Here is a 255,788-nt window from a genome sequence, read left to right as displayed (position 1 = left end):
GCATGACCGCACAGTCGCTTTGCATGGAATGTGACCCAGAGGTCATTCGAGCGCCCACCTCAAACATTTTCTGACATGGGAATCAGTCGTACCGTAAGGTTCCCGCATGGTCAACAGTCTCAAAGCACAGGTGGAGGAGACTCTTCTTGGTTGTAGCACCATACGCATTATGCATTGCCTCATTCTTTTAAGTACGCTCAGTTTTACAAGAATAACAGATATCTAACAATTTATTTACTGGGGTAAAGTCATTACATAACTAATATAAAGTATAGGAGCGTGGTTTAGTCCTTTTCAAAGGCACATTAACAGAAAAACATATTATAATTAAAGAATAATAGCTTCTGTTCCTTTACTTCATTTAATAAAATCATTAGTGTTATTAAAGAACTTAAGATAAAAGGTCAGGCCTTTGCAGCACACAAATTATTCTTTGTAAAAAAATTGGTGGTGGTGGTGGTGGTGGTGGGGGGGGGGGGGGGGGGGGGGGATTAAGGCCTTCTACTTATCAAAATCCCCATTAAGATAATTCTTTGGAGCTTATTATGTCATTAGACAATCTGACTATTTAAGCATATTATTTTTATTAACTCAAATGCAGGAAGATTTGTAAATTCCTCGCACAATTTTCAGTTCAGTTTAATTTTCAAGCACTTTATGCAGATGATACCACCTAACACTTAACAGCTCCACTGTAAGACTTAATTTTAACTATCCTACCATATTTCTGTGATCTACAGACGCTGATTACAATTAAAGGAGGACTGCTGAAGCAGTTTTATATACTCTAACCTCCTTTTGGTTCTTGTCTTGGGCTAATCACTCAAGCTAAAAAAGTTCAGCGATTTCTATCCTGCAGAATTAAAGGTTTTGTGCACTGATGGTAACTTTACCCACAGCTTTGCAGACTTCTGTTTGTCAGGTTAAGTTAGTTTGCCTTTGGTGATGAAAGCGACAGAGTATTTGAAACTGATCTGTAGCTGTCGGCCCTGGGATGGCTGCAGGGTGACGTACCACCGATCACTAAGGATCACGAGCCCCAGAGCTCTAAAATTCTCATCAATGAAATGCACACCATCCCAGAGTGTCAATCAAAGCAAATAATGATCGCTTGGAAGGCCAGTGGCTACACAAGGCAGCACAGGGCTGTATAGGGTAGTCTGGGCTGAAAAGACTGCAGGGTGCACATTTCAGAATGATAAAGCAAAGAAGAGAAAAATAAATACATTATGCCAAAGGCAAATTGACATCTCTATTGGAAAACTGTACAAACAGAAAACAGCACACTTACAATCAATGTAAAATAGCAACTAGATGCTTTTGGAATGATTTAAATCTTAAAGGTTCATCCTGTATATAAACATTTCTATCAGGATACAGCCACATGTCTGAATGCATTCTGGATGTACATATGATACAATGATATAATATGTTGTCTGCAATAATCACCCAACCATTTAAAGACTTACAAACAAAGCAGACAGTTTTCCTTGGGTTTGTCTTATTGCTTTGGCATGAAAAATGGTATTTTGTCTCATTTTCAAGCACCTCGTTCTATTTTATCTACTTTCAACTATGGCCAGAAACAAAACAAAGCTACTCAAAAATATGTCTGAGATCGTATGTGCCTACACGCAATAAAAATGTAGCCTAAGGCCTATACCGAATTTGATCTACCGAGCTGAACAATTCTTCATTCCTTCAGTTGTCTTGAAGCATGCACACCACCATCTGTCTTCCCAGAAATCAATGCAACAATCTGTTTAACAGATACCTCAAATAGCTAAAAAACGAAAGAAGTTGCTGTAAATCTATCACCATTTCGCGAGAATGTCACGAACAGAGAGATGGCATTGCTGCTATTTTGTTATTCTTTCATATGGGATTGGACAGAGTGATACGTTTTTTAGTACAGGCCTCAGATCAGCGGATCAAAATGAATTTGTGCTCTAGATCTTGACTGATTCAACTCCCAGAGCATTTCAGTCTTGTCCCTTTGTAGCTTCTGCAGCAGACACTACCAGACCACCACAATCACACACTATGAGTGAGACCAGACATGCTTCTGGAGCCTATCATATGTGTATTTTTCCTTTGATAGACAAACATTGTAGATAACACATAAGGGGCTTGTGTGACATGTTGAACTTCACCCTGACCGGGACAACAACTTGACCCCTTGTGCAGCATAGAAGGCATTCTTTTTCCCCTTGTGTTGTTATGTTTCACAGCGAGCCTCCAAGGTCAGGATACCTCAGGCTTCGGGTGGTCCGGGCACTTTGTCTGCTGTGCATGTGTGTCATCACCAACCACAAGAGCTGAGGGCTCAGCCATGAGCGAGAATATTTGACGGCTGATAACTTCAAAGAACAACGATCCAGGGACGGCTGTCGTGATCTAAATTCCATTGCTTACACTAAAGCACAGAAAGGTTGCGACCCACGCGTAACAAGTATAAAATCCAGCCCTCCAACTTTTACAGTAAACCTTTTTCTTTAGAATAATTAAAACTCTCATGGGCTGCATCAATACACCAGCAAAACTTTAAATAAGTTTATGATCCAAACCTAATCGTAGCTTGAAGCCTCCTTTTCACGTTGCATGTAATCTGAAAATCTGCAAGAGCATCACTTGTTGTCACCAGCAGTGGAGGGCATAGCTGGACATCGAGGGCCATGATTAATAGGTGATAAGAGTGGCATCTTTACAAGCGACACGAAAACGAGCCTCAGGCAAGAGATATGAGACTTGGCCAGAGCACTACTGCCAGAGCTCTCCATTCAATCAGTGAGGATGACAGAAAGAGCCTTAGCGGGATCGGTGTAAAGCGCTGAGCCACTGCAGGAGGCTAGCAGGTGGGGTGGGAAAAACTATTCCTTAAACCAGGTGTTAAGAGGCCTTGCACGGTAACCTTCTGCAAGCTGCTTATGCATCACAGTAAATTGAGGAGGGTAAGCAGCAGCAATACAAGTTGTTGAATTCTGGGGGATGGGGGTGTAATGTAACATACAGAAAAGGATAGATGACTAATGAATAAGTCTTGTTTGCTTTGACACACTGCAGCTCATTCTGCTGATCCCTTCACAGCCAACTATGTTCTGTGTGCACTTTATTCCGATTTCAGACACAACTTCATCCAAGTAAGTTCCTTGAATTCCACAAGGAAAATTTTGATGTACAAAGGGCAAACGGAGATCAGAACACTAAAAGCTTCACATCATGAAAGCATATTGCAGATTTGTATTACTGAAGTTCATACTGATGTTGCACAGCTTGCACACGTTCTGTTTTTCCCTGAACAATTTAAATCAGTGGAGGTACAATTATTATTTTTATGGACTTTTACACTTTCTAAATATTCTTTTAGATTTGCATTAATTGCTGAAGATGTTTTAAATATCATATACAAAGTAAATACTAAAATAAAGCGATGTGCTGGTAAGTTCATACTCAAGCAGCAGTTCCAGGGCTGAAAAATGAAGTCAATATAGACATTACAAAAAGAATACAGTTAACAGTTCCTAGAATGACCACTTAAAGTTAGCTGCAAGAGCAACCCGTCCCCACCACCCCCACGTAAAATTCAAAAACTGTATAGGAAAGTCCAATGTAGACTCTACATCTAAAAGGTGAACCCAAAAGTTTAACCTGTTCTTTCTAATAGCCGGCAAAAGCAGACCCTTCTGGTTCAATTCAGACTGTGGCTGTGAGAAAATGATCATTTTGTAATTATGATTTCTGATGTTAGTCAGAAAGGACAATAAAGAAGGTCATGCTTTATGGTGTGTCTTTTGTAAGGTAGCGATTAACCAGACCTTATGCATTCACACTTTTGTTCAACACATTCAGCTTCACTAATACCAAGACGGCGAGAGCCAAAAGTGGATCTACCGGTGGTGGAGTGATTAGCACGTTGACTGACAGAAAGAAGGTTCTGGGTTTGAACTCTTACCTCGACCTTTCTTTAAGCCTTTCAGTGCAAATATATGTATGCATGTTAATTGGTGATTGTCTGTTCTTGGCAATAGATTGCAAAATTGCTGTATGAATGTACACTTTATATATAACTTGTAATCTACAGCCCTTTGAATGGTCAGTAAGGCTGATAAAGCATCATAGAAATGTGAGTATCCATGACATATAGATACAGTCTATAGTTACATAGACATATTTACAGACTTTTTAAGCCATGTTCTCCTTTTATAAAAGCAGGTTTTATAACTCCTGGACTTGAAAACTATAAAGGCTAATATTGTGCATTATCAGGGTTGTAGCCTCTCTGAGTGACAGGTGTTTGCAGGTTAAATCTGATTAGCCTGGTTGTCTGTTACCACCGCAGCTGATTTGAAACAGGTTTGGTTTGGTGACTTTTGGCAGATTTTTAATGCAAATACTTTGGTTTTAGCACTAATTAGCAGCTGTGAATGCACCTATCTAAATAAGATAGCTAGCATTAGCTGTTCACTTAGCACTGCTCTCTCATCCAAATATGGTCACCTCTGGTGACAAGGAAGACATGATGAAAAGGCCCTAATGCAAATTTCAATTATTGAAAATGGACATTCACAAATAAGTGGCTGAAGTCACAGTGGCTACGCCCATTTACATTTATATACAATTATTTATAGCTTTAATTACTGACTTTACACTATGCAGTTCAATGGCTTTGCTCGTGTCTTACCTAAGTGGGGCACTGGTTCTGATAGAAGGATGGTTGTGTTGGTGCGGGACAGGGAGGGTGTCAAGCTGCGCTAGAGTCAATAGCTTTAAGCATCTTTGGAGCTCATGACATAGTGGAGCAGCAGCGTGGCCTTGGAGTCATGCTGGATGAGCCACCATGCCTGTCAGTATATTGATTGATACCAGTGGAGGGGTCACGCCATGCTCAACTCCGCACTCAACAATAAGTCCTTCACACAAGTCCTACAACTTCATCAACAAACTATCACACTACCCCACGTGTAGGTCCCATCTGAAAAGAAGATGGGACCTAGATGTCCATTTTCCATTGATTCAAATACATTTCAGTTAAATAAAATAGTTCTTATTAAAGAAATCATATATTTCTTATTAAAGAAATCATATATTTTATACCACAATGAAAAGGGATCATTCGGTGCATCCCTAATTAAAATTCCAAAAGAATTCATCTACTATAGTTTAGGATTCTCTGTGGATGCTAAAGAGAAAGGGAGACATGTAAAAAGGGTTTAAAGGTATGTGCCCCAGAAATCAGTTTTCCAGCTGAGGATTTTGGTTTTATTTGCAAAGATCATGATGAAGCAGTTAAATCACAAAAACAGCATAGTATTATGTTCATACTGATTCTACAGTCATGCATATATGCACAAAATATTCTGCCAATTCATGAATCATATGCACTTAGCAATATTACTGGAAATGCTATAGGGATGTCAAAACAATCCATTTCATTTTTGTTGAAGGGTCTCTGCTGAACTTACATTTTACATGAAACGTTGCTTGATAGCCAGTTTTCATACTTACTGTCTGATTCGGTGGATTTGACAGAACGAAAGATTTGTTGCACTCACAGACACAAATAGATCTATACTCCAGACTTAACTTCACCTAAAAGTTCTTTGATGTTGCAGTTCTATATACTGAAAATCATTCTGAAATGTATGTGGTTGAATATGGATAACAGTTTTTCGATATGAATTAAAGAATTTTAGGTTTTGCTCAGTTTAACCTTCCTAGAAGACTGACCTTGATGTGTTTTTCTCTCACCAAAGCCGTTGGTGGTTGGCACTGCACGGCAGGCCATAAATCACAAATTCCAGCTTCCAGTGATGTCAGTCCTTTGCATCTTGTGTTGTCACTTCACAGTGTGAAGATGTGAACACGTGGTCACTCTTTCACGCCACACACCCCTCAGTAACCCAAAAGATTTCCAATATGTTTAGGCATTTCGATGCATTTGTACATACACATATGCACAGAGCACACTACACTCATTTACATGTCAATAAAAGGGTGGGGGAAAATGAATGTGTTACAGATCAAACTAAAATTTACATAAGTTAGTCCCTCAATGCAGAACAGAGATCTAAAGCATATAGTAACATCACACCACAGGTATTTACTGTATGTGCAGACATACCCCAGAACAGTAAAATGTTCACTGTTTGCTATTTATAGAGCATGGCCGTTGACCTGGAAAACCAGATGTAGATGAAAAGCTCCACTGACTCCTCTTGATTTATAAAACCCCCCAAAACTTCAGATGGATGTAAATTTAAAATATATAAACAGAATGCAATGACTTGCAAATTATTTAAATCCTATATTTCTGTAAAAATAGTACAAAGGCACGACATTAAATGCTAAAAAATTTGATTTTATTTTTAGATATTAATGCAGCATTTTGAATTTGATGTAGCAACACATTTAAATAAAAAGTTATAGGCAACAAAAAACACATGAAACACGGTGAAACATCTCACATTTAACTAGTAACAGGATAGTAACCTCACTAACCTGCAACTTCAGAGTTTTCAGAGTCTTTCATATATATATATATATATATATATACCACCTCTTGAAAAAAAAGTGATTGTATTTGAATTAAAAAGAAAGAACACATGTTGAAAGCTGCCAGACATTCATTAAATCATATCAAACTACTAGCAAAATTCTATCTACTTAATTCCTTGTGCTCTCAGTTCTAGAGAAGTACTTTTTTGCTATTAGTTACCATAAACCCCAGAAAGGCCTTATTACTGGCAAACACCAACTATTAAAGCCAAGAAGTAATAAAATCTGTATCCGAAAGATCTTATGACTTATAGGGATTTGTATTTTTCGTGCTGCTGAAGATTTACAACTGCAATTATTCATGGGTAGCAAGACAGTCCCAGTTTAGTAAAGTTTTATTGCTCTCTTCAAATTCTTGTTGCCAATCTCTGAGTCTGTGTTTCAGCAAATTCCTTTTGATACTGAGAAAAGAACCTAAACAATGCACATGATCTCCTGATGGTTTTAAATGATTGAAGAATTGACCAGAATGTGCAGACATTATTTTAATAAATATATATATATATATATATATATATATATATATATATATATCGAGCACGATATAAGATATATCGAGCACACCATTTGTGTTTACATACGGTGGATAATTTAGATGTAGTCTACACTACAAAAGGAGCTTTACATATGTTGCTTTATTTAAACAGTTACACCTTGCTATAAAATTGTCAGCACTATTAATCGGGCTCAAAGATAATGTATGATGATCTACCTTTGATTTGCAAAGCTGCCTATTGTCTCATGTTTCTGATCTATAGTGGGTGACCTCCTGTGATTATAAAAGTGAATGTCATGCGTTTCCATCCTATCCTGAGATCGTGAGAATACTCCAGGCTTTGCTCACAGTAATTAGTACTTGGTCACGAAAATCAAATAACATGCAGTTAATAAAGGCAAGCAGGTACAAATAAAATGGAAAAATAATGGGGAGATGGGGATTATGGCAGCCACACTCATGGGTCAGTTGAACTACCAACTGTAATTATAAACTCTATGTATAAAGTGGCTGTAGCGAGCATTCATCCACTGTAACCCAGTTCCTTTCTTTTCCTGGAGCATCGAGTTAGCTTTTTTGGTGATTCTTTGTTTATTAAGCCAGATTTAACTGTATTCGTATGAGAGGATGAAGTGCTTAGCTTGGTTCTCGAAGCGCATGCAACCAGGGCTCAAATGTGAGCATCAAAAGGTCTCGAAAACTCCTCAAGCAGCCACTTGAGGCTGGTTTCAAAATATGATCCTTACCCATAGATTACCAAACTAAAATGACTACCAAGAGTCAAAGAAAAAGGCACAAAGTTATACTGGTGCTTTCCTTTTACCTCGAACGTTGGAGCTGAAAATGACGTCATACCCAAGTTGACAGCGTTCCTGTAGCAGTAGTCAGAAAAACTGGCGTTCGTTTGCTCCCTAGCAAGTTAGCCTTTCAGTTTTCACTGGAATATAACACAAACACTTTTTTCCCTCCCCCCATTAAAAACACTGCTGTAGCGCATTCATGAATACACCCTGGTTTAGTTTCTGTATGGCTTATTTAGTGAGTCACAAACATCTAACAGTGATAATGCAGACTACAAATTATTTAACTTGATCTTTTACTGATGGACATTAAACAATTCTATTTTTCAGGAATGAAGGATAAAACTGCATATTAACCCCTGAAGTCAGGACCTGACCTTATGCTAAGGTAAATGGATCTTCACACAGGGCTGCAATAGCATAAAGCAAATGTAAAGATTGACCTGCAGTCAGGCAGCCGCCATTAATAAGCAGCTGAAAGTGAAATCTGCATATTTCAATATCTCATCTAACATGTGCAGGCTGAACCACTTATGATGGCACAATCAAACTGAACATTTTACTATGACTCTGTCTGTGGTTTTTATTTTTTTTATATTTATCAATTCACATACAATGAATAAATATCAGATTTTCAGTTTTTTTAATAACATTATTATCATCTGCTCAACCAACAAGATGATTAATACCCCCCACTACTGGCCATGAGTCAGCATGTATCATATGCTCATGCTCAAAAAAATGCTAAAACTAGGAGAAATCAGGTTTGGGTCACAACTGAATGGACATATGGACAGAATGATACTGAGTCAGGGGGGGAATGAACATTTGGCTCAAGCTACACAACCTGATGAATATTAGGGGCCCCTGGACAAGCCTTCTTGCTCAGTGACCTAATGTACCCAGAACAGCTGTGAGGCTGCTTAGCAGTTAGGCCTGGATGACAAGTCATTGCTCAGCTTGATATATGAACTATTACATGTGAAACAGAATGGTATGGTGGTGGTAGTGGTGGTTGTGTGTGTGTGTGTGTGTCTGTACTTGGATTAATATGTTCTTATCATGCGTGTTTAGGGAGTCGAGCTTTTGGTCAAAGGCAGCTAAAAGTTATTAAAATATTGGTCTTTGCAGCTCTTGCCGATAAGAAAAACACTAAAGCAACTTAAGGCACAATTATATGAAAAATATGTTATGTATGTGGGGGTAACTGGATACATGTACAAATGGAAATATCTAAAGTCCATGAGTATCTTTATTTCACCAGTTTCTCACTTTCTCATCAACACTGACACTTTTCAGACAGGCAGACTGACCTTCCTGCAGCAAGCACAAAAGTAACACAACACAAAAGTAAAAATTTGCCTTCAGAAAACAGAACCAAGGCCTGACATTTATTACAGAAATTTTAACAGATACGATCAGGTACAGGTACGTTGTGCTTCATTTACATTTACAAAGATGCAGAGTGAGAACACAGGTCCAAATTAAGTCATTTACGAACTTGAGTCAGAATAACAAAACAATTCAACTGCTTTAAGAACAGTGTTAGATACGTTGGGAAACATATATTGCAGCTTTGCAGCCTAACTGTACTGCATTTTTTAATAGCCAGTATCCAGGTACCTAAAACACACACAAAACACACATTTAGGCAGCAGTACTTTCAACAACTTAAAAATTGTAAAGACAGTTAAATACTCTAATGAAGCAATATTTATTTATTTCTGTGTGGAGTCATTTTTCTAATTGATATAAAATTAGTTTTCGGTGCTGTCAACAAAGCAAAGGTGGCTATTTTAAGGAATCTAAAAAATAAGACATATAAGAGTTATTTATCATTTTTTTCTCTGACACATAATTCCATATATCTTGCTTCATATATTTGCTGTCTTCAGCATATATCTATAATGTAGAAAGTAATAAAAATAAAGAAAAAAAAAACATTGAATGAGAAGGTGTGTCCAAAGTTTTGACTGGCAGTGTGTATATATATTACATTTAAAGACATAAAATACACTTACATTTTCAGCATCATGCGCCAGTCCTGTATCATGATGTTCCATCTCATCATCTCTAAATTCCTTTATCACCTGTTAAATATATTCATGATAAAACAAATTAATTTAATTAATTAATTACATTTCACTGCACAAAATTCTCAAGCTATTTGGCCTTGAGTTGGTTACATTAAACCCATTTTCTTTTCAAAATAACTGCAAATAACTGAGTCATGAAAAATTTTATACACCGTGGTCAGAAAATGTGTATCTAATAAGAACTGCTTTGTGCTGAAAAGTGCTTTGTCCCCATCTGGAAACATCCAGAGAGGTAGAGTCACTCTTGACAGTATATATGAAAAAGCCACTGGTGAAATGCCAATTTTATTCCATGTGCTATGATCTGTGAAGCTGCGTTGGTGTGTGGAACTTGTCCAAATTAGAAGTTAAATAAACTTCAACCTGCATCAGTGCGCAGTAATAAATGTCAGTAGCCATTAAGTGATGTAATTGTGTAATGGCGAAAGCACTGAAGTCAAAAATGTCAAAAATCATGCTGCATAACCTTGGAGAAATTGCCTATAAAACTGTAAAACTCTCCAAGTAAACCTGAACTGTACTGAACTGCTTAGATAAACAGAAAAAATTCCACCCACGAATAGATTTAACACTGAAAGTCAACAGAGATCCAGGAAGAGAACAAGGCTGTGCCAGAGGTTTGACTGTGGTTGGCTGCTAGGATTGCACTAAACAATAAATGAGTGAAACAATCAACAAAGACAGTTGTAATTTTTTAATAAATGCAATTAGAAATATGCACAAGCTAACTATAAACCCATATGGAAAAGAAATAGTAAAAACATATATGATTTACTCATGAAAGTGGCCACTTTCATGAGTAAATCATATATAAATCATATAAGGCTTGCATGATTTACTCATGAAAGTGGCCACCTTCTCATTACTTTCATATATTTTTTTAGTAAGTATACAAAACATACAAGTTTCATTATATAATTTTTCAAGGGATCTTATATGTGTTTTCACTCTTGTATGCTTTTCATACAAGTTTCATACAAGACAGATAAAAACTTTATAAGATTTATATATATCTTTTCCATATGGGAAAGACCGAGACCATTTCAGACTCATATTGGCATTAATGGGATACAGACATCATTGAATGAAATTTTCCTCAAACAAAATTTAAGGTGGTTTTATTTATTTGCTGGTTAGATAACTCTTACTTAAATGTAGTAATGTTAGTAAAAGGCGATTAGCGATTAGGTACAAAGCTGTATTAACTAGCTTGAAACTGAGTTTAATTGATTAATTATTATTTAGCGTGGCTTGTAACAATCACCATAATCAAAAACATTCAACATTATTTCCATTTTGGTAAGCTAGACTCTAATCTCTTTTTTTTGGAGGGGCAGGTGCCTAATATTATCACCCTTCGGCTCCTCTTTAGACTCAGCTGTTGCCACAATCTCATAATGAACAATATGAATTTCATGCACAGTAAAGGGCAACCACAGAGCAGAGCTACGGAGATAAGAGACTCACTTGTAAGAGTTCAGTGTATCTCTCTGGGTCCTTCTCCATCAGAGTTCTTATCTGGCTGTTATAGTGTTCAGTGATACTCTCTTCCACTGCCACAGTACAGGCCATGGCCCCTTCTTTTCCCAGTAATGCAGATGATGCCCCTTCAAAGAGAGAGATACATGCTGTTAACATTTAATGAAGAGATTTCCTACTGCTTACTGTTTATACACTTGTTAATGACACGTCAGGGAGCCATTGTGAAATTCAATAATCATTACTCTTTGATGCATTTGTTTATCTTCTCAGCAAAATTATGTCTTTATGTGTTGTACCAACCTAATACAAACCCAGCAATATTCCAGAAAGGTAACAGTGCTGTGGGGCGAACTCTGTTCTCAGCAAGAATTTCATTGAATTTCTCAAGGTGTTTCTTTTCTTGATCCCACATTTCCTGTAGGAAAAAAAGCGCAAAGTGTCAAAATTTAGGGACATATACTGATTAGGGCTGTTCGATATAACGATATATGTCAGATGACGATATAAAAACGTCTATCGTTTCATTTTACGCTATCGTTTGATTCCTGGTGTTGCAAAATAAATTGTTTATGGCAATATTTTTCCATCGTTTTGATGGTCACTGTAGTGGCTATATTAATTTCTTAAAGTTCTCTCCTTCTCTTATATTTAATATAACCACACTACGGACGGACAAGCGCCTGTTTTTATGCATTGTCGTTAGCAACAACAACGGTAACAGCATCGCGTGTTCGCTTGTTTATTTTCCACATAAACCTTTCACAATAAAGCTCAAGATCCTGTTGAGACTTTTCAAAGTAAACTGAATCACGTGAAAGAGTATGCAGACTGTTTACGGATGAGAAGCAAAAAGGAGCCATCAGGTGCTAAAAAATAAACCTTAGACTCAAACGTTAGAACAGGCTTTTCCCCGCAGCACGCCGTGTAATAAATACTCACAAAGAAAACGGCGGCCGTTACAACTTATGTATAAAAATGTATCGTTTCATGCATCGGTTAAAACACTGGACTCCAGCTACATGACGCGCAGCTGGAAACACTTCCCCCAAGACGAGCTGCCCGAGATTCACAGAATTTACAGAAAATTTTACATTTTTGTGATTTCTATCGTTATCGGACGATAGAATTCTTATATCGGGATATGAGATTTTGGTCATATCGCACAGCCCTAATACTGTGGGGGCTGTGCGATATGAAAACATACGGACACTTTTAACATAAATTTTAAAAAAAAGGAAGGGAAAATTAAAAAAAAAAAGGGTACAGCTGTCACTTTCATTTTTATTGCACAAAAAAAAAAAAAGAGGCTAAAGTGCAAACTGCACACAGAAACAACTATCCAATGCAGCAGCTAACATGAGATCAGCTCTTTCAGTGATGAGCAATAAGGCCTCTGTTAGTTTACCCTCTATTTCTAACCATTCCTAGTTCTATGTGCCATGTCTGGAGAACTGACTGAAGGAAAGATCTTGTGTATGTCCTCGTTAGGATAAAGATCTGTGGCAGTCAGTGGGAATTTAGACTTTTTATATGGTTAACTGGTAATCATGTGACAATTCTTCTCAGGTTGTAGAAGAACCAGGATGTAATTTGCAGGGGAGTCTATATGTCCCTATAAGTAAGTTTTACTAAAGTTTTTTTAATTTAAAAAAAAAAAAAAAAAAGAGAGAGAAATGAACTGGATTCAGAATTTTGGGAGACTCAGAAACCCCCTAGAAATACTGTTTATCAACCACATGCCTGAGAATTAACATCAAACAGCAGTGAGATGTGCAGCCTGTTCTTTCATCTTATTGAATTTCATCAGCTGTCTGCAAGATCCTGCAGAAATCATGTGCACGGTTTACTGGCTTTACGTGATGGTGCTGCAGCTGCTGTGACAGGCTGATGGAGAGGAACAGACATGCTCGTATGTAAAAAGATCAACCCTAATACGGGCATCTTTCACTGCATCATTCAGCTTATTTCATTTAAAATATTGTATTTAAGAGGAAGGAAGAAGAAGGAAGATTTAAATGGATTGTTACGTTCGACTGGATTGCCTTTGTCCAAAGAGGCAAACATGACACTAAGAGTACTATGCATAATCATTTAATTAAAAGTAATTTGAGTATTCTTGTAAAAGCTGCTGTTATGTTTAAATTTATATAATAATTCAATAAACTTAACCACAGCAACAACTGGGGGCTGAACCCCCTGTTATTTATTTGTTTTTTTTAATAAATTATAATCTTGGTGTGACACAGAAGTAATGAAATGATCAGTTTATATCAGTTTATTCGGTTAATACCTGAATGAATGGCCCAGTCTTCGATCGACCCAACACTGCCATCTGGCCGGCGTAGATGCGGTTGGCTCCATATTCTCCAGCATGGTCCACGCGCAGCATCCGGTGCACCATCTCCTTCTCCTCACTGTCGCGCGGGGGCGGAATTACTCCGTAAGCGCGAGAGCTCTGCTGCAGAGTTAGTGCTAAAACAAAGTAAAAGACGTATGTAAAGCTCCTTCAGTCAACCGCCTTGAAGCTGAAACATTTATAATTACACGACTCTTAAGTGCCCACTATGAAGGTCACGCATTTACTTCGTTTACAAACTAAGTAAATGTCAAGAGTTTGAGTTGAGAAAACTGACAATGACGAGTAATCTATCAAATATTTGATTTAGGCTACATTACGTTTACAAGTGTAGACCCAGTCTAGTCTTACACCTACAGATAAACGTAAACTGTATGCACTGATAGACGCTACATACTGTGAGGGTTAGATAAGTGTTTTTAGCATGTAGCACCGTAGCTTCCAGGTATCACTGCTTACCTCTGCATTTTAAACACTGACGAATCATCGCTGTGCTATTACTCTGTGGCCAGTGGCAAAAAACTCTAAGTGCGGCTGTCTGCATGATAGTCCGGTAATGGTTTAACTAGCTGTGTAATTAAAAAAAAACACGCATCAAACTGACATTGAACGCCAGTAACTGCACGTAACGGACGTCTGCTCTTCTTCTTCGTTTATTTAATTGCGGGCGCCAACTAGCGTTTAGGATGTGTTACCACCACCTATCGAGTTTCCCTCCCTGGCAGGAGGAATATTTTCTCTGTCAACCATCATGTTTCTGAATTAGGTGAACTAAAATTAAACTAAAAACTACGTTTTTGAAGTTTTTGGAATAATAAGTTAAATTGAGGAAAATAAAAACCAGTCAGCTTTTTTTGTTGTAACACAGCCTGGCTGATGATCAGACTTGTTGACAAGATAGCTGCCTAAACAGTAAAGTGTTATATTTTGATCATGATACCTATTTTGAAGGTCGCAAATATTGATCATGCCATTTTATTATATTTAAAAGTCAGGACGAGGCATTAACCCATTACAGTTGGTTGCTGGTTATTCTAATGTGTGAAGCACAGAAAGAAATTTATAGGTTTTGCTATAATTGGTTGGGCATGTTGCACAAACTAATTAGTAAAATAAACTGAGAAGTAAAAGAGGTTTCTGAACAGCCACGTTCAGGACAAAATAACCTTGCTTCACTACAATGTGTCCAATAATTTTTGAGGAATAGTGATTCTTGTGAGTTGTCCCTTCACCTCAGCCTTCATATGACTCTCTAAGCAGGACTGCTGTGGTTAAAAAATAAAAATAAAAATTCAGAAAATTCTTCCAAATGGCATTGAAACTAGCTTAGCTGTTTCAGGCTGTTTTTGCTGTGCGTGTTATACTAAAAGAGTATGAAATACTAATATGCAGTAAGTGAAAGTAGCAATACAACAGTGTTAAAATACAATACAATCCCAGCCTATCTAAGCCTATCCCAGCTGATTACCACTCCTACTCAGGGCAAATATATAGAGACAGAAAAACACTTACTACATGAGCATATCTTTGAACTGCTGGAGTACCCGATGGAAACCTACACAGGCACATGGAGAACATGGAAAATTAATTTAAATTCAATTTAATTCATATAGTGACAAATCACAGTAGCATCGCCACCTCAAGACAGTTTATACTGTAAGGTAAAGACCCTACAATAGTACAGAGAAAACCTCAACAATCTGATGACCCTCTATGAGCAAGCACTTGGCAACGGTGGTAAGGAAAAACTCCCTTGTAACAGGAAGAAACCTCTGGAAGAATTGACAGAAAAGGGGCAGCCACTCCACACAGAAATGCCCCAGTTAACCAGAGGACTCAAACTCAAGATCTTCATGTTATGTGGTGACAATGCTAACCACTCCACCATGTGCTGCCCAGACTCAAACCTCTGTTTATCCGTACTAAATACTAGTTAATGCCTCAAGAAGGAAAACCTAATCATCAGAATGGCTAATTTCAGGATTTTACACGTTATACTATAAGATATTTATTGTTGATTCATTGAGAAGTACATCTCTTTACATTCCCCAGCTTGTTTAGCTATTTTATCCCCTTGTGATTTACTCCCCATATAAGCCTGACCTATGGTTCTATAAGATGTAGTTGCACTAGTGTTTAGTATGTTTAACAGAGTGTATCTGGGCTATTTAGGTAGCCAGTTTGAAAATAATATGTCCCTGTGTAGTTTATTTTGTTCAATCCACTGTAATACTGTTACAATGTATATAATTTTGGAAACAAAGAACACCTTAGAGATCAAGTTTCCTTTGATCTGTCAATCATAACTATATCTGCCTTATTTCCTTTTTAAAAATAGTTTCTATAACTGAAATAAAACTTAATTTTCTTTAAAATAAAGATCAGAGAGAAGAACATGTCAGAATAACTACTAGAAAATGAGCTAAAGACCTCTGTGTTTCCTTATGTAACACTTTGTCTTTTACCATTTAGTCACTTCCCAAACAATTTCTTCCCTTCTGCCCCCGTGCAAAATTATAGTGCATGTATTTTTCCATATGCAAACATGTCTCTTTGTTTGCACACAGATCAAAATATCCTTAAAGGTTCGTCACAGGATGGCATGCTTTTTAACAATCATTTTATTAAAACAATAGCAAGAACCTTAAAGAGAACTGATTTATATTAAAATTTTCTGTAATGATTTTTGTCAGTACTAGAAATCAGAAATTCTCTTAACTTGGATAAAGGTCTGGAAGCAGAGGATCATCAATGAAGCTACCTTGTCTGAAGGTTTGGTTTGTTGATTTTTAATGTGAGGCTTGCAGTCAGCATGAGCAGTTTAGAATATTTTATTAAAATATTGCTTAGCTTACAAAGATACCAGCTCATATTAAGAAAACACAATGAGCTTTGAAGTACTTTATTAAAAATCATTATACCTAAAATATTCAGCACAAAGCTGCAGGCAGTTCTTTGGTGCAAGAAGAAAGCCTGAATATGTTCATCAAGATAACTGAGAAACTAAGATACATTATAAAATGTAGTCTTATTTGGTTCTTGTGCCTCCTCGTTCTCTGTGTTTGCTTCAGCATGACCAGGAAGGACTCAAAGTGTTCTGTTGTATAATCCTCCATTGAGTCACTAGCTGCTTATTGCTGTGCAGGTTCACAGGGTCAGCATTCTGGGCAACTAGTCACTAGCCTGTCGCAGGATTATATCACAACACAAACAAATCCACACTAAACATGTAATTTAGAGTTCAACCAGTTCACTCGGCCTACGTATCTTTGCCCTGTGGGAGGAAAACAAGTATTTAAAGAAAAAAGTAAATAGAGAAGAGAAAATTACCTTCTGGTCGCACATGCTCATTTTTTCTGCATCAAACAAATCATGAGTTTGCCTTTTGTTTAGGCTTGTTATTTAAGGGAGCAGCCGGAAGTGACACAGAATTCAAGACTAAACATTCAAGCGACAAAAATTAGGGTTTTCAGGAGCAACTAGAGATGTTGCTGATAGTCAACAGATGGCAGTGTTGCACAGATTAAGACATTTAAGCAATCTGTCCTCTCCAGCTGGTCCCAGATTCCATGGCAGTTTCAACTTGTTGATATGCACTTCAGTGAGGCCTTCCCAGCATTTTTTTTTTAAATTTTATTGTAAATAAAATAAAAGAATTGTGAAAGTCACCGCCTTAAATCATAATAGCCTGTGGTCTAGGCCTAACCCACCACCTGTCACTGTTATTCCGCTTCATGATATTACTTTGTACTTTTATTTAGTAAAATGTTTCCTGCTTTTGATGAGTAAAAAAGAACTACTTTGACAAAGCACATCAAATAGTTAGGACAGAGGAATCTGTGGAATGATGAGGTCGGCTGCTGCATAGCTGCGATGGTCATGAGTAAACAAGGCCAGGATAGTGAATGGTGGGGTGTGTCGGTTTTGTCTGTGTGTGTGTTTGTGGTGAGACGCCCGGTTATGTGTTTCCCTATCTGTCTGTCTGACTGTGGGTGGCTACATATGTGTGGCTGCACGTCGGTAAATGTGGTTTGCCTTTGTCCTTTCTGCTGGTGTGTCGGCCATAGGTGTGAGTGAGGCTAGATTAAAGTGAGCAACTTTCCTGGGAATACAAACCCAAACAGGTCCTGGGTTGATTTTGTCATTTCTTTTTTTTTAATAGTTGAAATATAATTGTATTTATTTCTTTGTGAATTTACACTATAGCCTAAATCTGTCCTGCATTAGTATAATTTTGTGCTGATCTTTTGGAGTTGGTTACTAAAGGATACAAGTTAATATCCTGTTTTATCTCAATAATGTGGGAACCTCCAGGGCTGATAAATAAAGCCAGTTTAGAACTGCTAGGATTGACTTCTCGAAGCTGCCTCCAAAGCCATAGACACCCATGTTAAAATGCCCAAAGTTACAGCCAAGTAAAGAAAATAAAACCGTTTTTAATTTTATGACTTTTATGGAGGGGTGAATTTTTATAGAAATTCACGAGTTTAAAATATATTGAGGTTTAAACTTCTGTTTAATTATGTGGCCATTTTATATCATTTTATATATCCATTTTATATCAGGTGGGTGGTATTTACTCATGTTCAGCATTCAGCTGTGTTAAAAGACAGTATATGGAGCTTTGGGGTTTCTCAAAGCTCAAACTAATTCCATCCATCCAGCTTCCACTTATCCAGTTCAAGGTTGGGGGGCAGTGGAGGCTACCCCAGTTACTATTGTTACGTTATAATATTATTTTATGCCATGTTATACCCCTAATTAAAGATTGTGAATTATTATGTAGTTTTAGTTTGCATTATTCTCCTGAATTAGAAGAAGCTGATAACTATTGCATTAGTTAAACTGATTTGCATTACATTAGACTGCTGATTTATTGTGGATGAATGATATTGTTTTATGATGTTATAAGAAATACTGTTTGCAGAGAGTCATCGCCTTATTTGTCTGATTAGAAGAGAACAGAGCATGCTGGAGTTTTCTGCCCCATCTCAGCAGGAGCAGATAAAACGGGGAGCCAAGGTCGTAGCTTAGGCGCCGTGTGAGAGAAAAGCATGTGAATGTTTAGGCTTTTATGATAAGGTGGGGGCACCAGAGGCTATAAGAGTTTGAGTAATCCTCCACCATTTTGAGATCAGAGGCTGTCTGCATTCAGTTTCCATCTCCCACGTGTGTGATCATTAAAATCATCGTTTGACCTGACCCGGCCGGACCAGTGTTGTTATTGTGGTTTTTTCTCTTGTCTCCATCCCCAATATTTTGAACCATAACACTATATTGTGTGAGGTGGGGCACCCTGAACAGGTTGCCAGTCTGTCGCCAATTTAGAATCACCAGTTAAACCCTATGCATGTCTTTGGACTGTAGGAGGAAGGAGGAGTACCCAAAGTGAATCCACACAAACTCAGGGAGAACATGCAAACACACAGCGTTGAAGTAAAGGTGCGCTGCACTGTTGTGCCACTCTCCAAATTTAGCTTTCCCTTTAATATCACAATATCATATTAATAACTAAGCTACCTTCAGCTGAGAAGTTCCATCGTCAACTATGGTCAAGTTCAGCTAAAAAAGAAAAAAAGGCCTTTTTTGAATCTACAGAAGGACATAGCTACCATCTATCTGCATATGGACTATTGTTTTTGGTTGCTTGTTTATTTTCTTTAAAAAAGTTTGCTAGAATTTTCTTTGTGGCCTCTTAATACAAGTTTTATATTAATATGGCAACAAGACGTTACTATCTCTTGCCTGCTGGTCAATGCAAGTCAGATATTTAACTCATTTTTTCTCTATTTTTTGGTATCTTACAAATTATGAAGCTATATTTATCTTATAGGCTCCTAAATGCACAGCACTAAAACAGCTGCCTGCTATAGTCGAAACCAACACACTACACATAGCAATCAGAGTAATCTAAAACAGCATAGCTGTGGGCCAGAGAGGTAAGCAGAAGAAGTTCTTTTCATATTGCCACGTTGTTCTCACATCATGAAAATGATTTGATCCTTTATTATGAACACTGTTTCTTATAATTTATTATACTTATTATTACATCTTGTTAAAAAGCTCTTTGGTGGAGAGTAGTACTGAAGTGCTGCAGACACTGAATACCATAATTATTTTAGTCTAACTTTTCTTACATCTTGCACACACCTAAGAAAACTGGTTTCAATCAAAGTTATACATAAAACTATATACATCAGCTAAACTGTATTTCATTGTTATTACAGCATGTAAGTAATATTTGTATTCTGGTTTTCTGGGCTAGAAAACCCAAATGTTTGCCTGGGTCAATGTAACAGAGGTGTGAGGCATCACACGATAAATCAAGTGTTATGATCTTTTAGATCATCTTTAAGCAAATGTCTGACAGATGTACATTAATTATGAAGGCATAAACATTTTGTTTCACATAACAGTGCATATATGAACTAATTAACTTTCAGTTCAAAACTTCAGCAGCACAAAAGAAAATATAGACCAACAGAAAGTGTTCTAGTCCTCAGGTGTGACCAATGAGGGGACTGAAAAACAAACCACAGAGCAGCAGAAGAGTAAAACTGTCTTTTATGTGCACCTGTATGTATGTGTGTCTCTTTGCGTAGTGTTTACATGCATTCAAGGATGTGTGTGAGTCTGCACACCCTTGCTTCAAGGCTCTGGTCAGACGGTGCATAACTGTGGTTGGACGCAGGCTAAGCGCCTCTAGACTACAGTGAGTCAACAATGTCTGCTCTCAGCGAGAGGAGACATGATAGGTCTTGTCTCGTTTGGTCCCTCACTCTTGCGGTGGGACTCCCAAAATGTGAGTGTGTGTGTGTGCGCATGACTTTAAAGTAAAATTAGCTATTTACTCAGATGTAGAATAAAAGCAGAATGCGTCAGTGTCTGTGTTTACATAAGTTATGTTGTACATGATGCCCCCTTAAAAAAAATATGAATTTGGACAAAGGTTTTTAGAGAAGGGCCAAGTTAAGGAAAATTCTGAAGCCTAAGCATTAACTGTTCCCTTTCCTTTATGAACCTTCTCCTCTGTAGGTAGTATAATACCTTAAACCTTCTTTCTTATGCTTTTTCCTGGTTGGTAGCCCATTTTAAGCACAGCTTCTGCCCAATTCTCAATGTCTCAATCTCAGTGTGACACCCTATGACCCATAACTGGGCAACTATAAGAAAATGGACAAATGGATGGATAGATGGAATTCATTAATTAACTTCACCTAACCCTAACCTTAATTGTCGCCTAAATTAAAGAGCAAGTTTATCTGAAAGTTGGGGCATATATTGTGTATTGTAAAAGATGCTGCTTAATTTGATATGATATGTGTCAAGGGGCTCCATCGTATACCAATTTAAAATAAGGCAGACACAGATTAAAAACTGTGACTGTGACCAATAAAAGGTTGCTGGTTTGATTCCAGCTGGAGACATAAACTCCTTTGGGGGTTGCATCAGGAAGGGCATCTGATGTACCTGTTGTGGTGATCTCTTGTGACAAGGGAGCAGCCAAGCGTAGCTTTTTTTAGATTTGTGTGATATACCTCCAAAAACATATTGAATTATTTTATCAAATATATGAAAAGTAAAAGAAAAACATTTGTACATCTGTAAAGTTCATGTTCCTACACTGCAAAATCTCCAGTAAAAAAAAAAAAAAAAAAAAAAAATCTCCAGTGCTAAATTGACACTAGAAAGTGGAAAATAACTAAAAATGCTAGTAATATTTCAGTGTTAGAAAAACAACACTGCTAATGTTAGTCATTGTTAATCTTTAACACTGACTAGGCTACTGTTAGAAATATAACGCTGTCAAAAGTGTTAATTTAACACTCAAAGGAGTGGACACATATAGACACTTTCTAGTGTCAGCACTGGAGATTTTGCAGTATAAGTATCTGATCTGTGAGGATTAGTTTACTAAAATCAATTAATTCTTTTAATTCAGTTTTACTCATTGGATTTTTTGTTCAAAACAACATGTAACTTATGGTGGTTTATAGTGTAAGGTAATGTGCTTAATGTATTAGAGCAAGAACCCCAAAGATTGGACAATTATTTCTTACTTATGTCTAAGTACTTGGGGACAGTGGGGAAGAAGAACTGCCTTTCAACAGCAAGAGATCACCTGCAGATTCAAGGTCAGGGAGATACAGCAATCTGCTATGAACAGCTGAGGGATGAGATGCCTTGTCTGGTTGCCCAGCCTGCATTACACAGATACACACACAAGTGAATTTCCAAGAAATCCAGGGTGACATAACATAGCTGATGTAATGCAGGGTTATACATTGTTATTTACGGCCATAACTCTTATGTCACAAAAAAAATCACTGGAAAGTTTGACTATCTGCTGACTACACAAAGGACTACATATCATTCAAAATAAACACACTGCTTTCATGCAGCTTTTAATTTAGAAATCATCTGAGGCCTATCTTCCACACACTACAGTCTGTATTTGTCTTGCGGTATTGGCGTTAAAACCGTAAAATGTGAATAACGCTCTAATCTCACTGTCTTCCGTACTTTCTGAGCAATGGATGTTTAAAATATGATAGATGAAAATGCAAAATAGAAAGTCCAAATATAGTTTCTAGACAGTGATGCAGGATTCATTATGTGGTGTAGAAGCATACACACAATGCTCCACTTCTCCACATGGGTTACGCGTATTGCATAACATTGTTTGTAAAGCATCATTTCTTCTCCTACTCAAACAGAACAGATTCATCAAAATAGCTGAAAATGCAATAAACACAGTCCCAGTGACGTGAAATTGAAAGAAAGCACATACAGTTTCAGGTAAGTTGTTCATTTCTATGCATGAACTAATACTTGTACAAGAAGATCATGCTGTAGGCTTTTTAAAACTGGACATTTAAAAAGAAAATCCTGACACTAGAAGCCCTGTAGTGGGTTTTCTCAACATACTGGGCAAATTTCCTCAATATTATAAATTCTGAATTTTCATAATCTAATATAAAATCACAATTTGCGATGGGCTTTTTTTGCATATATATTCGATTTATTTATTACAAATTTATTACATACTTTCCATTTTCTTCTTTCCTTTTAATGTAGTAATTCCACTCATAGATAGATTGATAGAGTAACTCAAAATTGTTGTTAGTAGTCATATGTTGGTCTTGTTGTTTTATTTATTTATTGTTGATGTCAAAGCAGCCTGCAAGGTAAGGTGTAGTCTTCTACAACACTTAACCTTAAACCTTAAAAACCAAGGCTACGTCCACACTGATGCGTTTTCGTTTAAAAGCACATCGTTTTCTCTCAGTTTTGGCCTCCCATCCACACTGAGACGGCATTTTCTCTCAAGGAAAATGCAGCGTTTTGAAAATGCTCTCGAAAACACGTACATTTGAAAACGGTGCTTTCGCGTCGCAGTGTGGACAGCGAAAACAGAGACTTTTTGAAAACGATAACACATTTTAGTCATGTGATGCAGTCAAGTGACCAATTAAACTAAGATAGCAGATGGCATGATACAGCAGTTGTTTTGTTTGCTCTCAATTTTGACAGCCCTATTAAAGGTTGATATCAGTTTTTACACGCTTCAGATAGCTTTTCTTCAAATTCTTTAATTCTCCCCCGCTTTTGCAACTTCGTACTTTTGTGTTTTACTCGCAGCAACAACTCCACCTCATTGTCGGACTCTGTAGTTTTCTCTGGTCCCCTCCCCAGTCAGACCAGGAGTGACATGTTTAGCCGCATGTTCTCCTTAAATTGCTGGCTGTCGGAGTGGTGTCCCAGAAACGATGTGGGCTTCATAGATAATTGGCAAACCTTCTGGAGGAAACCTGGTCTTGTTAGGAGAGACGGCATCCATCCCACTTTAGATGAAGCAGCTCTCATTTCTAGAAATATGGACAAATTTATTAACTATCCAGAGTTGGGACCAGGAAGCAGAGTTGCAGTCTTACACGCCTCTCTGCAGCTTCTCTCCTCCTGCTACCCCCCCAAAAACCCATCTCCATAGAGACTGTGTCAGCTCCCAAAAAGACAAAAAACAAACTAAAAACCAGCAACAAACAACTTAAACTTAAAAAATCACAAAGAAAGAGTAAAATCTGAACCAAAGAGTAAAACAGTGAAATGTGGATTATTAAATATTAGGTCTCTCTCCTCCAAGTCTCTGTTAGTACATGACTTAATAATTGATCAACAAATCGATTTACTCTGCCTTACAGAAACCTGGTTGCAGCAGGATGATTATGTTAGTTTAAATGAATCAACACCCCCGAGTCATTTTTCAGCAATTTTTCACACCAGTCTGTCAATCAAACAAAGACCAAGACAGACTTTTAATTCATTTGAAAGCCTGATGCTTAGCCTTGTCCACCCCAGCTGTAAAACTCAGAAACCAGTCTTACTTGTTATCATCTATCGTCCACCTGGGCCTTACACAGAGTTTCTGTCTGATTTCTCAGACTTTTTTCTGATTTAGTTCTGAGCTCAGATAAAATAATTATTGTGGGTGATTTTAACATCCATGTAGATGCTAAAATTGACAGCCTCAACATGGCATTTAGTCTGTTATTAGACTCAATTGGCTTCTCTCAAAATGAAAAAGAACCCACCCACCACTTTAATCACACTCTAGATCTTGTTTTAACATATGGCATAGAAACTGAACATTTAACAGTGTTTCCTGAAAACCCTCTCCTGTCTGATCATTTCCTGATAACATTTACATTTACAATAATTGATTACACAGCAGTGGGGAGTAGACTTTATCACAGTAGATGTCTCTCTGAAAGCGCTGTAACTAAGTTTAAGATTATAATCCACCCACTGTTATCATCTTCAATGCCCTGTGCCAACATAGAGCAGAGCAGCTATCTGAACGCTACCCCAACAGAGGTCGATTATCTTGTTAATAATTTTACCTCCTCACTACGTACGACTCTGGATACTGTAGCTCCTGTGAAAACTACTGAAATCTTCTTGCGTTTCACGCATGCACAGTACTGGAATGTAAGCGTTTTCGGCCATTTCAATGTGGACGCACAACTCTGAAAACAACTGAAAACGATAGTGTGGACGTGGAGCGTTTTCAGACGAAAACGCTGTTTTCAAATCTATCCGGGCTAGTGTGGACGTAGCCTAAGGTGAAAGGTCAAAGTGCAAAATCAACAACTGTAAACTCCCCTTAGATGGCCTTTAGAGTTGTGGTTTTAACGCCTACTGTTGTGCATGTCACATTGGTTTTATTTATGATCTTTGAGAAGAGTTGTTAATGGTCACAAATATAGTCTGGTCTGTCCTTAACATTGTAAATTCTTTAAAAGTACGGTATTCTCCCTGAAAACAACACTTAGTCACCCCAGATTGTTGCAAAAGTAGGTTGAGAAATAAATTAAAGTTATGCAACTTTGTTTTAAAAAGCCAACCCTTTTAGGGTTTGGTGGTATTCCTCTGGAAAAGGCAAGATGTCTCATAAAAACAAAAAGAGATTTATTTTCTGATTCAAATTCACCAAGTCTCCTAAAATCCCTTCTAATCCTTTTTATAGATGTACAAAATTAAAACCAGAGGAAAGGGATTTCTCTTCTATTATTGAATTGTTTACACTTGAAAAACTATCTTGTGCACCATGCAGACCTAAATCACACTCTAAACCGCCTGTTTTCATGGATACTAGAGTGTATTTAGCGTCGTCTGGTACAAGTTAAATGGCCCTTGTCTGTCTGGCAGTATTCCTTCTGCAATTTTTTTTATACGCTGAAGGGATAAGAGAAAATATTTAAATGTGTTTTTCACCGTCGGAAAATCGAAAATATATGCATGTTCAGGCAGTCCTCATCAAACCAGAGATCTCTGAATGAATCAGTCACATAATAACCACTGTTTATGATAAGAAGCCAATGGAGACACATTCATCTGCTACCCGACACAAGACTATTTCAAGAAGGCACATAAACAAACCCAGGAGTCAAAAATACACCCTTTAACAAATTAGATTTTAGATTTACCTCAAGAGCAAGCTCAGACACAGAGGCTAGTTTATATAAAGAAGGTGTGTTCAGTTTGAGAATTACCCGGGAAAGGTGATGCATTTGAGAAAGAAGATCCACCAGAGACTTCAGATAGAGCCATAACAGTTTTCCAGTTTTCACACATTGTGGACGAAAGGCTAAAGAATTCAGGGAAACAATCCCGTTAATAAAGGGTGTGGCGAGAAGCCTCTGTTTATGAAACCTGTCATTTTACTAGAATTTCTAGTTAACCACAGGATGTGGCTCACATTGCTTTGCCATCCCAAGAGTTGCCGTCCTATATGGCTTTCCGGAAGCCTGTTATGTTTGTACTTACTGATTTACAGAGTGCAAACTGCAGGTTACCAGTGCATGAGTTTATAATAGAACAAATAGTCCTGCAACAGGAAGCTGTATAATGAGAACCGCTGTTGAAATTTGGATATATCATGTGAGCGGATATATGATTGACTGCTCTTTTTCCCAGAACTGAAGACAAACTTGAAAAAGTGCTAGCGGAAAGTATTAATACGTGGATTTAATACTATTGCGATTGTGGCTCAAGAGTTGGGAGTTCGCCTTGTAATCGGAAGGTTGCCGGTTCGAGCCCCGGCTCGGACAGTCTCGGTCGTTGTGTTCTTGGGCAAGACACTTCACCCGTTGCCTACTGGTGGTGGTCAGAGGGCCCGGTGGCGCCAGTGTCCGGCAGCCTCGCCTCTGTCAGTGCGCCCCAGGGTGGCTGTGGCTACAATGTAGCTTGCCATCACCAGTGTGTGAATGTGTGTGTGAATGGGTGGATGACTGGATATGTAAAGCGCTTTGGGGTCCTTAGGGACTAGTAAAGCGCTATATAAATACAGGCCATTTACCATTTTACCATAAATACTTTGGCATGTTTTGATGTGGCTGATTGTTACAGCAGAAAAACATAAAGATAAACTTTCAGTGTTTTGGGGTCATTTTTACCACTTACGTGCTCACGCTGGGATGATGAGCAGCAAACACATGTTAACAATCTTTTTTTACTGTTATTATGAAGTACCTATGACTCAAACGAGTGTTAAACAGTTGGCGGGAATCCAAAAGACATAAAGGTAGCAGAAAATCAGATCAGAGAAGTGGCTGCGGCTGTGGTATTTTCTGTGTTCTGTTAACAGATATGATATTACAGTATGACAATAAGTGGTAAAAAAATTCTGCCGGTCATCACTTCATCATTTTACCACACTGCATTCATCCCATTTGTTTTCCACCCTGAAAAAGAAGTGTGTTTTTACAGCCTGCAGGGAGTGTATGGTTCCCTAATAAATGTCACAACGTTCCAGGCCACCCCCTCAGTTTTTCTTGGTGATATTTTTAGACAGGCTCTGTCCACAATCCTGAAGTGAAAAGCGAGGGAATTGTTTTTGTTGATGATCGTCTTACCACTTCAGTGTGATGACTCGTGATGAGCTGGTGCCTCCATACGTCACAAGAGGCCAGAGTGAGTGGGAGTCGGGCTCTGGGTTCCATTAAGTGGGGAGCCAGTCACTGAGATAATTAAAGAACTAGTGACGCGGGACTGTCCGTGGATCTCCACTCGCTACTATTTTTGGATAGCTGCAGGTCTGTTTTGAGTTTAGAGAGAAGCCACAATATCCATTGTTAAATTGCATTGTTAAAGCAATGTTTACTCAGTGACTCTGCTTAGTTAAACTGCGGCCTCTTTGTCTCTGAATGAAACGCATCACAAATGGTTAGATGGTGGATGGATGGAGGAGTAGTGTGAGGTCAAAAAGTCACCAGATTTGACGCTGTATCAAAGTTAAGCTCTTATTTTTTGCCTGTCGCTGAAGGAATTCAGCCATGTTGTGACCTCTTAGCTCACAGCCAGGGTCTCCGGTTTGTTTAGACTATCTAAACCATATTGGACCGTGGTCCAAACTGTGAGGCAGAGACAAGTCGCATAGCTGGGTAGCTGACGCATAAAGCTCAGCTACCTAACAACATGTGTGTGGCTTATATTTAGTCGTAAAAAAAAATTGGCTTTGCAAATTACCCTAAAGAAGTGTGCGCAGTTGGTGCGTCATCAAATTTAATTTCAAATAAATGTTGATGGCTGAGATTACAAAACAATGCATATGAATTGTTGCTATTTTAGATCCTCCAAGAACAAAACAGGAACATCAAGATTACATTCCCACAGAAAGGAACATGTTGATTCCGTGAGAGATGTGTCTGACGTTTTAATAAACTGCAATTTGGTTCTCCGCTGGAAACTATGTAAGCACAAACTAACACACACATTCAAAAACTGACTTTTTGGTATAAGAGAGCAAATAAATAGAACCTTTAGAAAAGCAACTACTAAATAACTATACTCTACCAAATTCAAATTCAGAGAAAATTGTCATCATTGTATTCTAAGTGGCTCATGCACTGCCAAACACCATTGCCAATTTAAAAATCAAGTCATGAAGAAGTGAAAAAACACACTTCTGTTTTTGAATAAACATTAATAATTTGAGTGATGACTGCTTTGTCACATTTCTTCTTTCCAGATTTTTTTATAATGAGACGTATATATATATATATATACGTGTGTGTGTGTGTGTGTGTGTGTGTGTGTGTGTGTGTGTGTGTGTGTGTGTGTGCGTGTGTCAAGCTAAGTCAATGTAAAAGCTAAAAAAACAAACACTACGCATCCAAACCATCTCTGCCATTACTCTGGTTGGCCGTCATCCAGCGAGGTTTTCCTCTGAAGAGTAAACACAGCACAGTCTCATTCAGACACCTTCAGGTTCCAGCGCAGTTGAGAAAATGATGGCAAGCCATCTGTTGTCTGAGCAGGAAAAGATCATCCTGTGTCTGAGGTTTGGAGATGTCAGGTTGTGATTGGAGTCACTAAAAGAAAAAAAAAATGCAGCCCAGCAATTACCTTGCTAATTCTAGATTGGTTATGCAATCACAGTGTCTCCTAATGTTGTGCAGCACAACTAAAATGCAGAGTAAATAACATCTGGCCATGAGCAGGAAAGTGTTGGAGCTTTTCTTGTAAGTTTGAGTGTATAGTAAACAAGAGATGTTGTACAGTTACATTAGAGGACTGCTGTCAATTTTCCAATCCTACAGTTGCACAGCTTCGGCCTCTATATTTTAGCCTTAGATATAAGAATCCAGACATATTTCACCTCCAAACAAAATATAGACCACTTTTTTTTAATTACCTTACTATAGTGTAAAAGATCTGAAATATAACATGTATTTTACATTTGGCACTTATTGATAATGACTTATTTTTGGAAAGTAACAAGAATGCAGATTTGCTTTTTTATTTGAATCTCCATAACAAATACCAAAGATCTATCTTTGGTGGTTAATTGTAAGAACAAATAATTTTTTACAGTACAAAAATGCACAAAGCAAAAATAACTGGGATGGCATTTTTACTAAAGGTCCTAAACAAGCTCAATTTAAAAAAAAAACAAAAACAAACTGTGAATAAAATGTAAAATTGCAATCATGATCTGAAATTGGTTACATGGTGTGCTGTCGGCCACCATGAGACCTTATTTCATTTTCCTAGTATAAACAATTTCAGGGAATTTGGCACAGCTCATTGCTCAGACAGAGTACGGTCACTCTATTGTTAACATTGCTCTTACTGTTAACAATTAATGGCACTTAATTGTACAATTCATGAGTAAATTTGTCTGTTTGACACAGATTTGTTTGCTGGGCTGACCTTTATAAAATACCATGAAATGAAAAACCATTTCACTTGTTATTTGTACAAAAAATACATAAAATCTCACTGAAATATGACTAACAGGAGACAGAACTATATTGTTTTTGTTTATTAACCATCAAAAGTGTTTCAATTAAAGCGAGGTGCATTTCAAGGTTAATAAAAAAAAAGGGTTTATTATTAATGAATTAAGAAACACAATAATTTTGGGTGTGCTCTGGTCAACAACTGTTTTGTCCATCGCTGTAGGTGTAATATGATAAAAGCCATAATGCATTACAACTGTGAAACCAGAAAACAAGCATAAAAGAAATAGCTAAAGCTGATTGACTGGTCAGTCAGTCAGCTGACTGGTCATTTGGAAATGATGTTCTGTCACAAATTTGCAGTGTCACATGGCTGTTGTTCCCTACATGTCAACGAGTAACTTTAAAAGTGAAATATAAAGCTGCATAAGAAACTTTCCTGAACATGTCAGTGTTTTGGAAACGTGTGTCTAACCTGTGATTTCTTACCATGAGAGCTTAGGAACTGAAAAGCAAACTGAAACAGCTAGCCAGCTCTGGTGCAGTTAAAATGAAGTTGATGACTGATGTTTTTATGAGAGAGTCGATGAGAAGACTTTACCAAAAGCATGACAATTCTTCCCTCGTATCATTCTGTAGATGTGTTGGGACATGTGAAATATATGTAATTAAACTTGGAGTTTGACTACATGTTAGCATGCAAGTGGCTCACCAACATTCAGAGATGTAGTTTTTCTGCCAATGCTGTATATGTTTGGGTTTTGTTTTGTTTTTTGGGGTAGTGTCCCGAAGAGTCTGGTCAAACAATGATTTTATTGAACACACGCGCGGGGAGATGGATACTGCACGCAATCAGCATAGATCTCCACCCAAAAATACACAAGCAATTGCTTTTATAATGTCAGGGTTTGACGCCCCTTCTCGCGTTTTCCAAGAACATTATTTGCATCTTAAGAACATTATTTACATTTCTTACAGACAATGATCAATTTTAAGAGATAAATGCAGACACCAAAGTTCCCCTCCCTAGCATCTTTGTCCAAATATGGCGATGAATTCAGGCGCCTGAAGATCCTCCGGGACTTGTCTTCTTTTTGACACATCTTCTGTCACCTGTTACTAAGCAAACTCAAATGCAACAAGAAGCTGAATACATTCAGGCCTTCACTCAAGCCTGTTTCTAGATTATATGTATTATATGTGTTTTGTAGGCATGTATGCAGTTTTAACCTTCCATAGCTCCAAGTCACTTACACAATAGATCGCCCGGACATCGCACCGAACGAGGCTCATGACTTTTCCTTAATTGACTGAGCTTTAACAATTTAATAAGCACAAAATGCAATGTGTGTATACAATTATTATGGCTGCCCCTGTAATAAAAGGTTAATGTAAAGCCAGCAGGTTTAATAACCATCTTAATGTAGATTATATTGTTAATGCAATGTTAATGCTGCAGGATATATTGTAGCTATAAAATAATTTCTTTAATTCTACAGTAGTTAACTGTTACAGCAACAAATTTAGGCCATAAAGAGCTCTTTTATTTTTATTTTGCTATCGTGTCTGTACTATAATTGTCCTTTGAAAAGTCCTTTCTCCTTTTCTTTCGTGACCCCGACCACTGTGAAGCAAAAGTGTTCATGAGGCGGCAACCACCACTGTATAAGCATGTGCAACAGGACCTGAGTGTTCACACAGACATCACATGTTCACACAACCTCATCATGGAAAAACTGTATTTTCTGGCAATGGCTATTTATTAACAAATGTTCTGCTGCCGCACGCCCTTAAGTTAACTGGTGTACGTAATAATCCTGCCTGCTGCAGTACTTCCACCTGGGCTCTAACTGGCATTTCTTCTGATTTCACTCTAATAAAATAATTAATAATTTTGTATCAACTGTTTTTTCAAAGTAGCTTCTTTCAATGTGAAATCCTTTGTAGTTTTTCTCATCAACACTTTCTGTGCTATTGAGCAGATCTGGTACGTCCAGAAATATGAGATGCTGGTCTGATACTGCTGGACCAACTTCTATGGCATCATCTCTCTATGTTACCATACTTGCCGAACTGCTTATTTCACAGTGTGTGAATAATCAGTCCTTTTTGTGAATGAGCAACTCGGCAGGTGCCTGGGCAGCAGGGTGATAAATACTTGTCGGCTTGTATCACTCGCAGGGTCATGTGAGAAAGGTCTAGACTCTGCAGACTGAGAAAATGGATCTGACACTCTAAGATCATACGAGCAGTGTCTTCTTCATCCCACCAGTTTAAACAATACAGCAGTCGTGCTGACAGACAGGAAGCAGAAGTCAAAGCTCAAGCAAAGAGCAAAGCTTTAAGCACGGATTACGATGGCACTGTGGGTTAAAGCAGGAGGGAGAAAAGCGGAAGGCAGAGCCCAGGTCTAATTGCTTGCGTAGGTTGACACATCTGAATTTACGGAGCAGTGCCACTCATTTAAGACTCTTTATTTAAGAGCTAAGAAAAAAAACACACACATAACAGATATTTTGTTCACTTGTTTCATAATCTGTTTAAGTCTCCTCTTTTCACTTTGCTGTTGCTAAATTTGTCTTGCCTTGCTCAAACGTAAAAAGCCAAAATGACACCATTATTTTGACTAGACTGTTTTCCTCCCAGAGAGAGAGGCCAGAGGAAGTGTAGGTGACCTAGACTGGTTAACCACCACACAACCACGAGTTGGCTGGGGCACTGCCACCTCCGCAGCCACCCTCTGCATCCAGCGCCTGCCAGGTCCACATTACTACTACTACATGCCATGACCACAAGTGGCAATGTTCCAGTTCTAGCGTCCCATTGGGTCCACGCTGGGTGCTTTCTCTCTCCTCATCGGTATAAACAGTCTGCAGTCTGGCCATCGACTGACACGAAGCTCATTTGGGTCGCATTTACAGGCCAGACGTGCATATGTTTGCATTTGGGTCTGTAACAACAGTTTGCACAGCGCTTGCTCTTCACTGCATGTGCACAGTTCTGCATGTGTGTGTTGTTTTTGTGCTCCTTTTTCTCCATGAATTGCAAAACCCAACCTCAAGCTCCTGTCTGGGAATGATCAGCTGAGATCTCGGTTGAGAGGCTGCAGTGAAGGTTATTCTTGACCCAAGAAAGGATATTAAAGTGTATCTGTGGCCAATCTGCAAACCCATAGAATATATAAGCACGTTTACTAACAAGCTTTTTTAGGACCCATTTAGAGGAGCATAACACAGAAACTTCAGGCTAGATCAAGTAAACATAAACAGCATAATGCAGAGCCACCTTTTGGGAAGATTTCTCACACGCTTCTGAAGCCATTTACTCGATGTTGTCATCTTTCTACTGCTGATTAGAAAACACAAACACACTCGGCCACAGAGAATCAAGCCTCAGTTATGTGAGTTAAAACAAAAAGGGAGCACATGCCAAATCTCTTTTTTTCTCAATGTTTGGACCTGAGGTATTATTTGGGACAAAAGGTGCACTTTCAGCAGCTACAGTCACATACACACACCACCCACTTCATTGGCTGTGATACACTGCCTGTGGTGTTTCGGACCATTTCTTGGTAGCAGCAACTCTCCACTCATGCTTTAGGACTGAGACATAACACAACACTCGGTTAGACCGTGAAAGTTTAGATCTGACAGTCAGCTACATTAAGTTAACAATTACACTAATTCATTTTCTCTTAATGCTTATTGGTTACTGTTGAAGTCAGCAGGGTAAGCTTTAGGGAAAATCTGAACTTTCTAACCCTCTGACCACACCTAAAAAAAAAAACCTAACACAAAATATTTATTGCTAACCAGTATTTTTAACCATAATTACAGTTCCAGACTCCCTCTTGGTGTCTTCTCTATTTGCTCCATGAAACAGCTTTGAAACCAAAAAGCGTCACTTACAAATGAATTTGCATGTCATGTTGCATAACATTTTGCAGTAGAGGCTAACTGAAGTGCTGAATAAAAAGCTCTTGATTGCATGGAGGAGAAGCATAAAGTGATGAGTCACTTTTAAAAGAATAATAATCTCATATTTGCACATGGCGAGACACAGGGCCTGGTGGTGGTCTGCCTCTCTGCCGAACTTTCCATGTTTCTTCTTTGTGGTGATGATGCCGGTGTTGTTAGTCCCAGTCAAGACAGTGTCATACTTTCCTGCGCAGCTGCTGTGCTGAAGTTTTCCCTTGTGTATTACCCGGACTAACCAGCATCACGCCATTTTGTGATGCTTTTCAGCAGACTACAAACAGCTTTGAGACCATTCGCTCTTGTTTTTGCACTTTTCAATTATATAAAAGCTTTTTTAAGTCAGATTTTGCCCCAGTTTCACATTACAGATGTGCTGCATTTAAGTATTTGCACCTATTCCTTAACAAACTAGTGACAGTAACACAAGCAACCAAGTCCCCCTCTCGTCTTTCAGTTTTTTCACAGACGAAAGGGACACAGATTTACTAACCCCCATCTTATTCAGCATGATGATGTCACATTTTCCACTAACAGTGCATGTTTTAGCTCAGGAAGATGACTAATTAACCAAATATATTATATTCTTGCCATATCAGCAATTTGTCCAATACTTGGAAATGCATGTGATGCTTTGTGCTACCAAGATAGTTCCACAAAAACAGTGTTTAGACTAAAAAATAGAACATTTCAAATACACAGCAGCTCAAATATTATGACATATGCTATAAGTTGGTGCTACCTAGGCTTGGTGAACTTAGGTAAGAAAATATTCACTGCTAATATCTTGGATTTGTGCTAAGTGGAGATCTTATAAGCATGGTATTTATCTGAGTGTGGCTAGTTTCAGTTTACAAGGTATGTCTATGCACAAACAGACACTTTGTGGTCAGACAACTGGCTGTTTGGGATGTGGGGAAAGAGGGGAAAAGAGGGAGCAAGGCAGGAGGTGAGGGGCACTGAGTGAAGATGGGAGGAGTGTGTCTGGGTGTGGAGCTGTCATCCCACTGAGGGAGTAGCTGTGGTGTTTTGATCAAAATCCAGAAGATGTGGGAGAGAAAAGAGGGGTGTGAGTAAATGAGGGAGAGACAGAGGGAGAGTGTGAGAGAGCGAGAGAGAGAGAGAGAGAGAGAGAGAGAGAGAGAGAGAAATATTTCCACCCACCCAACAAGGAGACACACTCATAAACAGCAGGCAGACTGAGTGAGACTCAGAAAGACACAGAATCTCAGGGCAGCACCAGTTCAAACAGCGAGGCAGACAGAAACAGCGTTTGATTGAGAGAAGCTGTTTTATTAAAGAGCAGGAAAGGTCACACACTCAAACAGACACACACACTAATAAACACAGCGTACCACACAGACAGACAAGCGAGGACTGGCTAAACCCAAGAAACACAACCATTAGTCTTTTAGGACTCAGTGTCTCTCCCCCCGTCACACATACATACACCCACCGGTGCTGTTGCAGAGAGTCTGTGCTACCCATTGTGAGGAGCAGTGCTGATCGAGCCCAACAAGTGGAGCAACAGGGAGGAAGGAGCCAACGAGTGGATGGATGCCTTTTGCAGACTCAGTGGCCTGGACCCTCTGTGGGTGAGTTTATGATGTGTTCACTGACCCTGGAATCACATCGCATTACTGAGTGTGTGGCTTTTTCAGCCAAGGTCACTTTTAAACAGCATTCATTTAAAAAATGAGGTATGTCTTTATAATTCCTGCTTATTCCTGCAAAGATGTCTGTTAATTTCAGCTCGTAGTTGTCTATGAATTGCTAAATATGAAATCAAAGATATTTTTGTTATTTTGGCAGATTATATTATGAGTATTAGCATTTGTTTACAGAAGTGTTGGTGTATAAACACACTGGTATAATTCTTGATGAAACTCTCCTAAACTTGTTTTAATCTTATTATTTAAATGATCAGTGCCATTAGCATTAGCCAGATTAGCATTTTGTCCTTGGATACCTGTTGTTTATTGGGATTAGAAGGATTACTGGCACTAATAAATAAATCAAATGAGTAATACTAATTTTGTGTGTTTAGGGAGAAAACCCCCATACACTGACCTTCTCAGTATTCGCAGCCAGTATTACTAATTGTAATCTAAAGCTTCTCTGAACGCCAGCCTTTACCTTTGATGAATACCACAGTTGTGTGTTTATTGTCATCCTGCGGCATAATTCATAACAACGAGATGCTGATTGGATGAAATGCACCACAGTGAGTCTGCTGCTCTAATTGGAAAAGGTTTTTAGTCTTGCATGTTTGCAAGACTCCACACTCTAAATCCCGGCTCTAAAATAAAAGGAACGGCTGTGATCCAACTGGAATGCCAGGATTATTAAATGCACTCATTCCCAACTTGACTTTTTCAACCCTCGTCCTTCCTCTTTCACTCGGTTTCTGGTTCTCGTTACTTCTTGTTCTCTGTTTCTGCTCCTGCAAAACCTCAAAACAACTGCCATCAAACACTGTTGGGAAAGTGAAAGCGTGTTACTGTATTTTGTGCAGCCCTCGCTGCCATGAAACTTCAAAACACAGATGTGCTGTTCTTACGGGATGTTTTAACAGATGTTTCTGTCTTCTGCTGGCCACAAATATCTATTGCTATTAACTACACTGACCTTTTTACATGTTTTGGAAATGACATCATTGCTGACTCACTGGTCACAGCCTTGGGGCAGCAATGCAGATTTATATGGATCTAAAACTGAAATTGTAAAGTCCAGCTCAGCAATCTGTTCCAGCAACACCTGACCTGAAAGGTTTTAGGAAAAATTTGAAAGGGGCCAATTTAGGAGCTAGGATTGTGTTTAGCGTCTTTCTTTTTAGATCAACCTAATCTATAATTTGAACAACAGGCCAAAGTGAGACAGACAGGGGAGTGATCAACGCTCCCTTAAATTACAGTCTCTATAGTTTATACACGTCACATACTCACAATAGGTAATCCTCTAACAGTTCCTCAAAACTCAACGGGATTGCAACACGCTGAATTGGTTTCTGAAATAAAGGGGATGTAAAAAGCAACAATGAGCAGATTCAGAGGACAATAAGTGTCTCTGTTCTCCACTCTCAAATCACTTTGTCAGGTAAAAATAGACACTATTGGCATCTACCAGACACCATTTCAGCCAAGGGTCAGAAACAAGCAAAAAGCACAAGAAAGAGCGCAGAGAGGCTTTGACGGGTTGGATGTCATCATAAAAGTGCTCATCTGCCTGCCACTGACCACAGAACTCAGACAGGTCTGTGAAAGTAGCCACCCACTCGCTCCTTCTCAAGCAGTTTTTCACTTAAATGGATTTTGATATGCCAAACCTCACAGAAGCTGCTGTTATACCATAGGTGCAAAATCATGCACTCGTTGCATAACCTTAACCAGATATGTAGTGAAGCTGTATGTGAGAATCAGACTTTTAAGGCGAGGCAGCCAAAGAAGTGTATCATCATAATTGCTAGCAACTGAAACAAGAGCCTGACAGTCCGATCATGATTCAGACCCATGTGGCAGTAAACAGTATTGACTGATGGTAAACTTGAATTAATCACAGTTACCAGAAATGACAGCGTCAGTCTGCCCAATATCTCACCTGCCGGGCTTCACTCAAAAGCCTGTGTGTGGACAGACGGTTGTTACATAATAATCTCGCAGCTGCCACCAATTTTGGCCACTTTACCTTATCCCAGTTGGAATTCTACCAGCAGAGCCAGACGTATGTGCCATGCTAGAAGCTTTAAAACCACTTCCTGTGGTGACTCCCCAGGGCAGTGTTGTTAGCACAGCCAGACACCCTGCCCCTCATTAGGGCAGCGAGGTGATAAACAAGGGAAGCTTGACAACAACAAGCCATTTAGCCCCAAGTATCTTTTTTTAACGATAGACAGACTATCTTGGTTGCGCTACTGTTACGTAATCGCAACATTTTGGCAGCATTTGCTCAACACACCTCGTCTGCACAAACTTTTATAGTTTATGGGCTTCATTATTACTGTAGTTCTTGACCTCATCGTTTGATTTGTTGACAGTTATATTGTCCTACTCAAATTGGGAAACAAGCCAGAGACGTGGTGAGGGGGAAAAAAATAAAACATTCAAATACTGACTCAGCTTTTTTGGCAAAGGAGGCCTTTTCCAGCTCGCACTCTCTCAGGACTGAGCACAGATACGTTTTCTGTTGACCTGCTGTGGTTTCGCTCTCAGTGGATTGATGGATGAAACGTAGGACCTGCACCAAGTCGGGATTTTTGCCACTTTGTCCCGCCTGCTTAGTCTGTCAGATGATGAATATAATCGCACAGTTTGACCTCGGTTTCTGGCTTTTAAGTATATTCTTTCAAGCTGAACTTTTGAACTTCTTGTTTTCTCTCTGATGCAGGACTGGAACCGTACATGGTACACAGCCAACCCAGACCTAACCCAGTGTTTCCAGAACACAGTGCTGGTGTGGGTCCCCTGTATCTATCTGTGGTTGCTGGCCCCTTTCTACTGTCTTCATCTCTACTGCCATGACCACGGACACATTCAAATGTCCTGTCTCTGCTCTGCCAAGATGGTGAGACATCATTTTAAATGCTGGCCAGTCTTCAGTTTATTGTTTAAGTTTTTCCCATGACAGAAAAAGAAAAAAAGTCGAAACATTTGCTAAGTTTGTGTTGGTTTGTTTTGTTTTGTTTATTTTTGTTTTTAGCTTCTCGACTCATTCTCCTCATACTCTCTGCTCTGTTCAGGTGTTGGGTTTCCTGCTGGCTTCATTTGGCTTTGTGGAGTTCTTCTACATCCTGTTGGAGAGGAGCCAGGATATCCAACACCACATGGTCTTTCTGCTCAGCCCTATTATTCGCAGCATGACTGTGGTAAATACTGTGGCTCTTTTTTCTCACACATGTACACATCTATCCAAATCAAACTCCAGTTGTTTTAATTTAATGTTTTATTGACCTGGAAAAGGTTACGCACACTTTAGATCTTGCATGACATTTGGAACATCAAGGATAGGAGCAAGGCGCGTTTATCAATTCCTTATTTAGCCAAAGCACTGCACTGTGTTCTTAGTGTTTGTACTAAGGGGGGAAACTACATGTCGTCAGAATGGGAGTGATAACATTAAGGCACAGTGTTGAAAACAAATCCTTTAAGAATAAAAAAGCAAGAACTACAACGCAAGTTTTTAAACACAGTTATTAAACACAGACAACAACTTTAATATTACTGCGAAGCAATCATCTAATTGTGCATCAGGTGTCCATAATTTCTATATATAGATGCACCGTTGATTTGTAGATCTGACATTTGTTCTTCATTCAGAGTAGCTTTAGCTAACAGAGATGTTTGGGAAATATTTCGACTTGTGTCCTGCTGGCTCACATGTCACTGTGCAAATATACAGTATGCTAGTCAAACACTGAGGTGCAAAGATGCAGAACTATAGCTAGATTTATGGTGTAGCAGGCAATGCAAATATCACAGTAACCTGCTTGTATTTGACAATCGCTCATCGGACTGCAAAGCACTTATATAATGACATCACTTACTGTTTCATGTGGAGTCAATGTAACTGCATATGTATGTGCAAAGTTCCAATGCAATGAAAGTGTGACTGTTAGGTACTTTGGCAGTGGCCAAATAAACCAAATATAATGAATCAGATATTTTGCAGCCTGGATCCCTCTTTTACAAAATATATACAACTGACACTGAAAAAAATGGGAATTGCTTCATGTTTCCATCTGTGATTTAGGCTTTTTAACACAAACTCCTCTCAGCTGAGCTCATGAGACACCAGAGGAAGTCCATTCCCTCTGACTTCCCCTTTCCCAGTTTGGACCCTTCCTTTTTAATTTTCTTGCTTCTGTGAGTCTACATGCGTTGTTTTTTACATTATGGATATAAAATCTGCAAGAATATGACTGAATATAATGTGTCAGAGTATATACCTTGGAAACAGTATACACTACATAATGAATAAACACTGCATAAACCATAATATTTCTTATAGGTGATGATCTAGTGTATACTGTTTCCAAGGTATGTACTGTTTGTATCTGACACATCATCATGCATCATGATGATTGGTCAATTATGTATTAGAATTCAAATGAGCTGCTTAGTGGCGAAGAACATTGACAATGGCATGGCTTCAATCCCAATTAAGTCCATATGACTGTCTTCCAACTATGTGGTCTGTCTTTAAAACAAAAACACACAAATCCAGCAAATACAAAGGTGATGACACACAATTGTAGTCTGTGTTAACCCTAATTACACAGGAAGATTCGGTCTTTATATAGCCTACAGGTGTACTGTTGGATTGGAAGTTTAGATGCCAGATGCTTCTCTGAGCACAATTCTTCTGACCACAACTGTACAGTTCAGTGGGTTCAACTGCAACGCCTTAGCAAAGAAGAAGAAAAGATAAAAGACAAAATAGCCCTCCGGATACCCTAGCAACAAGAATCCTCGGTTGGGTATAAACCAAACCCAAAATCCAAAAAACCCCAAAACAAAAAGCTCTGACTCAAATGTTTAGATCTGAATCATGTACGTAGATGTACGTAGTCTGGAAGAGATCTTTAATCTTTACAAATGTTGTTTGTATCTTCCCTCAAAACATCTTGAAGCAAACCATACTGGCCTCCACGACCCAGATCACAGTGGTGTCTAGGGTGAGCGGTAGAAGGTTATTTATAGAAAATAAGGCCCAGCGTGCAATCAGAGAAATGTTTTAGCCTTTGTTGATAGAAAAGTCCCTGAATGTTTCTGAGAACATCGATCCCACTCATTTTCAGTACATCTTAAACGATACTTAACTTGGATGAGAAGGCAAAGGAGAAGAGGAGTACAGCTCAGCATGGGTGGCATGGCAAGTTTAAAATGCTGTTTATCCTGAGCAAGAGTGATAGAAAGTACAATGCTATGCAAGGGTGCAGAGCCCAGATGGGAAGGGTCCTGTGAGCTTATAAAGTTGTCGTATACGACCCACACAGTTGTATAAGTTTACGTACAAAGCTCTCTCTCTCTCTGTAGCCTCATACAGGTTCTGCTCAGTCTCACTCTCAAAGTCAGACAGCTTTACCCACCTGTGGTCTTTTCAGACTCTTGAGTAAATACCAGCACGTGTTTGTGTTAAAAATACACTGAGACGTCTCTTGTATCAAAAGGATACATCTCAAAAAAGGTCCCTTATTTGGAATATCTAATTTCTCACACCGGGGAGGAGGGTGGGGGGGCAGACAACAAACTCCTAAATCACATTAAGAACATGTCTCCAATCTTTTAATCTATGTGCCAGACTTATCTTTATTAAAGGATATAATTTTCTAGATGTTGATTCTAGCCACATACCACCAACCAGTCCCTGGGTGCGGGAACGGAACACTGTGCTCTTGTTGCTCTGACCAGTTTGTTTTGTTGCCCTTCAACTCAAGTTAGTGTATGGGAACGCTTTCGCCCAAGTCAGTCAGCCCACGAATGAATCGTGGTCAGTACGGATGTAAAGTACACACATGACACCGGCTATAATCAGTAATGCCATGACGTAAAGCTCCTATTCCATCCCCAGCACTGCACACTTCCCATGTAATTATAAGGTCGGGGTTTGATTCAGGCCTAGTGATGAAGTTAGTTCCACCCACTGACTCCTACAAACAGATGGGCTTATGGTTTGCAGCAATATGGTGGCAAGACGGAGCGGAAAGCTAGGAATAAGATCAACCTTCCTCTTGTACGCTGACCTAAGGCCAGTTTGGTGTTAAGGTTTGGACTGGGGCTGATGTGATCTTATGTGTTTAGGAGCAAAAGAATTAAAAAAAAAAGAAGGTTTATCCCATGGGCTTGGTACAGCACACTAACATAGAGTGTGCCTAATAGATATGGTGTTAAGTAGTCCCATAGTCTTACTTAACTCCTCCAGCAGTCAATAAGATGAACTGACTAATGGGTCAAATTAACCTATGAAATACATTCATTTATATTGATTCATCCCCAGTGTTAATCAACTAATTATCGCTAAACTGTAGCATTTTAGCATCTTTTAGCTAACTATTTTATCTTTATGATCACAAGCAATATCTAGTTTAACATAGTTAAGAATATTGTTCCCATATGCAGCAGAGGAAAATACTTCTAAAAGTGTATTAAATAACAGTTGAAGTTATTGACTTTTGCATTTGTTCAATCTTTATATCATGCTGGGCTGTCCCACAAATCCATTTTTACCATTCACTGGCACTTTAATCTATTGTTATGTAACTGGAAGATTAACTGTGGCATAAAAATGTCCTCTTTTTCTCAAACTTCATTTGACGATAATCTTAAATCTCCAGTAGTTGCTACACAGGTAGTATTAAAGCATTTCGTGTTTAGTTGGCTAAGACCACAAAATTGAGTTAAGAGAGGGCTGGACTGGCACTGCTCAGGCGCGTGCAACCACAAGCACTAATAGGCTCAAAATCTTTTGCTAACAGCGCTGCTATGCTATGTATATAAAGCAGTGAATGAATAAATCAGGCCAGTGTTGCTGATTTTATGTTCAGAAAACAAATATGCATTTAAAGCAGAATAAAATTCCATTGAAAACTATTAAAGAAGCTACTCAGTTAACTAAAGTATTGCTAATTAGAATAGCTTCGGTCCTAAAGCACACAAGATTCTTTGACATTTGTGTGTTTTGGGTTGGCATGTTGTTCACATCCCCTCTTTACTGTATCTATGGCTTTCCCTCCAACTTCCCAAACACATTCAAGTCAGGTAGACCAGAGACTCTAAATTCCCCATATGTGTGACTGTAAGTGCGTGTCTATTTATATTCTCTCTCCCTGATGGGCTGGTGAGCATCAAATGTGTTGGGGAAAATGAATGAACAAATCAAATCAAATCAAATCAAATGTTTCATCATCACTGCAGCAAGAATATTGTTTATATTAGCACAAAGACATTCACTGGATTTACACAAAGTGCTTCAGGTTGTTGATGCAAAAAGAAAAGTTATATAACTGACAGACCAGCAGTTTATAACAGGACAGCACTGCGGCTCGTCCCGGGGTAACCAATGTGGGTGCTCATTATGAAACCTAAATCCGCTTTCTCCCCACTTGGTGATGAGCTGGCACGGTGAAGTGACGTCTCACTTGGTCAACCACTTGGTGAGGGACCAATTACAGAGGTTCACAAGCCGATGCGTGCCTCCTCTGAGCACAGACAGATAGCCAGCATGTCTAAACCAAATTAGTCTTTTTTTGCTTGTTTGTTTGTTTGTTTTTTGGAGAAAACAGGAAAGTATATAGGACAGTGTGGCATGCGGCGTATATGTGTCATTTTTATAAAGAGAAAAGAGCCAAGTCATATTCGTGTCTGCAGCCAGGGAATTCCCAGAATCAGAGCTATTTTTGGAGGTTTTTATAAAACCATTGACCGCATTACATTAGATCACATGAAATCTGTGCTCTGTGGAAAACACTCGCACTGACAGTTGCAGCTAATAGAAGAGAATGAGGTTCTGTGGTTCCACGAGTGGCATCCGGTGACACACGCAGCCATTAAAAGATCGTCTGTCAGCATCCTCGGGTCATGCATTTGTTTTAGTAAGCAAGATAGCATTTGTTAATATTAACCAGAAAAAAAACAGCTTGTTGGCAGTTTTATTCCCCTGCATCAAGTGAAGGTTTTTCCATGAATTAAATGTTGTGTAAAATGTTAACCGTAGTTAACTTCAACGTTTGTCAGCATTTTTTGCAATTTATTTTGTTGCTATATTAAGTTTGCACTGCATTTGTTATTGGATTGTGAAGTTATTGTACTGATTTCCAAGCTAGTTTGGCTCGTTGTTGGTTAGGTGAGAAACGATGAGCATAAAAATATCCCTTTCTTTGGATTTCTGCAGAATATCAGAATATTCAAATAACCTGAAGTCTTCATATAGACATAAATCCAGAGGCATTTAGAGTCAAAGGAAAGCCTTTTGGAAGGTCTCTGTTTTTAAATTTATAATGCAATCTATAGACGCAATGCCAATTAGAAAGCAGTTGACATGACTGTACACAGACTATGAAATCTGAGTTTCCCAGAGACTGAAAAACATTGTTGTGCTCTACAAAAGTTGATTCCTCCTGGTCCTTTTGTCCGTGAAATCATTTCAGGCAGTATCAACGTGGCATCACAGACTGGAGTTTGGCTCTCTTCTCTATGGTGCTCTCAGGGACAGAGTTGTTTCCTGTCCTGTGTTGCAAGAACCACACATGTTAACTGTTAAATTAAAGTCTTTCTGTCTCTCTTTCTAGATCCTGGCCATGTGCATCATCCAGTTGGAAAGAATAAGAGGCTGTCGTTCCTCTATATTCCTCTTCCTGTTCTGGGTCTTGGCAGTTGTTTGTGCTCTGGTGCCTCTAAGAGCAAAGATCCAGCTAGCCATGGATGAGGTATGTTCTTAGCCTATTAATGAATATAAAAATAAATGTACCCTTTAATATAAACGATATCATCTTGCATCCAAAAAGACTGAAATCAAAAATAGGCTCATGCCAAAGTGAATTTGTTAGCATGCCCAGTCTGAACTTAGTGAACCTGCCATGTCTAAACACCGTGAAGAGGTATCTAATCAGCTGTGCTCCTACCCATAGTCTAGACGCGAGACTCCAGCAGCACAGCTTGAGCTGTACCCTGTGTCAGAAAAGAATTTCTATCTCTATCCCCCAATTTTAACCAAGGTAGCCCAAAGTTAACACAATGTGTTGGAGGATGACACTGCCAATTCTGGTCAAGCCTGTGTGTGTTTAGGGTTTCCTTTTCTTCCTGTGTCTCCCGTCGAACACAGCAATCATTGTTGTATGGGAGTAGGTTTGTATTTTTGTTCACGCAGCCGTGGGGCAGTCGCATTTGCATTTCCATAAAAACACACACACATCCATATTTCTGTTTTATCGTTTCTCAGTGTGACATTCCCATACTGTTTGGGGGAGAGTAATGATGGGCCTGGGATAAATGCTGGTGAGACATGGCAGCCCAGGGTCAGACCAGAGGAACGTCAGCGCTTTGTTTATGGACCTACACTGCTGTAACCACGGCCAGATGGAAATCTATGCATTCACACATAATGTAAAGCCATATATGATTTACACGCAGATGTTTTCATTTCACACATGCGGACACATGAACGGTGCACACATGTAACCACTCATAAATTCTTACTATATCCTCCATACCATATTTCTAGTTTATGATGAACCGTATCTACGTATTAAATTTGGTTAATCACTTTAGGCTTTTTACCACATCCTCTCCTCCAAAAACTGTTGTTGCTGCCAGCTAGAAGGTATTATACGTCAAGACTGGCATTTAAAGTTTCAGATTTGCAGGCAACTCCCCTAAAACTCATAAAACAAAGGAAGTTATAATTCCTGGTAGACTAATTGGCTTAGTCTACCACAAAGACAGTAAACTGATTACAAAAATTAAATGTAATGTGTCAGCTACTGAGACAGATTTTGTTTTTATGCTAAATAGTGGAGCTAGGTATCAAGCATACAGCCACAAGCAATATCACTCCTCTCAACCAACTTGGGAAGGAAACTGAATGTGCTTTTTCCTAGAATGTACAAATATGAATTTAATATTCATACAGTTGCAACAGAAGTAGTGAGGAATTTCCAGGATCCCATCAGTAAATAAAAATTGGACTAGATCTCAGAAGTAAAACCAAAGAAAGGAAAGATTTAGGCAATGAATAGTGACGTTATAGATCTGTTTAACAGTTTCAAAATTGCAAACAAAATATTTTTAGTGTTTTTTTGACTGGTATATTTCAATGTCTGTAATTTTCATTATTTAAAAATGCCATTTTGTTCTCAGTTATCCTGGCCAGTATTTGTTTTCTGAGGGTTTTACTATAGCGGTCATCACTAACATCAGTACTGTTGCATGACAAAATACAAACAGTAAGACGTTTTCTTTTGCTGTGATGAGCTATAAAAAAAGCGGAGGCTGCACAGCTCAGCAGTTTTATTCCGTGTGGACTGTATATAGCGCTGAGATGTATTCTAAATGTTTACGAAGAATGTGTCCATTTCAAATTGCAGCGTTGACAGCTCAAGTTGACGGAGTTCATGTTTGCGGACCCTTGGTCATTCTTAGCTGCTTGACCTACATTTTTCCCACCCACTCTCCGACCATCCTGACCCTGCTTTTCACAGTGTGGCCGGATCCGTTTGGCTTCTTCGTATCGCCTTTCTGGGCACGGCACCACACTTTTCACAGAAAATCATTTTACTGTTTACCATGGCTCCAACTCTTATGCATAGCCATACTGCTGCACATACACAGCACACAGCCTGTGGCAGTGGCTCTGTCCCAGTTGTAAACAAAGCCTGTGCCAGAGCCCAAAGTTTCTGTATGTCAAGAATAACATGCGAGTCCTACAATTCACAAAAGTCTCTGAGTGGTTAATATTGCAGCTGCTCCCTTGATTGAAAGTAAGGGTGCTGGTTTGCAGAGGTGTGGACTCGAGTCACATGACTTGGACTCGACTCGAGTCATTAATTTTATGACTTTAGACTTGACTTGAAAAAATGTTCTAAGACTTGTGACTTGACTTGGACTTTTACACCAATGACTTGGGACTTGAATTGGACTTGAACCGGTTTACTTGAAAAGACTTGATATTTTACCCCAAATATAAAATTTAACATGCATATTATATGGAGATTGAAAATGTGACGTCATTCACGGGTAGAACCGCAAAGGATTCTGGGAACTCGTGGCAAGCGGTACTAGCGCACGCAGGCTTTCAATTAAAATCAGTCACACAGCGATAAAAAGAAACACAAAAATGTCAAGAAGCCGTTGTATTATTAACTGCAATAGCCGGTCGCATGACAGCCACGGGAAGCCGACGGGTAAAGAGATCGGTTGTTATCGGATTACGTCGTTGAAGAGAAATTGTTCGAGCCATGTTTCCGAAGTAACAAAGAGGCGACTGGATTGCAGCCATTCAAAGATCAAATATAACGTCCTAGAACACTCCAGCTCACAGGTTAGTCTGCTCCAAGCATTTACACGAAGGTCAGTCTGCTGTTGTAGTTAATGCGTCATTTTTCTTAACATAATTGGTGATATAGGTTACAAGCAAGTCTGGCGCTGAACAGAAATTGTCGCGCTATGCTCCTTTATTTATTGTGCATAAATAGTGAATTGTCCTGACACAATATTGCGTTTCTCCTCTGTTATTATGGTACATTGACAAAAACATATACTTTTATTCACAGGATAAAACAGGTTTTTTGTATCACTAATTGCCCAGTACGATTACAGCATACAATATTATTGTCACTGCTACATTTCTGTGATGCTACCAGAAATTATTTCCACTACTAATTAATTACCGTTGAGCTCAAAGGTTATATTAATAAACGGTTAAGGAATGTGTATTTATGAAGACGATTTGTGAGACTGGTAAACTTATGATACGTACGATGGTCTTTCGTTCTACACGGTGCATTTCAAGGTCCTGCACCCATCCGTCGGTAAACTGTACCTGGGCTTGTTGCAGTGACCGGAAGTTACTAAACTTCATGAGTGTATGCACTCACTCCAAGAACCGTATAATTATAAATATGCATATAAATATGCTAAGATGAGATAGCTGACTTCATCTAACTAGCAAATGTTGTCCAGGCTACGTTGGTGATACAGTTTTTTTTTAATGTGTATGATATTTTTGTCATGCGATTTTAAAGCTGGTCCTACAACCGCATCCAAGAATAACATGCAGCGTATCTCAGAACTGTCGGTGAAAATTATTCTTGGAGCTAAGTTTAATTGAGCTGCATTTTAAAGAGGTGCAATTTCACAATTTGTGTATATTTTCTAAGTTCACTATTTTGTATGTGTTGAGAAAAACACAGATTTTAAAATTACATGGTCTAATATTTACATTTAGCATAACTGCAACATTATTTTTTCGTTTGTTTTTTTTAAAGACTCGAAAGGACTTGAAATTCAAAGTTTCAGACTTGTGACTTGACTCGGACTTTTACACCAGTGACTTGAGACTCGACTCTGACTTGCCTGACATTACTTGAGACTTGACTTGAGACTTGAGGATAAAGACTTGAGACTTACTTGAGACTTGCAAAACAATGACTTGGTCCCACCTCTGCTGGTTTGTGAAACCACAATTTCCCTGTTTACAGATACGGGCTCTTAGCGTGACTGCGAGACAAATTTAACTGTTGTTTCATTTATAAAAAGCACACCATTAAAGACTCTGGGTTTTCACCCTGATTTGGCTTAAAGGTCCAAAATACTCTTTATTGTGTCTGTGATCCCGGTGCAGAAACCATCCTCCGCTATACGGCTTGCGCTCAAAGGAAAAGCTATATAAAAGCTATATAATGAATTTTGTGCTGTTGTGAAACTGCACACAAAGCCACAGTGGTGACAAATGATCCGTTGTACCACAGTCAGGATGTTGTGTAATTTGTTAAGTAATGTTGAAAGAGATGAAACAACCAAAATACATTTTGATCCAAATGAAAACCCTCGTCATGTCGGCCGCAAAGCCAATTAATTGTGTCCCTAGTTTAAAATAAATGTCTAAATTGCAAAACTTGCTTGAAACCAGTAAACTCAAAGAACTTTAACTGCAGCATTCTGACATTATCAGCTGCCTTTTCATTGCTTTTCCTATTATTTATTCCACAGGGCATTGCCTCTGATATTGTACGATACCTCGCCTTCTTCTCCTACTTCACAATCCAGTTGGCCCAGCTATTCCTGTGCTGTTTTGCTGACCAGCCTCCAGAGGGAAAAACCATCTCAGAAAAGGTAGGCAGAGGAGAATGTAAACCGCTTCCGTCAAGAACATCCTCTATGATTACCTAGGAACGAAAAATGCCGGAGTGGCTGTCCTGTGGTTTTCCGCTTTTGTTGTGAAGACACTTTTCACTTTTGGAGGAAATGATGTGATTCACATCCTCCTTCCTTTCACTCTCACATGTCCACTTTGGCTTCCTGTGAGAGGAGTGTGAATGACTGTGTGTGTGTGCCTGTGTGTCTGCATACCTTCAGTACTGCTCACTCACTTTGTGAGATAACATCGAGACCACTGCTAAGAGTCTGTGACCACACAACAGAAAAGCAATTACTTAATACAGATCTCACTACCCCATCAAACATGAGCTTGGTAAAACGTTGTTGAGCTCAGAATAATACGCTGATTAGGGGCAACTCACAGGTGAATGAAAATGAGCCTCTAACTTATCAAACAGACATATGATGTAATATTTCCGCAGTGGTAAACAATTGAAATAGCTGGAAAAGTCCCTTAAGAAATTGCTGGCAAGTAGCAAGGAGGTTGAGGGTGCAGAAGCCACAGTCTGGCGTGGTGGACACACCCATTTTCCTCCACCTCCTCCGCTGCTCTGCCCCACGCTCTGGTTAGAGTTACTCACAGGAAGAGGGGAGACAGAGAGTAAGAGCACTGGTAATGATGAGAGCAAACACCCCAGTGAGGGGGTGGCAGGGTGGAGGAGATGCCAAAAAGTTTGCGTGACGGGACAAACTCTGTTTTTCTGCGTGTGTATCCACTTGTTATAGTTTGTGATGACACATTTCCACTCTGTCTGCAGCAGACCTCAAAACGTCATATTCACCCTGCGCTAACACTGAGCACTATTTGTGCTGTTCTGTGGGAGTTCATGGCCTTTGGTCGTCAGACTGGACCACCTGAGTGTGCAGTGTTGTTTGCGCACATTAGCATTCTTAAACACAGCCCGCACAAGTGCACCATTCAACCATCAACCGACGGACTCTGTTAGGATGTGTATTTCTCAAAAACCCTCAAGTGGTGAGAGATTTACTGCGAAAACAACAGTGAGTCTGGTCTTTAATCTGTTGCAGAATCCCTGTCCTGTGAAAGATGCCTCTTTCCTGTCAAAGATCCTCTTCTGGTGGTTCACTGGGTAAGATGGTTCTTTAAAACCCTTTCATTTTTAGGCATCGGCTGACTCACTGCAACAACAGTTTGTGCTTGTTTACAATAATATGTTTATTCTGTTTGAATCACTTCCCGTGTTTCTTCCTCAGACTTGTCGTAAAAGGATATCGCAACCCACTGGAAGCAGGGGATCTGTGGACCCTAAGGGAGGAAGACAGATCACAAAAGATCATCTCAGATCTGGAACAGGACTGGACAGCTGAATGTGCCAAACTTCAAAAGTGAGAATTATTTAAATTTGATAAATTTTATTTGGTACTTTGGGTATTTACAGTAGTACTGCAATGCACTTTGCATATGCATCTGTATACCTCTCTAGTATGGCTGGGATTACGCTCCTTTAAGACACGTACACAAACATCTGCAGACACCACAAACACATAATTGTTCTCATTATACTACTTTCTAGTCCACTTGGAGTCTGCTCGGGGGAAGCATGTGCAGTTGGTGGACAAGTCTGTGGGGTCACCGCAAATTGGAGGGTACAATAACAGCCGTGCTGAGCCTCACATGCAGCTGCTGCTGATGAAACTTACATCATTCGTACCCTAGTGGACTCTGTGTACTAGTGGGTGCAAAATCTATAACAAAATCTGTTACAGTACTGGAACCAATAACATTATTTTAACATTAACCTGATAAACAGTCATCTTTCAAGTCCTCAAACTGCCATTCTGACTTTCTGTTGAAAATTCTTATTTAAATCCTAACCTTAGGTAACCACGTCTTTACTGGGATCATCAGCTTTATTTGTTAGATTTTAGAAGGCATCTGCTTTTACATAGTTCTCCACATCAGAAGCATGTCAAATGTCAGCATACTCCTTTAAAGAACCACATCTTCAGCTGTTTAATGTTTGATATGTATCAGGCAGCAGTTGGTGCATGAATCTGCAGCACAAAAGACAGGACACGACATGTGCAGGAAATGCACGTGTCTTGCTATTTTGACATAGGCCTGTGATCCCCTGTACTCCTCTCCTTATTGTCATAGCCAAAAATCAGTTCCATTTTATTGCAATGTGGTCAAACTTCAACATGGGGCTGGTCGAATTAATGACCCGAGCAGAGCAGAGCTGTAACTGTGGTAAATTAAAACTTGGGATGTCTCATCACCACAGGCATTTAGGGCTAAAAATAGGCCCAAAGAGAGTCATTTGAGGACAATACAATACCATAATGTCAAGACTAGAGACTCTGTGCCATTTCCAAGGCTTGTTAACACAATCCAGTGCTTTGAAAGCAGTTGTTAAGTCTAATAATTATTTCAGCAAATAATGCTTTTCTAAGCTGCCAACAAATTCAGCGGTGGCACGAAAAACAAGTGCTTTTTTAGAGTTTTACATTGGAGACTTAAAAGACAGCAGCATGTTGGTGCATCTCTAACATAGATGTCTGTAACTGTGACAATGTCTTTGCTCTTTTAGGCAGGAGAAAGCCTTAGCATCAGGTGTGGCGCTGGGAAGCCGACTGCCAGAGCAGGCTCAGCTCCTCAGGAAGTTGCAAAAGGAACAAAGCTCTGGCTTCTTCCTCCTCAGAACACTGGCACGCAAATTCGGCCCGTACTTCCTGACTGGTACTCTGTGTATCATATTCCACGATGCCTTCATGTTCGCCATCCCTCAGGTGCTAAGGTAAGAGTGCACCAGAACCTCAAATTCTGCTTTTATGAAAGACATGTGGCTTTAAGTAGATGTAGTATGAGTTGCCAATATTTGCAAATATTAAGTGTATCTCAGCCAGTACCATGAGGCCCATGAGTATTTTTTTCCATTGCTGAAAATCCCCTAGATAGCAGTTCTCTCATTTATATAATCCATAAATGTTGTGACGATTTAGCATAAAGATAGAAATGAAGTAGTCTAGTCTGATAGAAAGAGGTTTACTTAGTGCAAGAAACTGTGCCATTATATTTGGAATGAGATACTGTTGTTGAGTTCCCAAATATAGCTTTTTCACTGCTCAGTGTCCCACAAACCAAATGGCATTGAGTGTACTGTATTGAGGAAAGCTCCAGCCAGACCTTTCCAAACCTCAGCTCTGACTGAAATTACCTGGATGCACTGCAGACCAGGCTAGGGTACAATAAAGTTTTATTGTTTTACTGCTGGGAAAATTCAAGAAACAGCAGACAAAAATACAACCGTCTAAAATATCTCTTTAAATATAGAGATAGACAGATAAATAGCGTTAAGGGATTTGGTGATTTATGACAACTGCCAAACAACAACAGAAGCTGGCAGCAGTGAAAACAGGTCATGGCCGACCCGCCACCCGCCTCACCATCCCACCAGTCAGACTGGAATGTTGTTGTTGATGCAAAGCACAGAAGCAGTGGAAGTGTTAATTACGGTCATAGAGCTGTGAGCAAGAAAAGTAGACGAGACCACAGCCCTCTTTGCTCCAGTAAGGAGGACATGAGGAGAGAGAGAGGAGGCTCTAAATGGCAGAAATGCAGTTGGACCACAATAAGGGAGCCGCTGGCCAAGTGTGAGGGCAGCCTGGCCACAAGCTGAGCTCTGTTGTGCAACCTAGGCTACTTTGTGATGGCCAGTTAGCCAGCAGCCACAGCAGCGCTCAAGGACATTGGCAAAAGCACACGAAAAGAGTCAGATAATACCAGATTGAATCTGTAAAAAGAGTAAAAAACCTGTCTGTGCCTGTTTTGCTTTGCATCATTCGCAACTTTCCAGGAAAGATATAGAAACAGAGCCTCAATACAGAGGTTGAAGACAAAATTGAACATGTGCAACCATCTGAAACATTGCGATTAAGTATCTCTTTGTCCTCCTCCGTAGTCTTCTGCTGGATTTCATGAGAGATGAAGATGCACCACTGTGGAAGGGCTATTTCTACGCCACGCTAATGTTCCTCCTCTCTTGCCTTCAGTCCCTCTTCAACCATCAGTACATGTATACTTGCTTCACAGTGGGAATGAGGGTGAAGACAGCTGTCATGGGCTTGGTTTACAGGAAGGTGAGTCACTCTATATCTACGGACATGAAGCCACTAACCGACACAGACACACAACATAAATTATGTCTCAAGTGGCACAAACAAAAACCTTATCTTCTTCCAGAATGGAGTATGTGATTAGCAGTTTTACCTAAGATGAATGATTTTGTGAAATCTTTACGAGGATATTAAATTACACTGTAAACAATGCTGTCTCTTTTGTTGGCAATCCAGTCTTTGGTGATAAACAGCTCTGCCAGAAGGACTTGCACTGTGGGCGAGATTGTGAATCTGGTTTCAGCAGACACTCAGAAGCTCATGGACTTTGTGGTGTACTTTAATGCTGTGTGGCTGGCTCCGATTGAGATTGCGCTTTGTCTCTTCTTCCTCTGGCAGGTATGTTGAAATGCAGTGTTTTTACAAAGCATCCAATTCATGCACAAATGAGGCCTAACAGAGTAAGAGAAAAAAAAACAAACCTTGAAACAATCATATCCTTTCTCCTTTTTTCAGCAACTTGGCCCGTCAGCTCTGGCAGGAATTGCCACTGTCATTCTCATTTTTCCACTCAACGGATTCATTGCAAAAAAAAGAAGCAAGCTGCAGGTAAAAGCTGTTACAGGAATCCTTCACACTTTCGTTCCAGTAGCCCAGACATCTGGCACGTCAGGTCAGGGATACCACAGCTGGTTTAGATAGTGACTGAAGAGCTGTGTGGGTGTTTGGCCTGGATGGTGCATTCTCCCTTGTCCTTTTGATGTCTGGTCCATATAACATGCTTGAAAAACAATGACAGGAAAGGGTGGGCAGTAGAAAGGCATAATTTTTCATTTCTTTGGAAAAACAACAGAGGCTTCTGTAAATTTGGATGCCAGTTTAATCGAACTTAGTCTTGAATGCAGTGACCACATTCCTGGCTCTTTGTTGTTTCCTTGTTATAAAATTCACTAAAATGTAACAAGCAATAAATTCTTACTGAATTAAACAAGTTCTGTGATGTTCAAGAAAACTACTACAGCTGTAATAAGGGGAGTCAAACCCATGTTCACAAATGCATGAATCCTGTGGTCTGCTAATTGTCTATCCACTGTGCCTCAGTTCCAGCTTTGCATGCGGTCTTTTTCAAACAATACTGAGTAAAAACCCCTGTGTCTGGTCAACAGGAGATTCAAATGAAGTTCATGGATGGCCGTATCAGACTGATGAATGAGATCTTGAATGGGATAAAAATCTTGAAGTTTTATGCCTGGGAGAAGGCCTTCCTGGAGCAGGTTTTGGGCTACAGAGAAAAGGAGCTCAAGGCTCTGAAGAAGTCTCAAATTCTCTACTCCATCTCCATCGCATCTTTTAACTCCTCTTCTTTCTTGGTGAGAACAATCATTTGATAGACATTCCAATACAGAGGCTAACTCCACGATACTAACAAGCAGTCCTGCATGTCTAAAGTCTGAATAAGCCCACTGTGCTAAAGAGCTATATAGTCTGCAGTCTTGATAGTGAGGCGGTCTTGAATAAATAGACATGTAGACAAAAAAAATCTTGTAGTTTCTCAAGTACAGTAGCAATATATTAGATTTGATTGATTTGTTAGGAATTCACTTCATGACCATCCCATGATAGCACCAAATGCTAACTATAGGCTAGGAGTGTAGCTTAAACAGTAGAGAAATGTATATGCGTGTATAACAAGCAGTCAGCTGTGACTGAAGGTGATTGCTCTCAGGGGGCTAATGCTACAATGTCTCTGCTGCAGCTCATTTAATGCTTAAAATCTAAATAACAGATGCCATGAAGAACTTAGTGGTGCTGTGAATTTCCTCATCTTTACAGAAAGGAATCAGTCAAAGCCAGTAGTATCTATTGTCTCAGCCTTTTCTATCGAAAAAATACAAGAAGAATAAAGCGTACCTCATGAAATTACATTTAGGCCACAGCTCCACAGGTTCCCATTCATTCACGGCTCTTGCACCATACCTTTAAATAGTAGCATTCTACTAGTAACTAGTATTTTTCTCAGTCATGCTAACGTGTTGGCAACCACCAGGTATAACAATTATACCATCTTACCATGCCAGAAACACAAAGTAAGCTGAGACAATACAATAATTACAAGTGTTAAATCAATAAGGTTGTGTTAGATCATCAAATCATTAAGATTTATCCTCTGGAGATGTCTGAAGAGAATTTCATCTTATTCTATCAAACACCTTGCTGGAGACGCAAAAAATAAAATTATACATAAGTGGCCTTATTTTAAAGATTCAAGTCTACAGAACAATAAGACTTGGCTAGACTTAGGGTTACGTGCCACAGACAGGGCGGGGAAGTCAGAAAGTAGTATCAGACATTTAAAGCATTGCTGCTGATTTTCGTCTCGACGTGGGTTAAAGTATATTGACAATTTAGACCTGTGCAATCCTTGTTCTTAAAACTGTCTGTGCCTAAAGAGCATGCAGGGTTCTGCCCATAAAAGTAACATTTAGTGCCTTTTTTCCCCCCCAAGATTGCTTTCGCCATGTTTGGAGTCTATGTGATGCTTGATGACAAGAACGTCCTGGATGCACAGAAGGTCTTTGTCTCCATGGCGCTAATCAATATCCTGAAGACTCCACTCAGTCAGCTTCCATTTGCAATAAGCACAACCCTGCAGGTAGGTTGCATTTCTTCTCCATCCCTGATTGAGGAGATTATTTTCACAGTCCACAGTTTAACAGCACATATCGACCATTTCATTTCTGACTGTTTCAGGCTGTAGTCTCACTGAAACGTCTGGGGAAGTACCTGTGCTCAGAAGAACTGAAAATGGAGAATGTCTCAAAGGCACCACTGAGCTCTGGTAAGAACCCCACCCATATATACACTATATATATATATATATATATACACTATTACACTGAATGAATACACTTCTAATTTCCCCCAGGGATCAATAAAGTATTCTGATTCTATACTTTTCAGTTTCACAAATATCCACAGTTTGGTTCCCCATACTGCCTGAAATCACAGGCTGTCATAATCAATATAAGCATCCCACAAGATGTAGTTGTTTATAACTGTGGACTACCACAACCTTGTATGGATCATGTGCACTGTCACTTCCTGGGTCCCCAGGCTGACTGGTAGACAGGGTAATTATAGGATGTTCCCTTCAGCGGTTGAACGTAAATCACAGCATGAATTCAGACATATGATTCAGAAAGAAATAAAAAAATATACTGCACTCCTCTGTCTGTAAACTGTCAACACTTCCTAAGACAGCTTGTGAAAAAGCAGCGGCTCTGTAATTTGTATGATTAAGAAAATTCACTTGTAATTACGCCCCGGCTGCACCCTGCCGAGTAACTTCAAGGAGAAGCTTTGTTTTGAAAGTTTGTTTATCACTAAGGATGAAAGAATACATCTGTTTTCCAGTGCTCGCTGCAGGTTTTGTTCTTTTAAGTCAATCTTTTCTTTATTGTTTAGACGGAGAAGATGTGGTCATAGAAAACGGCACTTTCAGTTGGTCTGCAGAGGGTCCTCCATGTCTTAAACGGTATGTCTTAAGTATGTGTTTATATGTTTTGGAAAAAGAAGATTGAAAAAAGAAATCAACAACAGAATAAAAGATTTGAGGCTTACAGGAAAATTCACTTCTTTGTTGACAGGATCAGTGTCAGTGTACCTCGAGGCTCCCTTGTTGCTGTGGTAGGACATGTAGGCAGTGGAAAGTCCTCGTTGTTGTCCGCTATGCTTGGGGAAACGGAGAAAAGAAGTGGCCAAGTTACTGTCAAGGTACTAAGCTTGCGTTCCATAACAAGGTCTATTCATAGTTTGTGGCCAATTTGTAATAAATATTGATATTCTCGCTTTTGACTGTCTCTTCACAGGGTTCTGTGGCGTATGTTCCCCAGCAAGCCTGGATTCAGAATGCCACAGTCCAAGACAACATCATATTTGGCCGGGAAAAGCTGAAAACATGGTACCACCGTGTGCTCGAGGCCTGTGCCCTGCTCCCTGACCTGGACATCCTACCTGCTGGAGATGCTACAGAGATTGGAGAGAAGGTATTGAATACTTTGTTTAAAAAAAATGCTGCTTCATGCATATGTTGAGTCTCAGATATTTTAAACGTTTTTTCTCCATGCAGGGACTTAACCTCTCAGGCGGGCAGAAGCAGAGGGTCAGTTTGGCCAGAGCTGTCTACAGAAAGGCTGATGTATACTTGCTGGATGATCCGCTGTCTGCCGTTGATGCACATGTGGGTCAACACATCTTCGACAAAGTCATTGGACCAAAAGGAGTCCTTAGAGACAAGGTAATGCCATATAACGTCTGCAAAGTGCAGTTTATCCAGTTCAACGCAACCACAAAGACAATTGCGCCAGTTACAAGTTCTGTGCTATTGTTATCATAATATGGAAACAACCACTTTGCTGACACCTTTGTTTTCAAGAAAGCCTCAATTTAGTGTTGGATTGTGCTTACATGTCATTTTTCTGACTTGTGTGGCTTGCTATACAGACCCGCATCCTGGTGACCCATGGGATGAGCTTCCTGCCGCAGGCCGACCTCATCCTCGTCCTCGTAGATGGAGAAATCACAGAGAGTGGCTCTTACCAGGAGCTCCTCAGCCACCACGGCGCATTTGCAGACTTCATCCACACCTTTGCAAGCACAGAGAGAAAAGAGAGTGCCATACAACGAGGTGAAAAGACATTTCAGACATTAGTTTTGCTGTTTTACATTAAGACAATCTCTTAAATTCCCAGTAATAACTCAACACTATGCACACTTTTCATGTAGCTGGTTCCAGGAGGTCTAATGCTCGCCTCAGTATGGTCGACTTCATGCCATTCTCCAGAGATCTCTCACAGGAGCAGCTCATTGGGTACATTGACAAATGCATCACTCCTCATTCTCATATTTGGAATATAAACCATACTTTTTTATGAAACTGACCTCTGACCTCTCCTTAGGGGTGACACCACTAATACAAACCTGCAGAATATGGAGCCTGTTTCTGAAACAGACCAGGAACAAGTACCAGAGGACTTGGGAAAGCTCACTGAAGTTGACAAGGCACGCACTGGAAGAGTAAGTCTGAAAAAGGCCTAAAATTAGGTGTCAGTGCCACTCCCTACCATGCTCTGCAGTTTCCCTCAACTCTGCTTAGCTTGCCAATATATTTCAAATCATTGTTGTTATTTTAGATTGTGCAAGTCTAATGTTTTGGTAGACAGTCACTCCCCTTATGTTATTTTTGGCTAAAACAAGAAGCCATCTTCAATGAAAAGCAATTTTACATGACATGTGCCCAGCACCAAACGGCAAACAGATACACAGCAGTAAAGTTAAACACATGGTCATGGCAGACACATTGTTCTGGTTGTGTCTGCAAAAATAGTTATTGCTGGTTTAATAATTATGAATAAAATTGTTTTATTATCTCTGATCTGGACTTGGATAAATGGAGGGAATGGATGTGAAGATAGTTCTCTTATTCCTGCTGCTTTTTATCTGTTTGTAACAGGTCAGGTTGGATATGTACAAGAAGTACTTCAAGACAATCGGTTTGGCCATCATCATTCCCATCGTCTTCCTGTACGCCTTCCAGCAGGGCGCTTCGTTGGCTTACAACTACTGGCTCAGCAAGTGGGCCGATGATCCTGTTGTTAACGGCACCCAAATTGATACAGACCTGAAACTGACTGTCTTTGGGGCCCTTGGGTTTGTGCAGGGTGAGTTAGTGGGTTTAATTCAAATGATGCTTCAAATGATTCAAACAATTTAACTTCGTTTGGACATAACAAACACTCATTCTCCCTTCCCTTCAGGTGTTGCTATCTTTGGTACGACTGTTGCCATCTCTATCTGCGGGATCATCGCCTCTCGCCACTTGCACATGGACCTCCTGAACAACGTGCTGCACTCTCCAATGTCTTTTTTTGAGTCCACGCCAAGTGGCAACCTCCTGAACCGCTTTGCTAAGGAGATTGACGCTATTGACTGTATGGTCCCTGAAGGCTTGAAGATGATGCTAAGCTACGTCTTCAAGCTCATGGAGGTCTGCATCATCGTGTTGATGGCTACACCCTTTGCAGCCGTGATCATCCTGCCTCTCGCTTTCCTCTATGCCTTTGTCCAGGTATATTTTCTCCCCAAAATATAAACTCTCCACTCTGATCTTTAGTTTCTTATTTGAGATGATGCTGTTGAATGTTGCTTAGCAAGAGCTGGGTTCCATTTCTGTATGTTATTGGAAAGTTCTGGGCTCCAAAACCAAACCTGCTGATTTTGCCATCCACTTGAATTTTGTTCCCCCACCTGCTGACATGGACTTTGAATGCATTCACTCTGAGTTATGGGAAAGCCCTGAGTGTTCCCACTTGTTTCATTCATTAAAGATGGTGTTTTACTTTTCCACTGTGGCCAACAGAGCTTCTACGTTGCCACATCCTGTCAGCTGCGCAGGCTGGAAGCTGTGAGCCGCTCGCCCATCTATACCCATTTCAATGAGACGGTGCAAGGCGCCAGCGTCATCCGAGCCTTCGGAGAGCAGTCCAGGTTCATTCTGCAGGCTAATGAGAGGGTTGACTTCAATCAGACCTCCTACTTCCCTCGATTTGTGGCCACCCGGTGAGAGGATATGCAATCATTATAAAGTGCCTTAGCTTTATTCATATTCCATTTGCTCACTTAGCAGTTGATGAGGGTTGGATAAGGTTTATAACATTAAGAATTGTGGTTGATTTATGAGATAACAATGTTATTAATGATATTAATGATAACACTGATATCTACAGGTGGCTGGCAGTCAATCTGGAGTTTGTTGGTAATGGTGTGGTCTTAGCTGCTGCCATTCTGTCTGTGATGGGGAAAAGCACCTTGAGCCCAGGCATTGTTGGTCTGGCTGTGTCACATTCTCTCCAGGTAATACAGTCTACCCACAGTCACGTTGTTATACTGTTATCCAAGTAGCCACCTTATTACCACCAGAAACACAGTATATATTCTTTGATCACACAGCTACAGAATGAGGCATTTGGGAGTTAAACTAGAAAAAGTGAAAATTGCATTGTTTTTATTTCTATCCGGAAATGCATCGCATTTCAGGAGAAGTAAAAGCCTTTTCACTAAATATTGCAGGTGACTGGAATCCTGAGCTGGATTGTGCGATCTTGGACTGATGTGGAAAACAACATTGTTTCCGTTGAGAGAGTGAACGAGTACGCTGACACTCCTAAAGAGGTCATTATTCCCACCGCACACACACGTACACCAATCACTGCTTAGGACAATAAACTGTACTAGAGGAGGGCTTTTGTTTCTCTACTTATCCTTCCTTATTGGCTCATACAGGCCAGTTGGAGTATAGAGAGCAGCTCACTACCCCAGGCCTGGCCCCAGAACGGTACTATAGAGTTCCAGGACTACGGACTGCAGTACCGTAAAGGCCTTGAGTTGGCTCTGAAAGGAATTACTTTGCATATTCATGAGCGAGAGAAGGTAATTCATTTTGTGTGATATTAAAAGTGTTCATCGCCTTGATTTAAACTGCATAATTATCTAAAAAATCATTTCTAAAACCTAATTTTTTTCAGGTCGGAATTGTGGGTAGAACTGGAGCAGGAAAATCCTCACTTGCCCTGGGAATCTTTAGGATCTTAGAGGCAGCAAAGGGAAAGATCTTTATCGATGGAGTCGACATTGCTGACATTGGACTCCATGACCTCAGATCGCGCATTACTATCATTCCTCAGGTATAATAACTCTTATTGAGATCTGGCTTTCATCACATTAAAAAAATGATTAGTGATTATATTATTAATTTAGACATTTCGGTGATGAATAAAATCTCTGTCCTCTCTCACAGGATCCTGTGCTGTTCTCAGGCTCCCTCCGGATGAACCTTGACCCTTTTGATACCTACACAGATGAGGAAGTGTGGAGTTCACTGGAACTTGCTCACCTCAAAAACTTTGTATCTAATCTGCCTGACAAACTTAACCATGAATGCACAGAGGGAGGAGAAAACCTCAGGTACACATAAGCTCACCAATATGACACGCAGTAGCGTACAGTAGCGTCTACTCCAGCACCACGTTTAGTATGATATTCTAATCTTCCCTTCTCTTCCTTGGTATACGTAGTCTGGGTCAGCGTCAGCTCGTATGCTTAGCCAGAGCCTTGTTGCGGAAAACCAAAATCTTGGTTTTGGATGAGGCAACAGCTGCTGTGGATCTGGAGACCGACACACTCATCCAGTCAACAATCCGCACACAGTTTGAGGACTGCACTGTGCTGACCATTGCTCACCGCCTTAATACCATCATGGACTACACCAGGTATATTAATGTTCATTGTCTATTTAGTGAATCGACAAAAAAGTAATGGTGACAATTTTAAGAATTCATTAAGTGACTGAGGCTAGGTAAAGATCCCACATTAGATGATCCCAGCTTCTGGAATATTGCTGCTTTTATCCATTTCTTGTCACAGTCCAAAAGTCTGTGAAAAGAGAGGACTCTGGACACTAACATGTAAAGGGCATTTGTTATTAGAAGAAAAAAAACTGTTTTTATTTACCATTTCAAAGACAGTAAATTGTGGGAATGGTTCTAAAGAAATATATTCTTTCTTGTAGCCCTATAAACAAACTTGTTAATATTAACTTTTGCCTAAACCAGTAGTATCTATGCAGTTTGTGGAGTCAAAGAGTCAAATCCAGGTGTAACATGGTCACTAGTGACATGCATTGTTTTTGCATTATTTAACTGCACTAACTTAATCAATGAATTGTTAACTTATATTCTGTCATTTGTAGATACGAATTAACATACAGAGGAAAGATCTGTTTGTAAAAACTGCTTTAAAAATGGATCTGACTCTTGCTGCCTGTGGATCTGAATGAGAAACAGCTAGATTATTTGTTGGACTATGCAAAAGTGTTTGAGGTCAGACTCTCTATGTGATGCAGGCATGTTATATGCTAGTAGAGTGTTATGCTATATCCAGATACAGCAAAGGAAATGATGACATGTGAGATGACGAATACAGATGTGCTTTGCAATATTTGCTTGTACTGCACAGCTTTATTACACACCTATATGTTGCATATAAACAATATACTTTCTTTCTTGCTGCTTCGCAGAGTTATCGTCATGGACAGAGGCCACATTTCTGAGATGGACTCTCCAGCCAACCTCATCTCACAGAGGGGGCAGTTCTATCGAATGTGTCGGGAAGCTGGACTGGTCTAGGTCTCCGCTGGGCTTTGGCCATAGAACTGATGACCTGGTGTACAGATGTGGCACCTTATGCTTATGGCTCTCCAACACACATTAATCTGGGCCATTCCAAGCTTTGTGGCAGCTCCAAAGACCTCTCCGTGAGGGCATTGTCGATGAATCTCAAAAGCATTTGTTGGTTTTTAACAGACAGACACACTGTCCCAAGTCAGGAAAAGACATTGTTAACCTCAGAGGATGAAAACTATACAGGAATGCTATACTGGATATTTGAGTCTCACTACAAATGTTGTATTTCGATTAATGGAGTCAGTTTATTCCATAAAAAGGATTAAGCCAAAGGCTGGAATGAAAGGGTAACACAAATCTTAAGGATTTTCATTCTCTTTAAGAATGGAAGCTATATTATTTTTGTAGTTTTATAAGTGTGTATTTTTTTATGTTTTCTCAGGCTTAAATATGGATGTTTACTCACTCTTTTTTTTAGCCTTGTATAGAAAGAAGAGGCAATTTTATAATTTTAAAATGATAGAAGTCTTATTTTGTCTTCTTGTCTCAGAAAGTGGGTCAGGAAATTCTCTGACACACTAACCTTCAAAAGGTTCACTTTGGCAAAGGATGGGCAAATGAGGTTTGTACTGCATTCAAAATCTGAGCTTGGGGCAGCCAATTTGGAGTTTTTATATGTCAGGGAAAATGAGGAAAACATTGAAATGAGCCAACACATTAGCAATCGTCCAACTATGTTGTGGCCATTGTTTATTTCTGTCAAAGTAAACACATAAAACTGTCAATAGAGTCCTTTCTGGTCAGATTTAACCTGACACCGGTAGTGAAAACCACCATGAATGAAGAGAATGCCTCATGAAAAGAATGGTGATAAATCTCTGTGTGATTGTCTCTCAGCGTCTACCACACAGACCAGGCCATACACACACGGAGAAGATAAAAATCAGTGTTTGTTTGTTTTATTTTTTATGGTGCTGACATGTTGATTTTACTCTCTATTCAAAGAATGAACCCTATGAACTTTTCAAGGAGAAGAAGCATTTACTGTTTTGTCTTACTGGTTTAGACAATATATTCTAAGAGAAACCCAAGTTTTTATTTATACCATTTGACAAAATGTATTAAGTGTCCTTAAAATTATGAGGATTATGTTATATTTATACTTTTTATAACAAGCTTGATCATTTTCACTGACCTTTTACTGTTAATGGCTTTTGTTCCATACATCATGCTGGAAAATAAAATTTATTTGACTCAATGGTTATGTCTGGCTTTGCATTCGTAAGTATATAATGGTAGGTGCTTTCACAACCAAGTGAACGCAGATTGAAGAAGTGCTACAGAGCAATTAAGGCAACTTAAAATAATCACAGGATGGTGTCGAATGAGATTATATCTATGTATTTATATCAAATAATATTATGCCCCACTGACTTCATCATTTTAAAAAAAAGACACATTTCAAGTAAAAACCAAGTATTTCCTAATAATTATATTTTGAAAGAGTGAGGCAAAAATGCCTGACTCTATTTCATTTAGGACTGTTTCTTTAAACAAGACTTTTGCCTCCTCATGTGTCAAGTTCTGTATGTAGTTTAATCCACATCCACATTTTTGTGTCAGAGCCTGTGCACAGCTCATTCAATGTGAGATTTACTGTGGTTTGTTGCATGTAACCAGAGCTGAGTTTATAAAAACCAGGGAAAGGTGCATGTAAAATATAAATTCACACAAAACTTAGTTTAAGTTACCAAACTCAATCACTAGGTGGCAGACAGCTATGAAGCTGTTATCCAAGCTATGAAGCACAATAGCTGTTCGTTTACACCAATGACTGCAGAATGACTGTTTTGTCCTTCCAGTTACTGTTTTCTGCAGTCATGATGGGTAACCACGGGACAACAAACCCAGGAACACACAGGACTTAAATACAAAGAGTGATAATGAGGGAATCAGACACAGGAGGGGAGCACTGCAGGGAGCAATCGTACATCACAAGGAGTGGAGGAAGCAAAACTGAAAACATTAACAAAGGACGCAAGACTATCAACGTGAAAGGCACGGAGATGCGGACTTGACAGGGACACACGTCTGATGGGAGACAGAGCAAACATGGAGAACAGGGAGACTTCACTGTCTATGGAGAGAAGAGGAGATGAATAAACACATAGACAAGGGTGACTCGACATGAAACGAGGAACACAGGAACGGCACAGAGAAAACACGGAGACAGACTATACACAGCCTAAGATAAACACTGAGGGAGGGAGAACTACAGTCAATAAGAGCCTAAGACATAAAAGAGAGTCAAAACTGTGAATAACACTCAAAGAATATTGTAACCCAACCAGTGCAACCAGTGCAGGGGCAGAGTCCCTACAGCCCGGACTCTGCGTTGTGTAATTTTGTGTTGGATTGGGGTGTACAGAGTAGGGGTGGGTTTTGATTATCGATTTATCGATTAAAATTGATTCTAGCTTGGATAACGTGATATCATTCATTAAAATCCTGAATTGATTTTTTAAATATAAAATTACTTTGCCCGAAACACCAGAATATCAGGTTAAACCTCACAAAATTTCAACAACCACCAAACAGCTAAAACAGTAAACGAGAGCATCAAAACAAAACGCATGTTAGCTTGAAAAGTTAACAAATTGACAACAGCTTAAGGAAAACAAGTATTAACTGTAATAAAATGGTAAAACATAATAATAACCCTTTTTTGCACGCACGAGATCGGGGTCGGATCAAATAATAGGCGTGCACTATTAACACCGAAAACATGGTCGGTTTTGAGTTTTGCGCATGCGCAGTAACAACAAGTAGGACAGCTTGATAGGTAGGATGTTTTGTCAGAATACCTGCAATGTAGCATCATGATGCTAACGGAGTTCTGGCTAAAACCACTAACTCTGGATACGAGCGTCACACTGCAACTGCTGCGGGCGGACGGGACGAGAGAGGAAAACCAACACTAATAAGAGGAAGGGGGGGAGGGGATGACAGATGGTGTAACCCTGGACACATCACTGTGAAAGAAATACTGTGTAGCAGAAACATTGAGCTGTTAGCCATTAGCATGCCTCCGTACTACCTCCCCAGGGATGTTATCACGATAACAGAGTATGTCCTCCCCTTGGCCAACGTGGATGCAGCCTGTGACTCTCTCCACTCTGTGGTCAGCAGACTGCAAATGCAATCTCTGAGAGCCCTTCTTCTAATATCAGGGGACTTTAATCATGTCTCACTGGACTTGGACATTGGACATGCCCAACCAGAGACAATAAAACACTAGACTTACTGTAGGCCAATGCAGAAGGGCATAAAGTTCATCTCTCCCTCCCCTGAGCTGCAGAGATGGTCAGAGGAGAGCGAGCAGGCTCTTAAGGACTGTTTTGAGTCTACTATGTGGGAGGTGATCTGTGACGACCACAGTGAGGACACTGACAGCCTTGTGACATGCATTACGGACTATATTAACTTCTGTGTGGATAACACTGCACCCACCAGGATTGTGCGGTGTTTCTCCAACAACAAGCCTTGGATTACCCCAGAAATTAAAGCCCTCCTCAAGCAGATGAGGAGATCCTTCAAATCTAGAGACAAGAAGGAGTTGAAAAGGGTGCAGAGAGAGCTGAGAGGACTGATAAGGAATGGGTAGGACAGCTACAGGCAGAAGACTGAGAACCAGCTTCAGCAAAACAACAAAGTCTAGAGAGGCCTTAGAACCATCTCAAGCCACAAAGATCAGAACCCTCTGCCCGTGGGGGATGTGAGGTGGGCAAATGAACTGAATCAGTTCTTTAATAACAGGTTTGATTCATCCATGAGGCAGTCTTCAACATTGGCTGCAGACTCACACACCCCCACTGCTGCTGTTCCACCCCTGACACCTCAGACACTTCACACCTCCTCTACTCACCCTGCTCACTACTCCCCACCCCCAACAACAGTTCCAATACACATTCAACACAAGGCTTCAGCCTGTCTCTCTCAAACACCCAGGTTAGGAGGGAAATGAGAATTAAAGCCAAGAAGGCAGCGGGTCCAGATGGCATCAGCTCAGGTCGTCAGGTCCTGCGGAGGCAAACTGTGTGGGGTGATGGAGCACATCTTCAACCTGAGCCTGAGACTGGGGAGAGTCCCACAGCTCTGGAAAACCTCCTGTGTTGTACCAGTGCCAAAGACTCCACGTCCAAAAGACCTCAACAGCTACAGGCTGGTGGCTCTGACATCCGACCTGATGAAGACCCTGGAGCGGCTGGTCCTGGATCAGCTTCGGCCCCTGGTGAGCTCATCACTTCAGTTTGCCTATCAGCCTGGCATTGGAGTGTATGATGCCGTCATTCACCTCCTACATTGTTTCCTCTCTCACCTGGAGAGCGCTGGGAGCACTGTGAGAATCATGTTCTTAGATTTCTTTAATGCCTTTAACGCCATTCTTCCCACAGTTCTGAAGGACAAGCTGGAGAACACAGGAGTGGACCATCACCTCACTACATGGATACTGGACTACTTCACCGATTGACCACAGTATGTGAGAACTCAGGGCTGTGTGTCAGACAGGGTTGTCTGCAGTACAGGGGCCCCATGGGGAATGGTTCTGGCTCCGTTCCTCTTCACCATCTACCGTACACTGCAAACTTCTCCCAAAAATCCACCCAGTGCCTCCTTCAGCAGTTATCTGATGACTCTGCAATAGTCAGACTCATCACTGATAGGGATGACAAAGAGTACAGAGAACTGACCAATGACTTTGTGGACTGGTGCCAGCAGAACTGCCACCAGATCAACACTAATAAAACCAAGGAGCTGGTGTCAGACTTCCGCAGGCACAAACATCCTCCACTGCAACCGCTAAGCATCCAAGGTATGGCCATTGAGGCTGTGGACAGCTACTGGTACCTTGGTGTTTATCTGAACAATAATTCAGACGCCCTCTACAGAAGAGGGCAGACAAATGGTCAAAATTAGGCGAATCTACAGTGCATTTCCAGCTCAACAGCGACACCCTGTGACGTATTCAAGTCACTACCTTACAATATTAAACCAAAAACACAAACACTATGTCCTATGGGCTCAAAATGTGGTCATACAAGTACAAAATATTTATGACCACATTTTGAGCCCATACTATGTCACCCAGTAAATATTCTGTTCTATTTACTGGGGACATTTCATTCTTGCATGTACCAACTTCCTGTTTGTCATTCATAGTAAAATAAAAATGCACAACTTAATGTCAGCACTTGTGTCATCACTAGGGCTGGGTATCGTCACTGATTTCTAGAATCGATTCAATTCCGATTCACAAGGTCCCGAATCGATTCGATCCACGATTCGATTTAATTCGATTCGATTTAAATCTGGGAAATTTTGACAGTCAGAGATATAATTCAGATCAGGACATTTACATATTTTTGTATCTATAAAAAGGAAGCTGACACTCTCAAGACTTTATCCAAGGTGTGAGCATCACAGCAGATGCCTTTGTGTCAAAGTAGCTGAAGATAAAACACAGAAAAACATGTAGGTGATTTTCCTGGCCTGGGATTTTATAAAAATATTCTGCAGTACATCAAAAACGAAAGAAAACCATTAATTAATCAACATTACCTCTGACGTTACAGCGGTTTTATTAGAGACACGGCTAAGCATTTTGCATTTTGAATAATTTTAAAAAGTTTCAATTTGTTCAGTATTGAACAGCAGAAATGAGGTTTTCTTTTCGGAAGAATGTAAAAGGGGAAAAAACAGCGGCCGACAGCGCTGTAAGCAACAGTAGACTTGTGTAACAAGCAAGCGAATAATGAAGAAAGCAAAACTGTTCGAGAGAGGGGGGGGGGGGAGGGGGAGGGAGAGAGGGAGAGAGAGAGAGCTGCGCATCGCAATGGAAGCAAAACAGTAAAAGAGTGAATTCATGATGATGTTTATGTGAAGCGTTTGGATCTTCTTTTGCTGCTGGTTCGGTCAATATTGTTTGGAGAGAGATCAAACTAACAGCTTTAGAATCAGCGCATAAAGGGCGTGAACACAAAGCGCGGACCCGGATCAGCGAGCTGTCGGCTTTCAGCCCCGACTGTGAGAAAGGCTACATCTAACTGATTCTGATCCGCGGGTCGCGCTGTGTGTTTAAGTCTATGTGCAGAATCCCTGTACCTGCTCTCATTTACTGTTTGGTGGTTCTTGAAATTTTGTGAGATGTCACCAGAGATTCTGGCATTTCGGACAAAATAAATTTATATTAAAAAATCGATTCAGGATTTTAATGAATCGATTTTACGTTATCCAAGCCAGAATCGATTTTAATCGATGAATCGATTATAAAAACCCACCCCTAGTCATCACAGGTTCACACAGAACCCTCTGGCTCTGTATCCTGTCTTCACCAAATGGCCAAGGAATAAGCTCAACACAAACAAGATGGCCATATCCAGCTCAACAATTTTTAAAGTGCTAACAGGTGATTCTTTGAGACCACAGATTTTCCCCCCACAGTTTATTGTTTTACTACTAGAAGTGATGAGTATACTTTTAATAATCCTACAGCAGTAATTAATCACAGAGCTGGGAGATGAATTGAATTATGATTTAAATCACAACTCTGGCTTTTAACAACTAATTAAACAAGATCATTGGGATGAACCGTTACGGTTCATCACTCAACCCTGTGACCTGAGACATCAATCAGTGAAAACTGTGGGCCAATAAGGAGCGTCAGATGCCTTCTGAAGGTGGGTGTGATGTTTAAAAGGAAGTGTATCCTGAAACATTTTTATTGATATTGTGGCATGCAGAGGAATAGTGATGTGCGAATCATGAACGAATCGCTCAGTACTCGAGAATCACTTTACTGACTCGTGTATAATGATTCACAAGACCAACTGACTCACTGACTCATTCCTGTTGCTATTGGCAAACTAATTTCATTAGTAGAAATATATCTAGCTTATAATTAAAATTGTGGGGGGGGGGGGGAAACAGCCAGTTTCTTAACAAAAGCATTTCTGCTCTGAACTGGAAGAAAAAACTCTGAGTAGAAAGCTCACATCAAGACAATAGCTTCCCAGTTCACAGTAGCATCGCTCTGCTAACATGCTAACAGCACATTTGAGTTACTCACCCCCTCGCTCCTGTGCTGAATTATAGCGTAAACGAATCACTCAGGACTCACTCACCTCCTCATTTAGATGAGAAAATATATATTTGACACATTTGAGGAAAATACTAATAAAATAAAATAAATGTTCCCTTTAGAAATCTTTTTTTTGTTTTTGCTCTTTTTTGCTCTATAAAAACAGTTGTTTTTCTTTTTCAATCACTCATCTTAGCAGTAGGATTAACATGAAAATCCTTCTCGATTCAGTAAAAAGAATTGAATATACCATCAGAATCTTAGCCAAGATACTCTACATAAATTTGGAGCTTGCTGTTCAACCCAATAACTGTCAGTGACTTTGTACCATAGTATAAACACAACATTGAAGATAACAGTTAACCTTACAGTAATTCCTGTATTACTGTAAGGTTCGGTACCTTACAGTATGAAAAAGAAAAGCCCAACAGACAAACCCCTCTGAGCAAGTACTTGGCGACAGTGGGGAGGAAAAACTTTCTTTTAAGAGAAAGAAACCTCCGACAGAACCAGGCTCAGTGAGGGGACGGCCATCTGTCACAACCAGTCCGGGGATTTTCATAAATCACTCAATGGATTAAAGAGCTATTATTTATATCAGTGATAGAAAGCTCCAAAACAAGAACAAGAAGAAGGACAACCTGACTGTTTACCTTAGTTTTGTTCAAGCTTCAAACAAAGCAGCAGTGTATAACCACTTAATTTTAATTAATTGTTCAGTAAACATTGCTCTGAGGGACTGTAAAGACCTCACTCTATTATACAGCATTTCATTATATCTGCCTATCATTACTTGGCAATAGTTCGGAATAAAACAGGGATATATGTCCATTAAATATTTCACATTATTTTACATTTTCCTCTCAACAACTCGCTCTCCTTCATTTCTATCAGTGTTACCCACACACATGTTAAGATCTGGGTAAATGAACAGCTGCTACTGCTGGACCTGTATCTGCGAACGATCCATTGAGGGGGATGTTTTTGGCGTTGCCTGTGTGTGTCCCACTGCTTTACACTCGCTGTCCTGGAGAAGCTCCCAGAAATTTTAAATACTTTCAGTTAGGAGAGTAGTGTAGGTGATCCTAGCACCAATGATACTGTTCGTCAGCAGTCCACTTTTATCAAACCCAATTCCGATATTGTGTCACATTGTGAGACGTTTTAGTAGGATCCTTAGCATTCACAGGCCAGCTGTAAAATTTGCAATCTTAGTTTCATTCACATCTTTGACCCATTCTGGGACTGCTTTTCTCTATTTAGAAGATACAGTATTTACCTAAATGTGTCAGGTATACCAGTGCATTTGCTGCACATGTACACTCACTGGAGTCTTGTGGAAATACAAAATGCCCTCTGTTCCTGTCAAACAAAAGCTTTATTCTAAATGACTTGATCTCAACAAGTTACATAAACGTTGTCTTCTCAACATAGACAGTGGTCAGAAATGGTAATTTGAGTGTTTTTTCCAAGGAACGCCCCTTCGACTATACATTTTTTTTAGCTCTGAGGAAAGCTAAAAAGGTTCTCCAAGCGGTAGGGCGGTGGACCACTCAACCTTGATGTTTGCTGTTTTTGCATTGCTCTCCTAAACCCAAAATAGTTTTCTGTTTCACTTTTGTGATTTTATTTCTTCTATTCCTCTTATAACTATTTTATGGCTGATTTTAATATTTATATTTACCAGGCTGAACATCTGAATTTTGATGTGTATGAGAATCCCTTAACCTAACCATGTTTCAGCATTTTACATAAGTGTGGTCAGACTCTTTCTCTTTGACAGACTATTTATGATCATAGGTTATTGCATTTGATGTAAACTGTGCCTTGCCTACTCCTAGTTTTAAGTAAACTCTGTCCATGCGAATGCTTTTGAATGCTCTGCTCACTTCAATAATATTTATGATATGGTCAATCATTTCATTGCCATGTGCTTGAGAACTCTGAACCAAATGCACCTCTAAAGCTCAGCCATGTTGTCCTTCAAACCCCCCAAAAAATCACAGTAAAAATACACTTGTACATAATCTGGTCTTCCATAAAAATTGTGATTTTTTTTAAGTCTTCTCGTGTTATCTTCCTGAGTTGTCTTCCGCCACCTGTTGGGGCGCTATTTTTGGAAACGTTCATGTGGGTTGTATAGGAACACTCGTTGCGATGGCGACCATCACTGAACTGAAGTGCGGTAAGAGCTCACTGCCATTAGCATAATTCATTATTTTGTTTCCTAACTAGTATCCTAATACGATCTCAGATCAACCCACATAATTGTAGATGTTATTTTACAAGCTAGCGAAAAGCTACGAACACTGGCAAACTATAAAACACAGAAACATCCTTACCAGCCTCCATTCAAAAGTTTAATAAGTCAGCTACCTAAATGGCAGTGGTTTTAGGGATATTTTAAGGATGAATCAACCCATTGCCGCCTTTATTGTTAACACCTATAATTCGATTCGGCATAGCTAAACACGTAATATACTTTATTCGATCTATATTTTTTCAGGAAATTTTCGCTGCTCGCCAGCGCTAACAGCTGCTAGCCAGCTAGTTCAGAGTTAGGCTAGTTAGCATAGGGGGAGGACATGTAATAAACATTTTCATAAAAATAAGAACAGATTAATGGTTGAGAATTACTACGATTTAAAGAGTGTGTTGTGAAGATATTGACATGAATATGAGTTGTTATCGAAGCGGTCTATAGCTTTAAAAATACCAAGAATATGTTAAATTGGTAAATTTCTGTACGGTGTACGTCGTACAAAAACATCCCGCTTTCATTCGTTAGCTAAATTTACTGACCAAACAGATTCGTTGTACCCATAGGGGTTGTTTAGTTTTCCAATCTATTATCCTTTTTTTTTTTTTTGCTGTGTTAAAAATGTGAATATTTTAGCTTTGAGGGAAACGCTGGAGTCTCGCGGTGTGCTGGGCCAGCTGAAGGCTCGCATCCGGGCGGAGGTGTTCAGCGCCCTGGATGACCAGCGTGAACCGCGACCTCCCCTGTCCCACGAAAACCTGATCATCAACGAGCTCATCAGGGAGTACTTGGAGTTCAACAAGTACAGATACACAGCGTCTGTGCTGACTGCAGGTGGGTGAGGTCCAAAAAAGTGCAAGCTCAACATTTTTTATTTTATTTTTTTTTACAAACTTTAAGAACTGTAACTACTATTATTATGATTATGATTTATTACCTACGACCATTCAACTGCTTGTCAACACAAATGTATAATCAGCCAATCACATGGTAGCAACTCAGTGGACTCAACTATGTAGACTTGGTCAAGACAGTGGCTGTCATAACCAGCAACTATTGTTGAGAAAAGTGAATATTTTTTAGCACTGTTTGTTTTCTCAGAGTCGGGCCAACCCGAAGTTCCTTTGGACAGACAGTTCCTGGCGAATGAGCTGAAAGTCACTGAGGATCCAAGCTCCAAGTCAGTGTAAGTGTAGAAAGCAGGATTTAAGAAATACCAGTACATTCTGCTACTGAACATAATGTTCAAAAATTAGCTGAACTCTTTGGGGAATGTTCAGAGTGGGCGTAACAATTTGACAGTGTCCCCATGAATCCTCATCATAGTTGTGCACTGGCTTGATGACTTGGGAATTTATTCTAATTTAAAAAAATAAAATAAAATAAATTAGCACTTATCTCCATGTACCGCCAGTAAAAACTGAAAGGCGTACAATTTAAAATAATTACTATCAGTCACCTATTTTCCTTCTCTAATGAAAACTTAATTACAATTCTTTTGTTTTTTTATTTTGCAGACCTCTTCTATATGGCTTAGTGTCCCACTTTGTGAACAGCAGTAATAAGGGAGGGAAGGTGTTTCTGCGAGGCGCTGCTGCCATTAACACTCCTGGAACTGATGCCTAAAGTTTGATGATACAGCAGTGACTTACTATGTTGTATCTCGCCTCTGTCCTTGTAGTTATTCAGCCTTTACAGCGTAAAGTCTGTAAGGTCTTGTTAGCGCAGTAATCTTTGTGTCTTTGTTATAAATTGCCAAATGTTCTTTGTGGCCTTTTTTACATTTTGAATTTATTATCAGACTTCAACACTTTATTTATATTAGTCACAGTGTAATCCTAATAATTAATAATCCTAATTGTTTTTGTCATAGTTGAGTTAAAGGATTGAGATTACATTTGTGATGTATTTGGTGTTTCATTTTGTAAATATGTGATATTTTTTGACTGATTTTTAACAGTGTAAAAATAATAAAATCTTTATTTTTATTCACCAACTGCAATTGCTGATCTCATTCTCCACCATATGGTGGCAGTGTCACCACAGACAAAACTGAAGTCTGCTTTTTTCATAGGATTAAACAACTTTCCTATTTTTTCAGTCTTATGCAGCCAATCATTTCTAACATGCATACTAACAGTACTGGGTTTGACTTGTTGGTTGGTCTGGTTCACTGGGGCCTCCCTGTGCTCGCATGTGTCCTACCCAGCATACACACCACATCTCACACTCTGATAGCTACGATAGAATCCGGCCTCACTGCATCCCCGAATTAGATAAACAGCTAAGGAGATGAATGGATGGACATGTTACACTGTAACAGGTCCTAAAAGACCTTACAACATTGAAGATATTGAGAGCAGGACCTTGAGCATAAAAGTTGCAAATATAGCAGAGACCACAGCAAGTGCACTTTAATTAAGCTGCATGCATTAAACAGGCCTCTGAGGCGATCATACAGCTTGTACATTGATATGAAATGTTGCAGGCTTTTCCAAATTTACAAGACTTATTCATTGTGAATGCAAGCACTTTCTCTTTTACAGTTTTCATCATAGGGTGATTAAAGTAGCTGCTCCTCAACATTGACCAAAATAACACTTTCCTGTGATTGTTTTAGTGGTCACTGTATTGTGTGAAACTAAACCCACCCATGATCCAAAGCTGTGCCCTTCAGTTGCTTATATAAATGAACCTAAACTAAGGTATAATGCATCTTCCAGACTTTATTCTGTAGCTTCTCTCTTTCATGTTTACTTCTTTTTCTCATTTGCTTGCTGCAGCTTAAGAGAAAAGGCAATGAGGTCCTTCTTACCTTGATAATTTTATTTTATCTGACCCCAAAGACCACAAAACAACAACAGTAAATCAACAAAACTTAATTATATCTATGTGTATACTGTGTGTAGCCCAGATCCCACGCTAATTATGCACTGCGTCGAGCTTTTCACATAGTTTCTCACCGTTTTAAGGAACTTGACATTTTTATCTCAAACTTAAAGCCCTAAGTTTCTGGAAGTGATTATCTACTGAGGCAGCCTTTTATTTCTTATCCTGATTACTGATGTTGGGCACTTAGTTGCACTGTTTAAACCATTTGTAACCTGCTCTACGTCTAAGTTATTTTTAGGTTATACACATTTGTTTCTGCTCATCATAGGTCTCAGATTCATCCACTGAAACAGTGAAGTGATAATACTGAGCACATGGTGTATTATCTTGAATTTGGCCACAAAATGATTGATGTACCTTTAGTGCAGCTTGTTGAAGAGCTTAACTGTCTACGGTGTCCTAATTTATTGTTTCCTAGTATCAAATGAAAATAGCGCTATGTCTTTGTTCGTCTGAAAATGTCTGAATTTACATGGTTTTACAAAAACAAACCTGATTTTTCCTTAAAGCTGAGGTACTCAAATACCTACTTCACTGACATCTGATATATCCATTCTCTTTAAAATGCCTTTACAAGCTCCTGAAGTTGAACAATGACATGATTGTTCAATTGGCAGCTTGCCCCATAATTGGTAGCATTTCTTCTCCACTGTATAAATTAGTTGTATGCAAAACAGGCAGCTGTATAAATAGTGTTAAATGCAGTGATCCTTTGACTGCTGCAGACTGAACTGACGTTTGCCTCTGTGCTTAAATTAGAATGCAATTGCATTCCTTGGGGGTCAAACATATCCATAAACATGTTTTCTCTCCAATAGATGACCATCTATAGACATGAGGATGAAGAAAAAATACACATGAAACATGCTGTATGTACGAGATCTTAATATGATTAACATTTGATTTCTAAGTGAAAATCCTGCTTAGGTTTATTTCATTTGGAGTGGGATTTTGCCATCATTCACTCAGAGGTTTAAATCCATGTTCACTCCCGCTGTCTCCTCCTTAAAGGTGTGTCAGGACAAAGTTTAGAACAGATTAACTTTCAATACAAATAAATAATAATCCTTCCTTCTACCTTCATCCATTATTATGGCTCTTATTCTGGAAAATGATCCTGTTATACACTGTTTAGTTCAGAGGGAATCCCAAGTCTCTGTGTACTTATTTCAAAGGCATTAGCCTCAAGCTGCAAATTGTTAATTTCATATTTTATCTCACTAAAAATAACAAGAAAATAACAAGTCTTTCTCTTGTGTGCACTAAACAGAAGCTATAAACCAGTTGTCTGTCACAGCTAACTGCAGGTAAATAGAGTTAGAGTTTGGAGCCATAGGAGTAACTTTGTTTGAACAACCCTGTTGCTATTGAACCATATTTAGTCACTGGAGCTTGGGGTGGTTGCCTGTGCTAGACTTTGAAAGTAACACAGAAAGCTGCAGAGATTCCATACAGACGCCATTCTCCTTATATGGCACACACTGCAACTTCTCTGTTCAGTGTATCTGTTCCTCTTTCCCTCCTCTTCACTCTTCATCCCTCCCACTGCCTGTCTGTGCTGATTTTTTCAACCCATGGTCCTTTTCCACGAATGCCACCCCATCTCCTTGATGTTGGCCAGAGGGAACCTGAAGGCCCTTAATGTTGGTCTTAGGTCTGTCATCAGTTTTTACACAAACAGACACACACGAACACAATGCTATGTCTCTGGCGCAGTTATCAACCAGCAGTTTGATTTACCGGGACAAACAGAAAAGTGTCCTTATAAAGGAAGTTCCATTGGAAAGAAGCTGCACACAGGAGGGATGCAGCAGGACAGGGGAGGAGCTGTTTGCTGTGTGTGTAGCAACAGAAAGATGGGATGTGCACACACACACACACACACACACACACAAAGAAACTCACATTCATTATGCGAATTATGAGTTATGTACTGGTGGGAAACTCTCCAGGGAGGTTACAGTAAAAGGGGATTCCTATGCAGGGGACAGCTGGTTTTCCTTATGAGGAGTGGGAACGCATTGCATAATCTTTAAACCCTAGAACGTGTAGGAGTGAAGCACACAGTTTTATAATTATGATTCCTGTTCATTTTTTCCCACTGTTTAGCCTTATTAGATTCAACTCAGAGGTGTGTGGAAATAAATAATACAAAATAAGGAGGTAAAAGCCCAGATTGCAATTTGAAATAATATTTTATTAGACTGCAGTTAAATTGTCTAAATTGTAAAGACTTTCTTGATTGCCTTTGAATAAATTCTTTGAAACATGACACCTGTAAATTATGTTAAAAAGGTTTTTCTACAGGGAAAGTACATAGAAATACATTTTTATTATATTGAAAATGTACTGCCACAGACAGAAGACAACTCCATCCCACACATCCACTCCTACAGCCATTGTAGAATAACACATACATCACCTAACATGCATGTCTTTAAACAGTAGGAACTGGAACACCTGGAAGAAACACAGACATTGAGAGAACATACAAACTGATAACAACAGTTAATTATGATTCAAGGCGCCCAATAAACGCTTGGCTTGATTAGTGCTGAATTACTAAATATTTTTGAACCAACTCTTTCCAAAGAAATTAGTTAAGACAGCAAGTGATAGCATGTTTTTAAGATTAGACTCAAATTGAACCAATTATTCGGCTTCTGTGTTTATTGTGGGTCCAGCTTTTATGATTCAATTAATGGAAACAACAAATCAAGTCATGAAATGTTCCTAAAATCTGTCATGATGCATAAAGAATAAACACATAAATTCAAGTTGAGCCATGCTGTTTACCTACAAACACACATTTGGCTTGTCCATCTACAAGAACGTAAAGTAATTGAACTAATTCTTTGGACAGGAGGGAGAGGAGAGGATGTTCCCTTTGGTAAGGTTATACTATTACACGTTTTCTTTTATATTTTTTAATATAAACTGCAGTTACTTTTAAAATATCAAGGTTTAGTTATCTAGTTTTATACAAATGATCTCATTTTAATTAATAAAAAACAAGTTATTATTTAATTTAACACAGTATCACTGACACTAAAATATCTAGTGTGTGAGAATTTGAGTTAATCGGTCTATTAATCTGAATAATGTGCTTATGGTAGACTCATAACCAAGACGTAGAATGAACCTTGCTGTGTTACATAGGCTTGATTATTTTTCGGGGTATTTTAATGTAGTTTGGCTCATGATGTAGTTAATTTTAACGAGAAGTTCTATATCAATTTGGATCATTTTATTTATAAAATATGTCACATGTATAAACGTGTTGCACATTAAAATCTAAAAAAAAAGGTCTTGTAACATAAATGTTGTGGATTTAGATGTACTGGATTTGTTAGCTGCAGTAAATTTCAAGATATTAAAAAAAACTGATGAAACTGTATTACACGCCAATTTATTTTACAGCCATAACCTGACCTCACAGCCCGTGTGTGCGCTAGTCTTACACACAAACATGATGTCTTTGTGCTGGAACAGTAAGCATGGAGATTAGGGAGTTATGGTGTTTTCCATTTTACTGTTGACTGTTATATATGACCTTTTAATCCTCTGCTTCTCTGTCAGCAGCACCCTCCACTCCATTCAGCGCCTTTTCATTCATCTTACATCCCTGTGACTCCTCGAACCTGCTGGTGTCGGCAGTGCGCATGTCCGTTGCCTCCGCAGCCCCGCTGACAGATGTAGACTGCAACTGGACGATGCTGCAGCTGGAGGAGGAGGGTCCCCTCGTACAGCTCCACCTTCGCGCAACAGTCCGCAGTTTAAATAGTAAGGCTTTGAAATTGACGAGGGTCATTTGGACTGTTCGCTTTTGGAGTACCTCGTCAACGCCGGCTTCTCCAAACTCCAACTTTCCAAAGCCAAAGCTCCCCTGAACACCCGTTTCTTCACATTATGTAAGTATATCCTTTAGTGGAAGCGTGCAGCGGCGGTCATGAAGTGCACCTGTCAATCGGCATCCCCTCATAACTTTAAATGCGTTTAAGGAAGAGGGAGTCTGCGTGTTTTCCTGTAGATAATGGCGGTTGCAGAGCTTTATTGTGAACTTTGTAGCTACTATGAAAAATTATTTTAAAAATATGCTTTAATTAATGTTTTATGGTAGCCTAGCATATGAGTTTTATTCATAACTTCTTCTGACAGTTAAAAGCAATGACATAGTTTACGTATCTGGGCGTCAGCTCATTATGTAATTATACATCTCCTGTATGCAAACACTTATTTGTGCATTAGATAAAGTGCAACAGACGACGTAGTATTATTGTTAAGTTAATCAACTACAGTTAATACTGTAAAAAAAATACATATATTAAATAAAACTGTAAAAAGTATTCGCGATCATAAGGAAAAGGGGAAAGGTCTGTCTATCTAAGAACCACATCCCACTGACCACTGAGTTTCCTGTTTTCCAAATATGGTTGTATTGGGCTGCATGTATATCCAGTATGTTTTCCCTGAAGATGCAGATAGCACAGACTCGTGACAATTTTCACATACAGCTAACTAATCTTGTCATGATTGGTTTGGAGGAGTGATGGACTGATTTTTATATAACACTCTTCTGCTCTCCTGAGGCACTCAAAGCGCTTTATACACGCCTCATTCACAAATTCATACAAGCCTTTTTTCTATGATTAAGCGCTTTCTGTCTAACATTAACACACATTCATAGCAACTTGGGGCTAGTATCCTGCCCAAGGATATTTGGCATGCAGACGTAGTCTCCCTTCTGTTTTATTTCAAGGGCTTTCACTGTCATAACCACACAAGCTAATGGACAGTCTAATAACTGAGTATTTCAACTCAATTATATATATGTAAAACTTGGATGCAGCTTTAAACAGATTAATTTTGCCACAGCATCACAGGTTTCTGGATGAACAGTTAAAGGAACAGTTTGGCAAGCACTGGGATATTCCTGGTCAGAAAATAAGAGGAAACACTTCCTGGAACAAGTCAAGTGTATATTTTAATAAATTCAATTAAACTATTTTCATGTTTTAATAGCAAACATTGAGCAAAGGCCTGGAAAACCTGATGCATCTGAGTTTATTGATAAAAGGATAACAGGAAGAAGAGAGAAAAGTTGTAAAATTGTCAGCCACTCGGTCAGCCACAAATAGAAAGGTCACTTAGTCTCCTGAGTGATATTTCCACTTGTTTATTATTTTTGATAGAGACTCTGGAATAATGATCCAGTTTATTGGTCTCATCACAAGTTTTATTTTTAGCCTTGGTGTGATATTTTTGACAAACTAGAACCGAGACAATACTGATTTGGTTTGATGATTACACAGGAGAGAGTTTAATATTATATTTAGTGGTTAAAGTTATGACAGATCAATAATACTGGATTATGTGTAGTTTAGTCTCATGACGAATAAAGATGCCAGAGATGACAAACCATCGTCGTGACTGTGAGACTTTTCCCTCTGAACCCTGTTCTGTCTTCAAGATACACTTACTGAGCACCAAACTGTATCAACACCACAGAAAGTGAGAGTGGACTCCACAACTATTAAGCATTAACTCAAGTTGGTGAGAAAGGTTAAAGAGAGTGAGGAGGAGCAACTTGATTGGCTGCACACACTTAAGTATACGGGGAGTGTCAGGAAAAGTTTGTTTACATTTATCTGCAGAAAATCACCAGATCATCAGAGGGTTCCTTCCTTGTTTTCTCAGACGTGTGCTTGACTTACTGCTTTCATCCACTGACATATAGACAGTGTTTGCTTCTGCTTCAAGCTAATACTTTTACAGTATATTTTATAGTTTGTTTGTGACTTAGTTTGTCTAAGACCAGGATTTCATATATAAGCTATCTTAGGTTAGAAAGTAAAACATTTTTTCCACTTAAAAACTTGCAAACTTGTTTCATTTTATCCATCACATTATGGTTTTATAGTTATGTAACAGTCCCTAAATTAGATCTAATGGGTTCCGTTTTTTTAATAACACTTGAAAAGAATTAAGTGCATGTACATTTACTCTACATATTTCTGTTAGCATTTCACATAAGCTCGGGAATGCTCCTTTTCAGACATGACTGAGTCCCAGGCACCTGTTCATGATTTAACCAGTGCATTTAAAAATGAATGCTACTATGGCCCCGTGTGAAGCACGATTGTTAAAGCTCCGGGCCCCCCTCAGGCTCTCTGCCTTACTGTTATCATTTTGGAGTAAACGACAAGGCCGGCAAGAGACATACTATTCCCTATATGGGCTTTGTTTGGGAGTTCACTTGCCTTGCTGTTTAGGTCTGCAGAAAAGAGCCCTGCTCCAGAGAAGGGGTCCATATATGGTCATCACAGCACGAGACTGAAGCCTCAAGCAGGAGACAGAGAGAGAGTAAGAGAGAGCAGGAGAGAGAGAGAGATGCAGAGTGAAAGACCGGAAAAAATGGATGTTGACAATTAAGCACTGACTTGACTGAGTATAAGTAAATGCCAGCAAGTATTAATGGTTTAGAGTTATTTGAGATAGAGCTGTTGACAAAACGTAGCGGTCTTTGTTGCTGAGTTAATTAAAATCAATTTCCCAGCCTCAGTCATTGGATCTACAGTAGGGAGGGGAATTGTTTGAGCTCTTCCCTTGTGGTGTGTGAGAGAGACAGGGAGAGAGTGCAGGGTCGAGAGGGGGGTGGAGGTCTGTGAGAATGGCTGCACTCTGGAACTCCCCGATAGATGAAGCATATTAACTCCTTGGGTTACGACCACAAGCAAGGAGGCAAATTTATAGCATGTCTCCCACTAGGACTTACTCATTACTTGACACAGGGTTTTGCTATCTATAGGCCCAATCAGGTACTTCCAGTACCTGCAAGTGATTATTGTCTCTTACTGACTGCTGCTACTGACTTTCCGTTGCCTCTTTTCTCCCTTACTTGCATTCTTTCTGTCATCCATCTTTGTTTTACTTACTGCTCCCTCTTTTCTAACATTCAGTTAATTTTTTGTCATCGACAGCTGGCCCTTCACCTTAAGCCAAGATGTCCACGAAGGCCCCTACCGAGGATGAGAAGTTCCTCTTTGTTGACAAAGACTTCCTCAACAGCCCGATGGCTCAGGCTGACTGGGCAGCCAAGAAGTTGGTATGGGTTCCATCAGAAAAGCATGGCTTTGAGGCAGCTAGTATAAAGGAGGAGCATGGCGACGAGGTGCTGGTGGAGCTGGCTGATAATGCCAAGAAGATAACAGTCAATAAAGATGACATCCAGAAGATGAACCCTCCCAAGTTCAGCAAGGTGGAGGACATGGCCGAGCTCACCTGTCTAAATGAGGCCTCTGTGTTGCACAATCTTCGCGAGAGGTACTTCTCTGGGCTCATTTATGTAAGTATTTACTAAAAACAAGCGCATGCTCACAAAATAGTTTATGCCTTATTCTTATGGCAACTTGTTGACTTTGTTATCCCTTTGTTATTTGGATTGGGATGTACAAACTCTGACCCTAAATAAAGTACTAGAAAAATGATGACAAACTATGAATTTCCTCAGATTATTGTACTTTTTACTACTACTACTACTACTGTCTCGTTCTCTGGCAGAAACAAGCATGCAAACTGTGCAAGTTGTCCTTGTCTCACCTTTCTTGCATTCTCTGCTCTCAGACATACTCTGGCCTGTTCTGCGTGGTGGTGAATCCTTACAAAATGCTGCCCATCTACTCAGAGAAGATCATTGAAATGTACAAAGGAAAGAAACGACATGAACTACCCCCTCATATCTATTCCATCTCTGACAACGCCTATAGAAACATGATGCAAGGTAAGATGCTTACTACAAAACTCCTCTTGTGATGTAGATGCTTTCATACTGCAAAGACATGTTCCTACCCATGTTAGCTCTGTAATGGGGCTTTTTTATGTTATCTATCCAAAGTATACAATAGAAAAAGAGTCTTAGGCAACCCTTTCTTTATGTTTTGCTTCCAAGGAGCCAGACTCTAGTATTTTTAAAAGTGGTTCTCCAAATCAAATCAAATCAAATCAAATCACTTTTATTGTCACATCACATGTGCAGGTACATTGGTACAGCACATGTGAGTGAAATTCTTGTGTGCGAGCTTCACAAGCAACAGAGTTGTGCAAAATACAATAATGTAAACAAGCAAAATACAAGAATGGCTACATCTGAAACTAATAAATATATGTACAATATATAATAGTATATGCATTTCTGGATGTGTATACTAAATATTTTTCTACGTGTGTGTGTGTGTGTACACATATTTTACAAATTAAATAGAGTAAACAATAAATAAAATATATAAAATAAAATATACAGAGTGAGACATGTGCAAAACAGTGGCGTTACTGTACAGTATGGAGTGCATAATGTTAAAGTTCCAGTAGTGAAGCTGAGGTGTCTATGAAGTGTTCAGCAGTCTGATGGCCTGGTGGAAGAAGCTGTCTCTCAGTCTGCTGGTACGGGACCGGATGCTGCAGAACCTCCTTCCTGATGAAAGTAGTCTGAACAGTTTATGGCTGGGGTGACTGGAGTCCTTGATGATCCTCCCCGCTTTCCTCAGGCAGCGCTTCCTGTAGATGTCTTGGAGGGAGGGAAGCTCACCTCCAATTATCCGTTCAGAGCACCGCACTACTCGCTGGAGAGCTTTGCAGTTGTAGGCGGTGCTGTTGCCATACCAGGTGGTGATGCATCCAGTGAGGATGCTCTCAATGGCACAGTGATAGAAGGTCCTGAGGATGCGGGGGCTCATGCCGAATCTTTTCAGTCTCCTGAGAAAGAAGAGGCGCTGCTGCGCCTTCTTCACTGTTTTGTTTGTGTGTACTGACCACGTAAGATCCTCAGCCAGATGTACACCAAGGAACCGGAAGCTGCTCACTCTCTCCACAGCAGCGCCGCTGATGGTGATGGGGGTGTGTACTTCTCTGCACCTCCGGAAGTCCACTATCAACTCCTTTGTCTTTGCGACGTTGAGGGTGAGATGGTTGTCTTGACACCAGTGGGTCAGGGCGCTGACCTCCTCCCTGTAAGCTGTCTCATCACCGTTGGTGATAAGACCCACCACTGTAGTGTCGTCCGCAAACTTCACAATGATGTTGGAGTTGTTAGTGGCCGTGCAGTCGTAGGTGTAGAGTGAGTACAGGAGAGGGCTCAGTACACACCCCTGTGGAGCACCAGTGTTCAGTGTGACGGGGGATGAGGTGATGCTGCCCAGTCTGACCACTTGGCGTCTGTCAGACAGGAAGCTAAGGATCCAGCTGCAGAGGGAGCTGCTCAGTCCTAGATCCTGCAGTTTCCTGTCCAGCTTCGAGGGAACGATGGTATTGAATGCTGAGCTGTAATCTACAAACAGCATTCTCACATACGTGTCTCTCTTCTCCAGGTGTGACAGGGCAGTGTGTAGTGTCAGGGCTATGGCATCATCAGTGGACCTGTTGTGGCGGTATGCGAACTGTAGAGGGTCCAGTGAGTCGGGTAGTGCAGAGCAGATGAAGTCCCTGACCAGCTTCTCGAAGCATTTGCTTACGATGGGGGTCAGGGCTACAGGTCGCCAGTCGTTCAATGAGGAGATGGTGGAGGATTTGGGTACAGGGACGATGGTGGCCATTTTGAAGCAGGCTGGGACTACAGACAGAGAGAGGGAAAGGTTGAAGATGTGCGTGAACACTCCAGCCAGCTGAGCCGCGCATGACTTGAGGACGCGGCCGGGAATCCCGTCCGGACCAGTAGCTTTGCGTGCGTTCACCTTCCTGAAGCTTCCAGGTTTTCTAAAGATCTTTTATAGTTTTTCTCTGGACATTGGCTACCTTTTGTTGTTGTTGTTGTTTTGTTTATTAAGCCTAGTATTGGTTCCCTGGCATCCAGTATAAAAGCATAACTGAATAGAAAGACACACAATTGAATGTAATCAGTCACTGACTGGCCTCCCCAGGGCCCAAACTTCAACATTTTTAAAGCAGTGTGGGATAATCTTGGAAAACAACAGAACAAAAGTCAGGCAACACCCAAAGAAGAGCTTTGAATGTCCTTCAAGAAACCTGGAGAACTATTCTTGAAGCTTAATTAAAGACATTACAAGAACAGCCTGACCCTGGTAGCTCAGGCTGTGTTGAATGATGAAGGAGGTCATACCAAATATATGCAAACTCGGTTTTTGCTTTATATACTGAATATAAATGAATAAATTCAGAATTGTTTCAATAAATTGCTGTAGCTATTTTACTAGGAACTTTTGACTTTTGCACAGCACATGCTGAGATGGGCTACAACATTTATAAACTAAAATGATCAGATCAAAATGATAAATAATAAACTGAGACAAGAAAGCAACAAACGTAAGTATATCTTCAGCAGGCCTCACACATAACTGAATAAAATCTGCAGGCGTTAGCTGCTGAAGCTCTTAAGTAAGCTGTGTCAAATTGAGCTGTTTGTTGGCAGCTTTAAGAGCTTGTTGTGGGTGAGTTGTGGTGGCTCTTGGTGACGACAGGCTTATCACACTGTCATGTTGACAAAGTGGTTGACAAAACTGCAAATTAATCCATGAAACTGATGGCTTAAAATGCAGAGCCATGTTTATAATGTAGTGAGAACAAAAAATACACTCATTAAAATGTAAAATGGTATGAAAAACAACTCCAAAATAGTATTTTGGTCTCATAGAGGTGATGGTAGCAGTCTTGGTCATGCTTACAGTAAATGTCCCTGCAGTGATTCAGAGTGGCTGGTTTCCCATAGAATCAGAGTCTGTGTTTCCAGGGGGTCTTGCCCACTGGGTTTTATGTTGATATGACGATGTGTTCTCTCAGAGGACTTGACATCTGGATTGTGAGATGGTTGAGAGATGGGTGGAGGGCAATAAAACATTTCCTGTTTCAGAAAACCCTCTTGCTTATTTAAAAAAAAATTCTTAGGGAGTGTAAATGCCAAAGATTTAACAAGTTTATTGGTCCTATTAAATGAGCCTGAGACTTTTGTCCTTTGGTTTGAGGAGTTTCCTTCCTAAACAGGATGTTTGGACAGGAGTTACTGTAATTTAGAGAGTTATTGTTTGGAAACCATCAAAGAAAGTTGTGTTATAATTTCTTCCACTACTGTACAGGCCTCACACATACATGCACAGCTGTCAATTCTGATAGGGTCATTATTACAGTATTGAAGTACACACCTGAATGAACTTTGAATTTCAATGCTAAAAAGCTTGAAGAGATCCAAACAAGTAATCAGGTACTCTAAAGCTCTGTATTTTGTTGTCATTATAATTCCTTTAGAGAGTATGTGATTCACACTGTGATATACAAAGCAAAATAATTGTTCTAGGATGTAAGCCAACAACTTGAAACTATATTTCTTTACCCGGGGTACTTTTGTTTGAGAAAATGTCAGTAGCATCGAGACCACCAACCTCTGACACCCTCTCAGACTGTCCCCGGCAGCTTTAGGTTTTCCTACATTCATCACTTAATCTATTTGTGTTGACAATGCTGCATGAAATGTATGGACAGCCCATGCATGAGTACGGAGCCCTGCAAGGGATATTGGAGGAAAAAAAATTAAGATGAACTTTTGCAAGATCTTGCAAACATTTTGCGAGATCTCACAAAATAGGCCGCATCCTTCAGAGGCCACCAGCTCGAAGCTGATCAGGAGGTCGAGGCACTATGTGCCAGGAGTGCGGTGTTCCCTCCGGCTCTAGTGGGCCTCGACCTCCCGGTCAGCTTTGAGCTGGTGGGTAACAGACGTCTCCAAAAACGTCGGAGCACTTTTGCAAATATGTGATGTCTTGATAAACCAAGCAGATATTTGAAGTTTACACAGCTACATTTTGTGACCCATAAAGACTAATATTAAAACTAAGTAGCTGCCTCCATTGTTGGATACTGAAATTGGCTAGACCGCGCTATGAATTCTGGGATAGGTTGGGCCACGAAGGATACACCGACTTGGCCTTCAAATGCGACCTGCGAAGGATTTGTGGAGGAAGACTTTTTAAATATCTCCCCAATTATATCAAGACTGATGCAAACATATCGAGATAAGTTTGCATCACTGGGGTCAAAGCTGAGTGTAGCCAGGAGCTGTCTGTATTTGTGTCTGTGTGATGCACTTATGTAGTTTATGGATGAAGCTTGTGCATCCAGTTTGCTGGCTCTACCAGATATAGTCACATCAGGCTTTAAAAAAACTAACAGACAGCTATAAACCATAGTGGAAGTTCAAAATGCAAGTCCACAAAACAGGGAGTTGCAAGTCCACGTATATATCGCATTACGCATTACGATCAACGATGACTGATCAAAGAAAATAAAGAAGCCTATCAAATGTGACCGCGCCGATATGTAGAACAAATTTGGAAATAGATATACTGAAACACCAGTTTGTCTTCAATTTGCTAAATTTGTTTGGCAATGACAATATAAATAACTTAATTGGTCTTTGATAAAGCAACTTAATGCTTTCTAATGCTTTTCCGTTACTAATAAGGTGTACGCACTGAGTGATTTAACGTTACAACAAACCAGGATACAGGAAAATACCTCATAAGCTATAGTTTGTAAACACAGCATCAAGAGTAACCAAGAAGAAGGGAGGATTGGTGTTTATGTGGCGTTTGGATTATACATCTTCTGTTCATCTCTGAGAACGAACGCTGGAACATAGCAGATGCTGTTCAGTCTGTGTCTGTATGTGCAGAAGAAAAAAATGTGTTTTGATTTGGTGCATTTATTTCAGACTAAACATTTTTTTCGGACTTATCATATATGTGACAGTAGAAATTTAAGCTTGGACCACCCATTTAGCTGTCACGTTTTAACAACTGGGACTTAAAGTGCTTGAGTAAAGAAATCAAGATAAGTCGGCAGCGAAAAATAAGAACAAAAAAACCCACAAAGAGAAATATAAAGAAAAGCATAGAAAAGACAAGAAACAATTAATCAAAAATATATTCATTCTTTAAAAATAACAAAATGTCTCAAGTCTCGTGCAAAGGTGAAAGAGACTGTCTCATATGGGTTTAAGTGAACTCATGATACGTTTTCCTCGTACTTATTTTCTATCACTGTTACTGTTACAATGGTGATGATTATGTTAAATGAAATTTCAAGTAATCCATGTGAGCCCAAAGTTCAGGCTTCGAACTATTCTCAGGCCGTTTGTCCTGCTCTTAGACCTGCATGATGTCAGCGAGACTGGATATCTTTAATATGATGATCTAAGACACACAGCGCAGGCTGTTACCACATAAAGTCCCACCTACCTGATGTTTAAACTTTCTGTTTATAAGGCAGGGGCAGTCAGAGGACAGTTGGTTTAAATGGAAGGGATGGCAGCTAAACAGCTTGATTTGAGACAACAAGATCCAGTGTTATTTTGAAATGTGAATCATGTGGTTCAGGAATAAGAATAGCTCATGGAGTGTGAAATCAGTATGATAGGTCCTGTTTAATTTTTAAAGCTGGGGGAAAAGTATCAGTTTGAGAGGGGCAGCGAGTCAGAGGAAGGTTGTCTTAAAGGCAACTTTAATGAGGGTCATGGTTTAGATAAATAAGAGTGATTTTGAGCTGTAATGTAAAGCTACTGTAGTGGAATAAAAAAGGAACTGGAAACGAGCATAGCTGTAGCTCAGGTGGCAGAGCAGGTTAGCCACTAATCAGAAGGTCGGTGGTTCGATCCCAGGCTGCCTCCTGGCTGCATGCCAAATATCCTTGGGCAAGATACTAACCTTGTTTGCCTGCTGGTGGTGGTCAGAGAGCCCGGTGGCGCCAGTGTCCGGCAGCCTTGCCTTTGTCAGTGTGCCCCAGGGCAGCTGTGGCTACAATGTAGCTTGCCATTGCCTGTGTGTGAATGGGTGAATGACTGAATGTAGTGTAAAGCAGGAACTGAGTAAAGTGCTATACAAATGCAGGCCATTTACATTAAAGTCTCCTTTTGATTCATAGGGTCTGATTGCTTGAAGCGTAGTCTTTTTCATAATTTAAACCTTTACAATATCAATGTCTCAAGGGTTCTCTATACACCAAAATAATATAAGAAAAACTATGACTGCCAGGGAGTTGTTATTGTTGATGCTTTGGTAGGATTTCCCATGAAGTTGTGACTAATGAAGCAGGATGTTCTACACTGAGTGCTGTAGTATGAACAATTCACATGTAAACTGGAAGTGGTGCATAACTGAAGCAAATCCAGATAAGTCTCCTAAGCTCTGAAACATTCCTTCTTTAGTCTTGGCCAAGATCCCATTCCTCCAAAATTGTACTTTGGTCTTTGATGTCCGGGAGATAAAAATGTAAATTCCCGTGGGGAGTTTTCTGTCCCCAGCAGCAGATGATTGACATGCTGTCCTTCCGTGCTCACAGTATATTTACTGGTGCAGAGACTCATATAATCAGATTTAATTCTCGTGACTTAATTAGGTTCACAGATTTTTTAAGTCTCATTCACTAATGTGAGTGCATGTTGTTTTTGGATTTGTTACAAGAATTCACAAATCTGGCCACCTTACTCTCTCTCTCTCTCTATGTGTGTTGCTGTCTTGCACTCTGCCTTAATTAGGAAGTGCAGAGAGGGAACAGGGTACATTTCGTCTGTATGTAAGGAATGAATCCAGTGGAACAGCAGCCAAACTGGAGTTCACATGGAGAAAAGGCATCCACCCCAGTTTACAGTTCAATGGAGGCTGGACACTGTATCTGTGTGTGCAGAATAGAATAGAATAGCCCTTTATTGTCACTGTACTTGTTCGACGAAATTATGAGTGCTCCACCCTAATTGTGCAGGAGTGTGCTGCTGGTTTATCTTGTGTGTGCGTGTGTGTGTGTGTGTGTGTACTTGTATGTGTGTGTCTTGGGGACCGCTTTAAATTTTCCACCTCTAAAGAGAGGACAGTTTGGCAAAGTGAAAACTCAATTTATGAAACACCTTCAAAGAGTTTTGTTGAGACTAAGGTTGATGTAATGATGCAACAGGGTTAGAGAGGAGCGGTTAGACTAATTTCTGTTGAACAAGATCACATTAAGCCCAGTTTAATCTCAAGTGCCAGACAAGTTAAGTTGTTGTAGTACCACCAACATTTTTCCTTTCTTTAGTAGAAAGAAGTTCATTAAACATTAGACAATTAAATATAGAGTATCTGTTAAAATCAATAGACAGTAAACATCATCATATCGTGTGAGACAGCTTTTCCACCTTCAGTTAGTCTACTGTCACTAAAAAGAAATGTTTTGGATACGTCTCCAAGGCTAGCTATCTTACTTCAGGCTACAGGCTATGGGGGCTATAAAATTGAAAACAATTAGTGCTTTGGTTTGTGACGTTATCCATTCTGTCAGTGCAATGTTTCCTGGTGCAATAAATGGGGAAAAATTTCCAAAAATGATGCCCTCCTCTCTTGCAATTTTAATTTTCTATGCAGTGGGTCAGATTGGACAATAGATATAAAAGAGAGGAAGTGCCTTAAACATTTCTTTCTAAAAGGTAGAAAGGTAGTGACTCCTCTAGTTGAAAAAAGATGATGTCCAGTATAAGAAAACTACTTACACTCTGACCTCAGTAAAGACTGTACTGATGAGTGCATGAACTCAGTTCAAGTCTTATGGAATACAGCAGTATCAGGAAGGACATTAAAGCAGGGTATGTTTAGGGGGGACCATATAAATGTGCACAGGCCCTCATGTCTGGTTTAAAAGAAATTGGAAATTGTGTGGCTCAAAGTTTCAGAGATGAAATTTCACAAATCAGTGGGTGACATCATGGTCGCTATGTCCATGTTTTATATAGTCTATGGAACTCTTTGGGAGACGTTTGACACCACAGAGATGGAGTGAAGTGTCAGTAAATAACCTCACAAAGTTAGACATGTCATTAGATTTGTGTCCTGGACATGTGGATGATAATCAAAATGAAAATGACACTCTTCAGTGTCAGAATGAGGAATTGTCTCCCGTCATTCACCCTACCCTGGGTCATTTTTGTTGCACAGTTGCATAGAGGTTTATGAGGCTGCCTAGTATGCCATTTGTTCTGTTCTGATCACAAATGCCCAGAAAAGTTATCTCTCTTTCAGCAATGTGCACCATACTCCCCCAGGGGTGGTTTGTACTGAAGTATACAGTTACAGTTTAGCCTTACATGGTCTTCGTGTAATCTCCCTGGAGTATTTTTGGAGACAGTCTAATGACTCATTGTTTTTGCGCATTCAGAGTTCATTTTCATGTGTAAAAATCAAAGTATTTTTAAGAGTTACATGTTTTCTTTGGCACAAGGGAGTAAATCACAAAGCCTAGCTGGTGTTTTAAGTTTGACAGTAGATTGATCTTTATTGCTGGAGAATTACATGTGGTTTCACAGTAGTGCATTTGACTACTTTGCATGGTGAATATAAGTGGTAGAAAGAAAAGAAAGAAAATAAAAGTCCCTCATGTCTATCATGCACAATAAAAATTACAAATGTATTCTACAGTTACTGCAAATTTATTTAGCTGTATCATGAATTTTATGTTTAAAAGTATTCAACATAAGTTGTAATAAAAATAATCTAACACTGACTCTCTCTTGATTCTACAGATCGTGAAGACCAGTCCATTCTCTGCACGTAAGTGAAAATCTCTCTCCTCCATGCTCACCTGTTCCATCTCTGCATGTTTGTTTTTTTACATTTTAAACATCACATAAAAGCAGGAGTGAATGCTACATCTGTTTGTGTGCAAGAACAGTTACATAATGCTTGTGTAAACATAGATCTAAACAGACGAAATACCTTTTTGGTCTCTCAGCACCGTTTCAACCATTAGTGCCAAAAAGAAATGATTTTGTTTGTCGGATTTTGTTACCATGGAGTCATCTTGTATTCAAAGACAGCTAAACTGGATGTGCTTTAATGCTTTTACGGTGCTCCCAGAGGCCCCTCTCTCCTCTCAGACCCTTACTCAGGAAGTATGCCCTGGATCCTGATGGGAGAACCAGATTAGCTCTGCAAATGTGTTGGCTCTATTTTGTTTGTTTATTTGTTCTAAACTAATTATTGAGAACTTTGACTGGGCAATTGGACATCCAGGGACAAACGGCCTCATTTTGTCTCTTAATGATAGCTTGATATTTGGACTGGCCTGAACTGAACTGTACTTTTAATTTATAGAAAACAAAGTGAGTTAATTAGTTTTTCTTTGTGTGCTGGAGTGACTTCACATTTTGTCATGTACCATTTTAAATTAGTTGCACAATATAATCTTGCTGTTTATACATGTATATCTCAGTCATAAATGTAATTTAAAGACAATCACAAGAATAACCTTCTACACAAGAAGGTTAATTTACATGAGGCCATATTTAAAACTGTTTAAAGTTTTATACGCAGAGCCGAAACACCATCAGCTTGGAACATCAAGTCCTTGCACTTTTTAAGATTTCTGAGCCCCATCAGGCCTTTGGACCCATAAAAGGCAAAAATGTTTCAGCAATGATACGTGGAATTTCATTTATGACATTCTTCCTTGTGGGTGGATGCACTTGTGTTTAATTGCTTTGTATGCTTTGTGGTATTGTTTTTACAACAATCTATTATGGGCCGCTTGCATTTTAATGATTTTTAGTGAAAGCACTTTTTAATGTTGTGACTGGAGACTTGTGTGTGTGATTTTAAGCTGTTAATTAGTTGGGAAATTACACAGAGTGACATTTCTGTCACAAATTTCATATACTTCCTCTGTGGATGGACATGCACCGTTTTACCATGTCTGAAATCTGGTGAAGGCAAAAGAGGATTCAAAAGCATGACTTTTGAAAGTGAAGGTTAGAGTACTCAAACAAACAAAAATAGACTAAGGGTCGACTAAATAAGTTGATCCGGATGACCAAAAAAAGGGAACTAAACTTGAGGAATAGGCTTGAACATTAGAGAAACGTTGGATGGCAGACAAGAAGATCCAAACTAAATACTACAAAGAGGAATAGATAACAGGACGCAGGTGAAGCAAATCAAGATACAGACAGTAATTACAGTGTTATTAATACAAAATACCAAAACAGTTTCAAACCTATTATAACAAAATTAAAACGGCTCCAGTCTGGACTTTTATTTGTGGGTTTGATTATATCTTAAAATGATTCCTACTGTATCTTCTGGTTGCTGAGTCCTGATGAATGTATTATTTATTGTATTTCCCTGATTGCTCCATATAATAGTAAAAACGTGCCATGGGAAATAGTTGGGATGCTAAGAAATTTTTGGCATTTCAGCTTCACAAGGTCACCAGTTTCTTTTGTCTGCTGTTCAGTATATTTTCATGAAAAACAGACTGATGGGACAAGAATATTCACTATACTTCTGACTAGCTTAGGGCTCAAAGTTATAAATTTTTTAATGAGGAACGCCAAATATTTAGCCTTCCTGTCTGTTCTTGTAATTTTGATTTGTCAATCTAATAAAAAAGGGTGTGCAATTCATTTTCTCAAGGGGCCTCAAGTTCTCAAGAAACTGGAACTGCTGTGGAAGATCACATTAATATGCTGAACTCTGCTCAGTGTTAATTTTATCACTTTTGTCCACAGTCCCAGTTTCTCATGGGGCCCCCCTGGGAAAAATGATTGCCCACCTCTTCTTTAAAAGACGATACTACTTCCCTGATATTCAGTGACACATGTACACTTGTAAAATGTAGAAAAAATTGATGTTTTTATGAAATTAAATTCCCAAATATTAGAAATGCGGCCATCCATTCTGTAATCGTTCATACCCTTTCAAATAATCTTATAACAGCAAGTGAAACCTGTGCTGCTTACTGTGGATAAGCCGGATGAGACAGCTTGATAAACTATCAGGAAAAAAATCCCAACAGAATTTGCTCTGCACTAACAGCTGCCTGCAATAGCAGCCTGGATGTCATATATCCTTAGCAGACCTGAGCAGGACTGAGTAATTACACTCCTCTTTATGCTGCCAGGCCCTAACACAGTGAGCATCCGATGCCTTTTATGGACCCATGACCGAGCATGTCTGTGTGTTCTGGCTAGTGGCTGATGGCTCTGGGATCATTCAACTTTATTTGAAGTAGCCAAGTTCATTTTCGGGGAATAAATTGCATCGTCTCGCTTATGTTTAAGTAATTAGATGCCTTTCAAGCATACAGTAGCACGTTTTAGATTTTTGTCTAGTCTAAGAGTCGTTGTCATATAACTTTCATCAAGTTATCAGGTATATAAACGAATATAAGAAGTATATTAACATGAAGTATCGGGTCACATTCTAAGAGCTAGCTCGGCTCTAGTGGAATGGTTGCATGAAATACTCCCTCCTGTCTCTTCGGGTGCATCTTAAAACCGATTCTTATATAGTGCCTTTCTAGTCTCCCAGAGTACTCAAAGCACTTTGTACAACATGCCGCATTCACCCATTCACACAAGCACTGTCTTCTATGTTTTTAAATGCTTTCTAACTAGCATTCACACACATTCATACTCCAATGGATTCATCGGAGAACAACTTAGGGCTAATATCTTGCCCAAGGATATTTGACATGCAGACTAGGGGGAGTCAGAGTTCGAACCCCCAACCTTCCGATCGGTAGACGACCTTGTTAGACTTAACTAGAGTAACTCTGAATGAGTTAAATTTGGAAATCTTATAATCGGTCTCAGACAACTTTCTTCCCTTATGAACAACAGGTGAGTAGCATCAGTATGCACAAATAAGAAAAAGGGTAATAAATCCCTTTTAAAATAACCTTTTCCCTGAAACTGTGTAGATTATCACAGGACCTGTGTGTAGTATACAGTCTGAACAATAACATTATGCTTTGTGTCAGGCACAGTTATCTCTGCAGCACATGATTTCCATTCAATTAAACTGGGTTACTGAAGTGTGAACAGAAACCTGTCAGTATTGCTTATCTTCATTGTCCTCTCTCCTTCTCTATTTCTTTTTCAATCCCACTGTAACTTTTTCCTCCCTAGTGGAGAGTCTGGTGCTGGGAAGACAGAAAACACCAAGAAAGTCATCCAGTATTTGGCTGTTGTGGCCTCCTCGCACAAAGGCAAGAAAGACAGCAGTGCTGTAAGTATCTGTGTAAAGAAACCATGATAGTTAGGATCTGTCAGCCAGTTCCCTCACTCTTAATGACATAGGAAACTACCCAGTTTAATCCTGTATATTACCATTTCCTCCAAATAGCAACATGCAGGATCACAGTTGGCTTACGTGAGTAAAGGGGAATGCCCGGAGTGTGTTTTTCTGTGTGGTTTTCATGTGTGTGTTCCTTCTTTAGGTTAGAAAAGTGCATGAAGATTGATAGTGTCACTGTTGCCCCCGAAATACCTGTTTTTCTACTGATTTTGCTTACACCAAAAGTACAGATGCCAAATGTTACTTTCCTTCTGTTAGATAGTGTTTACCCTAATATTCATCATCAAACAAAGTTTATTAAGGCTGCATGATCATCAGATTACTGAATCTCAGTCACATTTCAAACCTTGTGTTGTTCAGTGGCAGATATCCAGTTTTGCCTTCTCCTCAAGCGGTTCATTACGTTCAGTTTTTTGACCTCCATCTTCTTTAGACACCCTTTCACTGCCAGTGGAGATTATATGCAAGCCTCCCCGACAGTGAAAGGGTCTCTCACAGATCACAGTGTGAGCATGCCCTGTTTTTACCTATCAAACACCAGTCGCCCCCTTCCTTCCTTCCTTCCCTCCCTTACTTCCTCCCTTCCTTCCCTCCCTTACTTCCTCATCCGACTGCCAGTGGGCCTGACGTGGGCCGTGAGGCTGTCCTGTAACTTTTACTTTGTGGAGTTTTTAAAACTCAGTTTGGGAAACTCTGTTGACTTTTAAACATTGTGACTTCACTAAAATCAGCAACAAACTTGAAGCTTTCACAAAAAATAAATAAATTATTTTAACGGTACTTCAGCTCAAACCTCACAAGTTGATGTTGCTGTTCTGGTGCTCGGGTAATAATTGGAAAAAGTCAGTCAAAGCAACGCTTCCCTTTGGCTCTGACCCTGCTCACTCAGAAGGTCTTTGCTCCCAGAGGAATAATTATCTCTGGACACTGTCCTCTATAGGACCTTGAGGCTCCCATGGACTGCCTGTGCAGAAATAGCATTGGATTAAACTCTTTTTTTTCTGCTTTCTCTTACTTCCGCTCATTCTCAAGCACTTTTTTAGCAGTTTCTCCTAATCTGTACTCTTAGATATTTGTATTTAAACTATGTCTCAAGGATCAGTCTTTCCCACCAGCTGTAACTTTCTCTTTCATGCTGTCTTGCTTTGCATCTTTTTTCCTTTTCTATTTTCTCATTTTTCCTTCAGAGACTTAAATAAACAGGACCTTCTTCTCTGCTTTGCCACCTCTGAACTGCATCTCATCAGCGGGTCTGTATCCTCCTGTTTTTTTCTTACATATAATATAAATACTTGGCTTTTAATTGAGGACACAACTTTTCCCAAATTAAAGCATTTTTCTAAGAGGCAAATTCCAAAATTATTTTAGTTCTCTTTTTTAAATTTTCCCATGTTCCTTTGAAATGTCTATATGTCTGTTTGGTTTGCTAAAGCAAGCTTAAAATATCTGTCAAAATATCACTAGTTTTGCCAAATTTCACATAAAAATACAGTATGAAGTGAAATAATGTGAAAACCGGGAATATTACTTCAATTCACATTCAGTCAGTATTGGCTACGTCTTTTACTTATTATCATTATTTCTATTTTTAATTACGGCTGTGGCTGACCTCCATATTTGTCAGTGAGTTCCAAAAACAGTCCTCTAATATATGGAAAAATATATATCAGCATTAGTAAAAACATCTGTAAACCACATATTTTGAAACTGAGCTTAACGAATTCACACAAGTTGGCAAACAGCTTCACATGGCTATCGTTTGTCTTCATTATCTTTGTGCTACAAGTCGTGCTCCTTTCTCTTCTTCCTAGCTTTAGCTCACTTACAGTGTTGCTAAGGGAGGTGTTTTTAAGCAAGAGAGGTTAGGTAGAGGTCTACAGCGCCCGACCTGGATACAGACTAGGACAGACCACTTTGATCAGGTGGATTAACTCAATGCAGAGTGACGGGGTGTCTGCCTCATTTACTGACTATCGCCCAGCTCCACCTGCATCTACAGTCTCTGCAGTCACGCTGGAAGCAAATCGCATCTCCAGTAGGATGTTTCTGAATCAGAATCATTTTGATTTGCCAACGCACTGAATAAAAAAAACTTTGTTGGAATATTTTCACAGCTTTTCAGCTGGTATTTGGAAGCCTGTGACCCAACATAACCCACCTCATCCATCTCAGCCTCTGATCTTCGTCATCAACAACAGCTTCTCTGGATTTTAACAGTTTCTCAGAACTGATGGAGGAGTGTTTTGGTCATGTCTGTGTTATGTAATCCATCCAGTATTCATCAGAAAATCAAAGAAGACTACAGTGAAATTATTATATTAACCTTTTGTAACTTGATATAAATGTACTTGTCCAAATATTCATTGTTTAGTTAGGACCCGCGCCCTTCGTCTTGTTTTCTGCCTTTTTTCCCTTGTCACTGATGATATTCTGGTAGACCTACGCTAACCTATCAATACTGACCCTATACTACTTCATCCCCACCAAACTCCAACTCCACTGCATCACAAGCAGCGAATCAGTCCTTCTTAGTCACATTTTTCTGTGTTGCTGTCATCACTAGGGGGAGCTGGAGAAGCAACTCCTGCAGGCCAATCCTATCCTGGAGGCCTTTGGAAATGCTAAGACCATCAAAAATGACAACTCCTCAAGATTTGTGAGTTTTGTGAAGTTATAGAATGCATTGTTTAGATGTTTTCTTAGTTATATTTTTTGCACGTATCGTGATCTCACTTCTCATTTATCTCTCTCACAGGGAAAATTCATCCGCATCAACTTTGACGTGACCGGCTACATTGTTGGAGCCAACATTGAGACTTGTATCCTTTTTACTTTTTAATCTTAGACATATTATTTTTACAGTGAGAAGACTTTTTGTGTTGCCTTTCATCTGCACCAAAAGTTAAATGCTGTGTGCTGCTTTTTGATTTCAAATAAGTTATTGCAAAGTTTATCTGCTGACAGCTTTTGAATAACAGTTTATTTCAGGCCATTATAAATCATCTTTTTCCTATAAAAGGCGTTTTTTTAGGTATATAATTCAAACTTGCATCATCTATGAGATTTTTAAAACAATGACTGCTAGCTTTGTTGCTAATTACTTAATTACTTATTACTATTACAATTATTACAATTACTTATTAATCACTTGGATGAACTGTTTAGATTGTTTAAAGTCACAATAACCTCAGAAAATAAATGTTTGGCTTTAAATCAAGAATTCATACACTGATTACTGCAAAAATTAACACTAATATCTGATGACAGTTTATTTTTAAACATAATGTCATACTCTTCTGGACATTTCTCTGTCATATAACCTAGGAATAAAATCAGGGCTTGTGAAAATATTTCACATTTGGCTAGATACTGAATAGGTGGCACTCATTCGATGACATTTTGGAGAGAGATAGATTATTAGATCATTAGAAACTGAAACTTGACTGGCTTGTAAAAAAAAACACAAGGCATTAATTATATTCTTCCTATTTAGTTAAAACAAGAATTATCATTTAAGGCTGAACAGAGGTTTGTAAACTAAATTGCCCCTACTCACAAATGAGATTTTTATTCTTTAACAGTTGCTCTCAGATCTGCTGGAGAAGTCTCGCTGTATCAGACAGGCAAAGACAGAAAGAGCTTTTCACATTTTCTACTACATGATTGCTGGTGCCAAGGACAAACTGCGCGGTAAGATGATTATAAACCCAAAATATGTGTGTGATTTCTTTGATGCTGCTGCTCAGCTGTTAGCAGGGCTTCTTTGATGCTGCAGCAGTTAGCAGGGCTTCTTTGACAGTGTGTTGTACATATCACCGTCATGTGGAAGTCTCATCTGGAACTGGAGGAAGGGGAAAAGGAAGTCACTTCTGGTCTTCGTTGACTGTCATGCATGTCACAATTTATCCAGCTGGATTATGAAAATGTTTTTTTAAGGTCATGGAGGAAAAGAATTTTCTCAAACTCTCAAAGAAGATTTTCTTCCAACTGATGTTTAACCACAATAATCAAAATAAAGCTGAGTAAAGCGTTCCTGCATGTTATTTATGACCACTCGTGCTATTTTCTCACGAGAGCAAAATTGTTACGACTGTGGCCGTAACTGTGTGGGGATTTGAGTGTCTAGGTGCTCCTCCGGGTATGTTACGATTTGGCGTTGGTAATGTGTTGTTTTTGCGTGACTGTTATGTGTTTCCTACTTTACTTTGAAAGTCTGTGTCATCTTAGTGTGTTCAGTTTACGTTTCCTTGTCTCGTCAGTTCTAATTTGCCCCGGCTGTGTTTTCCTCCTGTGGTCCATTCCCTGATTGCTCCTTCTATGTATTTAAGCCCTGTGTTTCTGTATGTCATGGTCGCGATCTTCCCCCCCGTTGTAAATAGTTTGACGTTTTGTGTTTTGATGTAAATAAATTCGTTTTGAGACACTTTTTGGGATTTTGGTGGAGAGCCTTAGTGTTTTTCTTCGTAGTTTTATTTTCCTTATCTTTGTTTTTCTACGTTGCACCCCGGTTGCCTAGGCCGGGGTGTAACATATGGGGGCTCGTCCAATCACTGTGGGGTCCGAGGACCGCTCCAGCCTCCGTCTGTCTTCGCTGGAGGGTCCGAGGGACCGCTCCAGCCTCCGTCTGTCTTCGCTGGAGGGTCCGAGGGACCGCTCCAGCCTTCGTTTGTCTTCGCTGGAGGGTCCGAGGGACCGCCTCAGCCTTCGTCGTCTGCTGGAGGGTCAGGGGGACCGCTCCAGCCTCCATCAGTTTCATCTGCCTCCGCTGGAGGGTCCGTGGGACCGCTTCAGTTTTCATTTGCCTTCGCTGGGGGGTCCGAGGGGCCGCCTCAGCCTTCGTCGTCTGCTGGAGGGTCCGTGGGACCGCTCCAGCCTTCATCCACCTTCGCTGGAGGATCCGAGGGACCGCCCCAGCCTTCGTCGTCTGCTGGAGGGTCCGTGGGACCGCTCCAGCCTTCATCCGTCTTCGCTGGGGGGTCCGAGGGGCCGCCTCAGCCTTCGTCGTCTGCTGGAGGGTCCGTGGGACCGCTCCAGCCTTCATCCACCTTCGCTGGAGGATCCGAGGGACCGCCCCAGCCTTCGTCGTCTGCTGGAGGGTCCGTGGGACCGCTCCAGCCTTCATCCGTCTTCGCTGGAGTGTCCGAGGGCCCGCTCCGGTTTTCAGTTTCCACTGGAGGACCCGTCCAGTCGTCAGCGTCGCCTGCGGGACGGTGGCCGGTGCCGTATGGGCTGGACATGGAACTTTTCATTTTTTTCGTTGGGGTTGTATGTTTTAAATGTTTGTTTTTTTTTTTGGGTGGGGGGTATGTTAGGTCTATGCTGGGTCAAGTGTGCTGCCTGTGCAGGTGTTTACCGGTCACAACCCACTGGTGTTCCTTTCCCGAATGTGCAACTCCAATCAAAGACTTATGCGCTGGTCCTTGTTGTTGCAAGATTTTAACTTGGAGATCAGCTACAAGAAAGGGAAGGTTAACGTATTGGCTGACACCCTGTCTAGAGCACTGTCTCCTTGAATTAAACATTTTGGGGTTAATGTTAATTCTTGGGTAAGGGGGTGTTACGACTGTGGCCGTAACTGTGTGGGGATTTGAGTGTCTAGGTGCTCCTCCGGGTATGTTACGATTTGGCGTTGGTAATGTGTTGTTTTTGCGTGACTGTTATGTGTTTCCTACTTTACTTTGAAAGTCTGTGTCATCTTAGTGTGTTCAGTTTACGTTTCCTTGTCTCGTCAGTTCTAATTTGCCCCGGCTGTGTTTTCCTCCTGTGGTCCATTCCCTGATTGCTCCTTCTATGTATTTAAGCCCTGTGTTTCTGTATGTCATGGTCGCGATCTTCCCCCCCGTTGTAAATAGTTTGACGTTTTGTGTTTTGATGTAAATAAATTCGTTTTGAGACACTTTTTGGGATTTTGGTGGAGAGCCTTAGTGTTTTTCTTCGTAGTTTTATTTTCCTTATCTTTGTTTTTCTACGTTGCACCCCGGTTGCCTAGGCCGGGGTGTAACAAAAATCTTCATAAAAAGTTAAGCCTCACTGATTCACAGATTACTGACCACAGAACGATGATGATGATAAGTCGCTGTTTTTCTTTATTTTCAGAGGAGCTACTTCTGGAGCCCTTCAGTAATTACCGCTTCCTCAGCGCAGGCCACGTCCAGATCCCTGCCCAGCAAGACGATGAGATGTATGAGGAAACCATGGAGGCCATGAATATCATGGGCATCACAGAAGAGGACAGAATTGGTATCAGCGTAGTAATAAGCATAGCATTAGCATCGCTCTAATACTGTCGGGTCTTTACCTTCTGAATCTGGACTGTTGTTGTGAATTTGCATTGAAGAGGCAACATTCATTTACATTTAAATCAGAAAACAAGCTGATTTTGGGGAAATGTTCCAGCAAACAAGAAGAACATTATTATTAGTGTTTCCCCGTGAAGTCAACCACTTGATTTCCTTGTTCCAGATATCCTGAAGGTGTGCTCCACAGTGATGCAGCTGGGAAACATTGAATTCAAGAAAGAGAGGAACCAGGAGCAGGCAACCATGCCAGACAACACTGGTTAGACACAACTTCTTCCTGCCATTAGAAATCCCACTAGGGGTTATTGACTTTTACAAAGCCAGCTGTAACTTTAAAAATGTATTATCTATAGCAGCAAGAACACCTGGGTGAAATAATATTGTGTCCAATATGACAAAATTTCTGTCTTTGTAGCTGCGCAGAAGGTGTGTCACCTGCAGGGCATCAATGTGACAGACTTTACACGAGCCATCCTCACCCCTCGCATCAAAGTGGGCAGGGAGGTGGTGCAGAAGGCACAGACCAAAGAGCAGGTACTGCAAGGAGGAAACTGTTTAAAAACACAGGAATAACTGTGTGTTAATCACAGTCTGGTCTGTGTTCTTCTGTGTGTCTGTGTCTGTTAGGCTGACTTTGCTATAGAAGCGTTGGCCAAAGCTGTCTTTGAGCGACTGTTCCGCTGGATCCTGGGCCGGGTTAACAAAGCCCTGGATAAGACTAAACGCCAAGGAGCCTCCTTCCTGGGAATCCTTGACATTGCCGGTTTTGAGATCTTTGAGGTATAGATCATCACACACTGTAAAAAAAAATTGTAATATAAAAGAATTTTACTGTGTATTTTCCAGTTTTGTACTGTTCTTCTAGAATATCATTAAATTTACATAAATAGACTGTGATTTTACATTTCAAATGTAAATTAATGTAAAATCACTGTAAATGTAATAAAACATAATTTTCTTGTTTTTTAAATGTATTTGTCTGTATATATGCATATTTAGATTATTAAAATACATTCACAAATGAAAAAGGCAAAGTCCCATGTAAAATTAGGACAACAAACTGTATTGTCATTACTGGAAATAACCGTATTTTCATGAGAAAGTTATTTTCTGGTATTATTTTGGCGCCCCAGCTGCCAGAATATTACTGTTTTTTTAGGATTTTTTTTTTTTACAGTGCAGAGCGCTTGGAAAGATAGTGGATGTGATATGCATGTCTTCATCTTTGTGTTCTGGCTATTGCAGGATAACTCCTTTGAGCAGCTGTGCATCAACTACACCAATGAGAAGCTACAGCAGCTTTTCAACCACACCATGTTCATCCTGGAGCAGGAGGAGTATCAGAGAGAAGGCATCGAGTGGAACTTCATTGACTTTGGCCTTGACCTCCAGCCCTGCATCGAGCTCATTGAGAGGCCAGTAAGTGTTAATAATAAATAACAGCATCAGTTAAATCTTACACAGCCTCTTAATCACATAAATATTCTCTGCAGAACAACCCTCCAGGCATCCTGGCCCTGCTGGATGAAGAGTGCTGGTTCCCCAAAGCCACAGATATCTCCTTTGTGGAGAAACTTTTAAACACACAGGGCAACCACATGAAATTTGCCAAACCTAAACAGCTTAAAGACAAAACAGAGTTCTCCATTCTTCATTATGCTGGGAAGGTGAGAATGATGGCAGTTAGGAGAAGGGAAAAATGTTCTGTCTTCATAATGTTTATCTTAATTTGAAGACAATCATCTTGCATTCTCATGAAAGCTCACATAACTTTGTCGTCTTGCTGTTTTAGGTAGACTATAACGCCACAGCCTGGCTGACAAAGAACATGGACCCTCTAAATGACAACGTTACAGCACTGCTCTCCAATTCTTCTAACCAGTTTGTCCAAGACCTCTGGAAAGATGGTGAGATGCATATGATTTTATTCCGTCTCATAAGTTTATTGTAAGCCACTCTGAGACAAGGACCAAACTCTCCTCAGTGATAAGGCATAAAAACAGCAGAAGCTTCTGCTGCCACAACTAAACTAGATTTTCTTCTTTACTGAAATCCTAGAAATGTTTTTCTGCACATTTTGCCTTTGTCTTTGGAGAAACTTCTAGGTTAGGGCTTCCTAGCTTGCCCTGAGAGGCACTCAGAAAAGAGACTATTTATCTAGGAAGTTCACTTCCCGGTTAAATAAAAGGGAAAAAAGAAACCTTAGTGATTGTTGAACTATTTTGGAGCCACAACTAAAGATATCACCTTGATTCTTTCATATTGATTTTTAGATGGGACAACTCAGATTTATTTTACCTTAAGAACATTAAAGCAAATCTGACGTGTACACAATGAAACAAATTACCCGAAAGCAACACACACATTTTACCTGCTTTTATCAATATGTTTGTCCCACAAAAGATATGCAATTAGATTCTTAAAACTGAAATAGGCATTAAAGCAAAGACAAGCTGATTTTACACACTGTTTTGTGTTTTTCAGCGGACAGAGTCGTCGGCCTTGACACATTAGCTAAGATGTCAGACACCTCCGGCCCGAGCGCCTCAAAGACCAAGAAGGGAATGTTCCGCACAGTGGGGCAGCTCTACAAGGAGTCTTTGGCAAAACTCATGACCACGCTGCACAACACCCAACCCAACTTCGTCAGATGTATCATCCCGAACCATGAGAAGAGGGTAAAGACAATTAGCAGCAAAACTACTAGACTAGCAATAATAAAACATAATTTTAGAGGTGGTTGCTGGTGGTTAATGATCAATTAATCAAGTGTGTGTGATTATCAGCTCTTGGCTGCTATCTATCCTCTTCATTTCCTATATCTTAAATGTGTACTTAGTATTTCACAGGATGGTGTAAAACCCTATAAGAACTTTTTTTTTCACATGACTATAGATGCATATTGAGAGGAGAGCTTTTTCATCATCAAATAAATTAGCAATTGATCTCACTCCATATGTGGCCGTATTTCTAAAGTCATGAAAAAAAACACACACACATAACATAGACAAAATGAATTTATTACTAACCGGTCAGCATAAGCGAGTTATACTGTATGTATTTAGTTTTTGAAAACTTTATGTAATAAAACTGCAATCCTGCTCTACTCAGGCAGGGAAGCTGGATGCTAACCTGGTCTTGGAGCAGCTCAGGTGTAACGGTGTGCTGGAAGGAATCAGGATCTGTCGACAAGGCTTCCCCAACCGAATCGTTTTCCAGGAGTTCCGCCAGCGGTCGGTCTAGCTACTACTATACTATTTCAGTCAAAATTTCTCACCATATTAAGTGTAACATCTCTCTGGCTTCTTGCAGTTATGAGATCTTGGCTGCTAACGCTATTCCCAAAGGTTTCATGGACGGAAAACAAGCCTGCTGCCTCATGGTTAGTTCACAACTTCAAAATTGTCATCCATGTTCAATAACATTGACACACACCAAGGTAGAATTATCCTGTGTGACAACTTAATATATCACATCATTTACTGATCTCCTGTCTTTGTAGATCAAGCATTTGGACTTGGACCCCAACCTGTACAGAATCGGACAGAGTAAAATCTTCTTCCGCACGGGAGTGCTTGCTCAACTAGAGGAGGAGAGAGATTTGAAGATCACTGTGATCATCATTGCTTTCCAGGCCCAAGCTAGAGGCTTCCTGGCCAGAAAGTATGAAAATTGAAGCCCCCCCTTTAAAGCAGTTTATTTGGTGCTGTTATCACCGTAAATAAAACTTTGCATGTTGCACTATGTATTTTTTTTTTTTTTGAAGGGCATTCGCCAAGCGACAGCAGCAGCTGACAGCTATGAAAGTGATCCAGAGGAACTGTGCTGCCTACCTCAAACTAAGGAACTGGCAGTGGTGGAGGCTTTTCACAAAGGTCAGCTAGTCAGTCTCTAGAAGCATATAAATGCAACAAAACCATAGTACATCTGTGTGTTTTTTGAGAAAGAAACTTTCCAGATACTACAAAATTATTTTGAAATGACAAATTCTGCCTTTTCCTTCTGAACAACAGGTTAAGCCTCTGTTGCAAGTGACCCGACAGGAAGAGGAGATGGGTCTCAAGGAAGAGGAGCTACAGAAAGCCAAAGAAGTTGCCACAAAGTTTGAGTCAGAGCTAAAAGAAATCACCTTGAAACATACACAGGTAAGGGATTAAATGCGCATCAATGACACAAACCTTGTTTTGCTTTCTTTTAATGAATCTGTTCAGCGTTGATTCGATAAAGTTTCCAGTTATGGAGAGTCTGCTGATTCTGCCTGTCTGTCAGATTGTGGAGGAGAGAAACGCACTGCAGGAGCAGCTTCAGGCAGAGACAGAGTTGTATGCTGAGGCTGAGGAGATGAGGGTCCGTCTGGCGGCGAAGAAGCAGGAGTTGGAGGAAATCCTCCATGAGATGGAGGCGAGGCTCGATGAAGAGGAGGAGCGTTCTCAGGGGCTGTTAGTGGAAAAGAAGAAGATGCAGCAGCAGATGCAGGTCAACATGTCTGTTTCGCACTGTTGTTCAGTTGGAGTTGTTATTGCTCGGGTAGCTGTGCTTTCACAGTGTGATAAAGCTGCTGGAGAAACTGAGGGTTCAGTCTTTTCATGCAGGAGTTGGAGGAACATTTGGAAGAGGAGGAAGACGCTCGTCAAAAACTGCACCTCGAGAAGGTTACCTGCGAGGGAAAGATCAAAAAGCTGGAGGATGATATTCTGGTAATGGAGGACCAGAACAACAAGCTGCTGAAGGTAAGTACTGGAAATCAGCATTTTTCAAAGTAAGTCACTTGGGAAACTAAATACATCACCGGCTTTGTGATGTTTTTGTAGGAGCGAAAGTTGCTAGAGGAGAGAGTTGCAGACTTCAGTGCTAACCTGGCAGAGGAAGAAGAAAAATCTAAGAATCTCACTAAGCTCAAAAATAAACACGAATCCATGATCTCTGAATTAGAAGGTAGTCACCTTGTATGCATTTGTAACGGTACTCATATCACATTTCTCATACACATCATTGAGTGGTATCTCTCTCGCACTAGTCCGCTTGAAGAAAGAGGAGAAGACCCGTCAGGAGCTGGATAAAGCTAAGCGCAAACTGGAGGCGGAGTCAAATGACCTACAGGAACAGATCGCTGACCTGCAGGCCCAGATCGCTGACCTCAAAGCTCAGCTTGCAAAGAAGGAGGAGGAGTTACAGAACGCCTTAGCCAGGTAGTGTCAGACTGGTGTATTTATTTCTTCAAAACAACACTAAGTTCTATCAGTTTTAATAGTTTAATATACTCTTGATTCTCACAGGTTGGAAGATGAGTCTGCCCAGAAAAACAATGCTCTGAAGAAGATCAGAGAGCTGGAAGGACACATCTCCGACCTGCAGGAGGACCTAGACTCTGAGCGGGCTGCCAGGAACAAGGCCGAGAAGATCAAACGGGACCTTGGGGAGGAGCTGGAGGCCCTCAAGTCTGAGCTAGAGGACACTCTGGACACCACTGCCACACAGCAGGAACTAAGGTTACACAAATATGTATTCAGAGGAATTTATAATACATTCACCTTTTAGATGATGAAGCTATCTTAGAGAAGAAAAAGATGACTAACAAAACATAACCAAAAAACAAAATGTGCATGCTTAAAAAAATACCTGTATTATCCATGTATCTGCCTACAGAGCCAAACGTGAGCATGAAGTGACCCAGCTGAAGAGAGCCATTGAGGAGGAGAACCGGACCCACGAGGCTCAAATACATGAGATGAGACAGAAACACACTCAGGCTGTTGAGGAGCTCAGTGAGCAGCTGGAACAGTCAAAACGAGTAAGGCCACTATTTTATGAATCATTCTTAATACCCAGCTGTCATTAGCTTTTTATTTCTTTAATTTCGTATTGAGGATTCTCTTTATTTTCCTCTGCTCAGGTCAAGTCAAACCTGGAGAAAGCAAAACAAGCTCTGGAGAAGGAAACGTCAGAGCTAACTATGGAGGTACGCTCACTGACCCAGGCCAAGCAAGATGGGGAGAACAAGAGGAAGAAGCTAGAAGGTCAGGTGACGGATCTTCAGTCCCGCTTCAACGACAGCGAGAAGCAGAAGGCTGAGCTGACAGAGCGCTGCTCCAAGATCACTGTAAATCACTTTCACTAATTATTTAACAACTGGAAAAAAATGTGAATCATTAAAAAAAAGAATGCCACAAAACTACGCTTGAAAAAGTAACAAACACATAATTTTTATTCCTGTACAGATTGAACTGGAGAGTGTGACAAACCTACTGAATGAAGCAGAAGGAAAGAACATCAAACTGAGCAAAGACGTGGCCAGCCTTACCTCCCAACTCCAAGACTCTCAGGTAACCGAACGTTTACTCTTAACATGTTGTTAATAACACCACACAAACATTTAGTCTTTGCTGTGACGATGAAATATATTAAACTTTAGAACAAACGCACTGACTACTGAACTCTTGTGTCTAACAGGAGCTGCTGGCTGAGGAGACACGCCAGAAATTGCAGTTCTCCACAAAGCTGCGACAGGCGGAAGACGACAAGAACAGCCTACAGGAGCAGCTTGAAGAGGAGATGGAGGCAAAGAGGAACGTGGAGAGACACGTGTCCACTCTCAACATCCAGGTCAGAGGCCGAACTCTGTTGATTAAGACTTTAAGAGAAATTGGCGGGAGCAAAATAAAGATAATATGATGGGAAAAAACTGGAGCGATATTGGAGTGAAGGTTTACTGTAAGCTAAAGCTCATAACAAGAAAACACTCTTGTACCATGTAGAAGATTCCTCTCTGTTACATAACAGTTTTGCTTTGTGTGCAGCTATCAGATGCAAAGAAGAAGATGGATGAAATGTCAGGCAACATTGAGCTGCTGGAGGAAGGAAAGAAGCGTCTGCAGAGAGATTTGGAGGCAGCGAACACTCAGTATGAAGAGAAGGCCTCAGCATACGACAAGCTGGAGAAGACCAAAAATCGTCTGCAGCAGGAGCTGGAGGACACGCTGATGGATCTGGACAACCAGAGGCAGAACGTTTCAAACCTGGAGAAGAAACAGAAGAAGTTTGACCAGGTCTGCTAAACCAGAAAACAAGCTTTTAAAATATCATTCATGGGATTGAGCCTGTTTTTAGAATTTCACAGTTAATTGTAGTCAAGATTGTGACTTTATTATATAAGATTATATGCACAGTAAAACAGATTTGTTAAATTCATAGTTATTTGTTTCTTTGATCTCCAGATGCTGGCCGAAGAGAAGAGTGTCTCCAGTAAATATGCAGACGAGCGAGACCGTGCTGAAGCTGAGGCCAGAGAGAAGGAGACCAAAGCTCTGTCCCTGGCAAGGGCTCTAGAAGAGGCTCAGGACTCCAGAGAGGAGCTGGAGAGAGCCAACAAGGCCCTAAAAGCAGAGATGGAGGACCTGATCAGCTCCAAGGATGATGTGGGAAAAAATGTTAGTGTTGGAACATCTTTCACTCACTTGGCACTGGTCAATAGATCTGCAGGCTGAAAGTCTGTAGTTACAGGTATATGTTTACAGTGTCTAGAGCTTTCCAGTTAATTTAAAATGTATTGATGGAAGGTCCATGAGCTGGAGAAGTCCAAACGAGGCCTGGAAGCCCAGGTGGAGGAGATGAAGACGCAGCTGGAGGAGCTAGAGGACGAACTGCAGGCGGCTGAGGATGCCAAGTTGCGTCTGGAGGTCAACATGCAGGCTCTGAAGGCCCAGTTTGAGAGAGACCTCCAGGGAAGAGATGAGATGGGAGAGGAGAAGAAGAGGCAGCTGATCAAGCAGGTAAATAAAAGCCTTCATTCTTATACCAGAAGGATGTGAATGATTTATTATCAAAGAATGCTATTTCAGCGTCAGTAATCATTGCAATGATGCACACTGGCTGCAGGTCCGTGAGTTGGAGACGGAGTTGGAGGATGAACGTAAGCAGAGGGCCACAGCAGCAGCAGCCAAGAAGAAGCTGGAGATAGACATGAAAGATCTGGAGGGACAGATCGAGACAGCCAATAAGGGACGTGATGAGGCTATCAAGCAGCTCCGCAAGCTCCAGGTCAGAGCAAAGGACACTGAGAAAATTCAGCACAGAAGAATTTATATAAATACTGTATGGGTCTTTTAGTTTTCACTGTAATTTTTTAGATGCATATTTACATTAAAGCATATGTTGTAGTGAAGGTTTTTATTTTAAAGGTAAAATGTTTTTGGATTTTTTTTTAACTTGGAAGCAAACACATGTAAAACTTAACTTGTTGTTTTCTTGAAATAAACTTGTAGATATGTAGACAAACATCTTCTTAAGGGAAAATTCCCCGGTTTTGGCTAGTAACTGTGACTTTAAAGGGAAATGTCAAAACACTAAAATAAGATATGATCACTAAGAGAAGCACTTGAAAACAGGACTTGGTATCATCAAACACAGATCATCTGCCTCAAGTATCGTAAATATACTTGAAACATTATCTGATGTCTTTTCTCTGTTTCTCTTCATCCCTCCAGGCCCAGATGAAGGACTACCAGAGGGAGCTGGAAGATGCTCGTGCTGCTCGAGAAGAGGTGCTGACCACCGCAAAGGAGAGCGAGAAGAAGGCCAAGAGTCTGGAGGCTGAGCTCATGCAGCTACAGGAGGTAAGGCTGTCGATTCCTAACAAGGCAAGAACCTCTCTGGGAGCCGGGGCTCAAAATAATGAATGTATGTGTTTGCAGGAACTGGCTGCAGCTGAGAGAGGACGGAAGCAAGCAGAGGCTGAAAGAGACGAACTGTCCGATGAGCTGGCGAGCAACACCTCTGGAAAGTAGGTGTAGAGTTCACTCTGTTGCTTTGTCTGTGAAGTGAACCATGAAAAAAAGATGGTGGCATTTCTTACCATGCTCTCTGTGCTCAGGTCAGCCTTGTCAGATGAGAAGCGTCGCCTGGAAGCTAAGATCGCCCAGCTAGAGGAGGAGCTGGAGGAGGAGCAAAGCAACATGGAGATCCTCAATGACAGGCTGAGGAAGAGCACACAACAGGTGATAAGACTGTAGCAGACATGATTCATGAAGTGTTAAAGCACTGGGCAGAGTTCTCATCCCTCTCTTTGCACGTACTCCACCCACAGGTGGATCAGCTGAACAATGAGCTGCAGACGGAGCGCACCACCTCCCAGAAGAACGAGAGCGCTCGGCAGCAGTTGGACCGCCAGAACAAGGAGCTGAAGGCCAAGCTCCAGGAGATGGAGAACCAGGTCAAGTCCAAGTTCAAGTCCTCCATCTCTGCCTTGGAGGCTAAAGTGGCACAGCTGGAGGAGCAGCTGGAGCAGGAGAACAGGTCAGGGACACATAAACACAGAGCATACCGTATGTTTGATGAATAAAAAAATATTTACTTTTTTTGGTGGTTTTACCTTCTTTAAATTGTATCAGCTGTACTCATATTCATTTCCTCTTAACTCTTGTCCATCTTGTCTCAGGGATAAGCAGACAACTGCCAAGAATATGCGCCAGAAAGACAAGAAGCTCAAGGACCTGATGTTGCAGGTGGAAGACGAAAGAAAACAGGCAGAGCAGTACAAAGACCAGGTACAGTCACGGAAACGTTTTTGTGCACGAACAAGAAAATAAATGCAGCTTTGATTGTGCTTGTCAGTGCCGAGTTAGCATATTCGCTTTGTTCACTCACCAGGCAGAAAAGTCAAACACTCGCATGAAGCAGCTGAAGCGGCAGCTAGAGGAATCGGAGGAGGAGTCTCAGCGTGCCACAGCAGCCCGCAGGAAGCTGCAGCGGGAGCTGGATGAAGCCACTGAGGCCAACGACGCCATGACCCGCGAGATCGGCTCTCTCAAGAACAAACTCAGGTAGGATAAAACGCCAAAGGGTCGTTCTGCTGATGGAGGTGATGTTCACCTGCTATTTCCATGATGCCACAACAGGACACAGACATTGCAGTAAGAGGTTGGGATGCTGTGTAAAATGTAAATAACTGAATGTAATGCTTTGCAGATCAGTTTAACCTGAAATACTACAAAGACAACAGGCTAGGTCTCCATGGTAACTTAGGTTTTAACATGACATAACCTGGTCGGTTTCAGAGTTTTGGCTTAAAATCAGCTGGAGGAACCACATTTTTATTATTACGTTTTTTAAACCATGCTTTGCTTGCAGTATAGACTCTGTGGTGAAGCACTATGTTTTTATATACATACCTTACTAAAACCCCTGAATGAAGCTCAACTGTACACAGCACTATGCTCATCTTATTTGCAGCCCGAGTGTTAGTAAGGTCTTTATCACCAGCTCCTTTGGTGGTACTCAATGTATCTAATTTTATGCAGAGCAAGTAAAGAAGCTAAATGGCACCAGCCCCCCTCCCTTTATATGCAAGAACACTCAGAGCCTGAAGCAGAAACTCTTTCACTTGAAAGTTGACTGTTAAATAATTTTCATGGTACCAGTTACCTCTGAATGAGGATTTAGGTTTTGTCGAGTCAGCTAACACAAAGAAACTCTGGCTTCGCTGAACTTCCTTCGTAGTAAAACCCTTGAGTCTCAAACTGTGCTGTTGGAAGAAGGAACTAAACCTGTTAAACATATTTTTGACATGATTCTCGCATCAAAATTTAAAAAACTGTATATTTGAAAAGCAAAATTAACAAAATTGCTCAGTTTCAAAAATCTAAATGTCTTTTCTGCTTCTTTCAATCAAACAGGCTTCGAGTTATTTGCAAATCTTAGCATTCTGCTCTAACATTTTATAAAGCATCCAAACTTTTTTGTAGCCACAGTTGTACACAAACAACAGTTTACAGATTTGCCAAACTGTAGACAGGTTAAAGCACATTTATTAGTTTTAAATGCTCTCAGTTAAGCTACATTTCAGTGCTACAGAGCATAATTAATGTCATTCAAAGGGATGTAAATGAACACTTGAAGCATTCACATTCTTTCTAAAGTTGATGAGCGGAAACAAAACAATCATGTCCATCTCTATTCCAGAGGCAACCCTGAACCCAAGGAGTAACGCAGCAGGTATCTCTGCGCCTAAAAGTTACCCCATCACTATTTCTCATTAACATACCATAACTTTTCATTCCCCGTGCACACCCTTAATGCTCTCATTTCTTTCACTGAGCCTAACTGAGGGAAATGTGGCTATCAGAGATGTAACTGAAAAATTCTGAGTCCCAAGTCATATTGCACCATTTGGTTTCCATTGTACCCATTTCCTGGGGTCATATTTTTCCTCAGTGCTTGGTTTAACTGCCGTAAACCAAACTCATTTTCCTGACCAAGGAGTTAAAATGAGTTACAAAGATAACCAGCGTGCTTTACCCGTAACCGAAGCACAACCTGTACATTCTGTACTTCATCAACGCTCCTTTTGCAGTGTGCAAACACCCAACTGGTTTTCAAATGAACTTAACCAACACAGAGCCTATTGCATCCCCTCACTGTGACAATGTTTCTTTCTGTTTGTGTCTTGTGTACTTTTTTGTCCTATTTTAGGCGTGGAAATGAGCCCCCCTTTAGCAGCACACCTCGGCGCATAGGCGGAGGCCGAAGGGTGGTCGAGGATGCCTCAGAGGAGGACACCGACTCCCAAAGCGACTTCAATGGAACAAAGTCCGCTGACTAAGGGACTTTTTAAAAAACCATATATGAGAAATACTGTTCAGGGCAAAGCCTGCCACTTAAAACAAAGAAAAAGCCTATTATGCTATCTATCTGTCCTCTTGTTTCAGAGCACCTTTTCTTGACACAAAAACAATCAGGACATGATTTCAACTTAGTGGGGTCGTCTAGTGGTTATGCTTTTGTGTGATTTGCTGGGGGTTTTTTTCCCTTTTCTATTTTCACTGTTTTGTTTTTTTTTTACTGCACTGACACAAACATAGGAGCCTCTAATTAACACCCACTTAGTACTTAAAGCAGTGACAAAGTGTAAATCTACAGATGTAGAACTATTATCAGTTACCATCGTCCTGTTGCCTGTGACTGCTGTTATTGTTCCAGAGCACCACTCTAGGGTTTCAGATTGGATGCATAGACAGATATTTCAATCCCCAGTCTGCTTCTAGTCAGCAGTGTTGTTTATTACCCCCACCAAGGAAAAACATTTTTAGCTTCCGTCATATTATTTGTGCCTCTCATGTGTCCAAACCTGTTTAGAGACGCGGTTTATGAAATGTTTGAGGTCAGACAAGGTTTTCGGTTACTGTTAACCAGAAAACTGAGTCACATATCAACATGGAGCACTAAGCAACGCTCAGATCTTCTTTCAGTAGCTTTCCTTTCTCCAGATTTACTGTACTTAGAAACAAAAAGTCCCTGATCACCCTAAACTAAGTCAATCTCATTTTATAATTTTCTTTGTATTCAACAAATGTTTACATGGCACTTTTTGTATCCATTACCTATTGAACCACCTGCACAAGAAATAAAGAAAAAAAATAGTTTGACTTTCTCCTTTTAATGTTTCTGTCTTGGTCAGTAACTCACTCACATTATTCACATCTGCTCAGTTTAGTAGAAAAAGAAAAAACGACTGCAAACCAGCAGGACGAAAGTTGGGTATAGTACCTCAGGCACAAACAGTTTAAAGTCAGCATACAGAAGCAGCTGCAGGCGTCCTAAACAAACAGCCAGTACACAGTGATTACAAGGATTACAACTGGAAGTAGCTCAAGGAAGATTAAAGGGGACCAGTTATGCTTCCCTTTACTTTCTGTCACACTTATAGACGAAACAAGGCCAAAGTTTCTGTCTACTCTGTATGTCGTTAAAGAGGATATCCTTAATGTGTTCATTTCAGTGAGGTTCAAAACTTCCGTTTAGGAGGGAGCAGACATAAGAGAAAAAAAAAAAGCTGGCCTAAATTAAGATCTACAATAACTTGTTTCAGGCAGTGGATAAACTCGGACTGTAAAAAGGTCCTGAATGAGACAAATGATGATTATTTTTAACTGTGTGACCTTCATAGCGCCTCGGTTACACTCAAGAACATTAATATGACTGTAGAAACAAGCATTACAGGCCCCCTTTAAACTGTCCTGCAAACAGGAGGACCTCCAGATTTCAGATGTTACAAGTTAATTCCTACACAAAGGCTACAGTGCAGTATACAGTGATAGCTACTGTATAAAGGTCATATTTAGATATGCAACTTTAATATTTGCTTAATGAGCTGCTGGATGGCAGTAGTGACAAGATCCATTTAAACAGAAACATTTCAGGGAAAAGCATAGCTGTCACATCAGAATCGCTCCATTTCCTAATTTCAAAGTCTTCTTTATACCTACACAAATATACGAACAGTGCTAATTTGACCATTTCAAAATCTATTATTGCTTATCATGTTTACCATATGTCCACCATGTAAGTCTAAGTGGCAGAAAGAGATACTATACATTCAAGTGCCTGTCTAAAATATACTGTCAGCTACCATCAGTAAAAAGGTTTATGATAACATTAGATCATAAATCTTCAGCATGATAAATTTTATCTTTTATAACCCCAGTAAAGCAGAAAATAGTTGGTGTGTGAAATGGTTGGAGGGAGGTAATAGGAAGGACCCGAATGATAACGAAATGGGGTTGGGGGGTATACTAAATGCTATTACTTTAACCACCATGAAGTCAAGTGGCACCCCTCACGATGAAAATCTGACAGAGACGATGATCTGTTTCGGTATTTTAACACCTGGATCAGCCGTGGCACTGCAGCAAAGCGAGAGCCCAAAAACTGAAGAAGTAACAGCAGTGATGAAGGCTGGCTGAAATACTAACGCCAATTCATGGCAGGAAGTAATTCATTGTCAGCTCATTCATTCACCCAGTCTGAAATATTTTTAAACCAAAATATCAATCTGTGTTCTTCAAGACATGATGGGAAACGATAAACACAGAAAAGGCCAATGACAAAGCTAAACCATGTTTTTCATATATATCTCAAAGAAAAACAAACCTATTGCTTTTGTTATTTTCAGTTTTCCCATTTATCACAGCTTTGGTTTTGACTTGGTCACAAACACAATATTTGCTCAACTTTTCCATAAACAATACTCCAGATTCTTGGTCCCTATACCAGGGTCACTTTCCAGTGCTTTTAATTATTAAAACTGTTCCTTACATGGATAATGATTAATAGGCTAGTGCACTAGATTAGTGATGTAGGAGCAGAAATGTTTACAAAGCCCTGCTGTGCTTGATCCAACCACAGAAAACACAGAAGGTCCATGAGTTTTTTTTGTTTTTTTTTAAGTTAGCCACCACAGCATTAGAGATATAGTGGAAGATATGCTGCGAATGGTAGGGTCCACAGGATGTAGTGCTGCCTCCTGTGATATGGTGTGGTACAAGCCTGAGAGAGCAGAAGTTCGTGTGTTAATGGGCAGAGCCTCTCTCTTTGCTCAGTGAGGGCACGGTGCAAGGACAATCAGCAGGACGTACGGCGACAAGGAAGACAGCTCAGCTCAAAGTCCAGGGGTGTCATATGAGGAAGGTCAGGAGGGAGAGAGAAAGGAAGGGTTTTTTCCCCTCCCCTCTCATAGCAGTATCTTGACCCCTCCCTGTGGAGACTGGGCACCATGGGAGATCCCTCTTGGAGGAGCTGGTCCAAACTCTAACCGTTTCACCAAACTGAAAAACAAAGTTCAACTCATGAGCTAAAGCTGTACATTCAGAGTCACAATCTTTTTTCAAATGTAGTTACAGTCAAAGGCCTCAAGGCTTTGCATTTGGACTGTTGCCATCTTGTTTTTTGTTTGTTGTGTTTAACAAGCACAGGGTGGTTCTGACTGAGAGACCCATAACAATGCTTGTGAGTTAGTGGCTTATTAAACAAAGTTAGGCAGCCAGACCCTAAAGCATATCCTGCTTTATCATTCATTTCACATCTTGAATGGAGCCAGAATGCACAAAATAAACATCATGTTTGTTCAGTAAGACTTCAAATTAATGAATGACTTTATAAAGTCATCAGGAACATTTTTACTCATGTCATAAAAGTAAAGAGGGGAGCATCATTCTCCCATCGACCTTTTACAGAGTTCATTTTGCAACCCCCGGAGACGCCCCCTGCTGGCCATTACATCATGACATTACACATGTCACTGCTTGGGTTTAGCCCAACTTCATCTGGCTTTTCAGGCCCAGAGGCCACATCCATTTTTAACTCTGTTCCCCATAAAGATGACATTTGACGGCACCCCTGTGCTGGTGTTTTGACACCTCAGTATATATTGATAGACGTGGAAAAACAACCGTTGGAATAGTTTCCAGGTTTTGTGATGGGTAGCTGGACAGGCAGAGCTCACCCCCTCAACTTCTGATGCAAACCCGGCCATTTTGTTCCATATGCAGGCATGAAATATGACAGTAACTGCTCAGATCATAAAACAGCTTGAATAATTTCTCCTAGGAGAAGGTAAAGACTCTATGCATAGTCTATACAGGTTATAACTGGTGTAGAGACCTATATATGCCAACATTCAACTACACATTACCTCATGTATTACATTGTTTAGCTACAAACACCATTATCACCAGTTATCACTACCAGTTGGCAAAGTGGTAAAGATAAAAGGCACCTAATTTAAGGAAGTAAAATTAAAGTATCATGCAGATTCTGAAATATTCAAATAGCCATTAAGTTTTATTAAATTCTGTTAGCATGCAATAAGCTACTAAACTTTTTTCCAGGGACAATCAACAAAAATAGAATAATAAAACTCTAAAATACCAAACAGCAACTTTAAGAGCTGGAAATTAGGCAAACAGAGAAGTAACAAGGTGCAATCTGGATCCATAAGAAGGCCAATCATAAAGTATGCAGATAGCTAGACGTGTATTACTCAAAACAGATCTTCTACTGTAAACTCATGATGACATTCCCTCACCTGTCATACTGAGAAGGAGGGCTCAGGCCCACCGCCTGGAGCTCAGCACCTGCATCTAAACCCGAAGGACTGCCAGGACCAACTGTAAGCGCCGGTCTGTTGACGGATGTGTCGTACACAAAGTCTCGACAAGATGCCAACTTGGACTCCAAATTCTGGCAGGATTAAAATAAATAAATACAGAAATCAATAATAAAGACATACAAACCAACATAGCACTTTCAGTACAAGTATTAACTTTCTTACTCCAACTTTTCTGAGTAGTTCCCCAACGATGTTGAGTGCAGATATTCTAGCCGATGTAGTAAGCGGGGTTCCTGTTAGACTATCGCCTAAAACAACAACCACACATAAGCTGATAAACACATGTTTTTTTAGTATAGAGGTACTTATTAAGATAGAGTTTTATATTACCTCTCCGGATGTTGGAAGCTGGGGTTGTGACATATGAACTAATAGGTTTGGAGGGTGTGACGGGGATGGAAGGATTTCCAGCTGAGGGTAACATCGTATCAGGACGATCTGTGTCTTTGCCCAGGCTGCTGGATGGCCGTCTCTCCTTCTGTCGTACAGCCAGCTCATGGCGAAGGTCTGCCGCAAGTTACAGAAGTAACAGAATTTAAACCATCTTCTAACCAACCACCTATTATAGTTTTTCAGAAGTAATTTATATTTGTGGAAAAAGCTGGCATATGGGGCAGGCAAACATGATCAAAAACAAAAGTAAAGGTGACGCTGGTTGCACAATGAAACCTGACGACCAACTGCCGGTTCAGTTTCTCACAGCACATTAAAAGCACATACAATATATTAACTGTGATAGCGTTCCACACTTTAGAAAGATTCACCAAGTGAATTTCCACACACCATATAACACTAAAATATATGCCTATAGCTGTCTGTGAAGACCAGTTAAGCATAGACTCATAAACACTTATAAAACCCATTAAATTATTTTACCTAGGTTACTAGTTAAAACATATCCTATAAAATTATTATATATTAACAGTCAGGTGTACAATAAACGGGAAGAACAGGACATAAATAAAAACAGGAACTGCTGAATTAATCAAACTATCAAAATTCACTGAGTCAGTGATAAGAGAAATCAGCAGTTCTTGTGAACCTGAGAAGCTGCTTTGAGTGGATGATTGTGTGTACCTCTAGCTTCGTCCTTGAGCCTCTGAACAGACTCAAGCAGGTTCTCTTTCTCATCCAGCTCACTTTCAAGAAAGGCGTTTCTCTCAATGACCTGGTTCATCCGCTGCTCAAAGTCCTCCAGAGACATGATGGTAGCCCTGAGACAAGCAGAGAGGACATATTATGCAATATTGTTTATATATTGGCAAGTCTAACAGGCACAGCATGGCTGTGTGAACATGTACCAACTTTTAAGCACTGACCTTTTGGTTCTCTCCAGGTCATCATTGGATTGCTCTAACTCTCTGATATACTTCTGCAGATGATCTCTAACTGCTCTGGTCTCTCCCAGCTCTTCCTCAAGTGTTGATATGTGCCTCAAAGCATCAGAATGCTGGACTTCAAATTTCTCCTACAAAAAGCACAAGAACAAATAAATTGAAACTGACAGTGTCAGCTTGGCAAGGTCATGGCAAATTAATCAACACAGCTGCCGTTCATATTTTAATAAGAAAAGCTGACTATTTTATTAAACGTTGAGACAATAAACCCTTTAAAAAGTTCCCTCTCCCCACATTTGAGCATTTTTTGAACACACAACTGAATTTACTTTCTCCACTATGCTTATTTCCCCATGGACCACTGACTAAAATAGCAGTCAGCTGCTTTATACCCAGGCAGCAATTTTCCTAGTGGCAGTAGCAATAACAAGCTGAATGTTGGTAGGCTAAAAGCTGCTTGTGTGGGGTGTGTCTGTTCCAAATCCTCAATGTCACTAAGTGGAGCATCAGTGCTTGTGTCCCTCTATTAAGGGGCCACAGCCTACTTAAAATCAAGGTTGTCTACCTTTATGTTTTCCAGTTCTACACGAAGCCGGTGATTATCCTGCAGGAGCTCTTTGTTTCGACCCTCACATTGCTTCAGCTCTGTCTCAAGCTCAGCCTCATAGTCCCGACTCATCTGCTGGAATTCCTGCAGCTCCTCTTGAGCCTCCTCAGCCCTGGTGACAGAGCAATGTACAACACCTCCAAAATATCAGCTCAGCACATGTTAAGAATTATATAACAATAACTGCAGAAAGTAATTTCCTAAAAGTAAGTCCTCCGATTGTATGCCTTTTTTTAGTACCTTTGCTCGTATCTCTCTGCTTGCTCCTTCCAGAAGCCCAGCTCCTCTTCTAGGGATGCAAACTTGCGTGTTGTCGGCTCTACCATGTCTGCTGCTCCGAGTAAGGATGGAGGGAGGATTCAATCAAATTATAGCTTTCTCCTTTCTTAAATTACGTGGTTGTCTCACTTGGGGACACATCATTACAAAACCGTTAGCGAGTGCTAACTTTATTAGCTAACACAAATTACCTCCGCCGAACAATTTCCTTCACATACTTATGCCAAAAAAGGGATAACCAAAAAAATAGTTTTAAAGTTTATTTGTAGAATAGTAAAAAATGAAACGGAAACTTTTAAATCTAAATGCAATGTCAGAGAATGCATATGGCCCGGCTAAGTTTTTAGCTAACTTAAGCTAATATAGGCAGCTAACCGATCTAGTTCGATATGTGATTCTAAAGCTGCTCTAAACGGAACTAAACACACTCACCTGCATATGAAGGAACGATTAAAGCATGCTACAGCTAAGGGAATGTACTTCGATGTGATGATATTTTTTCCGGATTTATTGAGTATACGTATTGAGAATTGCACAAACTAATCCTTCGTTACCACGTCGATCGTCTCGCCAACCAAATAAATACGAACATTGAGTTCGTGAAGCTCATTGGGCAACACAGATGACGTTTTTAAAGATTAACCAATCATATGATTTAGCAGACCTGTAGGCCGGGAAGGCGGAGCCTCAAGCACAGTCCGTTGTTTCTGCTTTGTAAGGCGTTTATGATATTTCATACACTGCATTTATAATAAAAGAAATTATTGTATAGCCCTCACATTTAGATTTAGATTTTCTTTTTTTTGTTTGTTTGTTTTTTGTTTCAGTATTCTGCCCATATTACTACACCGACTGTCTGACAGGGAAAGTGAAATGGAATTGAAGCACTTTTTTCTTAATACATGATAAAGCGTAAAATGTTCTTGAGCTTTCATTCAGTCATCATTTATGTATGGGAAACATACAATGGTAGTGGCTCCACTGATGCTTTGTGTTATAAAAAAACAACAACAACAACAACTGTATTTCAGAAATGGCTGAGCTACTGTGATTTCTCCAAACAACTATCTCTAGGGTTTACAGAGTGCCTATACTACTTTAAACTAATAGGAAATAACTCAAATTACCACTTGTTCCAACCAATGTATGCAGAAGAACATCTCTGAATGTACAGCATGTCCAGCCTTGAAGCAGACAGGCTACAACTATATAAAATCACAGTGAGTGCCTCACTTGTCAGCTTACAACGGGAAACTGAGGCTACTCACACAGGTTGATCATAACTGGACATCAGTTTGGAAAAAAGTTCTGATGAGTCTCATTTTCTGCATTCAGACATTCAGATGGTAGGGTCAGAATTTGCCATGAACAGCATGAAAGCATGGCTCCATCCTACATTGTATCAATGGTTCACACTGCTGGTGGTGTAATGGTGTGGAAGATATTTTGCTGCCACATTTTGGTCCCCTTAGTACCAGTTTGGCATTGATAAAACACCACAGCCTACCTTCAATATTGCTGATTTATGCTATGATTTCAGTATGGATCAAAATCTCTATACCCTGTTGAATAGATGTCATTATAAATTAAGGCAGTTCTGAATGCAAAAGGTGTCCAATGTGCTACTAATAAGTTGTACCTATTAAAGTGGCCATGAGTGTGTATTAATTAAGTTAGAAATAAAAGGATAATAATCCAAAATGGTCATTCTGGCAGTGATACCATTAGTATTACAGTACTTGGAAAAATATAAATGTACCTTTCATGTAATTTGGACAGTTTAGGTTATATTTTAATTTTAGTGAGTGCAAACCAAAGTACATCATATACAGTATGCCAATGCTGATAACTTCACATTAGAAGGCAAAAATGCTTTACAACACAAACAAAAGTTCCAGTTTTTATAATATCAAGTGGTCTTAATTTATTGCGGCTTATTTTCAATAATTACACATGTAAACGAATAAAAACAAAGTATTAAGAAGCTTCCCTCATTCTATAATAAAAGATAGGAAGCAGCTGTCCGAAGAACATGGCTCACTTTGATTTAAAGGCAATTTGGATCCTGAGCAAAGACGTGTGCAAAAAAAAAATAAAATAGGAAATCCTATGTAGAAAAAATTGCGACACCTGCTCCACTTATCTCTGGAGTATTTCCATGCATTAAAGTAAGAAGGTAAGGTAAACTGAATTGGTCAAACTACAGGTTTGTAGCTTAACACGCTACAACAGCTCCAATAAAAACAAGTCCAAAGGAGTTCATCTCAGTGCTTCTTTTCCATCAGAGCATCCTCATCAGGTCATCTCATCAGAAGTAACAAGGCACTGGAGGAAGACAAAATAAGTATGATGTTAAATACAACACATTTATTTTGGCTCTCATCAGAACACTCAAGAGTTTATCCTTACATGAGAGTAACTATTCTTCAGCCTTATCCGTTTCTTTGTTGTCCTTGTGAGAGCACGTCTTCTTACTGTCTAAAACATCAGTCTTCACCTGCCCCAGAGATCGCAGTAGACACATGGTGTCAAACCCCTCATCATCAGCCTCTTGCAACAATTCAAGCACCTGTGGAAGAGACATTTTTCTAATTTTCCTAAGAAGAAAGGAACAACACAAACAAGTGCCCATGCTTCACCCACAGTTTTAGTGTTGAGACGCACCTGCAGACACTTAAAGGACTTAAGTGCGCTCAGGTTCTCATGCAGAAACAGCAGATAGATACTGAGGTCATTGTAGACGGGGGTGACCAGACCCAGAGCACCAAATCCTGGCAGCATCTCATAAGGCCGAAGGAAGCTGGAGCTTTGACGTGCTGGCCCAAGAGCAGCATACACCACTAATGGAGCAAGAATCACATACACTCCAAGGTTGATATAGCTGAGAAGCCTGAAAACACCAACTGCAACAAGCTTACACTGAACAGGAGACGGCACCATGCTGTCGTTCTTCAGCACTCCTGTCCGCAGGTCACACGGAAACTCATCCGTGAGAGAAGCTAGCAGGATGTAATAGCCAAGGTAGATACATGCAAGCAGGAGGATCAGCAGAGTTAGTCCCCGACATGCCAGGTACTTGACCACAAGTCTGTGAGAGAAGCGCTTGGTCTTTAAATACTGCTCCACTAAAGGGTATTTAAAGCAGCCTTCAGTCAGGTCCGAAGCACTGCAGCAGGAAAAAGGTAAATGAACAATTAGCATGAGATAAAATGACTTCAGTTTCATAGCACTTTGTGGAAAATAGTTTTTAAACTACATTTTGGGTTTTTTAATGATCACTAATATTCAAAAAATGCCCCACTTTGTATGTCAGGAGTGAAAGACAAGCATTTCTCCCTGCCAGCTTTGCTTCTTTAACACTACCACAAGATGGCACCAAAGATGCCATCACTCTTCAGCAGATACAAAATGAAAAGAATTCAGATGTCCTGTGTACTGCTGCCTACCTTTCACCAAATAGCAGGAAGACCCAGTTAGCAACAATAAAATAAATGAAGCATTTAGCAGCTTTAAAAATGTGAGTGTAGGATGACTAAATGTTCTCTACACGAATACAAATATGGTACATTTCTCTTATATTTTTACTTGTACATATCTGAGATTCTTTTCAACCTTTTCGATTTGGATTTATTTATTATTTATATTGTAAAGCCCGATGGCGAGTAAATGCACCGAAATTTCGTTCTGGTGTGCACTAACAGTTGTATGTTCTGAATAACAATAAAGTGGCTATTCTATTCTTTTCTATTCTAAATGACGTCTCTATAAACTGGCTGCATGTGTAAATTAATGGCCTCATATGTGTAGTTTGTCGTCAAAGTTCAAGCTAGCTCATACTATAATAAAAAAGTGGTAGACCAACATTTTAAATAAATACCTTCAGAAGACTTTGAAAAAAGGAGTCTCCCAGTCTAATCACCTGCCAAAATCTACAAGAGTAAAGCAGTTGAGTACATTGACTGTAGGTGATAACAAGGTGTTTACCTCTGTGTGCCTTCGGGTGCATCCTTGCTATCTAAAGAGGCTAAATTCTTGGCTAGTCTGATGGCACGATTATAAAAGCGGTCTAGCTCCTCCATGATAAAGCTGAGATCAGAGGAGAGGTGCGGAGCTGCTGTGAAGCGCCAGAACAAGGCGGGGATGTACATGAGGATGGCCAGTGAGAGCAGGATGTATGGGAAGAACTGTGGAAGTCACAGAAAGGAAGACAAATGTATTAGTAGCTTTATTTTGGCTAATATTACTTTATAATGTTTATTCTTTTAATATTATAAAGAAAATAATGTCTTTGCCGTTCTTTGGTGCCCTCGCAGATGTTTTAGGAAGCACTCGTCTGGCAAAACTTGATTATTATGTTTAATTTGATCATCACCAGATTATGATGTGGGTATATACAAGGTTGTAGTTCGTTTCAGTGTCTACTAAGTAGTTGTTTAAATAAATTTGTAATGTGCCTAGCATCTGTTGAAAATATGAGACTTATTTCATTATGGTTAATGTAATATCTAATTTAGCTATTCGAAGACCTACAAAATGAAAATTAATGACGTTTTACAAATGAAGAGGTAATTAATTAACAGAAGTATTAATCTGCCAATAAATTATAAAAAAAAAAACATTAACAACTGATAAAAAAAAACAAGTGATAAAAATAGCATTTCATTAAATTAAAACTGACATATAATCAGCAATGCACTAGTTATAAATTCGATTTCTAGTATAATTAGATTTCAGCATAGTATTATGTTTATTGTGCAGGTATAAATGAGCATACTATATGTGTAAAAGATTTATTGCACAGGTGTGTATATGTTTCAATACAAATTCCTGCACTTTAACATAACATTGCACCTTTTTTATAAACATGTCCAGTGCATTTGCTGTCTGTGTTTGGTTATACTGTGTGTACCTTGTGTAGCCACAGTGGCGAGCTGTCTGCTTGCTGCTGCACTGCTGCCCAACAAAAAGAGTCCACGTATCCAGCCTGTCTCCAGGAAAAGTTAGTGGGAGGAAAGCAGCTGATCTGGGTGCCTGAGGACCCAGAGGAAAACAAAGAATCAGTGCTAATGGGTGGCTTGTTTTTTCAGAAAAATTAATGCAGCCTTCTTTTTTCTGCACTCATGGTCCAGTTGCTTTGAATTGCTTTCAGCATATTTTGAGCCAATAATTACGTCATCGCCTGTTGTGGCAGGGATTCAAAGTATGCACAATTAAGAAAAAAATGCCCCTCATACTCAGTGGACAGGAACATCTTCCATGTGTTTTCTGTTCACTAGATACAACCACACCAACTATCAGTTATTTGAGCTCCAGCATCAGAGCAATGACCTTTTGATGTTTAGCAAAAGTGCAAATTTTGAAATTTTGTAAATAAAACAAAATAAAATGTAAGATGACAGTCGTCATTTTGGTGTCCTGACTTCTTTTAAATACAGTCTGTGATCCTGTTGCCATGCGTTAACTTGTATTGTTTGGGTTTTACCTCTCCCATCTTTTCACGCACTTGTTTGGTATTTTATTATTTATGTAACTAACCTTTGGAACTAAGAAACTGGAACTAAGAAGTAAATTCACTGCTTTTCTGCAATTTTCATACTTAGCCAAGCCACCCAAATTCCCACACGGGACCCTGTGGCATGCTGATGTTTGACACCCATCCTATGGCATCCCATTTCTGCTTAAAAATAAGCCAATTCACAACTCAGTGTTTCTATAGCTCAGAAGACTTTCCTTCCTGCAGCTATTTTTTTTGTGACTGCCACACTATTTTTAATTGGGAACATTAATAATAGATTTTGAACCACTTTGCATTTCAACCTCAGAAGCACAACAGTAGTTCCCACAAGGCTTGCAGAGTAATGATCCATCTGGTCTGATTATGGACAGTGTGTTGGACTATGAGCATTGTGACCTAAGGGGATTATGTAGATTTGTGAAACTGCTGATGGAGCTAGATTTTTGTTTACACTCCAGAGGGAGGTATGCAGATCAAACTTGTGCCATATGTGTTTGTGTCTTTTCTCGCACTCATTGCATTCAGAAACAAGCTCATCCATGAAAAGAACACGTGTGTCAGCATGCCACTGTTTTCACCATCATCATCATCAGCACCAGCAGCAGCTGCAGAGGCAGCAGGATGCTTGCCTCACTGTCTGGGAGTGAAAGGAGCAGACGGGTGGAGACTCAAACCACACCTTCTTCCACACCTCTGTCCTTCTGCATAGTAAAACACTCATCTTCACCCTACACTCTATGTCAGTTTGATTTTATTTAAGGAACAATAAGTTTCCCTGCCGGGATTGCATTTTCCCACATAATGAAACTGTCTCTTCACACATTTAACTCACCCACTGAGACCTCCTGAGCAAAGGCGAGCGAGATGAGGAACAAAGGCAGTCCCACCGCCAGAAACGTGACTATTTTGTCCACAGCCAACTCGAGACGGATGCCTTTGTACTTGGTCTCCGTCGGGTCCTTTAACAAAAAGTCGGAAAAGACGTACTCGGTGGCTACGTGTGCGATCGCCATGTCAGACGGGAACAAAAAGTCGGTGCCGTCTAATTGATGGGAGAGTCCGTTTCTTTTCAATTAAGCAAACAGCTTCTGGTGTTTCAACGATGTCGAGTCGCTCTCACGGTGGATAGTGTATGTATAAAAGGACAAAAATAACGGACCCACGTCCGTTCACAACGGGGCTGATGGTTGAACCTGTTTCCCTGCCTACCCCAGACATCAACGGGAGGGGATTGGGGGGTCTGCCAGCCACTAGGGAGCGCTATTGTTCCGTTATACTCGACCGCTCAAAGCTTCTTTTTTTAAAAACGAACAAACAAAATAAACCAACAACAAAACTTTGGGGGGCAAAGGTGGGGCTTCTATACAGACATTCACTCCACATTACACCGTATCTATGCCAACTAAGAATAATTAATTAAATTAACACCCACATCACCGTACTCTGGAAGAAAGCTGGAAAGAATTCTGGCAGGAACAGAGACAACACGCAAGAAAGGCCCACGATAGTCAGGCTGAGGGTTTCCATGAGAAGATAAGTAAGACTATCAATAACAATGTTATTAAGATACTTCCTACCAAATGAAAACAACCATTAATTCAACAGTGCTTCCTTTCAGAATGTAATACCACCATTAGGACACTGCATTGCTATGTTTTCATAAAGACATAATGCTCCACCAACAAAAAACATTGCTTAATATTTTGCATGTTTAATCTATAAAAGCAATAATAAATGATAAGCAATAATAACATAAAAAGCATACTGATGGTATGGTCTGAGTATGTATCCTTGGATGTTGTGACTACATGTCGTTTTTGTGTGTGTGTGTCAATGGAAAATTGTACTTAGTAGTCAGTATAATCTTTTAATGATATAAGTTTGCATATGGTAGAATACTGCATGTAATCATTTGTGTTTAGAAGTATATAGTTGGTGGCATATTGAAAGAATATCTCATCCTAGGAGGTCTGTAACATTCCAGGGTGTTCTGGCGTTCACCCCCACATCCTAGGAGCATGGGAGAGGTTGTACCTTGTCTTATTGTTTTACGGTAGGATTAATGTAGCTATGTCAGTTTTAGTCTAAGTGCTTTTTTACATATAGATGAACTGTTGGTATTTCCAGACCAGCAGGTTAAGGGAAGTCGTTTATGGGGTCACACTCTGAAACACACATACACACACACATACACACACGTACACCTCCACATTCCAATGTAAGGAACAAACGCTCACTGAAGCATATAAATAAAGACCAGGGCAGTCCTCGGGGCGAGTCTCAGTTCTGGAGGCTGCCCTTGCTAGCAAGAAGTTCTGTGTGTTTCTCTTCTCTGAGTCTCTACTGAAGAAGTGTTTTAGAGTATATCTCTTAACAGTGTGTGTGTGTGTGTGTGTGTGTGTGTGTGTGTGTGTGTGTGTGTGTGTGTGTGTGTGTGTGTGTGTAACACAAAATATTACCATAGTCTTAGTGGGCATGTGCTGGAATAAGAGCATGTGAAATTTACGACACAATGTGTTGTAGAACAGTAAGTAGAAAAGTAAGCACTTATAGAAGTAACATTTAATGATTACTTGTCTAGCTCAATAACAGTCAGTGTGTTAGAGTCTATAACCATGCAATGGTTGGTCCAGGGTGACTGAATCTTTTAAGCTCAATTATATTGTTGCACAGTGTTATATTTTGAAGTAAAGGCATGCCATGGAAGTAAAAGTTATTTCCAGCATGAATTTTGATATACGTTGACCAAACAAAATCACAAAGCTGCACGTGCTTACATAATACATAAACATATGTAGGATGTAAATAATAAGACTGAAAAATGGTATATTGCACGGTAGGACTGAGTCGTTATATTTGTTTGAGCAGTGTAACATGTATATATATGAGGGCTGTAAACATGTGGAAGGGAACAATAGAATGATGTACTTTGGATTATATTGTTTGTTTGGTTTTTTTTGACAGATTATGAAATTTACACAAGTAAATGATTAACAATAAATTCCAGAAAGCAATGAGAATATCGCACATCGGATTTTGAATGTGAGGAAAAGGATTTTAAATTAAATTCTAGATTTAAAAGGGAGTCAATGAAGAAGAGTTAGAAGAGTTCATCTGCAGGTAATAGCCTACATAACTATGAGAAACATTCTCTTATCCATTTTTATATTATCATAGAAATTTCCACTTCCAATTTTAGCCTAAAAATACTGTAAAACTAATATAATATCCTGTAACAGTAAGAGTCTACTTCCCAAACTTCTCTACAATACACTTTGTGCAGTAAATAATAAAACCCAAATGTGTAAGTATGAGATATTAGCCTTAAAGATATAAATCTCAAAAAACACCAAAGGATAAAAACAAAAAAACAAAAAGAAATCAGAGGTAAGAATCATATCTTTAAAATAGTCACTTACGACATAAATTGATTATAACAATAAGATATAAAGAGCTTCATTGTACGTACCTGTTCACATCAAACCTCAACTTGTGTTACATTCAGTGATCTGTGTCCCCTGCCAAAACGACAGAGGACTGTCAGGAAGAGGGCTAAGCCTCCATCATTGGTCCTCACGAGTCATGAACATATACTACATTTCCATCAAGGCAGTGCAATCTAAAAAGAAAGAAAAGACTAGAAGATGCAAAGGCGCAAAGAAGGACGACCTGCCCTGCAAAGCATGTAAAGCAGTCTATGGAGACAAAAGTGACCCAAAGGCCACTGAGGAGTGGATCAGCTGCGAACTGCAGCACCTGGTTCCATGAGACTTGTGGAGAAGAAAATGGCATCTGTGCTGATGATGGATTCTTCTGTAAAGACTGTCTTTAAGAATCTGTCTTTTTGAAAATGGAAGATGCAGTTGTTATGAAAATACTCTAATAATTCATTAATTCTTGTTGTTTTTGTAATGCCAGTGTTGTTATTCATGAATTATTAAATCAACACTTGAATGTGTTATGCTTGTGAAAATGAGTTCAAATTAAAGCTGATTGATTTGTTATTGAATTGTTTTACAAGAAATAACTGGTTTCTCTTACAATTTAAATGGCTCATGTGAGATTATTCTGTTGTCATATGTTATCTTATATCTGTAGTTAAAGTAGTTGAATTATGATAACAGCTGTGGGACATATATTATCCTTTAGTTTAGATGGTGTGCTGTGTATGTAGTTTAGTTCTCATTATACTTTTGGGTTAAAAGAACATATTCATTTAGTAGTTCATTAGATAAGTGTGCATCACTCTGTATCCTTGATCTGCTGTGAATGTCTCACATTGTGTTCTTGACATGTTTTACTGCTGAATCATGAAAAGAAAGGTTGTATGCAGGAGACTCTGTGTCTAGGACAGGGGAGATAGACCACATTCCATACCCCCACCTTTACAGAGAGCAGAAAGACAGGGAGCTGAGGTCATAACTTAGGCGCCGTAACAGAGAAAGAATGTGAATGTTTAGGCTTTTACGACTAGGTGGGGGCCACTAAGGCTATAAGAAGCGGAGTAGCCCGTCACCATTTTGAGACATGCTGTGACCCTCTGCAAGCATCTCTCCCGTCCGGACGTTCTTATGCTCTTAAGTGTTGAATTGTATGGAAATAAATGATTGTTGATTGAGCATTTATACACCGAGTATTGTCCTTCCTTCAGCCCAAAGATTAAAAGAATTGGGAGATTTCAACACTCATTTTAGCTGATGAGTGGCTCATCAGGCCCACTTTACCTGAACACTGCTCATCTCAAAAATGTGCAACAGCTCCAGGTGTTTCAAAAGCTATAGGGCCTGAGTAATTGTAATTTATTGAATTAATTCAACATTTACATATTGAAAACAATCCATATTAACAACAAAAACACAAATCACTCACTCAGTGTTTTTTTTGCAGATTATTAAACGATTTGCCAAAAAGTGTCCAAATTTAACTGATTTCTTCCTAAGTCACTTAGATCATTTCTTTCGTGTTTTTTTTTTGGGGGGGGGGGGGGGGGGGGGGCCCAGCCCTAGGCCCAGAGGCCGAGGGCACTCCACCCCCCGAAGGGGCCTGAGCGAGCCCCAGGGTCCAGGCCCCGACAAGCAGCCACCAGGAGTGAGGTGGTGCATACCTGAGCAGCAGGTAAGCGCATAGCCCCTCACGAGAGCCCTCAATATATACGTGTATTTAAAATTGAGAGGTGGGCAACGGCGCCAGAGGTGAGGTTGTACACCCTGACAGTCTTCTGGATGCCGTGTAGCGTGCCCACCCCTAAGGTCCTATATGTATGTGTTATGAGAGTGTGAGTAATGTGAATGTCTAAGTTGTGGGATAAAATTGAGGCACAGACAGCCAGAAGGGGACAGAGAGGGGGGGGAGGGATGCCTCCCCTGCACCCTGGTGATACACCTTCACCCCAAGGCCCTGCATGTATGGGTGATTGTGGTGGAGCAGCAAGAGGGAGGCAGCTGGAGATGGGGAGGGGCAGGGAGGGGCAAGTGGCCCCTCCCTTCCTTTCCTTTGGCCAACTCACCCGCTGACCCCAGTAGGCACCCCCACACTCTGGAACCCACCAAGGCAAGGGGACCCAGGCCCATCTGGACCGGGGCCCAGTTCAGCAGCGCTGCCCGGACCCACATAGCCCGGGGCAGCCCACCTGACCCAACCACAGAGAAAAACTGCACCCACCCCATCATCCACTCATCTCCCACTTAGATCATTTCTAAATCTTAATGTTTGGTTTATTTCTGTGCTTTATTTGCTCCTGAGCAAACTGGTTTGGCTGAAATGAAAGTTAAGCTTCATAACTGGATGTTTTATTTAATCTTTAAGTCTTACTTGAAAAGCTTACAGTTTATATTTTGAACTGAATATTTCACCTGTCATATCCCCTGATGGAAAATGTGCCGTTCTTACTTTGCAGACTCTGAATTAAACATTAAAAATATTTTTAATTGAGGAGGAAACATTTTCACTGGGAGTGGAAACAGCATATTAATATGTGATGATCCTGAAGGCAGCTCCAGAGATAATCAAATTATGTTTTAAATATTTGTTCAATTGTCTTCCAAACCCCATTAGCCTATTGTAAGTTTTGAGTGTCTACTAAAATAATAATAAAAGCATTCTAACATGAGACCTGTTTGTTACCATCGTGCCTTATTAGACATTATGAAACAAATCATATGTAAAAGTGAATTTTGCCAAAGTGCTTAAAATACTTCTTTTTTTAAATTATCTTTCTATACTATCTGAAATCTACTACATCATGTTTACCTTTTTATACTATGTCTAATTTCCATTGCAAATATTAATCGCAGTTAAATTAAGAGGGGATGGCAGTAAAAACTGGCGCTGAGATGATCAAGGACGTTCTCGGGAAGTCCAGATTCCCGCGTGAACTTACGAAGTACGGACTAGCAAGAACGCGAGTACGGACTTGCGTACTTGAGTATTGAGAAACAGCCAGATTCGGACAATAGGAACACATTTTACGACAGCAGTAATTGCTTTCCGGCAGAAGTAGGTTACAAAAAGGTGCGCGTTTCTAGAGAGATAGATAGGGAATGGTCCTTTGAGGAAGATGTAGAAGACGCGAGTTTCTCAGGTAAATAATCAGCTTGTTTGGCATTACCTCGCTGTTACCGAATAGTATCAATTCTCTCGTAAGGATCTCGAAGGATAGCTTGTGGGAGCAAGTATGTGCAAGTGCGTTCAAACAAGCTAAACATTAATACCCAGTTGTTAGCTTAAATAGCTAAAGACAAGCCATTAAGTTTCTATTTTAATGGCTAGATTTAGGTAGTGAGACTAGTTGGCTTAGCAGGCCAGTTCCGACGTAGCCAATGAGTAAATTAAATGAAAGTAACGTTAGCTAGCTCGAGCTAAGTTATCATCTTATCGGTTAGTTTACGTACTGCTTCGCTTCTGACATTAGCCTAAGAGGAACTGTTAAAACCGTCGAATTTGTAAAGGTTTGGGGTTGGAGATGACCCTTTTATTTATCTGTAATGTTTTGAAGCTGTGCTGTCGGGCTCACGGTTAGTCACCTGCGATCTGTGTCATCATAAATGAGTTGGTACGAACTTTAACCACGGTGTCAACGTCGCATATGGGAATTATTCAGCATGACTGTAGTAAACTTCTTTTAACTTTCGTTTCTTTGGGAAAGCATGAGAGAGAAGAGAGATAGATGCAAGTATGGTGAAAGACTCCTGTGGTTCGTATGATGGAAGGACTGGGAAAGGAGAGATCAACATGTGGCGCTAGATCCTTCCCATGGCTCGCTCACACCGAAACAGAGGCTTCAACCCTGCTATGGAAGCTCAAGGACTGCTTCTCCGCACATGAAACAAGCTCCCCTCATCAGACAGACAAAGTATGTATTTATCAGTACAGACATATGGAGCTTAATGGAGCTTAATGAAGAAACTGAACTGTTTTCTAAATGAGAGATTAAAATGAAAATATTTCAGGTATGTTATCAAACCATTAATGTAAACTAATTTTTTTATTTTATTTTGCTGCGCAGTGTTATTTACCCCCTTACTGAGTACTAGAAAAAATAGTTGTCACACTTAAATGTTTCAGATCTATCAAATTTTAATATTGGATAAAGATAACAGTAAATACAAAATGCAATGTTTAAAATGAGGAGTTAATTTATTAAGTGAGGGAAGAGGTAGCTAACCTACCAGGCCCTATGTGCCACCCTTGCCAGCAAGAGCAGCAGTAAAGTGTTTGTGGATAACACTTTACTGGGAATGATATGCATCACTGTGGAGAAATTTTGTCCCACTCTTCTGTAGCAGAATTGTTTTAATTCAACCATTGGTGGCTGTTTAAGGTCATGCCAAAAAAATCTAAATTTAATTTAAATATAGGCTTTGTATAGCCCACTCCAAAACCTTTGAGCCATTTAGAGGTGGATTCACTACTGTGTTCTGGACCGTTGTCCTGTTGCATAAAACAAGTAAACTTGAACTTCAGAGCACAAACTGATTGGGGGACATTCTCATTCAGGACTTTCTGTCAGTTACATCTAGTCATTCATGTCCTGAAACAGCAAAGAAGCCCCGGGCCATCACACCTTTGATATGATCCTTTTTTATAAAATGCTGATAGTTTTATGTGTGCTGTAACTTTAACTGATACAAGTGAGGCCTACAGGTTTTTGTTTTTTTTAAATTTTATTTTATACATGCTGGGTGAAGACATAATTTTGGGAGGCTTGCCATTCCTGGGAAGTTTCACCACTGTTCCAAGTTTTCTCCATTTGCACTTCATGGATTTTGTCATGGGTTACTGGAGTTCCAAACCCTTATAAATGGCTTTGTAATCCTTTACACACTGATAGATGTCAGTTACTTTTTCTCATCTGTTCTCGAGTATTTTTAGACTGTGGCATAATGTTGCTTTTTGAGATCTAGTTTCTTACTTCACTTTGTCGGACATGCTCTATTTGAAGAAATTGCCAATTCATCTGACCTGAGAATAATCAGGCATGACTCTGGCTAGTGAAACTGAATTCAGCTTTCCAAAATATGTGGTTAATCAGTTAATTTAAGAAGGGGGGGGGGGGGGGACAGTTGCCTTTTCACATAGGGCCTGGTAGTGTTAGATAACTTTTTTTTTTCTCTGAATAAAAATAATCATTTAAAAAGTTCATCTTGTCTTTTTCCAATAATAACATTTGCTTGTTGATCTTTTTTAGATGTTTTTTTTAAATATCGTAATCTTTTATTTATATTTTTTAATTCATATAGATATGTCTTTATTATGGCTTTGAGAAGTCACAAGAAATTTACAGAACTAATGTGAAGTGATTTTTTTTTTTTCTTCTTTTCTTATTCAGAGCAATCACATGGACAACAGAAAGGCTGTACTGGATCTGAAAGATGTGCCTCCTCCACCACTGCACCATACTTCCTCTTCCCAGTTATCCCAGCCCTTCTCTCTGTCCTCTCTCCCATTGCCTCCTCCCTGCTTGCCGCCACCTCCCCCTCAGCTTGCACAAGACTCCTTCCAACAACCACCACCACCTCATCAGCAACAAGAGGGGGCTAGCCCCAAAGTAAGCATTTGCGAGCACTGTGACCACAACAACACAGATGGCTTTGGGTTGTTGGGTGGCAGAGGTGTTGTTGGTAGCGGCAGCAATGCTGCAGGAGTTGTTTCGCTTTATATGGCCCCAGGGTCTCTGGGAGCACCGATCAGTACTAGTAGGTCTGGGCCTTGTTCTGTAGCCTCATCTGTTCATCAGTATAAACATAAATTTAGCTGTGGCACTGGAGGTGAAGCTTCTGATCCTTTATTCAGTCTTAGTTGCAAACCTCAGCTGTCCTCTTCTGTTGCTACCTCTCAACCTATTTCATCACACCCCTACCTCCCCTGCTGCTCAGGGCTTCTCCACACCTACCCAGCTGTACCTCTTTCTTTCAGTCAAGCCAGCCTCTTTCCCTCTTCAGCACCGATGGCATCCTCTCTCCCCTCTGTTTCCTCTCTACCTGCTAGCTTGCATGGCTCTTGCCTGACCTCTTCTGGCTTTTACACATGTGGTGTGGACTGCAGCGCATCAGCCAGAAGATCCCAAGGAAGTATACTCGGTGGTCACCCAAGCACCAGCACCATCACTACTACAGCCACTTCAGCACACTTCTTCTCTAATCCTATGCACCTAAATGTTGAACGCACTGTTTGTGTGAAGGGGGCACACTACTGTCAGGAGTGCTTATTTAAGGTTGGTCGATCTCTCTTCATTAAATTTGTGTGGCCTAAAGATGCAGGTATTTTTTTACAAAATGTTGAGCTGAATCATGTGTGTTTAAGCTTTTATCGCTTTTCATATTTCTTGTTATTGCTTTTTTGTGTGTTTGAGCGTCTTGAATTTGTACCCTTTTGCAGCCTATGAATGGTCTGATGGCAGAGTCCGACAAGGTGCACCCAAGTGTTCCTATTCCTCAGACTGCTCCTATTCCTATTCCTATTTGTAATGGCTGTGGCACCTTCTCCGATGGCAAAATGCTCATGCCATCAACCAGTCTTGGCAAGACTGGACAGAAATATGGTTAGTGGAGTCAGTAATGCAGCAGTACAAATCGGCAACAAAACTGAACTGATTTTATTAACTATAAGCTTCCAAGAAACCTGAGTGTGCTTTAAAATGATCGCTTTGCTAGGATCACCAGAGGGTACTGGTCCCGAGAACATCCCTCCAGTCGGGGTCTTTTGGGACATTGAGAACTGCAGTGTCCCCAGTGGACGCTCTGCTGGAGCTGTGGTCCAACGAATTCGCAACCGCTTCTTCCAGGGTCATCGTGAGGCAGAATTCATTTGCGTTTGTGATATTAGCAAGGAGAGTAAAGCTGTCATCCAAGAGCTCAACAACTGCCAGGTATCAGTAATATTCAAGCAATAAAAGCAGTCTGAAATTACCCTAATTATGACAATACAAATACTGAGTTCTCTTCATGCTGGTAATTGGTTCTATAACATTAAGTATAGCTTGTCCTGAAGAGGTTAAAAAAAAGTTGTGCGTTCAGTATTTTTAGCTTGACTGATCAGCTTGTGATTTTTGTCTTAACACATCACACACTTTTAAAATATCCATACAGTTTGAGTGTGTATTCAGTCACTGCCTAAAAGGAGGAATAATTCAGACGCTTAATAATTGTACTTTTACAGGTTACTGTTGCACATATTAATGCCACAGCCAAGAATGCTGCAGATGACAAACTTCGTCAGAGCCTACGGCGCTTTGCTGAGACGCACACTGCACCTGCAACTGTTGTACTGGTATCCTGTAAGTTCACCTCTGATTACTTGTAATGAACTACAGCCATGTTACCACACATACATTTGTGATAACACAGGTCACCTTTTTATTAACAGCTGATGTGAATTTTGCAAGCGAGTTGAGTGACCTGCGTCATCGCCATGGTTTCCATGTAATCCTGGTTCATGGCAGCCATACATCTTCAGCTCTACTGCAGCATGCCAACAGCCATGTGCCCTTTCAGGAGATAACAGCAGATCTGCCACCACGCATGCTTGTCAAAGCGCAGGTAGGCCTCATAAATGCTTCATTAAGATTTTAAGAGTACTTTTTAAACTGTCCTTTTATTAAGGTAAGTATACGCTAACAAAATTAACGAAGGACAAAATCTCGTTTTAATGTAAACTTGCCAAATGTGAAGAGCGATGCAGCTGGAATGTGAATTTCACACACGATTGAGTTACTAATCTAATAGTGGGAATTGGAAATCATTAATTGTTGCTAATCGTTAATATTGTCGGCCATTCCCACTTGTTTTTCCCAAGTAAAAATAAATAAACGTTTTATTTTCTGAGTGTAAATAATACAAACCAGGCAGCCGCGGTGTCTTTTCCTCCCCTCCTTCAGCCCAGTTTCAACCACCTCTATGTGCACAACCTCCCTCTCAACTGTGACAAGAACATGCGGAACGCTGTGAAGCTCAGGCTCCGCCGGCTGTCAGACAACTGTGGCGGCAGAGTACTTGGTGTGTCCCAGGGCACAGCAGTCCTCCGCTTTGGCAGCCCTGAGGCAGCTACACGTGCCCGCAAGCGAATGGAAAATGAGGATGTGTTTGGCCACAGAATCAGCCTCTCCTTCTCCCCGCGGCCCAGAGACGATGCAAGTCCTGAGTCTGAGCTTCGTTCTCAGCCCCATCACTTGCCTCAGACTCTGGCCCGGACCTCTCAAACCCAGGATTCAATGTTCGGCCCTCCCCCATCTATAGCCTCCTTCTCTTTTCTGCCCCTGGAGACACCCAGGTCACCCAGAAGGCCACGGCGAGCAACCCGCCCCTGCCATACCCCTGGTCCGGTGGCTGAAAGGCCCTATAGCCCCAGGAGGGGTTGCAGTGGGCCTCCCGGTGGTGCTCCAGCCAAGCCCCATCAGGTCAGCAGACTCATCTGTGCCTGCTTCCCCTCAGCCTCCATTGCCATCTCTCTTTGTCTGGGCTGCTTTGTAAATCACTGTAGCTTCTCCTCCCCCCAGTGACCTTCTAATTGCTGCTTTGACTAACAGCTTGTAACTGTTAGCTCCTGCCTTTTGCCTGCGCATGTAATATGTGTTGCTTGTCCTTCATTAATCCACTCCTCTCCTGCTCGTCAGTCATCGTGTTATTGCATGAACGCCATATAGCTTTGTGTCTGTGGTTTTGCTCAGTATATCAGTGCTGATGTAGTTTGTGAGCTACCATTTTGTGTGTTTTGTCCAGGTTCTGCTTTATGTGCTGCTATAAGCGCTTTCTTTTCTTTTCTATTTTTCAAATTAATGAATTTACTTTTGGAGAAATTTGGACAGTGCTGATTTCTACTATGATTAAAAATGACCTCTAGTGGCTGATTCGGTTTGTCTTTTTCTGGTTTGTTTGTAACCAGTGTGACAAATGGGGGGGGGAGCTGACCCATAAATTAACTGGGATGGACATTTAAGTCTCTTTGTAGTTAAACAGTAAGGAGAAAATGTAATTTAAGATTTCTCTTTAAGCACCAAAATTGAATGAAGACATTAAAGCCTAGGTTTTTTGTTGTTGTTTTGTTGTTAGTTTTTTTTATATAAAGCCTTAGAGGTTTTTATATTTGAGGCTCACAATAAAACAAACGCAATGGGACTACCACAGTATTTTCAGTGTGCTGTTCTCATTGCTGCGAGGGCAAGTAGCAGAAAAGTTTGAACTGTCTCAGTATTCCTTTTATATCAGAGCAATTTACAGTGTTACACCCTTTAATGCAGTCAAGTTAATTTAAAAAATACAAGTTGTCCTTGGCTCAGTATGGGCCCTTCGTGAGTTTAGAACATAAGCAAGCACAGTTACGTAGTTACGTTACTTAACTGACGTCTATGAAATTTCTGTTTGATAAACAAAAATATATTGTAATCTGGAGAAAAATAATAAAAAATGTCTAAAATATTTGATCATAGTCCTGGAGATTTTCTTTGGTGCCAATCTAAAACCTTTTTGTTAATTATAAATTATTATTATTGCTTTTAATATGTAAGAAATTCCCTGAAAATGAGCTCTACGGTAAAGCAGTTTTTCCTTTTTTTGGCATTTTGAATGTACATCCCTAGTTAAACAGCAGTCCATGGTCTTTTCTGAGTTTCTCTGTTCTGCTTGTATTCGTATTTTGTAACTACTTGAACTAATCGCTTGACCATCCTGTTCCACACATGGACAGGATGGATACGACCATTATCTAGCAGGTCAATATCTACAACTTAACTTCTGCCTTCCCTGCTTGATCCAGGAGCTGGGCAGTTTGGAGGGGAAGGCCAGAATGAACTTTCAGCACTTTGAAAAGGGATGTGCTGCCTCGTCTTCGACCCAGAATAATGGTGAGGCTGGAGCACTGGAGCAACTAACTAAGCCTGGTCTCACTGTAGAATCCATCTACAGCCAGAGGTACACACAGAGATGGCGGGAATAAATTTTCAACTGAAAATAAAATGTTTGTCATGTTTGCGTCATGTTGTTTATCTGCATGTGCCTGTTGTTCATCTTTCTGTTTAGCAGAGAGGACTCCAGCCCTCAAAGTGCAACTGAATCCCCTGTTGACCAAGTGGACAGGAACTCAGGGGAGTTCCAGATTAGCACACCCTCCGCCTTCAGCAAGTTGAACCTACACAGAAGCTTCAGCCCCCTCGTCTTATCTCAGGGCTCCTGGTCTTCCAGGTTACCTACTGCTGCATGCAAATTATAAACCATGCGTAATGATAAATGTAATTTTAATTATGTTTTTATTGCATCTCTCCATTCTCTAACATAAGGAGTGCATCCCCTTGCCTATCCAGCCGTTCCTCACCTCTGATTGCTGCCCCTCGTAGCCCTTGTTCTGAAGCTTCTGAGCCTTTCTCAGAGGGAGCAGAGATCCAGGTTGCCAACCTGGACTACAGAATGTCTCGCAAGGATCTGCAGCAAACTTTAAATGACACCTTCTCCCGATACGGAAGGGTAAAGCGTAGTCAAATTATGCCAATATTTCATGCAATGCATATCTGTGTTCTGCTCACATCTAAGTAGTTTGTATATGTTTTACCTACCCTTTCCTCTCAAAATCACTTTGTGGTATAACTTGTTTTGTTTAGGTAAAAAGTGTGGAGCTTAGCCCCCACACTGACTACCAGCTGAAGGCCACAATTCAGATGATGTCCCTGCAGCAGGCCATTAGTGCAGTCAGCGGCCTACACCGTTACAAGATCGGAGGCAAACGCATTCAGGTGTCTCTGATCACCGGTGGCAGCAACAAATCTCTTGCCATGCTCGGGTACAGTTTATATATATATTTTAGTTTGGAGCTTTAATATGTTGGTTACATTGTGAAATTTTAAAATTTAAATTGTTGTTTGGTCTATCGTGGTGACATTTGTGGTTGTTATTTTATAGCCCAGAGATAATCTCCATTCTTCAAGATGCTCCTGCCAGTTGCCTTCCTCTTTTCAAGTTCACTGAGATTTATGAGAAAAAGTCAGTATCTTTCTAAACTCGTTATTGTCTAATTTTTGCATACACATTTGGTGTTTGAGTATAGCATTCAAAAAATGAGATGGCAAAAAAATGTAGTAAAAGTATATACTCCAACTCTGCCCTGCTCTCTCCAGATATTCCCGTAAGCTCGTGGTTGGCGATCTGTATCGGCTCCCAGAGCTGGTTGCAGTGCGGGAGCAGGGAGGCTCAAGGTTTGTGTGCCTTCTGTCCAACAGCCAAATACGCCAGAGTCCACTGGGATCTTCCCAATCCCAGGAGGGCTCCTCCTCAGCAAGTGGGAGTCCTGTTGTGTTTGAGGAGTTGGAGTACCATGAACCTGTCTGCAGACAGCACTATTCACTGCAGGACTTCAGGTATACAAAAGTTCGAAACCTTTATATTGTAGCGTAAGTTGACCTTTTTCCATCACTGACTGTTGTTCTTTTTTTGCAGTGAGGCCGACTTTGACCCTGATTCCTATAAAATCCCATTTGTTGTAATGTCTCTGAGCACACTAGCCTCAGAGGTCCACAGTCTGTTGCAGTCACATCAGGGCACACTTCCACTCCTCAGGTAAGAACTGGTTTATTACCTGTTACGTGTACGCATTTTTAATGCTAGAGTATATTTTCTGTCGTTATAAAGTTATTAAAAAGTTTAATTTCCATTTAGTTTTCCAGACTGTTATGCAGCAAAATTCAGACCACTTCAGCTTGGCAATGAGTCACTGGAAGGTGGTGTTCCTCTGGAGCACCTCGTCACCTGTGTTCCCAGTATCACAGTAGTCACAGCTCAAAATGGTTTCAAAGTCATCAAGTGGATCAACAATAAACCTCCGGTGCCAAACTCTGGTAGGTACATTTACAAATCCGGTTTTTATTGGAGTTTCATTTTCATTTTTCACAGTGCTGTTCAGACCTCTCATCTTGGGTGTGTTTTGGGGTTTGTTTGTTTTTTTGTTGGTTTTTTGTTTTAAACTCTTTAACCATCTGATATGAGTTCTTGTAAAGTTATCAGGCAGTTTGCGTTTAGCTCAGGCAGCCCATTTCACCTTAACAATTTTTTTTTTTTTTAAATTGTCACACAGAGCCATGGATTCAACGCTGCAAGAGTCCAGTCGGCAATCCACAGCTCATCCAGTTTAGCCGAGAGATTATTGACCTCTTAAAAAGTCAGCCGTCATGCATAATGCCAATCAGCAAATTCATTCCCTCATATCATCATCACTTTGCCAAGCAGTGCCGCGTCTCCGACTACGGCTTCTCTAAGCTGCTGGAGCTCCTCGAGGCTGTGCCACATGTTCTGCAGGTATTTTTAATGAGGACCACCCAGTGATGATCTTCCGATTGAACAATGTATTTGTTCATGTTGTCTTTGTTTATTTTATACGTTTTTCATTTTTCTAACCAACAGATCTTGGGTATGGGTACAAAGCGTTTACTGACTCTAACTCACCGAGCTCAAGTTAAACGCTTCACCCAAGACCTGCTTAAACTGCTTAAGTTTCAAGCCAGCAAACAAGTGGCAATCAAGGACTTCATGCAGGCATACCATTGGTAATTAAACATAAATAGGACACGTGTGTTAGTTTCATAGGAGCGGAAAAACTGTTTGAATTATTAGTGGTGTGGGTGCTGTAATGCATTCTTTTGTGAATCAGGTGCTTCTCCAGAGACTGGAGAGTAACTGACTATGGGATATGTGACTTGATGGATCTGTTGACTGAGATCCCTGACACCACCATCACCATCACACAACAGCCCACCGACACAGTCATCTCAGTTCCTAAGAGGGGTGAGTGCATAACTGTCAATTTGGAAGTAGAATTTAAAAGCGCATTAGACTTGAGTTTTAAAAAGGATCTACTTACCTGCAGAAACTGTTAACCAGAGAAACCTTATTTTATTTTAATGATGCATTTCTTTTTGGTTGCCTATCACTAAAGTCGTTTTCTTTTTTTCTTTACTAGAGCGTACTATGGAAGAACTGGAGCGTACCAAGCAGTTTGGGAAGGAGGTGGTGGACCTGCTTCGCCACCAGCCTCACTGTCGAATGCCCTTCAGCAAGTTTATACCAACTTACCACCACCACTTTGGTCGCCAGTGTAAGCTCAGCCACTATGGGTTCACCAAGCTCATTGAGCTCTTTGAGGCAATCCCTGATGTCCTGATGGTGAGTGTGGCGTGCATGTTATTTTTGCTTTTGTGCACTCGTCAGTGCTCAGCTACAAGGGAGTTTAAACAAACTTTTACTGGCAGCTTCAAGGCGATGCACGACGATCGAATCACTTCCAGTATGTACACAGCATAAGAAGTTTTGCCAGCATCACACTCACAGTGAACTGATGCTGCTTTGGTGATGAGACTTCTGGGAACGAATGGCATGGGGTTATTTTTCACTTAAGAGGATTTGCCATGCCTTTTGATTTCAGTCAGTGGATCAGGCCAGGTTTCTTTTTCCTGCATCTCCCTTGAGTGCTTGGATAGAACTGTCTTTGTAAATATAATTATGATGTCTGGGACTCTTGGTCTTCATGAAAAACAAACTTACCATTTAATGCCCTCGTCCTTCATCAGGTGCTGGAGTGCGGTGAGGAGAAAGTGCTGTCTCTCACTGAGGTTGAACGTATCAAAGCTCTGGCAGCTCAGCTGGTCAAGCTGCTGCGGGCTCAGAAAAACTCCAGTCTGCCTGTGAGTCAGCTGCTCACAGAGTACAGCAAAACCTTTGGTTACGGGCTACGCCTGCAAGACTTCGACGCAAGCTCCCTGCCTGCTCTGCTGACCAAACTCTGCCATGTTGTCAAGGTAAAGAAGAAAACATCCCCAGGGGAAGCTGTGTAAATCTATCTGCTGAGAAGCTCGCTGTTGCTTAGTTTAATAAAATAATAAAAATAGAGCTTCACTTGACAGTCAGATGTTTTTTGTAAAGGCAGAAGCATGTGGTCATGTCTGCTAAAAATAAAATTAATAGATTTGTTGTCTCAGGGGTTTTGTCTTCATTATAAATTAGCCAGTTTATTAAATGCACAAAATGAAGTCTCGCACAAAAGTCCTGTCAGTCATCCTGGAGGTTATAAAGTTTTTAAAATCACAGTAAACGGTAAAAAGTCTCATTTCATATAACTTGGCATTTTCAGATATTCTTAACTACCCACTTTGTGCATTTCTGAAAGGTGGTGGATGGCGCGGATGGTCGGGAAGTGCAGCTGATCAACAGGAAGTCTCTGCGCTCTCTGACCTCACAGCTACTGGCACTGCTCATGTCCCAAGAAGATGAGAACATCACCAAAGGTTTGAAGGTGGAGGAGCTGAGCCAGTATTACCTAAGCGTTCACGGAGTTGCGCTAAACCCATGTGAATATGGGTTCCTTTCTCTCAGCGAGTTACTGAAGAGCCTTCCATACCTGGTCGAGGTGAGTACGAGAGTTTTCTTTGGGGTTTTTTTTTTTTTTTTTTCCCCCCCCCCCAAATACTTTTACTGTGCTTGAGCCATAATCATCATCTTTTCACAGCTGTACCACGAGGAAACTGATGATACCACTCAAGCTGCCAGCAGTCATTGGGAAGAATTTGTGAGGCTAACCAGGCTTTACCAGTTTGCTCGTAATGTACGCGCGCTGCTCCACACCTACCATTACAACCAGATCTTCCTGACTGAGTTCCACGGAGCATACAACAAATTCACAGGCTGCAGCCTTGATCCACGTTTCTGTGGGTACACCAGCGTTGATGAGCTGCTCAGTGCGATTCCACAGGTATAGTTACTGCAGTAGAGACTGGAGCTCCTCTATAAGGAATCATTCTAAAACATGAACAGGCTTTCATTCAGATTTGCACCTTATGTGACATGGACTTACAGTGGGGCAAAAAAGTATTTAGTCAGCCACCGATTGTGCAAGTTCCCCCACCTAAAATGATGACAGAGGTCAGTAATTTGCACCAGAGGTACACTTCAACTGTGAGAGACAGAATGTGGAAAAAAAATCCATGAATCCACATGGTAGGATTTGTAAAGAATTTATTCGTAAATCAGGGTGGAAAATAAGTATTTGGTCAATAACAAAAATACAACTCAATACTTTGTAACATAACCTTTGTTGGCAATAACAGAGGTCAAACATTTACTATAGGTCTTTACCAGGTTTGCACAGACAGTAGCTGGTATTTTGGCCCATTCCTCCATGCAGATCTTCTCGAGAGCAGTGATGTTTTGGGGCTGTCGCCGAGCAACACGGACTTTCAACTCCCGCCACAGATTTTCTATGGGGTTGAGGTCTGGAGACTGGCTAGGCCACTCCAGGACTTTCAAATGCTTCTTACGGAGCCACTCCTTTGTTGCCCGGGCGGTGTGTTTTGGATCATTGTCATGTTGGAAGACCCAGCCTCGTTTCATCTTCAAAGTTCTCACTGATGGAAGGAGGTTTTGGCTCAAAATCTCACGATACACGGCCCCATTCATTCTGTCCTTAACACGGATCAGTCGTCCTGTCCCCTTGGCAGAAAAACAGCCCCATAGCATGATGTTTCCACCCCCATGCTTCACAGTAGGTATGGTGTTCTTGGGATGCAACTCAGTATTCTTCTTCCTCCAAACACGACGAGTTGAGTTTATACCAAAAAGTTCTACTTTGGTTTCATCTGACCACATGACATTCTCCCAATCCTCTGCTGTATCATCCATGTGCTCTCTGGCAAACTTCAGACGGGCCTGGACATGCACTGGCTTCAGCAGCGGAACACGTCTGGCACTGCGGGATTTGATTCCCTGCCGTTGTAGTGTGTTACTGATGGTGACCTTTGTTACTTTGGTCCCAGCTCTCTGCAGGTCATTCACCAGGTCCCCCCGTGTGGTTCTGGGATCTTTGCTCACCGTTCTCATGATCATTTTGACCCCACGGGATGAGATCTTGCGTGGAGCCCCAGATCGAGGGAGATTATCAGTGGTCTTGTATGTCTTCCATTTTCTGATGATTGCTCCCACAGTTGATTTTTTTCACACCAAGCTGCTTGCCTATTGTAGATTCACTCTTCCCAGTCTGGTGCAGGTCTACAATACTTTTCCTGGTGTCCTTCGAAAGCTCTTTGGTCTTGGCCATGGCGGAGTTTGGAGTCTGACTGTTTGAGGCTGTGGACAGGTGTCTTTTATACAGATGATGAGTTCAAACAGGTGCCATTCATACAGGTAACGAGTGGGGGACAGAAAAGCTTCTTACAGGAGACGTTACAGGTCTGTGAGAGCCAGAGATTTTCCTTGTTTGAGGTGACCAAATACTTATTTTCCACCCTAATTTACGAATAAATTCTTTACAAATCCTACCATGTGAATTCATGGATTTTTCTTTCACATTCTGTCTCTCACAGTTGAAGTGTACCTCTGGTGCAAATTACTGACCTCTGTCATCATTTTAAGTGGGGGAACTTGTACAATCGGTGGCTGACTAAATACTTTTTTGCCCCACTGTATGTGTGCATATGAGTGTGGACTCCCAAACAGCTTGTATTTACTTGTTTCTCTCCTTCAAAAACTCAGCTCCCTCTCAAGAATCTCCTTATGTGGATGAATTCAGCTTCACCTACTGATGATAGTAGTCAGAGTTCTGAACTCAGCTTAGTGAGTTCAGGGCATATATGAAGTAGTTCTCCACCTGCTGCAGGTTCTGGTGAGATTGGACCTCCAGTTTGTAGGAGACGGACTAATGCCACCAGCACCGTCTAAGATGGTGGAGCTTGAGTCAAAAATCCATTTTAGGGAAGGTTATAAATATTAAATATCACCGTATGGCAACCGGACAAGAACGCTAGATAGTGGTGGGGAAAAATGCAAGACAGGAAGAGCAGTTCACTAGTAAAGGGATGGCACATGGTTGTGTTCATAGTAGAAAATATTTTTAACCTTATATACTTTGGTGGCTGATAATAGACATGGGCAACCAGCCCAAGTAATCTTTGTGTGGGCAACACTGATCTAAATAAACTCTTAAACCTTTTCTCTATTGATCGCTTTTGTTAATGTCCTGAACTTTTGTGATAATTGTTTATTTCTATCAGTTCTCACCATTCAGTTTCTGATTTGTTCTCATCAGGTGATCTGGATCAAAGGGCATGGTCACAAGAGGATTATCGTTTTGAAGAACGATATGAAAGGTAAAGGTGTTGGGAGTCTTTCTTATTGAAAGTTCAGATTGAACTTTAGGTTACTGACATGCTCCACTGTGCTGACTGAAGTGATCAAACTAAAAGGTGATTTTTGGGTTGTGATTTCATGAGATGGCGGCTGTGCATTGTAAGAAAATTGTAATTAAAGTGCTTTGTCTGTGTGTTGTAGCAAAACCAAGCTGTTCAGTCTCCAACAGCCCCCAGCTGGAGAACACTGAGAGCCCGAGAGACAGCCCGATTAGCAGTGCAACATCTGGAGCTCAGAGTCCAGGTAATGGAAGTCATACATGACTGCTCAAGGTTTTTGTAGTCTTTAAAGATATATTGAAGAAAATCAGGAGTTCTGAAATAAGCTTTTTCTTAGCTTTACAAAAAAAATCATGGTGAAAAAAGCTCAATGCCTTTTTTTCAGTTTTCAGTTTTTTATGTTGCATCATTCTCTCCTCCTCTTAATTGGCTATTGTCGAGACCTCAAGTGTTGGCCAGCCTTTTTAATTGATTTTATTTTGTTTTACCTTCCAGGTGCTGATGCAGCTGCAGAGTCAGAGCTGCTGTGTCTGTCGTCTCCAGTGGACCTGCTGTGTGGCCCTGTTCCATCCTGCCTACCGTCGCCTCAGCTTCACCCTGACCCCGTTGTCGTCCAGCAGGCGGATCTGATTCACTTTGAGGAGAGAACTCCTCCACTACCAACAGGTGGTCCATCTGATTTGTACTGTTTTTGTGGTATAAAATTAAAAGGATCAGTCTTATTTGCACCTTTTCCATCTGTAGTTAAGTGTGAGCTTGTTTGTTTGTATTGTTTGAACATGTGGTGGCACTGGCAGACGTCACAGCTGATCTACCTGCAAAGCGTGATGGCAGCACAGATGACTCTGCAGACCCCAGAGAACCACCACCACCACCTGACACAAAGACCCTCCTGTCCATGGACAGTCCCAGCAGAAGAGCTTCACGTAGTAGAATCAAATTAGCAGCCAACTTCTCATTCACGGCAGGCCTCTGATCCTCTCATATATACACATACAGTCTCACATACAGCAATACAAGTTTACATACAGTGTAACTCTAAATAAAAGAGTTGAACGGCTACACTAAACACATAACACAGAAGAGCATTGGTCTTGACCCTTTATGTCCTAACAGGCTGTTGCATTCTGCATTCTTCGTCATCACATTTGTGCCATTTTAGTTAGTTTTTGGTTTGTTTTTTCAGTTCAGTCTTCTAAGTTCACCAAACTGATTTGCTTCTTGCAGACTTTCTGCAATTCTGATTTGCCAAATGTCATCTGCTCTAACGTGTGTTTAGTTTCCTCCCAAGGGCAATTAATATCCATGAATGTGCATTTTCAGTTTAGAGCCATATTGTGTTGAACACTTTCAGTGAATGAGCTGAGTTTGTTGTCACTGTGAACAAAGTGGTAGAAAACAATGGGAGAAATGCTAGGGATGAGTAACTAGGTTTTCTGTATTACATCAAAGAAGTGTAGGTATTCACTGTTTACAAAAATACACGAAGGTTTTTAAAGAGATTTTTGTTAATGAACCACATTGAGAAACCTTCATAAATACTTCCTTGCTTTATCTCCAAGATATAAAATTTCATTTAGAACTTTCTTTGTAGCTAACCCCAGATATGTTGACCCAAACTAGCAGCTGAAGCATCCACCTGTTTCTTTCAGGTTTCTAAAGAAATTGCTTTTTAATCAGATATTCTTCTGTATTTTGTCTGTGTAAGGAAGTAGCCTCAGCATAGTGTTCAGTTCCTTTTTGTACTGTGTAGAGTATTTGGTCACCGGTAGAAGAGTTTGGCTTAAATGTGTAGCGGATTGAGTGGCAATTAAATGCTGGGACTAAAGAGAAGCCAGGTCTTAACTGTTAAGACTGTGTTGTGGAAGCTGTCGGTCTTTGAACAGTTTTGGTTTTGCAACAGTTGCTGCTCTCCGGAACTTTTATTGTTGTATGTTCACTTAATTTATAGCAAAGACTTTGGCTTGTGTCTTCAGGGCCTCTAACGAAGGCCTCAAAAGTTATTAAAAAGAAGAAAAAAAAGGCACTTCAGTATTTCAGCCATGAGCGTGCTTAGTCAGCAGAAACTGACTTAAGCTTTGTCTTTAGTCAGCAGCCGGGGTGTGTGTGTTTTGTTTTAGTATTTTGTCTGTGTGTGTGTGTGTGGTTTACACTGGAGTAGGTGGTGTGAAATGTGCATGTTGTGCATAACTGAGTTTATGCATGGTGTAATTCCAGGAGAAGCAGAGGCAAACAGAAGGATTGTAAAGACGTTTTTTAAGACCAGTCTTTATTTCCACCGTGATGTTTAGATCCCAGAGTTGGCATCACCCCATGCAGCTGCTGTATACTGTAAGTGCTCAAGGTTTGTTGCTTTAACCTTGGAGCTGGTCGCCGCTGTATCACTGGTGATCCACTCGGTCTGAGATCTTGAGGGGAGCGGTGAGCACTCCTGAGCTTATGATTTTTAATGAGACTGAATAGTTGAGTTTTTAGGGAAAGAAGGTGATCGGTGATGGGTTTGAGGAACAGCATAGGGGGCTCTGGGAAGCCTCCTGAACAGATTGATGTGCACACAGAGGCCCCACTGAGGCTCTCTGGAATCTGCCGGGCTTTTACAATGGTTTGTATCTGCCCCGGTGCTGAAAGGACTCACCATCTTTACCTCCCCACCCACTTTAATAGCAGTTTTAACTTACTGTTGTGGGTTAGTTTTCTCAAATTTCGTTTGTCTTGAGCATTTACCAGGCTGCTGGCTACTGAATTGCCACCAAACAATGTTGACTGCCTGTGACGTCGAGCACGACCAGGGTGCCACTGAAGTCAGAGGGTTGAAGCTGTTTTTGTTCAGTGAAAAGTTTAGAGAATGGGCAGCAGCCCATTTAATCAGTTTGTTTGCGTTCTCTGCCTGTTTAGTCAGTGTTCGAAGCATAACATGAGTCTTTCTGTCAGACATGAATTGAAAGATTTCCCCTAACAACTCACCAAAATGTCTGACATACAAATCAAAATGATTTTAATTATAGCTGTTATTGTTTATCTCTCCTGCAGGGTTTTGTTGACTGTCTGGAAGCCACTTTGATTAAAGACTCATTGGTTCAAAATCATTATTTAGAAGTGGTAATGATAGAAACGAGCTTAAAATGCGTACGAGAAATGAAGACATTACTTTTTAGTGAATTTGAGCAAACCCTAGCAGCTCCTCGGTGTACTGCAGTGACAACTACCTCTGATTTTATTTCGTTTTCACTTTGATTCAGTTACATCAATGAAAGGCTCTTATACCAGTCAACATATGCACTTATGCATAGTTTTGGTTTAATGAATGCGAGGCGTTTGCATGGTGGTTTAAACAAGTTTCTTCGTTGCCTGTGTATCTCACGTTGTCTTACTTTGAACTTTAATATTGCACATTTGTTCTTCTTCTCTGATTTATTCAGCAGTGTCCTTTAACCTTTTTTTCTTTTTAAACTGCCCAACTAATTTCCCCCTCCCCTTCCTTGTACTGCACTGTTTTACCACTGTGCTGCACCTAAAGTTGCTGTAACAGTCACATTGTTGAAGGGACCAAAAAAGATTTGCGTTAATAAATTTCACAAGCATCATTTCTGCCTCTTCTCATTATTCAAACATACACACGGTGAGTTCCTGAAAGATGCTCTTTATTTAAACATATATGTACAGGTAGTTTCAGCTTATTTTCTGCATATTTGTTCAATACTTTGACATTAGGACCTTCATAAATCCACTACAACTACAGAATGCTAAGTTATCAGAACAAAGGTAAAGTGACAGAGAGCAACACTTTGCTTGACATGAGTCACACTAAAGTCCTAAATACACTCAAACACACACCATCTATTGGAGGCATTTACAGCAGAGTTGCATTCATTTCCTGGAAAACGCAAGACTTAAGTTCAAAGGATGCATGTTGTTTCTCTGCAATATCCAGAATGATGATGAATGATGTCTCACTACCACAGTGAACACTTCCTGGCAGCTGATGATGCAGATCTTAATATGGCCTCTGATGTGCTGATTTGGGGAGGAGGGTAAATGTGATGATGGAAGATCAAGTGTTGGCATATACAGGCATTAAAGTCATCATGAAAGGGGTTCCTGAAAACTATAAAGGTGAGTCATTAGGCTGGATGCTAGTTGGCACTCTCTATAAATTGTGTTGGAAAAAGTTTAGATGCATTTTTGTTCCAGTTTTATTCTACTACAATCTATAACCTTTGATTTAGAGGACTCCCCAGAACACCTCAAGATGTAAATGGATTTTTTTTTTTTTATCTCAAAATGAATTGTAAACTTTTCTCCCATCATATTTTCATTTAAATGTTGTTCTGATATACAAGAGTTTTCTTTTGATGATTCTCTGTGATCTCACTCCAGATTGGATAGAGAAAACTGTCCTTTTGAAGACTTCTAGAAACATAATTGGACCTCTCCTATAGGACGCACATTGCTAACTAGCACTGAGCCCAATATAAGCTCATTTTTAATCTGGTTTCCACTGATGCCGTGCTGCATAGAGCCTTTGCGAACCAGCTGACATTTCCACAGGTTTGAGAATGAACCGGATGCTATATAGCAAAGGTTGGAGTAATTTCAGTGGGGTGGGGGGTACTGTGGACAGAATCTGCAGGTGAATAATCTCTATATTTCTTGTATCTCCACCCTGATGTTAGTGGTTTCAACTTCCGGCTTGGCAACAGTATTGTATCAGATTTTTGGCACTGACTTCAGTCTCTGTCATACAGAACCAGTTCAACACGGGCACTGGCAGCACGTCAGTGGAAAAGAGGCAACTTAGTTTGTTCAGCATTAAGTCTTTGTTTAATTTGTAAATGCCTTAAGAATTAAACTGCTGTTTGATAATATTGCTCAGCACTTGTAGAAAAAATCATCCACTGGCTCCCTCTCCTCATTAGCATATATAAATCAGTTTGCATAAGTCCCTTGGCAGGGAGCCATATTGTTTTTCAGAGCCACTTGTGTTTGTCCCACCTGGGGAAAATGATAAAATGTAGCAACTGAGAGATTCACTGATTGGATTTTAAGCACTAAATGAATGAATACCCGTCGTCAGACATCAGCTTTTCTCTTCCTGTCAGAGAACCCCAGCATTCAGTTCACTTTATGGACATTGTGCTTGTAGCTCTGCAGATGAGATCCATCCTCATTGAACCTGTCATGATGGAATTAACCAATCTGAAAACTGACTGAATAAATAAATCAACACTTTCAACATAGTTTTTATTTACAGTTCTCTTCACAGCTTCCTTTCCCTTTATTTCATGGTCTTGGTTAAAAGCTCCTTACTATAAAAGTTTCCCTTAAATACCGACCGGGGATCAGCTCCCAACCTCTTGCAAACTAAGCTACGAATCTGATACCTGAACAGTTTCGTGGTTGACTGTGACTCTCCGAGTAACAGGAAGTGATGTACGTCATGTCATGTCGTGTGATGTGAGTGCGGTGTCTGACACAGGGTCGGGGCCATAAGCAGGTTTGGGTCAGTTACATTACAGCACACTGGGTGGCTCCGCAGCAGTCCTTAATGATGGCCGCTCCTGACTTGGTGATGGATGGCTTGTTGGGAGGCGGCTCAGGGATTTGTCTCTTGGGCTTTGGAGGATCTTGTCGTAAAGGGAGAGGGAAAAAAGAGACATAATCACATACAATGCTCTTGTCTCTTTAAGATGGTGTGCATGAGTTATTTTTAACCTCTCACTCACTCTGTGTGACTTTGAGCTTCTGTTCCAGAGGCATCAGCTTCAGCCTGAGGAACTCCGCCATCTCTTTGTCCTCCTCCTTCTCCCTGAGGTACAAAACATCCACATCTTAGTCTGAATGAAATTCAGAAAATGTCTGCTTTTATCTGACTGAAGCAGCACTACTGGACTGACTGACTGACAGGACAGCATGGCTGCGCCACAGTTTTTGGTATTTTCAAAGCTAAACATCTGGGGGGGTGTTTTGTTTTAAGAGACTACCAACTTTTAAAATTCCTTCGTCTGTTCATTTCAAGCTCTGCATTTTTCTTCTTAATCTCTATTAAAGTGAGCACACATGCTTTACAGTTCAAGACAATCCTCATCTTATAGTGGGCCTTGGTGAAGCCTACTGTCTGAAACAACCAGGGTTTTTTTTTTTATTACTTTGAGCAACTACAGACTTATCTTTCATAAAAACAGGCTTCATCTCTGTTACCTTTCCCCTTCCTTTGTGCAGACTTTGATCTAACTGGCTGCCACGTGGTCAGTCAGAATCATATCAGGGTTATCCACTCTCACTGCCTACATACACTAGTGGAACATACATACTTGTTTTGAAGCTTTGGAGTCAGTTCAGCTCCTTCCTGTCTTTATCCGAGTATGTATGAACACTTTCTGTCTCTTTCTATTTGTCGCTTTCTCCTTCTTGCCTCTTTTTCCCACTCTGTCAAAATCGCTTCTTTCACTCTTTTGACGTCACTGTACTTGTCATGTTATCTTTCTGCTCACACTCTTCAGGTCAATCACTCTCTGCTCCTTCTGTCAATCTTCCTTTTCAGACCTACCAACGTTTAACCTCCTCAATCATCACTTCATCCTCCTAGATGCCAAAGGTTCCATGACTTTACTAATAATAATGGATTGGATTTATATAGCGCTTTTCAAGGCACCCATTCACTCTCGCATTCACACACTGGTGGAGGCAAGCTACTGTTGTAGCCACAGCTGCCCTGGGGCAGGCTGACAGAAGCGAGGCTGCCATATCGTGCCATCGACCCCTCTGGCCAACACCAGTAGGGTAAAGTGTCTTGCCCAAGGACACAACGACCAGGACAGAGAGGCCGGGGATTGAACCGGCGACCTTCCGGTTACAGATGCGCTTCCCAACCCCCTGAGCTACGGTCGCCCAACTACATCAACTCCACCAGTATCTGGACTCACACTAGTCCAAAAGAAATCTGTCAAATACAGTCCAGACCCGATCAGCTGACAGCTAAGCTGAGAATATTTTGAGCGCCTCTTCCAGAACAGAGCTACGCTGCTAAACATGAATTACTGCTCAGTGAAATAATAATCCTTGGACTACAGTGGTCCTGAATTAACTATAATTAGTTTAGTAATAAAATGTAAGCTCTACTGAGCACATTTTATATATCTAATATTTCTGTTTTCAAAGCAGTCATGAGCTCTTGTAACCTTCAAACTGCAATAAAATATGAAGATGAAGAAATCAACAAATAATCCATTTTTTCTGTTAATTTCACTTTGAGGCGGAGGTCAGTTTTAAATATATTTAAAGACAAAAAGAGGCGAAAAAAGAAAACCGATTCTTGGCTGGAATACAGAAGCCAGAGAGGCATAATAAAAATGTTTTTCTGTCCTTCTCTGGTCTACATTTTGACGTTTTGGTCATCAGGATCTATAAATGTGCTTTCATCCTTATTGGTAAATGGCCTGTATTTATATAGCGTTTTACTAGTCCCCAAGGACCCCAAAGCGCTTTACATATCCAGTCATCCACCCATTCACACACACATTCACACACTGGTGATGGCAAGCTACAATGTAGCCACAGCCACCCTGGGGCGCACTGACAGAGGCGAGGCTGCCGGACACTGGCGCCACCAGGCCTCTGACCACCGCCAGTAGGCAATGGGTGAAGTGTCTTGCCCAAGGACACAACGACCGAGACTGTCCAAGCCGGGGCTCGAACCGGCAACCTTCCGATTACAAGGCGAACTCCCAACTCTTGAGCCACGATTTGAAGTACAAATTAAGATTATTATTAGGTTCTGTATCTGCTCTGTCTTTCAGACACTTAATCATGTATCTCACTAAATTATATTAGGACCCTTGTTGGCTACCATTTAGTTTTGTACAGGACTTCAAACACTCAACAAAATGACATCTGCTGACCTAAATGAGAATTTTTGTTTCAATATGCTTCCTCTGAACAAATTTATAGGAAATATAGAAACATACACTCGCCAGCCACGCCATTATTGACACCTTACTAGTAACATTATGGAACCTCTTTTGCCTTAACAACTGTTTTAATTCTTGTAGCACAACAAACAGCTTGTCAACATGATGCTCAGAGATGGCATCACACATTCATGATGCTATCACATCCCAGGGGTGTTTTTTTGGACTGAGATCGGGTGACTGCAGAGACAATTTGAGTAAAGTTCAGGAAATCACGGTAAGCAACAATACTCGGGTGACGTGGCATTTTAAACCATGCTTAATTAGTACTAATGGCCCCGAAGTATCATAAAAATATCCCTCACATCATTACATAACCAGCAGCAGCCCAACTGACAATCTGTAGCCTCAGATTCCTGCTCTTAGGTGACAGTAGTGGCACCTGGTGTGGTCTTCTGCTGCTGCAGCTCATCTGCTTCAAGGTTCAATATGTTGTATGTTCAGACATGTTCTTCAGCATAGTGTTGTAACAAGTTATTATTTGAATTACTTTCGCCTTCCTATGAGCCTAAAGCAGTCTGGCTATTGACCTCGGGCTTCAGCAAGGCATTTTGGATATCTTCTCAATAAACTCTAGAGATGTCTGTGGGGGAAAACTCCCAGTAGACCCAGTAGACTGTAAAATTAAAGATTTCTCTTTGCAGCTCTGTTACCTGAAATTAAAGAGAACACACGATTGGACGTAATCTAATGCTACATGTGGCATTGATTTTGATAGAAGATAATCACTTTTAAGACTCTTTGGTTGTGACTCAGTACTGTCACAAAAAATGATTATAATGACACCGAAATAACCCAGAACAATCTGAAGGCACAGTTTCAAAATTAATCTTTTGAGTCCCACAGACATTTGTTCACGCTGTGATTTAAACCCATTATCTTGCCTATCTGAACGTTATCTGTGTCACACTCTGTGGGTTATCTGGGGGAGCAGACAATGCAGAGCCACAGTCATCAGTCAGCCTCCCTCCCACACACACAGCTAAACACTGCTGTGATGATGAAGTGACCCCTGTTCGCCGTCTTCAGTCAAGTTCACATTCGCGCTACACATTTACTCTAATGAGTCTCCTTCCTGCTGTTTCTCAACTCTTCTATGAGGATCAAATGAAGAAATAAATAGCCAGCGGTATCTGAGTAAACAGACAGTCAGCACACAGAGACGTCATCCCAGATATGAGCTGTGCTCAGAGCTTAGGAGGGCCGTACCTTAATCTCTCCACCTCGGCATCGTCGACCAGAAAATCCCTCTTCTGCACCAGTTTATGGATCTTCAGGATCAGTTCCTCTTCTCGCTGCCTGTGCTTCTTGGTTTTTTCTTTCTCTGGGGGGAAAACAAGGAAGAAAATAAGACGGACAGCAGCAACCCATCTGATGTCTACAGACCGACCCTACAGGAATGTCAGATTCTCTTTAACACTGAGTCACGTCACAAAACAGATCCTTAATTCTGACTCACGCATAATTTATAACAAATAAGGCACTCACTCAATTATGCAAATGTTTGTGAGCCTTCTTTTTGGTTTTGCTGGCTGAAGGATTAAGCATCTGCAAGCATCAGAATTGTCCTGCCTCAAAGAGCTAACCTTCACACTCCAAAGCACAGAATATACACTAACAGACCAAATCAGATGTATGTAAAAACAGAAAAGGACACATCGACACATGGCTGCAGAGGTAGGCTGTCTGGCAATGCTGATATCTAGGCTATTTGAGAAAAAGCGGATGAAAAATGACTGTTAAAACCAGCTTTTTCTAACATGGAGCAGTGCAGCTACAGAGCGAAGCTCCCAGGGGGCAGGACAGCCTGAAGGATGCACGGGTTAGACACATAATCCAAAGTCAGAGGAGCAGGTGCAGGAGAGGTAGCTGGGTCTGTCACATGACTCCTTTTGTCCTGGAGTGGAGTAATGGGATACCAGAACCCCCTTAACAGCATACACAACACTTTTGGCACGAGGGAATGTCAGTGAGATTTTACAGGGCAGTGCAGACTAGGTGGCAAGTGGACAAAATAAAAGGAACACTATGTTATAATGCGATCCTATTAATAATTTATGTGATAAGAAAGTAACATATCTTCTCTCCTATGAATTAAAGCTAGAAAAAAATAAAACACACCTCAACTCAAGACACTTCTGTTTTTCTCGCGCAGCCTTCTATGTTGATCAATGTTGGCAAAACTAGTTATATACTACTCTTAATCTGATTTACGTTTGTGCTGTACTTTTTCAATTCTTCCAAAGGGGGCTATTTGACTGATTTGGTTTCTTGTTTTTTAGCCGCATTCCCAAAGAAGTAATTCTGTCAGAGGTGAGTCCGAGCCCATTAAAAGGGATTCTTTTTTAAGTCTATCTGGATCTCAAAATTGAAGATTCCTTATAAATTTTCCACAAATACACAAGGAATTTAAATGAGAAAATTCTTTAAAAAAAAACACATCAAACTAGTCGAGAACCAGATTCCCTTCAGGGATTTACTTCATTCAAGCTGCGGGGAAAATTTAGCCTTCACACAGGCTAAATTAGAACTACTCATGCTGGATGTGTTACTATATTGTCAGGGTGTTTCTGTTATTTCGTATATGCTGCTGGGTTGTCAAAGTGGTAAAATAAAATCCAGGCAGCGTTTGACAGGTCAGTCCTGATCCTCATGTGTGCATCCTTGAACACGACACCAGCCCCTCCTGCACACACACACTGACACATGATGTACATGCGCTCGGAGGAGGCGTGTTTTCCTGCTGTTGCCAGGTTCTCTCTATGCATAGCCTCATGTACGCATTTGGGTTGCTATGTGCGATGCAGCTGACGTCAGTCAGCCACTTCAGCACATTCTCGCTGCATTTCTGATACAGGCAACGCTGGAAGTGACTGTAGGCTAATATTTGATTCCGTTTTTGCACAATGAAAACATGCAGGCAGTAAATGAGTGTTTACTGAAATTCATTTTAGACTCTTTGCCTGGAAAACCTCCCTCAGCTTGTGTTTCCTTCAAAGTGATGATGCATGGATGTTTATGTGTTTGTGAGTGTGTGTATGCTTATCTCTCCCTCATAACTTCACTGTGTCCCTGGGACTTACAATCAATCCTGCGTCGTTTATTGTTACGACACGTCCTATAAATCAGTGTGATACTCGCAGAGGCGATAGGCCTCCTGTGAGCTGCACTTTCTATCAAAAGATCTATTTTTGGTCAAGTCTAAACAGAGAGTGTGGACAGTTCTGCATGCAGAGGAACAACTGTGAGTTCTTTATCGCCTGATTTTGATGCAGAATTTCCATGAGTGACTGTTAATTGTACCTGGTACTGCGACAATCTGCCTTAGCTCCTGCTTTAAACTCATGATGTCTTTGCAGAGCTGAATGTCATCCATCCTGAAAAGATAAAAGGGAGAAATAAAAGTAAAGCACTGGCTTCCATCAGATTACAGACAAACTGATATTATTAGCTGCTTCCACTTCCATTTCTGACATATTTATCTGATTGACATGACGTCAGGCAGACCTACACTGTATAATAAGGAATCTTGAAGAAAATAAACAATAATCTGATGTAGAGGAGCTGGATAATTAGTTTGAAGGATTTTCTAATCTAACAAGCGGAGCTTTTTTTATATTAAGTCTTTATGAGGTGAAGAATTTAGCTTTCTGCAACTAATTTTCTGACTTTATCTCTAAAGCTGCCAATTTCCGAACCTGCCATTTTATCAGTTTTGCTACACAAAAACGATTGCCACAATTTCCTCGAGCACAACACACAGTACAACACAGAGTCTTCACATCACTTCTCTTGATATAAAAAGCCATTCAAAACACATTCAGTTAACAAACATTTTAAAAAGCGAGCCCACCAAAGCACTCTGAATGGTTTTTATTATTCAGAATAAATTACCCACATTCAATTCATTTCTGTCACTGAACTTATTAATTCATTAGCAAACAGTTTCAGTGTTAATCTCTAAATAATCACCATTAGCTGGATGTTGTTGAATAAACTCCGCTCTTGTTCTTGTCATTAAGATTTCATAGCCTCGAGCTCACACATCAGGAGTGAGTGTGTTAAGTGTGTCGAGACGGAAAACACACAACGACAAAAAAAATCAATCCTGCATGCTCTCTGTGCTTCCTGTAGCCCTCATGTCTCACCCTTGGGGCCTCGGCATTTTCCCTTTTTATTACCTAAATCCCTGTCTGTGTGTGTGTGTGTGTGTGTGTGTGTGTGTGTGTGTGTGTGTGTGTGTGTGTGTGTGTGTGTGTGTGTGTGTGTGTGTGTGTGTGTGTGTGTGTGGAGCAGATTTAATTCTCCTTGTGATAGATCAGGACGATGACTCATCCACAGCCTCCTGCCTCCTTCCTCCTCCTCCCTGCATGTATCCCAGTTGCTGTGTTTTACACCTCCCTCCTTCTCCTTTCTCCCCTCCTAGATCCCTCGCTCCGTATATCTCCCTCCTCTGCCTTGTGTTTTACTCTCTCATCGGTATTAGTAGATTCCAGCAACCTTTGGCACGCCATCTGCTACTTGGTGTGTCTGTGCCTGCACGTGAGGACGGACAGCAGAGAGATAACAATAAGCAGCATGGTGGCCTAATTAAGCCCTGCAAGTAGGCTTTTTATTACAGTGCAACACTGTGGGATTTTTTAAATCTTTATCAGCTTCATCTGATACTTCGACCATCACTGGGCAGATACTAAACATGCAGTTACCCCCCAAAATACATGGTTCATTGGTGAGAAATTTGGAAATAGTTTTGCACAAAAATAAACAAAGCCTTGTATTTCCATTTTTAGTTTTAAAACGATACACTGAGCGGGTATATAATGCTGTTAAAACTTCTTTTTCAGCAGTGATCTATAATCCTTTAAGCTTAGCGGCCAGTGAGTCCATCAGTGATGACTCATTCAGCTGCTACATGCATGTCCAGCCCTCGGAATAATCAATGGACAAATTGACAGCTTCCCTAAATATTGAGCACCAAGCTTAATGTATGTGTGAAGGAAGTAACACGCATGCCTTTGTGTTGTATTAAGAGTATCAACTGTGTCTTGGTTAAAAAAAAAAACCTCAAAAAAAGGCGAACCTCTGGTCTCAGAAAAAACACAGACACTCACATGAAGCGCAGCTCTGACTCTCTGCGCACCAGGACTTCCCGCAGGCGTTGGATACGAGCCATCTCCACCTCGATCTCCTCTGGAGACATCGTGCTCTCTGCCATTGACACATCTGAGTGACCTGAGAGGAAGACAAACAGAGGAAAAACAATGCAATAAAAGAAGACAGACCTACAAGACATTCTTGAACCATAGTTTTATTCACTCTGGACACTCCTTCACAGTTCAACCATGCCTGCTTGGTTTAAATTACAGAGAACAAGTACTACACATGGCTTACTTCCATTGGCCGCATCTAATTAAAGCTCTAAAATGTAAAGTCCTCATTCCTTTGATTTGATGTCACATGTGCATTGGAAAGTTCACTCCTTTCGTTTCATCGTTGAAAACTTTCTCATACCGTCAGCTTCTTGGCAAACTCACTTCTCACCTCCTCTCTGTGTGACATGTCATATCACTGCACCCAAGAGCATGATATTTGGTGAGAAAGAGGTGTGGATAATTGAGTTAAGTGATCTGAAGTTTAAAATCAAAGCAGTGCTTCAGCCATAAATTACAGATTTTTTTTCTGAAAGCTTCCAATCGCCCATAAGAAAGGAATTAACCAGGAATATATCACAAGTATTTTCCAAAGAGACAGAAAAAGCACTTTCAGCACGGACCGATGACCAGATGTGGCTTCTCGTTGATTTCTTCCCAAGCTGGAACTGACCTCACACTCCATCTCTGCCAGTAACATGCAGAAACATTGCAGCTACTATACAGACAAACCACTTAATGCACTCGTCAATGCACCGACCACAAAAATGCCGCAACACCTGATGAAGCGGCTCAGCATACGGACAACAGCATAAATCGAGCCAATATGGAAAACCTATCTATGTTCTCTGTGTGTGAAAGTGTTTAGCACTGTGGTGTGCTGATTCCCTCCTCAGAAGAGAAAGCCTGGTTCACCAAGGCTTTGACAAAGGGACCAATGAAGAACTTTACATTATGGGAAGTGTTGTACCTGGCTGAAGGGGAGCTCGGTGTAAAGTAAACAAAGGTATCTTTTTACTGCTAATTATGCAAAGCTACTCTAGTAGAATGAATGAATAAACATACTAAGCTGGAAATTACATAAAAGTATTGTTATGATAAAAATACTATTGCGTAAAAGTGTCTCAAAAGACAGTTATATAGTGTACCTTACTTGATCTTCTCATATGAATACTCACTTCTCCATATAGAAATTACAAGGATTCTAAGTGTCTGTCATTCCTTCTTCCCACTCAGGCTGTGAAGTGATGCCAGGACAACAGGACATAATGTCCAGTCTACAGATGCCACGTCACAATACACCTGATTAAACAGTTATTTGCGTCTATAACACACTCTGACGCATGATTTATTCAAAGTATGTACGGTAATATTAGAGGGTTGGGATCAGTCCTCCGTCCTCCTGCAGCAACACTAACTGCAGTGTGCGTTTGTGATACTTTTCATGGATGCTTGCTGAGGATGGAGCTGACTCACCACAGCAGACAGAAGTCTGCACAGGAGGGCGCACTTTGTTTGTGCCTTGCTGATGTTGAATCACCATCTGACACGTCTGCTGACAAAAGACGCAGTTGCGAAAGTTTGTATCAGCGAGATACGAACTAAAGTTTTACACGCGTTTCCTCTATCTCCTCTTTTTTTATTTTACTGTTTCTTGCTCTTTCCTCGCACGTTCCTCTGCCTCGCTTACAGCCACGTGTTCATCATCAATAACACCAAGCTGCATTAGGTCCTGACCAGACCATTAAAAGTGGCAAAGTGCCAGCTCAATAATGTCTTAACAGCTCTCTCTGAACCCGACATGCCGCTAACACCTACTGAGCACTAAAAACACTATAAGTAATTAAATGCTAATATAATTAAAAGTGGCGCTTTCCTCAGAGACAGGTATGGTTGACAACAAAATCCAGCCAATGTAAACCACACCTGAACTACCCCAGTTTCACTAAAACTAACTGGCTCATTGGTGTACTTCAGGATTACGACTTAATGAGGCTAAAACAACCCTGAGAGTCAGGATCGTGTGTACTGCAGCAGCCACATGGGGTTTAACAACAGGGAAATGTCAGTGCCTGTATGACATCGAATGCAGACACCCCCTGACACATGCTGCAGTCACACTGTACACACTGCTGCCGGACCACACCCCCTCCAGTGGGGAAAAAAGAAGAAAAAAAAACAGATGGTGGGGACAAAATAGAAAGTGCAAGGCAAACACGTGTGCTATTTGCCTAATAGATGGACACAAACCTGCAGGGAGCTGCCTTTGTTGTACCTCTGTGTTGTTTTCTGCCTGTATGTTTGTCTTTGTAGCAGAAAGAAAACGAGAGCGCGAGAGAGCAATGGCTGGATCTGTTTCTAAAAATATCCTCTGCATTTTCTTCTCAGACTTAATCTGGAAGTTTCTTCACACACTACTCCCCTGTGATGATGATGACTGGAATCAGGAGGGACACTTCTGAAGTCTCTTATATTTCTCTAGCTTCGTCATTCAGCTACGTCACTAAAACACTTTTTATCACACGAGAACAGGAGAAAATAACAGAAACATCTAAGACGATGTAAACAAACTCTGTTTTTGCTGCTTTATGCCCATCCCGAAGCTTTGCGTTTGAATGATTTCATTTGATCATGACTGTGCATTAATATTGCCACAGGCACAAATCCAAATCAGCATTAAAACTAAACAACCATTTCATTTTATCATCTAACATGCGTGGTATTGACTAAAGATGAAACCCATTAGGCATGTGACATAAAAATAGATTAATCAATCATCTAACAACCATGAATGCCAAGCAAATATTTTATTGATTCTGGCTTTCCATGGGGAGGATTTTCCTCTTTTTTTCATATCACTTTAATTTGAATAGATTTTCATCAGTTGCTGAAGAAAAAAAAGCTCTCTGAAGAGGAGACAGAGCTCTGAGCTACTTCAGACACTACTTAATAAATGAGAGAGTGTGCATTTTATATGCAGCCTTGAATAGAACAAATAAGACAGGATCGTGTGATGTTGAATTTAATGTCTTGTTTGGCGTTTTTGCAGCTTATGCTCTATTATCACAACAACAAATTAGCCTTAATTTGTTGTTGTTATATTTATTATTGGTACTTGTGAGTCTCGCCAACACAGCTACGCAAAATGAATCCCATGAATAATCACTGAAAGTGGGGAATAGAGTTAATAACATTTTTTAAAGCTGCCTCTTGAGCCCTTTCATATAGATATACGTACACTGATTAGAGCAGAGGAGCAGGGTGTTCACTCAGAGCTAGTGCTCCTGCTGCATCTTATCAGCTCACAATTAAATATCCACAAGTTTGCAAATGCGCTGCGTCCGAGACCTTTAGTGGTTAAAATTCATTAACAAAGGGCGCAATATGCTACCCACGGTTTGCACATAAGGGACGTAATACGCTTTTTAGTACCAAGGCAGCGCTATTGATCCCATCCCAAACCTTTTGTGAGTCACGCTTTAACCATTTAAACTCTAAGTGCTGACTGGGCATCCTGACAGCGAAACACACACTGAAGAAAAGCTGAGACCACAGCTGCACGTTTCCCGCCACACACTTCCCGTTTTTGTCTTTATTCCCTTTTATTTTATTGTTTTTCGTTGACGACGCTCACCTTTGTCCGTTGTCCACGCCGTTTCCGACACAGCTCCGTAGCTCCTGAGCGCGCGCTCGGTGTCCGATATAGATTTCTTCAGTTCCATGTCGGTGGAGTGCACGCGCGCCGAAACCGAGAAACGATGTCGTCCTTCTGCGTCTCGTCTCTGAGTCTGTGCGACCTTTCAGATAAGTCAAATTTCACCCGGTGACAAGGCTCCAGGGACCCGAGACGTTGAGCATCTTTATTCGAGGTTTCAAGTCCTTCGACGTGTGGATGGAGAGGATGTAGAGAGCATGCGCAGTGCGGCCAGGAATGTAAAGGCTGGGAGACACCCACTATCACCGAGAACGCATTGAGAGAAGAGGGGAAAAAAAACCCCACACACACACACACACACACACACACACACACACACACACACACACACACACACACACACACACACACACACACACACACACACACACACAACCTAATCTAAATATTTACCTATGTTTTATTTAGTAATTGAAATTTCATATATACACAATCATATATACAAATTTCTTTATGTTTCCTCTTCCACTTATCCATCCATCCATTCACTTCCACTTATCCGTCTTTCGCAAATGCAGGCTTTCCGCTGAATAGAAGTGCGCGCGCATACACACTAGGATATATATATATATATATATACATACATATATATATATATACATATATATATATATACATATATACATATATACATATACATACACACACACATATATACATATATATACATATATATACATATATATACATATATACACATATATACACATATACATATATACACATATATACACATATACATATATACACATATATACATATATATACATATATACATATATACATACATATACACATACATATATATACATATATACATATATACATACATACATATATAAACAACGCTGTCATTTTATTGAAATATTTTTATTATTTTGCTTTTTTAGCTATTTTGTTACTCGTTATGATGAACTTAGTGAACTGTTGTAATAAACCCGTTTCCCAACTTAAGGGATAAGTAAGGAAACGTTATCTGAAAACAATAGGCCTACTAATTTTCATAGTACACATTAATGTTTTTGATGATTGTATTCAGTGTATTGCAAGTTAGTAGTTTAATATTATATACTGTCTCTGGTGAGAGCGCTTCAACAGTTTGTCTCCTTAGGCTTTTCTTTGACTCACATGCATATAAAACTGACAAAGGTTAAGAAGCAGGTGTTTTCACACAGTTGGTCAGTTTGCTTTATGGAAAATCAGGCAAACATCTTTTTGAACAATCTGTTACAAATTTAGAAACCACTTTAAAAAGAAAAAAATCCAACAATAAATGAATGACATTTTCTCGATTTATTCAACAATAAATATTATTACTATATTTCCAGCGGTTAGTGCAGAAGTAATTAGATGAGTTTTCACAGTCAACAGCAGCCATTTGTGCTCTGTGACAACAAAACCAGTAAAAACAGAAGGTTTTGACTTTGGAAAAATAGCATAGAAACAAAAGGAATATTCATTTCTTGGACATTTCAGCTCCAGGGTATCAGCACACATACAGTCAGGAAATCGGAAGTTATTATTAAGAAACATACACTCCAATCTCTGATAAAAGATACAGTAGTGATTAAAATGTTTTTCTTTACCTCAGATCCAGCAGTGCTTCATATATTAATATGTTATTAACAGCACTAATTTCGTCTTGTGAGACAGATGAAATGTTATAGCCACACACACTCAGAATGAGTATGTAATCGCAAACTATATTTTAGGCTCAAACGTACCAAAAAAGCTCTCCATAAATTCCAGTAGTACATGGAAACAGAAAGAAAAAGTTAATTATCTGTGTGAAACAGAAAAGAGAAGTATGCCATTAAAGTCTATATATAACATAACAAACTGCTGTATTCTAGCTGCACTCGATTTATAAAAGCCAGAGGCGTCTGATTTAACATTTTTTTTATGCAGGCAAGTTCTATAAAGTATCTATAAAGTAATATTTATACAGATGGTTGAGCCCATGCGATGGTATAATATTAACAAAGGTTACAAAAACAGGCAGGCAACATTTCTTCCTTTCAAGTAAATGGATGTTTGAGACAAGCTTTTCCAGTTTTTATTAGACCAACACGGCATAACCTTTAACTTTCTCAGTACTGCATATTAAATAGTGAAATGACGATGACTGAAAATGTGCAAATCAAAACTGTGTTTTCAGATCTGCTTACATTTTTCTTGTGCTTGAATGGATTCATACTGTGCACTCAGTTCATTAGCGTTCTTATGTAAAAATGATCCGCCTATAAATTGATAATACAAACATATAAAACAATATCACATATTGTTGGTACTAGAGGTGTCAGGATAGATGTTATTCATAATAACAGTGATATTTAAAACTGAAATTATGATAATTTTGTAGTTGTTATTACTTTCATGTCTGTACAGCTATTCCTACAGACTTTCTTTTTGTTGATTTTTTTTATGGATTTTGTAATAATATCAGTGAATTATTTTGACCATGAAAATCATTTGAGGTAAAAATCGTACATTGTGACAATCCTAACTGGTACCTGGGTATGTCTGTATTCGATACATCATATACTAAAATGTAAACTGGAAACATCTGGGATATTTCTTAGCGATCAGGCACTCTTTCAGCCAAAGATGAAAGGTTAAGCTGAGATTTAAATGTTTAAAATGTGACTCAAATCATCATTAATTAAAATTCTAAGCTAATAAATTAGCTGCCAGTGTCCACATGGTGGAAATCATTTGTACACTATTCCGTTTTTCACTTTGATGCAAATCAAGCAAATCAAGTTAATTTTTTTTTTTTAAAAAGGACCTTACTTGTGGAACAAACACAAGATGGCATTAATAAAAATGAACAAAAGAGCCGATGGTCATAGTCACTGTGGTATGGAAGGATAGATCTTAATGTTTTCCCACAGAGCTAATATACTGCATAAATAATAAAAATATTCCGCATATACATTCAAGATGCTGGAGTTTTTTTCAGCACTTTCACTCTTATCTCACCGAGTCTTTGACCTGTGACCTTGGCAGTGTTAGTGTAACATCAGCTGAGTTAGACCGCAGTCCACTAGTCCAGCTGACGTTTTGTCACCTTCCATAAAAACGACTGACTCTGCTACTGTGTGGGTTTACATAGTCATGCCCCTTTGCTGGGGGCATCCACCTTGTCTTTCTCTTTAGTGTATTCGGCATCATCGTCTTTATGAGGGAACATCCACGCCAGCGCAGCACCAGCTGTGCCATCACCGGTCTGACGTGAGAAGCACAAGAAAGTGGCCCAGATGAAAGCACAGCAGCCAGTGAAGGTGGTCCGCACATACAGAGGCACCAAGGCAAAGTTCAGAAACTGAGAGAAATTGAGATAACAGCATATCGTCATCACTATTATGTCATAAATGTCTACTGATTGCTATTTAACACAGTGGTATGGATAGCAACTGGAGGGTAAAAGGTGTGGACAATGACCCAATGCAGTACGTAAGAAACACAGAAAAACACTTCCCCAGATACGTATTTAGCCTTTTTTTTTTTTTTAGCCTTTATTGGATAGAGAGGGTGTAGATAGACAGTAAAGCGGGGAGAGAGAGGGGAAGACATGTAGCTAAGGGCTAAGGGTTTGATTCAAACCCGGTCCTACTGCTCTCTGGTCATACGGCATATCGTCGCTTGCTCACCCACTGAGCCCACCGCTGTTTTTGAAGGTGAGATTGATTTTTGTGATACTACAGGATATTTTATTTCTGCTTTTACTTCATAGTTTCATAGTAATAAACTATCATTTTACAATCCTGTGTTTTGATTCATGTTTCTGCTAATGCAGTACAATGAACTGTAACTTTATTGTGGTATTTGACTTAGGTTTCTTCTCTGGTTTTCATGGAGTTTTTTGGATGCCCATTTAGCTGGGTTTCTGTTTAAGTTTCAGTTTCTACTTTGAGTTTATTACTTGTGCTAAGTGTCAGTGATTCCCCTCTCAGTTCTCTCCTTTGCCTCATCCTTTAATGCTAATGCATTTGTCCTCCAAGTTCCCTCGTCTCTGTCTTCGTGTTTAGTGTGAGCCTTCATTTCTCCACATTTACCATTTTGTCTTTTGGTTATTTCTTAAGCTTGGTTTTTCTTCATGTGTTACTTCCTACCTTGGCATTGTCCTTATTTTTTTGTTATGTCTAAACCTGAACCTCCATGTGCCACTTGCTCTGCTGATCTCACTGTATGGACTTTGATTTCTGATGGTATCTGTTTTTGGTCTTTGCTTGATGAAAATAGTTGAAATGTAGCAAAGCAGATCATTGAATCAGAGTCAGAATACTGTTTCCCAGAGAAAAATATGTGGTCACAGTTGCTCCAAGCGAGCTGCACGCGCACGCGCGCACACACACACACGCACACACGTCACTGAACGAATGTATTAATTCCTGTTGTATAAATAAAGAAAGCAGACGGTGACAGAGCACAAGTCCGTGAGTGTCTCTTACGTGTAGGAGCGCTCTGTCACTTGTCATTGCGAGTAAAGACAAGTGCAGTGTTTGTGTTTTCTAACTCAAGTGTCTCAGCTGAAGAATTGCAGGCTGATTTTAAGAAATCCCCTCTCAATACCCTTCATCCCTGAACTTTATTGCACAATTACTCTACATAGCTTCACCCAATTATATTAATGGACATAAGCTGATAATGATGATGCTGATATTTACCTGCATGAATGGCCAGAACATTAGCCCTGTCTGAGAAGAGAGATACAAACAAAGCACAAAATAAGAACTAGAAAACATAATCAGAAGAGCACCTAATAAACGGTTTGTACCAATAAAACTGCGGATGTTTGGGATTTGAGCACTCAACACATTGGACTCTTCTGCTTTGAAACAGATACTGTTAACTGTCACGACTTTAGAAAACTACAGCCTGTGTCTGTGACTCACCTTATAAGTATTCAGGAATTTTTCTCTCCAGTCTTCCAAGATGTCTTCTTTGCCCTCCAAGAAACTGACACCTGGAGGCACATGAGATTTGACTGATTTATAGGCAGTGCAGGAAGATCAATGCAGTTTGTACAGTATAAACATATTAAATAATCATGTCATGTTTTTTGAAGATCTTGATAAACATATAGCCACATTTGAAACAAAAATTAGTACAATAACCCAGTGTACACTGTTTTCCACTATCATTATGGAGTTTATGAAGCGTATGTGTAAGTTCAATAAGGATCTGTAATCACTTATCTGCCTGCCTCCGTGAGTGTTCAGCTGCTTTTCTGTTTTCTACACGGCTACCGCTTCCCTGTACTGTCAATCTCAATACTGACGTCATTACTCTAGTCCAATCATTTTCTCACCCGCCTTCTTTTTGCCAATCAGCCTCTGCTTTGCATGTTTTAAATCTCTGTTCCCACAGACCCCACCTCTACCCCATCTTGTTTAAACCCCTCAGCCAGAACTCTATTAAAGCTTCTGTATTCATTTTCACCACCAGCAGCGTTTAGACTCCGGGGCATGCTGTCCTAAATCATATCTCCGCTGGGATTTCATTCTGGCATGATGGGTCATCTGAGTCTAATCCCCAAATACATTAATTTCTGTATCTCAATTTTTAAGGATTCAACTGTTTCCACATTTGAAGTGAGTCAAATAGGTCCATGTTAGGTCGTTTAAGTGTTTAACTAAACGTGCTGGTCTGGCTTTAAAAAATCCATCCATCTCCATTTCTGAATAAATTCTTTAATCTGTCTCGCATGTATTGGTTATTATTCCCTAACAAAAAAGGGAAAATATTAATTTTACTATACTATCTTGATTCTAGTTAATTTTTAATTTAACTTTCAATAGTTTATGTCCAAAAGTGATTATTGCACTTTCAACATTTAAGGTTATAGTTATAAAATCTGTAGTTTTTTTTGAGCAGAAGCAATTTTAGAGAAGAAGTTACAAAAGAAAGGTTTTGTGACAGACTGCAATAACAAGTTCTGATAAATTTATACCAGCAATATTGCTGTATATTGTTATGATTGTATCTGAGTGGATTGGAGCCTTACTGACACTTCTGGACCTCATGAAAGCACAAGCTACACAATAACTTATTGTGAAAATACTGCCCGAGTCCACAACAACTTTTGCTCAGCAGTAATGAATACTGTAAAACAACTGAGCTGCTCTGCTCTGCTGAATAAAACCATTTCTACGGTACCCCCCAAAAAATCTTTTCCCCCTGCATTATGTCTCGACATCAGCACATACTGGGGAACAAAATCAGGGTTTTTTTTTGGTTTGTAATGAGCCATTCTAGGGGAGTGACTACATACAAGAACTCAAATGGTCTGCATGTTAAAGAAAATTCTAATCAGTTTCCTGTTATTTTTAGTCATTTGATGAACAAAAATGTATTTTGCAAGGAAAATTACAACCCGCTTATAATCTTATTTGTACATTCTGGAGGATTTCTTTTGAGCTCTGGATGAATAATAAAAATCTAATTAAATCTAGCAAAAAAGTATGCAATTCTGATTTCATTTTTCACATTTGTATTATTTTCAGTATTTGTTTTCCATTTAATCTGACTTGGCTCTCCTTTTCTGCTTGCTTTCTAAGTCTTTGTTCATCCGATTATTTTAATTAAATGTTATTTAAGTCTTTGACTCGACTCTCAAAGCTGTAATCATAAGCTTTGACAGCAGATATGTCAAATGTTTAAATAAGCATGTGTTCTTTGATTTTTTTTCCCCTCTGTGGATTTATTATTAAAAACTTGCTAGGATTGAGGTCCCTTTGTGATCCGGGTTCTGATAGGGAGGAATTTTATCACTTCCCATCTAAAGTAAACCACTGTAATGAAGCAATATCTGCTGGCAGTATCAGTCGTAGTCCGCCCAGTTAGTGGTAATAATCCACTCCTTCATGTCTTTCACTTGACCTCTGCTCGTCTGTGTCACGAGACAAGGAACAAGCGGTGATATTAAGCCACATGAAAGGAGCACAGAGAGGGCATGGGTCTGATTACAAATGGACAGAGAGGCGATCAGCTGTGAGATTAACCATTAACCGCCGTCAGAAATCCTCCAGCCTGTGCCTCCCACAGCCCACCGACCTGTGTAGAAGACACTGGTGGCGAGGGGCGCAGCCGTCGTCTGGTCCAGGAACAGCTTCCTCATCACCATCCCGATAGAGTTCCCGGGAAATCTCCTCTCCAGGAAACGCATCCAGAAGAAATTGAAGTTGCCATGGAAACTAAACGCGACCACCGCGACGTTCCGTGTTTGTCTCCACTCGATGGTCTCCCTCCCGGAGAACCACTGGTGGACGAAGTCCCCCCCGGCGAACAGGCAGCCGTACAGTGTCACGTTGGTAACCCACGGAAAGCGACGGGCATGTCTTAAAAACAGCTTTAGCATTATTTTTAGCTGCCGTTACCCCGTGAAGTGAAAATAAAAACCTATTTCAAGTCCTTTTAACCACAAAACGACTGACTGTGATGTGCTAGCTAAACGCGTATACTTTAACAGTCACACACGGGTCTTCACTCTCTCCACATCACAGTATTCACCTACCACCGAGTCTTTACGTTTCTCGTGTAATTTACGCTATAAAAACACAAAATCATAGCTAAGATACTTGCTTGGCAAACACCATACAGCTGTAACCGGCACTGGACTGACAGCCGGCGCAAAGGTAGCTTCCTTCTGCTTAAATTTACTACGCCCCCTTTTTTACGTGAAAAACAGAAGCAGCGTTGAAGGGGCGGGGCTGGAACGTCCAGAGGAATATGTCCGCTTCACCGCGAGGATCTTACCTCAAGTGACGCTTTTATGAACAACCAGACCGTGAAGTGCGAAGGCTTCTCTGTCAAATAATGTCTTCTTTACATCATGGCAAGGCTAATAGATCCATCATCTCAAGGGCAACAGATCAAAGACTCGACTTCAAACCTAAATCCTCTCTGCAGAAAATCACTGGCAGTACTGACAGGGTCCGTTCAGGGGATATTAACACAGGCTATAATAACACAGGCTACCAAGGACGGAGACTACAACTGTGTTTTTCAGTTCCCAGGATCGAAGAATTATGTATGTATGGTATGATTTTACAAATGTGTATATAACGTTAACTTTATATTAATTTAAATCTATGACGGTCTAACATTAATAGGTAGCAAAATAATAAGTAACTAAAGCTTTCAAATAAATCGTTTGGAGAACAAAATTTACATCCACAATAAAGTGGAGTAGAGGTATAAAAGTAGCACAATGCAAAAGTCAAGCAGAAGGTAAGTCAGTAAAATACTTGACTAATTATACTAAATTCCATTGTGTTTAATCCATAATAGGGTTGGTGTGACAGAAGAGAATGCTAGGGATAAGGTGGGGCAGATGGTTCTGTGTGGTGACCCCTAAGGAGAACAGCTAAAGAAGAAGAAGAATTGAATCAAATCAATCCTACAAGAAGTTGATCTAAAAGTGACACAAACAACTGTAGATATTGCTGAATTTATAGGAATGAGGACCTTTATTTACTGCCCCCCCCCCCCCCCCCCCCCCCTGCAATACATGTGTAATGCAGTCCAGCAGAAGACACAGATTCTTTAAGAACTGTCAGACCCCAGTTCATCAGTTCTTGTGACATTTGAAGCCACTAATAAGGAGCTTTCCATTTAGGATACCTGCCCCCCCCGGGAAAAATAAATTAAAATAAAATGAATAAATAAATAAAAACCTAAGCACTGCACATAACCCAGCACACAGTACACACCTAGGCATAAAGTACACACAAACACACATTCAAGCATAAGTACATGCACTCACACAGGCATACTTACAAAGAACCTACTGTGTAATCCAAAGGGTATGGTGCAGGAAAAGCTCATTTAAAATGAAAATGAAGCATTGATTTAAGTAACCTGACAGAAGGAAGAATGCCTTTCCAAAGTTTAGATGCCAACACCTCCAAAACGTGTTCTGCTATGGATTCAAAATTAGATCACGGAAAAAGGCCCTGATCCGATGAATAGAGGTGCTGACTGCTGGAATTTATGTCTCAGAAGATTTGTAGGAGCAGGAACCTGGTCATGTGGGGATTTCTAGGTTTTAAAATGATAATGGAATGTACTGATTTGCATCTAGAGCACAGACACACACATTTTATCTAATAAAACACATTGACACTTTTTACAAATGGCATTTGAGCAAACTGTTGCAAATTATCAACCAAAAATGTATTTTTCGATCTGAACAATGCGTGCATTCAAAACAGATTTCCTCATTCACATTTATTTCTCAACAAATACAGCATGTTCACAAGTTCCAACAATTTACACTGAATTTATCAAGCACCTTAAAACACAACTGATGAAAAGGCCATGCATGAAATTTTTAATCAGGCAAAACTAGTAAAACCGCATTTTCTTTAATTAAAAAACAATCCATAACATCCACACTGCAGAATACCATACACATGTACACATGCAGTTTGTAAAACAAACATATTCTTAGCCAGGTCTGCAAAAGAATATAGTTTATGATAAAATATCTTTTACATGGTAGATGTGTTTTTAGTCAAAAAATAAACTTTAACTATTACACAATGAAGAATTTAATTGTTCATCAAAATACATGATAGAAATTGTTGCTGCACATCGATTTCTTAACTTTTATATGTCTACTGTCTTCTGGCTTTGGGAGAGGAGGTAATCAATCAGAGCTGTGTCACATCTGAAACTGATTCTAACACTTGACTAATACTGGACCCATGATGTGGAAAAGGTCAGCACTTGGACACCTGGTGAAACACTGTAAATGATTTCCTTTAAAAAGGGAAAACAGAAAAGCAGTAGGACCTTATCCTGAACTTGCTGCAGAAAAGCACACTTCGTATGAAGTCCTGAAAGTGAGAAAAACTATTAGAGGCACGAACAAAGAGACTGCCTCTACTCATTCCACTGGACCAGCCAGATGAGTCAGGAAAGCAATTCAAGAGATACATGTTCAAGTAAAGTAAACTCCATTTTAAGACACAATAAACACAGAACAGAAATCAGGTGAGAGGGTCACAATGCATCCCACTGAGCTGAGAGACAAAAAAGGTCAGCTACTGGGTTAAGGTTCAGCAAGAAAAGAGTTGGACTCTATGACTGGACAACCCTCTCCCAGTCCCCAGTCTCCGTCCTGTGGTAGAACTGTGGTTGACCCCCTGGAAACAGGCTTTCAGAGTTGGGGTGGTCTAAAAGGAATTGAATAGTGGACTTCATATGCTGGACAAAGTGCGGTGGCTCAGCCCTCGGAGAGGTGGACAGGTACTAAATAAGAGGACGAAATACCAAAGTCATAGTCTGTTTTAAATACTCACAAAAAAAGCTTCTTGTCATTGGTTAACAACCAAAGACAATAACTTCCAATAACGTTACCTTTAAAATTGTGTCGTCATTCTGTGACAACCAGAAGGCAATATCCAGATTCTGAGACCATGTGCACGGGCCGATTTGAAAAAGTCCCCGACTCGAGTCATATATGTTAACCATCTGCAAGGGATGATTATTTTAATTGGTATGTTTCAGTTTTTTGCCAGCAAAAAACAAAAACTAAACATAAAAATAACAACAATTTCAAGATCCCAGATCCGTTATCCATTAAAACACAGACTTGTGAAAACATTTTTAAGTCACTTCAGTAAGTACTGGAAGTCAGAAAAAAAAAAAAAATCAGTGATGATGTAATCTGAGGATCTCTTTCAAAATTAACAGACTGATTAAATATGAGGTAGACAACTGAAAATTGTGTATAGCCAAACATGCATTTTTCTCTCAAAAAAAATCTCATCATGTCATGTTTGCAGAGCACCTCTCCTCCCGTGAAGGTCCGTGCTGATCGCAGCTCCTCTGCAGGGCCTTTATGAGGGAAGGAGGCAGGGTAAACATCCCCTGTTTTAACATCTACACCTGTTCAGAAACAAAGTCACAACATATTAAAGGCTGAATACCACGAAAGCACTGGATCCTGTTCTGTAACGGTATCACTTACCAATTCCATATACTACAGGTCTGTGAGTTCCATTAACAACCACATCGTTCATTTCTACAACAGCGAATCGAAGGCACGATTAGAGCAAAGGTTTTGTTTTGACAGGTGTATCTAAACAGTCTTCAACAGTTAAAACAAACATCAAAGTTACCTGTGATGCAGCATGTTTCCAGATGAATATCCTCCTTCTGTACCTGGAATGCTGCTGTGAAGTGATAAAAAGCCATTTAAGTTATGCTGCTGCATTACACTGCAGTCCAACATGAAGTAAGTTTGTAAGGTTATACCCAGTATATCAAGGCTGAGGTTATGGGATGTTGTTGAGTCGTCATTGAATCCGCCGACAAGATGGAGCTCAAGTCTGCATATTGGAAAGGAGAGGAGAAATGTAAAATAATTAATTAATTAGTTGAATAATCTGGAATTTTACTGCTTTTTTTATGTGTGTGTCATACCTGCCCTCCTTACAAGCATCACTCAGTGATGTCACCGCTTTCACGAGGAGTGGTACTTCAGACCAAGTGCTGGAACCGTCACAATGACCTAGGCAAACTGCTCCACTTCCTAAGAAATAATGAAACGTAATTGTTAACCACAAATTCAATATACAGTTTCCTTTTATAATGCCTTAGCACAAATGGTAAAATGGTAAATGGCCTGTATTTGTATAGCGCTTTACTAGTCCCTAAGGACCCCAAAGCGCTTTACACATTCAGTCATCCACCCATTCACACACACTGGTGATGGCAAGCTACATTGTAGCCACAGCTGCCCTGAGGCGCACTGACAGAGGCGAGGCTGCCGGACACTGCCAGACACTGGCGACACTGGCCCCACCGGGCCCTCTGACCACCACCAGTAGGCAACGGGTGAAGTGTCTTGCCCAAGGACACAACAACCGAGACTGTTGGAGCCGGGGCTCGAACCGGCAACCTTCCGATTACAAGACGAACGCCCAACTCTTGAGCCACGATCGCCCCAAATATGGTAAAGGATTTCTCACCAGTGTGCCGCAGCACAACCAAATGGCACGTTGTGGCATCATCAGATCCAATGACTGAAACGCATTCTGTTAAAAATAAGACAACAAAGCATGTTACTGTTATAGTGCAGTACATGATCTGGAAGACCAAGTAAACATGCTGAAGTGCTGAATTTTATACCAAATAGTCCATAAATAAATAAAAGCAGAGTGACGCTTAGAATAATTCTTGATCCAAAAGCTATTCAGTGGTCAGACTTCATCACACACTATTAAGGTTTCTGTTGTTGGCTGAATGCCTTGTAGAACAACAAGTTTTAACAACAAGCAACCAATCAACATGATGGAGCCAAGAGTTTTCACACTTGAGGTTGAGCAGCAATGGCAAAAAGTAACCCCAACGATTTCTTTACCTAGCTTGATGATGAGGTGGAACTGTCACTGAAAGTAATTCATGAATATAAGGCAGAAAACATAGACTGGGATTTATTCCATATACTGCTACATATTAGAGTGGGTACCAGGCACGTTATCCATCCATCACTTTAACGCTTTGGCAATTAAAGTAAAGTGCAGACACAAGCGGAGTAAAATTACAAAATGTGTGAGAGCTTAGCTGCAAGTCTTCGGCTTCATTTTTGTAACTGATATGACAAAACTGGTAAGTGAAAATGTCTATGTCTTCTTTTTCAGTAGCCTCTGTTTCTGCCTGCCAAAACATAACCCTTGAGTTTTCAAGCTAAAATTGGTTCAACAGCATCTCCACCCATCTCTGTTATGTGGGCCCTAAAAGATCAAAGCTGTGTGAGGGTAAGGTGTAGACATAATAAAAGTCTTATGTATCAGTGTGTATACAGCCTTGCGATGAGGTCATCTGGTTCCAGTATTTTGTTTTACTCACTGTCTGCTGGTGTTGTTGCAGCAAACTCCCTCTGATGGACATACAGGAGGCACTTTGGATCAACATCAACAAGCGGCTTAGACCGAAATGCTTTTGCCTTTTCCTGTGACATGAAAGCAAAATAGTTAAATGGTTCAAAGTGATAAAACAAAGAAAACAACACAAACTGATTTAGTAGTTGACTCGGATATTTTTTCTGATCCTGACTCGTAAAGCTGGATCAATTATTGGGGACGACGGGATGCGGGCCAGCAGGTTTACAGGGGGTTACTAGGAGTTATGTTCGGTGAAACTTTAGTTGGGTAGTTTTATTGCACTTCCTGCAACAATTTGCAATTTTCAGCAACTTAATATTATTTCACTTTTCCTCTCACTGTCTGCTCCACTCTCACAGTATGACTGAGAGACACAATAGTGTGACCATAAACAAAAGCAAGGTGCAGTGAAGACTCTCTCACTGAGCTGAAATGAGACCAGTGCAATAAACGAAGTGAATAATTTTTTAATTATTATTTTTCATTTATCTTGTTATTTTATTTATCTTTCAACTTCCCCTTACCAAAAAACAAAAACAAAAAACAACTAACTAATGACATACAGTTAAAGAAGATTTGAAGACTAGATTACCAAAATAAAGGAACAAAGCTAGAAGGCTAGAATGAATCTTATTCTGAGCTAAGCACAGGTATCCTACCGATCTCGAGGATTTGTGATGGAATTGAGATTTGGCAAAGCGACATTTATGTGTAAAGTATTTGTTTATGTGGATGTTACTGTTATTGAGGGTTTGAATCTTTTTCATGTTCGTTATTAGTCCATACTGGATATCTATAGCTATAAACGGAATCTATATTTAAGGTACCTGAAACGTAGTCGTAGTGCAGTTCTATAAATCATTCCTGTGTAACTTATTAGGTTTGGTTTTTTGCTTCATGCACAGATTTACAACCACTGACACTTACTTGGTTACTTTAGAGACAGTTAAATCTGTTATGTTAGTAAATTATCAACAGCGATTTTGTTAGCATAACGATATACAGACAATTCCTATTAAATGAAAAGGATGAGCAGCCACACTTTTGCAAAAACAAACCTGTAAATGTGGATTTTTGTCGAACAGGTCCGCTGTCGATCTTATGCGGTCAAGCGCTTTATTTTGAATGAACAAAGGCATTTCTTCAGGCTATGTGAACTTTACAGTGGTTGTCACGAAGAGCAAAAACTTCATATTACTATCTATAAATACCACATACTGAATTCATTACTCAGTACAGTCATTGGTTGCACCCATCTACTTGAACTTCCTGGAAGACTTTTCTTCGTCGCTTCACAGTCGGATGCACCAGGTGAAACATTAGCGCCCCCTACTGCTGAGTTAGAGATTCCTTATGTTCTTCGTTAAAAGTATGAGATTTGTGTCAACACAGAGCTTTTTTAACTACTTTGTGGAGATCATTTTAAGGTCCCTCCATCTCACTTTGCCTTTTCACCGTGAAATAGGGCCCAAGGTTTTGACGCCACACAGCGATAAAAAGCGCATTGTTTACACTTATCATATTCACCATTGCGGCTAGTGAATATGCGTACGTAGTAAAGGTTCGTTTTAGACGAGGCTACGTAAACTTACTAGCTGAAGTCACGTCGGGAAAGAGGGCAAGGAGGAAAGGAGCGAGCTAGCCGTTTAGCTACGTGACGTACACAATAATTGTGTAATAATCCCGACATTTACGCGTAATTATCGTCTAATAGAAAAATAACGGAAGGTTGCGACGTTCTTGTCGTTGTTCTCGTAAATTGCGCTTATTTTTCCGTCAATCGCCGAGCGAAACGAAAACAAACCGCTTTCCGACGTCAAAGCTAGCATAACAAACACAACAGAACGGGAAAATGAGAGGGGGTTCATCTTATGGAGACAGAGACAGGGACCGTGGTCGAGACAGGTGAGTTTTTAGTTTATATGTGAAAGCAACATATTTTACACACAATTAGCTTTACAGACCTGGACTTGGGAGGAAGTTCGACCTGAGGCCCTGTTTTGTTTTGTTTTTATTAAACCCACAACCGATAAAGCCTAGACTTCCTCAATATTTTCTTAATTTTATTGTTACTCCATTATTATTATCATCATCATCATTATTATTATTATTATTATTATTATTATTATTATTATTAATAATAATAATTGTTATTATTATTATTATAATTCACAGTCGAGGGTTATAGTACATTTGCAGCAGTACAAATGCAACAGTTGCTTAAAAATGGTGTTGAATTGATGCCAGGATCAGAATCAGAATACTTTATTAATCCCGAGGGAAATTATGATAATTTCATGATAAATTATGATAAAGTTCAGGTCGCCAGTATCTGCTGTTTAAATATCAGTAGGAACTACAACTTAGGGCTACCTGGTATTTTTAACATTACATTTTATTACTTAGGAAATTGTAAAGGTAAAGTGTTGGGGTTTGTTACTTCTACCGGTGTACATACATAATCGTTGTGTCATCACACTACACTTACTAGCACACCTTCGGTGGTGTTTGCACATCTGAACTTAACTGAATATTGTAACCCTAGGTTTATATCTGCTGCAGTCATTACATAATTTCTGTAAAGGATTAAAGGTATTATAACTATCTTAAAATAACCCTAAAGCTTTAGGTTATATAAACAAAGCACAACAGAGCATTTATTGACTGGTGTAGAGGAGTTAAAGTCCTACAGTTTTTGTGGACTAATATAGGATTGGCACTGTAGACTTGATGATTATAATAAAATTACAGTGTTGTTACATGCATTTTCAGTAAGCCATACATATTTTGGTCAGGATCATAATTGCAGCATTAGCTCAACAGTCAATCCTTTGCTGCAGCTTGCGGTTCTGAGTCTTCAGTGCTCTTTATCTCATTGCTCTTATTTCTCAGGCCACGGTTTGGGCCCATGAGCGGTCGCGGTGGACCTCCACCAATGAAGTTTGGGAATCCAGGGGAGCGTCTTCGAAAGAAGCGGTGGAATCTGGATGAGCTGCCAAAATTTGAGAAGAACTTCTACACTGAACATCTTGAGGTGCAACGCGTGAATCAGGTAAATGTTTACTGTTTTTCTTCTACATCAGTAATATGAAAACGTGATTGACCTAATTTTTGGAGGGTATTTTTGGTAATAAGTTCTGTTTCAAATAGTGCTTTTGCTTGTGTGAGAAAAAGTGGAAACATACAATAAAAGCAGCAAAAATTGTAATTCTTTGGTAAAACTTTAGAACATACTCTGAAAAATGTGACCAATTTACACACCATCCCCTCATGTATGTTTTCCCCCTTCTTTTCTTGTTATGTACAGTATGAAGTGGAAGACTTCTGCAAAAGAAAGGAGATCACAATCAGAGGGTCCGGCTGTCCAAAGCCTGTCACCGCTTTTCACCACGCGCAGTTTCCTCGTCAGTAAAAAATACACTGCATAAACTATGATGCTGGCACAGATCATTTCTATAAAACATTAGCAAAGCATTAGTTTTAGTAATTTTTTCTTTCACAAACTCAAACATCCAGTGACTATAAAATCTCATAAATTTGTTTTAAAGCCATTATCAAAATGTTTCTTACACGTACTGCAGGTATATTTAAACAAACAATTCTTCTGATGAAAGGAAACAAAGAAGATCAAAACATCTGCACAGCTTTTTGTTGATTGTCTCCCTCATTTTCCTGACAGAGTACGTGATGGATGTGCTGATGCAGCAGAACTTCAAGGAGCCCACAGCAATCCAGTCCCAGGGTTTTCCTGCGGCCCTGAGTGGCAGGGACATGGTGGGGATTGCACAGACTGGATCGGGAAAGACACTAGCTGTGAGAATTCTTCATCATTTGGGACCATGACAGAATTTTTAATGCTTTATTTAAAAGTCAATAGTAATTTCTGTATGTAGCACATGTTGCTAGGTTAACTGCAGAAGTAGGAAGAAAATCATTTTTATGCTTATACCAAAAGATTTTCAAATGGGCATTAGTTGGTTTTACTAATTTTTTTGCATTTTTTCCTGCAGTACCTTCTTCCAGCTATTGTACACATCAACCACCAACCCTATCTGGAGAGGGGAGATGGTCCAATTGTAAGTTTAAACTTAATGTGTAATATAATACCATAATATAATACAGATTTTATTTAAATCATGATCTTAGTGCAGGTCTTCTGTCATTCTGTAACCTTCCTTATTTATTATCCTCATCTCGTCGTAGTGTTTGGTACTTGCCCCAACCAGAGAGTTGGCTCAGCAGGTACAACAGGTCGCTTATGACTATGGGAAGTCTTCCCGTATCAAAAGCACCTGTGTCTACGGTGGAGCTCCAAAAGGACCACAGATTCGAGACCTTGAACGAGGTATGGTTGGGTGTAGATAAGGACATGCAGTGGATTATTGAAAACTGTTATAAAATCCAAGAAATCTATGAAATGTTCTGTTCACTATATCCCACAAGAACGATTGTCACTTTGCCTGAGCACCTTTCAAGATGTGTATTGCTTTTTCTGGTCTTCTTGACTCTAGGGGTTGAGATTTGCATTGCCACACCTGGTCGCCTCATTGATTTCTTGGAGGCAGGGAAGACCAATCTGCGCCGCTGCACCTACTTAGTGCTGGATGAGGCTGACCGCATGTTGGACATGGGCTTTGAACCGCAGATTCGCAAGATAGTAGAACAAATTCGGGTAAGGCTGAGGGCTGGTTTACTATTAAGATTCTGGATAAAACCCTATCGTAGAAGTGTTTTTCAGTTAAAATCTATTTCCTTCTCCGTCTCGTAGCCTGACAGACAGACTCTGATGTGGAGTGCAACGTGGCCAAAAGAGGTTCGGCAGCTGGCTGAGGACTTCCTGAGGGACTACATCCAGATCAATATCGGAGCTCTGGAGCTCAGCGCCAACCACAACATCCTGCAAATAGTCGATGTCTGCATGGAGACTGAAAAGGACGACAAGTAAGAAACAAAAATATGACTAGAGTAAAATAGCATGTTGCAATCTTTCATTATAGGTCTAATTTGAGCTCTTTCTTTGTTGGAAGACTCATTCAGCTGATGGAGGAGATAATGGCTGAAAAAGAGAACAAAACCATCATCTTTGTGGAGACTAAGAAACGCTGTGATGATCTTACACGGAGGATGAGGCGTGATGGGTGAGGAGTTACTCTCTCTTGTGATAATTACAAAGTATTTCTAGGAGAAATATTGAACATTAAAATACTGAAGGTGGAGTAATCTTGCTACTTTAATGTGGTTTTGTTTTCTAGGTGGCCGGCCATGTGCATTCACGGAGACAAGAGCCAGCCTGAAAGAGACTGGGTACTTACAGGTGAGGATAAAGTGGTGCCACCTTCTGTCCTGTCTTTGTTGTGGGTTATTTTCCTCCCATTCATCTGTTACCAGTATTTTACAAAATGATCCTCTTCTTCAGTTTCATTTTGTTCTTCTGTTGTAAAGTGTTTGATTGTATTCCACAGAATTTCGGAGTGGCAAAGCCCCCATTCTGATTGCCACTGATGTTGCCTCTCGTGGTCTGGGTATGTCTCACCACACAATAGTTCATAATATCTCACTATCTTAATAATTCATAATATCTCATGTAATTCTGTATTCACTGTGTCATTGTGATTCGGGTTTTTTTTAATCTATTTTTTTTTTCAGAAATAACTTTTAAATAATATATACATAAAAGAATAACACAGTTATAGTTGGTGGGTTCCTATTAAAGTGACCTCTGTTCTGCTAAATATCTTTACAAGTAGGCCAGTAGATTGTCTGTAAGTGGACAGCTGGAGAACAACCTTTCTTGCAATTGGCAGATATAAATCAAAACACAAAATATACATTTTCTTGCAGAACTGTCCTCCAACAATTACACTCAGGTTGTTTATGTCAGTTTTTTGTTATTAGGAATGTATTAATTTGGGTCAACAATAATTACAAAATAACACTTAAATACACTAAGTACACATCTGCTATAAAAATTTAAAAAAAGGCTCCAATATTTTGCAAAAACTCATTGTTTGCCTTTCAGTACATGTACTTAATTCTAGTGGAAGATCACAAGTATGTCATTTGATCTGTTAACATTTTTGCATTTAAAAAATTAAGGTTAATAGATTTTTAAAAATTCATTTTAATTATGTTTCTATTATGAGTCAGTGTCATTATAGTAAATGAATAAAATAAAAGCTAAAGTGTAGTTAACTGAAATAAAACTCTTGAAAAAGGTTAACTGAAACTATATTTTGCACATAAACAAAACAAAATAAAAATATCCAAGAAATGTCCTTAGTTTTAGTATTTCTCAGGTTGGCTGAAATTTACCAATACAGCCGGTATTGGTACAGATCTTTATTGAGATATGGGGGTATTTATGTCATACTTATGTCACTGTGTACCAGTGTCCTTATTGTGAAATATATTCTAAGCTTCTTCTTCTTCCTGAAAATTACACTCCATATTATAATACTTAAAAAAAACTTGTAAACTTGTAAAACTTGTATATTAAAAATTAACTAAAAGTTATCAAAAAAACCGGCAATGAGTAAGTCCATACTAAAATCTAAAAAAAAAAGTTAAATACAAAACTAATAACACTTCTGGTTCTGGTTTTAACCTATTAATGTGGTCTCTCGGTTAAACAGGACATTAGCACATTCGTTACAGGAGCTTTTACATAGATTAATACACCAGTAATTGTATTATACAGTGTGTACATGTACTATTGCAATTAACCACAAGTGTGAAAATAAACTGAAAGGAATAACAGGAATGAATTTAGTGATAAACAATGAAACAAATCAGTGCTTTATATTAAAGCGCCCGCCCTTACTGTAATAATGTGACAGTCTAACGGACCATTTTGTCCAGTATGGAGGCTGCAGGCCCTCTGGTCCACTGGGTTTATAGTCTGTTTCTTGTTACTGCAGTTTAAAGGCTTCCTTCAAACGGGGCTCTTTGGCACGCTGCCTGAAAGGAGGGGTGTGTGGGACAGATGCTCCTGTGCACCTTTTCTTATGTCTCCTTTGTGGTGTCAGTACAAATTTACTAAGGATGTTGCACATATTGCACTTTTTAAAAAAAATCTAAGCGTTAAAAGATAAATTGTGTAGTTGTCCCTTTATTCTGCAAAAATGTTAAAGTTTGCTATGTTTTGCAGATGCATATGTGTAGAATAAAGACAGATGAATTTTCTCAGATCCACTTGTTGACAGGATAATCTTGAGAAGGGGGGATAAGTGAAAGTGTCTTAATTTTTCCAAAATCCCCATGACCGAATCCTTGTTCTCTTTTCCCCTCTTCTCCTCTCAGGGTTTGGCAGCACATGGCAGCTATAACAATCTGCGCTGCTGTCACTGCCCCCTCATTCACGTTAAAATAGAAGCTTCGCTAGTTTTAGAGGGATTACAGCCCCTCTTATTCGACTAAAAAAGATCCCCCCTGCCCAGTATTGTCAGAGTTTGTAAATCCAACGAGCCTTCCTTGGGAGCAGCCTGAGGTTCCTGTATGTCTGCCCATCGGTCCGTCCCAAAAAGCAGACAGACAGGAGAGAGAGAGTTAGACGGGCTCGTCTGGATCCAGTCCTGGCCAGGGTCTGAGGAGGGCCCTGCAATGCGGCGAGAGAGCAACAGAACCACCCGTTGTGTGTGTGTGTTTGTGTATACGTGTGTGTGTTTGCGTGGGTGGGTGTGTCTCTGGAGATTTAACGGTTCTGCTCCCGTCTGACGTTGCTGGTGTGAGCAGAAGGTGAGGGAGGAATCCTGTCTCCCTCTCCCTCAGCCCCTCCTTGTGAACCAGGACTGATCAGGGGGGACTGACTACCTTTGTAAACACAACATGAAGGGGGTAAGTACCTCACCACCCCTTTGTCCTAACTCCTCCACGAGCTCACCATACATTCAGGTGCTGCCTTAGTGCTCATTAAAATCAGTAGCATTCAATCACGGTACATTATTATTCCTATGTAGTAGGTAATGGTTGATTAAGTGGCTTCCCTCTGTCACGATGGAGGGGAGAAGGGAGACTTATTGATCAGCAGTGCTGTCAGAGCCCCACATCTTCTGTAATGAGAAACAGACTCGTTGTCCTCGCACATTCTGAGCAGCAGTCACATTAATGTGAAGATTACAAATCCAAATCATGATTTCAGCTGAATGCCATGCTCACTTTATATCTGCTGAGCACAAAAAGCTACTTTTCAGTTATTTTTGAATGTCGTTTGGATTTTTGCACGATGTCTAAATAAGCAGGTAAGTTATTCGTTTAGAAATTCTCCTAATAATGCATTTGGAAAATATTTAGTTGTAATTATATATTTGGGCTAAAATAAAATTACCTTTTTTCTCCAGAAGTCCTGATCTTGAGATTCTCATGTATTTACTTTCTCCCTTCCTCTAATATTGGTTTTAATTCAAAAGATGTGGAGGATGTCAAGTTCGTCATCAACTATGACTATCCAAGCTCCTCTGAGGATTATGTCCATCGTATTGGACGTACAGCTCGCAGTACCAACAAGGGCACTGCTTACACCTTCTTCACCCCAGGAAACCTGCGACAAGCACGAGACCTTGTCCGGGTGCTGGAGGAGGCACACCAGGCCATCAATCCTAAATTACTTCAGCTTGTGGACTCGGGCCGTGGAGGAGGAGGCGGTAAGAAGGACTCTGTCACGCTCTTAAACCTCAGTCAAATCACACAAATTTTGTGTGTGAAAAGGCTATCCATAAATATTTATCATACAACAGAAGGTGCTATTTTTTATCATTTAATGATGATTAATGAGTTTTGTTACTCTGTTTTAGACTCCTAGTACTGAAATCAGTCTTAAAACGTATTTGTTACCTGTGAATCTGTTTGTCCTGATTGTGCTTTACATATTTATACACCTTTGGTTCTAGGCTGCTGTTTAAGTTTTAATATGAAAGGCAATAGAGCACACAGGTACCTGTTCAGTATGGTCAGTGACAGTTGACTAGCCTGATTGTAGTGCAGGAAACACTACTGAAAAACTTCACACACAGCTTAGTCAAGGAAAGTCACTGCCTAGATTTAAATAAGCAAACAGTTAAGAATGTTCTATTGAATAACTACTGCAGTGATTAATATGTTTCACATGGAAGCAATGGTGAACCACGGTGTTTGAGGAAGAAATAAAAAAACAATCTTGAATGATGACCATCAGTGATATCTTAAATGTTTCAGATTGTTAAATATTATCAGTAGAACTCACAGTAAACTCATAAGATTGGGGTGAAACACCTGTGTGGCCTTAAGAAAACCACTCGTCAGTGATGCTAACTGGAAAGAAGGCATCCCTCATGAAACGATGCCCCCATAATGATTAGTGTCTTCATATAAGCTTGTAGGGTTAGTGTTTCGATCTGGGGTTCCTGTGGTGGTCAAATTTAGGTTCAGCAATATTAAGTTCCTAAAAATGAGGTCAGTTGACTACCTAAATATGTCAGATTACCTGTTTTTCCTAACAATGGATATTTTCCTATTTGTGTACTCTTAACATGATAATGCCTGGATTTATCAGGCTGAAAGTGTGCTTCAGGCGACATTATTCTCACACATGGATTGGCCACCACAGGTTGGCCTTCTATTCTTTCGCTTAATTATATTTACAAAGTTATTACTCTGTATTTTTTTTTTTTACTTTATTATATTCTATTTCATTGACTTACTTTATTTCACCTTTTTTTTTGATTTGGTGGATAAAAAACAAGAATTTTCCAGTATATTGTGTGTGTTAATGTATCTAAGTATGTTCTTACCTGAAAATTGTTGAATTGCTGTTTTTCAGGTGGAAGAATGCGTTACCGTGGCAGCAACTCCAACAACCCGAACCTGATGTACCAGGAAGAGTGTGATCGTCGTATGCGCTCCAGCGGCGGCGGGGGCAAAGACAACCGCAGCGGCTTCAACCGTGACAACCGCAACAACCGTGACGGAGACCGCTCCTCTTCTTCCTCCTACAGGGACCGAAGCCGGGATCACCGAAACAACTACAACTCAGGCTCGGATCAGTACCAGAGCTACAACAGTGGGGGAGGTGGCGGCGGAAGTGGCGGCAGCTACAACTCTCGCAGTGGAAGCCAGGCCGGGAGCGTCGGAGGTCAGGATCAGACGAGCCAACCGCAGGGTCAGTTTGGCCAGGCTCCTCCTCCACTATCAGGGGGCCTGCAGCCCCTAATGGCTCAGCAGTTTGCTCCACCACAGCCCCCACTCATGGGCTTCATGGGGCAACCGCCGTACCCGTTTCCTTCGCCTCCCCCTCCTCCCCCAGGCCTGCCACCTCCCAGGAAGTAAACTGAACAAGCACCGAGTTCCTTTGTGCTACTTGTGCATCCACAGGTTACCTTTGTGGGCTTTTTAAAAACTCTTGAAATCATGTAGAGGCAGGGGTTTCAAAGGCATATGTGTAAGGAGGTAAGGGCTTATATTTTCTATTTGTTTTGTACTTTTTAATACACCCAAAATGTGGAATTTAAATTGTCTGATAGAAAAGGAAATCTTCAAAATTTACCAAGGGTTTTCTAAAGTAGACTGCCACTGTACCTGCACCATGAACCATAAGTATTGTGTTTCTATTCCAAACAAATGCCTCAGAGGATGTGATCTACTTAAAGGATTTGATTAAAATGAAAGCGACGTTAGACTGAAGCCTCAGTATTATGTGGATCATTGGGCCGGTCTACTATAAATTCATTAATAGTCACATTCCAGGCTCATATCATTCTTGAGCGCTATATTAGTCTACACTTGTTCAGTTTGAGACATTTTGGCTAGCATTACATTTTATTTATTCTTTACATTATAGCTTTATTCTCTGAAGCAACATTGAAGTTTGTCTCTTCTCTCCAATAGTTGTCATACCAGTCAATCATTGAGTTTGCAGTGTGATCGTTGTACTAGACTCAGATTTTGTCACGCATGCTTTTCCTTTCTGCTGTCCCGTAGCATTACTAAGCACATTGTTGACTAAACTGCAGATTGTTGCTCGTTTCCCTTTTCCCCCTCAACGTGTTCGTTTTATTGCATTTTCCTAAATAAATCAAACCAATAAAGTGTTTCCTACTTTTCAAATGATTAATCAAGCGTGTACACCTGGTTACTTCCCTGTTAAGATGACCTTCACTATATTATTGTAGTACATTCTCAGGATTATGCACGTTTTCTTTTCTTTTTTTTGATCAGTAAATGCATATTGGTGGGGATGGAAGTTGACTTCTGTTTACAGTTGGTGCACAAAATTATGACTAACATGGACATGGGTTACAAGGAATGTGCTACATGCAGTTTTTTTTGTAGAAAATGGTTTCTAGAAACTTCAGCTTAGTATTTATATCTGAAACAGGTTTGGTAAAGGGGGAATCCACTCTGATCTACTTATAACCATACCACAAATTGCTCTCTCGGTTTTAGCATTTACTTATTCCTTTTTGTTAAAAACGTGCAATTAGCTGTGGCAATAATAACAAATCTTAGCTGGCCTATTAATACCCAAACCTAGCAGTTCTCAAAAGTCGGACAAAGCCACAGCATGTGGAGCATGGATGAGCCTAATAAGACTTACAGTTGTGAACTCTAGTTTTTAAAGAGTGTGCCACAAAAAGTATAATATCGACTTAATTTATTAAATTTGTTTCGAGTGGAAAGCCTCCTCCACACCTACATGTCAGTAGTAGTAGCAGAAGGGTGCCAGTTTAGCTCAGTGGGTCAGCAGCCAGCCATATGCTGCATAACCAGAGTGCAGCAGCCTGTGTTCAAGTCTTCTTCTCTTTGGCCCCACTTTCCTATCTGCCTTCACTGGTAAAGACAAAAAATTATCAAAAAAAAACTATGTTTGATACCGTTATGGCAGTCCTGCTTGTCCTTTGTATTTTTATAATGCAAATCTGAATGGAATCAAATCCGTTTCAGCGTTTTTCACACCAACTACCCATAATTGATGAAATCTACCTTATTGACAAACTGCTAGAGCATCAAAACCTGGAGTGTTTATCTTTATTATTGCTTTCTTCCGTTTAATCCCAGATGTTAGCAGTAAAACTGCCTGTAGATAAATTAAAACATCAGATTTATAACATAGAACCATCTTAAAAAGGGAAAATTGCACAGTTTAACATGGGTCAATTTATCAAATTAAATTTAATACATGTACAGCGGAATCAATATTACACAGTGAGTGATTTCTTAAATTGCCTCTTAACAGACTGTGCTCCAATCAACTCAACAGCCGTGGTTATCAGAATAATCCCATGAATTCACTTTTGTGTGTCATTTGTTTCACAAAGTCTTTCCCGGTAAGTATATGAACAAATGAAAACAAAGATCAGATCAGCCATTTGTATACATATATGTACAAAAGGAAAAAGAAAAAAGGTTTCATCTCAGGCACATGGCAGAATCAAACCAGATGCCAGTGACGTCACCTCAAGACCGGGTCAATCTTTGGGTCAATCAACCATATAAAGGGATAAAAAAAAAAAAAAAACGAAAGGACCATGTAGTGTACACGGGAATGATTTCATTTGCCAAATTTAGACACAATAAGTGCATGTAAGATTAACTCAAAATCCTGAGTGTAACATAAGGTGATAAAGTGTCCCAATCTTTTAATAACACAAAAGTGCAGATATTTTTAGAGGCAGCGATTTCATTTGTGGGCCTTTTGACGCAACAGGAGAAAAAGCACCGCTGTAAATAATCTTAAAAAGCAAAAAAGTAAACAATAGTCGGTTCAGTTTCAGGGTCCTGGTATTCTCCATGCTGGCTCACAAATCCAAACTTATTGGTCCAGCCGAACAAAGCAAAGCTTTCCTTCGAGTTTTCAGTCACACCTGTGCTTTTCCTACTATGACCCGCTAACACGGCTGCTGTGAAAACAGGCGCATTCTCACAGCTTTGACACCCACACCAACCATATGTAATACCTCCAAATACATTAAAACTCAGACTATTCTTGAAAAGGAAAAAAAATAAATCACATTCCAATTCATCATTGAATTAGTTACTGCATCATTACAGATCGTTATCTTCATACGCTAAACAGCTCTACCCCTTGGCTCAAATGGAAAACGTCTTCGGTGGTGTCATAAGTGGGAGATGAACGTTTGTCTTATTTTCCTCTTCAAGTTTTCATTTAAACTGGAGGCGGTTTGCTAACGCGTTGCACCAAAGCTGTGCTAAATTCCATCATTTGATAAGAAATGAATAAGAAAACAAAGAATATTCTAAATCCCAAAATGTTTTCTGGCTTTTGGTAAGATTGTTTAAAAACCTCACTTGAAACATTCAGCTGACCTAAGTGAGTATGAAGTGACAGATCTGCCATGAACGCTCAAACATCTGCTGAAATGCAGTCTCCGATCGAACATCTCCTTTAACATAAATGTCAGATATGAGCTGTTATTACATGTTAACACTTTGCAGTATGTATACTGGACAAATGCACACATTCAATTTTTAAAACATGTTTTACCAAGAGCCGCTGCACTGAATCATGTCGGCTTTATGTCGCTGCGCTGGACTGATTGTTGGACAGGAAAAGAAAAGCGATCAGCAACAACGCTCGGGAACATGGATATGATCAAAAAAGGACAAAAAGGCTGTGAACCAAGGCACGCGGTGGAAGCTGGTTCCCGCAACTGCTTCCAGAGTTTGAAACCACAGAAGCGTAAAGGTCTCCGGGCCTCAGTCAGCATTGAGGGAAAGCTTCAACCTAAATGTAAAGGAAGCAGCAGATCACATGACAGGATACTGGTCCTTCACACTAAAGGTTTCCCCAAGTGTTTGGAGGTGGGAACTGGTCGACGTCACCAGATTCATCGTGAGATTTGTCCCCCAGGTTGAAAGTTAGTTTGTACCGCAAACGGACTTTCTCCTGTGACGACACAAAAGCAAACAGGTTAACTCATCAGTGATATGCAGTTTCACTCCTATCACTGTTCTTTGCTGCATTTGCACTTTTAGTATACAATCATCAACATTTCTCCTTAAAAGGCATAGTTTATTTTGATCAGATACAGAAGGTGAGCAATATACTGCTGCAAGGAAGGTAAAAAAGAAATATATTTTAGCCACCTAAACACAATGTCAATTAAAGTGTTCCAGTTTTATTTACAGTATTTTCACAGCTTCAGACAAACACCAATTAAGCACAGGGAAGTTCTCTTTAAAGCCACCAGCCTCCTTTAATAACAGTAATTTTACCTGAGAGAACGTGGCAATTGCTGCATTCATCGGTTTGTTTGCGACTTGTGTTTTAAAACGTTAAACAGTAACCCGTGCTCTGAGATAAATGTACATTTTTTGCCAAAAGAGTCTGCCTTTAGAGCAAATAACCGCTTTAGTGTCGTGTTGCAAATGAAAGCTATCAAATTAAATGAAATTATAGCAAATTAAAGCAGTGAAAAATATTCTCAGTACACATAAAGAAACAACACAAGCTTTGCTTCTGTGACAGTAGTCCTGCCTGCTACCTCGAACTGTGGAGGGGCATGCTGACTGATCTACTGTAGATAAAACACTGACGAGTAACTGGTAAATGTATAAAATGAATAAAATGCATATTCTGACCAGAGGCGATCTCAAGCAAAGTGCAGTGTATAAACAATGCGGTTGAAGACGTAGATTACCTTGTGAGGGTTCGCTAGCAGTAAAATCTGTGTGATGGCAGCTGGAGACAAGATGGGATTGAAGGCGGGCAGCTCAGTACTGGAGGGAGGCTGAAGCTTGACTTTCATCACCTAGATAATGTACACCCATTGACACATTAAAACCTACATGCTTTCCAGCTGGCTAAAACAACAAAAGCTCTCAAATTAATAACAGAGATTGACTTAATCTCAACAAAGAAGAATTTCTGGATCAAAAGCATGAGACATGGCCATTGCTACCATCAGTACGAATTTCAGGAAACAGGAACCTACTCTGGGCACAGCTGCCTGGAAGCGGATGTTGGTAACAGGAATAGGAGCTGAAGACAGCATGGAGATGATCACCACCAGCACGTCAGGTCGTGATGGAGGGCAGTCGCGGGCAAAGGTGAACAAAACCCGGAGACTGTGCTTATCAAATACAGTGACTGGTAACAAGGTGCCTGAAATAGATTGAAAGAAATCAAAAGAAAGGATTTCAATTTATGTTACCTCCATATTAGCTCACAAAACCTTTCATGACTAAGGCTAACTTTTTGTTCCAGTGCTTACTAGGTTTGATGATTTCCAGAGGCACAGTAACATCAGCTAGAGAGATGCTGTCGTAAGTGTCAGCAGTAGGTAATGAGGCTTTGTCAGTAACTGTGAGTGTAAGATTGGAGAGCAGCACAGCATCAGACTGCTCTGAATGGATGACGGAACTGGCCCCAGGAGCAGTAGCAGAACTAGAGGTGGAGGTGGAAGTCGCAGCAGGTGTGGGCTTTGAGCTGGATTTAGCCTGGAGATCTCGTAAAGGGACTCTTGATTGAGGCTGCAGCTTATCCCTACATGAAAAAGAACAAGGACACATGTTATATGGCAGCTCTGCGCATGTCAAATTCCAACAACAGCACGTTACACTACAAAGGTGATGACAAAAGCACTTACCATTTGACCTGCTGGCTCTCTGGAGGCAGAGACTGCTGCAGCAGTGCCTTTCCCAACAGATCCAGCTCTTCCATGGCTTTAGGAGGAGCAGTAGCCCCCTCTACTGGTGGAGCCCGTGGTTTCTGAACTACAGCTGGTAGCAACACTGAAGCTGGTGCAGATTGAGTAGATACCTCTGTTATATCTGATGACTGAGAGAGAAAAACAGTTATTTTAGTGTAAAAGGAGATGAAGATGGCATAAAACAGAAAATTAAACCAGTGGCAGGAATCCACTGTGTAAGATCTTTACATGCTATGATTTATTTAGAACCACAGCTGGGTAACAGTAAAGTAAGTTTAAGATTTTAATAAACATGTCACACAATTTTACTGTGAGCATATTAAGTATCATCTTACTTCGCACCTGAAAAGTGTTCTGAGAGTCACCGTTTTCAGTTACATTCAGTCCTGAGAGAACAGACAACAAAAGTTAGATTACATCCAATTTAAGGTAATTTTTTTTGGAATCACTGAAGCCTTTTTAAAGGAAAAACAAAGAGCACACACTGTATACAGACACAGTCACTGCAACTGAAGACACACACACAAGGTATGTCCACACTACCCTGCTTTATCATCCTTTTTGTGTTACGTGTAATATAATATACTAAGTAAGAGACTTGGTGCAGAAAGAAGTCAGATTACATATAATGTGCTCTAACTAGAGTCACGCCCTGTTGAACATTTATGAATTTTATGAATCGAAAATGGCGAAATCAATCTTTTACATACACTACAGTCTTATACTGTACTAAGGGAAAGAGACTAGACTTGTGATCTGGCCAGCAACACATTTCTTTTCCGCTAGGTATTAGATCACATTAAAGTGTATAATTTTGTTCAAAATTTATTACAGAACATTGCATTTTATCACAGGTGACTTTTCTCATCTGTTTTTGTAATCTTAAATGAAACTGTAGGATTGTCCTCCTTATAAAGGAGAAAGGAGCAGAAATGCATGATTCTTATTTTTTTTAAAAAGTCTACTTGAAAACAGCCCAATGACCTCTGCTCTGCAGCACTTGGCATGTCAACTGACGTGACTTTCTAACATTAGCTGTAGCCATTATTCACGTTAAATGCAGACAAACTTGACTCAAATAATGAAAAAAGTTCCAATTGTGCTGCCTAAAAACTAAATGAGCGCTAACAAAAATCTAAAAACTTTATGTTTCACTCTTTCGTATTTTCCTTAATTATGTCTATACACAGGTGTCTCTGGAAAATGAGGTCAGGATCACAGAGGAGGTCTGTCTCTGCAGGATGCTGCGCTTGAATCAGTGGAAAATAAGGCAGAATTGTGCTGAGCAGACTGGGATGTGCTTCCTGGCTTTCTAACTTTTTGTTCACAAACCACATGATTTTTCCTGCTTACCAAGTGACATGAGCTCATCATCCAAGAGGCTCAAGCCCATATTCTGAGTCAGAAGTTGCAGGCTGGAGGAGTCTGTGTTAGACGGTGCGGTGTTGGCTGATATGTTAAGGCCTGTCAGATCCACAAGTGCTGAGCTACTGTTGCCTGATTTGGAAAGAAAATACTCATTTGTGACTCAGAAACTGAGGGAGAATTAGGGTAAACTCAAATAGATGGTAAATAAGACTTTATTGCAATCTTCAGCTGTGACTTTGAAGGCACCCACCTGGTTGTAAAGACGAGTTTATGACATCTTTAGACACATCCTCTCCCTTTACGAGCTGTCGGTACTGATTAATGACCTGCGTCAAACTGTCATTGGCCTGCAAGATATCCGCTGTAAGCAGAAAACTAATCAGTAAGACAAAAATTTTACCCTTTGAGGCCTAATTTTTATCTGTTTGTATAGGTAACAATCTTACCTAAAGCTTCATCATTATCCTCAGTGTCACTCGCTAATCGGAATAGGGTAGGCCTCATCTTCTCACAGCGATTGTAGAGATCCTGCAATAAAAAATACATCATGAAACCCTAAAATCACACACCCGCTGAGCAGTACCAGTGGGAGCACGAGACCTGCAGCAGCTCTTTTTAATGTGCTGCGTCCTACAAACCTTAATGAGCTCCTGGTTGCTCTGGGAACAGCTCTCCTTATTGTAGCCCTCCAGCAGCTGGCTCAGCAGGCTGACGCTCTCCTTCACCTCCTGGATGGCATTCACTCGCTTCGACACTTTCTCCACTCGTTTTTGGTCCTAACGAAACGTTCGGTGAGATCACACAGTGCCCAAGATCAAAAGAAACTTTTGCGGACCTTAATTTTTTCACTCAATCAGGCCATGAAGGACAGATGTAATGATAATAAATAACATCTTATACCTCACGACTAATATTTAATGCCACAAAATATGAAAGTAAAGCAAGTGCACATTTTAAAACCCTATAATTAAGTCATTTAATAATGAATTTAAGTTTTATTTCACCAAAATTCATGCGTGGCATCTGATTGACTGTCATTAATCTTGATCAGTATTAGTTTTTTATTACTCTGCACAGTCATTCTCAATAATTTATTAAAACATTTAAGCCTTGATGTTTGATCATTTCACTAAAGCCATAAATATTAAATGAATACACCATCTCCATAAAAGCTGAAGAAGACCGAGTCAAACAAAGGGACATGTATGTGAGAGCACATGTTGTAAACCTCACGCAGCAAACAAAGCCGATGACTCACCTCTTGGACCATTTCCTTAATGAGCTTGTTTGCTGCTCTTAAATCTTCAGGGTGAGTGCTATTCAACAAGCGGGACAGCGTCTATAAAAACAGGATGAGACAGAAGCAGGAGAGGAAAGGAAAGAGGAAGAGAATTCTTTAAACTGCTGCTCCCCCAGTTTTTCCCAGGAGTTCAACTTTACATCATTTGATGGGAAACAAACTCGTGATGATTCTGTTGGAACAAAGCCCATCCTAGGACAGAAAATGAATGACGGATTTGTTTCTAAAACCTGAAATGTCAACTCGTTGGTGCAGGAATACACATCCATGATTTCACAAGTCTATCGAATGTGATTGGTGCGTCCTGATTACTTGTGTAATATATACACCTTGGATTTCTCCTCATCTTCAAAGATGGCACTTTTGGCTCTGGGTGGAGGGGGTGGGAGGGGCTTGTCAACGGGAAGCACAGGATCCTGCTTGACAATGCCTGGAAAAAACAAGAACACTCATTAACCTTTGAAAAATACAACATCTATTGAGAGGGCCACCTGCGTTTTAAATATCGGTTCTATTTATAAATTACAGATAAAGAATCGCGGTCACCTTGACCTCTGTTTCAACTACGATGCCTGTGATACTACTGCTTTAATACTCTACACCCATTAAATAATTTTAAATGAGTCTTCAAATATATAAAAAAAAAAAAACTACAAAAAACAAGTTTAATACTAATATAATCCAGGAATTTATGACAGCTGTTGGAGGGGAAAGTCTGTTTCTGCAATCAGACTGGGTTCAGATGACCATGACTAAGGACATCGGTCTCATGCTTGTGCTAGAAAGGAGAACTGACACATTCTCCCTACTAATCAAAAAGAATGGGGAACCAAAAAATACATTAACACTAAAAAAGGGGGGAACTAAAAACATCCATAAAACATGTACGATGAACTAATGTGCAACCACGGAGAACAATAGACTGTTAAAGCGGGCCTATTATTTTTCATTCTTCAAACAGGTGGAGTAGCTTTGCATGATTAACAGTTCAAAATAATGACATTTTATGTTATGCTGGACCTCAATACAGCCCTATGTCCTCTACCTTTAGGCCCACCTTCCCTTCAAACTTTTTCTGGTATTCCACACGTCAGAAACCAAAAGAATCCATCGACCCACAAGCCACATTTTTTTTAAACATGATTAAAACTAGAATTAAAGTCAAATAACAGTCAGAATCATAAGAAAACACTTATTTGTTCTCAAGAAAAGGATCTTTAATTCAGCCTAATTTTACTCTTTGCAATCTGCAGTTTGAGAAACACTGCACCTTTTTCCTGACTGGCTGCCTCTCACAAACAAAAGGCCTGAACAGCAGACAGGAAGGGCTGCTGTGACAACCATTATTAAAGACATCTGTGTCACCAACATCATACAGCATCAAGACAAGAAAAATACGGTTGAATCTGAGCTTTCACATAAGTTCATTATTTTAAACTTTGTAGAAGTCATTTGTCTTGATGGTTACACATAAAACTCTAAAACATCAGGAGAGCTCACCCTGTTTTTTCAGCATCTGATATGCTTCCAATATCTTGGTCTCATCTGGGAGTCTCACCGTCCAGCTGTAAATCATCTCTAAGACCTTCTTCTTCACTGCCTCTGGAGCTCGGGCTCCTAAATACTACAAAGAGAGGGGGAATGGGTATTAACTACTGCTAAAGAAAAACAGACTTATTCTTTCACAAATGAAAATGAAATTGGGTCAGAAGAAAGTACTTATTTGGTACAAGATTTAATATTAAAACCTTATCCAGGCTGTGTTTTCAAACAAACTGTAAACTAAATACAGCTCAATCTTTTGTGAGATTCATCAAATAGCTGTCATTTTCAGTAGTTATACTAAACTACAAAAACCTTCACATGGATCTTTGGTTACAGCCAAACTGGTGAGGCAAAACATAGAACAACAGTCGTTACCTTTGGTGAAACCACTTTGATTAGCTCATTGAGAAAGCGAAACTTCCCCACTTCACTATGAAATCGCTTTCCACAGTTCTTCATGCACGTCTCAAGAACCTGTGTTCAAAGGTTGTTGGTTTTACATTTGCACAGACATGCAGAGTTTAACATGACATCCTACAGACCTTTGCACTTGTTGAATCTGTGTGCAGGACGATCTTACCGTTAGCGCTTGCATCGCCTCCCACTCCTGAGGAGACTGAATTTTATGTGCCAGAAGTCTGGTTGCAAGCTGAGGCCTGAGAAAACAAACAAAAAGGTTTCACTACAGTGACAGACTTAGGAGGTTGTACAACACCTTAATTTAAATTTTTAGTGATATACTAAGTATAAAATTCTGGTTTTAAACACTACCAATTTTTTGAACCAACATCTGCCACTGGCATCAGCAAATTTACAGTACTGTGGAAATCTCTTGAGCCACCTCGTGTCTTTACACTTTCCTTCCAAGGAGGAAGATTTCAGTGTCATTTTTTAAAAAAGTGATCTTGAGCAGTTCTTCTTCAGGCTTTCTAAAGGTCTTTCTTTGGACATTCGGCTGCTTTTTCATTCATTTTCAGTTCAGTCCTCATACCTGAACATTTTCAGGGATGTTTTTTGTCACTTTATACTGATTTATGAATTCATGCATTAAAAAGGCACCCGACTCAGGGAATAAGCCATTCTTAAGGAAAGGAAACAAGTAGAAAAGGCTGAGGTATGCCAAATCACACAAGAACTGGACTGAAAAGCCTGTGACAACAGAGAGCAATGAATCCAAATGTAAAAGTTTTGGTTCAAATCAATACATAGAAGGTCAGGACAGCAGTACAACAGTGAGTGTTTACAGGGATCTATAATACGCAGTGGAGGCTTTGTCATGGTTTGGGGCTGCATTTATAGATCTTGTAATTATGAACACAGAAAACTATTGTCAGATTTTTATCCAACACACAGTACAATTTAGAAAGCATCTGATCAACAGTATGCCAATAATCCCAACACACTGCTAATGCAGTAAAAGCCTTCCTGGATAAGAAGAGAAAAAACAAACCCAAAAAACACACATACTATGGAAAACTATCATGGAATAGTCTGCCCAGATGCCAGACCTCAACATTATTGATGCAACGTGGGATTATCTTTACAGGGAACATCCAAAGAAGAGGCATTGAATGTTCTTCAAAAAGCATGGAGAGCTGTTCCTGATAACTAAAGAAGAGCAACAGTATCTTCTTTAGTCATCAAGCCTGTATAGAAGAATAAAGGTGGTCACTTTCAACCACGTTGGAATTCTACGAACTTTGTTTTTTTTTTCTCTTGTATATTGCATTTCCATTTATTTCTGCATATTTTAATAACTCCCTACACCCGCTTCCCATTTTCCTGCCAAATATAAAGAAATTAGGGGTGGCTCAAGACTTCCGAAGTGCTCCAAGTAAAATTATTTAAAGCCAATATAGACATTTCACCATTAAATCCCTGCATCCCTAAAATTAATTAAAAATGTCACATACAAGCAAACTGTTAAAAAATGCATTACAATCCTTTAAATCAATACTACTCTAAAAAACTGAAAGCAAAGGGACACAAGTTGTCAGGATGATAATGTCAACCGCTGGTACACCACGTTAGTCTCCATTTCAGTGTGAAATTGTGAAACAAATGAATCATCATCGACTCACCCTTCCGGTTCATTTTCGAGCTGATCACAGAATCCCTTTATTGAGTCCCAGTCAATTTCCTTATTCAGAGGATTGGTGGCCTTATCTGTGTAAAATTGAAAACAAACAAACATATCCTCAACTTGCTTTAAATGCTTGGCGTGTTTTTGAATTTCAGACCTGAAAACTGGGACAGAACCACTTTAAATCGGATTGTTATTTGTAGATCTGTGAAGGCAGTCAAACCTGTCGCTTTACACCTGACTCTGTGCAGCAGCTGTGGCCTGTGAGCGTGTGCAATATGTAAATCAGCTCTCTTGCTTGGAGCAGATGAAGAGGGTGGCTCGCTTTTGGAGACGTGTGTCAGATTATAGCCCAGGTGTGACAGGTTTCCTGCTAAACTTGGTCCTCAAGGAAACAACCAGAAGCTAACTAGTTGCTTGATTTTTAGCCTTCAGCTGAGCGTTACTGACACCTTTAAATTTAAATGTCACCTTTCTGTAGTATCACTGAGCTAAAGCGGACAACAGTAAACTACCTTTAAACTCATAATGAAGCAACTATGAAACCGTATATAACTGTTGGAGTTTGTTCCTCATCGCCAGCTGCACTTTTTAATTTAATGGCTTTCGCTGACTCCTCTCTGCTCCCGGGGGAGGAAGCTATAAGCGTCAGCGAAAAATTCACAATGACTAAATATGTCGATGTACCTCAGGGGCATTTCGGTTATCTATCCACGTTCAAAACCTAATCGAGTATTGTAATAAATTGCTAACTTACTGATGCGAGACTGCAGACTGGCCTCATCTGGAGGCGCCGCCGCCGCCATCTTTCAAGAATTCTAAACAAGAAGCAAGCTATCGCGAGACTTTTGTAACATATCGCGCGAATAGCGAAACATTTCAAGGGCTTTGAGAAGATCTCATCAAACAGCGGTGGGAAAGATACTACAGCTCAGCTGAACTCAGATCATTAACAACTAATTTTATTATTGGCGATTAATAAAGTTTTCGGATTCTGGTGGTGAAAAAACATGTGCCAAACACAAATCCATTTATCTAATTGACTGTGATAACAATTTCATATTTTCATCTACACAGGTTCGAGGACGTTCCAGGTGAACACGCGCGGTGAGTTACAGCCAGCGAGGAGTCACGCAGTTTTTGCGTGCATGTCTGTGCTCGTGGACATTTGTGAGCAGAAACACTTATTATTAAATTATGCACTTACACTCAGAGTTAGAAATGAAATATTTGTATTAGAGGGAAGGAGTATAACAAACTATAAATTAAGCTAATTTGCACGTTTTTATTCTGCTTTTCTAATCAAAAAATTGTTAATGCAAGAAAAATATCCAAATATTAACAGGAAAATCTCAAACCAAACTCTTACCACCCCTCTGTAAAATCAATATTTAATATCAATGACTTACATGAAATACAGTTAAGTAATAAAATGAAAGAAAACAACCCATACGGTAAAAAAATACATTTTTCCTGGCCAAAATATATTTCAAATATATGGTAAATATATTTTGTATTTGTGATGCTCCAAAAAAATATATTTTTGAAATTGAAAATATATTTCTTTCAAACCAAAATACATTTCAAAACATATTTTAGGGTGAAGAAAATACATTTCCAACCTTACAGTAGAATGTATATCAAAGTATCCTTTATTTAAAATATATTTAGTGCAATAATGATGATAATGATAACAATACTAAAAGTAACATGTTTTATGCACATCTGCAAAAAACAGTTGGATTCAAACAAAACAGAGTCAAAGGTCTATCACGAATTAGGTTGTTTATTCATTTGCTTACAGTATTTCACATTACACAATATCTCACTATAATGTAGCGTTCATTGACTTTGAAATTATCTGTCAGTGATACAGTAAACAAGATACAACAACTGCTATGTACACTTTAGTTTTTGACAATATATACAATTTAGTACTTAAAGGAACACACTCCACTGTTTTGGAAATAGGCTCATTCTCCATCTCCCTCAGAGTTAAAAATGCAGCGTCTTCTTTCTAGATCCGTACGTTAATAGGGCTCTGGAGCGTGATCTTACGGGATGGGGCGTAGCCAGGATTTTTGGTCAAGGCGCCATATTAGCAGGCCAAACAAATGCTTGCTGTGTGGTCGGTTGTAATGTTAGATTGCACTACCGACAAAGGAATAAGCTTGAAAACAGGCTCTCTTTTCATTGTTTCCTCACCTGGAAACATCATGAGGGAGCTTATGTGTTGGATGTTACCAAAAGAAGGCGTCTAGCCTGGATAGCAGCTGCGAGACGAGCTGATATTCAGTTCTCTACCAGCCACAGATATCTGTTGGTGTGCTCCAGTATTTTCATTCAGGTAAGTTCTAAATAAGTTCATATTATTATTTATAGCCTGTTAATTTTATTTTCAATAGCACAAACTTAGAACAAACATGCAGAACTACCTTCTATTTATAGAGTTGCTAATTATTTGGCATTATTGCAACAAACCAGCCTATGAAATGAATGAAACAAATCCTGACTGGGTTCCAACACTACACATGGGGCACTACGAAATCCCTGCTTCAAACTACATGCTACATACCACCATGCCAATCAGATTACTTCTTCCATGTGAGGGTAAAAAGGTGACCTTCCTGGATAAGATGGCAAAGGTTTGCTGCGTTTTGGTGAACATGTGCCCCAGTGTGGTAGTAAAACCAGGGAAAAATGCTCTTGTTAAATACTTTTAAGTCTTGTGCTGTTTATGTAGTGATAAGTTTTCAAAAGAGACAGTAAATTACAGAATGCTAGTAGTGGGTGATATTATACAAATGCTGTCATGATTTTATGTGAACATTTTGTCATTTGTAAACTATACATAACATTTTTTCTACATTGTAACTGATGTGATGTTCGACAAAGTGCTTTTAATTAAAAATAGGCAAACATTTCTTTGTTTCTTTATTCAACTTTTGAACAGTGGTATTTAGTAAGTACATATTCAGTAAATGCAAAGTATTTACATGGCCCCCTAAATTAAAACATTATGGGATATTCAGAACAGAACTATGCTTGGAAAAATATTGTCCCATCAGTTGATCCAACTCCTCCACAGTAGCAGGTGGAACTTTTCTTTTTTGAGGATGGCTTCTTTTACCTGTCACAACGAATGGTCTGTTTATGTTTTGATCAAGAACCTTTTTTTGGGCAGCTGAAGAGGAGAAGTCTATCTTATGGCCAACCTCTGGCTGTATCTTGGTCATATTACCCAGCAAAACCCAGTATGCAGGTTCATCTGTAACAGTCCTTGTGCCACAGATCCTCACTGTTGCTTCTACATTAAACAGAAGAGCAGTGACATGGCTGCAAGTCTCCACGACTCTAGCCATACAGCTGCAGTGGGCGGCTTCAACCTTCCCTGTGATGCTCACAATGACCTGTGGCTGCAATGCTGCAATTCAGTCTTTAAGAGTGCAGGACCTAAAACACACACAGACAAAGTTCATTTAAAGACAAGAACTTTAATAAGCCAAGTCCGACACAAATGTGTTTTATTTACTTTCAAATCCATTTATCATAAATGTAACAAATAAAGTGTTTTTATGTATCCATCTATAGAACGCTGCATGTTATATTCTAAATCTGCATGTTTCTTTTTAGAAACCTATCAGCAAAAAATGAACCTAAAGTATGTAATGCAAGGATGTAATCACTTTCAAGAGGGAGAAAACATAAAGTTCGACTTTAAGTGACAACTATGGACACCTAATATGACAAGCAGATTCTGCAGGTCATTAATCAATGTATAAAACTAAAACAGAATGTATTTTTAGTGACACAGGACACAAACAAGGAAGCAAGATGTGTAATTAGGATTATTTATAATAAATATGAATTAATTAGGAAAATTTCTTTAACCATAAAGAATAACTAAATCCTTCAGGACAATGTCACATCAATGCACTGAACTCACTATGTTATCCCTCTAACAGAGCCTCTACATGTTCTCACTGTAATTTCCCCCTCACGAATGAATTTTTGCTAGCACTAATTTGAATGCTGGGGGGAATCAAACGCATTTTACTCGCAGTACTCAAGCTGACTTACCTTTGCTTGAATGACGGCGTACTCACAACGTGGAGGCTTAAAAATAGCCATTTCATACGGGTCCACATTTCAACAATCAAGTACCGTCTCTTTGCATCTGGACAGAATCTGTCTCTATACCGTCATTTTCTTTTGAGCTACGTTTCAGAATGGTTCGTAGCAATCTTGTTTTGATTCGTGACCTGCCAAGATGGTGCTGCGCTCCCACAATGCATTGCGACATTACGTCAACGCCAAAGCCCTTTGCGTGCAGGAGTGTATGCGCATGCGCATTGCCACGGTGGTTTAAAAAATAAAGATATAATGAAAAGTAATTAATAAAAATTAAATATTTAAACATTCCCACAAATGTGCAATGAACGTGCAAAAACTCTCTTTAGTAGTTGTTGCTGTTTCTTTCTTTCTTTCTTCTTTTTTTTTTTTTTTGAAAAATAACGACGTCTCTGAGGCGCGAAATCTGACAGCGAGAGGAACGGCCGGATACAGGAGACGGGAAGAAACAAGCCGATTATGTTCGCGTTAATTAAGTGGTTGGAAGATGTAAAATTCTCAATTCTGCCAACTGAACATATACGAGATTTTAATGAGGATGAATAATTAGCCGGCATGGAGGAAACGGACCTTTATTTCGTGGAGTGGCGACAAGAAGCCAAGGCGGGTGGCCAGAAGCCTCCATCATCAAGCTAGCAGGTGCCTTTTCCCATATAATATTACTTTATTCTCGTGTATTTGGAACGGAAGCGTAGAGCTGCCACCCAGGCAAAAGAGAAATATAAGTATATCACGTTATAACGTGAAAAGTTTATCGTTCTAACAATATACTATCATGTTTGAACAACATGTTTGAACAACATTGTACGAAAAATGTACATAATTATCACGTCCGTACAATATTGTGCGAACGTGACAATTATGTATATTATAATAACGTGATATTATATTATACAAACATGAAAAGCATAATGTTAGAACAATAAACATTTCACGTCATAACGTGATACAGCTCTATTTTTCTTTTGCCTGGGTGGCAGCTCCACGCTTCCATAATTTGGTAATCAAAATATGTAACTTAATTAATTATATTGTGACGTACTTTTGCCTTTTCTTATTATTCTGCCTTCTCAATAACTATCAAAGCCTATTCACATTTAATTTGGCTTTCACAGAAATCCTACCTCTCCTTCTGGCTACAGAGTACTCACCAAGGTTAGAAACAAAGAACAGTTATGCTTTATTAATGTTCGCTAATTACAATGTTCCACATTTCCTTGCTTTTTAAGTCATTTTTAGGCTTTTTAGAGTTTTTGTTTTTTATTTTTTTAGCAGTAATGTTTCTGCCTATTTATTTCAGCCCATGAAATCGAATGCAGATCTTCCTAATGTGAGATTTACATAAATGTAAGTAATTTTGTTTGTCATTGTCATTAATGTTGTTGCTGTTGTTGTTTTTGTGCAGTTTGCAATCATATAAACCTAGCAAGCATCAGTCAGCACAGTGACTAACCTAAACAGATTCTTGCTTTATTCACATATATTATATGTAATTATATATACCTGCACATTGTACCTAGGGTTGCAGCCACTTGGCCCCACCCCATTGTTGTGACAGCCCTGATTGTACTTATACACTGCATCTGAACAGGGAACAGTCTGCCACATTAATGTATTTTTAAGTGACTTGTTTGTAATACATGAATTTGTTTTTTACAGATGTCAAAGTCTCAACCTCATGCTGCCCTCCCCCATCCTCCTAAAGTAAGTATTTGTTGTTGTAGTTTTTTATGCGGTGTCTGTGTCACATGCTAATCATAATTATTGAAATAACTGTTTTCTAACAGATTTTCCAAAACACTAGTTATGTTTGTTGTCATTCAGACCAATACTACTGCTTAGACATTGTTTAGTGGTCATGCATGTTTGACAAGCTCGTTATGATACCAAAACAGTAGGCCTATCACAATAATCGATATATCGACTTAACACACAATACATGTACATGACCTCAATAATTGTTGATGATGTAATTTATCCGCCATTATATTTACAAAAATAAAATATAATGATAACAAAACAATAACATTAAATAACATTGTTTTCTATTTGTTAGAAAATTTACTATTTATTCAAGTTTTTAAGGTATCTAATATTTTGATTCCTAATTTCAATGATCTAAATACTTTAAGAATTAGATGTTGGTTTGTCAATTGAAAGTGTGTAGATCTTGCATTATTATGGTGTTATATTATGATTATACATTCAAAGACATAAAATGGTCTTAAAATGACAATGACATAACTTGTCGCAATTGTTTATGGGGCAATATACCGACCAACAAAAAGTCGCTATCGTAACAGGCCTTCAAAACAGACGGTTTTATGATTGATAAATTCAAAAAATAAATACATTTAATTTCTCTGAGATTCTCTAATATTCAGTTACAGTTCACAACACAGTTACCCGTACATGCAGTATTATACTGTAAATATAAATCTCTGCATTTAGCATCCCACTAGAAGCGTCACAGTTACTGCCTCTTTTTTTTTTTTTTTTTTTTACAAATACCTGTACTATCACTAACACATTTACTGTTTTACTTTTAGCCTGTGGATACAAATGCAGATTTCCTTAATGTAAGTTGTGCATTTTAATTACATGATGTTATTTTTATTATTATTTATTTATTTATTTTATTTTACATTCAAATATTTCAAGCTTCTTGGTTAAAGAAGCTTGATTGCTAGTAGGTAAAGAATAGTTCACCTATAATTCATATTCCCAATTAATTTCTCACCTCTGATTGAATGCCTTTGTTTGTTTTCCTTTTGACTATAACAAAACATTTTTGCTGGATATATATGGTGAATTTATATGCATAGATACAGTCGTAGTGCTTGACACATGCAAACAGCAGTAGATGTACTAAAAAGGAAATAATTACAATCATGATGTTGATTGCTGATGTCAGTATATATATTTTAGAGGAATGTTTTGTTTTTCACCCAAAATGAACTATATTGCTTCAGAAGAGATTTATTACCCTACCGGACTCTTATATATTGTTCTGTTTTTTGTTTGTTTTTGTTATTTTCAGGTTCAATGGTGCGTGTTCTTCTAATGGCCGCCTTCCCACTGGAGGTTTTGATCCACAGCAATTTAAAAGGTAATCAGCTTTGAAAGTCAGTTCAAATGGTTAGCTAATAGTACTTTAAAAAGCCTACAACTCTGTCACCAGTTTCTTTACCAAAAATTACCCATAAAAGTATCGCTCAATAGCATATATTGTAGTTCAAATGTTTAGTTGTACAAATATCAAATTTTTGGAAATCTAAAACTAGTCAAACACTCAAATGTTCATGCTTTTTATAGGAGGACAGAGCAAAACGGACATCGGCGCAGAGTGAAGAACTGCCCTTGATAAGGACACTATGACAGCCATATATAGTAAGTGAAGACTTTCTGTGTATCTAAAATTGCATACAGCACAAGTAACTTACTTTGCAACCATTAAAATAGGTTGTAAAGTAAGTTACCAATACAAATAGGTGATGATGCATTGTAGTGGTTGGTCTCAGACAAAGAAGGTCAACAGATTTATGAATGCTGGAAGGTAAGGAGAGACGACCAAAAGGGGTGTTAGCATTACTGTAATGTGAACTGGATAGACTTCCCATCTAGGAAAAAAAAGAGGTAAAATTATGCGTAAAATATATCTGTATTAATATCTGTATCTATATAAACAGAAATATCTGTTTGTTAAATGAAGCCAGCTAACATAAATCACATTTTTATTTTAACTCTGATAAAAGTAATAGAACTGTGACTTTTGTTTGTTACAGTGGCGGTAAGGAAGGGGTTTCCCAGCGTGTCCAGAAGGGCTTTGAGGATTGCCGTGAAAGCTGGGGGAACTGAGACTGCTGGAAAAGGAAAAGAAATTACATTTTAAGTATGCTGACTTATGTTCATACAATCACACACACATATACACATACACACACATATGTGTGTGTGTGTGTATGTATATATATATATATATATATATATATATATATATATATATATATATATATATATATATATATATATATACACACACACACATATATGTATATGTGTGTGTGTTTCTTTTAGAATGTTTGAGTATGTAATGAGAATAAACTTATAAAATGAATATTCCTTGTTTGATTGATATGCTATATGTATGTTTTAAACATCAAATAAAGATTTCTTTCAGATGTTACATGTGAATGTGTTTTCTTAGAAATATATGAAGGGTTAAATTTATATTTTTTTGAATGATTTTAAATAAATTTAAATTGTATTTTGAAATATATTTTATTAATATATTTCAAAATATACAAAAAATGGCCAAAAAATATATGTGCTAAAAAACATTTCAAAATACATAAACATATTTCAAAATGTATTTTAAAATACATTTTGAAATACATTTCAAAATATACAAAAAATGGCCAAAAAATATATGTGCTAAAATACATTTTAAATATATAAATATATTTTAAAATGTATTTTAGCACATATATTTTTTGGCCATTTTTTGTATATTTTGAAATATATTTCAAAATGTATTTTAAAATATATTTTTTTACCGTATGGGAAGTGAGCACTACTGCATATAAACCCGACTAGATACATACACATATACACTTGTGCTAACAATTCAAGAAACATTTGGTATATTTTATATCCCCCCTCTGTCCTTTTCTCCGGATCCTTGTAGTACTTTGGTAGTAGTATTGTGGTCTTAGGAGCTGATGTGTCAGTGGAAATGAAAACAGCTAAACTGTGACAGCAAAATGTTAAGAATACATATTCTTACCCAAGGTGGCATGCTGTGGCTTTTACAGAAATGCAAGCGGAGATGATCACCTCAATTTTTAGAAGCACTCCTTTAATAAAAGTAGCAATGAAACCACCTTACTACACATGAATCTGTATTATTGGCAAATTGCTCTTAAAGTATCAAGAGTATTCTGCAGAACACATTGTTCCCCATCGGTGTTATACGCTTATAAGGTTGGTCTGAATTTAAATGCTTCATATGCTGTTTGAGCTACAGCAGGGGTCCCCAATCCCAGTCCAAGAGGGCTGGTTTCCTGCAGGTTTTAGATGTGTCCTTGATGCACCACAGCTGATTTAAATGGATAAATTACCTTCTCAACACGTCTTGAAGTTCTCCAGAGGCCTGGTAACAAACTAATCATGTGATTCAGGTGTGTTGACCCAGGGTGAGATCTAAAACCTGCAGGGACACCGGCCCTCGCGGACTGGGATTGGGGACCCCTGATCTACAGTAATGTATTATATTCTAAAATGATGCTAAATGATAAAAATGAAGGTGTTGGCAAAACAGCTGGTTAAACTATCTTCTGCTAAAGTAGACAGTGAATAATTTTTTTTTGTAAATGTGTTTTTATATTTATATATATTAATTATTATATTGATGAATGAATTCATTACTGCCATTGTTTGTATTGGCAAAATTTAGTAGATTACAGGTGGAGGTGGTCAACAAGTACAAGTACCTCGGGCTGTGGGTGGACAACAAACTAGACTGGTCATGCAACACAGAGCACCTGTATAAAAAAGCCCAAAGCCGACTGTACTTCCTCAGGAGGCTGAGGTCTTTTAACATCTGCAGGAAGCTCCTGAGGATGTTTTACCAGTCAGTGGTTGCTGGAGTACTTTTCTATGCTGTGGTGTGCTGGGGGAGCAGCACAGCAAAGAAGGACTCATCCAGGCTGGAGAAACTGATCAGGAAGGCTGGCTCTGTGGTCGGCATGAAGCTGGACACTCTGGTGACAGTGGCAGAGAAAAGGACACTAAAGAAACTGCTGGATATTATGGACAATGCTGGGCATCCTCTGCACACGGCCATTAACAACCAGAAGAGTCTGTTCAGTGACAGGTTGCTTCTCCCAAATATATATATATATATATATAATATTCTGTAACTCTGTAACTTCTGTCGGTGCTGTGCTTTTTTGGAAACCGAATTTCCCAGAGGAACCCACCCGAGGGATTAATAAAGTTTTATCTTATCTTATCTTACCAATATATGTGGACAGCCCGTTCTCATTCCCGACGTGTAACATACCGACCATTAGTCGCGCTCCAAGGTGTCCCACAGACACGTGAAAGGTAACCTTCCGCATCCATTTGATACGCGCCGGATTGTGGATGATATCCAATAGAATGACGCTCCCGGTGTAATACACGTTCCAGCTGTGTATTCCAGCCATAACCCTAACCTTAATCCTAACCCGTATCATAACCTAATTGTGTTAGATAGTGTTTTCCAAAGCAATTACAGTAAAATAAACATACACGTGTAGATTGATTCGAAATGGTTCTCATGTTTCCTCATTTTTCCGAACAAGTAACATAGGGACATGTTGGGTGGCCAAAAGCGTAACATACTGACGATTTGTCACCTAGTGTAACATTTTACACTTTGAGAGTGAGAACGTGTTGATGTGGATTCTTAATATGAAATTATAGTTTACATACAAATATCCTTATAGTCTGAAAATTACAGTACAAATATCCTGTCACATTTGATCTCTGTGAGGTCAGAGGTCAAATTTACAAATGAATACCTCTTATCTGTGACCTACTCCTACATAAGGTTTGTGTAATCAGAGTAAAACGTCTGTGCAATGTTTTAATACAATAGTTGCTACTAAAATCTTTGATTTTTGAAAAGAATGACAAACAAACACGTTCAGTCTAAGCTGAAAATGTATACATTTGTGTGACAATGAAAACACGCACAATTCACAATATAATCTTTTTTGGATCTTTTTATTGATGAAAAATACATTTAGAGTGCCCAATACGATAAGATGTGTATTAGATGGCACAAAACAAAACCCCAATAATTTGACAATTGCCTCTGAGCAAGCACTAGGCGACGGTGGGGAGTAAAAACTTCCTTTTAACAGGGAGAAAACTCCGGCAGAACCAGGCTCAGTGAGGAACGGCCATCTGCCTCGACCGGTCAAGGGTTTTTAAAATGACTCGATTAGATGTTAAATAAATTGAAACTGAAAATGCTACGTCCAGATGAACAGAATCTACTTTTAGGGACTTACATAACAGTAACCAAGTATTTTCTGCCTGCGATCCATACAGCATGACCCGCACAGAGAAAAAAGCTTGTCATGAAATGTTCACTTTCCAATACAGTGATGGCATGCTCCTTGAAAACCTTTACAATTACATCATCTGTATGTTTGTGGCCTAATTCCATGAATGTCAGTATGACATCTGGCTCTTTCCATTTCTCTATTAAAGAGCTGTAAACCATATCACTGAGGAACATCACATTGTCGATTTTGATTTTTTTAAGTCTAGGCCAGAGTTTTATGAATAGCCGTTGGGTGATGGCATCAACTTTTTCAGTAGAGCAAGGTGAACTGGCATTGTTAATAACACGTGTCACCACCTTCTTGATAGAGGTTTCCACAGATAACCTGTAATTTTCAGCCTCTTCAGCTTCACACAGGGCTGGATTCTGCATAGTGTCGATCAGGTGATTTTTAATGATATCGACCGTCAGTTTTCTCAACACTGGGTCCTCGTCGTTCAGTAACATCAGTAAATGTTTTTCTTTACAGAATGTTTTCTGACGTAGCTCTTGGTAAATGGCCCTGTCGAGATCTTTCAGTTTTTTTTTATGTATATGCAGATCTTTGATCCTGTTGTCAGACAACACGTGTTTTAACAGGTACCTGTGGAGTTTTTTAGAAGGTTTGTAGTGCGAATTCTTCGCAGCCCGTGTGAGCACAGCATCAATGAGTGCGCTCACACATTCTTCTTCATCATCATCATAATCGCTGACAGTAATGCCAGATGATGATTTTTTCTCCACTATTGGAAATATATTACTTTTAAATTCTTCTAAAAGTGTTTGAGAAATGGCTTTAGTTTGTTCGTCCTCGTCATCCTCGGCTCTAACGCACCACGAGAAGAACCTTGCCAGTAGGTTTTTACGGAAGAGGTGATCTTCAAATATGGAAATGATCACCTCTAGGTACGGCTGACCTACGGCTAGCGCAATGATCACGAGATCAGGGCTAATGTCCAGCCGTTTTTTGATGTCTTTAAAAATCCCCTTTTCAAGTTTTTTAATCCCCCTTTGTGTGATTTTGAGAGGCTTTTGCTCAACTTGTGCCCACAGAGCTGTGAAGAGGCGCTGCTGAATCATGTCAGACGGCGACACCTTTGCCTCTTTGGAGGCACGTGTAATAACAGCATTTATTAGCTCTTTAACGAGCAGCTGTTCTTCTGACACTGGAGGTTCCTGGAGAACAACTGACTCTGGATCCCCCGGATTCTGATGCTGGTTGCACGACTGAGGGCAGCACACACAGTGCTTCGATTTCCCCTCGTCGCTCTGTAAAATGTTTGCGCCAGGGACGACACTACATTCAGAGTCATCTGCAGTGGCGCAGCTTTGAATCGCATCGGTCGTTTCAATGGCAGAATTCATATTTTCAAATGATATAAGTTTTTACAATCTGGACTTGATGAGTTTGTGTCTTAGACATTAATCTCTCTTACTCCCTCTTACTAAACTTACCTTGTAACTAACCCTGTGCAAATGCTTCTATTTATAGACTTTGACCAAGGTGATGTCACACAAGACATGAAAGGATCAAAGGGATTCTAGCGCTAAGCCCCGCCCACATCCGATATGACGGCGACGTGACGTTACCCTAGCGACCACAATGGCGATCCTCAGTTGTTGGGATTGAGTGAAACTTGTTTGGATTCAAACATGTAGCCTGCTGGTCCACTGCTGTAACCCACAGCAAATACTGTTAAAATCCTTCCTTTAAAGTTAGAATGCCAAGCGACCCCCCCTCCGACCCTCACCCACTGTGTTGTTGTCGGGTTTACGGCTGGTAAGCTATGCTAATTTAACTGTTTATGTAGCTTCACTCATTCACCTGCAGACACAGACGGCTATCAGAATGGTCACACGTCGGTATATTACTGGTAGCATTATAAAGTGTTGATATGCATGAATACTTTCTTCGTTTCTGATGAAATTCTACCAGAGTCTGTGTTAATGACAGGGCTGGGGGGATTAGTCCTGTACAAAGAGGTCAACACGGCCCCACAAATGAACTGTATACTAGTAAGCTTTGACAACTATAAGTAAAATTAAGTCAAAATCAGTGAAATATTAATGAAATATTTAAAAAAATGCTACATTCGTACCCACATTTCAGTAACAATAAAGCTCAAATTTAGTGCATCGGCAGTAACAGATGTAACTAGACTGACTGAGTACATTGGGGCTCAATGGCTGATGGAGACTGACACATATCCCAGTGATTTTAGAGAAGATCCATCTATGCAAGTCAGTGTCTGGTATTGACTTGGGATCACTACTTGGTCATTGGGTCTCCAGCTGGCCGTGTCTGCAACCGAATATAATCCAGGCTTTAGCTTTCAAATTTCGAAGTCAAATTCTTGGTTTAACCTTAAAAGCTTTGAATGGCAAAATAAGCTTGTATATGGGAAATGGAATATCAACCAAAAAAACAAAAAACAACAACAACAAACCCCTCATTACAAAAACGTTATAAATTGATTTGCATGTCATTGAGTGAAATAAGTATTTGATCAAAAGATGATTTTATATTTGGTGGAGAAACCCTTGTTGGGGTGCACAGCAGTAAGACGTTTCTTAAAGTTAGTCACCAGGTTTGCACAAATCTCAGGAGTGATTTTGGCACACTCCTATTTACAGACTGTCTTAAAATCCTTTAGGTTTCTTGGCTTTCAATTGGCAACTTGAAGCTTCAGCTCCTTCTACAAATTTTCCATAACACTGTAGTCTGCAGACTGGCTAGGCCACTCCATCACCTCAGTATGCTTCTTCTTTAACCATCCTTTTGTTGCCTTGGTGCTCTATTATGACCCACGTGGACAGATGTTTATCTCCAGTTGACTGGACACAGCTGATCTGTTTGAGCCAGAATTCTGGCAGGACTGTGGAGTTTCAAATCCCTAACTCACTCAATTCATTACATTGATTAAATGTGTTTTCTGGATTTTTGGTTGATGTTCTGTAATTTTCCATTGAAATTAAACTACAATAGAATATAGACACTGTTCATTTCTTTGTAAATAAGAAAGCTTACAACAAATTTAGGGGCTCAAATAGCTATTTCCCCCACTGTAGGAGGCAGCAACCCTGTATTATACAAGTTACCTGAGGAGGGCAGCAATGCGGGGATGATGCATGTCTCCGTCGACTCCAATACAAGAAGAAGACAGCAGCCCCTGAATGGGTGTAGCACCCCCTGTTGGGCGATAAGAGCAGGGAGAGAAACGGGATATTGTAGGTTGGCAGCTTGGCCAGGCTGTCAGTGTTTTAATCAGCGCTGTTCGGCTGGAGTTGCACTTCCTGTGCGGGATTTTTATTTTTTCATAGGTTACTTTTAATTGTATTGGTACATAAATGATGGCGTCGCGGGCAACGGACTAAAGAGACTTTTTTTTTTAAACCAGTCTTTTAGCCGTTGTAGTCACTGCACTTACAAACAAAAGCCTAGTGCTGGTCTTGCGGTCCTTCACAGAGGAAATTCTGCACCTGCTTCGACTGAAACTGCATCACTGCGTGAAACAACAGTTTACACATATACAGCAAACCTGCAAAGTGGGGCCAAACAGCAAGCCACTGCAGCCAGTTAGCTAACTCGGCTACGTCAAGAACTTTTGAGGGCGAGCTCCTGTTATCAGCTCGGGAAATCAGCCGTGTTTTTTCACTCATTCCGCAGTAACCGCAGTCTGAATAACCGCACACGGGAGGTAAACTTCACACGGTGCTTGCTGCAGTTGGTAAAGTTGGGCATCGTCCAGCTAGCTCCTAAGAAATGCTCGTTTTTTTCCAATGTGACTCAGTGGCTGCTCATGAAGGTAACGTATCGGCAGCTCGGGTGTTGCCTGGCCGTCGTCGCTTTCTCTGTCCCGTCAACAAATAAAGGTCGATCAATCCAAGTTCACCACCTTCCCCATCGGATTTGTCTGTAGTATGATGGGATCTCTGAAGGCTCTCCAGGAGTGGTGTCGGATACAGTGTGAGAACTACAACGATGTGCAAATTAAGGACATGTCTACGTCCTTTCGAGACGGGCTGGCGTTTTGTGCCATTATTCATCGCTTCAGACCAGATCTGATGTAAGTAACCACAAGTGTAACATAAACGCTACTGTAAAATGAAGTTAGAAGCAGGTTAAGTTAACGGTAAGGTTAATCTGTGGTACACTGGTTCTTTTTTGTGTAGGAGCTGCCTCCGTTGAAAGGTATACTGGTTTTTGAGGCGTGACAGGCTGCTAACTGTTTTCTTTTGTGACTGAATTGAGGTTCAGAATTACTAAGGGTAACTCATCCATTCAAAACACCAATGTAGAACAAAACCTGTCAGGACAGAGCCATCTGAACTCATCTGTGCTCTAAAGAAGAGCTGTCAGACTCCTTAAACTCAAAGGCCATATACACGTACAGCCCAGTTTGATCTCAAGTAAAACCATTACGTAATAACATATAACTTAAGTTTTATAATCTTAATAACTACACTGGACCATATTCAAAACTATTAAAAATGGAGACGAAACCACGAACCCAAGTGGGAAAAACAATCCTTACCCCATTCATTTTAAAATAAGCCAACCAACCATTTTTTCTGTCATGTAATTAGTGATCTGTGATTGCTTAAGGAACATGTGTAATCCCACAGTATCATTATAAGCTACTTGAAGTCTGTGTAACTTTTTTTGTTACAGAGACTGGTACAGTATGAGACATGTTCACTCTATCCATACTTGCAAAAGAGGGCGTGTGCTTGTGCATACACCATACATCATTTTCTATAATTATCTCCATCATCTGTCATTTCATCTGTAATAGAATGCCCAGGATATTTTTACTTTAATGGAATCTGTACGATTGTTATGAGACTGTTTGAAATCAGGAAATCTTAGATATTTGTCTTCTTTGCTTCTGTAAATCATGACAGCATTCTTACAGACACTTTGTGTGGTATCCTGTTTTGTACCATAAACAGGACATGTGGTAAACTGCCCCTGTAGACCAGCACTGCTAGAACTAAATACCACAAGATCATATGCATACATAATGTGGTTCACTAGAGTACGGTCATGCATCCCACTTCTCCAACAGAAAATGTTCCAGTGCAACTCACAGCAGAAAGTCATATGCAAAACCACATGGCAAGGTTTTGTGACTAAACTAGAATAATATTTTTTGCCTTTATGATTCAAACAACTTGTACTTTTTAACTTTCCATACATTTTCACATTTACTGCTCCCATGTAGTAATGATGGCATTGCTACAGTAGGAGTAGTGTTGTAGGTTAAAGACAAAAATCCAGTTATTAATGCTTTAACTGCAGTGAAATTAGATGTTTTCATTGTATTTAAGTAAAAATCTAAAAGCACCATACTAACATACCTAAGTATGGCAGTGTTATCTTGGAAGACACGGTTCATTTTTCAACTCTATGTTTTAATTATATTTTGTCACAGCCACTTAAAGAAAAAAAGCCTCCTGTAATGTTGTGAGTTCTGCGATGTGAGCGAGTGTCCAATGTGGCGTGTCAAAGTCATCCTGACAAGCGACGCTCTGCCTGTAACAACACTTCCCTTCTGTGTTTCACACCTACACACTGAGTACAGAGGTTACCACAAAACACCACAGCGTGTATATGTGATTTACAAGGGTTGGGTATAGGGAGGAGGACATGATGACTCGCCATCTTTTTAGTAGAGATTCAAAACAGTAATTTTGTTTTTCACTTGAGTGACAGTGAGCCACCTTTAGCCACCTGTACAAATGACAGCCTGAAACTTTACAGTGCACACAAGCTATCCTGTTTTTGTTTAACGTATGCTGCTGTACACTAAATGTGAATGTGTTTATTTAATTTTTTTCTCTTCAATCAGAATTCACACAATACAATGGTGTGCCTTGAGAAAAGTCCAGATTTCTTGGAGATTTTGTGGCAACTATAAGTTATTAAAAACAAAACCCAGGAAAACTTGCTAGGCATGTGATGCGAGTATGACTGTATTAAACCACAGAAGCACTCTGTCTTCAATTAAATTTTATTAAAGTTTATTCTTTGGGAAAATTGGCTTAAAAAATAAGAAAAGTCTTCACTGGTGTCTGACAAACACAAAATCAGTCAGGATGGTAACCTACCAACACTGATGGTATGCTGTATAACCACTGAAGGTGCTACAAAAAAAAGCAGAAGCCCCACAGATGAGCGATTAGCAAGCGTTTTTACAAAAGAAGCAAATCATAGAGATGATAAACCCTTTGCCCAGTTTGACATTTCTGACCATAAAGCCCGTCTTTCAAGGGCAACTGCCAGTCCATAGTGGTCATCAGTGCCCTACCTGCAGACAGGGGTGATAAAAAGGACTTTCATGCTTCAAGAGACCTGTGAGCATCAGAAAGCTGAGAGCTAACTGTCACAGGTTACTGGAAATGGTCATACGCCATAAGAGTTCCTGAGTGAGCCAGAGACAAAGGCAGGTTCTTCCATAGATTCACCTATGAAAGCCTTGAATTTGAATTCCTGAGGTAGGGCAAAGGCACACCAATGTACAGGAAAAGAGGGAACTTGATTTATAACATCAGGGAAAAAATGAACTATGGATGCTTTGTTGCTCTGAACAGATTGTTATGAAGGGCTAGAATTTTCCCACAGACTGCAGTAAAATGTACCGTTAACCACGTGTCATCCCAGTGGTCTGATAAATGATTTTGGACAGTAAGCATGTGGCTCGTGCTGTTCATCTCTCAGGTGAGCAAACTGGACTGAATGGAAGCAGAGCAAACTTTCACTTAAACAGTGAAGTGGACTTTATCTGCATAAACAGCACAGCAGTAATGCTGAAAGTACAGGAATTAGACAAATCCTAAACTCTGCAAACTGGGAGCTTTCAAGCTTTGCCTCTTTAATTTGTGTCCCAGCATGCCTCGCTGTTCAGCTTTCTTTCTAGCTGCAGCGGCCCTGCTGAACTCCCTCTGATCCAGACAGACAGCCCGTCAGACTAATCTGCGGCTGAGACCTCTGCCTGTCGAACTGGATTTAGCTCTAATGCATGTGCAGGTCATTTGTAGTAGAAGTGCTGCCCTTTACTCTGCAGCCACTGAAGCTTCATTGAAAAATGGCACACTGATGCAGATGAGACTTGGATGGCCTTATCGTCCTTTGGATGACGACTCCTGTCAGTCAGACCAGTGGAGATGGAGTAGATGTGGAGCCCCAGAAGTCATTCATGGCAAAGTTAATGGAAGTGCACATAAAGTGTCTTTTTAAAACTTGTATTTAAATAAAATTCTGTTAATTTATTGCTGCTTTTGTTTTATATTTTTAAAATCTCTAACTCATTTGATGTCTCACCTGCTCCTTGATTAGTGCTTAATTATTCACTGTCATAACATCAGACAATCTTATTCTGCAAAGCTTTTCCAACTGACTAAACCAGATTTAGCGGATGTACTGGTTCAAGCCAGGTTTTGATCATGTGGATTGTCATTACCGCCTCTCTCTCGCTCTCTCTCTCTCTCTCTCGCGCTCTCACCTAAAATAAACCTTGGAGTGAGACTCTGAGTCATTGTGGATTAGATGTGCATGCTGATCACACACAGCATTTCACCGTCCCAGTCAGTTCTTTTTTTTCTTTTTTCTGTGAGGTATGAAAATGTAAAATCTTTGTTATTTTTGAGTTACTGCACTTTTTATTTTGGCAATGTCTGTTATGCTGACACGGGGGACTCGGGCTGACACAGCCCTGATATTAAAGTTGCTGCTCGGTGCGTTTGTGGCCACGGGAATTAGATTAGAGAGAACAGAGGTCACTTTGTGTGGCTCCAACACGGAGCTCATTCACAGGATTTTGCCTTCTTGAAAGTTCCACATGGTTTCCACAAGCACTCATTGGGTTCATGGTGGGTTTTTCTTATTTTTCCCCCTGCCATACTGTTGTGTCTAAGACCACTGCACACATTTACTTATGCACATTCATCCCACAGCTCCTCAGACATTTTTTCCAGTTTTACTGCAGGATGTTTACTGGTGAGAAACTGGCTTTAGATCCCTGCTCTGGGCATTTTAGAGCAGAGCCTTGTAATTATCGGCCCATCGCTCCTGCTGCTTCTTTCTTTTTGCTCTGGCATCAGGCATCATTTAAGGCCGGTTTTTGAGATTGTCAGCAGTGGTAGGTGGGAGCTGTAACCGCTCACCACTGCAGTTTGTTATGCTGTCAGGCAAATAATAGCTTATAATCTATTTAGATTATAGCTTATAGTCTATAATATGAGTGCAAATAGTTGAGCAAGTTGTATGTAGAAACAGGGCTGCTATAGAACTATGCTGGCTGCCTTATCTTCAGCCTTATCCTAAATGTTGTTGTAACCTTTTTCTGTCATTGCAGAGATTTTGGCTCACTGACTAAGGAGAATGTCTATGAGAACAACCGCCTGGTGAGTCACGTTTACAACTATATGTTTTGTGCACACGTTGTTCTGTGTTGAATGATGTCATTTTGAAACCTGAGTCATTTGGAAATCCCTAGCTTATGTGTAGCCAGAAACATATTATGTGTTTGACTCCTCATAGATGTTGTGGGTGTAAGTGGAGTGTGTGCGTGATGTGAAGACAGACTCTTACTCAATTCTGCTGAAGGGCAGAGAGTCAGAGGGAGGAAGCCAGAGCACTCTGTGTCAGAAAAAACTAAATTCTTGACATAAGCCTGTGGAGAAACCATGAAGTGAAGCTTTTCAGTGCAAAAGTGCAGAGTTTGCAGCTTTGTAAAGCAGTACATCAAATACAGCCTAAAACTTTAAAAATCTGATTTCCTTGACTGTTTTTTTTCCACATGGCTTTGAAGCCAGGAGAACATTGAGGGTTGAAATGGAAGTCTCCTTTCAGTCTGAGCTCAGCTTTGGCAGTTCTTTGTTGTTGTTTTAATGTTTTGTTTTTCAATTCCTGCAGCGTTAGGAGAAGTGAAAAGCTTATAAAGAATTCTTATAAAGGAAGAAAGTAATTGTCACGTCTAGTCTGGAGTGAATATTATGTGGAAAGCATTCTGTTTGATTGACCATGTAAGCTCAATTTGTAAGTTTCATGAGTGTATTTGGGGTTGATTGTCTCCTGGAATGACTTTTGAGTCCCCTTTCATGTAGGAGGTGCTGATAGACTCACTAAATGCTGAATCACTGTTTAGATGTTACTGCTGTCACATGGAGACTCAAGCTAGGAGCTCCTACTGTGCAGGTTTCAAGTTATTGTTAACCTTTAGAATCACTGTGGATTACATTACATTGGTAGCAAATGTCAATGTTGCAGACATTTTCTTTTTTTTTTTCTTTTTATTGTGTTACACAATTTTTTCAGGTTTTTGATGATGCCTGGTGAGGGTTGATGTGTCACTTGGGTGACACTTTAGGTCACAGACTTTAGAGTGGTCTGTTTAGGAAAGTCATAGATGACAGGGTGACGAGAATTCGAGCCAGAAGGAAGCTGCAGACTTTTTGTGTCACCTCATTTTTGTCATTCATCCAGTGCACCCAGTTTTTGTCTCTGTTTTTAGATTCAAATCCAAAAATAAAACGTTAGGAGTATTTGTCATGGTGAGCCACAGATTTTTCAGCACGAGGTGGAAACTACTTTAGCTTCCCTCAAGTAGCTGTTTTGGTTGTTGGGTTGCCACTACAGAAATAACTATATTGGTTTCACTTCACTCGCTCACCATGCTCAAAAAAATAACAAAAAATAAAAAATCCTAGGCCTTACAAAGTGTAAAATGCAAGAGAAAAGTCTTCCTGACCCGATTTGGGCTGAAAAGTGTTAAAAGATCCATCACTTGGATAGTATCTGACTCAAGGCCTCTGCAGCATTAAATCTCACTACTCTGAGTCTGCTAGCTGTGGATCACTGCAAAGAATCACCATGTACTCATGTGAAGTGGATAACTGCAATAAAATCAATACCTATAATAGCATAATAATAATGATGATAATAATAAATAGATATTAAATGTTACTGAGCAGCACACAGTATTAATGATACATGACGTGTTTGGAGGCAGCTGCCGACCAAGATGGGGTGTGTGTGTGTGTGTGTGAGAGTGTGAGAGTGAGTGTGAGAGAGAGAGTGTGCTTGTGTTCATAAGGTTTCTCAATTTAACTATCTAATAGTAGGTGTGGGGAGGTTAAGACTGTTTTTTAGAAACCACATGTTTGGGGATTTTTAGATTTAGTTTCACTTTAATTGTGATGTGCAGCATTTGTAGGCCTTGTTGTTTCAGAACCGTGCTGGTATGTTGTTATGTAATGCTGTTTGCAGTATCATTTCTTCACTGGAATTTTTTTCTCACTGCTGGTTTTTCTCAAAGGAATAAATGTAAACATCATGCAAACGGCGGATTGTTGTTTTTTGTTTTTTTTTTCACTGCATACTTTCTCACACACATCCAGTCAAGCTTTTCCACTTGTTTTGGTTTTATTTATTTCGGCTTGAGATAAGATTTCTCCTGCAGGCTCAGTGCAGTGAGGGGATTTATTTTTTTGTAGGTGCTTAAAGCATTGAAAGGTTAACCACTAATCATTTCCATTCTCCTGAATAATACAGAGACCACACTCCCACAAGTTTCCACTACAACTCCTAATAATAAAGAAATGAAATACTGATAGAAGTCATACCAAGATACCACATTAGGTTTCAACAACAGAACAAGCTGAGTTGTTACCAAATTTGTGCTTATCAAGGTTTTTATCTTTAATAACAAAGAGGTCAGTTTACCTCGCTCTTACTCAAGTTTTGCCTTGTATCTAAGCTCACTGGTTCCTGTCTCATTGCCAACATCTCTTTTTGTTTCCTGCTCTTTCTACTTCCTTTCCCCTTATCCTCTTTTCCTCATTGAAAGGCGTTTGAAGTGGCTGAGACTGAACTGGGGATTCCAGCCCTGTTGGACCCAGAAGACATGGTGTCTATGAAAGTGCCTGACCGGCTTAGCATCATCACATACGTGTCCCAGTATTACAACTTCTTCAACAACAAGTCTCAGGGTGCGTGCAACTGTGTGAATTCTGTCACATACACATGTATAATCTTTTACTTGTTAATGTATATGCTATTACAGACTCAGTAAGCTTTTTTTTTTCAGTGATATATTTTAGGTATGAGTGTTTCCTGCAGAGATGTTTTGCATTTGTGACAAACTGCGGTAAATGTGATTATATAAAAGCTGTCTCTCCAGTATCTTCCTTATCCCTGGATTGACTCCTTTTCCATGATCTTGAACTGCAGTTTGTCAAAGTAGTCCTTGTTCTCCTTGTTCCACTTTACCCTACTGCCTACTGGCGTTGGCCAGAGGGGCCGATGGCGCGATATGGCAGCCTCGCTTCTGTCAGTCTGCCCCAGGGCAGCTGTGGCAACCGTAGCTTGCCTCCACCAGTGTGTGAATGCGAGAGTGAATGAATAGTGGCATTGTAAAGCGCTTTGGGTGCCTTGAAAAGCGCTATATAAATCCAATCCATTATTATTATTATTATTATTTGCAGCCTCGGTGAGCTCAGTGTTGTGACACATACACCAGTTCTTTATCTGCAGCAGGTTTTGGTTTCCCTCCAGCATGAAACAGCTTGTCAGAGCATATCTGAGATTACTATCCCCAGCTGCACTCAAAGATGCTGGACTATGACTCTGACGGGTTTAAAAAACAAAAGACAGTAAAGGAAAAAACAAACTAGAATGTATGTTGGGTTGGTTTAAAAAAATATTCCAGAGTTTTGTTTTTATGCACTACTGTAGCAATCATCAAAGGAAAAAGTAAATCTTTTTTTAATTGGATGTCGGTTTAGTCTCTCTTGTCTTCACCTTCAACTCTTAAGTGCTGTGATTGGGTCATATCATCATCATCATCATCATCATCATCATCATCATCATCCACTTTCTTTGCTGCCTATGCCAGTGAACAAAGAGCAAACACATTCAGTGTTTGATAACTTGAATAAATGAAAAATAAAGAGGGGGGAAACCACAGATGCAACTTGGTCAACTTTACCAATAGGGAGACATGAACCTAGAGGGTTGGGGCCAGTACCTGGGTATATTTGTCACTTTAATTTAGTGGTGCCATTCATGAAAAGTCTCACTTCATTTCTCATTTCATCATAACTCAGAAGAAACTGGACTGCACAACAGCTTAAATTTTGGGTGTGATAATAATGTATACAAGAAATTAGCCATTAACTGGCTTCCCCTTGTTTCTCTACCACAGCAAACCCTCCTTGTATGAAGAGGCTCAGTACTGCTGGTCTCAATGAGCCAGCCCAGAAAAGGCCTGTAACTCCTCTGGAAGATAAGACTGAGGTAAGTATATAAGACTTGGCACCAGGAGAAGCGTTTTATTTTTTTATCTGTTTGGGAATATTAGGCCTAATTAACGTCTAGGAGCTTGACATGGTGTCTACTAGAGTTTGCATGGTAGCAAGCTGTAGATCACTCAAAATACTTTGATTATGATGGCCTGTTATGGAGTGGATAATCCCACTGAAATGACATTTGAAGCCTTGAAAGATTTAACAATCATTTTGCATGTACTATGTGGAGTTATTACATCGTGTAAATCTGCTATTTTTACTACAAAAGTGTAGAATATCCAAATATGGATTTTTATGTCAACTTCCTTATGTGAGCTATGTGTTGCACAGCAGGGGAAAAAGCTCAACAATGGCGGTAGAATAAGTCTATAAAGATAGCCTCTGTATCCTGTCTCTCTTTTCTTTCGCATGCCCTTCAACACCTTTCCTCCATCCCGTACTCCCATGTACTGCTTTTCTCCTCATCACTCCCCCACTTGCCCTTCCTCCCTTCTTCAGATGGAAATTCATTCCACTCCCTCCTCTTCCTGTTCTCCGTCCTCACATCTCACCCCCCCTCCGCTCTCTGGTCCTGAGCCTAGGCAGTAGGGTGGGGGTGGGAGGGTGGGCTTGGAGGTGAAAGAGAACTGTTAGGTCAGTCTTTCTTAACAGTCTCCTATGGATAAAAGACTAACAGTTGTAGTTTCTTAACACTGTGTGCCAAGTTTTGAAATATGCTGCTTCTAACCCCTATATTTACTTAACACCTAGAAAAAAACAAACAAAAAAAATGCAATATCTCAGTCCTAAAGAGTAACTGTATCCCAAATGTGTGACTCCCAGAGCCACTAACCAAAGCTGTTTGGATTGTTTTTTACTAATAAACATCTTTTTATCATTTCATTCTTTTGATTTTTTTTTTTAACACACTTTTTTAATCAATCAAATTATGTTTTCACTTGAACTCCAAAAATAAGATAACCAAGTAGATGTAGCTAGCTAAACAGAATGAACAATCCACATCCTCAAATCCTGACTCCGTATATGATCTCCCCCCTCCCCCATTACTCTCCATCTTCCCCCTTCCCCTGATGTCTCCTCCCTGTCCCCCTTCCTGCGAACAACATCCCCGGTCGCATGTACTTGCCGATCCAGTCCGTGCAGACAGGCACCGAAGCGGTTGCGGCAGTCAAGCGGAGCACTCTCAGCAGCACCTGCGCCGCCTGCCAGAAACACGTCCACCTGGTGCAGAGGTTTTTGGTGGACGGCAAGCTCTACCATCGCAACTGTTTCAAGTGAGCGCTCCCTTTCTACTCATTTCTCGTGTTGTACGTCCTCACCTCCTCTCCTCAAGGCTTACTCCCTCCCTCTGGGTATGGCCGCCAAACAATTTAAAAACTTGATAAAACAAGACCCGAATTATTGAGTCAAGCTGTGACAGAGGATATTGTGCACTATCGGGTGATGGATTCAGATTTGTGTGTGAGTAAGACGCTTGAACTGGATGCTTTATCTTTTTGTTTTAAAAGAAATTGTCAATTAGAAAACATTTATTACAACTTATTACACATTTATAACATATTATAACAGTTATTACTATTTGTATTTGCCATTGCATTACTTTTTATTTTTTATTTCTTTTAATATCAGTAAATTCCCCTTAGCTATTTGTTTATAAATCTTTTTGTTTTGATTACTTTCAGTAATAGTTACTATGATATGGGTGCTATTTTTCTGATTGAAGATGCAAGAAGTTCAGCTTTTCAAAGAGCTGGTCACATATTTTTGGTGGACACAACAGTTAATATTTCACCCTGAGTTGTAGCAGCTGCACATAGGCTTCACACTACAGCTAAAATTAGCTATCGTGTCAGAACAGGTGTGTCCGGTTTCCTGTGACATCGTGAGAAAGAAATGTTTATGTTTCACCTGTTGAACATTTTCAATTCATATATCTACTGTAGGTGGTGTTTGGTATACATTAATAATGCGTGAATCCTTTTTGCAAACAGGTCACAAAAAACAACTGTTTATTTTTCGTCACACTTCCTGTTTTTGTTTCTTTGTTTTCTCAGGTGCACTGAGTGTCACAGGACACTGCTTCATGGATCCTACAAATTAGAAAGCAACTCTGGGGCACTTGTCTGTGCACATCACCTTAATAGGAATGCTTTATCCAACCAGAATGGCCAGCCCGATCTTAGTAAGAGACCAGCGTCGGGACAGTCTGCTAGGACCGGTCGCAGCACAGTTCCTCACACGGCGCCCTCTGATGGCTGCCAGGCAAAGACTCCAGTACAGGAAACGAACGATTCTGACGTTCCAGCCGATGACTCAGTCACGGTCGCTCCCGTTACAACAAGCAAAGACGGTTTAGAAAAAACAAATGAAGACAGTACCAGCGAAGCAGAGGAGAAACCACGATCTGCCACACCTCCCAACCCTTTCGATGAGAGCGACGATGAAGAGGAGGAGGGAGAGAAAGAAGAAGAAGAAACTCAAACACCAGCCAAACACACAGCAAATGGAGACCTCCCTTCTACACCTCACGTTGAGGTTACCGGTCGGCCAGTGCCTGCACCCCGCCGGGTTTCTGATCCCATCCCTCCACCTCGCCCTGTGCCACGGGCTCGACTCTCCCGCACAGCAGACGGTCCTGCAGTCGGTAAGTAGTTTTTGCACAGTAAGTTTCTAAAAATAGCAGAATCATTTGTTTATAGTCATACTCAACGCTTTTCCTAATATCACAGGTGAAACTCAGAAGCTTCCACTTCCTCCCAAACCCAGAGGAAGGTCACAGTCTCCTGCAAGGTAGCTGAATTTATCTTAAATGCCATTTCACGTTCGTTAATCACACCTCCATAGTGTTTGTCATGTTGTTGCAGTGTGTGCTGTAATTGTTTAACCCTCCATGCTTCCATGTGGATGTACTTTGTTGTCTTCCTCTGTGTGACCCTCCCTTCCATCACTATCTGTGTTTCACTGTTCAGTGGCACCCATAAACCCAAAGACCCACCTTGGCTCGCACTGGTTCAGTCAGAACCCAAGAAGAAGAAAGCACCAGCCCCTCCCCCTCCCCCTGCTGGACTGGCAACACCTCCAAACACAGGCTCTTTGTCCTCTCTCAAAGGGGAGGGCTCCAGACCCAGCACGCCCCCCCAGTCCTCCAACCCGTTCGAGGACGACGACGACGAAAATAACGAGGGAAATGGGGAAGAAGGGAGTGAGGGAGGAGCACCTCCAGCTACGGTGGTGTCTAGTCACCCATGGTACAGCATCACTCAGGCAGCAGACGCAGTGGGTGCAGACACTCCCACTAATAAACGAAGTTCATCCCGCTCTGTCAGTCCTGCAAGCACCAAGAGCAAGAAACGGCCTGCACCTCGTGCTCCTCGGCCACCCACCGGTAACCAAGGTCAGTTTTATCAGAACCACAAACACCAAGAGCATCCCCTTTGTGCTTTACAAGTATCAAACAGTAACTTAACTATTTGATGTTTTATCAAATGTTTGTAAAGAAATTACAGAAAGAAACATAGGTCATTTTCTTTAGTGTCACCTGATTCAGTGGGTTTCTAAACTCAGTGTAAACAGCTGAGAAATTTGAAGTTTATAGATGAAAACACCAATATGACTGTGCAGTTAAACTGAATGAAAGCAGAGTCCCTTATGAAACATGGCTGTGCCCAAAATTATGCACTAGGATTGACTTTTTCAGGGGGCATACTCTTTATATCACTTATCCATATTTTTGTAATTTATCAGTACTTGACTCATCGTGAATGAGGTCATTTCGCCATGGAAATGTGCTTCTAACTTGTAACACAGCTCTCAGGAAGTGATTGATGATGAGCTAACTAGTGTGTCTGGAAAAGACAGATGCGTCTAAATATGCTGAACAATAGTAGAGACACTGAACACGCAGTGCATGGTACTTTTCATAGTAACATAAGGGTCACCATTCAGAGCCATCCTGGTAATGTATTCGGGCAGATATGTGCAACTACTGACAAAGTGTTTGTTGTTGATTGGCTCTGCAAGGGGTGCAAGCACTATTGTGCAACAGAATTTCCTCAGTTTATTTGTTCACTCTCTATTTATGTCTCTAGTTAAACTGCCAGGTATATGGAGTTACATGTAACAGGACAAAAGTAAATTCATATTTGATTTTCAGTTGCAAAGCCTGATCGTCATTGATCAAGACTGAAGTTTACAACCCAGTGATTTATAATATTGTGCCTTACTTTCCATTTTATCCATTTAATAGATAAAAAGCACATTTGTCCAACTTTGAGCATCCAATCTTCAAAAATGTGTGCAGTATAGAAGTGTGAAGTGTGTGTGCTGTTGTTAGTCACTTTAATCCTAGATTAGTTTGTCTGATGTAAAATTAAACAACCTCTAATTTAACAGACAAGTTGTCACTTCAAAAGAGGTGAGCGGAAACTATGTACACAGCTGATAAAAATAGTAATAATAAAAAAAATTATTCTAAAGAGTCACAGACTAAAAATAGTTGAAAAGAGATGTGTTGCTAATAGATGCTAAAAATAATGTGTTTTCTTTCCCCTTATCCTCGCTTTATTCCAACATTTCAAACTACTTTATTCCTCTTGAATTTCTTCTGTCCCTGCTGTTTTTTTTTTTTTTAAATTATTTCAAAAACTTTTCTCTTCTTCAGCTCTCTCTCATTCTCAGTCCTCCTCTTGCTCCCCCTCTCCAGCTCTCAGTACAGAGAGTTTGTCTTCAGGCTCAGACTACAGCTCCTCTCAGCTCCCTTTAGCTGGCGGTGGCAGCAGCGACCAGGAACACAACTTCACCAAAAGCGTCTCCGAGCCTTCCATCTGCTCACCGAACGACTCCAAGCCTTCCCCTTCTTCCTCCTCGACTGAGCATCTCCGTCAGCCTTCTCCAAGCCCCGCCCCTTCTCCAGTACCAGCAAATGCCAGCTCAGCTCCAGCCACTCCACAGACCAGTCGCAACCCAGTGACCAAGGCTCCTCGACCTCCACCACCACGACCCAGCAACCCCAGCCCACTGGCCTCAGAGGCCACCCAGTCACAAAACAAGGTAATGGCGCCACCTCCAAACAGAAGACAATTTATATATCAATACACTTTGCACATACTAAAAATCCAACTGCATCTTTTCTCTTTTTAGCGGATATGTAAAGAGAACCCCTTCAACCGAAAAGCTTCGCCCTCTCCTGCCAATTCTAAAACCAGACCGCCAAAAGGCCCCCGTCCTGCTAGACCCCCGGCTCCCGGTCATGGCTTCCCACTTATTAAACGCAAGGTAAATAACCCCCCAAAATAAAAACGGACTAATTAAAAACAGAAATAAACCCGACAGAAATGACATCATCACTTAAGAGTAAAACAGATGAAGTAGTAGTCATGTGATTCAAACATCCTTCCAGGTGCAGTCAGATCAATACATCCCAGTTGAGGACATCCATGGGGAGATGAGTCAGCTGGAGAAGCAGCTGGATGAGCTGGAGCAGAGGGGAGTGGAGCTGGAGAAGAAGCTCAGAGACAATCCAAACGGTATCACATTACAGCACTTTAAGTCCAGTGAAGACCAGCTTTCTGTTCTTTTTGTTTTGTTTTTTTAAAATAGTCATTTCTAAGTAATAAAAGCAAATCTGCTTCTCTGTCAGAAATGACAGGAGTACTAATATTTGTTATTCACCCTTTCTTCATTTAGATGAAGATGAGGAGCACTTGTTGGTGGACTGGTTCACCCTAATTCATGATAAACACCTTCTTGTCCGACGGGAAGCTGAGCTGGTCTACACGTAAGATATAAATTTTACAGTTTTGGAACGTCATGGCTGGTTTTATTTTTACATATAAACCCTGTAGACAGATGCTCAGAATAGTAAGCGTGAAGTTATATTTTTGAACTTATTGTTGGTTAATGTGTTGCTCTCTGCAGGGCGAAGCAGCAGAACCTGGAGGAGAGGCAGGCTGATGTGGAGTACGAGTTGAGGTGTCTTCTCAACAAACCAGGTATTTGAGACATTTCCATCTGTATAATAACTGGGTTAGAACGTTATCCAGACTGGCCTTTCTCACATGTAAAGGAAGGTAAAAACCATTAAATGCCCAATCCAGTTTCATTTCAGTGGCTCCCAGTAACTATATTCTGTAAAATTATTGTTTACATTATTGAAGTACTCAAAGAACTTAAAAAAAAAAAATCAATCTTCAGTTTGAATTATTAAGAATCTCTTGGTTAGTTTGTGCAATGAATGAAATGTCAGTATCTCCAGCACTCCAAGACTTATTAATCAGGACTCCCTGCTGACCTGACAGGATGGTGGATGTGCATTTAGTTTATAGTGAATGCTGCTCTGCTTTTGCATCAATAATTTATAAACCTTGTGAACACCTACAACGTGTACGTAATTGAAATAAAACAACAGATTAAATTATTAATCATGCTCTGCTTCTTCCATTTCTTCTTTCCTCTCATCAGAGAAAGACTGGACCGAGGATGACAAGAGTCGGGAGCAGGAGCTGATGGCTGAGCTGGTTACCATCATTGAACAGCGCAACCAAATAGTCAACAGCATGGACGAGGACAGGCAGAGGTAATCGAGTACAGACAGTTCATGTGCATCTGTGTTGTGTAGAGACTGGCAGGAGTCTAACTGTGGTTCTGTCACAGGGAGGAAGAAGAGGACAAACTTATGGAAGAGATGCTGAAGAAAAAAGGTGCGATGATGTTTCATTAGATTCATGAAGGCACTCTTTTCCTTCCTTTAAATTTTTAATGCAGTTTTATTTCTTATTTTAATCCTCATCAGACTTTCAGAAGGATCCAGACAGCGATCGCCAGAAGAAAAAAGGGGCAAAGTTTAAACCCATCAAGGTGCTCAAGCGTCTGAGCCATAAAGGAGAACCGGGAAAGAGTCCCAGCCCGCGTAAGGAGAAGAGCTGAACAGCAGAGGACACGTCTAGCTCAAGAGGATATTTGAAGGACTACTATTTTAAGAAGACTAAAGAATTTTGATAGAAGATTATGACATCTCCTCAAACAGTTTTTAAGCACCAAGACTCATTCAGTGACTATTTTCAGTTGCCTTTTAGTGTCTGACAGCAAGTGCTTTAAAAAGTTTAGGCTCTGAATATTCAAACTAGTGGCATGTTGGGTGGGTTTCTGTATTACTGCACTGATTACTTTTTGCTTTAACATCCCTGCATTGCACAGTGACTCTGCTCTATAGGCCTTCAGCAAAGATGTGATATATCAGCTTACGTTGATCCCTGATATCCTTGAGTTTTTAGTTTTACTTACACCCTCTTGAGTAGTGGTCTCCTTTGCTCCTTCAAAGGTGCACGTATTTGAGGTTTTATATCATGTTTGGGTTGAGCCCATGGTACTAGTAGCAATAAGTTTGTCTTTTTTGTTGTTTTTTTCCCGATGAAACTTGCTTGAAACTGCAGCATCTACTCTTGAAAAGCTCAATCAAAGACTTCTAGCTGCTATATATACACATATATTTTATTTGTGTTTGTGTGTATTTTAGTTTCTTCAGTAGTAGTTTTACAATTGTGTTGGTGCTTGTCATCAAAGCATTACACAAACATAGATATAGTATTTATAAGTGGGTTAGACTGGAGGAGAAAATTAGACGAGTAACGAACTGCAGACAAAAAACAAACTGCCGGTTAGTTTTAAACGGGACTTATTCATTTTCCAAGGAAAAGCAGGATAGGTGTCCTTTTATTATGGAAGGTAACAGATGCAATATTGAATTTCAGAAGAAGAAAATATACAGTATTTTATCAACTGTAGCAAAAGCCCAGTTTATAACGGTTTTAACTATCGAAGGATGGACCTGAGGTATGCAATCATTAATTTATATTTTACTATGCCTTTTTGTGCGTGTGTGTTTTGCCTTAGTTTATATCGAGTGCCATTTATTTTATTGCATACATCGTTAGTTCGAGCTAATGTAAACGCGTTTACTCATTCTGTTCGTGTTCTCGTCTCTTAGATGATGTATTTGTCTTGTGTGGCTGTGTCTGTTGTCTGTTTCTGCTCTGTGCCTAACTTCCTGTCCAGCTGAAACAAAGGGCTTCTGTGCCACCACATTTTTGTCATCTTGTACATTGTCCTAAAACGGCAGCAGGACTGTGTGAAATACTGACACTGGGAGGCAGAGGAATAAAAGAAATTCACACAGTTGGGTAGATGTGTGTTGTATTCACTGGCGTGCGCGTGTGTCTCTGCTCTGACTGAAGGTATGTCGCTTGCTTGAAGAGAAGCAGACCGCCCGGTCAAAGACAACAGTCAGTCTTCTTTGTTGGCTGCATTTTCTGTCCTCTCTGCGTTTGTATCAGATGTGGGAACGTGGGATTTTTCCATTATCTCCAATTCTCGTAATTTCTGTTATTAGAGCCAGGATACATTTAAGTGAATCTGATCATATCTTAGTTCAATTTAAACTGCTACTGATCTGTCTCGTCACTGAAATATATATATATATTAAAATACAATACTAAATGAACATAATAGTGGCTGAAAGCACGTTTACCTGAGATATCTCAGTGTTGATGATGTAGATATAATCTTTCTCCTGACCCAGGGAGGCCATGTCTTCCAGAAACTGTTGTCTTTCCTGTATTTCATTCAGAACTGCAGGAAAAACAACGTGTTCTTACTCTGAAGGTCAGTGAGCACATTGATCTTGTCATAAGGCTCAGAAAATATTCCCTACAAAAACAAATTTCCGTTTTTCAAATGTATCTTTTGTTGCACTAAAAACACCCCAAGGTTCCATGCACTTCTATTACAATCTAGAAGGCAGACATTTCTGGAGCTGAAATCTACAAAACAACTCCCAATAAAAGAATTTAGATTGATAAACAGCGCTACAGGCAAGAGGAAAAATTGGGGGTTAAACTGTCCCTTTAAGATTCAAATATGATGCTGGTGTAACCGCTCCACCTCATTGTTTTGCTCTGCAGTCAGCCTCACCTTCCTGATAGCGATCCATCTTCTTTGGTATTTCTGAGCTCTGATGTTGAGGAGGCTTCTGAGAAGATCCCGCTCCGGGCTGCTCGGTCCCATGTGCAAAGATGTTCTGAAGCTTCCTCTTCTCTTTCTCTAGGTCTCCTTGGGTGACATGAAGAAAAAGTTCCGAAAAACAGAGCCTGACTTTTTCTCAGAGTGCAGAAAATGGAATAAATGAAGAAGAAAAGGAAAGAAATGGGGAAAATTGAAGGGATCGATGACATGCAATATACACATAAACTGAAATTTATGTCAGTTTCAAGAACGTACGTGTTGGACCAGGACGAAACTTTTCTCTCTCGTAGCTGTTCCCAGACCGACATGCCTTGGCGGTGCGTTTCTGAGTGTGGACTGGCCAGTGTTTCTGGACAGATTTACCAGGAGAAGACTGTGCCGGATCAGAGGTGAAAGGCAAAGCTGTTTCATCTGAAGGAGAAAATTTTACAGCAGCAAAAGTTTTTTGTTTACAAAAAATGAAGCGTTGCTAATTGTGGATGCTTTTTTTCAAACCCCATATTTGAAGTGTGGGACTCTTCCCGACAAGCTTTGCATGATTCACAGTTTAAAGAAACTGAACAGTGAACTGGGCTAGGCCGAGGTTCTCGATCATTTGACAGGGGTACAGAGTATAAACATAGCTTCTCCACACTAGAAGGAGTCAGCTGAGGAAGATTGGGCATCTGAATAGGACGGAGAGGTGTTTTGGTAGTGTCTGGGAAGAGACCCGGAACAGACAAGCTATAGACATTGTGTCACTTGGCTTGCCAGGGAATGCCTTGGAATAAGAGGTGGTAGCTGGGAGGAGGCAGATCTGGGCATCTCTGCCTAGATCTCTGTCCCCCAATCCAGACCCTGGGTGTCTGCTCCTTACAAACAGATTTGAACAGCAGGTGGGAGTTACAACGTGAACCACATAATTTAGGCAACCATATCAGGTACACCTGCTCTCAGCACATCATGCCCGAGTGTTAAATCAATCTGAAGTCCAATAGTAACAGTATATGGCACCATAAGGGCCAAAATCATGATGGTATTTAGCAACAGGTCATATGTACAGAGTGGAATATTGTTATTAACTTACAACTATATCTTAAGTATAAATATAAGAAAATACTCCATGAGACAGTATCAGACCTTTAACAAACTTACTCTTTGGCTGATTGTTGATCTGTTTTCTCTTGAGGCTGGTGACCCTTGATTCCTGCTTCAACACTGAGCACAGAAACAGAACAATAAGAGTACACAGCACAGGCCTCAGCAACGGTAAATGAAACACAGACACAGCTCTATAGCGGGATCATAAATTCTGAGACCATGCTGAAAATCTCTCATATCTTCATAAAATTTGAGGACATGCAAAATGAAGAACAAATGTTCTGACCACGAAAAGCTCACATGGTGTGTTTACAGGACTGACAATGACACTGAAGTGCCTCACACTCAGAGTGAAAGACGCTGGTGGGTATATTCAAATCTGGAAACCCCAACTTCCCTCTGACCCAGGACAATTTATCTGAGGTTTTAACTCCAACATGCCTGAAACCTTTGGAGGAACTGCTTGAAGACGTAGTAAGTAATTCAAAACTATCAACACATCAAGGTTGAACAAAGCTGGGCAGTCTGTGGCGGGCTGATTCCAGCCTGTCAACACTGTATTTCTAGTTCAAACTGCTGCACTGATATCATCATGTATGCATGCTAGAATATGCTAGAGCAAAATTTAAGGTTTTTATTAATGTTTCTTTAGTGAGCTCAGATTTTTTGGAGCACAGCTTACATCTCAGCATGTCCTGGGTCTCCTTGCTGAACTGTGTGGCTCTGGGGCTGTTCCACAATCCCCTGCTAGCTGAAGCCTGTGAGGAAGTTTCCATCTGCAAACTAAAACACACAAATTACAACCCAGAAAACCATTGTTTTAGTTCAATTTATGATGCTGTTATTCCTGAATTTAACGTGAACTTCATCGCTGTGATCTATGAATGACTTCAACACGACCTAAAGCTTCGGAAAAAAACCCGTTAATCTACGAGACAAATATTGTAACTAAATATTATATTAATAATCTAATATTAAACACTAATAACATTATTAAAGCTTACCTCGTTGTTTTTTAAGGAAAGGCCAGTCTTTAAAAAAGGAGACCAACTTCAAACTCAGGAAGACGGCAGTAACACTATGTTGCTATAGCAACTAAATAACAAAAGCCCTGTTTTAACTCACTGAAATATGTTTTTAAAAAAAGGAAAAAAAGAGGGAAAGACAGAAAATTATTACTATAAGACTCCACGTTTTTAAAATCTTTTTTAAAAGATATTTTACGCTTACCAATGGTTTCAAGACAGTGGTGCAGTGTCAACTATGGCCACTAGAGGGAGACAGATTATTATTTTTTATTACCGTTTTAATGGCTTCCATCAGTTATTGATTTTATTTTCATTTATTTTAGTTTTGTCACCAAGAGTCTATTAAACATTTTTTATTCTGTTAAAATATATATACAGAGAGGAAGTCAGGAATTACTAGCTAATTAATAGCTAAATACCATTTTTATAGAACAAAACACTCATATGGATCCCTAAGATATTGACATTATATCATCAAAACTACAAGGGATTTCAAAAAAAATAATTAAGAGTAACGCAAACTAATTACCAATCGTGAGACTCAAACAAATGCATTTTCAGTCAATGCCTTTGAAAGTGACAAATAAACAGCCTAAATTGAACTTGTTTAATAGAATAGAATAGAATGGCCCTTTATTGTCATTGTACATGTACGATTCAATGTGTCTATAAAGCAGTCGATCATTGCATATTTTTTCAACCTGCATAGTGAATGTCTTATGTGTAGTCGTCACTCGGAAGACTCTCAAGAGAGAGTCTTTATCAGTGGCGGGCAAGTCATCGGGGGTCAGCAGCAGTCAGGGCATCATTATCTGTGGAAATACAGCAGCCTGCATTTGCTGAATGTCTGCAGATAAACAGCAGCCCGAATATAATCACCTTTCACACATAGGTCTTCTCAGAAGTCACACGTCCTCGCTGGGAATACAGACACAACCTGTGTGCACAAGTGTGTTAAACTGTAAGCAGCAAAAACAGAAGAAGAGGTTCACTTTCTGCTGTAGAGTCAAACAATTAAAATTACTACATATCCATTATTTGTTTTAGTATATGTTTATATGCCAGTCACCTGTTTTTAGGTATTTACACAATCATATTAAAAGTATGCAAGCTGCTTTTTCAAATCATGTATGCTTTCTTTTTTCAATTAACATGTCTATCAACATTAAACGTGCATAAAACGTCTCTGTATGTGTGCCCACACAGTTTGGACTTTGTGCCAAAGCGTGCTTAAATAGATAGCGGCCTTTCATCTGATAACAGCCAATGATCTGTTTACTTGTGAATGAAAAATAACTGAGTGTGCGCCATTTGTCTACAGGCTTAATTTTACTGCACTTTAAAGGCATTTGTGTAGACATTCAAAAGTATGGATGGTAGTTCAGTAAACTTAGAAGATGTTTTCAGCATTATTTATCCCCTTTTTTTTTTTTATTTGCAACTATTTGCAGTGACTGTTACCATCTAATTATCATGATTTTATTATTTTGTGTATCATTTTAAAACTACTCGTTCAGTTTTGATGGAGCAGCTGTTTAATCCTGTTAAGGCTAGTGTATCATATTTGATACATTTTAGCTCTACATCATTAGCATGATTTTGTTTCCCTGAAATACCTGATGTACACTGTCAGAAACGTGCAGTGCTACACAAATGCCAAATGATACAAATTAAAACTCACATACGCAAATTTATATTAATTTATTGTTTAATTTTGTAAAACAGTTTCCCCCTTTCCCTTTTTGACATATTCTACTTACAAAATAAACGTTTCCAGTGACAAACCAAAAATGTTTCTTTCGTGTTTAATGCGTAAACAGTTAACAACTATTGCTTTAATCCTCATCATCATTTGACTCCCTGTGAAGCCTTAAAAAAAATGTGTGTGTTGCTATTTGATCCCAACTTTTTCCTCTGTGAAATAAACATCTGTAAAAACGTACTTTAAGAATTTTAAAAACATGAGTGTAAAATGATTGTTGAGCATATTCACGTCAGTGACCATTTCACTGATAATGATTCATCAAATTTTAGCTTTTAATTGCAGCAAAAGCGAAGGTTGTTTGGTCTTTCCTCACATGTAAAAGGTGAGAGGACAGCCTGACGCTCAATGTTTTTTCAGGTTTTATTGCTCTGAATCCCACACAACAGGAGGACAGTGTGCTGAGGTCAGATAGTAGAGTTTCTTAGGGTTTATAAATGACCGGTCTTAAAGGAACCAGAGAAGTAATTTACACGTATGCTCCACCTCCTAACGGTCAAAACCTACATGAAAACGAGAGATTTGAAGTTAGACTTGCAGCTGACAGAGATAGACAAGAGAGAGGAGGGAGAGATAGCAGGCAAGCAATGACGAAAAGGAGGCAGTTCTCTGTGGCCTGTTTGCACTGAGTGGACTGTAACTGGGATGAGAGGCCTGGTGAGCTGGAGTCTGACTTCCTGTTAGCTGAGGGTGAGGTGGGCATGTAAAAAAATAAATAAATACAGAAGTATCCAAAAGAAAAGAGAAACTTTCCTGTTCTTGTTACACCTGTTGCCATATCAGACTGCTTGATGGCTGTTACCCAGGCTGTGCTCCCTTCCTTCAGCTCCTTCTCCAACCTCTCTCACTCCACTGACAATATGAAAGTAAGTAGCATGTTCACTTCAAATATTTGATTCTTTTAGCGAAATATAGTGACTCACCTTTCATGTAGTGTGACCATTTAATATTTATGTGTCTGCTTTTACTACAAAAGTGACGGAATAATGCTCAAAATTAAACTGCTACCAAAATGACTTGTAAGTTTTTTTGTTTGTTCTAAAGGGCTCTAAAAATATACTGCATACAGTTTCAAGATGAAGTTAAATGAAATCTTATTTACACTTGGTAGCTTTTTGTAAAATTTTGCTGTTGTTCCAATTGAGTTCACTTATTGTATTGTGGATTGTGCTGCTTTATATGAAAAAGCAATGAAATCACAATGTAAAGAAAGTCTGCAGGGAGCAAAACTGTTGGCTTAATAAATAATTTATTGAATATCTTTAATGATAGCTTTGGATTTGTATTAGAATAATACACGTGTGTGAGAGCCACCAGCATCTATTACCACAGTGGGCAGAAATTAATGCATTTTTTTTGTTATTTCTGGCAATCTGAAAATTTTTTTTTACTATTATGTGAAAGAAACTAAACTAAATTAAATCAGTAATAAAGAACAGTGACTTTGCAAAGTCTGAAAGTTTTACAATTGAATAACAGTCATTAATAATTCAAATTTGTAACAGAACAGAGTGGAAATGTCCATAAAGATAGAAGTATGTTGAGACGGAAGCTGTTCTTTTTATACAGAACTAAAAATAATATTGTTGAAGTTCAAAAATACTCTACACTTGAGGATTTGTGGCTTTGCAGATCCATTGTGATCTACAAATTGTAATGTACATGTGATAACAGAAGTCTGTCTGCACATAGAAAAACTGAGACATATTATTGAAATTGCACATAGTTTTCTCAAACCATCTCACAGTGGTTATTACGCAACAGTTTTACTGGTCTGGTCCGTTTTAAATCAGATTAGGCGCTTTGTGGCCCTAAGCAAGAAGCTTGACTCACTGGTGCAAATGCTAAGAAAATCTACTCATTCGATGAAATTCAGCTGAATTTATTATGGGCTTATATTATTATTTGGTTATTCTGAGGTAAACAAAATAAGTAATCTAGTTTGTTTGTATATTTGGAAAATACCCTCTGTGAACATTTAAGGATGTTCTTGGTTTTCATGATCTTAAAATTCTCTCCAACAGGTGTGTAAGTCAGATGGGTCTCTCCCTTTGGACTCCCCAAGCACTAAACTGTCACCAAAGAGCTCTGAGCAACTGCAGGTCTCTGAACAAATGGCAGAGGAGCTCCTGGATGATGACAGCCAAGCATCATGGGACATTGAGTTTCTGCTGTCAGAGTGGCGCAGCCCTTCCCCCGACCCTAGCCCCTCTCTCAACAACAGCAACCAACTGCTTCCGCAGTTTGACCCAAACACTGCATACCAAGAGACGAGTGTGCTTAAGGACCCATCAGGACAGGAGAGTCTACAGATGAACAGCGGCAGCCTCATGGCTGAGCTCATGTCCCTTGCTGAAACCACCACAGTCCAGCCAGAGCTGTACCAGCGTAGTTTTAATGACGATCAAACAGGTCGAACTTTATTTTCTAATGTGCATAATGTAAATCAGTTTGACTTCTCCCAAGGAGGAAGTGTTGAAAGACACAGCAGAGGAAGCCTCAGTAAGGTTGCATCATGGGACTTCAACCCCTACTATCACCACCACCACCAACAGCAACAGCCTCCCGTGGTGGCCATCCCTGAAAACAGGTTCATCCGACCTCAGCCTGTGACTCCTGACCCTCGACACTACCGCTACTTGCCCCACTTTAACCACACTGCCAGCCTTTACTGTGACTACAACCACAGCCAGGGGCATTTGCCCCTGCACCAGCAGCCTCTGCTGGTTGGACAACAGGTGCCCCCTAGTGGGTTGGAAGGGAAGCGTGGCAGAAGAGCTACGGGGAAAAAGAGACCAGCCATCCACAGCTGTGAATACCCCGGCTGCAGCAAGACCTACACCAAGAGCTCGCACCTCAAGGCTCACCTCCGCACCCACACAGGTAACCAACAACAGAAACAACTGATCTTAACTCATGGTTTAAATGATGCTTTTTTAAAAAACTGCTATCTGCTTTATTATCTTTTATCAGGTGAAAAGCCTTACCACTGTTCATGGGAGGGCTGCAGCTGGAAATTTGCCCGCTCGGATGAGCTGACACGTCACTACCGCAAGCACACGGGTCAGAAACCGTACCAGTGTATGCTCTGTCAGAGAGCCTTCTCTCGCTCAGACCACCTGGCTCTGCACATGAAGAGACACAACTAACGCTCTCGCATATACACAAATCTACACCTCTGCCATTATAGGACATTTTAATTAAAAAGTAGACAAATTTTGTCTGAATGTAGGACCTCAAAAGTCATCTGGTGTAGATGTTTTTGGTATATTTACAAAACAAATGAGATAGGTCTAACTCAAAATCTAATTGAAAACCCTTCAGCTTCAGAAATGATTGATATCCGTCACTTAAAGAGTGACCATTAGTAATTGCTGAAGCACTGGTAATTAGAGAAGTACTCCACAGAAAAAAGATGGAGCAGGGGACTTGCTGCAGGCACTGTAGCAAGTTTATCTCCTTTGTCTCTCTCTATTACACATATTTTATCTCAAAGAAGCCAGCTTTACCATGACTGGCTGCTCGTGTGGGGCTTTTGTGCTAAGATGACCGTTTTAGAGATATCTACCTCTGTGACATCGTACAAAAGAACTTGTAGAAACTGAAAGTCTGACACCTGAACATTTAGCTGATAGGATTACTCACACGTACACTGACCTCAATACGTGAAACCTTAGCCTTATTTAACATGAGCATCCACCATTGTTGACAGACAATATTAGATAGACAGATAATATTGGGTACCCTTTAACCATCACATCTACATATCTGAGCACAACAATTACCATATACCTTAAATCAAAGTCCTAACTTAACCTGGCAGCATGTCAACCAGAAGAAGACAACCTTTGTAAAATAAGCATGTCTAAAGCTATAAGAGCCGCTTTTACAAACACTGTACACACTGTGGGTTTACAGACAGTGGACTTAAACACTAACAAAAGACCTAAAAGTGTTTGTAGCATTGGTTACAAGATGACACAACAGTGTATCCAGAACTCACAGCTTACGAAGAAAGCCACGAGTGCTTATTAGCCATGCTTAATTATGTCAGCACTGAGATGATATAGTCATCTCAAATTCTGTTCCCCTTACAGGCAAAGCAAGATGAAGTACTGATATTTGGCAGATTTTGGCCAAGTGCAAATATCAATGTTTAATTTTATTTTTTTAATTCCCCCTTTTTGTGCAAGGGAAAGAAAGAATACTGCACTGCAGTATGATTTTATGTCCTTACAAAGTATCTGATAACTATAAATCTATTACACTGGGTTCTATACAGTTTAAAAGGACCACAAAACTGATGTGACACAACAGTTAAACATCATGCAGTCAGAAAGAGAAACACTGACCCATACCCATGAGCTGGTGTGTCCAAAATGGTAATAGAAATATGACTTAAATTATATGTGAAGCAAACTAATATTGGTTTATTTTTTTAAAACATATTTTTATTTAAAAATAAGCATTTGCTAAAGCTGTAAATAATCAGTATTTTTCTGAGCTCTCTATTGTCATTAAAAAATAAGCAACATATTTATTGTCACGATCTTTTACAACAGCAGAAGATACTATATTATTTGTAAAATATTTTTGTTTCAAAAGAGCGTTGTTAGCATTGTTGTGTTAAGAATTTTTAAGATGTTTTAATTCCAACAATAAAGACTTTTAATTCTGTAAAACTGTTGGTCAGTCGAGCCTGATTTAAAAATAAATAAATAAAAAATAAATACAAATAAATCACAAAACCATAAAGCTGGGACTTCAAAATTATTGAGAAATACTATGATATTTGTCAGCAATGATATATATATTTTTTTGTTTAATGGTTTATTAGTTACTTTACTACTCTTTTTGCACAACAGGCCACGATTTATGTCCTTGTCAGTACTGCAAAACTGCATTTTTCAGTCATTAGTACATCAAACTGGACCCTCCAGTGGGCTGAATGTTTTATACCCCTGCCCTTAAATATTGTTTGCTTTACAGCAAGATTAGGAAGAATTGTCCGTTTCAAGTCATTTGGGGTTTTCAAAGAAAGTGAAAACACATTTTTCATTTTCCAAGAGAGAGAAAGCACTATGTTTGATATCAGCATTTGACCTCTAGATGTCAGTGTTCTGTTATCACGTCAGTCCTCCAGGCTGCAGGCAGGTATCAGCAGGCTGTAGGCGGCTGTGTCTGCTGTGTTTCTAATCTGGGTAAGGGTGAGGTAAGGATGGGGATCTGCTTATGTAACACAGTGCACTGATTCATCCTGATTATGTCAGATGATGGAGTTCATCATCACATTAAGAAGCTTTGTGGCGGAGGCGTGGCCCCGGGCGCAGCTGCAGGGGAGGAGTGCAGCAGAAGGCTCAACAGGGCGGCGCTGCGAGGCCGGTAAGAACAGCTGATGGTGTTTATGTACTGATGATGGTCTCCCTCCGCTGTGTTTATAGTGAGACGGGGAGGGGCGGCCAGAGGAGAGATCAGCTGGGCTCGTGAGCTGTCAGACTGTACGACTGAGTCAGCTGTCAAAACTCAACACTCAAAGCTTCAATAAATGTGGAAGTTGGCAGTACATACCTGTGTGTGCGTGTGTCTGTGCCTGGTGTATTCCACAAGCTTCCTCTCCCTCCATCTAACAAATATATAGAATGTTGTGTACTGCATACCCTCAGGGAAGACAAACAGACTCACAACCTCACACACTTACCAGCATCTACAACACATGCTTAAGCATACACATTCAGCAATGAATCTGCACTGCTTTGTAAACAAAGTTATAAAAAACCACTGCTGACCTAATGTGATCCACAACAAAGCATTAATATTGACAGTATTTTTAGTTGCATAAAAGATCACAGAGATTCTGAGGCTTTGGTAAAACCTCAAAAAACAAAAACAAACCAAAAAAGAGAGAGGGTTTGGTGCATGAACATATTTTAAAATGAGAGATATTCATTTTAAAATCATTTATTGTAATTGCAAGTTTCCACTCTGTAAATGGATTTAACTTCCAGAGCATGATACTGAAGTGATGTAATTTTGTACAAAAGCCTGTTTGTAACTTTTTATAAACTTACATGGAAATACTAAGTTCTTCGACAGATTCAATAAAATCCACGAAATTCCTCTTTAATAATATGAAAGTCTGACGTACAGTTAATTTAACCCTCATGTTCTGGATTTTCTGGTATGTGAACAGGAACAGTTATATCTTTACCTCTCATGAGACCAGTTATGCAATCATACAAATGTTTTGCAGGAGCCCAACCAAGTCAAGGGTTAGTATTAGAGTTTGATCTGTACTAGCGATTAAGACTGAGCTGCTGCAGCTAGGTCCACTTTGATGTGCTACCATGGCTAAAACTGGGTTCTTAATCCTGCTAATCGGGGACAACATAATGAATGTTGAGCAGAGACGTTAACTAGCTAGTACATGCATCAACACATAAATGCCTTAATCAGAGCCTGAAATATCTACATGAAGTTAATAGTAAATGATGCCTTTTAATCTAAGAGCTAGAAAGTCCTTAAAAGGGACCTAATATGCTCATTTCCAGGTCCATAACTATGTTCTTGGACTCTATTAGGGTAGCTTTGCATGACCAACAGTTCAAAATAAACCTTATTTACCTTGTGCTTGGTCTTGGTGCAGGCCTCCCAGTTTATCATGGTCTACCATAACCTGTTTTGCCTTCCAAAAAACAGAAGGCTTGAACAGCAGGTCGGCGGGGCTTCTGTGCACACAGCCAGAGCTGTGTTCTTGAGATGAGCATTTTGGAGACTACTTGCAGATACACTTAATGCATTATTTGAAATTTTGGTCAGAATGAGGTCAGAAATGAAATGAGCAGAGCCAATGAGAACTACAGAAGCGAAATGATAAGAATTTAGTGATTCCGATTCATTATCGATTCTCTTATTCTCTTTACTTTGATAGTAAACACCATCGCTAAGCAGCATATCAAAGACATTCATGCAAATTAATGACATGTTGTGGGTCAAATGTTTGTTCATGTTGGAGGTATTTCCCCTCTTTATTGTGATCACCATTGGGGTCATTACTCAAAAAAGGTAATATATTGTACAGAACATTTTTCAGGTAGAAATAGAGGCTGCAGCCTGACTGCTCATCTGTTTGTTACCTGTTGAAGTTCAGAGTCTGACTCCTGTGCCGGGGCTGCGCTGGGTTCTTGGCTAGCTTTGTGTTAGCATGCTGTCTGTGTAGATCAGGCTTGGCCAACTCCAGGCCTCGAGGGCCAGTGTCCTGCAAGTTTTAGATCTCACCCTGGGTCTATACACCTGAATCAAATGATTAGCTCATTACCAGGCCTCTGGAGAACTTCAAGACATGTTGAGGAGGTAATTTAGCCATTTAAGTCAAGGACACATCTAAAACCTGCAGGACACCGGTCCTCGAAGCTTAGAGGTTTGGACATCACTGGTGTAGATGCTCGCAGCGAGGTGAAGTTATGTTAGCAGCATAATGTGACTGTTGTGCTTGATGTACTGGATGCAGTTTGCACTTTACTCATCATTTTGTGCAGTAAAAATACAAGTAATGTCCATAAACACTATTTACCTCCTCAGACACACAAACTGAAATCAGCTCAAAGAACCACAAGTGCAACTGGAACTGGAAAGCAGGATCATAGTCAAGCATACTAACAGTTCCAAGGAACTGGACTACTGGAAGCCGATTCTAGATTCCTATGCCTGAAGAAATACAATGAGATATATACACTTACTGGATTGAGACTGAAAGGGTCTCAACCAAGTAGGAGCCCCTGTTAAAAATGAACACCTTCAAGCTCAACTGAAATTTGCAGCTGCCCACATGGACAACAAATAAGACAAAGGTTGAACCATTTGTCCACAAAGACATTAGGTATGTTTCAGAAAGATCAAGGTCAAGCTTTCAAACCTAAAAATGATGCACCAACTAACAAGCTTGGGTGGTGGCATCATCATGCTCTGTAGCTATTTTACTGCCAGTTGTGCTGGTTCATTGCACAAAGTTGATGAAATAATAAAAGAGGAGATCTACCTCCAAATTCTTCAACTTTACCTTAAATCAACAGCTAGAAAGTCAAACTTGGATACAGTTGGATTTTCTAACAGGACAATAATCCCAAACACACATCAAAACTGTCATACCCAATGAGGCAGGCTGGACTCAAAATGCAAGCTAACATGAAGCTTGTGGAATGGCCTTGCCTCCATCCAGATGTGCACCAAGAAACAAACCAATTTAAGTGAACTCTAGAAATTTCGCCAAGAGACAGGTCAAATACCCAACCAGAATTATGCCACAAGCTTGCAGACAGCAACCAAAAAGATTCTGGCCATGGTGCAGCTTGCTAAGGGACACTTAACCAAGTATTCGAAGGAATGTATATGCATAAATTCAAACTTTTTCACCCAAGTTGTGAAAGAACAATTAAATAATTCAAAACCCCAAATTACCATCTCATCCATGCCCATGATAAGTGCATCTAAACTAGTGACCACAGCTGTATTAACATATAAAATATGACCAATATTAAAAAGGCCTCTTTTGGCCTTGACCGTATATCATTACATAATCAAGGGCTCATACACTTACTCACACACTGCCATGCAAATTGCAAGGTGCAACGTAAAGTGTTCTGCCATTGGAATCAAACCACCAACCCTGTCATAAGATGGAAAACCTGCTTTATCACACCGCCCTCAAGCAATCATGATAATTTTAGAGCTAATAATAATAATCTGTTCTTCACTCATACAAAAGATGTTCCACAACATCAGATAAATCACAAATATGTTAGTGATGGTCATGAGGCTCCATCTGCAGTCTATTTTAGTGCAGCGTTCAAGGGAAAGTGATTTGGGATTTAGAGGTTACACGAGGATAGAGGCTCTGGCCTGTAGTGCCCTAAAAGAACAAACAAACTCTGAAACAAATCTGCTTTCTACTTCCATGTTCTACTTCCTCCTTTCATGGTTACATAAGGTTATAGCTAACCCCTTGATTGGAGTGATCTTATCTCTGAGCATGACAAGAGTGTACTAAACAAAGACATTATTATAATGCATGTGACCAGGCCAAGGCTTAAACACCATGTGGCATAAACAATGACGGTAATGTAATGTTTTTCAGTGCATTTGATTCTTTAAGCTTATTCCACCACATTTTTTTTTCTAAATCCCCAATGCCAGGTCATTAATGGAAAAGACTCATTAAATAATTTGATTTGATTGTTTTATATAAAGAAGGATATTTTCTTCCTCCCCACCACCCACATGAACCACAGAAAACAATTTGAATGCTGCAGTGGAAGAAGGTTTACTGAGGACAGAAGCATAATTAAATCCTCCTCTTTCTTGTTGTTTCCCCCCCTAACAAGATACGTCATTTCAGTCACTTATTTAATCAAGTTAAGGAGAGGGAGAAGGAAACAGGGTAGCTTCCAGATAAGCAAGCTCACATCTGGAAGTGCCGACAGTTATATTTTAACAAGAATCAAAATGTAACTTTAGAACTCAAACCAAAAAAAACAAATACTTTCTCTATACCTGTTTTACTTGATTTCCCTCTCACATCTAAATATTGTATACTTCATTAATTGCATTTAATATATTTAATTAAGCTTTTTTCATAGTTTACATCCTTTTATATTGCTTTAAATATTGGGCAGCTTTTAAGGAGTTTGAGTCTTAATGTATTAAGACTCAAAATTATAAACTCCTTAGACAGCTGCTCTAGACTCTATTGCACAGATTCTCATATTAAGCTTCCTTGAAAATGTGCGGTCAGAAGTCAAGAAAAATTGGGACATTTTCAGACACTTAAACACTAAATTGCAGTGTTGGAAAGGTAAAACACATCATCTGAATAGTAACGCTGTCTGAACTCTGCAGTATTTGTATTTTAAATGTTATATTTGTTTTAAATGTTATATACCTATGTAGTATGTGACTTTTGTTGCCATGATGCCAGGTCTCTCTTGGAAATGAGATTTTTAATCTCAATGAGATTTTTACCTGGATAAATAAAGGATTAATAATAATAATAAATAATCAACTGTACTGCTACCCTTCATATCACTAAAATAAACATGTGGAAACATTCTCACATGCAATATACACACAGTATATTATAGAATTAATATTTTAGGATAACTGCTTCTCCAATGAGCATTTTATAAATGGATTTTCTCTGCATTATTAAACCCGCTATTTCAGGCCTCTACAACATCTGTATTTTTTATGAAAAAAATGTAGCATGATTTTGGACTGGTAACTGTCCGTATGGTATATAATATAAGGATTTCTAAACGATGACAAAGTAGTCCCACTCAGTGCGTTTGTTCTCTCTCTCATCGAATTCAGTTTGATTATTTTAAGCCAGTATGAATGTGTGGAATTATTTACTCTTTGTCTGCAGTTACACAACCTCACATAATGAGAATCTTGGCCTGCTGTCCGAGAGCAGGATGAGGATTAGAGCGCTGAAAGCCGCTGCAGCACTGAGACTGTTGAGAGGGACTGCGAGTCCAAATGAATCAAAGGAAAAGCTGGGAGAGGGAAGAGGGAGAAAGACGGAGCGGGGGTGGGGGTTATCCGCCTGATTTGAACTTGAGCATACACACACAGAGTCAAACAAGGCCACAGAACACTCTGTGCACCGGCAGTCAATTACTTTGTACCTTTGTTTTTCAAAGAGCTAATGAGGCTTTGCGTACACATGAATGCATATGCAACAGGGAGGCTTTGCTGACATAATGAGCTGCCTGTTTTTAAATTTTAATGCATGCATTTAGTATGGCAACTCGATAAAACCAGGAGACTCATAATTACAATAAAAATGGCCGCAGCAGAGGCAAAATGATCCTCTTTTAGTCTTTAGACTTTTCATTGACCTGTTACAGTTGTTTCCAACTCCAGGGTAGCTTTGCATGATTCACAGTTTATAATAATCCTTATCTTCCACTGTGCCTCCGTGCAGGTCCCTGGTTTCTGGTCAAACAACAATAAGTTTTGAAACTTAAAACCAACAGTAAAACATTACATGTAAAATAAAAAGGTCACCAGATGAGCTTGTTAAATACAGCATACTTGTTCTTTTGGAGAAATCGGTAACTAAAAGCATCCCAGATTATTTATTCTGCACTTAATGATTGTAATGCAAAACTCTAGTTTTCTCAGAAAGCTTCATATGCCCCTTATTCATTTTTTTTAACATGCTTTTGAAGAGGAAATAAATGTAATTTTTATTAGCTTTTTTTTTTTTAACTGCTTTTACATACTGCTGGTTACTTACAGTATACATAATAGTGTAAATGTGCTAACCAGCTATGTGATTTCAGTTCACTTCAATTTATTTTTATACCCGAATGTCACATGTGGAGGTTAAAAGGGCATCACAGGCATAAAAACATATCAAGCTGACAGACCTTTAAACAAAACTGTTCTCTGCATCTGCCATGTTCCTGAATGGGGACGATTCTTATCAGTACAGTAGTATTATTAAGTTAAAATGGTATTTAAATGTCAGAATAAAAAAGGGATATCTTGAAATTACTGTCAGAGTTTGCTTCCTTAAGATTTTGAGGTAGGCTGTTCTGGAGTATGAGAGCATGAACTGCAAAAGCTAAAGTATTTAGTAGCTTATGATTTGGCAGGGGTCGTCAAACTATAAGATATAAGATGACCCAAGACTATAAGATTTTGTATCGAAGTAAAAGTATTTTAGAATCAATACTGTAAGATTCTGGAAGCCTACACTCTTTGCTAAGAGTGGACATGTGTTACTGGTTTCTAACGCTGACATTTTTATGAGTAAATTTATACTGGTGAACTCTGTGATGCTAGATCAGGTGGTTTACAAGGTTCAAATGAGGACTCAAAATGTTATTACGCGCGTTGATATTTTGCACAATATTTCAGTTACATAATCCCCGGTGCAGAGTGGACACGTCGCCAACGAAGCATGTCCACTGATGCTGGTTGATGTTATGACTTTAATCTTTAGTTCAATACACAGGGACACGGTAAGAGTCATGGTGGATCAGAGCAGGTGTTCAGAGGTGAGTGTGTATGCACACCTACACAGTCTGTGATTATAAACTCTCCTCTTTATTGGAAATTACTTTGTTCTGGCAGACATGAGAGAGTTAAAGCAAATCCATTTGGTACTGAAGAATCCAGCTGTTTTGAAAATGCAGAACACAAAGTGCTGAATTAATTCTAAAGGACACTTAACTTTAGACATTTCTCCAAAAAGCAGTTTACATTACAGATTCTATATCCATCATGACTCTTGTGATGGCAGAGCTGTACCTCAGGCCTACATGGAAATGTACCAATACCTGCTGGGAAGACTACCATGGACTTTGACACTCATGTTCAGCTCCCCTTCTGTGTGAATTATAGTAATGCTTGTGACCCCTTTTATTTCATCTAGAACCACCACCAGGTTTAACATGATATAACATTTCCAGAATCCCTCAGGGGCCAGTTAACATACCAGCATGCAGACTTGCTGCTCTAACAAAGGGAAAGAGTGCTGCACATCCATCATTTAACCTTATTTACAGTTTGCTGCTCATTCAGCTCAATTTTTTTGCTCCAGCCTCCAAAACCTCCACGGTACGTTGCAGCATGCACCCCTGGATCGTATTTGCTCTGTAAAGTTCGTAGAAACATTTCCACAGTCACACTGTTGTCACCAAACCTTTGATGAAAAAACCCCCCAAATAGTGAATTTTAGTTCATGAGTCCACATTTCTCTCAAGCGGGGAACAGCAAACGTGTTACATAATAGGGTGACCGGACCTTGCAAATGGAGTATGGGGCAAAAAGTATGTTTGTTTTTGACAATGCTGGACACATTAGAAATGCTAAGAGGCATTTGACGTGTAAAGGTCATGTTTTATTTGAATGCAACCTTACCAAGTGTTATTAGAAAGCTCGAAGGTAAGATAAAGTTGTTGTCACCATGGCAAAGAAAAGAGCCATCAATGATTGTGCAGTGGGACTGGCTTTATTTCACTTTAACTTAAAGACACACAGGGGCTGCTAAACTCTGAAAGACAAAATAAAGTTGGACGTTAACTAATTAACTTAAAGGTTTAAACTCAGAAAAACAAATCAAACTCACCTCAGCTGTCACCCACTGTGGGAGTGAAAAGAGTGAGTAACAGGAAGCACAGTCCATATATAATGTGTGCCAGTTGAGTTCAATTAAGGTACAAAGAAACTCAGAAACCAATCAGTGATGAGAAAGTCAAGACAGTGAGTGAGGCGTGAGAGAGTGAGGAAATGGGTAAATACAACAAGAAACTTTACTACACTAAGTAAATATAAACACTATTAAAGGAAAGTAAATTTTAGTTTTGTGCAATAATCTTCTTCTAATACTTTTGAAAGTATTTCCACAAAATAAAAATGCCCGAGTTCAATTCCACCATCAGGCCGGGGTCTTTCTGTATGGAGCTGCATGTTCTCCATGTGTTTGCGTGGGCTCTCCCCAGGTCCCCCAGCTTCCTCCCACAGTCCAAAGACATGCACTTAGTGGGGGTAGGTTAATTGGAAACTCTAAATTGCCCATAGGTGTGAATGTCAGTGTGAATGGCTGCCTGTGTATATGTGTTTGCCCTGCGACAGACTCGCGACCTGTCCAGGGTGTACCCTGCTTCTCACCCTAAGACAGGTGGGATAGGCTTCAGCACCCCCCGTGACCCTGAAATAGGATAAACAGAAGCAAATGGATGGATGGATAAAAATGCTGTGAACTCTTTAAGTTGCTATTTTGTTTAGTAATGTCACTGAAGCAATGTGGTGACCTGCATTTTTCCATATTGGACATTGTGCAGATAGTGTACAATGATGGTCTGTCAACCTGCCTGAGAACCATGATAGCATCCTCTCATTAAAGTCATTCAGTGTCTGTCTTCATGCTAAACAGAATGTGGAACATTGTCTCAATATTTGGGACAGTGGGACAAGGGATAAAAAGTGCTGTACAGTCCCACATAAAGTGGAACATCCAGTTGCTGCGTTGCATAATACCCTATGAGAAATAAACACCGCTCAGTTTTTGCATTGATTTTATAGTAAAGGAATACAAGTACTGCTTTTTCATTTACAAAACAGGTCAGCAGCATGAGAAATCTTAAGAAAAATAAATGCATTGCCAGCTGTATGTCTCAGTCCTTCCATATTCAGTCAGTGTATATTACAAAGAAACACAAACACTGACACAACTCCTTGGCCTGACTACCTTGCTTTGATGTGGTATAACAGGACATAGTTCATATTTATGTCTGTGAGAAAACGTCAAAACTAACAATAATTCAGGCCTCTGGCTTGGATGAAATGATGAAATTTGCACAACAGTTCCCATGACTTGATGAGATGTTGTAACATGATGCTTCTTTGTGCCAAATACAGTGAAAAATGATGCTCTCATGGACTGCTCTTTTCCCATTTTACATATCCAACTTTTGCCTTGATTGGACCCTTTGACCAGTCGTTTCTGGCTCTGGGCCGAGTCTTTGACACCCAGCGTAGATCTGCATAAATTAAATGAAAAGTATTGCCTTGTTTAATGGAAACTAAAGAGGCCGACACAGAAAAAGGAGAGGTTCAGTGTGAAGAAGTCCCATGTGCAAGGAGGAAGTATCACTGTGGCACAACGCTTATGGAACAGTGTTCCTTTTTTCTGCAAAAACTCACCCCAACTGAACTTTCAGCATGGCACAGTCCTCACATGCACTTTCTCTGAGTATTATGCAACAGCTTGCTTCCCCATTTACACTAGCTTTCAGGGCACAGTCTCCATAAAGATGTCTTTACATTTTTCATTAACAGGATTAAATAATTTACAGATTAGCTCATAGGTTTAGTATATCTGTGATTAGCTTCTCTTGTTTTTAACACAGCAAAGCTATAGTCCTGAAAGAGAGAAAACATACATGGTGAGCTACATTACACAACTATGCTGCCTAATAACCTGATGTTGTAATGGAAAGAAAAACAGAATCATATTGTCTATGTGCTCATTTGAATGTAAGAGACACAAAAAAAGCATGTGCACAGTATTTTTTCCCCATGTTTCTGTGTACCTTGAACTGCCCGTTAGTGGTGCTTACTTGGAAAGAGCAAATGAGGACAACTTAAGCAACCACGAGCACTGGTAATATGATGACAAGGTCACTGGCCTCAGGTTTTTACAGTTTTATTTTTTTTAAATTCTTGGTTAATATGTTTGAGTTGGGCTTCTGTGGTGTTTTGTCACTCCAAGTGTTTGAAATTTTCATTTTTTGTGGTTGCTGGATTTCTGGGTTTCTATTTTGATTTCTTTACTCTGGTAAAATGCAAGTTTTGTTTCTAGTGACATCTTTGAGTCTTTAATTCCTGTTTTAGTATGTGGTTGTTCCAGTAATGAGTTTCAGTTTTGTATCCCATGTTTTGGTTCATGTTTTGGTTTCTGTTGGTAGCAGTTAAAGTTCCCTCAGTGTTTCCCTATCTGCTCTTCTCTCTGTGCCGCTGTGTGTCATCCAGTGTTCCTTAGTCTTTGTCGTAATGTTTACTGTAAGTCTTCTTCTCTACATGTTCAGTGTGTTTCCTTATCTTGTGCTTGTTCAGTCGCCTTTGGTTATCTCCTGATTTATTTTGAAGGTTTCTCTTTCTTTCTGTCCTGCGTTTGTTATGCTTCCTATTTGTCTGCTAATAATCCCCCCCCCCCATGTTTACACATTTAAATTGGTCTTCAGCTTTTTGGTGCCCTCTCTAATTGGTGAAATTTCTTTAACATGGTTTTGTAAGACCTTCATAGTGACATTATTCCCAGTGGTCTCTTTCAGCAGGACAATGTGACATTGCAAAATTGATTACCAGTAAGCATGGTCTAAACATGCCAAAGAGAAACCACAGACCTCGGTTCAATCAGATCAAACATCTATGTATAGTATGTCGGCCACTGGTTACAGGACTTAAAGGATCTGCTGCTTGAACAGGACACTTTTAGATGTTGTGTGCCTCCAAAGGTCAAAGCTGTTGGAGTGTATCATTTTAATCTGTTAGAAGAATCCTGCTGACTGTGATTGATTCATAAATTTAAATAGTGCCAGTTCTTAACAACAGTTATCTAAATATTGCTTTAGTAGGTTAAAGACACTTTTAGAAAGAAAACATCAAAGTTCAGTCAGTCCCCTATGACAAAGCACCTGGCAAGAGTGGGAAAGGAGAACGCCTTTTAAACAGGAAGGAGTCTTCAGCAAAACCAGGGTCCCATAGGGGAAGCCATTTACCTTGTTTAGTTGGAGGTTTGAGGGGACCAAAAATATGAGGAAAAAAGAATGAAAAAGAATGGTGTGGGATTTACTGCTGTATCTGCTGAAGTTTAATAAAAAAAAAATATGTCTGATAAATTCTGGTAAACTTCTGAACAACTGGACCCTCCTGGGAGGAGAAAAAAAATTCTAATTTAAGGTATGTCTGCCACTTTTCAGGCCCGGAAACTACATCGATATTTTATATACAGTCTGTGAGTAAAAGGAAGGACATCATTACACATTATTAATCCAAGTGCATATTTCATGCCTAAAATCAAAATGTTCGACGATGTCAAGTGACCCATGGTGATCAACTTGATACTTACAGAAAGGTACTTTACAAAAATTAAGCCCATAAAAAGAAACTCCAAACTGTCTCAAACTCTTTTATCAATAATCATGATGAAACTTATCAGAACCAAACGTATTTTAATTGAATATGAGAAGTTTTACTTATACTTTAAAAACATTTCGACATTTCATCTTATTTCTGTTCAAACATAAAGCCAAAAATCTTATTCGCCCCCTGGTGGCTGGTTGCAGTACAAGCCATTAACCACGCCCCCTCAATGTTACTCGGTGAGATAAATTAAACTATAATTGAAGTACTTAAAGCTTAAACGTAGAGCTTCTGTCTTATTAAGGCCGTACATCATCGTAAATGTGTTTCTGATGATGACGCTAATTTGTCCTCCTTTTTTGTCCTCTAGTAACCTCAGATATGTCAGTTATGATCGGAGTCCCATCTCTGCGTGTCAGGCAGACACGTCACACGAGAGTTAAAAGCGCCGCAGATCACAGCTGCCGTGGAAGTATAAATTTAACAAGCCCATCAGACTTATTTTCCCCCCTGCCTGTCTGTTTCGACTCGGCTGGCTTCCCGTTAGGAGGAGGAGGGTGAAGAGAACGAGGAGGAGGAGTGTGTTACCCGGGGTGAGGTTCCGACCCCGGCTGAACCAGTGAGCGGGGGAAGGAACGGCAGGGAGATGCGGTGTGTTGAGGAGCGGAAACGTCTGAATGACCGGCAGAGATTTGCAGTCTCCTCTCCGAGCCAGAAGGTTTTTATCAGTTTGCAGCTGCTTGATTTGTAAGTAATATACATTTGCGGCTTTTAAAGTAACCTTTACAGTCATTATTTTATCCTGTTAAGATACGTGTGCTATATTTTATTATTCTGTGTGGGGTAAACATGAAGAACTAAATGACCCATTACACATTTATGGCCATTTGATGCCAGTAAATCAAAGTTTTCATGTATAATTTTGGACAGAATCAAATAAGACATCTGGTATTTCTAAGTTTAAGTGAAGGAAGATTCATCCAGCTTTTATGTTTGTAATTATTCATTTTGAAAGCTTTTCCCTTTAAATCTTGTATTTAAAAATATTTTCCTGCTAACATTAATTTGACAATCGGTTTAAATTTTACAACATTACAAATTTTCATCTCACCACGTGGATTTTTTTTCTCCTCTAGGTGGAGCCATTACAGCATATTTCACCGGGAGCTGCCAGCCCTACAGCTCCTTGCAGTCAGGAGTGAGTGAACATGACGGGTCAGACTGTGGGAGGCGTCATCCAGGATCTGTCGGTGCCCTCTCTGCTGGGTGTGGGGTCCAGGCCTCAGGGGGAAACCGGCTCCTTCACCGAGGAGGCTGTTTCCATCCTGACCTCCACGAGTCAGCTGGCCCGAAGCCTCCTGGGTCACACGTTTGCCTTCAAACGCAAAGACAGCTTTAACAACGCTGAAGCCATGGCTGGCAACAGCTGTGACGAAGACAGCGGTAATAATGCACGTCGCAAACGGGAGTTCATCCCTAATGAGAAAAAAGATGATGGCTACTGGGACAAGAGGAAAAAAAACAACGAGGCAGCTAGACGCTCCAGAGAAAAGCGGAGAGTCAATGACATGGTGCTGGAGAGGCGGGTGATGGGTCTGCTGGAGGAGAACGCCCGCCTCAGGGCCGAGCTGTTGGCCCTCAAGTTTCGCTTTGGGCTTGTTAAGGACCCCTCTAATGTGTCCATCCTACCGTTGACTGCGCCCTTCTGTCCTCATCCCACCCCCAGATCAACAAATCACTACCAGGCTCACACTGATGGCTCCCCATATGTCGGCACACAGGCCAGTGCCAACACTCACCAGATCCTCTCTCAGGCTCCGCAGCAGGGCGCCATCTATGGTGCAAGAACAGCTGAGTTGAGTCATAGTGGATCGCAGGAGACTGGGGTTGTGACCTCATGTGGCTCAAACGTGGGTAGCCCTGTGTTTTTTGATGACACACTGGGTGAGAGTGGCAGGCCTTCTCCGAGGGATGTGACGGAGGAGCAGCAGTGCTGTGAGAGTCAGTATTTAAGCAGGCAAGCCTCATCGGAGGGTTTGAGGAGTCTTCCACACAAGCTTCGTTTTAAAAGCCCTGGGGGAGGCAGCAACGGAGGGGAAATTTCTGCATCACCTGACAGCAGGAATAGTGGCCTGCCTATAGCCATGGTGGGACCAAACATCCAAATGAGAAACCACCAGCAAGTGGGGTGGGACGGCCAGGTGGAGAGCCAGGCTTCTTGGTCTAGAGAGGATGCCTGGGGTGTGCAGTATCAGGGTTCACCTTCAGGATATAATAACTCATCTTTTCCGCAGAATTCAAGCGACCACAGATATCCAGCAGAGGACAACAGCCTCAGGTCGCAGATCAGCAGTTTGTCCCAGGAAGTGGCTCAGCTCAAGAAGCTCCTGTCTCAACAGCTGCTTCCTAAGATGGCCTAAAACCAGATGAGGGGACGGTCAGATCCACACCATATTTCCCCAAATAATCAAACTCATTTTCCCAGAGTGGGATGAGCATAAGCAGCTACCTCTGAAATGGCATGACATTTTTTAGTGGCCTGTTTGCTCCAGTGATGAACAATACAGCAGGAGCAGAATTAAGGAAAGTCATCACGTATACGCAACACTGTATGTACTGGACTGAAACACAAGAATGTGTCCATCATCTGCAAAAACCTCTTTCTCATCAGATTCAACCTCATCTTCAATCTTGTCATATTTCGAGACACCTGGCACTTATTTTGTGTGTAAAATTGAGCTGTTATGACGTTTTGGAGTGTACTGTGGTTTTTGTGCCATTCACTATCGTAACCTCGATGTTACTTTTCAAAACTGTGAGTGCACTCAACTGTGTGGAAATAAAATCCTGCTTTATGTAAACCACTGTGAGCATTTTTCATGATAAGAAATTGCAATTTTTTTTACTACAATTTAAAATCACAAACAATCTGCATTTGGTTTTGCACTCACACACATCCCCATCTGTTTAATAATCATCACAAATAAGTGTCAAATTCTTACATTAATCCTAACCTAAAAGTTGGCTTTTAATACTAAAACCAAGGCTTAACCCTCAACACACCTTAAAGGGGTTTTTAAGGGTTTATTTGAAGGTATTTAATAGTTTAATTGTCTTTAATTGATATTTAATCATCTTTATCTTTGGCTACCTTAGACAGTCAACTTAAATGTTGTTTGGACAACCTATCGGCCTCCATATGCACAATCACAAACACTGAAAACTCCAAATAAATTTAGACTGATCATAGTTTAACAGTGAATGACTGTGTTGCATTTTTCTGAATGACAGATATTTTTAAGAAAATGATTTTTAAGCCACATCTGGCACTAATGCTGGGCACAACAGGAGCTATGGTGTGGCACTGGACCTGTGTAGGGTCCACTGTGCCAGACTTTGAATGTTGCAATCCGGCTCAAAAGCTGCAACATAAATATGGAGACTAACACCAGAATTTCACAGAGACAAGGTTTTATTTTAAATAACATAACAAGTTAGCTAAAAAGCTAGTACCACTAAGACAAAGACTAGTGAGGCTCCATGAAAGCCTGCCTCAGGTATACCTTTATCCACACCTGACTAGGTGTAGTCAATTAGCTGCAGCTGAAGACGCTTGCATTGCCAATGCAAAGAGATTAGGGGCTGCAGAGGGGTGTAACAACCAAAGTTTTCTTCTTTCCATAAACTAATATCATTTCAGTTTTGTTTATGGCCTTTCCTCCTTCAACAAATACTTTAAAACTGTAAACACCACCTCACTGTTGATCCATTTGCACTGAGTTAAGGATACTGAAAAAAATGGACAGTGGAGTGTGTGGGACAGAGCTGGGGAGAGAGGGGTGAATGCAGGGAGAGCGGTGTGACACTGCATGAGTCATCTATCACGTCAGCAGCAGAAAAGCTATTTTTAGCCTCGAAGCAGCTGCGGTGGAGACTGAACGACCCACATGGAAGTGAAGGATATAGGTTCAGAATACATTAGTAACACAAGAAAACAATAGAAATGAGCTCGCAGACATATGAAATGTAATAGTAAAACACACTCTGAGAACAGCACAGAGCCAGAAAGCAGTTGTAGATAAAATGAATGATTGCATTTTGTCTCAGAAGATGACTGAATGGCATAATTCTGTATTCTTGGAAAAATCCATTTTCACTTTTAGTTTGTTTTTTACCAGCACCAGGTGGCGCCAAGTGTCTTTAGCAGCATGCTGTATGACTTTCATTCAGTCATTCCATTCATTCACAGCAGTGTTACTCCTTTGTGCTTACTACAGTAACACATGCTGCACACGCACAACAACAAGATTTGCAAAGCATTGTTTACTGACTTCTTTCACCCCACAAAGCACAGTGCGAGTATGAGGCAAGAAAACAAAATGAAAACAAACTGAACAAAACAAATTTGCTTGCTCATTTTTTAAAAGCACATTTCATTTCAGGTGGAAACACAATGAGCTGCACAAAGCATGAGCTATAATCGGGTTTACAGTCACAAAAACCATTTAGAAAACAGACATAAGTGAATAAATACATAGAAATGATTAAGGTGAGGGATGGGAGGTGTGGCATATGACTTGTCTCCCCCAAAACAACCAAAAAACAAAAATAGTAAATTGGATTCAAGAGATAAATCAATTTAAGAAATATGATTTTAAAGAGATCATAATTAAGACAACAATAGACCAGCAAAAATTGGTAAGTGGTGTGTAGTTGTGATTGAGTAAGGACCAAACCAAACAGTAACAGCACTAATAACAGTCATATTGACCTCAAAAACTGTGGCTTAAAGCTGAAATATGAGGTTATCTCTCTGCAGACCTGTGCAGCTGCAGAGACCCATCCTTTAGGTCCCGCTTCTCTCGCTTTCTCCCCAACAAAACCGCAACATACTTATGAGATCTTTTGTCTGTGATTAGACTGCTACCGCCCCCCCACCACCACCACTCCACCCATACCATAAGCCATATAAGATGGAGTAGAAGGGTTGCTAGGCAGACACCACCACACCACAGTTGCCAGGGGAATGCCTGCATGCAGAGGCAGCTAGAGAAATGGAGGAGTGTGTTGGGGGTTGGTCGTTCTAAATGAGGACTGGTGGTGGGAGGGGGAGGAGCCAGACAAGTTCAAGGCTGCTGTTTCCCCTGCATGGTAATGGTGGTGGTGGTGATGATGTGTGTGCGTGTGTGTGTAACTGGTGTACATGTGTGGATTCAGATAAAGCAGGGGGAAGGGACACGAGTGTGAAAGTGGCTTGGAAGTGGCTGTGTGTCTGATACAAAGCAGGGCTGACGTAACGGTAGATGAAAAATGGTGAGGATGAGAACAACGGGTTTTGTGGGATAATAGAAAAAGCTCCTATGCAGATTCCACTTCCTGTATAGAGAAATAAAAATGCAGACAAAACAAATTTATGATCATTTTTAGTCTGTGAGAATAAAATTCTGCCTTACTGCCATGAGTAGTGAGATTATTTCACTTTAGGGTTTTGCAATAACAGTAATTATTCCAAAAATCTTAGTGCAATGATCAAATATAATGCAATCAAACGCTTAATGAATATAGAATTTATGTAAAGCTTTAAAAAAGTAAAAATCAATTACTACTACATCCAGGAGAAATGTATATTAATGCTAAAGTCAGTGCTTCCAGTTAGAAACAAAGCAGATTCTACATTAAACTCAGTGTCTTTTCAGGACAAACTGATGTTACATTTTTCCAAATTTCTCATTTTTATGTTTGTCACATCCATTTGTGCAGCATAAGCCATCCAGGTATATTGTATCATAAAAATGCTTACATCAAAGAAAAAAGCAGCATGAATAACAGTGCTGCAGGCCATTTGGGGTTGAATGGTCCCTTTAAAATAATAATAATTTGAAAAATTACCGCAGGTTTTATCACAATAAAACTAACACCTCAATGTGTAAAATTGGTTGGATTGAAGGGTTAAGATTAGGGTTAACAAACTGCCCCTCCATGCATACCCAGATACAAATGACCCCTAATATCTAACACATACACACAGACTCATTCGCCCTGGTATTGTAACTGCTATCTAAGCATTGAATTTTCATATTAATAGCCTTTATGCAAAAATCTGTTGCATATATGCTTCAAAACGGAACATGCATTTATGTGGGTTTAAATTATAGGGAGAATGTGCAGGTAGAAGAGGGAAATAATTACAGGCCTGGATTTAAACTCACCGGCCTATGGTTCCACAGTGAAGGAAGGAAGGAAGGAAGGAAGGAAGGAAGGAAGGAAGGAAGGAAGGAAGGAAGGAAGGAAGGAAGGAAGGAAGGAAGGAAGGAAGGAATCAGAATCAGAATCAGAATCTTATCTGTCATT

The 255,788-nt window shown here is 40.0% G+C and overlaps 17 protein-coding genes and 1 long non-coding RNA gene across 33 annotated transcripts; 10 read left to right on the top strand and 8 right to left on the bottom strand.

The window, feature by feature from the left end:
- Positions 1 to 9,202: 9,202 nt before the first annotated feature.
- Positions 9,203 to 14,377, bottom strand: coq7 (coenzyme Q7 homolog, ubiquinone (yeast)). Its single transcript, XM_080881105.1, has 6 exons — positions 14,245 to 14,377; positions 13,720 to 13,901; positions 11,730 to 11,844; positions 11,415 to 11,554; positions 9,873 to 9,941; positions 9,203 to 9,474 (listed from the first exon to the last, which is right to left on the bottom strand). Exons 1-6 carry the CDS (start codon positions 14,327 to 14,329, stop codon positions 9,397 to 9,399), a joined length of 669 nt encoding a protein of 222 aa, XP_080737231.1. The 5' UTR covers positions 14,330 to 14,377; the 3' UTR covers positions 9,203 to 9,396.
- A 17,950-nt stretch (positions 14,378 to 32,327) lies between these two features.
- Positions 32,328 to 62,971, top strand: abcc6a (ATP-binding cassette, sub-family C (CFTR/MRP), member 6a). Of its 3 annotated transcripts, XM_080881586.1 has the most exons (32): positions 32,328 to 32,387; positions 34,973 to 35,097; positions 37,886 to 38,062; positions 38,238 to 38,363; positions 43,785 to 43,922; positions 48,202 to 48,324; positions 49,399 to 49,460; positions 49,585 to 49,716; positions 50,922 to 51,128; positions 52,293 to 52,470; positions 52,684 to 52,845; positions 52,963 to 53,055; positions 53,613 to 53,816; positions 54,953 to 55,099; positions 55,198 to 55,285; positions 55,912 to 55,981; positions 56,094 to 56,220; positions 56,316 to 56,492; positions 56,576 to 56,743; positions 56,950 to 57,133; positions 57,232 to 57,316; positions 57,405 to 57,522; positions 57,959 to 58,166; positions 58,263 to 58,573; positions 58,865 to 59,064; positions 59,232 to 59,358; positions 59,575 to 59,676; positions 59,788 to 59,934; positions 60,030 to 60,188; positions 60,302 to 60,468; positions 60,579 to 60,773; positions 61,580 to 62,971. In XM_080881586.1, exons 2-32 carry the CDS (start codon positions 35,056 to 35,058, stop codon positions 61,686 to 61,688), a joined length of 4,533 nt encoding a protein of 1,510 aa, XP_080737712.1. In that variant the 5' UTR covers positions 32,328 to 32,387; positions 34,973 to 35,055; the 3' UTR covers positions 61,689 to 62,971. The 3 variants fall into 3 exon arrangements, with proteins under 3 accessions (XP_080737712.1, XP_080737711.1, XP_080737713.1); XM_080881585.1 differs by lacking the exon at positions 32,328 to 32,387 and having other exon boundaries at positions 34,319 to 35,097; XM_080881587.1 differs by lacking the exons at positions 32,328 to 32,387; positions 34,973 to 35,097; positions 37,886 to 38,062; positions 38,238 to 38,363; positions 43,785 to 43,922 and adding an exon at positions 46,032 to 46,531.
- A 366-nt stretch (positions 62,972 to 63,337) lies between these two features.
- LOC308396360 (uncharacterized protein) lies at positions 63,338 to 66,887 on the top strand. Its single transcript, XM_080881589.1, has 2 exons — positions 63,338 to 65,976; positions 66,140 to 66,887. The coding sequence occupies exons 1-2, from the start codon at positions 65,706 to 65,708 to the stop codon at positions 66,214 to 66,216; spliced, it is 348 nt and encodes a 115-aa protein (XP_080737715.1). The 5' UTR covers positions 63,338 to 65,705; the 3' UTR covers positions 66,217 to 66,887.
- Positions 66,888 to 70,917: 4,030 nt separating this feature from the next.
- Positions 70,918 to 73,179, top strand: cep20 (centrosomal protein 20). The gene is made up of 4 exons (XM_080881588.1): positions 70,918 to 71,008; positions 71,720 to 71,917; positions 72,185 to 72,269; positions 72,601 to 73,179. Exons 1-4 carry the CDS (start codon positions 70,981 to 70,983, stop codon positions 72,707 to 72,709), a joined length of 420 nt encoding a protein of 139 aa, XP_080737714.1. The 5' UTR covers positions 70,918 to 70,980; the 3' UTR covers positions 72,710 to 73,179.
- Positions 73,180 to 77,680: 4,501 nt separating this feature from the next.
- Positions 77,681 to 112,711, top strand: myh11a (myosin, heavy chain 11a, smooth muscle). Of its 4 annotated transcripts, XM_080881563.1 has the most exons (43): positions 77,681 to 77,886; positions 80,956 to 81,320; positions 81,599 to 81,755; positions 90,519 to 90,546; positions 93,903 to 94,002; positions 94,120 to 94,146; positions 96,635 to 96,727; positions 96,827 to 96,890; positions 97,663 to 97,761; positions 100,168 to 100,311; positions 100,534 to 100,629; positions 100,786 to 100,904; positions 100,998 to 101,150; positions 101,616 to 101,789; positions 101,864 to 102,037; positions 102,163 to 102,277; positions 102,855 to 103,048; positions 103,482 to 103,603; positions 103,683 to 103,752; positions 103,873 to 104,033; positions 104,137 to 104,245; positions 104,384 to 104,515; positions 104,640 to 104,846; positions 104,963 to 105,100; positions 105,182 to 105,305; positions 105,388 to 105,559; positions 105,647 to 105,859; positions 106,017 to 106,161; positions 106,264 to 106,470; positions 106,589 to 106,693; positions 106,821 to 106,973; positions 107,168 to 107,416; positions 107,585 to 107,797; positions 107,927 to 108,139; positions 108,246 to 108,407; positions 108,854 to 108,982; positions 109,061 to 109,149; positions 109,240 to 109,363; positions 109,453 to 109,661; positions 109,804 to 109,912; positions 110,016 to 110,188; positions 111,327 to 111,359; positions 111,837 to 111,968. In XM_080881563.1, the coding sequence occupies exons 2-42, from the start codon at positions 80,979 to 80,981 to the stop codon at positions 111,349 to 111,351; spliced, it is 5,832 nt and encodes a 1,943-aa protein (XP_080737689.1). In that variant the 5' UTR covers positions 77,681 to 77,886; positions 80,956 to 80,978; the 3' UTR covers positions 111,352 to 111,359; positions 111,837 to 111,968. The 4 variants fall into 4 exon arrangements, with proteins under 4 accessions (XP_080737689.1, XP_080737686.1, XP_080737688.1 ...); XM_080881560.1 differs by lacking the exon at positions 111,327 to 111,359 and having other exon boundaries at positions 77,682 to 77,886; positions 111,837 to 112,711; XM_080881561.1 differs by lacking the exons at positions 77,681 to 77,886; positions 111,327 to 111,359 and adding an exon at positions 80,610 to 80,793 and having other exon boundaries at positions 111,837 to 112,711.
- A 141-nt stretch (positions 112,712 to 112,852) lies between these two features.
- On the bottom strand, positions 112,853 to 119,111 carry LOC308396347 (nuclear distribution protein nudE homolog 1-like). The gene is made up of 9 exons (XM_080881567.1): positions 118,966 to 119,111; positions 118,495 to 118,585; positions 118,213 to 118,366; positions 117,630 to 117,778; positions 117,388 to 117,524; positions 116,641 to 116,817; positions 116,473 to 116,558; positions 116,227 to 116,381; positions 112,853 to 114,967 (listed from the first exon to the last, which is right to left on the bottom strand). The coding sequence occupies exons 2-9, from the start codon at positions 118,578 to 118,580 to the stop codon at positions 114,874 to 114,876; spliced, it is 1,038 nt and encodes a 345-aa protein (XP_080737693.1). The 5' UTR covers positions 118,581 to 118,585; positions 118,966 to 119,111; the 3' UTR covers positions 112,853 to 114,873.
- Positions 119,112 to 120,318: 1,207 nt separating this feature from the next.
- LOC308396238 (pannexin-1-like) lies at positions 120,319 to 126,217 on the bottom strand. Of its 2 annotated transcripts, XM_080881400.1 has the most exons (7): positions 124,881 to 126,217; positions 123,443 to 123,564; positions 122,518 to 122,717; positions 121,452 to 121,699; positions 121,198 to 121,373; positions 120,943 to 121,102; positions 120,319 to 120,858 (listed from the first exon to the last, which is right to left on the bottom strand). In XM_080881400.1, the coding sequence occupies exons 1-6, from the start codon at positions 125,059 to 125,061 to the stop codon at positions 120,953 to 120,955; spliced, it is 1,077 nt and encodes a 358-aa protein (XP_080737526.1). In that variant the 5' UTR covers positions 125,062 to 126,217; the 3' UTR covers positions 120,319 to 120,858; positions 120,943 to 120,952. The 2 variants fall into 2 exon arrangements, with proteins under 2 accessions (XP_080737526.1, XP_080737525.1); XM_080881399.1 differs by having other exon boundaries at positions 120,320 to 120,858; positions 121,198 to 121,699; positions 124,881 to 126,216.
- A 4,259-nt stretch (positions 126,218 to 130,476) lies between these two features.
- Positions 130,477 to 148,279, top strand: marf1 (meiosis regulator and mRNA stability factor 1). 4 transcript variants are annotated; one of them, XM_080881161.1, is made up of 28 exons: positions 130,556 to 130,628; positions 131,043 to 131,099; positions 131,193 to 131,399; positions 132,876 to 133,760; positions 133,925 to 134,087; positions 134,200 to 134,414; positions 134,705 to 134,822; positions 134,912 to 135,084; positions 135,423 to 135,941; positions 137,297 to 137,451; positions 137,560 to 137,721; positions 137,817 to 138,000; positions 138,135 to 138,313; positions 138,433 to 138,513; positions 138,648 to 138,887; positions 138,967 to 139,086; positions 139,186 to 139,364; positions 139,601 to 139,821; positions 139,927 to 140,069; positions 140,174 to 140,307; positions 140,483 to 140,685; positions 141,090 to 141,317; positions 141,686 to 141,925; positions 142,025 to 142,267; positions 144,596 to 144,656; positions 144,838 to 144,939; positions 145,191 to 145,361; positions 145,493 to 148,279. In XM_080881161.1, the coding sequence occupies exons 3-28, from the start codon at positions 131,247 to 131,249 to the stop codon at positions 145,669 to 145,671; spliced, it is 5,451 nt and encodes a 1,816-aa protein (XP_080737287.1). In that variant the 5' UTR covers positions 130,556 to 130,628; positions 131,043 to 131,099; positions 131,193 to 131,246; the 3' UTR covers positions 145,672 to 148,279. The 4 variants fall into 4 exon arrangements, with proteins under 4 accessions (XP_080737289.1, XP_080737288.1, XP_080737286.1 ...); XM_080881163.1 differs by lacking the exon at positions 131,043 to 131,099 and having other exon boundaries at positions 130,477 to 130,628; positions 135,807 to 135,941; XM_080881162.1 differs by lacking the exon at positions 131,043 to 131,099 and having other exon boundaries at positions 130,477 to 130,628; positions 137,563 to 137,721.
- A 570-nt stretch (positions 148,280 to 148,849) lies between these two features.
- Positions 148,850 to 161,710, bottom strand: bmerb1 (bMERB domain containing 1). Its single transcript, XM_080880404.1, has 6 exons — positions 161,447 to 161,710; positions 157,774 to 157,894; positions 155,966 to 156,039; positions 153,872 to 153,986; positions 150,419 to 150,501; positions 148,850 to 150,319 (listed from the first exon to the last, which is right to left on the bottom strand). The coding sequence occupies exons 1-6, from the start codon at positions 161,532 to 161,534 to the stop codon at positions 150,201 to 150,203; spliced, it is 600 nt and encodes a 199-aa protein (XP_080736530.1). The 5' UTR covers positions 161,535 to 161,710; the 3' UTR covers positions 148,850 to 150,200.
- A 1,110-nt stretch (positions 161,711 to 162,820) lies between these two features.
- LOC308396048 (mpv17-like protein) lies at positions 162,821 to 169,160 on the bottom strand. Of its 3 annotated transcripts, none has more exons than XM_080881109.1 (4): positions 168,587 to 169,160; positions 166,426 to 166,496; positions 166,198 to 166,227; positions 162,821 to 164,852 (listed from the first exon to the last, which is right to left on the bottom strand). In XM_080881109.1, the coding sequence occupies exons 1-4, from the start codon at positions 168,888 to 168,890 to the stop codon at positions 164,643 to 164,645; spliced, it is 615 nt and encodes a 204-aa protein (XP_080737235.1). In that variant the 5' UTR covers positions 168,891 to 169,160; the 3' UTR covers positions 162,821 to 164,642. The 3 variants fall into 3 exon arrangements, with proteins under 3 accessions (XP_080737235.1, XP_080737237.1, XP_080737236.1); XM_080881111.1 differs by having other exon boundaries at positions 162,821 to 164,756; XM_080881110.1 differs by lacking the exon at positions 166,198 to 166,227.
- A 1,586-nt stretch (positions 169,161 to 170,746) lies between these two features.
- Positions 170,747 to 175,704, bottom strand: ntan1 (N-terminal asparagine amidase). The gene is made up of 10 exons (XM_080881584.1): positions 175,485 to 175,704; positions 174,392 to 174,494; positions 173,512 to 173,577; positions 172,964 to 173,072; positions 172,796 to 172,869; positions 172,660 to 172,713; positions 172,509 to 172,562; positions 172,329 to 172,426; positions 171,896 to 172,009; positions 170,747 to 171,787 (listed from the first exon to the last, which is right to left on the bottom strand). Exons 1-10 carry the CDS (start codon positions 175,563 to 175,565, stop codon positions 171,617 to 171,619), a joined length of 924 nt encoding a protein of 307 aa, XP_080737710.1. The 5' UTR covers positions 175,566 to 175,704; the 3' UTR covers positions 170,747 to 171,616.
- Positions 175,705 to 176,023: 319 nt separating this feature from the next.
- LOC308396356 (putative ATP-dependent RNA helicase DDX17) lies at positions 176,024 to 185,503 on the top strand. Its single transcript, XM_080881583.1, has 13 exons — positions 176,024 to 176,331; positions 177,319 to 177,478; positions 177,734 to 177,830; positions 178,106 to 178,239; positions 178,437 to 178,502; positions 178,630 to 178,771; positions 178,938 to 179,098; positions 179,195 to 179,367; positions 179,454 to 179,564; positions 179,679 to 179,740; positions 179,889 to 179,948; positions 182,832 to 183,065; positions 184,220 to 185,503. Exons 1-13 carry the CDS (start codon positions 176,279 to 176,281, stop codon positions 184,723 to 184,725), a joined length of 1,959 nt encoding a protein of 652 aa, XP_080737709.1. The 5' UTR covers positions 176,024 to 176,278; the 3' UTR covers positions 184,726 to 185,503.
- Positions 185,504 to 186,409: 906 nt separating this feature from the next.
- Positions 186,410 to 197,194, bottom strand: LOC308396211 (ADP-ribosylation factor-binding protein GGA1-like). Its single transcript, XM_080881359.1, has 17 exons — positions 197,121 to 197,194; positions 196,362 to 196,446; positions 194,861 to 194,936; positions 194,656 to 194,754; positions 194,236 to 194,359; positions 193,065 to 193,165; positions 192,694 to 192,774; positions 192,074 to 192,211; positions 191,882 to 191,963; positions 191,686 to 191,796; positions 191,421 to 191,564; positions 190,410 to 190,453; positions 190,005 to 190,195; positions 189,630 to 189,901; positions 189,351 to 189,520; positions 189,057 to 189,167; positions 186,410 to 188,302 (listed from the first exon to the last, which is right to left on the bottom strand). Exons 1-17 carry the CDS (start codon positions 197,167 to 197,169, stop codon positions 188,192 to 188,194), a joined length of 1,989 nt encoding a protein of 662 aa, XP_080737485.1. The 5' UTR covers positions 197,170 to 197,194; the 3' UTR covers positions 186,410 to 188,191.
- A 3,937-nt stretch (positions 197,195 to 201,131) lies between these two features.
- Positions 201,132 to 204,466, top strand: LOC308395116. Of its 2 annotated transcripts, XR_013971332.1 has the most exons (7): positions 201,132 to 201,649; positions 201,795 to 201,841; positions 202,154 to 202,198; positions 203,044 to 203,073; positions 203,535 to 203,603; positions 203,810 to 203,884; positions 204,280 to 204,466. It is a non-coding gene; the product is annotated as an uncharacterized lncRNA (long non-coding RNA). The 2 variants fall into 2 exon arrangements; XR_013971333.1 differs by having other exon boundaries at positions 201,132 to 201,841; positions 204,280 to 204,460.
- Positions 204,467 to 209,178: 4,712 nt separating this feature from the next.
- Positions 209,179 to 228,072, top strand: micall1a (MICAL-like 1a). 3 transcript variants are annotated; one of them, XM_080879735.1, is made up of 18 exons: positions 209,179 to 209,370; positions 210,660 to 211,396; positions 211,511 to 211,657; positions 215,948 to 215,996; positions 218,441 to 218,582; positions 219,797 to 219,888; positions 221,034 to 221,173; positions 221,954 to 222,543; positions 222,629 to 222,689; positions 222,869 to 223,293; positions 224,560 to 224,948; positions 225,039 to 225,173; positions 225,298 to 225,424; positions 225,585 to 225,675; positions 225,816 to 225,889; positions 226,359 to 226,473; positions 226,551 to 226,597; positions 226,690 to 228,072. In XM_080879735.1, the coding sequence occupies exons 3-18, from the start codon at positions 211,512 to 211,514 to the stop codon at positions 226,821 to 226,823; spliced, it is 2,757 nt and encodes a 918-aa protein (XP_080735861.1). In that variant the 5' UTR covers positions 209,179 to 209,370; positions 210,660 to 211,396; position 211,511; the 3' UTR covers positions 226,824 to 228,072. The 3 variants fall into 3 exon arrangements, with proteins under 3 accessions (XP_080735861.1, XP_080735862.1, XP_080735863.1); XM_080879736.1 differs by having other exon boundaries at positions 210,660 to 211,657; positions 224,602 to 224,948; XM_080879737.1 differs by lacking the exons at positions 210,660 to 211,396; positions 211,511 to 211,657 and having other exon boundaries at positions 209,180 to 209,370.
- Positions 227,395 to 231,075, bottom strand: cUnh22orf23 (chromosome Un C22orf23 homolog). The gene is made up of 7 exons (XM_080879738.1): positions 231,002 to 231,075; positions 230,680 to 230,780; positions 230,052 to 230,114; positions 229,173 to 229,328; positions 228,867 to 229,004; positions 228,424 to 228,524; positions 227,395 to 228,275 (listed from the first exon to the last, which is right to left on the bottom strand). Exons 2-7 carry the CDS (start codon positions 230,771 to 230,773, stop codon positions 228,180 to 228,182), a joined length of 648 nt encoding a protein of 215 aa, XP_080735864.1. The 5' UTR covers positions 230,774 to 230,780; positions 231,002 to 231,075; the 3' UTR covers positions 227,395 to 228,179.
- A 2,262-nt stretch (positions 231,076 to 233,337) lies between these two features.
- klf1 (Kruppel like factor 1 (erythroid)) lies at positions 233,338 to 238,686 on the top strand. Of its 2 annotated transcripts, XM_080881508.1 has the most exons (4): positions 233,338 to 233,653; positions 234,812 to 235,670; positions 235,761 to 235,850; positions 238,229 to 238,686. In XM_080881508.1, exons 1-4 carry the CDS (start codon positions 233,579 to 233,581, stop codon positions 238,330 to 238,332), a joined length of 1,128 nt encoding a protein of 375 aa, XP_080737634.1. In that variant the 5' UTR covers positions 233,338 to 233,578; the 3' UTR covers positions 238,333 to 238,686. The 2 variants fall into 2 exon arrangements, with proteins under 2 accessions (XP_080737634.1, XP_080737635.1); XM_080881509.1 differs by lacking the exon at positions 238,229 to 238,686 and having other exon boundaries at positions 235,761 to 236,216.
- An 11,207-nt stretch (positions 238,687 to 249,893) lies between these two features.
- On the top strand, positions 249,894 to 252,281 carry LOC308395514 (uncharacterized protein). Its single transcript, XM_080880398.1, has 2 exons — positions 249,894 to 250,184; positions 250,574 to 252,281. The coding sequence occupies exon 2, from the start codon at positions 250,646 to 250,648 to the stop codon at positions 251,855 to 251,857; it is 1,212 nt and encodes a 403-aa protein (XP_080736524.1). The 5' UTR covers positions 249,894 to 250,184; positions 250,574 to 250,645; the 3' UTR covers positions 251,858 to 252,281.
- The last annotated feature ends 3,507 nt before the right edge of the window (positions 252,282 to 255,788 follow it).

Source organism: Rhamphochromis sp. 'chilingali' (assembly GCF_963969265.1).
Source record: "Rhamphochromis sp. 'chilingali' genome assembly, chromosome: 4".
NCBI lineage: Eukaryota > Metazoa > Chordata > Actinopteri > Cichliformes > Cichlidae > Rhamphochromis > Rhamphochromis sp. 'chilingali'.
This window is presented reverse-complemented; position numbering and strand designations above follow the sequence as displayed.

Coding starts and splice junctions, on each gene's coding strand:
- coq7 (XM_080881105.1), bottom strand. CDS start 14,329: ATGCAGACAGCCGCACTTAGAGTTTTTTGCCACTGGCCACAGAGTAAT. Junction 9,942..11,414: donor GATACACTGAACTCTTACAA/GTGAGTCTCTTA, acceptor TATATTTAACAG/GTGATAAAGGAATTTAGAGA. Junction 9,475..9,872: donor TGGCGCATGATGCTGAAAAT/GTAAGTGTATTT, acceptor TGTGTGTTTTAG/GTACCTGGATACTGGCTATT.
- abcc6a (XM_080881586.1), top strand. CDS start 35,056: ATGGATGCCTTTTGCAGACTCAGTGGCCTGGACCCTCTGTGG. Junction 49,717..50,921: donor GAATGTGCCAAACTTCAAAA/GTGAGAATTATT, acceptor TTGCTCTTTTAG/GCAGGAGAAAGCCTTAGCAT. Junction 56,744..56,949: donor AAGGAGTCCTTAGAGACAAG/GTAATGCCATAT, acceptor CTTGCTATACAG/ACCCGCATCCTGGTGACCCA.
- LOC308396360 (XM_080881589.1), top strand. CDS start 65,706: ATGAGAATTAAAGCCAAGAAGGCAGCGGGTCCAGATGGCATCAGCTCA. Junction 65,977..66,139: donor TGGATCAGCTTCGGCCCCTG/GTGAGCTCATCA, acceptor TTCTTCCCACAG/TTCTGAAGGACAAGCTGGAG.
- cep20 (XM_080881588.1), top strand. CDS start 70,981: ATGGCGACCATCACTGAACTGAAGTGCG. Junction 71,009..71,719: donor CATCACTGAACTGAAGTGCG/GTAAGAGCTCAC, acceptor TGAATATTTTAG/CTTTGAGGGAAACGCTGGAG. Junction 72,270..72,600: donor GATCCAAGCTCCAAGTCAGT/GTAAGTGTAGAA, acceptor TTTATTTTGCAG/ACCTCTTCTATATGGCTTAG.
- myh11a (XM_080881560.1), top strand. CDS start 80,979: ATGTCCACGAAGGCCCCTACCGAGGATGAGAAGTTCCTCTTTGTTGAC. Junction 100,312..100,533: donor CACAGAAGAGGACAGAATTG/GTATCAGCGTAG, acceptor TCCTTGTTCCAG/ATATCCTGAAGGTGTGCTCC. Junction 106,694..106,820: donor CCCAACTCCAAGACTCTCAG/GTAACCGAACGT, acceptor TGTGTCTAACAG/GAGCTGCTGGCTGAGGAGAC.
- LOC308396347 (XM_080881567.1), bottom strand. CDS start 118,580: ATGGTAGAGCCGACAACACGCAAGTTTGCATCCCTAGAAGAGGAGCTG. Junction 116,559..116,640: donor AGCTTCCAACATCCGGAGAG/GTAATATAAAAC, acceptor TTGTTGTTTTAG/GCGATAGTCTAACAGGAACC. Junction 116,382..116,472: donor AACTACTCAGAAAAGTTGGA/GTAAGAAAGTTA, acceptor TAATCCTGCCAG/AATTTGGAGTCCAAGTTGGC.
- LOC308396238 (XM_080881399.1), bottom strand. CDS start 125,061: ATGGCGATCGCACACGTAGCCACCGAGTACGTCTTTTCCGACTTTTTG. Junction 122,718..123,442: donor CGCCACTGTGGCTACACAAG/GTACACACAGTA, acceptor TGACTTCCACAG/TTCTTCCCATACATCCTGCT. Junction 121,103..121,197: donor AGTCCTTTAAGTGTCTGCAG/GTGCGTCTCAAC, acceptor TCTCTTCCACAG/GTGCTTGAATTGTTGCAAGA.
- marf1 (XM_080881160.1), top strand. CDS start 131,247: ATGATGGAAGGACTGGGAAAGGAGAGATCAACATGTGGCGCTAGATCC. Junction 137,452..137,559: donor GAATCCATCTACAGCCAGAG/GTACACACAGAG, acceptor CTTTCTGTTTAG/CAGAGAGGACTCCAGCCCTC. Junction 140,070..140,173: donor TTCATGCAGGCATACCATTG/GTAATTAAACAT, acceptor TTTGTGAATCAG/GTGCTTCTCCAGAGACTGGA.
- bmerb1 (XM_080880404.1), bottom strand. CDS start 161,534: ATGGAACTGAAGAAATCTATATCGGACACCGAGCGCGCGCTCAGGAGC. Junction 157,895..161,446: donor GGCGTGGACAACGGACAAAG/GTGAGCGTCGTC, acceptor TCTTCCTCTCAG/GTCACTCAGATGTGTCAATG. Junction 150,320..150,418: donor GAAGCTCAAAGTCACACAGA/GTGAGTGAGAGG, acceptor CTTTACGACAAG/ATCCTCCAAAGCCCAAGAGA.
- LOC308396048 (XM_080881109.1), bottom strand. CDS start 168,890: ATGCTAAAGCTGTTTTTAAGACATGCCCGTCGCTTTCCGTGGGTTACC. Junction 166,228..166,425: donor AATTCCTGAATACTTATAAG/GTGAGTCACAGA, acceptor CTCTCTTCTCAG/ACAGGGCTAATGTTCTGGCC. Junction 164,853..166,197: donor TGTTCTGGCCATTCATGCAG/GTAAATATCAGC, acceptor AATTTCTCTCAG/TTTCTGAACTTTGCCTTGGT.
- ntan1 (XM_080881584.1), bottom strand. CDS start 175,565: ATGCCTTTGTTCATTCAAAATAAAGCGCTTGACCGCATAAGATCGACA. Junction 172,010..172,328: donor GGACCTTCACGGGAGGAGAG/GTGCTCTGCAAA, acceptor CATCCCTTGCAG/ATGGTTAACATATATGACTC. Junction 171,788..171,895: donor ATGACGACACAATTTTAAAG/GTAACGTTATTG, acceptor CCTCTTATTTAG/TACCTGTCCACCTCTCCGAG.
- LOC308396356 (XM_080881583.1), top strand. CDS start 176,279: ATGAGAGGGGGTTCATCTTATGGAGACAGAGACAGGGACCGTGGTCGA. Junction 176,332..177,318: donor AGGGACCGTGGTCGAGACAG/GTGAGTTTTTAG, acceptor CTTATTTCTCAG/GCCACGGTTTGGGCCCATGA. Junction 177,479..177,733: donor AGGTGCAACGCGTGAATCAG/GTAAATGTTTAC, acceptor TGTTATGTACAG/TATGAAGTGGAAGACTTCTG.
- LOC308396211 (XM_080881359.1), bottom strand. CDS start 197,169: ATGGCGGCGGCGGCGCCTCCAGATGAGGCCAGTCTGCAGTCTCGCATC. Junction 192,775..193,064: donor AAGATGAGGAGAAATCCAAG/GTGTATATATTA, acceptor CTGTTTTTATAG/ACGCTGTCCCGCTTGTTGAA. Junction 189,521..189,629: donor TCTGGAAATCATCAAACCTA/GTAAGCACTGGA, acceptor AATCTATTTCAG/GCACCTTGTTACCAGTCACT.
- micall1a (XM_080879735.1), top strand. CDS start 211,512: ATGATGGGATCTCTGAAGGCTCTCCAGGAGTGGTGTCGGATACAGTGT. Junction 215,997..218,440: donor TCTATGAGAACAACCGCCTG/GTGAGTCACGTT, acceptor CCTCATTGAAAG/GCGTTTGAAGTGGCTGAGAC. Junction 225,174..225,297: donor TCCCACTTATTAAACGCAAG/GTAAATAACCCC, acceptor ACATCCTTCCAG/GTGCAGTCAGATCAATACAT.
- cUnh22orf23 (XM_080879738.1), bottom strand. CDS start 230,773: ATGGAAACTTCCTCACAGGCTTCAGCTAGCAGGGGATTGTGGAACAGC. Junction 230,115..230,679: donor GACCCAGGACATGCTGAGAT/GTAAGCTGTGCT, acceptor TTCTGTGCTCAG/TGTTGAAGCAGGAATCAAGG. Junction 228,525..228,866: donor GATGGATCGCTATCAGGAAG/GTGAGGCTGACT, acceptor TTTTTCCTGCAG/TTCTGAATGAAATACAGGAA.
- klf1 (XM_080881508.1), top strand. CDS start 233,579: ATGGCTGTTACCCAGGCTGTGCTCCCTTCCTTCAGCTCCTTCTCCAAC. Junction 233,654..234,811: donor ACTCCACTGACAATATGAAA/GTAAGTAGCATG, acceptor TCTCTCCAACAG/GTGTGTAAGTCAGATGGGTC. Junction 235,851..238,228: donor TCACTACCGCAAGCACACGG/GTCAGAAACCGT, acceptor CTGTGTTTATAG/TGAGACGGGGAGGGGCGGCC.
- LOC308395514 (XM_080880398.1), top strand. CDS start 250,646: ATGACGGGTCAGACTGTGGGAGGCGTCATCCAGGATCTGTCGGTGCCC.